This window comes from Syngnathus typhle, linkage group LG2 (assembly GCF_033458585.1).
Source record: "Syngnathus typhle isolate RoL2023-S1 ecotype Sweden linkage group LG2, RoL_Styp_1.0, whole genome shotgun sequence".
Lineage (NCBI taxonomy): Eukaryota > Metazoa > Chordata > Actinopteri > Syngnathiformes > Syngnathidae > Syngnathus > Syngnathus typhle.
Genome location: NC_083739.1, coordinates 4874203 through 5154006, shown reverse-complemented (window position 1 = coordinate 5154006; position 279804 = coordinate 4874203). Strand labels below are relative to the sequence as shown.

Sequence of the window (279804 nt, the reverse complement as noted above, 5' to 3'; positions counted from 1 at the left end):
ATGTCCTTGATGTCGGCCTTCTCGCCTCCGTGCAAAGCTATCATTATGGCTGCCTCCTGACAATCGGCAGGCGCGGCTTTTGTTCCGTCTGCAGCGCGTCGCCGCGGGCTACGACATGACTGCACGGTTGATCTCGACTCCTTTACGTATCGCGCCCAGTAGCTCTCCTCCTCGCTCGGAGTGTGAGCCGCATTTGATCGCCGCCACGCGTTTGACAACTTTGGTTATGTTGTAGCTCGGAACCTGAAGCCTCATACCGATTACTATTTGATTTTATACTCTTGTCATTGAGTATTAAAAGCTAGTTCCCATTACGATGAAGCTTAACATAAACACATTTTAAGATGATTGTCCAAAAACAAGAACCTGGTTTCATAATTTGAATATTTGAATATTATATGACTTGTTTAAAAATACTCATTTCAACACTGCTGTAAATATGGCCGTAGTATTATTTCCTTATTTTTCAAAATCTTGTCAAGTCAAACTTTCTTGTTCTGTTGGCAGATAATTTGGCTTATTTTAAGAATCTATTTTTTTCTTAAAATTTCCACTGTATCCACTCATTGAGTTCACAAAGTAACTTTTCACCTCAGCTGCCAATTTACTGGAAAATGTTCCGAACCATCAATTAAGCACAAACCCTTTTTTTTTTTTTCAGCATGCGGTCACTCGTATTCATATTTGAGTCTAAAGTGGAAAGCTTTTAATTAGCTGCCAAAACTCTCCCGACCTTCACTCTCCGACTCCGCTTGACGTCTGCTTTGGATTTGCGTTTCTCGCGGCTCCTCCCTATCACGCGAATCTTCAGCATAAATAATCAATTAGTCCATTTTTGCCCAAACACACTGATTGACTATTAAATCCAGGTTTCCCGTTTCCCTAAAAATGACTCGTAGGAGAAAAAGCCGCCCGTCCAAATCCGCAGGCAGACAAAGAGCGCGCCCGACGGAAAACAACATGCGGCTCATTAACTTGCACGGTGTTGTTACAAACGGAGCGGTAGTTAAGGCGAGCTGACACCAGAGGGCCTCTCACACTTTTTGGCCCGATGTCTAGTTCACAAGTCCAACCCAAGAAATGAATAATGGATGTGTTCTGTCCGTTTTAATTTGCCGCTAATTAGGTCAGGAAAGTTTGCCGAGTGAAAAGGTGCAGTTCGGGACCACGTGGTCGGATCTCTCAGCAGGCAGCCGCTTTTATGTGGAGGGCGAAAGCCGAGTGGCGAACAGAGCCCGGGCCCGGTCCTGTGCCAGCGGCGGCAGTGTGGGGATGAAGGGCCAAGGCTGGAGACAAAGATAATAAACCCAAGAAGTGTCAGCCACCGCAACAACCACCACCAGGGGGATTCCAATTGCGGGGCCTTCACCGGGCGGCAAAAAAGAACAGAGAGCTGTCAGTTTGTTTGTAACGTCACCGCTGAGAAATAATTATTCAGTTTTAATTACAATTTGAGAAGAGCAGTTGGACTCGGATGGTCCCTGACTGCAAGAGTGGGAAACAAACAAGGCGGTCCGCAAAGCACCCGAGCAACGTTATCGTAGTTCGCACGCGGCGGCGGTGGAGGCCACCGAAAAGACTTTTGTGACTTTGATCAGGCGCAAAGTGCACTTTGGCAAACTTAGGTGGCTTCAGCTGAAACTGTCTGGCACCAGCAGCGCTTGGGGAGGGGAGGGGACAGATGAAGGTGACAGCTATGGAGGTTAACCTCGATTTGGAATCCCGACGGGCTTGGAAAATCCCGCCAGGGTAGATGTGGCTCTGATCTTTCACATCTCGCTCCAAGTCATGGTAACCAGACGCTGCCAATAATATCTCGTTGAAAGAACTAAAACGTACTTCAAAAGGGGAATCGTCGCATCTTTGCCCCCGCAGAACAATTGTGAGGAATAAAGGACGACCTGATTGATTCCATCACGCTTGTTTGAGACGTTGAGGGGTAAAAGTAGTTCAAGGAACTGAGAAGAAAAAAAAAAAAGGGATCTCCTGCGGTGGGAAACGTGGTGTTTGTTTACCTTTGCGCTAAAAATGGACGGAAGCGGATGCAGTAAACGGCAAAGAGTCGATAGCATTCAAGCCAGTGTGACAATCTCGGATGTTTTCTGATAAAAGTCAGATTCTTACGAAAATTGTTATCGGGTTTGAAAAAAAAGCCTCGATATTCTAAAAGCGGCGATACGCATCTGGGCCTTTTCCCGCTGAGTCAAATCGAGTCATTGTGAGTTAATACAAACAAAGCGAGCGGACGTTTACCTCTTGTGGAGCGATTCCGACCCGATGACCATTTCGAATCAAACGCAGGAAAAGTTCTACGCACAAAAATACTTGCCTTTTCTGGAGTTATTCATTTCAGACCTTTCCTCATCCTAGGAGAGAAGAAAAAGTCAAGATATAATCCTTTTTCTCTGATGAAATTGCCTGCGGGAATCAAATTATTCTATGACCCGGCTCGACTATTCAAGGCGTCTTACCTCTGCAATTTCTTTTTTTTTTTTTTTTGGGGTGAGACAACTTCTTGCCATGCATGAATCGCAGGTTAAGCACATCCCTTTCAATGGCCGGAGCAATATAATTATGTTTTTCGACAAGTCGACGCTTATCTTCAGGCTCCTTCATTTCGAGGGCTTTTCAGAAGCACTTTACAGGTTGCCAATCCGGCGTGGAAATGCACGACTGCGTCGTTCAAAAGGTTTCCATAGCAAGCCGCCCGATGAAAACGGGTTTGCCACGTAACAAGTGTGGACCAAACTTGCTTAAAAGCTGCCACGATGCCGTGCAAAATATGACTTCAAATAAGTGAGAGCGCGAGGAGCTCGAAGCAAATTCAATCCAGTTTGCCAAATAAAAGCTGTCATTGGTAAAATATGAGTCACGGAGTGAATGCTTGGATGCTCGCAAATTGCCGAGGCCTGGCCGCCTGCGTTCGTCCCAGGTGTGAATTCACGTGAACTAAAAATTGGAATGTGAGACGGCCACGCTTTGACAGTACGTGACCTCCCCGACGGTCCTCCGGGTTCGACGTGTGGCGATGATGAGCATATTCACCCTATCTGAGCGAGAATACAAAAGATAAAATGTCTGCCGGGGCAGATTGCTCTTCATTCCGAAATGAAACGACAGGCCAATTAAGCGGCTGGAAATGTGAGAGGACAGGTGTTGTCAGGTAAAACGGTGCTTTGCGGCCGTTTTGTCTAATCAGCAACATTGTGCTTTTTCATTAGCTGCCTTTGTTAAGCGGGTCCTTTAATGATGCAGCTTGTGAATCAAATCATCATAAAATCCCCCTGCAACCAATCTCAGAGTGAAGAGGCGAGGGAGACGGATGGGGAGGTAAAATGTAGAAAAATGTTAAAAAAAATAAAACAAACACTCTTTGTGAGAGGAAATACCTGGCAGGCTGGCAGGCTGGCGCCACGCTCGGTTCCCACGCGTCCCCAGGGGAGCCGCTCTCCCGGGTTCTCAAAACATTACAAGAAGAAAAATCAAGACAGAGCAAGCTCAAAGCACTTCGCAAATGATCCCCACCGCTGTTACATAAGTTTCCGCCAAACAAGGTGAGGAGAACGTCGCACAGCTGAGAGCAGTCGAAGAAGTTGACTTGCGTATGCTTCATTGTTTTAAAAAAACACAAAATAACATTTTATTTTATTTTTTATTATTTTATTATATATTATAATATAATATTTTTATATATTTTATTATTTAATTTTTAATTTTTATTAAACATGCGTATGCTTCATTGTTTTAAAAAAAACACAAAATAACATTTTATTTTATTTTGTATTATTTTATTATATATTATAATATAATATTTTTTATATATTTTATTATTTTATTTTTAATTTTTATTATTTTTTATTTCATATACTCCCGTATTGATTTTTGTCTTTCCATACAAATGTTCCAAAAGTTCAAAAAGTATCATGAGTCATTTCACGAATCAGATCTCACTATTTACGTGAGGCTCATAAAAAAATTAAAAAAATTCTACAAGAAATAAATGTTCTATTAAAGTAGAAAGATCCAGAATTTTTTTTTCAGTCAATCAAATCTTAAATTTTTCTTCAATAAATAAGAAGAGTCGAAGCTGTGAATTCCAAAGATTGCCTCTGAGGTGTTAAAACGGTGTGAAATGTTACATAAACCGCAACAGAACGGGGAACCAATTAAAGAGAGCCGCTGGAATATGATTTGCTCATTTAATCACTGAGATTAAATAAACTCGACCCACCGAGTCCCGGACGGACCAATGAGCCACTTCCTGCTGTTTAAAACGCCGTCTGCTTGCTTGTTGCCTCTTCCCGCAGAGGCCGGAGTACCAGATCATTGGGGTGGCTGCGAACGATCAAAATAATGCCCCAACACAAAGTTGGAAGGGGCCTCGCCTTCCCACTCGGCTACCTTGAGCAAGCGGCTTATCTTATTTGCCGGCGTTTAAAAAAAAAAAAAAAAAGTGACTGGATTAACATAAGCACCTCAACCATTGTGCTCGCATTCCAAATATGTTTATCTACCCAGACGGCTACAATTGTCGTTTTATCAGGTGGGCAAAAAAAAAAAAAAGCCTTTCTCGGCACTTTATATTTAGCACTTCAAATATTCTTGCTCTGAGTTGTCTTCATTGAGCGAGCTCAAAACTGGCTTTACTTGTGTTTAGTATTGAAATAAAATTGAAACTAAAGTAACAAAGCAAACAGTTGTGTATACTCAACAAAGCTCAACCAACTGGCAGCTCACCATCAATTTCAATCCTATTCACTGAATTTCCATTATAACTAATGGGGAGTCCCCACCACACCACCACCACCACCACCACCTCCCTCTCTTTTGGCATCCAAAGTCCATAGGAAGCAGAAGAGGAAATGATATAATAGCTGCAGATTGCAAGGGGGTGCGTCTCCCGTGCCCAGCTGCTCCTCATCTGACCTCGCCTGAGAGCCGGAAGGGGAGGAGCTGGCACACCGGGCATTGCCACGCTTGGAACCATCCATTGTTTCCGAACAAATGACGACTAACGCTATGACGAAAAAATAAATAATAATAAAGACAGGATAGAATTTATGGAGACATTTCCTAACTGAAAAGAAGAAGAAGAAAAAAGTTTCCGTATTAAAAGCAAGTGTGCTAAAAATATATCCGGTGTTTGTGTGTGAGGAATGGAGTGTGTTTTCGAAGAATTCCTCCACTAATTAGGCGCGCTGTTTGCCAGCTCATCCAAATTTTTCTTGACTGGGGCAAACGGAGAGAAACCTCTGAGCCAGAGTATAATATGGAAGTTTGGTTCCCCCCTTCCTCCCTCCTTCTCCATCTGCTACATTTGTGCACACAAGCTTAATTGGAGCTAAACCTTGTCAAAGCCTCCTCCAGTGAACGTGAATAGTCCAAAAGTGTGTGAATGAGAAATAAAAAAAATAATAATAACTTTTTGGGAAAAGGAAATTATTATTAAATTAAATGATGTATAGTTATTTTAACTTTTTTAATTAATACTTTTATTAGGAAAATGCTTTTCTGACTAATAGCAATGTTAGCATCAAAACAGCTAAACGACGATGGTGAATTTCAGTCGAGTTTATTTTGGTGGTCAAGGATTTTGTGGAAAATAAGGTCAAAAAAGTAACATTAGTCAAGTGTTGTCAAACCGCGGCTCGTAAATGCCTCTCAGCCGACGTTAATAAACACACACTCCATTTGTGCGGCAGGCCTCCAAAACAAATTGTAAAAACGTTTGTTTGGGTTTGTTTGAGTCGATGCGCTCGGTAATGCATTTTGTTTTGTTCCCGGCGACTCTCCGCTGTCAGCGTTTGACGAGAATTTGTCCTCCCCGGGGTTCGGCAACACTTAGACACTCGCCGTGATAGCTACGCATTAATGTCACTCACCGACGACCGCACACTGGCCGGTCGCCGCGTAAATCCTCGCCTCGGCTTTGGTCACAAATATTTGTTCATTAAAGTACACTTGAATACTATTCTTCTTTCATTTTGCATTCTAATCTGAGTCCCATTTCCATAACATATATTAGTCCGTTGTGTTGACGGTCACGTAAGTGCTCAAACTCATCCTGCCGCCTTTTCATATTTATGTTGGCAGTGATTTAAGATGGACTGATTGTAGGGATTTAATTACGGGGGACACAATGGGCCACACAATTCAGTTTTCTTTCCCTCACCGTCTTGCGAGGCGCTGACATGCCGCACACTCGGCTGCACACTGCCGAGGAATGTTTTACACTCCAAATGAGCTGTGCTTGCAGAAGAATTTAATTTGATCTGCCGCTGTAATTGTGCTCTCAAAAAAAAAAAAAGAAAAAAAAAAGGAGAGGGTGGAAAAGGGAAAGAGAAAGAGGAGAGGTGGTGGTGGTGGTGGAGGGGCCGCGGTGCGTGCAACTTTAAAATGTAATATGCACAAAAAGTAAATTAACTCGAGAGGAGAGGCCCTTGTGATGTGTTGACACTTGCGCTGGGCCATCTCCCAAGGAGCCGAAGATGATGGGGGGGGGGGGGTACATGGAAGAAAGAGAGTGGGGGGGGCGGCCATGATAAAACACCACAAAGAAAAGTGTTATGAATTTTATTAATGACTTGCAAGACAGTATGCAAAACATCAAAGGTCCACGGGAAAGATTAATGACCCTGCGTGCGACTGTTTAATTACACCCAGCTAATTAGATTCTTGACCACATTTTTAATATCTGCATTCATACCCGACGCCTAATTGAGATTCCACCATATTTATCAATATTTCAAAAAAGACAGTGGGGGGGGTGGGGTGGAAGAAACAAACCTGGTGATTTTCTTGTTCGGCTTGTCCTCATTTAAAGAACAATTAGGGCTCAGTCAGGTTCGGAATGTCTTTAAAATAAAAAAAACAAAAACAAAAAAACAAAAGCAGAGCTGTGAAGGATATTTATTTACTCGCTAAAGAGGCTTTTGTCTTATCAACGTGATCTTTGTTTCTAATGAACTTGCTAATAGACTTATAGCGAGCTCTGTCAACTCTCCTTGTCGCGCCGTAATTCTCTTATCTGGACCTGAGCTGAGGAGAGAAGCACTCGCTCGCTCTCAGAGGAGACGCTCTCCATCGACGGCTCCTTTCTGCTGCATTTTTCCTCTGCCGGATAATCCTGTCGCTATTTACTAGCGTGCGCGCACACACGCTCAGTCATCAAAATGCCTTTGAACTGGCGGTATCTAAACTATCTATCGGGTTACATGTTCACATCTGCGGGTTCTGTGACCCGCTTGTTGTTGTTGTTGCAATAATTGTGCTAGGATTATTCTTCCTCGGGGTTGTCTTGAGAAATCATAGTGTCCGTTTGCTAGCATACAATGCTACACAGCCCCCCCTCCCGCCTTTCTCGTCCGTCTTTGAGTTATTCTGAGAAACAAGGCCGAGTTGGCACAAGTCACCAGACCTTGAATAGCACCATCTGCTGTGAAAAGTCAAGTACTGTCGCATCGGGTGTCAAAACGCCGCAATCAAAACGATTTGAGTGCGTTAGTGACGAGGCGAAATGGAAAAAGATTCCATTGTTCCTCGGGTGCTATTTATCGCCCTTCCCTTTTCTGTCTTTTCGTGACCATTGAGGTGGGTCGCCCCGTTTCACCCCCCTTCTCCGTCTCCTCTCCATTTGGCTCCATTTGTCTTTCTGTCCGTTTTGAAAAGAGTGAGATCTAAATAGGAGCGGATCACCTCCCTAGCCGGCGTTTCATTAGAGGCAATTAGAAAGGCGAGGCGGCGACGTCCCATAAGGCTCAGCGAGAGGCAGGAAAGACGTCGGCCGCATTAACGGTTGGGGATGAAGTATGTATGACAACACTTTCATCAGCACACAACGGTTCCTCACCGAGTGTCAGAGGTAGCCTTCTGACAATTATGACAATTAACACTGTCAAAATAAAGCCATTAGCTTAGCGAGAGGGCAAAGCAGTACACTTAATTACAGGCTTTTCTCTTCAAATGGATTCCCTTCAGACCACGCGAGCACGGCAAACGGCAAAATGCAATAAGATAATTATGAACTCAGGAGCGGGGTAAAGGAATGACATCTGCTGTTGTCTGAACGCTGGCCTCGGGTCGCTGTGTGCTTCCTGTTGGATGGGCACACACACACACGAAAACAGTGGCCTCATTCATTTTTAGATTGTTTGGAAGAGAATATTTCTTCCATGGGGTGCTTGCAAGTTTTGTATCAGATTGCAAATGTATTGTTATTGCACTGGAGTCGGGCTTTACGGAAGGCGCTCTTGTCGATCTTGGGAAATTTGCATGTGTAAGGCTCATCGGGTTATGAGGCGCATTAAGGGAAATAAAGCAAAAGGGTGAGAACTTTATTTAACTTCGATATCCTGATTATAAGGTGCATTTTTGAGAAAATATAGTGTTTGAGGTGCGCCTTATAGTCCGAAATATATGGTAATAAAAATTCTAATTGATTAAAAAAGTGATTTTTTTACCGTATATATTATGGACTACAAGGACTAAACCAAAATTTTAACTGATCACTTTTTTAATAATTGAATTTCCCAAAATTAAATACACAATTTAAAAAAATAAAATAAAAGTATATTTAACTAATTTATCTTATACCTAAATTATATTTGACAGTAAATATGAGATAATTTAAGACTTTCTGCAAATCATATTTCTATCCAGTCATTTTGTGTCACTTCTATTTGTACCTGAATTTCATATATCATATAAGATTGCATAAAAATACACAATAAATAAAAATAAATATAATATAAATACCCAAATATAAATTATATAAAAATCGATATAAATATAAATACATAATTAAAATGCATGTGATGCTGTTGGTAAATAAATATAAATAATATAAATACGTAAATATAAAATATATACAAATGTAAATAAAAATTCATGTGATACTGTTGGTGGCTGTCATCAGGCTTTGCTTTGCTCAGGAGGTGACCCTCCACCCCAACAATCATGTATCATCATTTTGAATGATAAAGAATGTCCTAATGGAAAGGTTTAAACAAAGACAGTCATTGACATGGCATAAGAGCAGCCAGCGGTCTCCCTCATTACCAAAGAGAATATCAGTGACTGGAGCACAGAGGTCAACGTGCTTTACGACGGCTCTGCGACCCCTAAATGACCTGCCGTGTTCACAGCCAAACGCCGCTCGTCTGACCTAATTGCTTCTTATTGACCAGAACATGGAGCGGGTAAGCTAGCATGCACCCCTTTGCGGAATCGATTTGCTCTTGATTAATAAGCAATGCAAAGAGTCAAAAGTAGGCAAAATAATTGGAACGGCTTTTTAGTCTGCAATAAGCACTGCGATCTCGAGTGCTTTCCAGTTAACAACTGGACCAATCCCATGGTTTTAAATTCAGAGGAGGATTGTTAACGGGTTTTCAGGGAGATCCTTCACTAAAATGATTTGTGTTTGTTGAATAATTAGAGGGTTAGACATTTGTTTTTTTGTCGGGGAGAGCTCCTTTCTGTCCCAGCATGACAAAAAGTTCACAAAGCCATACTCGGACGCCACGATTGAACTTTGACCTCAACTCCATCAAACATTTTTGGAATGAACTAGATAGAAGCGAGATTGTGAGAAGGAGCCTCTCTCAGGTCCGGCATGGTTGACTCCTGACCTCCAAAACATTCTTCTGGATGAATGCGGGGGAAACATTCCCACAGACGCACTTCATAACCTTGGAGGTTATGAACTGGAAAAGTTGCTTGAAACTTTTTCACTTCCTGAAGGTGAAATGGCAACATCTGCCTTAATTCATTCAGTGCCAATGACGGTTATAGACGTCAAAGACTGGCAGCGAATGAGTTAAAGTGAAACTCAAAAGAACAAGAACTTCTGCTCAACGTGATTGAGTTAAGAGGGCAAGGTCTGTCCATCATCACAGCTTTGATTAAAAAAAAAAACCTCCCATCTCATTTTGATGGAATCAGTGTGTCTGTAAATCAGAGCACTTTGATTGGCTGCGGCAAACGCGTGTCGCCGTCATTGCCGCCGCTTGCTCGCATTTGTCCTCAAAAAACAAGCCGATGGCTCCCGTCAGATAAGGAACGCGAGCCCTGCGCTTAAAGCGCCCTGCAAATAAATGAATATGTTCTCCATCACGCCGCGCGCTTATTGTGTTTTAGCCAGGCCAAATGAAATTTGTATCATTTCTGTGGCACAGATCAAAAGGAAGTGGGCCTCGGCAATGACTCACTGCAGCCAAAACGCTCTGTTTCCAATCGAAGAAAATCAGATCTGCGCCGGTTGTTCATTTCTTTGACTTCTCCATTTGCGTGATAAGACAGCGAGCAGTGACGGTAAATGGCCGAATAAACTGTGACATGGACCGTCTGCTGGCAAGCTTAACAATACATGACGTCATCTGGACGCCAGAAGTCCCTCTGCTGTCACTTTAGTGGCATTCGCACTTAAACAAAAGACCAAAAAAAAAAAAAAAAGCACGTCTTCTGTCAGTCGCACTGGGCTTTGTCTTTCTAAGAGCTTTGTGGAAGTTTTCAAAGTTCTTAGTATTTCCTGCGTACGGACGAAATGTACAGCAGAAGAGCAATTTGATCAATTTATTGAAGGATGGCCGATTAACCCGTTCACTGCCATTGACGGCTATACACGTCAAACGAAAATTTTTGGAGCACTTCCAAAAAGAGAGCACTCAAACAGAAACAGCATTGGTCAGGAAAACATTTGGGGATGGCGTTGTCGGCTCCTACAATATTTATCAAGTCTGGTGACTCACAAATTTGGTTTTCATTAGGTCAACTTCTTTTGTTTGAGCCAAATCTATTTCTATAGCTTTTCACATACAGATAGAATGAGTGTGTTGTTTCCAGAAATTAATCAGACCCCATTTTAGCAGTTGTAGTGCCCTCTCTTATATAAGAATTTATTTTGGAATGAAATATAACTCTAAATATTTGTCTTGTCACACTTTTTTCTGTTAAAAACAGAGAACCGGTCCCAACATGATTTATTCCGTCTGGCAAACGAGGCCCGCTAGCGGCAGGGTGGCACAGCGGCAGCAGCGCCATTGTATTTGGACAACAATGAAGGGTCATTACCGTGGAGACGGTTATCAGCACCGAGGTTACGAGGACGGTTCCTGCTTTATTGTCAAGCCCTGAACACAATTGTGTTGGGGAGCCCGCACAGACTAAACAGCATGATGATGATTATTATTATTTTCAGGCAGGCAGCAAGAAGACACACCTGAGTCTTATCGGAGCCAACCTATATTGATGCATCCTGTCTGTGTATGTTAAAAGAAATAATGAGTAGAAGAAGAAAATAAGACAATTGCACGTAAATGTAATGATAGCTAAACGGATCGCTTTGTTTGCAATTTTATTTTTTAAGTGTTCCCTTTGCTTTCAGAGTTGTGAATGTGCTCTCCGTTTTGAGTCGGGTGACAAATTTAGAATGAAAGGCGTTTGTTTTCAGGGGAGGGAGGGGGGCGAGTGAAAGACACATCTGAAACACACGGGAGGAAATCGCATTGAAAACAGTGAGCACTAAATTAATGGTAGCAGATGCCAAGATGTCTGGCATGTGCTTTTTTTGTCCCTCCTGCTCGCTCACTTTTGTTTTCTCCGCGAGAGCACCCGCATTCCTAATGTTGGAAAATTATACAGCAACGACTTCCTTCTCTCATGTCAAGTTCAGCGTCGTCATGTCTCGGCTGGGAGAACCCATGGAGCCCCCCCCCCCCTACCTGGCTAGGGGGCTAAGTGTCGGCACGGTGGTGTAATTGATTTCAAGTCGTGGTGGTAATAGTCTTTTCAGATGACGGGCGACGCTATAAATTATTGATGTTACCTTGATGATCTCCACCAAAGAGATAAAACGAACCAATGTTTTTTTTTTTCTGGTACCCCCCCCCCCAAAGAGAATAGTTTTGCTTATTAGAAATATATTTAGGCTAACAAAGCGTGTGTGTGTGTGTGTTGGCCTATGTCCAAGCGCAAGCATCCACAAAGACAACCTTGCTCTTAATGGCACATATGTGGGAGATGGAAGTGGCCGATACATGAAAGTGCTGTGATCATTACAGTGATAGCAATTATCCTCCAGGAGGCTGAAATGGCAGACAAGCTCACAATCATGGGTGGCGGCCAATCAGATACCTTTTATTTGTTTATATTCTATTTCGGGCGACAAAAATGTGCTGAAATAAAATAAAAGACCAAAAAAAAAAAGCAAGCAGGACAAAGGAATTGATGTTATGTATGAATGTATTCTTAATGTGTTGGTGTGTGTGTGGCGGGGGGTCTACCGGGGGTCTCTTGAGTGGAGCCCTGGCAGCCGTATGATTGAGTGCAGAGGCCGGCGTGATGGAGGGACAAAAACAACAAGGTAATTAAAGCTTAAAGCTTGCCGTTTACGCTTGGCCATCCATGACGGCATAAGGTGTCTTCCACCGCCGCCGCCGCTGCCCCAAATGGAAAATAAGTCAGGTAATTGTCATTGCTCACTGCATGTCATTATTTATTAAAAGGGTAATTCATCTTCATGGACACGGCAGAGGAGAGCAGGTAGGGCTGCTTTATTAGTGCCATAATCAAATGGGAGGCTTGATCAAATCAGGAGAAATGATAAACAAAATCATCTCCGCCTGCGTGTGTGTGTGTGTGTGAGGAATCTTTGAGTCAAAGTTTTCTAAAGCATCAGCATTGCCCCCGCTAACTCCCCTCCCCTTTTTTTTTTTTTTTATTCCTACAGTATTTTGTTCAAAGTGCGGCGGGTTGACAAGAGAGGCTGCCTCCCGTTGTTTCTGCTCGCGCGGTTACAAAGAGGCGCGTAAAAAGTTACAAGGTTGTCCCCCGTGGGGTTAGATTTCAAACAGCACCTGTCAAAGCAGATGGGGCATTTAAATAAGAGTCTTTAAGAGGTATTTGTTACAGCGCCGCTCAGGAGTACCTGCTGTGCTCGTCGATGCTTCTCACGGCTGTCGTCGCTCGCCGAATCTGTTTGCGGCGCTTTTGCAGATAAACATCATGAAAGTCGCGAGACAAAAAAGCCCACTGAGGCCACAAATTGCACCGGGCGGGGGATGGCTGCATTTGGGGAACTGCCGAGGCGAGTCGGGCCAAGTCTTTGTATGAAGATGCCTCACTTTTTTCTTTTTTTAGAAGCCTGCGAGTCGACGCGAGTGATCCGAGCCCGACAAGCTTTTATTTGTACTGCTTGTGATTTTGATACGGTTGACATAGCTCCTTTCCACACAAGCCGCGGCGCAAACACACACACATAGCTCGGACAGGAACACCGCGGCGCCCCGGCGCCATTCCGGCCCAAAGCACGGCGTGAGCCCACACCTGGGAATTCAAAGGAGGTCCGTGACTAAACATCAAGCGGGACAGATGTGTCCCCGAGAGAGAACATAAACACCTTGGAGCCTCGGCAGTCGGGAGGTGGTCGCAAGGAGATCCCGCCGTCTGGCTGAAGAATTTTTCAAAGATCTTGAATGATAAATTACTCATGGTAGCAGAGAAGCCGCCATGGATGATGGATCATTTGTAATGTGGAGTGAATCGGCCCCGGTTTGCAAAGAAAACTTTATTGCTCGGCTTCACGAAGAAACTTTTGCTTGCATTGCTTTGTCTTTTTTGCCCTTAATGAGCCCCCAGTAGTTTGACGTTGTGGTCTTAGCTAGCATCCGAGCACAGTGTGTTTTCACTTATTTCTGTATTGTACTGTGTTTCTAACTACATGCCCATATAAAAATAAAAAATAAATCTAACTTACTGTCTATATTTTAAAAGGACATCATGTGCTCCACGCAAGCGCTGTTCTACTGTTCATTATTTTTAGGCAAATCGATGCCGGGGGGGTTAAAGGCTAGCTGGAGGAACGTTGGCTTTGTCTGACAGGCCTGCACTTGCCACTTTTGAGACTGATCCTCTCTCGAGATGACTTCCTTGTCACTTTGGCAGCCTCTATCTTTCATCACGCTGCACTCAGCTTGTTTCCAAGACCGATCCGCCGGGGGACCAGAGACACATACCGGAGGTCAGCCCCCGCCGTTCCGGCCCCTCCCCCTCCCACCTTGTGACACAGACGCCAGACGTCTGGAATACTCCGGTGGCTTCAGCGGGTGTCATCTCCGCCCGACATCCTCGTCTTCTTCATGCTAAACTTTATGCGCACTGTCAGACACTAAAAGAATGACAAAGAGCTTTCCGAACATTTTCTGTGCTGCCAGAAGCCATAATGAATAAGAATCCTTTATGTCCGTGCAAGGTGGTGATGGGCGGAGTCTCTGGCACACACCTATGCAGCATCCTAATTAGTTGATTATTTATTTTCCCGGTCAATCGTGTGCTCATTTCTAGTCTAGTGCCTTATAAATAGTTTCGGTCTTCCTTTCTTATGAAGTCAGGATCACCTCGTGTTAACTGTGTGCCTCGTTATCTCCAATAAGTTTGACTTTTTTTGTTTGTGTTTTACAATTAGTGTTTTGCTGACATAGTTTTCCGTTTGTATTCCTTTGTTAACTTGTGTTTTCCAGTTCTTGGTTGAATAAACATTGTATTTGTACATATCGTGTTCTGGCACATTACGGGCACACAAGCGTGACAGGCACACGCCGGAACCGTGGCGCGACAACACCCAAGCAAATGTCTAAAGTCAAAGGCTTTGGGGTTGGGCGACTCGGAAATTGGCCAAAATGTTCAACCAAGACGACAGACGACTATTGTGCAAGAAGTCACGCAAGGAACAGCCCAGGGGACTTTCCACAGAAAGTATGAAATAATTATTTCTGTGCATCCCTTTTGACTTGAGGAGAAAGCCTAAATTGTCTTTGCATGGTGCAGAGACAAAAACGTTTCTGTTTCAGGAATAGAAGAAAAATAGATAATATCATATACAGTAAGAGTACGTCTATAGTTGGAACAGAGTTAGGAATCTTTGAATAAAAAAAAAGTAAAACGAAAAGAAATGGTGGGGAAAAAGAAAGACAGCCATTCTCAGTTCATAAGAAGTCAAATCAGATTTAAAAAATGTGTATTTGCGTCAAAAGAGGGGCCAGTCTCAAGGGGTGTGAAGAATTACGAGAATCAAAAGCAGCTAAACGTTTTACATGGGTTCATAGTACCTTGAAAGAATTTATATAAAAGTGTCGCACAATGGTAGCAAATATTTAACAAAACAGCAGTTGAGGAAAATCGGTCATCAGCCATATTTTCCCGCCATTTTTGCCAGTATATGTAAATTTGCTGGCCCACCGGTGAATTTGTTTTTAAAGGTCCTGTAGAAGTCATTTTCAAAAGTGATCATTTTATAATTCTCAGTGAGCGGCAAGAGCGAATGACCTCGCTTACTTTCGAGTGAGTAACGATTAGCCGTCGGTGGAAAGCTAGCGTTCAGCGCTAGCCGCTTGGCAAACGCTACCTTCGCTGTCATTCAGCTCCATCTCGGGCAACTAATCTTCTTGGTACAATGAAAGAGATTAACAGCTTTGCAACACTATCCCTGCCTAAATGTCATTATCGCGGCAACGCGTCGTGCCGAGCAGCCATCTTAGCCTCTGCCCGCTTATCTGCTCCTTTGTGGGAAGTTGAAGGCTAAACGTCCCCCGACATTCGCCGTGCCCTCGACCGGGCCGAGAGTTTGCGCATTAGTTTACGGATCAAACGTTTGTACGAGAGGGAAACGAGCGATTGAGAAGTTTATCTGACTCAAGGTAGATTGAATCGGTTTTGTAAATAGCAGGCCTCCAAAACTAACACTGAACAAATGTTTTATCCTTGTGTATAATGCGGTTAAGAGTGGGCAAATATGAGTGAATAAAAATTCAAAACAAATAGAGTATATGTTTTTGAATAGCTTTTCACATACCTATGATTAAAGTTTTTCTGAGTATTTTAAAAAGTGATCTTGCACTGTATGCACTTTTCATTATTTTTGTAAGCTATTTTTTTTATTTATTTACTTTGCCTTCAAATCTCTAACTGTGTAACTGCTTTTAAATGTACTTTTAATGACTAAGTACGAGAAGATTATTTTTGCATTTTACATTGTTTATTGTTTTACATTACATATTTTTACATACATTTACATTTTACATTGAAATATATAAACTGCACTACAAAGTAGTGATTTTCTTTTTTTTTACAACCCCTAGGCACTGGTAAACATGTACACAATGTTAATTTTTTGGGTATTTATTTATTTATTTATTTATTTATTTATTTATTTATTTATTTATTTATTTGTTATTGGTGGAATTTTACTGTATGTTTGAGCAACACTATTTTTATTTTTTTTCCTCAGATATTTCCAAAAGAATTTTTTTTCCACTCTCTGTGTTGAGACATATATCAGTCAGAAGCTTCCAGAAATTAATTATATAAAAAGATCCATGTGTTTGTGAACATTCTGCTCTTGCAAATTTGCATACAGAAGTCCTTCGACCAGCGCGAAAAGAATCCGGCCGATGCCACGCGTCTTTTCCGTGCGGCCATAGAAAAGCAGAATTGTAAAATATATAAATATATATATACGGTCGGTCGGTCTCTCTCTTCTAAGGTGATCTTTTGCTTCACGCACATTCCGAATAGATGGATGAACTACAAGCAAAGGATCCTCGAGCAGCTAACACGGGTTCATTTTAAGGATGGATCATTTCTCGCATCCCCCTCGGGACCTTTAATGAAAACGATCGCACCGGGAGGCCGACGTGATCCCACAACTCTTTCGGCGTCTTCCCATCACTCTTTGTTTACTCTCATTGAGCATCTCCCTCCATCTGCACACACACAGCTGCCTCCTCATTACCTCTCTACCTGATACCCAACCCGGACCCCTTCCCCTTTATTTATTTTTTTATTTATTCATTTATTTGCCGGCGACGCGGGTTACCACATTTAATATCGCCGCTGAAACATGATTATTACCTCTTAATGCCAAAATTACGGGGGCATTCTTTTTGTCATCCTCGCCTTTGCGTTTCCCCCGTAGCACCCCGTGGCAGGAACATCTTTATCTCCCCATGCGCTCGCAGTTTTAAAACCTTTACCCCCGCTGTTTGAAAAATATTTCTCATTTTCCTCCCCCATGGCGTGAAGAAATCCCCATAGGCAAACCATTAGTGATCTTTCTGCCTTTCCCAAACACTTATTACTATCAGCCGCACTCCTTGAGCTGCCTCATTGGCTTTTGGTAAATTATGCAAATAAGGTGATGTAGGAACATATAGTTTTTTTTCTGCAAGCCCGCAACTTTGCACAGGCTTTTTTTCGCCGAGCAGCCGCCGCGCCATTAAAGTGACGGAGCACGTCAGCAAGATTTATGCATCGGTGACAAATCGTAATGCTTTCGCCGCTAATTTCCCCCCCTTCCGTTTCTTCCACTTCATCTCGGCGCAGGTTGGTTTTGCCTTTTGGGGAGGCCTCGGCTGGTGAGTTCCACTGTATTTTCTTTTCCAGCATCAATCTCGCATTTGCGGAGGCAAGCCGAGCGAGACGCTCGCACGTCGGATGTCATTACGGAAGAAGTTTTCATTTGGAGAGAGCGCGCAGATGGAGCGGGCTCGTCGTCGCTTTCGCTGTCAAGTCTGGACTCTGCCGAGGTCAAAGGTCAAGTGCAATTTTCAGCTTGTTGGAATTTCGCGCTTGAAAAAGCCAAAGTGGCTTCAGACATCGGCCATAATTGTTTTTTTATTTACTCTGACTGAACGGATTAGACCCTACGAGCGTATGCAAATGACAACTCTTAACCCCGCCCCCTCTCCAAACGGCAAATACACCTCGGCCCATCATACATTGGGTTCGGCCGATGTTATTAAACGCAACTTTTCCGATTTACTTCCTTCAAAAGGTGCCATTTAAGCAGGCGGCGGGCAGGAAGGAGGCCGCGCCGGGAAGCGAATTACAGGTTGCCAGCACTCCGTCTCTACGGAGGAGTGACAGGGCCGTCATTTTGCCGGCGGGGCCACCTCCCGTGTTGTTGTGACAACCGGTCATTACGCTCCACTGAGATGCTCTCAGCTGCAGGTTTCAGCCCAAATGCAAATGGGCACAAATGGGCTCCGACCGAGACCAAGCTAATAACGTCCTTTTCATCAGCTTGCCATTTTTTTTTTCCCCCCCATTATTCCTGAGCTGTGTAACACACACACACCTTCGCTTGGTTTTTCCCTTTGAGTGTGCAAGTCATGTGGAATGGTTCTGTTCAAAAGATGCTTTGATACCAACGTTTATTTATTTATTTTTTCCATAAGGAGTTTGTTGATCAAAATGAAACACTAAGTGTTTACAGTCAGTGTGAAATCTGAGAACATGTCAAACGTCTTGGCACTGATTACTTTAAATTAAGTGTAGTCGTAATTAAAAAAATATACATATTTCATTTAAATTCATTAACTTTCATTTAAATCTTTAAATTAGGTTTAATCGTAATTTAAAAAAAAAATTGTTATCGATATCCAGGGCATACACACAACACCGAAAGTTTTTCTTTTCTCACTTAGTGAATAATTAGAAAATGAATTATAATAGTTAATTGTAATTATGTATAATAATGTAAAATAATTATGTATATTATATAAAATAATAGGTAATACGTAAAACATAAATTTACAATAAGATGTAGTATCATGTCTCTAGTAATGATTCAAACTTTTTTATTCGGCTATTTTTAGTTAAGCAGTCTGTAATTACAGCAAAAAAATATTTTTAATAAACTACTTTTCGCGAATGCCGTTGAGCATTGATGTAAGAAAACAGGTGCATCACACAGCGACCATTTTGAGAGTCGCTGCATACGGAAACTTTCTCAACAACCGAGCTCAATTTTCGAACGCTTAATTCACATCATGTGATATGCAAAAAAAAAAAAAACATTCTCGTGCATGCTGGAGGGTTTCACCCATCAAAGCATCACCCTTCAAATGAGATCAAACTTGATCCCAAAAAGTAAAAAAAGGACAGCGTGGGACGGGTCTCCTCAAGGGTCTTAAGTCTCAGTCAGCCCACCACAAGAGGCGTGGAATTAAAGAGCACCGAATTATCTTTGTCCAAGCAGGACCCTTTCAAAGGCACACTGAGGAAAATCCCCGGGAAGAAACAATCTCCCAACAAGGATAATAGCATTTGCGGAATCATCTCGCTGGTCGTGGGGAAGAAGTCCGACTTTTTTTTTTCTTAGCACGGAACAAGCCGCGTGTCCATAAATTACGGCTTCAATTGGATAATTGGATCACTTGCTAGAAGATTAATTGCAGCCATGGGTTCTTTCAGTTTTTCTTGCTTCATGTGGACCAACGCTGGCATAGATCTGCTTTTCATTAGCGACCGCTAGCTCCCAAAGCAAAGATGGCGCTTTACGTGCTGTTTGTTTCCGCGTTGGATCGGCGCGAACCAGCCACTCGTCAATGTCCTTGAGAACATGACGAGATGTTACTGTAAAGGAAAACCGAGAGGGGGGAAATAGGATTTGCGACGTCTAGGCCAGAATTGATGCTTCCCAGTTGTGCGATAAAGTGCTCCATAATCTAGAAATAGAGTTTCCCTTAAAACACAGCGTTGGAAGCCGCAGGACGTCGAGAGAGAGAGGGAGGGAGAAAGCAGAGCTCAAAGCAGGCCTCATAATCTAATAAATTGATTTGCAATATCCTCTGAAACTGTGAACTGATAAACGTAGCTTCTCATGTCGCCCCGCCTCGTCTACAGCTCGGCTTAATGCGCTGGGAGACAAAGGCGCGGCCCGCTACTTTTGCAAAGTATCGCGCTGGCGCTCATTTGGGCCGTGCCACTGGTCACCCAAGGATTAAGGACCGCGCCGCTCCTAATCCCGCGCTCTCTGTAACCCAGCCTCGCTATTCTTCCGGCAAAAAGCTGCCGTACACCCGAGACGCGGCATTCGACGTAGCCAGCAAATAAAGATTATCCTTGGATATGAAGTCCCATGTTCTTGAGTTTGTCGGACAGCTGACGCCAAAATAAACAATAGGCCGGTGGCAACGTCGGGCTGTACTTGGAGATTGCGGCCGGGCGCGACACAAAGATGTGCGGACTTTGTCGTGTGAAAGACAAATAGTGCTAATCTGAGCCTCCGCGGGGGCTTCTAACGTATTTCTAGCGGGAAAGGTTTACCACCCAAGATCGCGCCAGTCGGCAGTGGAAGATGCCACCCTTCCGCACCCCCACGCAACAAAAAAAAAAAGGAAAGAAACAACAAAATATGATTTGCGCCCAAATCCTCCGCCATGGCGCCATGTCCTCTTTGGAGAAGCTGAATAGATCTCCCCGAGGTTTTGTTTTTCTAATGGCTTATTTATCTCCGCCTGCTACATTATCAGACGCTTTGTTGGGTGTACCTGAGACTCCTGTGAGGGATTAGCATGCGGCTGGCCCAATGTCAAACGCGCCGACAAGACGGTGCTAAGACGAGGAGAAAGACGGCGGCTCGGGGTTTGGCACGGCTGCTTGGACCACACAGACCACCGGGGACCCCGGCATGCGAAGCGCACGCCGCCGCGTGTACTTAACAAATGTCACTTGACATTGGGAGAGGCTTTAGCCGTGCCCCACACCCCCCCACACCCTCCAAGAGGACTTGCTTCGGATTTGGGCAGTTGGCGGAGCCTATCTCCACACTGGCAGGGCACGCCGGGAATTTAATGGCTGTTTGCCTGCCGTGGCGGGCGCTTTTCTTCTGCCGCAGACCCACTTGGGCTTCAGTCGGAGTTGCTTTGATGTCACTCACAAAGACAAATATGAAGCGGATATATATATATATATATATACATATATATATATATATATATATATATATATATATATATATATATATATATATATATATATATATATATATATATATATATATATATATTTATATATACATATATATATATATATATATACATATATATATATATATATTTATATACATATATAAATATATATATATATATATATGTGGGTAACAAAGGGTTGTCAGTCAAATTGTAATTGTTTTGTTGTCTAATTGTAATTGTTTTATTGTATATCATATTTTCCAGACTATAAGTTTCAGTTTTTTTCATAGTTTGGCTGGGGGTGCGTAAAGTTCCCCCCAAGATGTGACTTGTACTCCAGTGCGACTTACATGTTTTCTTTTTTCTTCTTTATTATGCATTTTATGACTGGTGCGACTTGTACTCCGGAGTGATTTATAATCCAGAAAATACGGTGTATATGTAATTATATTATGTTTTTATAATTATATATATTTGGGTTGTCAGTCAATTTGTAATCAGAATTACAATACATGATTTCTATATTTGTACAAATTAAAAGTGAAAAAAGAAAATATAAATAAACCAGGGTTGGGGAAGTCCGGTTCTTGAGACTTGCTGCCCTACCTGTTTTTTGAAGTTTCCCTCCTCCATCCCAGTTTGATCATTTGAATCAGTTGTGTTGGTGGAGGAAAACTTCTAAAAGAGGCAGGACAGCGTGGCCCACAGCCACTTTTTTTTCCTCCTCCTTCCTCTTTGTTGTTCTTGCAAGGCCGAGTTTGTCTTTCTTCGCAAGCGTCCGAATGTTCCGAGTGTGTGTTTGTGTGTTTTTTGTCAGTGAAAATAACCACACAGCGTTTTGCAAAGGCGATGCGGTTCTATGTCAGACCGCCGCAGACTGGAGGAGCAATCTAAAATAGTCCCAAACCTGCGTACTTGCAGAGGACAGTCGGGGTGTGTCAAAGCCTAACGCACCACTAATAGAACGTTTGACTGCCAAACAATGCAATGCCTGCGCACGCACAAACACAAAAACACACACATACGGAGGGAATAGAGTCTGGTGTCGCCGTCACACACCCTCCTATTCCACCTTTGCGCACACACACACTCACTGAACTGCAAAGGCTATAATTACAACAATCAGCCATGTTGACTTGACTACGGCGACAAACAAAATGCTACACGCCGGACATCGATTCACACACTGCGCCGGGTCGCAAGATAGCGACTGTCATGATGGATGGGCTTATGCTTTCCAAGCCACTGGTCATCATTGCTTTGGCTCGGCGATGTCCCCCACCCCCCCACGCCCCCCCATTTCCTGTTCCGTGCTGACCCCCATCAGCCCCGAGACTAGTGCAGACATTCAATCACGGGTGGGGGGGTGCTGCAAGCATGCGTGTGTGTGTGTGTGCGTGTATAAACACTCCGGGAATTGTCATTTTTGTTAAGCTGACTTAAATAATAAGATACACAATGCTAATAATAATGATAATAATAATTCCAAGTTATGGGTGCGGCAGAGATTCAGTGCCCACAACAAAATAAAAGCAAACATTTCTAGCTAATTAATGAATTAAAATGGTCAACACTACATTTGCTTGATATGAACGCTAAGGAATAAATAAGTTTGTACAAAGCAAATGATGACGTTGGTTTCTTGTCGTTTCACGCTGGCTGTTATTTTTCTCCGAGCGGCGAGAGCAGCGTGGCATTTATTAGCGGTTTCGCTGCTATTATTGCGGCGCCGAGCGTGTTTGTTCGTATTTGTCTGCTTTTGAGGGCAGACAAGACAAATACGCAGGCAACGACTGTGATATTTGTTTCAATTAGGACACTTATTCCCGGCTGCAATCTATCAAAGTCACCGATGATTTCCTCGGCAAAATGAAACGTGAGCGCTCGACTTGATAATCTCGTGCAGCCTCCGAATGAACCCTGTACAAAGATGGGAAAAAATGGACATGTAAAAGAAAAAAAAAGGGATGGGGAGGGGGTGTTGGAAATGATAGCTCATTTTGTAATCTCCCAAAGTGGCTATGGATCTTAAAAGTGCTGTATTGAAATAAATCTTCCTGCTCTTATTTTTAGTGGGAACTTTATTCTGCCATGCTCCCATCCAGCAAGACGTGTAATTTGTATACATGGCCTCTGGTGTTGTTTCAGGCCGGGCTCCAAAGCCACTCAAAAAAAAGGTATGTAGCTCTGGTGGGGAGAATAAACAGCCACCTCATTCCACTCTCCCACGTCTCGGACGCTCGTCTCCCGACCTCGCCGGCGTTCCGTTTCCAAAGTAAAGCGGACATAAAACACGGCACTTGGGGGGAATCAAGAGGGAGGAAAGGTCGGGGTGACAAAGTCGCTCCAAAACATTGAGGTGAAAAGTCGGTCCACTTTCAATTAAGCTTTTATTTAAATAAAATTCAACTAAATATTTGAGTTTAGTGAAAATGTTCTCTCACTCAATTCACAACAAAGTTTGCAGAACTTTTTCCGCCTTTTGAGAATCTCGGAAAAACAACTCGTTTGCTAACTTTGTTATGCGAACATTTTTTGCTAACTTTGTTGCGCTAAGGTCAATTATGTTGTGATCGAAGGTCGATTATGTTATGATCGAAGGGAAATGCAAAGAGGTACAATGGCAAGCCCAAACAGGAAGTGTTGAAGTGCGAGAAAAAAATGACCCCCAAAAATGACACAGCTGTCCATCAACATCCAACCCCTCGGATACGCTTCTGTTTAACTCGAGCTCCCGCATTAATCAACGCCCGACACCCGGGACAGTAATACACAGAAGTATGGGCAAAATGACAGAAAATGACATAGCTGTCCATCAACGTCCGACACTCGGATGCAGCGTTCCCTGGAATGCGAGCTCTCGCTCGAGCCGCCCTTTCACTCTGTCAACAAATACATAAATATGCATTTGTCCCTATTCGGGTCACAGGTGAGCTGGGGCCTTTCCTACCTGGAAGCCCCGCCCACTTTCTCAGTGATGGATGTATGTGTCCATTTTGTGAGTACCGTAATTTTCGGACTATAAGTCGCACCGGAGTATAAGTCGCACCAGCCATAAAATGCTCAAAAAAGTGAAAAAAAAACATATATATGTATATAAGTCGCTCCTGAGTATAAGTCGACCCCCCACCCAAACTATGAAAAAAAACACGACTTATAGTCCGAAAATTACGGTAACTAAAAAATCACCAAGGCGAAATGTAAAGCGCTTTACGACCAAATAAAGTGTTGGGAAAAAAAATACTGATGTAATTTTTAATATCCGGCTAACACACAACTCTGTTGAAGAGGTTCTTTGGCGAGAAAATTGTATTTCAAAGTTCCCCAGAGCAGTGAAGCAAGCGATAACAAAGGGAGCAGCCAAGCAGGGTTACTCCTTGGAGTTCCTGAAGGTGATCCACCTTGACAGCAATGAATGAACTAGTGAAGGTGAGCTTGTCTCGTTTGGACAGCGCAGAGGAGACAAATGACAAATGGATGTGCATATGACTAAGTGGACACTAAGTGGAGCTGGCCCTGCTGACAAATGGAGGCTGGCAGCAGCACCTCCACCTGGCCCCTTCTCCGCCGCCGTCAATGTCGTCGGTGTCCGCGAGCTGACGGCTAGCGGCCCGCGGCACTCCGCTGCGCCCGGCGACTTGACGGCCAAAATGACAAACACGATTGTCGCGCAAGGCTTGGTTAAAAAGATCCTTGACACACAGGAGACAGCATCGTGGAGGAGGTGAGATAAGGTCGGCGATGTCCGTTGAATTAAAATTTGAAATTATACAAAAACGTGAGGCAACGTGGTTCACTTGGCAAAGCGATTTACTCTGCATTCATCCCATGGAATTTATTGACAATGACAAATTTAGTCATTAAATCCATTTTTTAATAACTGTAATGACAAATAAACACCAGTAGATGGCAGCGCAGCATTTTGGATTTTAGCAGAACACGTTTTTTTTTAAATGAATATTTAGATTACGAGCGAATCAATCCTCTTGAGTTTAATCACAAACAATGGATTTGAGATGTGAGCATGGCCACTCAACTCATAAGTCAAGGTAGGTCTGGTTGTGTTTTTGTAAGGAAGTCTTCCTGTGGCTGGCCTCACGTGTCAACGCCTGTACGTCACGTCGACGCCAAGTCTATTTGTGTCACAGCAGCTCAGAGAAGATGTCAGCAAGGAAGCCGTCTCCGGCTCCTCCAGACATCTGCTGCTACGCACAAGAGGCTCGAAGCACCTCCTCGCCGCAGCTACATGATTTTCTCATCAGGTCGTTTGACCTCAAATTTGACTTTTGACCTTTATGAAGAAATGAAAGTGCACGTCAATATATTGTTGATGCATCCGTATGATACATGCAATATTATTACACATTTTATGATCAAACACTGAGTTTCTTTTTTTCCCATCTGGGGAGCAAGGTGCGCAGCCTCCTACGCAGAGGAAACGCTGAGAGCCTTTCCTAAACCTCCCACCGATGCAACTCATTGTTCTCCAGATGCCAGTTAATGGCGCCAATTGAGATTTCAAGAGTTCCCGAACCGCGTGAGGTATTTAACGCGGCTCGCTGTGTCAACGCCGTCTCACTTATTGTTTCCTTTTTCATGGAGTTTTCTTCAAAGCGTACCTCTTAACGTGCTCAGATCATCCGTCTCGGCCCCCTCGTTTGCACTTTTTTTTTCTCGTTTGCACGCCGAGGTGCTTTACCTTTAGGAAAAGCCAAATCAGACTTTATTAAGGGCAAAAGGAAGAAAAAACAGGACGATCTTTCCGTGCGCTAGTCCTCTCCCCGGGAGACTAAACAGAACAAGAAATAACATGAGCGCGATGTATTCATGTATGCCCTTTGATGTGCGCGGTGCATCGTCCTGTACCGCCATTAACTATTTAACAGATATATCACATTTGTCAAAACTAAAGTGAGCATCCAAGACGAGAGGTTGAGGGAACTGTCGCATCGTTGGAGGAGAGCAAAAAGGCCCAATTACGCCCAATTCCGTTTCTTTTCTTTTTGAAGTAGAGCACAAACACAAGCGTGTGTGTGCGCGAGCAGGGGGTTTCGTGTGTGTGTAGGTGTGTGTGTGTGTGCGTGCGTGTGTGAGAAGCTGCAAGACACATCAACTTAGCGCCCTCTAGTGGCTATTATACACACAATCTGATTCCAAATAAAACCAAATTATTCTGGAAAATATTTCAGTGTGCTACATTTATCAAGTACCACAGCCAGGTCATTTTTAATAAAAAATGTGATTTTGTACATTGGCTACTGCTGTGAGTGAAGAAAATATTCCTACATTGCAATACAACTTTTGTTCCTATAGGTCAAATAAATTCAAAAAAGAAAAACAACTGGGTAGGCCTATCTCCAGTTTTCTGCAGTGTTAAAAAAAAAAAATGTTTTTAAAGTGTCAGGCTGCCCTCAGACGTGCCTGTTAACGCTCTGGAGACGTCCCCGCAAAGAAAAGCCAAAGTACAGGCATCAAACGACGAAAAGAGGGGGGCAGCATTTGAAAGGGAACATGGGTCCTATTCAGCGGGTAATATCTGGCAATTAATCACTTGATTAATATGCCCTTAAACACACAATGTGACAGTGACAAATCTTGTTCACACGTTTGCGATCCCGAAAACGATAATTATCCAATGAAAGTCTCATTTGTCAAACACGGGCAGAGAAGCAGAGCTCCCGCTTCAGTCTGTAGTGTCACCGTTTTTTTAATTTGACTCGTGTATTTTTACACAGGCACTCACGGTCACTCCTCAAGCAAGTACACTGATCCCTTACATTACATAAATTAACACAAAAGGCGGAGCATGTGGTTTTTTTTTTGTTTTTTTTTAAACATTCTGCCATTTGTTGGTTTCCACAGTAACTTTCCCAAGTTGTTGCCTAGAAACCACAAGTTGGATATATTTAAGTAGATCCACAAATATCTTCTATCAGCCCAGTGATCTCTCAAATATGCTCGCAGCTAACAAGGACGATACAGTCAAATCCAGCTGTGAATATAATAATAAAAACACATGATTACGCCGCCAGCAAGTCGTGCGTCGGGATGACCCAAAACCACATTCAGAACCTGGGGCCAGCGTGATGGACTTTAGCTATCGAATCAGATTGATGAGCTTTCATTGCTCATTTCTTTTCATACAGTAGAGATTCCACTCATCGCCTGTTTTTTTTTTTTTTTTTCCTTGCTCGAGCTAATTCTGTTGTGACCCAATTTCCTCATTTGCAACAGATTCAAATGTAGTTCAGCATAAAAGTAGGGGGGGGGGGGGGGGGAAGAGATAAACAAAACCTAAAAAAGGATAAAAAGATCTCTCTGATTTTCAGTTGGAACCTTCAGTGAGAGTCCGGGGGGAAAATCCTGCTAGGGAGAAGATTGCTATGGACACTAATAATGCAGAGATTATCCTCCCCCATGATGAAAGGTTTATGCGGCCACCTCATTTAGACATGCTGATATTCAATATTAAAGCAGAGGAAGGACTCTTGGTCCACATCAAAAAGCCTTCATCCCTTTTACTGCAAACGACTCACCATCCACATCTTTATTTATAACACCGTAAATTAAATGGCCACAAAAAAACAGGCTTTTCGTTGAAGGAAAATAAGCACGTGTAAATCCCAACAGCAAAATGACCTCAAAGCCTCATTTCCATTCCCCGTTCCCAAAGTTATGCGACATGTGACAGCCTCGCTTGACAGCGGCTTGAAGTGTGGCCGTCAGCCGGGCCGTGACAGCGTCTCTTCGGTGTGACGCGCGCAGATGAAGGGCTGAGGGCCCGGCCCGGTGCGTCGCCTGGTCGGGCCGGGGCCTGGGAGAGCTCGGCTTGCACGGCTCCCCTGGCACTCCCCTAATGAGCTCCCGACGTGCAGCGACATCACACGCGCTCCCAGACGCGGCCAACCAGGGAGCAGTATGCGCATATCAACGCGCGGCCATGTCTCGGCATACAGACACGGTCCGAGACACCCGGTACCGCCAGGCCCGTGCTAAATTGGTGCAAACACACGCAAAGGATGTGTCACCTGAGAGTATGAGCGAGAATGTTGGCGAGATCTTTATCGCCGTGTCACGGCGCCACATACTGATGATTACCAAATACAAGTTCCTTGTCGGGAAAAAAGAGGAAAAGAAAAGAGCAAACGATATCCTGTTTGCAGCCCATTTGCTCTGATGATATTGTAATAAGATGCCTCACAATAGAGTGGCAATGGAAAATGTAATTACATGCATTAGTTTATGTAAGCACTGGTGCCGTCACAGATCCATCAGTTTTTCAGAGCTCATCTGCAGAACCATGCATCACTGTCAGCGCTACTTTGATTGGAGCTTCGTTGGTTAGCCTCGTTTAAAAATAAAAAATAAAAACAATGCCACCTCACGTTTACTTAGGCTGAGAAGTTATGACATAAAAAATGGTGAGATGGATCTCTATATTATGCCATGTGTGGCAGGCTCTTCCTGCTAATGGAGAGATGAGAATGCTGTAACAGCTTGTCAACCCAAAGCTGACAACTATTCGTTGCTTCTATTTTCAGTTCAGATGCCCAATAAAATGTGACTCATTATTTTGTGTGTGTTTTTTTTAGTACAACACAAATAAATGTAAGTTGTTATTTTAGTCTTCTAACATGCAAAATGAAAAAGGCAGGACGCTTTGTTTTGAATGTCGAGAGGTTTGGTCGAAATACGTCAAACAATCCACCCTTCCGTTATACGATAAGTCGCACCGGAGTATAAGTCGCACCAGCCATAAAATGCCCAAAAAAGTGAAAAAAAAACATATATATGAATATAAGTCGCTCCTGAGTATAAGTCGCCCCCCCACCCAAACTATGAAAAAAAAAAACGCGACTTATAGTCCGAAAAGTACGGTAAACGGTATCAAGGAACAAACGTTTTGGGAACTGACTAACGAGAAAGATACGCTGCCGCTGCGGTTTGACCGATACCGTTGTTTTCAATTCGTACACGGAACGATAACCGGCACGTGGTCTAGTCGGTGGTTGAACTAAATAAAGATATTCCCAGCAGAGCTGAAAGTACAACCTGAGACATTTGCTGACCTCTGACCTCTCGAGGTGATTCGCTTTCCTCCACCGGCACGAACAACAACACAGGAGAAACTCGTCGGCTTTCAAACACAACACAAAATCGTCTCTATATATTTTCTTTTTTTTGGTGGGTGTGTGAAATGATCCAAAACACAGGCATTCTTGAAATACAAGCTGAACACTTCCCTTGATGGTTAACCTAATAAACCCAGAAAAGTTATGCACAATTTGTGTAATTGAAGATACAATTAACAAGTCAGGGTTCTTTTAGAAGCCGGGAGACGGGTTTTATGCGGTGCCACTGAGCACCATTATGTTCCTCAGTCACCGTCCCTGCGCTCTTAATGGACATGAAACCCGGAGCTGAAGAAATACACAAACACAATTGAGTTAGCGGGCACTTACAAGGGGAGAGGCCACCTCCATACATTTGCGTAAGGACACATAACTGTCACTAAATTACATGTCTTTATTGGGCGGATCATATGGATCCCACTTATTGGTGCTTAATGGCCTCTTTTTAGAAGGAAAAAAATGTGCATTGAACGATGTTTAAAACTAATGCCAAGGAGGAGGATGGCTTGCCCGACATCCCCCCCCCCCCACTCTTCAGCCTCACCCCAGCCTCCTTTGCTTATTCAGTTACTGTCCAAACCTCAATTTCCGTTTGCAATCAGCTCATTAAAGCTGACTGATGGAAAGGCGGTCACTCCATTAATGACACTCGGTGGCTTCATGTCAAGAAAAGCGCCTGGACATTGAGACACAATCAGCAGTGGAGGCAAGACGCCCCCTGCTGGACAACATAGGAATGTCGCTCCTACCCGACACACACGTTCAGTTCTAAAAATTAATTTGTATTTCAGAAGAAAATTGTATTTAATTTGGTTTGGAAAAAAAAGGAAATTCCAGTGGCTTTTTTTAAAATTATTTACCTTGTGAGTACTTTATTTAAAAGGTTCCATTCATGTCATTGAAATACTAAAACAGTTATTGGAAATATTCCACCTCCACAGTCAGAGGAGCATATTCTTGGATTCGTGGCTGGTTTAATTCATCTAATAATTAATTGAATGGACATTCTCAAGGACAATGCCCGCTACCTCTTCAAAACGCTAATTATGTATTTCAGTAATTAAATTAAAATACATCTTTCATCGGGAACAAACTAATTATGATAATAATAAAGGTACAGTAAGATGAATTTTGCGGAGTATTTCTAAATACTCAAAATTACATCTACTGTTAAATTTCATTAAAAATGGATGTAAATCTGTAGGATATTTTTTGTCAACATATTTTTCAATTCACATGAAAATGATTTGGATTTGTTTCATTCATTTATTTGTCTTAATTTTTCATGGCATCAGGTAAAACATGCAGTATCTGTATTTTTCTTTTAATTTGAAATTGATTCCATTTTTTGGCAGCCTCTCGTGCATAATTCATGAAAGGCCGGTAGAGGGCTAATTGTGCAAATTAATTTGTGTAAACGACGAAGCGAGAGATAACAGAATTAGATCTGGCACAGGTTCAACAGTGACGAACCAAGCCCCTGCTGCATCAAGAAGGCATCCTTGCCAAAAATTAACAAACACACACATGCTAATAATAATAATCGACTTTGTTATTAATCTGCACCCCAAGACGTGCAGTGAGGGCTGCGATGTTAAACAAGGACATGTGCATCATTAGAACAAACGAGCTGGGCCCTTGGACTAAAATTGATGCTGAGGGTTTAAGGAAAGGCACCAATGACTTTGTGTGGCACATTCATCAATCAGCATGTTACCGTCACAATCCAGCACATTCGGGCTCCTGGCTGCAAACTGTCGAGTCACAAGAGGAAGGTTTTCACATGTGAGAATGTTGGAGTTCGTAACGTGTGGGAAGTAGAACAAAGATGCTCAAACGATTTACATGGGAAGTTAAGATTTAGAATTTGGGATTTATTTTGAATTGTGGAAAATGAAGCCTCCAATCTGTTTCATGAACCATTTTTTTTATACTTCAAAAGCCCTTTATATAAGCCAACAGTGCCATCTAGAGGCGCCCAAAAATAAAACAACTGGTTCATGAAGCACATTTGAAGCTTCATTTTTCCATCACTCGATATTATATTCACGGATGGTGGTTCGAGTCCAAGTTTCAAAGTTTCCCTGATATTCAGTCGGAGTTATGCTAACGCATATTTCAACCAGTTATGTTTAAGTTCATTTTATAAACTCTTAATTTGTTTGAAAATTCTGTGAATTTTGCCACCGTTAAGTATGCGCTGAATGACCTTATAGCATTTAGAGACACGGAGCCGGAGTCTGGGCCGGCGCTATAATTTACGTCTGTTAACACGAGGTGGGAGCCTGGGCCTCCATTTAACTCTGCTCAACGTCTTTATTGCCACTAGTTCATGATCACCCATCCTAACGGACTGCTTATTGCCTGAAGCACGGAAGAAACGCGCAGTGCAATGATGAGAGGACACAAAGGGCTCGTTGGTCTTGTTGGCCTTCGCTTGTGTGTGCACGCAGCATGACTCACCTGGGCCTCGCTCACGTCAGTTTGCCGAGCTGAGATGAGATGAGGTGAGCTGAGGTGAGCTCGAGCTGCTCTGCTGACGGACCAGAGCAAGAGCTGTTTCTGTCTGCCCGTTCAATTACGCAAATGGGTGCTTGGCAAAATGTGTAAAAAATATTGTTTTGGTAATGTATCTGAATCTACAAGAATTTAAAAACACTGCTTCATAATATTCAACATTTCCTCCCTATTAATTATTTAAAACTTTATTTTCTCATATACAAACAGATCAGTGAAAAATGATAATTAAGAATATATTGAAAAAAAACATCTTTTATTAGATGATAAAAACGTAATTTCTTTATGTATAAGCGAGCGAGAGACTTTTTTATATATATATATATATTTTTTTTTTTATTTTTTTTTTTACTCTCAACAGATATTAGTCTAATTACAAGTAAAATAATTTGTTCTAATGTTTAATGGGTCAACATATTGTGTTTAGAAAGTGCTCAATATAGTTTTTCAATTTATTGCACACACACACACACATTTTCGTTTTAATCGCCGTTTTCCTTCACCGAGATCACAAGAGTCTGTGCACCTCATTTTTCTCTTGCCTCTAATAAGTTCGGCCTCTTCTCTGCACATACGTACTTGCTCTCCCATCCTATTCCGCCATTTCATCCATTTGACTTAAAGCCTTCTTGCTACTAATTTTGACTGCCAGGTCAAGTAGTAGAGGAGCCAATTAAGTGCAATAATGAAGCCTTGAGTGAGAGATGATGGCCATCTCCAGTGTGTCATCAATCCTGAAGAGAAACCATCACAATTTTTAATGTCCGCCTTTAACGTGCAGCCATCTGTTGCAGCATCATTTGTCAAAAGAATTAATAAACATCATGCCTACACCATTTCTCCCAGTGCTTCTCAGCCATCATTTATTTTCATTCCTTGGTCTTTCCATAAACTCCACGTTCAATTTATTGTGTTTCCTTTGACTCCTCGTGAGGTTTATAAGCTCATTCTGACCACCCTGCTTCTCTCTTTCAAATCATATTTCACTCATTGAAATTAATGGAAATTCTGGCGCCGTATGGATAAACAGTACATGGGGACGGTCACGGCTTCTCACTAAACTGAAGTAATATTAGTCATTGCTTGCAGACGAGAAAGAAAGATGATAAGCCTGGCTTTTGTTCTATCGTATTGAAATGTGTAGCGTCACTGTTAATTAATTTTACAATTTATTTTTTACATTTTTTTATTTATTTTGGCATATTTCATTTTAATTCATTATTTTTTTGTTCCTTAAAGGGTTTTACGTAGCACGGTAGCACTCGTGCTTTCCGTTAGCCCGTGTTTGTTAGCATTAAGCTATACAAACTTAGGGGGCAATGCTATATTGTGGTTTTAATACATTTTATTGTATGTTTTGTTTGCCAGTAAACTGAAAATCTTGAATGTTTTTTTTTTTTGAAGAAAACTACCTCCTAAAGCATTTGAAAATGTTTTTGCTTATCGTTAGCCCATGTTTGTTAGCATTAAGCTAAACGGGGCAATGCAATGTAGTAGTTTTAATGCACAACATGTACTTATTTTGTTGTATGTTTATTTTGCCAGTAAAATGTATGCTTGAATGTTCTATTTATTTATATATTTTTTTGAAGAATTGCCCACTACCTACCAAACCATTTGAAAATGTTTTCTCGCAAGTCAAAGTAAAAAATCAACTGGAAATTCTTCACTAGCCACAGTGACACAGAGAAAACTGAAATGCATAAAACGTATTGTCAAAGTATGCTGATCCCGATGTCGCCACTTCAGATCGGCTCCCAGTCTCAGCCCCGACAAAGCAAGGCCAAATCTCGGCGCTCTGGTGGCGTGGCCCGTGTCAAATTGCTCATTTGAGTTCTAATCATGTCATTTATCAAAATGCTGCACAGCCATGTCAGCGGGCAGTCGCTATGCTAATGAGAGCCAAGCAGGGACATAACTATCGGGTTTGGATGTTAGTTGGGAACAAACGCACACGTTAAATAACTGCCGCTCCGGGATTCGCCGACACCAGCGTGACCTCCCGGACGAGCGCCGTTTTCCACCACTACGGTCATCAAAGCAAATCGGCCCGCAAACAGGCAAACGTCGGCACGTTCGGCCGTTCCCTTCTTGCCGTTGATTGCCGATGGAGACATTAATCTTGCTTTGATAGAAATATGTCACTTTCCGCCCGCCGTGATGGATGTGATTTATTGTTCCGGACAAATGTGCCGCCGCTCCTGACAGCTCAATTGTGGCGAGAACGTCCCAAAATGTCACCTGTTGTACAGCCGGCGACCTTCTAATTTTCTAATTCAATTTCTCCACTCTCCCCGCCAGTCGGCTCTGATCGCGAAGCAGTAATAACAATTACGCATGGTGACTGGCTTCCAAACCTGCAGTCCCCCCGCCTTAAATCATGCTCAAGTAGTCTTTTATTAGACTGCCCGCTTAAATCAATCTAAATCTAAGCATAATAACTCTCTAATCAGGTGCTGAGGAGAATAATAGGTTGTCACGCTCCAGGAAAAATAGGCAATCATGGAATGTTTTCTTTAATTAGGCCGGTTTGCGTCGAAGGGCACGGCAGGAGAGTGGGACACATCTATCATAGGCAAGGTGGGGAAATTACTTCAATTACTCAGGAAGGCCAGGGTGAAGAGAAGAAGAACAAGTCAGACGGGCAAAAAAGAGATTCCGGGCAACAAAGAGGGCAAAGGAGGCAGGTGAGGGAGCGAGTCAGGTGCTTAGGAAAGATGATGTGGTGTGTGAATCATGTGACAGGATATTTGATTTTTAGCTGCTCGCCCATTCAAGGAGGTATATTATAGCAAAATGGCTTTTTCTATGTCTCGGGAGTACTCGTTCACACCAAAAGTGTGAAATCACACAACCCAGGAAAGATTCGTAAGCGGTCTATTTACAAAAAACTCTGAGCATGTACTAAATGTGGCGAACTACTTTCGTGAGGAGAGAAAGTCTAGTGTAAGGTGCAGTCCAACTTTTTTTTTTTCTACACTTATTGCATCATTGTGAGAGTGAACACAAAGTTATTTATGCAACACTTGCGCCACAATTTAGACCTGCTTACATCTGGTCTAATGTCTAGTCCACCTTCTGTCATCAAATTGTCAGGTGTCAGCTCCATCATCATCACTCTCCAATTTTTAAAGGCAATAAATCACATTGATTGTTATTGATGAACGACCAATTATTTACCGTCTAATATGGTGAAAAGTGCTGACCCGTGAAGGCAGATCTCTTTCTTCCCTCCTCCATCAGTGACTGACGCATCGCAGGACACCCGTGATGGATTGGATCCTTAAACTGTTACTGCACATTTAATGTAGCGCTCCGTCGTTGCCGTTAACAAAGCAGCTCGAATGATGGATGAAGTTGTTCTATAAAGAGGTGACTTGTCAAGCAAAAGTCAATATTCCGGAAACCTGTTGCTTATTCGGGTGTGTGGTTTACTTTCTCTTCAGGTGTTGCCCTGTTTTCACCTTCAAATAAAAACTTTACCCGCACAGACTTTTACTGAAATGGAGCCAAAACATTGCAAAGGGTTTTGTTAGATGAAACAGAGTCACAATCAGCAATTCAAGATTCTCTTGGCCCTAAACAAACTGATTGATCTCAAATAAAAGGGAACCCCAGTGCAACACATTTCTGATTTGCCTTTCCCCCTAAAACACAATGATCTTCAAACAAAGATGTCACAATTGCTTAAAAAGGAATTAGACAACCTGCGATTGGCTGGCAACCAGTTCAGGGTGTCCCCCGTCTACTGCCCGATGACAGCTGGGATAGGCTCCGGCAAGCCCGCGATCCCCGTGGGGATAAAGCGGTACAGAAAATGGATGGATGGATGGATGGATGGATGGATGGATGGATGGATGGATGGATGGATGGATGGATGGATGGATGGATGGATGGATGGATGGATGGATGGATGGATGGATGGATGGATGGATGGATGGATGGATGGATGGATGGATGGATGGATGGATGGATGGATGGATGGATGGATGGATGGATGGATGGATGGATGGATGGATGGATGGATGGATGGATGGATGGATGGATGGATGGATGGATGGATGGAATTAGACAACCACTCACACTACCTCCACAAAATCATTTGAAGACGCTTTGTAATGTCTCCACAAGGGGGCGCTAATTCCACATCTAAACGCCAATAAGACTTGAGTGCCAAGTACTGTCTGTGTTTCACTGAACAGATTGGAACGGAAAACATTCACCTGTTGGTTCATGTAGTGTCATGAGGGAATATCAGAACAGTAAATATGCATGTATATTCGCACTTGGAAGGAACAGTATGAATATTGTTCACTTGGGGATTTCAAATAGTTTGAAGAACTGTTTATGTACTCCTTCCAACTATTTTATGGCTATAAAACGTCTACTGCAGGTACAGCTGCGACACATATTAAAAAAAAAAAGCATAAAAAATAACCTGATAAATTGCAATATTATTTAGGAATATTGCAACATTTTACTCACCAATTATCCTGATTATTTGTACACGAAATCCATCCGCCTTTCTTTCCACAAGATTTCAATTCCGCTGTTGTGTAGATTATCCGTGCGTTTCGGTTCCATCAAGAAGTTTTTTATCGCCGTGGAAGCTCATGCTGAAAATCGGGCCTGCCCTGTCGTATTTCTGGCATAAATTTTAATTCGTTTTAGGGCTGAAGATGTCCGAGACGAACGTTCCTGCTTGCCCCAAAAAATGATACAGTCTATCAGTCTTCTACCCTTAGCCCGGGTCAAAACGGGAAAAAATTTACCCGGAATATTTTTAGTGTCCATGGAAAATAAACAGCGTCACAGCTGTAGTAGACATGTTTGGCCACTAGAGTTCAGTGTTCCACAGATTATAGTTTTACCTGTGGCAAACTGTCAAAATCTGAATGATTGATGATAACTAGGGTCCCTTTCTGGTCTGTGTACATTTACATTAGAAAATGTTTCATTTCAAATAAATGACAATTTACAGTTTCTCAGTGGAAGTTATCAAGAGATGGGCGTTTCAACAAAATGGAATACCCCACCATTTATTTACAGCCTCTGGGGTTATATATCATTCACATACATACATCTTAGGACCAAGAACCAATAAAAGGTTGCTTCATTTAATGTGACATTAATTTTATTACAGTAGAGCTACTCCCTCTGATTGGTGAAGTGAATGCAGCGCAGTGCTTTTATTCTCTGAAGTATTATGAAAAGAAAAAGTGTCTCAGTTCCATTTCATTTGTCATGGGGCTACTTAAGAATGAAATATGCCCCTCACCCATTTATTTTTCCAAGGACATATGAGCTCATGCTGCCTGGCCAGCTGCCTGGACATGGAGGAGGAGTTGGACACTTTCATTGGGTCCATTACATCACCATTGGCCAATCCGCTTCTTTCTGACATGAGCGTCTGTCCGTGAGTTTAGCTTGTGGGAATTGGCTGGGGTTAGCCTTCACCTTGACAAGACTGAACAAACCTGGGTCACGGGTTCCGAAATGTTCTCAAAACTAAATCCGCCATTGTGTGATGTCACGATAATCTGGTGTCTTTGAGGCCATCTTTTGTGAGTCAAGGGACATATTTGACATTGAAAAAATATCATGGCACAGCACAAAAATAATGAAAAAAAATACACAAGTCAGTACGGAAATTCTTGTACTGCTGTAGAATTTTGAGAATCATGAGACCTGGCAACTGTGACGTTATTTTAAGCCAACAGTAAGAAACAAAATGGCCGCCCCCCTGAGATGGCTAAAATCAGGTGGATTTTATTACACATATTCCACATAAAAACATCAATCAGAACATGGTTTCAACTAATTGGGCTGCACAGAATATTCCAAAGACATTTTAAAGTATTTAGTATTCAAATATAGCTCTTGGTGAAGACAGATTGAGACCAGCCCACAATGCCTGTCATCCCACGCTCCAAGCAAAGGAATCAGCAAAGGAATAATGAGGAGCACGGCTCCATCATTGTTATTCTGTTGTCTCTTACATAATTGATGGAGATTAACTTCCCTTCAAGCGAGTCTAATTAAAATCAAACCACCAATAAGGCTGGCTAATTAATGAAGCGATATGATTGGTTGGATTGTACAGCCTAATGAAGAAACGAACACAAACAACATCATTAAGTTGTCAGCAAGTTTAAATAAACATCTGGAGGAGAAATCGGGAATCTGCACATGCTTACTTTGTGACCTTGGCAATTTCTATTTTTTTTTACTTTCTGAAAAACGATCGGGTAAACGTAATGGTATTGCTTTAAAGTTCCAACTTTTGAAGATCCAAATGAAGCAGGAGCCTCCGTTTCCTGATAAGACCACTCTCTTGGTAAAATGTCTTTTTTTTCAAACTGGCCAGTGAGGTTCGCAGCTTTTAATCTTCCTTTGCATAGTTCCTCAAGGACATCTTCATGACATATCTGATAGATAATCCTGCCTTTTGATTTAAATCCTGCGTCCAAGCCAACCTGAGTACCTGTGAATGCTTAATGAAAGTCCAGCAAATAAAAGATTTGATGGTTTGATGGTGCATTAAATCAATGCCTCCTGCCTGGATGAAGAGATGAAATGCTGAAAGAGAAGCCAACAGAATTATGGTCGTGATGTCACAGTCCAGCAGGTAGGAAACATTTCGACAAACACAACCTTATTGATGTGCGAGAAAAAAATAAAAAAAAATTTTTTTTTCTGATGATCATGACTAGCAGTAAGCAGTTCAAAATAAGCACATTTATTATTTACAGATGAACTCAATCACTCTGTTTCTCCTAGAAGTCAACAACCATCACGCTATGCCAGAAGTGTCAAAGTAATTTTTGTCGCGGGCAGCATTGTACTCAGTTTCCTTCCGACAGGCATTATGATTGTCAACGCCTAATATTGTATACAATAAAATCTACACAACAAACTGATAAATAACTAGCTTTGAAATCAGAGACTAGTAAAAACTGTTCAAGTATTTTAAAAAGATTAATAAAAACTGCTAGCAATAGCTGTAGTTTTTAAAAATGAAGACAATTTGCAATGTTAGTATTGACACATGAAGTCGATCCACAACTTGTCTTTGCGGGCCGCAAAAAAACGATGCCGTATATTATGAATATATTTTTCTTCATCTATCTATGCCAGTGATGTATAATGAAAGGCAGAACAACTAAATGAAGCAACCGATTAGAAGGAACAATATCTGCCAAACATGCTAAAGCATGCTACACGCTAGCTATCAAAATGGATCCCTGCTTCTTCATTCAACATTCGGGGGCTCAGTGACACCTTTGTTCCCAGATGTCTGGATTACCGGGTTGGTTTCGGGAAGTGATAGTTGAAGCGTGCGAGAGTAAAACAAAGCTCGTAAAGTATCCGTGGAACTTTCCCCGCATCTGTGCGCTAAGGAAAGGGAAAGCAATTAGACTACACTGGCTTCAGACAGTCTGAGCCCATCTAACAGCCATGTTACTTGATTTCTCCTTGCAATGCTTGAGTGGAAGCTTACACAAGTCCGTAAGGCCGTATTAAGGTCACTGTATGATGTCGAGTACATCAAAGATGGAAAATGAAACAAGACACCTTCTGTTCTTTATTCCTGAAAGAAATGAGCTGGGAATGTTCTGACCCGGATTCAATTCTGTTTTTTACGATTCAGGGGGATTGTAATAGTTGAGGTCAAAATTGAGATGTCCGCTACTATGTGATGTACATGTATTGAAAATAAAAAGGTCTGAGGTTGAAATATTTGAAATTATTCAAATTATTGGGTGGGAAAGTAATTGACACCATTTATTATGAATCCTGCACTGTAGAGATTAATATTTGCATTAGACTCGATTACAGTCTTCTCACATATATTATCTGAAATATATCTGGTGGATCGAAGGTTTTTTCTTTGGGGGGGTTCCATGGGGGGGGGGGCAAAGATATATCTGGGGTTCCAAAAATAAAGTAAAAAAAAAAAAGAATTACAAAATTCTCCAGAAAATGCTGATAAAGAATCAATTCATATTCCCTTTGAGGAAGATGTGGAAATGTGGAAAACAAATTCCTGGAAAAATCTGAAAATAGCCAAAAGGCAAAAAAGGGTCCAAGTATATTGCAGGGTGTCTTGGCCCCCTGCAATACATACAACACAAAAATACAGTGACCAAGCCCACAACTTTCTGAGCAGTGGGGTTACATTTTTGAAGTAACTTTTCATCCTATTAAGTTTCGATTGGAACTTTTTAATTTGGCTAGATTGGTGTAGTGTTCCTGCCTCCATGATAATAAATACGCTCAGAACAAGATGCCAAATCATTATTGATGAGATACTTGTAAAGGAGGAAATTTGATGTTTGGGGAAATATACACATGAATAATGATACAATAATTGATGTTGCAATTTTCAAACATATGTTGCATTCGTGGCTTCATTTCGCATTTGGTCCGGCAGTAAGTCCGATTTGTTTCCAGTGAGGGTTGGCCGACCTTTGACATCGATTCATATCTTTTATGGAGGCGTTGAGAGGGTAAAAAAATACAGAATAGGAAAATAAAAACCTAAACTTTTGTCAAGAAGCAACTAAAAAGGTCCATTTCCATAGTTTTAACACCTGACAGCCAGATGTCCACGCCCACCTGGTTTTTCCTCTGCTCGGTGGGAGTCCCTGGCACCGGCCGTGATTTCGAACATTCTGCAGTCAGCAGATGCCGTAAAGTGTCACATTTCAAAGGGCGAGAGGAGAGAGATTTGTGAGGCCCTTAAAGCCCCAAAGGCAGCCTGGCGCCTCCCATTCTTGATCCCAGTCGGCGAAAGCTAAAGTCTCCGAGTGTATCATCCCTGGGCAGAAATGGCGCCAAGAAAAGCAAAATAGCATCTTGATTGCTTCAAATCTCCCACTTTGAGAGTTTGAAACATTCTTCAGTCATGGTCACAGACAAGCTGAACGTTTTGTTTTAGTGATGCTGCCGGTAATGCGGAGCCAGTTATATAACTGTTATTTTTTTATTTTGTAACACTTCTCTTGTCTGTTGAAGTCATAGAAAAGCTGTTATAGTCGCCGCGCTTCCAAGGCCGCCGGGGAGTCGGCATGTACAGTGACTAGAAATCTGTTCCTACCAGAGTTTGGAAATTCTAACATGGCTTTTGGAATGGCAACGGATGGGTATGTAGTTAAAAATTCAGCCGAGGCACTAAGTCGTGCAATTAGGCTAAAGGTCCAGCAAAATAAAAAAAAAAATAAAAAAAATATATATATATATATATAATTTATATATAAAAAAAAATCAATATAATATTATAATATAATATATATAAATATATATATATATATATATATATATTTTTTTATATATATATAATATTATAATATAATATATATACATTGTTTTTTGTTGTTGTTGTTTTTTTTTGCTTCACCTTTAGCCTAATTGCACGACTTAGTGCCTCGGCTGAATTATTTAACTAGTACATTACAAAAGTGTTAATGACACGATTATTTCAATTTGTTTTAGTTTACAGAAACCGGAAATGTTGGCGGGCTCATCTTGGCACATTTTGGTCTGGCAAGCCTTCACTGTTGGCGAAGCATCCTTGTTTGATTATGCAATTTCATTTGTCTGCTCTTGGCAGAAGTTATGGATCCTGCAATGCTGATTTTCTGATTGACCCCAAGAAATGCGGTCCAATTGAGGAGCACTGAATAATCCGAAACCAAGAATCGTGTTTGGGAAAGTTTTTGTTTTCATTTCGTTTCTAAGTTCGACCGTCGTCTCACCTCTTTGTCGAGAGACTTTCAAATTTTTCGCTTAGTTTAAGGTCACCTGTTCATTTATCATTTGAATAGAATAAAGATCAATTATATTCTCCAAAGTCTTAATAATACATTCAGGGAACATTTAGAGATTTATTAGTCTCTTTTTTTTATGTTAGTTTCCCATCCTGCAACCTCTGTATGAAAATAACAGGAGGTTCAATATTCTGGAATGACTTTAACAATCATCTATCATCCATGAAGTGATGGCATAATTAGAAAGACTTCATAGATTAAAAAAATGAATATATGGTGACTAATAAATGACATTTCTGGACAAACTAAAGACTTGGGATAAATTAACAACAACATTTTCTAGGTTTTTAGGCGCTCTGCTATCTGGTGATTAAAATGCAACAGATGTTGTTGTTGGTTTTTTTCCAGTCTTTGGAATCATCCATTCAGAGTTGAACTCAAATGGTCCCTTCTGTTCTGAATTTCAATGAAACTCTCTGTGGATTAAAGAAGTCACTCTGGGTGTGCCTCATGTGCATTTATGTAGGTTGCACCCATGAAATATTTGCCAACTATTCTCTGCCAATGCGAAACTTCTATTTTGCTGCCGCCATTTTGAACTTGTGTCACGCTCGCCACTTACTGTACAATTGCATGTTCCTTACAAATGAAAGAGCACAAACGGGATTTCCACTGATGTAAAAATCATTAAGACAAAGAAAAATTGACTAAAGACAAATTTCCTTACTGTGTTCATGATTCATGTTGTATTTTTAATATACTCCGCTTTGTATTCTGCTGATGATAACCCTAGAGCAAGAAAGGATGAATATTTCCACTAGGCCCCCGGGCTGCCTGAGAAATATTATACATGCATATAAAATCAGTTATCCCGTAATTGCCTTTAAAATGAAAAGGTTTGTTTTTGTCGTCTTGTCTTTGCGTCGAATAATTCATGTCTCGTTAACTTGACACTTTGGAAGAAATGATGGTGTCTGCTGCCAGAGGGATTGAATCTACTCTTACTTCAAAGAAATGCAATTTGGATGTTTTGGTGTATTATTTATTGAAGTGTGAGCATGTGAAGAAGAAATAGTGATGAAGTGTGCACACACACACTGTACATTCATTTTTAAGGAAATAGCCAACATGAGGAGTAAGAAGTTGCAGTCTTCAGCCGGAAGATGAGGTGATGAGCAGATGGTGTGAGAAATTGGAAATGTAGTTTTGAGCTCATGGGAAGCTGTTTATGCGTGGGGGGGAAGCAAAGGTCTACTTTTTTGTGAACATGAAGAGGAACCAAATTTTCCCTTTCCTAGCACTTTATGCAACCCTCATTAAAATACTCACAAACCATATATACACATAACATTAGTTTATAGATAGATAGATAGATAGATAGATAGATAGATAGATAGATAGATAGATAGATAGATAGATAGATAGATAGATAGATAGATAGATAGATAGATAGATAGATAGATAGATAGATAGATAGATAGATAGATAGATAGATAGATAGATAGATAGATAGATAGATAGATAGATAGATAGATAGATAGATAGATAGATAGATAGATAGATAGATAGATAGATAGATAGATAGATAGATAGATAGATAGATAGATAGATAGATAGATAGATAGATAGATAGATAGATAGATAGATAGATAGATAGATAGATAGATAGATAGATAGATAGATAGATAGATAGATAGATAGATAGATAGATAGATAGATAGATAGATAGATAGATAGATAGATAGATAGATAGATAGATAGATAGATAGATAGATAGATAGATAGATAGATAGATAGATAGATAGATAGATAGATAGATAGATAGATAGATAGATAGATAGATAGATAGATAGATAGATAGATAGATAGATAGATAGATAGATAGATAGATAGATAGATAGATAGATAGATAGATAGATAGATAGATAGATAGATAGATAGATAGATAGATAGATAGATAGATAGATAGATAGATAGATGAGTTTGACCCTCATTGTAATACTCACAAACCACAGATACACATAACATTAGTTTATAAATAAATATATGAAGGAATCAATCAATCAATCAATCAATAAATAAATGATTTTGAGTGTAGTAAAGGTCCATGCAATACCTTGAAAAGTAACTCGCTTTAGAATTGTGTCAAAAATGTGTCATCTTGCATCCTTTATGCCTTCCTAAATACACATTTCAAAGATTGAGTGTCACTTAACATATTAAAAATACAAAAACAACTCATTCTTGTTTGTTCACTATAAACATTTGGGTTAATTTGGTGCTATATTTAACTGGAAATTAAGAATCTTGAAAAAAAAAAATCCATCATTTTATTAGGGATGTTTTTTCATCTAATCAGCATCCAAAAACAACTTGTGTTCATCCTTATTGAATCCGAGCAGACTGTTTGAGGTGTCCGTCTTTCTTACCATCCATGATAAGCACTCACAACATACTATGTACAGTCAGCAGATACATCAGCGAAATTCAACACGCCACAGCTAAATTTATAATCAACCATGTCTCCAATTGCTATGTTAGACCTCTAAAACGGGATCCTGAAGGAAAACAAACATATTTTTGTAACATTTCCCCAATGGCGACTTTGATGAACTTTTCGTTTCAACCGTCCAGTACGTGCAGAGTTTTTGAGTCTTCATTGGGATTGTACGTGACCCAGTTCAGGAAATGCCGGAGCAGCTGGGAGATCCCGTGCAGATAAGTGGCGCCAACAGCTCCAATGATGTCACCGTCTCTGAACCCATTAAGCTCCCCTCCATCACTCCCTCCCTTCAGTCCTTGACTCCCATTTTAAAAAAAAGAAAAAAAGAGGCGCTTGCTTAAAAAATACAGAAGGCTTCATTCCAACACTACAACATTTTTGGTGTTGATTGTCTGCTTGAAGAATTTAATTTAGTGCACACATAGTAAACAAGAAAATCAGATGTGAAACTGAACAAGGTGCACCCCGGAGTAAAGTAGGTTGCTTTGCTCAAGAGCACTTGGGCAGTACCAGGGAAGCAAGTCTTGCATCCCTTGACAAGTCCAATAATGTTTTTGGCCGCCAACAAAGTCAAGCCAAGTCTTTATTTATATATTTATATATTTATATATTTATATATTTATATATTTTATTCGTGTATTTATTTATTTATTTATTTATGCATTTACTTACTTACTTACGTATTTATTTATCTATTTATTTATTTATTTACTTACTTACGTATATATATATATTTTTTTTTATTTATTTACTTATAAAATGTGTTTTTCTGAAACATTCAGCAATCTCCTCTGCATCTCAAGCAGGACGAATTGTCCAACAAATGGAAGAGCATCGAGTTTGGGTTGGAGAGGAGCCCTCGAAGAGGCTCTTACAGCTGTTGAGTGCTGTCATTCTCGGACTATTATCTCCAACTACCCGCTTGCCACCCCCCCTGCCTCACTCCCACACACATCGTGGGGGATTACAGCAACGCTGACAGTCGGAGCCAGCTTCTGCAAGATCTGATTGGATGTGAACAGAAGGCAGTAACAAGCAGAGGGTTGGCCTTCCGCACCAAAACAAACATGTCATGCTGGCTCCCCTCTGCATTTAAATACCTTCACAGACCACAGCAAGAGTCACGCAGTGGGTTCGCCACTAGTCCCATGCAAATTCAAGATTACCCTGCAGAGTTTATGTGTTCAAAAAAAAACCCAGGGCCTTCTCCTGATTTCACTGCTGCAGTTGCCATCCCGAACACCGGGAACAACTTGTCTCTAAAGGTGTCAGTGTATTAGGTTACATTCCACGAATATCATGGCCTAGTTGCACAACCTCCCAACCGTTTCGTCATGCTCACTTGGTGTTACTTTCAAACTAGCCTGGTCATGCCGATTCATATTTTGGGCACCTCGCAGTTTACATTTAGAGCTGTCACTCACGCCGAGCCAGCGCTAAGAAGAAAATAATACGGGTCGAGATTCGAGAGCATTTGTTAATGCGAGCACATCCTCGGAAATCCATTTTCTGAATCAGGGCTGAAAAGATTTGCTTTGACAGAAATGTAGGTATGTGTGCAACTCTCCAGGAGATAAGCATCAATGGAAATTACAGCAGCATTCTTGGCAAGGAGCAAAAGTTGCAGATTAATGGAAGGCCTGATGACGTTCTGACGACTGAACTCGCGTCATTGAAAAGAGAATGTGACCTTCACAAATAGATGAGCGTACATCATATACGTATGTCAGATTGAAGAGCTGAATATTATTTAATTCATACTTGCAGGGACCAGATCTTTTCTTATTACATTACAATACCTCGTATGTGCAAAAGTATTAGGCCACCCCAAATTTGGACATAGTAGACATACAGGTAGCAGGACTGCGCAACAAATTTCCATAAGGATGCAAATACAGGAATTTTTCCCCATTAAAAAACATAAAATAAATAAAATTAAATTAAAATTAAATAAATTTCCATAAGGATGCAGACACAGGAAATTTTCCTCATTAAAAAAATACAAGTGAAAATAAAATAAAAATAATGGCCGCCCGCTAGCTAGAAAGAAGACGGACAAACAAACAAAACGGACCCCCCACATAGTCCACTTGCCACCAAACAGCTGTACATTATGTCAAAGATTAGGAGGAGGATGCTGATTCCTCCTCGCACGATACAAGTGTGAACAGTCAACGATTGGTGATGTGTCTGCTTGTCTTTTTGCGTTGCTGTGACCTTGACGGTCTGGAAGGGCTTTCTTCTATATGCTCTCAGTTGTTATGCCAAAGCCACAGAAGTACAAGACGCAAAAATAAGAGCTCACATAATGCTTTTTCTTTTGCTGTATTATCACACAGATATGTCCAAGGACAGGATGAGCAAGATGATTAAGCGAGAGTGGCTTTATATAAGAATTTTCCAGTGAGTTCAGCAAATTAGCCATGTGTTTTTCCAAAAATCCTCTGCTACTCAAAAACCAAAAGCGAAAATTCTGAAATATTTGCATTTTGAGATGAACTAACGGCAACAGCCAGATTTGATCATACGAGCAGCGATCTCTCTTTTCCCAAAGATCACACGGACCCATTCTAAACACATTTCAATCGTCACCCAATAACAATACAACACGTGTATCCACATCCCGGTTTATTTACATGCTTTGTTGTGCTGCAATGCGCTTTGCAATGCACCACCTGCTTTTGTTAAAAGCCCTTTGTCAATACATTTGACTTCCCCCCCGACACTCAATACTGAGTCCATTAAGCCTGAGGGCTGCTCTGTGCAAAGGGGCCACCGGTTCCAGTAAGGTATCTGCTGAGCTCTCATTAGTGAGCATCATCATACGTAATTCTGGCACGTGTAATGCCATTAGAGGGGATTTGGCGTCTGATAGTTGAGTAATGGGATGAACTGGACAGTAAATCTCATGGAGTGGAAGTCTTCCTCACTCAAAAGGTAGAGAAACTTGTTTCACGTTTGGCCGGGTTCGCTTCCCACTCCGTGTGAATGCTTGTTGAACTGTCCCCTTGTCAGTTTGAGGTGTAGTCTGATTTTTGCACAAAGCCTGCCGGGATAGGCTCATAGCACCCCACGACCCTGAACAGGATAAACTGTGTTGAAAATGGAAAGATGGAATTTCAACAGGGGGGGGGGTGTAGACTTTATATATCCCATGTGACGCAAGGACAAAGGAATCCGACAATGGTATGTAATCAAATTAAGCGGCTATTTATAGTGATGCCAACCACCTCAGGCTAATTACCATTCAAGTCTTGAACTGGTGAACGTGCGAAATAATCAATTTAATCTTCGTCGATTTCAGGAGCCTTTTTGTTCCAACTCGCTGCAAGGGAAATATCATCGACAGGAAACTGAACTCTTCACCCTGAAAGTGTTTGTGCCCGAAGCTATGTACAGAAGTGTGTGTTTTACTGAGAATGAAAGCTACCACCCCACTATTGTGTAGTAAAGGTGACTCAGCTTCCAGTTTGGAAGAACGATCCCCCTGGGACCTTTGACCTCGTAATCGTTTCACAGCGCCTACGTTTGAGATCTGCTCCGGGCTATTAGAGGGATTAGTGTCAAACAGATTTGGGGATGGGCCAAGCCTATATCTGGACTTCATGGTATTCTCGGCATTGATTACAGAACACCCAAGCAATCCTGAAGCCTAGTATAGAAGAGTATGTCACTACATTGTGGCGTTTTATTTGTGTTGACCCACATTACAATAAGTGACACATAAGATGCAGACATTTTAGTTGTATTATATACAAGACCTGGACATCCATCCTTTCTTGTCCTCAAATCGAGGTTTGCGAGGGGTAAACTCTGGACTGGTCACCAGCCAATCACTGGGCACACCTATACAAAGGAGCTCTCACAATTTAGTCTTCAATTAACCCAACATGCATATTTTAGGAGGGAGGATGAATTAGCCTGAGTACCTGGGGTGGAAAAAAAAAATCCACACCAGCACATACTGAACAAGCTAATTTCACACAGAAAGGTCATAACCAAGATTTAAATCCAGAGGTTACTGCTGCCCACTTCTGTATAGGTGTTTTGATTTTAGAAACTTATTATACTGTACATGCATATTGTATATATTTTAAGATTGTAACAAATTTAAAGTGTCCACCCATCTGTGGAAAAAATAAGCAAAGAAAGGCAAAACTACCCTTTGAGAAATGGATTTAAAATTAAATTGGAGGTGATTGGACGACTTCATGAGTCAACTGAGGACACTTTCGAATGGAGAATTATACAATGTGATGTGAATTAGAATGAGCTCATAAAACTACCGCCACTAAACGTAGTTTGGATTTAAAGCACTCATCGGTGTCAGTCACATTGGCAAACGGAAAAAAAACCCCACCGGCAACCTTCTCGCTCGTAAAATATTTAATTCAAGTTTACAGGAGTAAGAAGAACATCTACTGGATATCACATATTTGATTGATTTTTACAACAAAACAATCACAAGAAGAAATTGGTAAAACGTGGATAACCTTTTTATATAATCTAAAACCATTCAAATGTACCCGATTGTTTACCAATCTGAACGTCATTTTCTACCTAACTATTATTTTGAAATGCTTCACCGGAAATGTGACAATCCGTATTCTCGTTGCGGCTCCGTGCGCCATCTTGGATTGTCCCGACCAACGGCGGCGGCGACGGCGGTGGACGACTTTGACGGTGGACGGTGCAACGCGTCCTTAATTCGAAAAACATTTTACATGGGTGGATTAACTCGGCTTCCACCGGTTGCACTCGTCAAATGAGCATATCTCATCGAGCATATTTCGAAGAGGACGTCTACCGAAGAGGCTTAAGTGGAGAGCGCCTCGCAGTCGGCGCTGTTTTTGCCTTCTCGAGCGGCGAACCGATTCTGCCTCTGGCCTGCTTGCCTTGTTGGACTATTGGGCAATATTTGGGCTAGCACAAATCGACCCAATGCATCGTGTTGTCGTGCTTTAACATTGGGAAATGGATTCCAATTTGACGTTTTAATGCAATGCTACGCAGCTCAGCGAGGACAAGTTTGATTGGAGGACGGAGTGCGCTTGATTCCCAGTCCGATGGATATTGCCTCTGTCCGGTTGCGGCTCGGTTCCCCGTTCCGTTGCTCTGACAAAACAATCGTTGCAACAAAACCGTGTTTGTTCGTAACGATGCTGCAGCATGGCAAACGTATGCTAGCGTCGGCTTGAATGGCAAGAAGAAATCGCCTTCCATCTGTAAACGTGGAAATACCAAGCAAGTCCCCCCTCCCCCCTCTTTGCATTACCCGGGCTATCTTTGGATTTATCTGGTTGTGAACATGTCCTGTTTGCAGAGACAGACCTCCTTCTGACTCCGCCGCTGTGAGGATTTTTTTTTGTGTGTAACTTTTATTTTTCTTACATATATTTTTAAACTCTTTCTAATCTGAGGATCTGATTCGGATGGAAAATGGGAGACGCCACCAAACTGGCCCTCGCCGTTTTCCTCATCTCCTGCTCTTCAGGTGGGTGTGAAGGTATTGTACTTGGATTTCAGCCCCATGTTTGTTGTGTGCAATGTATGCCGGTTGTTGTCTGTGCAGAATGCGGTGCAATGCAACCCCGCGGGGGGACGGGGGTGGGTCTCATCCTGACATCGTTTGCGCGACCCGTGTTGTTTTGATCTTTTTTTTGCACATTTTACCAACAAAGTCTATAGTGAACTAAAATTGTTCCTTTGGTTGGATTTGCCCCTGTTGCATGCACAATATGTGAAGTAGAAACTGCAAGATGATTTAAGCACTCCAACTCAAGTTAATGCTGCGGATCATTTCAGAAAAGTACGGCATCCTGTAAAAATATGTTTGAATGCTCAATTCTGATCTTCAGTGATGGCTTTGTTGGAGTATATCTTTTCTTTAGGGTTATTTTGAACTGCTACTATTTTTGTCTTTGGCAACATTCTGCATTTGCGTTGCAGAACGTATTTGTAAATCGGCCCATACCTTAATTAAGGATTGGAGCAAAACAGCCAACCATCGAAGCAAAAGTGTCATCTTTGTCCATTTTTGCATGCAACATGCTTACAGCAGCTGTCGATGCAGCTCAACCAGTGACAAACTGTTATCTTGCAAAGGTCACAGCCGGTTTGATTCAGTCGATCCGCACGCAGCAGCATTGTTTTCATGTCGTGACAGCGTGCTTGTGAACATTTGGATTCATTCCCTCAATGGCTTTTGTTTATAGACACAAAATTGTTTTGATCCAATCAATCTGGATTTAAAATTAGGATCGGATTTGATTAGGATTTGTGTGGCCACACTTTTGATAAGAACAAATCACTTTGACGTGATTGTCTAAATATACCGGAAATGGCAGAAGAAGCCATCATGGCTTTTGCGTAAAAACAAAACAAAACATCACTTCGCCCATTTCTTTTTGCTTTGTTGCCCATCTAGCATGCAGATGATAAAAGAAAGATGCCCAATGAGTGCAAAGTCAACGTTTGCAGTCGTGAACCGTGTTAGAGGCTGGCCGTGACGTCACGCGCGAAGCTCTCTGGAGGCCTGCTGATCTGATTTTGTCAGCTTATCTGATGTGTAACTATTTGTTTTTCCTCTGCAACTTTTACCTTGTTAGTTCAGTCTATCCGTCCTTCTGAAATTGCTGACGAGTAGATGCCAAGTCGGCGATGCTGACGGGTCATTTCAAGGAATCCTTGGAGGTTTTCCGTCTTTACAAGCATTGTCATTTCAGGTTCACTTTTCTTTCAATAATGAGAAAGCAAGACTTGGAGAAAGCGGGTGAATATGTTGAACTTCACACTGCAGCGTAGCATTACTTACTGAGCTGCCTCGTGTGATATGTGTCAGTGAAGTGAAAGCTAAAAAAAAAAAAAAAAGTTATCAATTATGTATCTATTTAAATCTTTTACGCCGTAATTAAGCTGAGACAATGAAAGCGTGTCAACATGCACAATTAACGTTAGCAGATCAAATCCACTTTTGCTGAATTATGCAATTGATGAAGCGCTGCTTTTTTTGCAGTTACCTGTCAAATGGGAACTCGCTGGGCGTCGGAGTCAAGCCTCTAAAATAAACGTGGTTTTGTTTCCGTGGAGATGTGGAATGAATGTACTTGTTCTTTTCCCACCGGGACTACCGGATGCTCCGCACGGAGGCTCGCGTTTTGTGCAGTGCAGCAGTATCGGGCGGATATCGATCCTCCCGCTCGGCGGTGTGAGGTTACATTAGCGCGTCGACCATCTTCTGGTGTGTCACAAGACCTGGAAGAAAAAGCAAAAATGTCGAGCTTTGGATTCTCGTTGGGTTGAGGTGAACAAGTGCAACTCAATAAAATGCAAAGCTTCTTTGATTGAGTGCCGGCCGCTGGGAATTTTGAAAAATGTAAATCACTGCACGCCTTTTTTTTTTTTTATTGATGTGAGTGATGTGACTTGATTTGTGCGCTATGCATTTATAGTTTTTACAATCCTCCTAACACAAATTCCAAACCTCTGACACATTTCCAACACTCGCACACACACTTTGCACATCATCAGCCTGTGTGGCGTACACACTTGAAACATCTTCAAAATGTTTTCACGTCGTTAATAAACAAAAACCTTCAGCTCACAAATGTATAAATACTTTCACACTGTATGTCAGATCGGAGAATTTATGTTTCGGAGATTGAAGAGGCTGTGATTTGAATTATGTTCGCCAAACATATTTGACCAAACAGTCATTTCTTTGCCAACCAAGAAATTGAGTGCGTGACCTGCGTGTTTTGCCTGCAAAAGTGAAACATAAAAGTCGATGCAGTTTTTGTGGTGTCAACAGTAGCCGGTATTTTCAAGGCGGCTGTACTTTGATTGACCGCATGTACCTTGCAAAGTGAAAACAAACGTTTGCCGTCCTTTACTAACGTGAAAGATGTGTTCTATTTTGAAATGAATTGTTAGTGTACTTTTAATCAAATTTGTTTTTGAAAAGTATCCATTTGGCCAATTGTGTTTTCTAAGTATCAGTCTGTGTTAAGCGTTTCGAAAAAGTATTTGAAGTTTGCTTGTTCGTAATATCTGTCTGGAAAATAACAACTTTTTTCTTCAAATCGTTCAGCCCTCTCTCTCCCTGAGACTTTTTCTTTTAAACTGCTGTGCTTCTTAGTAATCAGTAACTGCTCAGGGCTGATAAACACAACCATAAACCTTGCAGATACTTGAAGTTTATTCGCTGCGGCGATATGATACCATATGCAATATGATCGCAATTCCAGATAGCGACATTACATTTTTGCACCTCAACACCGCCGCGTGAAATGACTGGGCAGTAAATCTCAAGACGGGCCGAGTGGAATCAGCACGGCTTAGATTCGGACAAGCGCGTAGGAAAAGTGTCAAACACGACAAGTGCATCTTGAAGTCGAGCAGATGTTTGTGGCGACTTTGGCTAAACTGGACCCACCATCATCTCAAATGCACACGGGTATAAATAGTGTGTCGGATGGCTTGCGTCCCACCTGCTCCCCTTTTCGCTCATTGGCCGATTTGATGGAGATACGGCGACATGACAGCAAATTCAATCTACAGCTTTAAGCCCAAGTGGCACTCAGCACACCCTTCGAGTGAATCCAAACAATTCAAACGGGGGGCGCAAGTCCTCCTTTTGTCCTCCGAGAGATAACGAGACAATTTGCAGGGCTCATCTTGACAAGAATGTTTGGAATGCGTCGGCTATTTGCTCCTCACGAGTGTCGCCGGGCTTTTACGCCAACTTGCTCCCGTGACCCGCCCCGGTGTCCTCCACATCGACGCTTATCGAAGCAGAGGCTAATGGGCATTTGTCGCTGCAGCATACCAGCGGGGATTAAAGGGATTGAATTCAGTCGCTGAGTATGGTGCTTTTTAATGCCCCCCCCCCCACCACCCCTCCTCTCGAAAGAGTGCAGCCTTTGTGAGCGAGTGGCGAGCCCACCCAGCTACTCACCGTTGCCACCTGATTGACTCAAGTTGCTGCTCTTACTGTCAAATTGGAGAATTATTGTGTCAATATTGTGCTGTCTCTGCTTGTTGTTGCGTAAGGTTTGACGGAACCGATTGTAGACCACGTTGATGTCTCAGCCAATCAGATAGCATGTTGTTGGTATGTACGGAAGTACCATGTAGACATATGCATATTAAAAGATTGAAGGAAGTTTCTTTCTTTCTCTTTTTATTTTTTTTCCCCCCTCTCTTTCTCTCTCTCACTCATTATTTCAACAGACAATGCTGTCAGACATTGAGAAATGCCCCCACCAAAAAAGAAAATGTAGCCAATGTTGCCAGATGCTACGTTTAATCGTTGGGCTCGCGTTTCATCCATCAGTAGAATTCGCGTTTTGTCATCGTTAAGGTCTAACAAGTTGAGTCGGCCTTCCAAAAATGAACCTTTGCTCGATTAGGAATTTTGGGGGCCATAAAAAAAAAAGACAACCACAGATTGGTGGAAAATCAAGGGAAAACATTATCTTGCAGCTGATTTGGTTGGAAAAAAATGTCCATCCTTTATTTGCTGATGGACAGTGAAGCATGATTAATCGATACCTTTGCTTCGCGAGCTCAACATAACCCCAAGATATAATTTTTTTCTCTGTTCACACACACTCTCAAGTGTCATAACCGAGACAGCAATTAGAAAGTGAATGTGGCTTTTTGAGCTCACTATGTGTGTCGATTTGTTTTTTAATTCAATAATCTGTTGATGCAATTTTTTTTTTTTTTTTTAATCCACTTAAAAAAAAAAAAAATTCCCCTGCTGTGTTATTTAATAGGCTGGTGCATGAAAAAGTAAAGCAGTCAAGTGAAATGTGCAATAGAGATGAGCACCACGGATGTAAACAACACTTCATTTTGAGTTGATTTGCCTTTTTCAGATGTCCAAATATGAGACAGGTTTTATGAGCTTCAACTAAGGAGGCATCTTTCACAGCAGCGAGTTAAGAAGTTGGCTTGGTGTTTGAGTGGGGGGGAACAATTCAAGTTGCGGTTAAACTAGGTCACAGTTCACCTCATTAAATCTCATATTTGGAGGACTGAATGGCGCTGGTTGGTCAACTTGACTGCAGGCTTTTGAGCAATTACACCTTTTTACTTTGGGATTGTGCACGACGATTGCTATTGATGCAGAACAAAAAACTGACCTATTTTCCAAGCAAAAACATGAAATGAAGCATCTCCAAAGCGCTTTTGTCACTCGGTCTGACTTACTCAGAAGCAGCCTGGACGACCTTCCCCGTTTGCACAGCCGTTTTATGAATTTATGATTGATTGACTGATTTGTTTTATTTCGCATGTACATAGTTTTATCACAGTTTTGATTGTATGCACTAAACAAACACACGACTTGCCAAAATGGGAAACAGGATGAAGCAACCTTGCTTATGGTGTCCCGCCCCAATTCCAACAAAGTGTTTTGTTTACATGACACATATACACATTGAATCGTATTTTGTCAACAAAAATCAAGAATGACTGCAAGTTTATATAAAAGAAACAATTTGATTGTGTTCATCACCAATTTGTTTTACATCACCCAATAAGCTAGCATCTATAAACTTTGTAAAATATTGTTGTCGACTGAAAATAACATCACAGTTGCTCGACCAATCGCGAGCATCAAATGGCATAAAATAGATGAATGATTTTTGTCTCTGTTCTTGCCAGGCGCGATCCTTGGACGCTCCGAGACTCAGGAGTGCAGCTACTACAACTCCAACTGGGAAAAGGAACGTACCAACCGCACCGGCACTGAACCCTGCTATGGCGATAAGGATAAAAGGCTGCACTGCTTTGCCACGTGGAAGAATATTTCTGGCACCGTGGAGGTCGTCAAGCAGGGTTGCTGGTTGGACGACATCAATTGCTATGACAGGTATGCTTGCAAAAGAAGCACATTCCAGTCATCCCTCGCTACGTCGCGGTTCATTTGTCGCGGCTTCAGTACAGTTCGGATTTTTTCAAACTAACTTCAAAATAAAATTATTTTAAAAAAAAACATGTTATACTAATAAGAGTTCTAAAAACATATTTACAATTTTGTACCTTATATTTTTTTATAATAAGAGTTCTAAACACATATTTACAAACATAAAGTTGTTATAATAATAAAAGCGTTCTAAAAACATATTTACAGTATGTATACTTTAGCTACATCTACAAATGGTACACACACACACACACGTATCATATTTATACTATTTATACATTATTTTCTTATTTATACCATTAATATAGTATTTACTTGTTTGAAACTTATTTAATGTTCTAATGATAACATATATGGTTTAATATATATCTATTGATACACAAAAAAATTATGTATGTTAAAAATGAGAGGGTGACACTATTTTGCGGACTTTCACCTATCGCGGGTGGTTTTGGAACCAATTATCCGCGATAAACGAGGGATTACTGTACTTCGTTAGTTTTTAACTCATCACATGAGAAGTAAGCTCATGTAAAAAAAAAGGTTAGGGGATTGTTTATTTCGCTCGACGCCCAAATTTGCTGTCGTGCGGTGGCGACTGAAGTTGCAGTCAATATAGATTTGGAGAGCTCTAGCAGAGATGGCGCCGTCTTGCCTCCCCGGAGAGTCCATAACAAGTCTAGGCTCTAGGGCGGCTGCCACTTCCTCCGTCTTATCTGATGGCTGCGAGAGTGTCAAAGCCAGAGTGCGATTGACTTTGGAACTGTATACATTATATTTTGCGATTGTTCAAGGCAAGGAAATGGCAAGTGGTACAGCCTACGTGACCGATTTTCCGTCTCTCCGGGAATTTCTTTTTTTTTGGACTAGTACAGTTACACGCACCTTTAAAATACAGATATTGTCTGTACTCATTTTTTCTGTAGGCCATGTAAACATATGCCCTTATCTTTTTTGGGGTTTTTAAAATTCCAAATGAGGTTTGGGTTCAGTTCCGCGCTAGCTTAACGCAACTAGCAATGAGCAACTGACAGGTGTAACGATTTGCAGAAACAAAAATAAATTGTATTAGCTTGGAAAAAATGTTGTTCCGCTCTAATGTGTAGCTTTTCATTCCGTCTTGTTTTTTACAGCAACGAGTGTGTGGAGAAGAAGGAGAATCCTGACGTTTTTTTCTGCTGCTGCGAAGGCAACATGTGCAACGAGCGCTTCCTCTACGCACCCGATACAACGCCGCAAAGCGACACGCACCAGTCAACAGCCTACAGTATGTATTGTCAACAAACACGCACACACACAATGGGAATGCTTGCACTGATTATATAATAAAATAAACAAAAAAAAAACGATTAGATTACTTAAAATGTTCCCATTATTCTTAATAGTTAGCACTATTAAAAAAAAACAATATATATCGATATCAAACAATATGAAATTGTTATTTCGTAGCATTCATATCGCCCAGCCCTAAATTGTACCCATCCATGAATGCTTTTGAATATTTTTCAAAGTTATGAATTATGTGTTTTGATTGCACTGGGCAAATGGTACCAAAAGATTGCGCGCATCTATATTTTTAATTTGGAGAAATACTTGTGATGATCAAAACACCTGCTCTGGTCTCTGTTTGTGTGGGGGTGGAGAGTTCTATTCAATTCAAGGATTTGCAAAGTAATCATTGTTATGTTTGGGTTTCATTTTGAGCCGATAAAGTTTGGATGGACATAAAATGAAATTCAATAAACTTTCAAATCAAAAGGCTCTTACAAAATCCATAAACACATTCACCTTGAACATCGGTGTTTTAGTCCATTGGGTGACCCGCTCCCCTTCCCTTGCGCTGTCTGAACAGAGTTCATCATCTTGCAGAGCATATTTTGCAGCCAGCTGACAAAATGCTGTCATCTGTGTTTAAAAAAAAAAGTTTTGATTGCACCTTTCTTGTGTAAACCTGTCCCGCTGCAAATCACCGTCTCCTGCCCCCACACGCACCGCGCTCAGTCTAGCTTCAGCCAAAATTTGATCCCAACATCATACACAAGCAAATACATTTTTCTATCTGTCATTCCATCCATTACTCAAGTACCCACCCTGCTCCTGCGTGAAGGGGTCAGACACAGTTCAGAGCGTTGTGATTTTGGACCTGAGGATTAAGTGATGTCACAAGATGGATTTACTCGTCCTGCTGCGTGCATGCGTGCGCATGCGTTTGCACTCCCTTCAAAGATTTTGGAGCAGCGAGGCTCATTTTTTTTTAATCCACCTCTCATTTCCTGATGGGTCAACAAGATCTCAAATGTTGTCATTTCCGTCCTTGCAGCCACATCCAACCCCTTTTCCCAGAAGCCTCAGCTCTTCAGCACTCTGCTCTACTCCCTCGTTCCCATCATCGGACTGGCCGCCGTCGTCCTCTTTTCCTTCTGGATGTGGCGACATCACAAGTTGGCCTATCCGGCAGCCCTCGTCCCCACACATGTAAGGAACCACAAAAACACACACACACGCTTGAAACACCAGGCCTCGTTTTGGCTCCATCCCTCATCTTCAGCGTTTATGGCAGAAGACTCCACTGTATTTTTCCAGCGCATCCTGAGCTTCATTTTAAGTTCCATGCAAGCATCTCTATTGTATGGAAGGGAAGTCACGGGGCCTCTGCATTATTGATGACACTTTATATAGGCAAACAAAACTAAACACACAAGCTGCTTGGGAGAGTAGCGGAGGTGGTGGCTGGATCGTGTGGGAGAGGGAGAGATGAGAGACTTTCACTTGTCTCACTTTACTCCTGGATTCTGAGCCACACTACGCTGGAAATATCATCATGCCCAGGAAAATATAGAACAAGATCTTAAGAAAGATTTTCATTAAAAACATTGTGGCATCAATTGTTTATTTGGTAACTGATTAAACTTTAAAGCCCAAGTATCACGGTAATAAATTCTACCGTTTTGCGTTTTTAAAATGGAACAGCGATGCTTTTGTCTGAAGTCCTCGTTTTGATACCATCCCAGGTCTCTCTTTTCTACTTGTTCTGAAGTGCGACCTCTTTAAATGCAAATGAGATACTTCAAGTGCGCATTCCTTTCCGGTTGACATATATGTAGTTTTTTAGGCCGATGTAGCATTTTCTTTCTTTTTTTTTTTGCTTCATTCAAACGAGGTAGCCCCCTCACAGTATTTATGAATACGTCTTGGAAACAAGCACTTCAGTCAAGCGACAAAGTAACGTAATGCTAGCGCTAGAAATTATAACAGTATCTCTGCACCACCTGTTTTTTTGTTATTTATTTTAGACCGGCTTTTTACTGATCTACAATAAAAATATATTTTTTGCCGCTAAGGACTTTTAGCAAGGTAAAAGGTGTCATGTTCGGTTATCCGAATAAATAAAAATGAAGATCGATGAGACAATTTACTAAGAATTGTCAAAGTCTTAAAATCAAGCAACCCGGACCCAAAAATGTGATTGGGGCATCCCCAATGCAAGTTGTCGCTCAAATTTAGAAAAGCCGCTGTTTATTTTTGTGAAGAAAAAAACAAAACAATGGTGGAGACATTAAACACTGGGCACTATTAAAAGTACATTAAATTAAAAGTAGTTCTATACTTAACACAAGTCATGAAAGCGTTATCGATCCCTCCATTTAATGCTCAACCATATCCCTTTAAGTTGCTCTTTAATGCTAGCCTCAAGACGTTGAACTCATCGAGACTTTCCTGCCATTCATTCAATGTGTCGACACATCGAAAAGCGTTTATACAAACGATGCATAATCACTGCGTGTAAATAATTCAGCGGTCAACTTTAGCTAACTCAACAAATGTGTTATGGTGTAGTCTTAATGATAGTATGAAAGCTGTAATTATAGTTTTGCGCCGTTTTTTTGCTTGACTCTGAATTAATGGACAGCGGTGTTGTTTAAAAAAAAAAAAGAAAAATCAACAACACCACAAGATGCCTTTAACCACATCAATAATTGAAAGCCAAAGCAAAATGATATGCAGTTGTGAATTAACTAATGAAAAGTAACTGCAGTATATCATTTAATCAACTGCATACAAACACGCTAAATGGGACTGTGCCTCACCGTTTAAAAAAAAAAAAAAAGACAAAAACACTGTATTAAGACCGCCAAACTCTTCCCCTGGAAGCCAAATTCCTTTTGCGTGCATTGACTTCCTTTAATGAAATATTGGGCTTTCCCTGCCTTTAACTGCCACCGCAACCAAAACAGGCAAAGCCAGAGCTCCTTTGTTCAAACGTCAGGCTTCATGATAGCTCGCGTCACAGTTTGGGAAAGTTGTCAACGTGTGTGTTTGGGTGTAATTTGTACAATGCAAATTAGAAGTGCGATGATGAATCGATTAATCGACAACTAAATCGATAATAGTTTTTGCTCATTGGTTAAACGTTTAATGCCTTCTTTTTTTTATTATTATTAAAAAGTGCCCGGATTTCCGCTCGTCAATATTTAATATTCTCCGATCACCGTCATCCTACGAGAAAGCCGGCTGCTTATATTTGTGTTGAATCAAAAGAAAACGATTACTTTTTAAAAACACCTTTTGGACCACAACTCAGTATCCGTTATTTCAAATTGAAATAAAGAAAAAGCATTTGAATTATTTTGAATACAATCAAACCATTTGATATGATTCAATCGATAAAATAATCGCCAGATGAAATGATGATTCAAATAATGGTTAGTAGTGGCCCTAGTTTAAATCGTAATGGCTGAAAAGGATAGTTGGACCGTGCAATGTTAATGATTGTGCAAACATGCCAGCAGGTCCTTCAAGCACTTGACTTTTAGCATCCACATCTCCCGCTCTTCAAAAGATCACCATTGTGAAAATTGCGCTGTGAAGATGGTATTGCTCATTAACCACTCAATTAAAAAAGAGAAATGTCAAAAACTGCAGAGAACAAAGATTGTCTGATCCGAAATGACTCAAGAGCAAAATGAGGCGGAACCGTTGCTAAAACAAAGCCATCCAGTTTTAGTGAGGGTTTTTTTTTTCCCCTTGGCGGCCTGCATACTTGTCACCAGGCCTCCATTTTTCACACGAGTCGATCATCTCAACCTACCGATTTTTTTCCCGAGAAGTTCTTCTTCATGAATGGGCACCCTGTTTGTTTTTTTTCCCCAAAATATACTTTTTTCTGAGAACTACCTGGACTCTTATCTTGGTGCCAGTTCCAAGGAATTTTGCATATCATTGATCATTTTTGCTGTTGAAATTATCCATTGGTCTCCTGTACTGTCATCAAGTCCAGATCATCGCTTAACGTGCTTAAAAAAAAAAAAACGGGACGATGAGATTCTCATTGCTTACTTGTTGCCGCATGCTTGAAACTTTCTATCTTTCCTTTTTTGACACCGCTGTCATCTTAATCTGGCCTTTGAACTCCATTGCTAACGTTCCAGACACAAGCGAGTCGGCGTGAAGATCTCCTTCCATCAATGTCTTTTCCATCCTCTAACTGACATACAATTTTCTCTGTTTGCTTCTTATGTTCTTTTTCATGAAAGCACCCCTTTCACATTATGGTGGAGGTAAGAGCAGTTTAATTGTAGTTGATTAATTTCTTCCCCTCCTTTTTGGGTTCACTTTCAATTCTCCACTTGAGTCCCACCAGGCTGTCTTTTTCTTATTCTCTTCACTTTTTTCACAGCATCTTGTTCATTTAATACCCAGCACATTTGTCTTTCTTTTTTTTTTTTATATATATATATATCTATTGACATTTTGCTGCCTGGGTTCATTGCACGCGTGAATGTTTCTTATGTTTCTTGCTGAAAATATATGGTGCATGGTGGAAAGTAGGCGAGCTCCAAATGCAGCCCCTCCCCCACCCTTCCCCCCTTTTCATGTGAATGTCCGTCCACGTGTGATGTCTATGTAACATTGTGGTTGAATCTGCTCCGCCGATTTAACTACCTTTCCTACGTTGACATAAAATTGCAGAACAACCGAATTTTATTTTGTCACCGTCAAAAACGACCCCCGTGCCCGAACTGAATGTCAGCTACCGTCAACATTTACAGCCGAACGTGCGTTTTAGGTCAATCCTAAAATTTTGCCACGAAGCCCATTATTGCTAACTTTTTGCAAGTCAGTTGTTGCACACACTTGTACGTAATATCGAGCTGCGACTCGATGTGCTGAGTCAGCATTCATGCAGTAGCACTATGAGTGGACAGGGGATCCAGTGAGTCCTGACTGAGGTCTAGTTTGACCCCCCAATATTAGATGTGCCATCGAGCCCCAAAAACAAAAACCCCACCCTCACTGAATTGAGGAGCTCCAACAAAAACTCCAACGTGCAATAAATCCTATTTATATCTATCCAACGGTTCACATTTAACACAACAGCCAGCACTTAACGGTAAATGACATTCATGAATATTCACCTTTAGAATCTTTCAATTGTTTTGAACTCCTGGCTTTTTTTTTCTTAATTTACGGCTTCCGTGTAGAGAAAATAGACGAAGATCTTATTTTACCTTGTTCCTCAAGTACACTCAATATTCCGCTTTTGGTAACATGGAACGGCGCAACAAAATAGATGACCTTGCGCTCCAGAGTTGCTTAACATAGATACTGAATTTTACTACGTGTACACGCACAAAGATGTGGAAACAGCTTTTTTTAAATCTATTTATATATTTTGTTGCCTTCAGACAAATCGAATTTATACTGAGCTGCGACCCTGAACAGTCACTTGCATAACACCGCGGACAGCTACAGAATTTTCTTCTCATTCAAAAGCCATTTCTTGATACAGCGCAGATATTCAATTTCAGCGTTTGTGACCGTCGTGTTGTCAAGCTCATTATGTTGAGCGACGTGTTCTACAATGTCTTTTGAGACACCTTTTTTAAAAGTGCATTCTTGCAATCCCAAATAAGAATCCCGTGTAAAGAATGGGCCTTGGCAACAGATTCCATCCATATTGGTTTTTAAAGGCTCTAGCCGCTTGTTGTTTTCATTTCCCAGCACAATTGCTGGAATTTATACATTCCAATGTTTTCCGCAGTTCCCTGCTGCTTTCTCAATTTTGCCGTATGCGAGATATGAAGACGATATTTGTATGCTGGGTCTCGCCCTTCGCCGACCCTTTAAACAGCCTTGGCTTGACAAGCTTTCGCTTCCACCGCACGCGCACAATGGTGAAGTGGATGCGGTCGGCCTCAGGCTTTTGAAACTTGCCCGAGCTTATCGCTTAAGCCCCTCAGAGGTTCGAGTAAAAAACAGAAACATTGCCGCTGTGCTTCTTTCATTGGACTCACTGCGGAGGTCTGGAACGTTTCCAGCAACATCCTCAACCATCCAGCTAGCATCGTTGGGCTACTTTTTAGCCCGTGGTGTGAAATGTGACCAACGCATGCTTTGTTGTAATCCTTCCCCCCCACTCATTGTTTCTCCCTCTGGTGTAAGCCTCACGCAGCTCACGTTTTAACATCCTCACCGGTCCAACTAGTCAAACTAGTACATCTATGTCTTCTCCGAGTTGCGGCTCGGACCGAAGACAGTCAAACAAATGCACAGAGTTCATCCTTTGCTCGTTGCACCCGAGGTCTCGTGTGATACTCTGCGGCATTGTTTTCACGTCTCGCGTGATGTCATGCATGAAGGCGGTTCCAATTCTAACAGACGAAAAGTTTGTTCGACATAGCTCATTATCGCCTCTTGTGGAAGCAAGCGGTATTGCATAGACATTTGCTAGGAATGTGGAACATGCTTGCAAGGACAACAGCAATGACGGCTCGGCTTTGGTTCACTGGAATCTAAGACACTTTGAACTTTTTACTCTGTCCACGCAGGATCCCGGTCCTTCGCCGCCGTCTCCCATCCTGGGACATAAACCGCTGCAGCTGATTGAACTGAAGGCCAGGGGACGCTTTGGCTGCGTATGGAAGGCCCAGCTTCTCAACGACTACGTGGCCGTGAAGATCTTCCCCATTCAGGTGAAGAATGGATTTGAAATGTGTTTTTTACCAAGACAGAAATACAGAAGAAGTCCTGTTCTACATGCAAAGTAAATTGCTTCTTCCCCTGGAGCTTGTAATGTCTCGCCTCTGAATATTTGCTAAATAAACCCTTTCAGGAAATTGCTTTTTAATATTCAACTGTACTCGTGAAAGTCAGGATGAGACATAGTATAATCAACTATATTTATTTACCGTAATTTTCGGACTGTAAGTCGCACCGGAGTATAAGTCGCACCAGCCATAAAATGCCCAAAAAAGTGGTGAAAAAAACTCATATATATATATATATATTAGGGGTGTAACGATACATCGATACACATCGATTAATCGATATAATGCTCTACGATTTATTGGCATCGATGCTAAAGATAAACATCGATTTATATCGCCGTGTTTGACCTCGGACATTAGACGTGACTTTATTTTGAAATCCAGTTCATTGTTGCTTGCTTCCTCTTTCCGGGAGCAGTGCGCCCGGCGTTGTTGTGTTGTGAGCAGAGCAGGCACGTGAAAGGGGAGGCGACAACTAGTACGCGGCTTCTGGGCTGGTGCTATGGCTAGTGTCCAAAAAGACGAGGAAATTCCCTCCCCTTTAGGCTTCAAGTCATTCTTTGGAAGCACTTTGGATTCCAAAGAAAAGATGACTCAACGAGTCAACGGACAAGACACGTGCAGTTTGTAAATCCTGCCATGCGGTGATCAAATATTCAAGGAGCACAAATCTCGCCGCACATTTAAAGAAAAAACACGACATCAAAGTTCAGTGCTAAAGTAAGCAATTTGTATACTACAATACTCTTGTAATTTCCTAAATAAAGAGTTTGCAGTACCTTGTTGATTTTGCGTATGAATTGTTATAAATCAGGATATTGTTCTATATTTTTTATTAAAAAAAAAAATCGATCGTAGAGCACTATATCGGGATATATCGTGAATGAATCGCAGCAGGCTTTAAGATATCGGCAAATATTGTATCGTAGTTCTTTATATCGAAATTATATCGTATCATGACAAAACCCGCGATTTACACCCCTAATATATATATATATATATATATATATAAATATATATATAAGTCGCTCCTGAGTATAAGTCGCCGCCCCCACCCAAACTATGAAAAAAAAAACGCGATTTAGAGTCTGAAAATTACGGTAAGTCTAGCTTGAATTTTGCAAGTTCCCAGTTGATTCAAATTTGCAACTTTCTTCCAATGTCAGGTTTAACAGCAAGTTAAGTTTTTTAGCTTGATGGCCGGAATAACCGCCTCGTCTTGTATCTCGTAGGATAAGCTTTCATGGCAGAACGAGTACGAGATTTACAGCGTGACTGGCATGAAGCATGAAAATATTCTCCACTTCATCGGCGTGGAGAAAAGAAACAACAATCTGGACTTGGAGCTGTGGCTCATCACCACCTACCATGACAAGGTAGGCTGCCTCTTCTCTTCGGGTCATGTGACCTTTCTCAATGCATGCTTTATTGTTAGCACATTACTGCTGCATTCTCTGTATTTCCTGATTTTTATTTATTTTTTATTTTTATAAGGCATCATCAACATTTTTGTACTAATGATACAATTATTATTTATTTGTATGTTGAAGTTGTATTTATTAAAAAGAAGCAGGCCTCATCAGCACTCTTGCAAGAGTTTCAATCGTTCTACCTTCTCAATTTGAAAAAATTGTGAAGAGGGGGAAAAAAAAAAGCTGCGTGATGCACTCATCTTGCTACTCAGAGTAGAAATTGCTTGGAAAACATTTGCGTTGAAGGACTTTTTGGCAAGGTTGCACTAGAAAAAGAACATCACTGTTAAGTGGCTCGTAAATCAGCCCCTGTAATTGTTTTCTCTGCGGGGGTCTTTCATAACTCAGGTCTACACAACGCCTCATCTGTTCACTTTTAAAGAGCAGCCGGAAAAAAGGCGAACCCGTTCCTTCGCCTGCATTTGGTTGAGCACAGCTGGTGCCGGAATTGTGACGAATCGATGCTTTTGGAGGTCCAATATAACACGTTTACCCACAAAACCACATCTACCTGCAGAAACTGCAGTTTTTTTTGCTCACATCAAGACTGCTGGTTTTGTTTTGGGATCTGCTTATAGTACCAAAGGGATATTTTGTTCAAAAAACAAGGCAACGTAAGAGATCAGCGGATCCTGCCTGCCCCCTAGTGGTCACAATCGACAGCGTTTAACTGTCGGAACAAATTACATCGCGTTATTTTTATTAGTTGTCCTCTTATCTTTTGGGTTCAGTTTGCCTCCATTTAAATGTTTGCTTCATATGACTTTCCCGACTTTAATGAGGACAGCTGGGTAAACAGATTATAAATATTTGTTTGGTCTCCTTTACCATTTGTCCTCAGGCATTTCCTTAGCTGCAGAAATAAACAAATATTAGCATTGTGTCTTTTTGATGATTGTGAGGTCACCACAACATTATGTGTAGTCATTTTTATCATTTTCAAGTTTAAACAGCTTTAGGGCCTTAACAGAACCAGTCATTGTTTACACATTACTCGACTGATAGTATTTTTTTTTTTCCTGGTGCTGGTGTTTGCCTTCTGCTCTCAATTGAAAATGACTTCTACAGTTGATTCTACAGACAGTTGATCAGACTTGGATGGGACCCGGTCCAACTTCATGGATTGGATTTTTTTTTTATACTCCTCTCAATGGCACCCTTTGTTCAACATTGAGCTGACTAAGTACAATATAGTACACTGACTTGCCATTTTCTAAATCCCTTTATTAGAACCAACGGTGCCATCTAGAATAGTCCAAAATTACAACAACTGCTTCATTTTCCCCAAATATAAATGTCATTGTTTATTGTGATGGTCCCCAAAACATTATTAGGACAATTTGATTTATTTTAATTGGTGCAAGAATTGAAGATTAAAGAATGTGAAGGCAATAAGGGGTTGAATCCTAAATGTTTCAATTAGGATGTGCTATGTGTGATGATTCAAAAAATGTCTCCCACTGACAGGGCTCACTGACAGACTATCTGAAGGCCAACGTGGTGTCCTGGAATGAGTTGTGCCACATCACTCAGACGGCTGCCCGAGGTCTGGCCTACCTCCACGAAGATATCCCCGGACACAAAGATGGACACAAGCCCTCCATTGCCCACAGGTTCTGCACTCACTGATTGAAAATGCAAAATCTAGATGGATATAAGTTGTTGTTATTGCCCTTGCTGTCTTCCTAAACCTCCGCCGTTCTTTTTCCAGGGACATCAAGAGCAAGAACGTGCTCCTGAAAAACAACCTGTCAGCTTGCATCGCCGACTTTGGTCTCGCTCTTAAATTCGAAGCCGGCAAATCAGCAGGGGACACGCACGGCCAGGTATGTTCGGAGGCATTCCTTGCGTCGCGTTCACCTTTGACCTTTCCAATATGTTTACCCTTTTGACGTCAAGGTGGGGACACGGCGTTATATGGCCCCCGAGGTCCTTGAGGGAGCCATTAACTTCCAGCGGGACTCCTTTCTGCGCATTGACATGTACGCCTTCGGCCTTGTCCTGTGGGAACTGGCGGCGCGCTGCACCGCCGCCGATGGTGAGCCGCTCTGACGATTGGTCGCCGGGTCACGTGACCGTCGGATAATAACAGTATTAATCGGGGAATGTTGCGCCACCAGGCCCGGTAGATGAGTACATGCTGCCTTTCGAGGAAGAGGTGGGCCAGCATCCGTCTCTGGAGGACATGCAGGAGGTGGTTGTGCACAAGAAGCTGCGGCCCTGCCTTCGGGACTGCTGGCAGAAACATACGGTCCGCACTGTTTTTTTTTTTTCTGTGTGTGTGTGCAGCTGCTGTATTTTTAACATCCATGACTTATGAAAACCGGGATATGAAATTTCAGCATAATTTCAAAACGTATTGTCAATTAATAAATCGTCATTTTTCTGCATAATTTCAGAACTTACCTTGACAGATGAACACGAATACATTATTTGTAATCATGTTAATAATAATAATTTTCAGACTAATTAAATACGTAATAATAATGAAATTCTGAGTAATTAAATCAAAATAATTAATAAATCATTTATGTACTAATCTCTCGTGGCGGAGAGACTGAAAAAATCACGGAAAATCATGCATGTGGACATTTTTGGAAATATATTGGTTGAGTCACGAATCAACTTTCTTTAGCTTTCAGTTTCTTGTCAGACAGTTGGATTTGCAAACATTCAAACATTGACTTAAGCTCAAATTCAATTCAAGTGAATTTTATTCACATCCTCAAATTTCCCCCGAAAGCTTGCTTGTGGTCTCCATATCACAATTCCCGCTGTGTCCCATTCCTCAGGGTCTCGCCATGCTGTGCGAAACTATTGAAGACTGCTGGGACCAAGAGGCCGAGGCCCGACTGTCTGCCGGCTGCATAGAGGAGCGCATCGGCCAAATGCAGCGACAGGCTCCCCTAATCGGGCCCGAGGAAATAGTCACCGTTGTCACCATGGTGACCAACGTGGACCTCCCGCCCAAGGAGTCCAGTTTATGATCGGCCGACACGCTGCCAGACGAGCATCGGACACGGAGGGGGCGAGCGGCCAGCCCCGCTTGGTCAGCCGGCCGCCTTTTCTCATTCTGGTTTGGTCGTCGTTTTTGTTTTTTTGCAAAGCACCGGTGGCTACCCGCGCTCAGGACGTACCGTGTGTTGGCCTCATGGCATCAATCTCCTGCCCTCCCCCTCATGTTGACGCGCGTGCCCGAGGATTTTGAACCCTTCGAACCAATTGGGCGATTTATGACTGCGTCAAAACGGCAAGACTCACCAAACGTCTTTTTATATACACTACGACGTCAGGAGGCTCAACTGGATCTTCTACAGTGAGAACAGACCTTGCAGATTTTCACCAAACTCTAAATACATTTAAAAAAAAAAAAAAAAAAAACAGAATATGGGCATGTGGCTCTTGATACCTTTTGCTGTTTTCTTGTGTGTTTTTTTTTGGTTCCGTTTGTTTTTTGAAGTTATCGACTAACATTCTGCCAATAAGCAACGGCTTTTTGAATGTTTCTAGTATAATGCTGCTGTACATAGTGTATTATGAACCCAGTCGACTTGTTAATCCATCTTATTTTAAGGGGAACGGGGGTGGGAAGGGGAGGAAAGGGGTGATCCATTTTTCAAGCATTACGATGATAAGAACCATAGACCTCCTTCAACCAGGTATACCTCAGTTCAGATGGACACATATGATTAGTCCCGCTCACTGTTTTGAACAGTTTACTGCTCACGCGCCCGTTTCACAAGCTTCACCGCATCGAAACGACGGAACCCTCGTCGGTGCTCATGAGCGATGCCGTCGGCGGATCGGCAACGGCCGCACGTCAGCGAGCGTTCCCGCTTTTTTTGCTTCCCCCCCCGTTTTTTTTTTGTTCGCTTTGTTTCGTTTTCTTCTTTTCGTTCAGCCGGTTAGTTTAGAACAGCGGGTGAAAAGTTTTTCCCCTTTCATTTGTAAAATGGTTGATGTCTGGATTTTTTATAGTCACCCCCTCGTTTGTCTCTGAGGTTTGAAGTACGGTCTTGAGGAAGGTTCCAAAGGTACTCGCCCCCCGTTCTTTGGAAATGTTCTCAGCAGAGCCAGCTCAGTTGTTTGTTTGCTAAACGGGCGGTGACTTGTATAGCGCTCTTCTACTTTTGCGCTTCACTCGGCTTCCTCATTCACCTCCCGATGACATCATCAGGGGCGATCGGGGTGCAGTGTCTCAAAGACACTCGGATACGGTCACAACGGCCGGGGATCGAACCTCCGGCCTCGCCGTTTGATTGCACTCATCGCGTTTGACTACTTCTAAGGGTTTCCACTCTCTGTTTCTACGCCTCAGGAATCTTTGCTAGCCATCCTCCTCACTGTCGCCCTTCCCAGAACAGATTTTGTCAGGTGGTGACTTCTTGTGCTTCTTCTCACCCCATCTCGACACTAATGCTGGACAGTGAAGTCACAAGACTGCCGCTCTTTGTTCAATTCAGGTTCCGGCGTGAGCCCGCTGACCCGAGGCGTTGTGCCAGGTCTCGCTTCAGCACTGGTTGTGACTTTTAACGCCTTTCACAGTCTCAAAAATCAAGTCATCGGTCGTAACAATCCGGGTTGGGTTCCCACCAAACCAAACTGCCAGTCATGTGCTATTTCCTGTTTTCGTAGCGCCCCCAAACCAAACACGCCACGCCACGTCTGTGCCGCCATCAGACGAGAGGAGGCAGGGAGAGCATCTTTCATCTCGGTGCCATTTCTTCCACCATATTCCCTCTTGTAGATGTCAGGCCAAATGGATGTATATGTCGCTGTCGGAGGAGCAACAGCGCCCCCTCTCGCTCAAACCCGCAACTTTTTATTTGCTCCGATGGACGTCACACACTGGTGCCGCTAAAACTGCAGTCTCTCTTCGAGCTTTGGGGTTGTTTCATGTGATGCGGTTTCAAATCAGAGTTGGGGGAATGTTTGAAGGGATGTATCGTCCCCCCCCCTGTGATTTTTTTTGTTTTCCCAATAATAATCAAAACTGCTATTAGTCAAGCTTGGAATGAAACGTATGCACATTTCAGCAAGGTGCTAGACCTGAAGGAAGTCAAAAAGCCATTTATGTATTTTGTTACTGTAGCGTGAGCTTTGCGTCAGCGGCTCTTCTTTTTCCCGAAAGCTTGGCACTACCTCAAATTTAAAACTCTCCCGTGTTCACATTTTCAAATAGCTCGAGCTATTGCCCTCCCAAAGACGAAAAATAATCAGATGAATTGATGAATCCTTTTTTCAAGGGTGTTTTTTTTTTTTAAACCGCATCAGTGAAACTGTCCCAAAACACCATTCAGGGATTCAGTACTATGCTTTTCTATGTTCTGGCAAGTTATATGCAACCAGTGCCGCAAACGACTCAACACTTGAGCTTCAAGAGTGACTTTCAACACACACACACACACACACACAAATAACTAGTAGCATTTAATTCTGATTTTAATCCTTGCATATTGATGTGTTGTATTTATTTATTACTCAAAGACCTAAAGTTAGGGGCTCGTAGCTCAGGTGCAACTCAAACTCTAGAGTTGGCACGAGTTCAGCTTGTCGTTTTAGGGCATGGGGGGGGTGAGTCGGGGTGTCCTTACTTGTAATTCAGGAAGTACTTCAGTTGAAAAAGATGCAAACTCCTCCTCACTCTTTAGTCTCCGTACAAAGACCGCAGATGAATGTTGAGACTCCTTCCCGGGTTCTGGTTTGGTGTGGCCCGTGTACCTGTCGAGGGCTCCGCTTTCAGCTGATCCTCATAACGATTGTCCTCCATTATGGTCCAGGTTGATTCCGACACTCGATGAAACCAGAATTTAGGTGGCTCATTCGATCCAACCGCAGGAAGAAGCACTCGAGTTGTCTTTACAAAGCACTCGATGCGATTCCAAATGAGGTCATGGGAGACAATCTTACAAATCAGCTGGACTTGTGGCTACGCTGTGGTCGCCGTGCTCAATAAGAATATTTAAAGGTGTATGAATGGAGAAGCTTTACATTTTCTATCCTGACTTCCTCCAGGTCAGCTCCAGGCTTACATTGCTGTGCTTCGGAATACCAGTGAATCATTTGTGTCTTGTTGCCCTGCTATTTGAAACAGTCGAGGACCTGTACAGACATGAGAACGTATTAAAATCAAGTATATACTCTGAGCTGAATCTTTATAAGTGTGTGAAAAAAATCAGTGTTTCCTATAGAGTACATTCATTTATACTTCTTGTGTTTTGGTTTCAACTGTCCCATCACAATTGAACTTTGTGTAAATTAGAGGCTCATTGGAGTACTTTGCAAATTATCCCACTTAACAGCGGTGTTCCTCAGGGAACTATAGCGGCTCCCCTGACAGTTGCAATACTCCAGATGTGATCATGAAATCATCTGCTCTTGGTGTTTCATTCCACCGCCGCGACTTTCTGCTTGTCCCTGCTGTTGTTAAGAATTCTAGAGGAAGCATTGATCTCCAATGACCTCATTACCAAGACTGTGATGGTTTGGTTGCCAGGTCAGAAGTTTCTTTAAAAAAAATGGAAAAACACTACAAGTTTATGACCCCCACTATTGCTAAGGTTCTCTGAAATTCAGCGCTGATCAAAGACATGTCTCTTGGGGAGAACACACAAAAAGGTTCCTTAATGCCCAGGGAAACTTTTTCTCTTGGTCATTGTCGATGGAATATATGTGTGTGTATTCGTGCCGGTGGCAAAAGCCATCTCCAACTTTGGACTCATCCTGGAGACGAAACTGGTCTGTGATCAGCGCTGTAATTTATGTGAGCCGGTGGAGGTTTTTAATCCGTTGAAGTGATCCACGTGATGTAAATAAATGTTTCTAGATTGTGAAATTTGATGTTTGGCTTTTTTTTTTTTTTCTCCTCCCCTTGCACGCTCACATGTGACACTTATCTTTCCGCAGAGCCAAAGATGTGAGATCCTGCATTACCTGTTTCTAATCATTTGACTTATCTGTTGCCCAATATGTTCAAATTATTCCAAAACAGCCCTCAGCACATGATACAGCTCAATGACTTGAAAGTACAACCATAAAAAAAATATTTGTCATTTCAGAATTAGAAAACCAGATGGTTAGCATTAGCAATGATGGAGTCCTTTCTGCCGAGTTGTGTTCCTCGCTTTCTCTTCCTCGAGCTGGCTAGAAAGGTTTTACAAACAGTTTGAGAGCATAATCAACACTATATATTTTTATGATCAAATATTTAATCACTGTGCCCAAGATGCAGATTTTAAATGTTATATTTGATATGCAAGTTTATCATCAAGAGGAAGGGGTGAGGAGCAATTTTAGTTTAAAAAAAAAAAAAAGAACGACTACTTGTAACTGTTGCATTGGAAAAAATAATATCTTTATTATTGTAGAAAATTGTACATCAATAAAATGGCAGAGGGCGAAGATTTCATTCTTAAGCGAAGGCAGACATGCCCCACTGTTTAATATCTGTGGGGCATTGCGGATATCTATGCAGGGCCTCAATGATCTGACTGCTGTCCAGCATGAGTTTCATCAACTGGTATTCCCGCTGAGTTTTGGCCGAAGATCCGTCCACAGGTCGGATCAATTCCATCTGCTGCAGGTGTTCGAAGGCCTGCGGGAGCAAAAGAAAAAAGCTGAAAATGCTTCCCCAGGTGAAAGAAGCTTGAAAGTTTGTCCGCCACCTTGATGACAACAGGCTGCTCAAAGTTGTACATGGAGTTGGACTTTCTCTGGAGGAACTTCTTAAACTCTGAAAATGGAAATGGGTCAAAAAGATGACATCCCATGGCATGTTAATTGCACGTACCGTTGTAAACCATCTGGAAGTTGAAGGGCTCTCCTCCGTAGACGTCGTTGAGGTGTTTCATGGAAATGACCAGGCACAGTTCCAGGATGGAAAGACCTGAAGGAACGCAGGATATGCGGTAAACCCGTGTGGACCAAAGGGTCCGACTCCAAGAATTCTGTCGTGTATTTCACCATGAAGCATGTTGGACATGGAATCGCTGAAGCACATTCTGCTGGCTTCCAGTACGTCAGCCGGCTTGATGATGGGATTTACTGGAGAGATGCGACTCAAGCACAACATCTGGAAGGAAAAGATAGTCACTCATTCATCTTGGAGAAGACATGTTGGAGGTTCTGGAGCTTGAGTGACGATTCCCTCACCAGTAGCATGTGCAAAGAGCGAAAGTCTCTACTGAAGTTAAAATGTCTCCGTAAAATCTCCTCCACTGATCTGTCTTTACAAAGACTCTGGAGGGGGAAAAAAAAAAAAAAAAAGACACGAGCGCGGTCACGAGACTAATTTTGTCCAAGTTACCGTTATCCATTGTCCTTGCCTGCACGCCGCTGTTCCAGTCTTCAGCGAAGCTCCTGTCGGGAAAGTCGTCGGGTAGGCTGAGCTGGGATGCGACTCGCTCTTGGTACTGAGAGAAGCTCAGGTTGCTCAGCATGTGGATCTGACGATGGGAAAAGCGCGATTTCACCCTCTTCTCCAGCAACTCCAGGACATCCTGCGAACCGCCACAAACACCTCCGCTACTTTAATGAACTGGCCCAGTTTTGGTCCAAAACCGGACCAAATCAATCCACACAAATCTGACGGGAGGACAACTGACCAGCCTGCAGGTGAGCCCGACCACAGCGACCGGCGCCTGGGCCGACTGGGACACGTCCAACAAGTTGTAGAGCAGAGTTTGGTTCTTGTGGTGAGCGAAGAGATCAAACTCATCCAGGACGAACAAGATTGGACGAGTACTGCTGCGGTCGCCTGAGTATAAACTCGTGTCAGAACCAAAATGGAGAAAACAACGTCACGGATTTCTAAGTCTGACCTTTCTTGAGTGCCTCCAGCAGGAAGACCAAGTTCTCCGCAAAGCTCCCCTGGAAGACATTATTTCGGAAGTGTGTATCAGCCCTTCTCATTAATTGGTCCCCAACTTGGACTTTTTAAGTGAATTGTGACGACACTCACAAATACTTTGTCGCCGACAACATTTTCCAGGTTGAGTTGTCGTGTTATTTCTTTCAGGGCTATTCGGTCGTCAGTCTGCAGGAGGCCTGAGCCAATGGACAAAAGATGCGTTGAACTGGATTGCGGCGTGGAAGAGCACACTAGGATGACATACCGTTGAGATGGACCTGCAGGAGGTTCTTCTGTACTTCCTTTTCCTGCAGCAGGTCTCTTAACACGCATTTGAGGAGCTGCGGACAGAAGGACACCGCCAGATTGCACCACGCTGAGATGAAAGAAGCACATTGGCTTAGGTGATCTGACCACAGTTTTCCCGGATCCCCTGGGACCTATGATGAGCGCAGAGTTGCTCTCCCCGTGGATGGCGGTTCGCTGGAGCAACCCCAGTAAGTGTCTGATGGGAAAAGAGGAATCCTCTGTGAGTAAATTCATTGAACAAAACAACAGTCTGGACTCAGAGCTTGCTTACTTGTGTTGGGCCTCTGATTCCTCGAGCGTGCTGGGAAGCTGATCGTGGCAAAATCGCTCTCTCAGACATTTGTGAAGCTGTCATTGGAAATAAGAGTCAGTCGCTCTTGCAAAAAAACAGGAACCGTACCAGAAAGAAAGTCAACAAACCTGTGTGATACATTCGCCGATTGGCTTTGGAACACTTTTGGCTTTTCGTTTACTCATGATGACTGGAAGGAATTTGTCAAAGGGTAAAAAAAAAAAAAAAAAACATGAAGTAGTCAACTGACAAAGTGTGCGCTTTCAGAATAATGACAGATATGATTTAACGGAAGCTTCAATGCAATGAGACGGTTCAGATCAGAATCAGTCATACCGTTGAAAAATAAAAATGATTTATATTTAAAACTTTGGTTTTCTTTTGTACCTGATGTATTAATTTTCATTATTATTCTACAAAAATCTGAAATATTTAGTTAAATTCAGTGACAAAGTATTTCGTTAGTTCCCACTACTTTTTGGAGTTTAATTTCAATGAAGCACAATTTGTTCCCACAGAATATCAGGAAGAACATTGGCTGCACGATTGAAATAATTTCATGTTAATTTACACATGGACAAATGTCTTATTACGCTAATTCAAACTGAACGCGCTTGTGGTGCCACATCCGAACTCGATCGCGTTTATCCTTTTTAACCTATCTCACACCACATTCACACTGCTTCACCCCAAATCAGTCGATAAATCCCGAATCCCAAATAGTGACTCGCTGTTGCAGAGTGAAAACAAACCTTCGCGGCAGAAAAAAAAAAAAATAGACACGTCCCTGTATTTCCGGCTGGTTACTGCAGTTCCGTTGTCGTCGCTGATTGGCTGCGAATCCTCACTCTGACGTCTTGCCGCCCACTTAAAAATATAACACATAAATAAATGAAATTTGTGTACCATAAATGCTTTTAAAAATAAATGTAGAAATTTCCAGGATTACCACAGAATAAGTATGAATTCCTTTTGCTACGTTATCATGAGATCTACATTTAGTTTTGCTTTTCATGTGCTCTACATTTAGTTTTGTTTAATGTCCACACGAGGGCGCTGTGATAAATGCTTTTGACTACAAGAAACCAACACCACTTGTAGTTCTTATTATGTCCACACGATGGCGCAGATCAACCCTACTGAAATAAGGGATTCGGGTCACCAACCTTTTTGTAACCGAGAGCAACTTCTGTTCTTGGGTTACACACCCAGCGCAAAATACTTTCAATAATGTTATTAATAACATCTCGTTTATGTGACGAATTTCATAATAAGAATTTCTTAAAAAATAATGAGGAAACAGAGCAACAGTTTGTTTATTTATTTATGTATATATTTATTCATTTATTTATTGATACAAATTCCTGACTGTTTGCCTTTTCAATAAGCCAGTGTGGTTCTTTGGGGGCTGGTGCCCACGGGCAACACTAAATATATTCCTGTATTGAGGGAAATTGGGTTGTCACAAATATCAATATTCGCAACGACACTATAAAAGAACAGCCATCAACAGCAATATAATAATAATAATAATAATAATAATAATAATAATAATAATAATAATAATAATAATAATAATAATAATAATAATAATAATAATAATAATAATAATAATAATAATTATAACAGGGCGGCTCGGTGGCGCACTTGGGTAGCACGTCCGCCTCACAGTTAGGAGGGTGCGGGTTCGATTCCACCTCCGGCCCTCCCTGTGTGGAGTTTGCATATTCTCCCCGGGCCCGTGTGGGTTTTCTCCGGGCACTCCGGTTTCCTCCCACATCCCAAAAACATGCTTGGTAGGCCGATTGAACACTCCAAATTGTCCCTAGGTGTGAGTGCGAGTGCAAGTGGTTGTTTGTCTCTGTGTGCCCTGCGATTGGCTGGCAACCGGTTCAGGGTGTCCCCCGCCTACTGCCCGATGATGGCTGGGATAGGCTCCAGCACGCCCGCGACCCCAGTGGGGACTAAGCGGTACAGAAAATGGATGGATGGATAATTATAACAACACTTGATTAAAAACGGTTACCACATTTAATACAAATGTTATTAGCTCTATGAGATTATTTTTAGTGTGTTTTTATGTTTATTTGTAATATTTCGAGGAAGGCTACTGAATGTCAGACAGACAGCAAAGAGCGTGTTGGGCCTTTGGGGGAGCATCAGTTCTCCTGTGTGCTGGCTGTCGCCAACACGCGTGCGCAGTCGGGCTCTCCATCATTTCCAATATCCCAGTGTAGGAGAAGCAGCCGAGGCAGATAGAACTAATGGGTAGGTAGGTTTCCTTTTCTCCCCCCCTTAAGATCTGAAAGAGCCCTCGCTTGGACTATTCGCCGTTCTATCGCCAATGTGCATTCACTGTGGTACTCGGGTAAGAACCAGAGTGTTACGCGGAGATTGGACGAGGGCATTACAAGCGTTGGAGCTGAAAGAGTCTCCTGTGTGTCTGCAGACGCAAAGGCTTTGCACGGCTAGCTAACGCTAGCTAGTCAGGCCTAGCCGTGGCCTTGCGTTGGCCCCTTGGCTCGAAAGCCGTCGAGGGCCACACTACGCTCCACTTCGACATTTTCGCGTCGCTATGAAACACTGGCCTCCCCCCGTTGTAGCCCGGCTACGGCTCTCCCAAGGGAAGCGTCGTGGACGGTGGCCAGTGTGGTCGCGGTGCCTTTTGGTTTCAACGAGCAGTCGTTGGCTAACTAACGGTAGCCAGACAGCTGACGCTTGGCATGCTAACCTCCAGCTAGCCGAGTAGTGACCACTGCATCGCAGACGAGTCCGCTCGGGTTTTGTTGACACCGTCACTCGTTCGTTCCTCCTGATCGTAGGCTGAACGGATGACAGTTCGGAGAATCAGAAGCTCTCCTTGTGTTGTTAATGGCAACACTTGGCTGGCTAATGCTAAATTGCTAAGTGAGAAGCTTTTGGGTCCCGATTGCTGATTAACGAAAGATTCTTTGGCGTCGTTCACCTGCCGTAGGACAGTTGATTCCTAAACTCTCGTGTTTGTAGCCAAATATAAAGTGAGCTATGATGCTCGCCTCGTCTCCTGGCTTGCTCCGATCACTTGTCAAGATGATGAGCGTCTGTCTCACTGACAACATTGAACCACTCGACGCACGTTTGACTATGCTTGGAACTATTGAATCTTTCCAGTAATCACTACTGAAAATTGCAGCAAGCACTTAAGTGAGGAAAAACATGTGTTTTGGCTTGGTTAAAGACTAATAATGGATACACAAGAGAAACTAAGAGATTTTTTATTTATTTGTTAATCAGCAGGTTTTTTTTTTCTATTTACAAATCGTTGCTTTCGCATCGCCATGTTACTATCATGTTTGGTAACCATCAAATTGTGCATTCTCTAGCGATTTGTTCAGCCAAGACTGCAGTGATTTGCTTAAAAAGACAAGAAATGCAATTTGTATTACTATTATGTAATATGATTACAACACAAAATTTCCTGTATGAAGTCAAATTGTAGTCACCCATTGCAATAAACGAGGCACAAATTCAAGATTAGTCATAATTAACTAACGTCATGCGAGTAAGGTACGTTAAAGTTGATCTCATATTGGTTTGTGTACCATTCATTTTGTTGCTCTTGTAGTGTGCCCGGGCCAATTTATAACACTTAATCATTACATTAATGGCATTTTTTGTACAAACAAATAAATGATTCCTTGAGGCAGCCAAAATTTTCAGATTTTTATTTTGAAGGGGTGGGAGTACTGTAAATGTTTTCACCCTTATTTTTGACTCGAAGGTGACACCACTTAGCCCAGCTCTTGGAGGCCATAATATTCCAAACTCGAAGATTGCAATTCAGAAAGTTGAGTGTTTTGTCGAATGATTTCTCGCAAAACCTTTTTTGACTGGTTTTCTTCATTGAAAGCTTCAAATGAGAATTTGAACGTGGTGGTGCTTCCTCTGATGGATGGCTGCCACGCGTACTGCTTCAACCCCCCCCCCCCCCCCCTCCTTTCCGTAGTTGTATTGCTGGCTTTGCTGCCAGCCAGCCACTCGAGTTATGAGTCAGCAGCAGCAGCAATGCTTGCAAGGATGCTTTGTCACTGGCAGACTCAAATAAGCAGCTCGGGCACAGCAGGCAGAAAACATCCAATGCCAATTGTCTGTTTTTCCCCCCAAATTTCAAAATGTCACATTTTGCCCCTGTCTAATTGCTGTACACTTGTTTGACTCATACAGGAAGCGTGGGAATATCACCACCCAGCTGCGTCTGGGAAACAACATGTTGAATTCACCCCGCTTGCTCATCTGACACAAAGGACAAATGGTAGCAAAAAGTTAGGCCGAAGGTGTGCGCGTGTGGAGCGCAGCCGTTCCCGACCCTCTTCCTGAGTGGGATGGCAGTAATGGAGCTCTGTGTGGCAATCAGCACCGCGGCCATGAAGCAACTAAAAGGGTAGGGTCAACCTACCCGACCGTTCCCACCCCGCCTCGCCCCCGCCCTGCCCCACCCTCAAGAGTGCTATTCCGTAGCCGCCCTGCCGACTGTTGGAAGACGAAGATGGCGTGCGTCGTCGAGACTCCGCTGGATGTCTGACAGAAGTAGCGGTGAGGTGTGAGCGCAAATCCACTTGAGCAATGAATGGCGGAAAGGACTGTGAGGCGGGCGAAGAGAGGCAGGCCGCCCCTGTCCAAGTCCCCATCGGCTGGCAGCGCGTGAGGGAGCACGGCGGCATCTTGTATGTCAGGTAGGAGACGCACGCGGCTTCTGGGCAAACTGGACACGTCAGCAACGTAAATTTGCTATTAGAAAGATATCGGGGTTTTTTTCTTGATTAAGGTCTCGTTACTTGATTGGTGTGGTGATGATAAAATACATAATTTGTGTCATTGATTGTTATAATAAAGTAAAAATCTAATCAAATAAAAATGATAAAAAAATCTAATCTGTTTTTTTAGGGTCTTGTTGATTGGTGTGAGGATAAAATTCATAATTAGTGTCATTAATTGTTATAATAATGAAACAATTAAACAAAATAAAATGTGTCAAAATAATATACATAAGTAATAATAATATTGTACATGGGTATTAAAAAAAATATATATATATATATATAAATAAGGATTACCTGCCCCGCATTTCAGTATCTAAATGAATCCGCTTTTGTTACGTCTTTTTTTTTTTGTCTATCCATGTTTTGGTGAGGTTCATGGTGGCTGGGGTTGTTTGGAATTTGGAGATTGCACATCTCTTGACTTTTGACCACATTTAAAAACAGTCCTAATCCACCCAGATGGTGTCGGGTTGTGTCTTCTTAATGCACACTCTGCATTAACAGTTGGTTAAGTGTCAAGTTTATTTTTAGTATTGGAAAGAATCCCGCCGACGTCTTTGACCGTGGCCTGAAACTGTCACCGCGCGCATGCACACAATCGCTCGGAATGTTTTTTTTTTTTTTTACCTTGCGTAGGAAAGCTTAAAATCACAGCCCAACTCGTTTTGAGTTCATGTGACTCCTCGCTTCATTCAGATACACAAATTCAAATGATGACAATCTCGCACTGGTTGCTCTTTTAGTGCTTATGCCAAGTTGTGTGTCGAAATAGAAAACATTTTCTTCAGTTTTCTGCACCAACACCTTGAGTGGCGTGTCCTGAATCTGACTTCTTTTCCGTGTGCAGTCCCAGTGGCTCTGTGCTCTCCAGTTTGGATCAGGTGAAGAACTACCTTCTGACGGACGGGACCTGCAAATGTGGTCTGGAATGCCCGCTCGTCCTCCACAAGGTAGCAAACCCGCTATGTCTTCTTGCACATTCAATTAAAAACATGCATATAAAAGTAAAATGTTTCCTGACATCCTTTACGTCGTGTCATTGTCGCTTGAATGTGAAAATTGTAATCCGTCCCATCATTTCCCGCAATTCGACACAAAACTATCACAGCTGTGAAATCTTACTCTGTCATAATCAGATGTATCGATCGATTCCTCAGGTGTTCAACTTTGACCCGGGAGCTATGGTCAAGCAGAGGACAGCGGAGGACGTCAAGTCGGACGAGGACGTCACCAAGCTGTGTATTCACAAGAGGAAACTTCTGGCTGTGGCTACGCTGCACAAGAGCATGGAGAGTCACCCTCCTCTCACTCTGAGCGGCCCTGTCAGAGGTACGTGCGTACGTCTTCAACGTGCCCGAGGAAAGACGCGGGAGCGGCTTCAAACTGAACCGTGCTTTGTTTGTCCTCAAGGTACGCCGGCCGTGTCGCATTCCGCGAGTCATCGAGCAATAAGGACGGTAGCCCACGATGTCCTGGTTAGCGCCGCCGGGCCAGACTGCAAGAATCCTTACAAGATGGCGATGGCGGCCGGCCACCAGCAGCAGATGTTTCCACCTCAGGAGATGGGCGGAGGGCAGCAGGCGGAGCTCTGCGCCGGCTACTCCAGGCTGCAGAGGTTGCCCGGCGGCGACCCGGGCCCCAAATCCCCTTACCGGCTCGGCTACGGAGGCATGTTGAGCCCACCCATCTCCGGCACCAAACATTGCGGCGATGGCTCGCAGTCGCCCCGCGCGGACACGCTGGCTAGCCCGGAGGCCTTTCGAAGAAGCAGTTCCTGCGCATTTCCGGGCGCAGGCAGTCCCAGCTCGGCTTCCATCCACGCCAACTCCAGAACGCCTCTTTCCCCACCGAGCATGATGCTCCACGGCTCCCCTGCGAGCCAAGCAGCCTGTGCCATGGCGAGAAGGACTAGCACGCCGCTCTCGCCCACAGCCACTGCCAAAAGCCCCGTCATGAACAATATGCCCCGCGGGAACTTCCCCTATGCCATGGACGTGCCCGCTGCAGCCTTCCACCATAAAGCGCATGCCGTACCGCCACCTCCGCCTCCTCCCTCTGTGCCACCCTCCTGCGTCCTGCAAAAGAGGCAATTGATGTCTGAAAAAGACCCCTTGGGTATCCTGGACCCGATCCCCAGCAAGGCTCCTAGCCAGCCCCCAGCCAACGCCCCAAACTTCCAGCCTAACATCCACACTCAGGTATCAATGATGAATGTAAACATCCCCCCTCCTGCCAGTGTCCCTTTGCCAAGTAACTTACCCTTGCCCACCGTCAAGCCCGGGCCCGTGGGCCACGGCGGCCAAGTTCCGAGGACTCAACAGAGCGCTCCGGCTTCGTCCGTGCCGCCGTCCCCGGTCACCTCCCCGGTTCACATGGCGGGATCGGCCCTGGGGCGAGCGGAAGCTTCGCCCCATCGCTCGCGCTCGTCGTCAACCTCCTCCGAGCACGGGAACTTTGCCGTGCCGTCGGGGCATCAGGCCGCATGCGGCGCCTTGAAGGTCCCCCCTCGGTCCCCGAGATCGGCCATGGGCTCCCCCAGGCCGGCTATGCCCCCCAGCCCTTCCGGCAACAGGAATGACTCCATCCATCAGTACCGAGATCCCCAGCTGCTTGGCGCCCTTCAGCACAGCAACGCCGCCGCCGCCACGTACTCTCCGACCTCCTCCTCTTCCTCCTTGCCCTCACCTAGCGCTTCCCAGAAGGGCCAGGCAGGACTGCTGAGGATGCCCCTCAACCAGATTCTCAACCAACAGAATGCTGCCTCCTTCCCAGCCAGCAGTCTCCTGTCAGCAGCAGCCAAAGCACAGCTAGCACATCAAAACAAACACGGCACTCCCGGTGCGGCGGCGGCGGCAGCGGCTGCTCTAGCGGGTGGCGGGGCAAACGGAGGCGGCGGGCACCCTGGCTCCACCAGCGCTCATCCCGGCCTGGAAGGACACAGCACTTTAAACTCCATGCTCCCGCCTAACTTCACCATGCTGCTCAACTGCCCCGAGGGTCAGAGCGGTCGAGCGGCTCTCCGAGACAAGCTGATGGCTCAGCAGAGGGACCCCATACGCAAACGAAGGCAACCGTCGGGCAACGCCTCGGTCAACCACGACGCCAACATGGGCTACGGCACACTCAGCAAAGCTAACATGGGGGCGCCGCAGATGGCAGCAGAGCAGGCGCGAAAGGCCGGTCGTCTCGGAAACCTCCCGCCCAACGCCTCCATGGCCCAACTCCTCCAGTCCATGAGCAGCCAGAGCTCCCACAACATGGGCCACCACCCCGGCCTCAGCCCAGGACCGTCTCCTCAAGGAGCCCCTCAGCTCCACTACAACGACTCCACGGCCAAGGTCCCCCAGCAGAACGTCATGGGCCAGCAGAGGCTTCGGGTCCAAGCGGACGGCATGCAGAGTTGTCCCGGCATGGATGCCGCAGGAGGTCAGTTGGGCTCGCGGCAGGGTCAGTTTCCCGACATGATGTCCCAGATGGAGGCCGCCGCCTTAAATAACTGTGGGCCTCGAGGTTCCACCGCTGGACTCGTCGCCCCCGACGGCAGGCCGCTCGGACGCCCGCACACCAATCCCCCGCCGCTATCCCATTCCGGGCCTCACCCCTCGCAGCACAACCTCCATCATAGAGTAGGACAGACTAACATGGCGGTAATGGCGACCGGAGATGGAAGTTGTACAAAGAACATGTCTGACACAGGTGAGAAACAACAAGCGTTGATCTTTTATCGCAACACGCCTGCCTTGATGTCATCTTACGTAACAGTGTCTCTGCATCCCCAATAACAGTCAAATGTGTTTTGAGACAGGATCAACAAAAAACATTGAGCTGTGTCATTCAGGCTGCGGCTGAGCTAATGAGTAGGCCAAATGTCAACGGGGGGTTAATGGTCACCCAGCCCGGGTTTCTCCTTGTTGATATTTGCATGCTTGTTGACCAAGAAACAGATGGAAACAAGAGCTGCATCATGCTTTGAGCAAGATGGCCCGGATAGGCCGCTATATAGAGCTTCTCATGGCTGGTCGCTATAGCAACGACAGACCCTGAATACAGAGGAGAGTAAAAACCTTGAGGGTTTACGCGTCGCGTATGACATCGTCTGCGAAGCTCTGATCATTTGAGCGTGCGCTAATATGTATTGAATCTGTATTCGTGGCTTTTTTTTTTTTTTTTTCCCCTTCTTCTTCTTGTGATTTCTGCAGAACTCTGCTGCTGGCCACCTATTCTTAGTTTTTCCAGTCAAGTCATTAAAGTCCAGACGATCCCTTTTCGATATCATAAATGAAGGAGTGGGATGTGAAAGGCTTATGAGTAGCGCACTGCAAAACATGGACACCTCTATACTATTAATAAACTGATTAATTGTAGCCATCTGTTTTGAGTGCTAGCTAGTGCGCTCCGATTCCCACCCCCCAACAAATACCCCAAAGAAGTGGGGGTTCACAATGAATGTGTAAACCCCTCCCCAGCCGCAGACACCCCGCCACGGCGCTGACCAGCCCACATCCCCCAGCATGCTCAAATGGCACCGCCTGACCCTGGGCACCTCCCCCTCCCCACAATCCAAAGTCCCCCGACGAGCTTCCTGGCAGCGGACGGCACCACCAATCATCACTGGGTTCCCATGGTAACATCCCCCGGCAACAGCCGTCACTATATCGAAGGGGGAAGGGGGTCGGCTGTGTCGCTGCTCTTAGCGTCGTCGGGAAGGAAGAAAAGAGGCGGGGAGGGTGGGGGGTCGGGAGAAAAAAATCAACACACACACAGCTGCCCTTCAGCTACACATGATGGTACCAGCTGCTCCTGCCACCGCACGCACATACGTACGCACACACGCTTGTCTGCTCGGGCTTTGTCTCTGTAACACTGCTCCTCCGTCAGGTTCATTTATATATGCGGCATGCATCCAGAACCCCCCCTCCCACTTACCAGTTGTATTGCTCGACTTAGCCGCCGCTTATGTCTGTGCTCCCCCCCAAAGGATGTGACTTGAACGCAACTTTCACCTTAAAGCAGGACCTCTCTGCTCTTCAACACCGGCCCGTTTGGTAGAAGGTCACGTCTCATTTTCCATGCGCGGTTCACATGCTGATTCTCCCATCAACCAAGTTTCAATATTTTATTGAGTTGGTTCTGTCAGATGAAACAAAATGATCAAACGCACATGGAGCATTTATTGTGTTTAAGTTGAATATTATACTTCCCCCCCCCCCCCCTCTGACGTTTGCTCCTTGGTCTCGGTTCCTCTGCAGGAAGCTCGTCTTCCCTCGGCCCGCAGCCTCACGTCAACCGAGGACGCCTGTACATGCAGCAGGGCGGGGCCTACCAGACTCAGCAGCACTTCTCCGACAACAACCCGCCTTACGCAGACGGCGGCAACGCCAACCTTGACTCCGTGGGTTGCCGCTACCAGATGTACCAGGTGAGATGATTGCATTTGAGGTCTGTGCCGCTTCGGACGTGCGATTTCACAATGTGGTCCCTTTTTGTGCTTGGCAGCAGGGGGTGATGGCGCACCCGCAGTTTAGCGAGGGGCAGCCGCGCCAGAGCGAATGCTTACCGGCCGGAGCCCCCGGCAGAGGCTCGGAGTCCGTGGACGCCATCTACAGGGCTGTGGTGGATGCCGCCAGTAAGGGGATGCCAGTAACCATCACCACCGCCACGATGAGCGGGAGCACACAGGCCAGCCCCGTGCCTGCCCTCAGCGCCATGAGTGCCTTCACCGCCTCCATCGGGGAGCCCGGCAAGCTCCCCCACGGGGTCGCCGCGCCGGTGCACGGAGAAGGGGAGGTTTTGTCGCAGCAGGCCAGAAGCAGGCAGCTCAGGCCGGCGGAAGGCCAAAAGAACGCCGACGCGGGCAAGAGCACCCCGGAGGCCAACGACTACTTCCGCGGAACTCCGAGGGGACAGTGGGACGGTGGCGGTTGGGGTGCAGAAGAGTTCCTAGAGTGCTCCACGCAGGTGAGGAGCAGCCCCCGCATGGAGCGAGCCGCCCCACCCTGCGTCACCAATGGCTCCAACGACCACAGCGTGACCTTGTCCCACGGCAAGACCTTCCTGGACGACGGCTACCGCTTCAGCAACTGCAGCCGGACACCCGCTAACTACAAGGAGCGTCTGGAGCAGACGGTGGAACGTTGCGCTCACATGAACGGCTCCGCCCCGCTCTTCAGCAGCCGGGGCTACGCAGACCTTCTGGGAGGCCCTCGGCAGGACTCGGCGGCCGACGACCAGTCTCCCGGCTCGTCCACGAGCCTCGAGGGCCCGCTAGCCGGCGCCAAAGACTACGGCCACTACAACGGCCACTTGAACGGGACGACGCCGAGCCCCTCGGACACCAAGAGCCTGAGCAGCGAGGAAGACCTGCGGCAGCCCGACTCGCCTTCCTCGGAGCTGCTCCATTACCGCTCGGGGACCTTCAACATGGGAGAGCTGGTGTGGGGCCAGCTGAAGGGCTTCCCCCCCTGGCCGGCCAAGCTGGCGGGGGACGAACAGGTCCACGGCGCTCCCCTGCAACTGCGAGATCAACCCAAGGTGAGTCGAAATGACAAGCGTAATGCTGATGTCCTCACGCAGGACAAACGATGACGTTTTATCTCGTGTCCGCCCAGGTTGAGCCAGACAAGCTCAAAACTTTAACGCACGACTTGGAGGCGCTCGACAGAGCTGCCAAAAGAGGCTTGAAGTAAGCAACGCCGTCGTCGAACGCGTCCCGCTTGGCCAAATTTCAATCACGTCGTTCATACGGTGAATGTTTCCTTCAGCAGGCCGGGGAAGCTGAATAATCACTTGGAAGCTGCTATCCACGAGGCCATGAGCGAGCTGGACAAAATGTCGGGCACGGTGAGTCCGACGCCACCCCCCCTCCTCTCCCCGAGTTTCTCCGTCACATTCTCGCTCTCCCCGCCGCCAGATCCCGTCAAGAGATCGACAGGTGAAGATGCCCAAGCCCAAAAGGAGGAAGATCTCCAGATAGCAATGAATGTGTCCTCCTCCTCGCTGCCGTCTGAGCTGTCCCAGGTGCTACACGTTGACGCTGCGTGTTCCCTCGCCGTGCCGCCGCGTCTTCACTTGACTTGCTGACTTTTGAGGTGCTGGAACGTCCAATCACCATTTTTACTCTAGTAAAAAAAAAAAAATAATAGAATGAACCATCAAAAAAGGTTGCAATTTGTCTACAGCTTTCTTGAAGTACAGTAACTATTTTTTTCTAGTATAAGACATTAAAAAGAGAGAGAGAGCGAGAGAGAGAGAGAGAGAGAAAAAAGCTCGAAGCATTACCTTACATATTTAAGACAAATAGACAGTCCAAATATTTCTGATACATTTTCATGATGTAAATAGGTAATCCCGAAATGTCCTATTATTAAGAAATGTATGTAAATATTGTAAGATGTAATGTACAAGCGTACCTAATGCACATTTTATCTTTTGTTGTACAAAAACAAAGCAGAAGTGTACCAATGTCTTGGTTTCTATCCCCTCGCGTTTGCGCGCGATCAATACACAAAACGGCTTTTATACGACAAGCACTACGACCGTCTCATTGAGTTGCTTTTTGTACACCGGCCTGTTACTTCATACCTGAAAGTGTTCATGAGAAGAAAAAATGACAGAATGAACTTTACCAGCAGAGAGTATTCCGCCTTTCCACGAGCGCGAATGTCGCTAGATCTTCTTCACAAAGCAGAAACATCATTGTCGTCGTGACCTTTCTTGCACTTCCGCAGTTTCATGACTTGAAAATTTGGGCAATTCTTTCCGAGTGATTTTTTTTTTCTTTTTTTTTCTCAACTACAGATTGCTTTGTTTTATTTTTGTGGAGTATTGCGTGTTGTCCAAACTCCTTGGAATGTCATTGTCCTCCCCCCCCAACATTAATGATGATCAAAATTAACACTCGAGGGGTGAGATGATATTCTCCCATTTTTCGGGGCCTTGTATTTCGTTCACATCAGTTTGCTTGTTGTAAATTATTCCTGTACAGTTTTTCATATTTATTTTAAGCTTTACAAATACCCTAGATGGCAATAACACTACCAAGAGTTCAAAACTCAAGCCTTATCTGTGTATATGTATGTTTTGTTTGACTCGACCGCGTATTCATTCATGAGGTCCCCTGTTTTATTTAAGAAATGATCTTAACAGACTGTCAACCATTCTACTTGTTTGTGTTCCATAATGTTTTATTTATAAAAATGCTTACGTGAGAGAGAAAGAGAGAAGGAGGACGCTGTCTATGTTTCAAATAAATGTCATTTTACACTACTTCGAGCTCCCAAGTTAGACGTCACGGCTTGTTCGGTCACAACGGGCTGAAATCAGCACAAAATTTTAAAAAAGTGCAATAAAGCAATGAGACGAGATGATCAAAAGTTGGCCGATTACCGTCTTGCCACTTTTTGGCGTGCTTACGTTGTCGCTACTTGCTCAGTGTGACGGAAAACAAAGATGTTCATGTTCCGCCTCGAACAAGCCTCGAGAGCCGACTGAATCACCGCAGACAAACGCAAGCTTAGAGGAACAGTCGGCGGCAACAAAATACAAACAGCGCAGTGGCGAAATAAGCCAACGCGTTGGCAAAAGTTCATTCTGTCTCCCTGTCTGCCTTGTTGACATGCAGGCGGAGCCACTTTTGCACCTTTGTTTTGATTTGAACCATCCTCTCCCATTCTCAGTATTTGATTTTTTTTTTTTTTCAACCTGTGAGTATATATCTTGCCTCACCAATATATACTTAACAGATGAGATTTGTGTGAAGTGTGCACTGAATTGCTCCCAGATTTTTTTCTGCATTCATGTGGCCGAAATATACAGTGTCGTTTGTCAGGGTCTATTGTTTTTGTTTTTTTTAATGGTTTGATGTACGAAGCATTTTTGTAAATATTGAAACACATTACAGATCATGCAGTGATGTAACATGTGGAACGATGTTGCACAGATGTCTTAAGATATTAAAAAGTGGGCACTCTCACTTGAACGAGATGCTTTGTTTGATTGTTGCTTTTTAATCAGTCTTCTTGTATTGAATGTCAAAGTTTGAAAATGAGGCTCCAGTGGACCATCTATCTCTACATATTTTGTGGAATTAGGTGGTATTCGCAGGCTTCTAGTGTTGGCTCGTGAGTGAACGATTCGTTCAAAGGAACGGATCCTTTCAGCGAACGAGAGTGAACGAATCACTTCCTACAGTGATTCGTTCTTTTTTTAGTTCATATGACTTCAACCAGTAGGTGTCGGTAATGCCCATTGAAGCCGGTGCCATCTCGCCGTAAACAAAACGAAGAAAATGACGTCATTTGGGCTAGGGTTAGAGCTAGAGCTAGGGTTAGAGCTACGGTTCGGGTTACGAGTCAGTGACGTAATTTCCCGTTCACGAACGAGTCAGTGACGCAACTTCCCGTTCACGACCGGGTGAGAGACTGTTGCCAACGGATCAGTGTGTAAGTGTTGTATTATAGAAAGAAATGTTAATTACCCCGAGCCAATTATTATTATATATAATAATTTGGGGGGGCGGGGGGGTTAGTTGTATTGTTTGATGTGTATGGGTTGTTTCCACTGGATGAGGTTTAGAGAGGATTCATTGAACGATTTGTTTGAACGAATCTTTTGAGTGAACTGATGTTAAAGGTTCAGTTCACTTAAAAGAACTGGAATGCACATCACGAAAGCAAGAGAAACGTACAGGCTCGCATCTGCCCTCTGTTGTCCAAATAGTAGAACTGTGGCAGAAGAGACAGAGTTTAAAGCAGGGGTCCCCAAACTTTTTCCTGTGAGGGCCACATAACCTTTCCCTTCTCTGATGGGGGGCCGGTGTCAGTTTGTAACAGAAAAAGTGTGACGATCGTAGGCGAGCTTAAAAAAAGTTTTTTTCCAGAAAGCCACACATAACCAAATAACGGTTATTTAATAACCCTTTCCAGGTTCTTTACACAAAAAAAGTCAGGAAACTAATAACACTATTAATGAAATAAATAATAACTAAATAACCCTCTCCGAGTTCTTCACAGAAAAATCAGGAAATAAATAATAACTAAATAACTCTCTCTGGGTTCTTCATAGAAAAAAAACCATGGAACATTAACTTTCTGTTGTGCCATGCACAATCTTAACAGATAAAAGTTCAGCTCAGTTGTCAGAGCAGAACCTCTCTGACACATATGAGCAGTCTCTTAAAGTTCTTGTGTTCCTTCCTTATAATCCTTTTGTAGGTTCCAGTAGGCTTGTAGACACCGCTGTCTTTTTTGTTAAAGTTTGATAGTGCGTCATAGTCTGGAGTAAAATTTGTTGTGGTAATTCTTAGGCGAGATCCGAGGTGTTGGTCCGTTTACCTCGATATGTGACTGGTAGATTTTGACGTTCATGTGGCTGAAACTGCATCTGAAAGCTCAGCGCGCGAATTACAAGAATGCTGTCGTCACAGCCCATGCTCTAAATTCGGGACTGATACAAATAGAGCGCGAGTGCGCCATGTCCGTACACGCACTTGTGAGCGTGCACCGAGCTTTCTGACACGGCTTCCGGTAGTAAATGCGCAGGCGAGCGCTTCCCCATCTACTGGGGAAACGCAGTCATTGCAGGCAAAATGACCAAAAAAAAAAGTTTAATAATACAATTTGTTCAGGGTTGGCGGGCCGGATTAAACGGTCCCGTGGGCCGTATCCGGCCCGCGGGCCGTAGTTTGGTGACCCCTGGTTTAAAGGGTTACAGGTTTGTCATAACTTCCTTAATTCTCAACATATTGGGGAAAAACTTGGATTGATTCTCATCAAGAAAATGTTTTTTTGCTGTAGTACCGTCAGTACTCAAGCAAGTAAATCCATCATTTCCAAGTGTTTATTTCATATTTTTTGTCACATGATTTTCATTACTCATATACAGTATTTCCATTTGTAACATTGCACATAATCTTCATCGGCGGTTTTGAACAGAATAGTCAGCTTTGTTAGCTTGGCCAGGTCACAGGTATCATGAGAAACAATTGATAAATAATATAAAACTTTCTCACGTGGTCACATATAAAGTTCTACAGATTGAATACAACAATTCAACATGACAGTGCCAACGTTGTATTTGTACAAATAGACATTTCTCCACATACTTTAAGATACACTACTTCACTTTTTGCCAACAGACATGAAAGCGACGAGTTCTCGCCTCATCGACGGGCAGCGGATCCAAGTCAGACTTTTTCCGAGCACCTTTCATTGAGCCTCGAGAAGATTTTTGGACTTCTCACGCTAATCGTCATGAGACAAATTCAAACTGCTGCCATTTTGTTTCACATTTTAGGACTAAGGACTACTAAGAACACGTGGTTGAACATTTGCCGGACCTTCTCAGCAGTCCGTCGACGGGCAATCGTCTACACCCAGGAGTCGGGCGAACCGGTGAACTTGTTGGCCCTGTTTGAAGGCCTCCGTGTGGTGGAGTAGAAGTCCACATAGTTGGTGTTGCTTTTGAAGCGGAGCGGCTGGCCGGCGTAGCCGTCGGGGGAGGACGGCGTCAGATGGACCGGGTCGTCCTCATACTGCTCCACTCCGTAATCCTGCGGGGACGACAGGTATAGCTGGTTGTAGTTCTTCCTGTCCGGTTCATCGTAGAAAGGCTCCGGGTGCTGGGGGAGCAAGCGTTCGGGCCATTTGATTTATGAATACATAATTCAAGCAGGTCCATTCGTCTTTTTCATTTCCTCTCTTTTCTTACCTGGGCCCTTCTTAGCTCATCTCCAGACTGGGAGCTGTATGTGCCAATGAAATAGGTGTTTTTCTTCTCAGACCCTAAAAAATGTACAAATTTAAATTTGAGGCAATGAATTAAAAAAAATACATATATATATATATATTCCAGGGTTAAATTCCTGCCATGATACACACAACTTCAAAAATAAGGTCAAGCAAAGGAGGCCTAAATTGAATGTTTGTGTGTGAGTGACGGTGTGAAAGATTCCAAAAAAATAAAAAACGCAAACCTGGGTAGTGATGCCTGCGTAAAGTGTTCTCTCCGTAGTACGAGTCCACTTGCATAGATGACGTCTCTCTCGGGTAGTTGGAGCTGTGCCTCCTGATGCCCAGCATCGCCGGCGAGGATGTGGCGCTACCACCTGGGCAGAAGTAGAATTACAGTTAACCACGCTATCGTCTCTCAACTGCGGCCGTTCTCTCTCCTCGCACCGGATTGGATGACGGGGGGCATGTGCATGGGGCTGGTGGGGAGCGTCGGCTGCGAGCGGTAGCGGTCTCGCTCCAAAGTGGAAACCGGCGTGATAAAGTGAGTGTAGTTCCAGCCGTCCTGCAAACACGTTTTCCGTTCCAACAAATGCAGGTCCAATTTTTGCAGCTTGGAGTTCCTGACCTGTTTGTAGAGAGTCCTCAGCTCTCGGTATTGCCACAGCGTGTTCAACACTTGAGCAGCTGCCTTCATGACCTTCATAGAGTACCTGCGCCGTGATGACACACACGGCATTATTTAGTTTTTAAGGATATTTTGGGACTTTGCGAGCGCATCACTCACCCTTTGCCTCGTCCTTTGCTGATGTCCACCAGCTTCTCGATGCCTCCGCTGTCGGCCAGAGCTTTGGCGTTCTCCATGTTGTGGCTGGTGACCTCGTGCAGGGTGCAGCAGACGGACGCCACCGTGTCATCCGACAGCACCGAGGGATTTCCGCCGGGAAGCCGGTTGATCAGATCCCGCATGGCGTACTTTCCTGACATCGGGACGACGCGAGCAAGACTGTGGTGAGTTCTCGACCGGTGTAAGAATGAAGAAGAAGAATTGTGTTACCTGTTAGCTCCTTGTTGCGTGCATCCAGCGCCATGTTGCGGAGGGCGGTGGCGACGGAGCAGACCACTCGGTCATTGTCCATCCTCAGCAGCTCCACCAGGATGGGCAAACCTTTCTCCTTGCGCACGGCCGCTCGGATGTAGGCCGAGAACTGGACATACGCAACCGGACCAAGCAGATGACTCGCCATTTCTTGATCCACTTTACAATTCTAACTGTAGAATCTGAACAAAGTCAAGATGATCAATTTGCATCTAATAAGATGAGACCTTCCAGTTTCCAGCGGAGAGATTTTGCAGCGAGCCGGCGGCCCCCTCCAGCGTGGCGGCGTTTGAGCTCTCGGCCAGCAAGTTGAGGTACGCTTTGACCACCGATGGATGCCACAGCAGCTCGGCGCCCCTCAGAGACGAAGAAAAGCCCGGAATGGGCCCCGTGCCGTCCCACTGCTCAAAACACGTGCACAAGAAGATAATGGCTTGGGACAACCTCTTTTCTTCAAACTCAGCCATTTTGATAGTTTACTTTTTCATCCGGCCAGTCTGTCCTCTTCCTACCGCGCCTCCTCTTCCCCCAGCAGATGTAGTCTAACTCCTTGGCCGTGGAGGAGAACCCCAAGAGGGTGTCCAGCTCCTGGTTGCCGAGGAGACGAGAGGATGGCATCTCCACCTCCAGCCGGTAGGAGAGGTTCCTCAGTGTGCACACGCTGTTCTCCACAATCTGAGGAATGTTATTATTAGAACCAGAACTGTTAGAACCAGTTCCAGCATAGTGTGTGTGTTTGAGTCACCTTGCTGTCAAAGTCAGAGGTATTGACACAGGCTTTCAGGACGTGAAGCAGAGAGTCTATCAAACCCTCACAGCAGCGCAGCTGACCCCTCGCCTCCTCCCCTGCCGAGCTCAAGTTCCTGACGCGCACACAATTTGAAAAGATGTCAGAGGCGCTGACAGCTAGTGATGAGAAAATGAAGCTTCAAATTTGCTTCATGAACCAGTTGCATTTTTTGACTCATTTCGGTGGCGCTGAGAGTACAGACTCGTCATTTCCTGAACAGCACCATCTAGTGTAGTCAAGAAATACAACAACTGGTTCATGAAGCACATTTGAAGTCTCATTTTCCCATCACTACTGACAGCCTGTTACAGCAGCTCCAATAACTTTATCCGTTAGTTGTAGTTTTTAACATATGTAGTGTCATTTAAATAATAATAATAATAATAACTATGTAGCACAGTGAACACATGTTTTTATTTATTTAGGATTTTATTTTTTAATTTTTTATTTATTTGCCTTTTATTGCTCCATCATCTGAACCTACAGGGCTATTTTTATTTTTAAATCATGCTGAGAGATGCAATGAGCAACTTTCTCCACATGGAGGCTTCCAAACTGCCTGGATACAGTAAAAGAAGAGAAGCGTGTCCTCCAATGGAAACGTTCAGCCACGGCAAACATCAAGTTGAAAGAGCAGTGCTGCAGTGCACGTCACCCTCCGTGCATCAGCATCAAGACACCACTTAGCTTACGTCTTAGATTTATGTGCTTGCAACATTTAATTCTCAGGCAGTGCAGGAAGATCTTACAACCTTGTTCCTGGACTGCCATGGACTGCAATGAAGTTTGGACCAATAGACATAGTGTATGTGGGTGTCTCACCTCAGACAGCCGGTGGTGTTTCGCAGCAGTAGAGAAGATTGGAACTTGATCTTGTGTTGATCACGGTGTGACAGGCTACTCCAGCCTGAGTGGGGGATGACCACCGTGTTGGTCAATGTGGTCAGAGCGTCGCGAATGATGGTCATCTTCACCGCGTCGCAGGACGACAGGTTCCATAAAACCCCTGGAAAGGACAAATCGGTTTTCTTCATCGAGCGTCAACAACACAAAGTCACGTCAAGGCACTTTGCACATCGAGCACGTTGCAAAAATTGGACAAACTTTGCCGTGGCTGGCAATGATGTTTTCCAACCAAGAACGTATAGAGATTAGAAGTTGCAGTTTGGCTCTGATCAAGTTGTGGTCATGGGCGACTTTCTACACAATCTAAAAACATGTTTATGAATTTTTTTCCTGCGTTTTTAAATAGCACAGAGAATCAACTTGGACAGCCAGAGCCATCTGGTGTCTCCCGGTACGAAAAAATATGTCGCTGTCACTTGCATCTTTTTTTCAAGAGCATATCATCTTGCATCGATCCCGATTATGCACTCAGTCAAAACACAGCAGGCCACCCACAAAGCAGCCAAAATGATCCACTGCCAGCCCGGACATTGGACTGCTACTGACTCATTCGACATCAGAGTTGTCTTCTCAAAATGTGATTTTTATTAACAAGGAAAATCAAATGATTGTGATTTTTTTTTTTTAAAGACTCTAGATTGAGAAATAGGATTACCATCTGTATTAATAACCTCCCAAGAGCATTTTTTTTGTTGTTGAGTAGAAATAGAGTGAATGTTGGTGTGTACATTCACACTTCAGAAGATCCGTCGGGTAATATTTGAACAGCACAGATAGCCAAAGAATCCCAAAATACAATCTTACTAGACTTCCTCCATGTGAGTATAAGCAAGTCGAATTGAGCCAAAGGTTCAAGGTCCAACTTTTGCAAATAGATGCTGCCTCAAAGGTCAGTCGGTATCTACTAGCTGATTAGCATCATTGACTGAGGAAAGTTCCTACATCTAAAAAGTCCCTTTTCGAGTTATCGTGAAAGTAATGACGTACCGGTTACCAGCTCCCGAACTTCATTGTCTGTTGTTTTCCTGAGGAGGCGCAAGAGTGCAGGCACGCCCCCGCAGTTCCTCAGTGCCACCTTGTTGTTGTCAGTGGCTTTCCCGTACACCAGGTTCCTCAAAGCCCCACAGGCGCTCTTTTGCACTTCAGCTGCCTTGTTGTCCAGCAGATCCACCAAGTGCTGGATGCCGCCGAGGTGACACACCTGCGCAAAGACCAAGGAGTGGTCAAGACGCAGACGCAGGCATCGGAATTCTTAAAATGCATTTCTCAGAGTGGAGAGGGAATTGTCGCACTTTGTCATGACGGCGCCAAATGTTAGGACAAGTTTGAAAACAGTCAGCTCATTTAACATGTGGAACTTTTTGGTTTTATTTTTTATTATATTTTATTATATTAATTCAATTTAATTTCCTTTTTATTATTTTGTATTATATTTTTTATTACATTCTAATTCAATTTTATTTAAAAAAAAATATTTTAGTTATTTTATTTTTATTTTGTTTTATTTTTGTTTTTTTATCATTTTATTATATTTTTATTATATTTAATCCAAATTCATTTCATTTCTTTTTTATTATTCTATTATATGTTTTATTATATTTTTTCTATTTTATTTTATATTTTTATCAAAATGTTGGTGGCTGACCAATAAAGATGCAATATTCAGTGGTTGTGTGTTCAATGGCGTCTGAAAATACGTTGGCGCGACAAACCAAAGCAAGCGCAATGTCCTCGCGTGGCACGAAGCTATTGTGCCGCAGTCATTTATTGCGCGGGAATGAGATTAAAGAGAAGACTATCAGAGCTTAGAAGTGTTTTCTACTTTTCGGTTGGAGCAGATGGCGCTTTGGCTCAGTTGGGATGCCAGCGTGTACTTTTAGAAAGACAGACGAGCACGTCGCCATGCACGTGACATTCCATCCGCACATTCTAAAGAGGAATTGAACTTTTTCCCCGTGAGCTTCTCACGGTGGGAAAAAGAAAAAATGCAACGAGACGTGGCCCTCGCCACTCACCTCAACTTTGACCATATTGTCTCCAAAGCACAGGTGCTGCAGATAAGCGGCCGCATTGGCCTGCACGGACGGGAAATGATGCTGCAGCATGTGGATGACCTCCGGCAGCTCGGGGTCACGCCACGCAAACTCCCTTGGCGGGCCAAAAGAGCAAAAGGGGTTAATGGAGTTCCGCTTTATCTCCGTTGCGCACCCGTTAAATGAAGTCTCTTCATTAATACGGCACGACCGTGACTAATGAGTTTAATTTAATTCCGTGATCTTACTCGGAATAAATGGAATTCATCAGCGTTGGTTATGTCACAAGTACTACGCCACATTTTTGTGCACCTGGGGTCTTTGTGGATGCTCTCAATGGATGGCGTGCGGGTGACCATCCGCTCCACCAGCTCCGAGTGCTGATGCGAGTAGACGGGCTCGCCAAGGACCCCAAAGGAGTCGAGGTACACAGCCGCATTGTTTAGTCCGTAGCTGCTTCTTTGGTATGGCAGAGTGCTGCAATGGCTTGTGGTCCGCCGCAAGGTCCCGACACCTGAGGAGGGGCAAAAAAAATAAAATCAAAATCCAAGCTTAAAACAAAGCATGTCTAATTAAGTTTTTTGGGACAGTGATTTATTCTTATAATGTTTTACAGGAGCAAAAAGTTTTTTCATCTATTAATAGCTCCTCCCACAAAGGATGCCTAAAAAATGATGATTTAAAAAAAAAAGAAAATTTGAGCAAATCAGTTCAATCAGATGATGCCACAAAAATGATGAAAAATGATGATTTAAAAAAAAATGGAGGAAAATTTGAACAAGTCAAGCAGCATTTTAAAGTTTGGGATTGCAGTACCTGCACCTGTCCCGTAGAGGGAGCCCTGCAGTTCTTGGGAGGGGCTGTGATACAAGGGGCTGTGGAAGGTGCGCTCATCAAAAACTGCTGTCATGTGGGAATCTGGAGACAACGCTGCCCTCAGCTCCGGGTCAATCTGGCCCGACTGACCGGCGGCATAGGAGCTGTGGAGGCCTGCGGATTTTTTTTTTTTTTTTAAATACATAAAAAAGGACTTTTCATAAGACACATAAATGATTTGATTCTTACACAAAAATGAAAGGAAATGCCATGTGTGCACCTGCCTATTGCTCATCTTCTCTATCTGTAATCTGGGATTACGCTGCATGTCACAGATAACCGGGAATACGGACTTGAGCGATGTGTTGGGCTACTTAGTAGAAAAGCACTCAGCTGGAGGATGGGAAGGAATTTCATTGTAGTTCACTCGTGTGCATCTTTCTACTCTCCTAGCATGCTCGATGGAGCACAACAAATGCGTACAAAGCGATCTTGAGCGCGTGTGCTCGTAACCGAGAGTGAAAAGGAAGAAAGAGTGACGCCGTTGGAAATCAAATTTAAAGCAGATGCTGACGGCAGTCTAAAGCCTCTGGCTGTTGCCAGATGATAATCATCTGATGGCTTTGTGGTAGAGACCTGGCTATGTGGGTCAGTGGGAGAGGCTTCGTCATGTGACCAAAGAGTAAATGGGTGTCGTCGTGCAATAACTCCGGCATGACCCGATTGTATTTAAATTCAAAACCCTCCTGGTGCTGTGAAATGGTTTATAGACTTTTTTCAAAGGTGACTGACCTATGAGGCTGTCAGGGCGGGGCAGGGCGCTCCTCTGGTACAGGCCATACGGGTCAGCGCCGTAGGCTAAGGACTGACTCTGTCTGGGCAGCGTGGAGCCGTAATGCTGCGGTACGGCCGTCATCCCGGAGCGCAGGGGTGAGCCCAGCAAAACCCGCCCCTCGATGAGGGACAGCGTGGAACCCAGACGGCCGGCGGCACCCCCCGCTCCTCTGCCGTCGCCTGGGGAGGAGGGCGACGGGCAGGAGGGTGGCACGCTGGTGCCGGGGAAGACCGTCGCCAGCGGTTTGGGTTCGGAGAGGATGGGCGAGTCATAGGTGCTGCCTTGAGATGTTCGCAATGATATGCGAGAGGGTGAAACGGTGCCGGCCGTGGCGCAGCCGGGAGACTGGCTCCTGGAAGGGAGGGACGACATCCTACGCAGCATCCGGCCAGATGGCTGAGAGGAGGAGGAAGAGATCAAACAGGACGTTGACGCATTGGGTTCCATGCTGGTCATTTGTGCCCAACTCACTTTGCTTTTTTTTTTATTTTACCAAGGAGTCATTTTTTCTTGTTGGCACTGGAACGAATTAATTTCATCTCCATTCATTTCAATGGGACGATATGATTTGAGATACAAGGGAGGTTATGAAATAAATAAAATTTGCATCTCAAAACTCTGTGTGTCTGTTTTTATGTCCAAATATAACATCAAGTAGGTAAGGGTCAGAGCCAACCTACCTGCCCGGACGCTTGACCCTCAGCTCTTGGACTTCTGGAGAGGGAAGCACGGGGCTCGGAACGCACCACGTTCTGGTTGCTGTAGTAACTGACGCTGCTGTCCTGATAGCCGCTGTCTGAATATGACGTCACGTGAGCCGAGTGGCCCCCCGAGCCTGCGAACACACCGAGAAACATAACACAGACCAGACGGAAGCAGTCAGCAAGACGCTGGCGTTTTATCTCATTCGCTTTAAGAGGACTTGGGGAATAGAAAAACATCCAGCCTTGATGCTTGTACACTAACATTGTTGACTTCATGGCTGGCCTAGTTTCTACTCAAGCAAAAGGAGGCGGCGTAAGCGGAGCGGGAGGGGGGTTATTTTCAGACGAAGGAAGAAGGAGTAAAAGGAGAGCAAATGTGCTATCAAAGCTTTCCTTGGATCTTGCATGATTACTTCTTCACTTGCGAGGCTCCCATGTTGCGCAAATGGGATGAAAGAATTGAGAAATCTGTTTGATCGCTTTTTGTCGTCTGTTCAAAGGCTCTCCTAAAATGTACACCCGGAGGTCTTCAAACACCAGACGTGACTCTTGCGGCTGTTTTGCCCGAGTCCTTAAAGAACTGTCGCTGTTCTCCCGCCAGATTCGGCTCATCTCTTCGCATCCTGATTTTATTGTTCCGCCTCGGATAGTTAACAGTAATGGACCGTTTACTGACCTTTATGCCAGCTCTACTTAATTTTTGTGGCAAATGTTATTGAATCAAGGTGAAACGTTCCTTTTTTTATTTTATTTTTTTATCCAAACTTTGAAAAGGAGAACGCTGTAGAAAATATTTGACAGTGCTTTTCAGGCAACTGTGAGTATTGCTGATATCTCAAGGGAAATTAATGATTAAAACTAAATTAAGGAAAATAAATAAATACTCTTTGAAGCATCTCGCCCACTTGGGAAGGAAAGTTCTTAGGCAAAAAAAAAAAATCTAAGAGGGCCTTGTTTGTTGCCTTCATGCACATGAATCTATGCATTTCCCAAAATCTGTAAATCCCTCTAAATTTTTAGTTTAGCACTCAATCAAAGTGGCATCATAGCGGATATTCCATGATGGTCGTGCACCTACAATGCAGCCCGATCTGCTGAGGCTATTTTCCCGTGTTTGGTGGCGGTGGTGACATAACACACCAACGGGATCGTGTTGCATTTACGGTTCTTATTTCAGGGCTAGTGTCAGCGTGTGTGCACAAACGACAGACCCTCACTGTCATGCAGGGATGCGCGGTCCACTTCGGCCGGGTAGAGTCCGTCCTCCGCCTCCATTCCACGACCTTGACATGCAGATGCCGCTATGCCCTGCGCGTCGCCCCCTGCAAAAGCAGGACAGAATTGCACCTCAAACCGTAAATGTGACAGAATTTTATTTATTTATTTATTTATTTATTTATTTATTTATTTATTTATTTATTTATTTATTTATTTATTTATTTATTTATTTATTTATTTATTTATTTATTTATTTATTTATTTATTTATTTATTTTTCTGTGACAGAAAAAAAAGAACTCATACCCGGAGATCTCCAGGCGAACGACTTCTCCGACGAGCTTGAGCAAGAGGACAGAAAACCGTTTCAAATTGTTAATCGGCTAACCAAACAAATATAATTCTTTGCTTCGAGATATGAAAACCTCCAAGGTCAAAAGCACGAGGTGGAGGTCAGCCATGGGCGATAAAGTTACACTAAAACCCAGAGTTGAAAGTCACTAGAATGAGACGGATTCGATATTTCAACAAATTTCAGGTCGACCAGCATCCCCAAGCAGTCTTGGAGGTTCCACTGAACTCGATGCAAATTTTTTAAAGTGTGCTGACCTGCTGCTGTCTGCCACTGGCGACTCGGCTCCCAGCATGCACCTCTCCAGCTGGCTGGCCACAATCTGACGCTCTTCCTCCAACTCCCGTGTCAGACGCTCAAACTGCAGCTCCTGTGGAAAAGCATTCCGTGCCATACTCACTCGGAAACAACTCAAATCTGGAATTTCACGTGATAATAATGTAAGCGCCCGATGTTCATGCATTCAAAAGTCCAAAACGAGACTTAAATCCCATCTCAGGATAAAAGCACTGTTGTATTTGGGTCAGCTGCTCATGCGATAAATGCAACCTTGACAGTGTCGGATGGCGTGCGGCAGTCGGAGCCCTCACCGCTAAAGGTTGCATGGAGATGCTCACGGCTTAGCATTTTTAATTTTTTTTTTTTAAATCAAAATGGACTTGTTTGCTAATAAAAATCAACTGATATGTTCGATCACAACTCTAATGGAATTAAAATTTGTGAGATTGTCTGTTATACACAAAGAACACTATAGGGACAAAAGTAATGAGACACCTATTCGTTATTTATTTAACAGTGAGCTGGACTAAACGGCTTTGTTGGTATGATGAAGTACTTTTTGCTAATCAGGTCATAATGTATAGCAAAGCTTTGGGACGATATTGTTTTGCGATCATTAAAGTCGAACCGACCCGACATCGTGACGTGTAATGTATTTTTTTTTTTGATAAGGGGAAGAAACTCTTTTGTATGCATTTTTTATTTTTTGTGCCCAGGTATCAAAACCATTATTGAATATAATAGACAGTAAAATGCATTGTGCTTTTGTGATTAATTTTAGAAGTCAAATACTTTCACCTTTTCTGTTAAATGTTTGCTCACCGCATTGAATTTTCCCTTGTGTAGAATATTCTGCTCTTCATAAAAGAAGAAGAGACTTTACTCTCGAGGCCACGCTTGCTTTTCAAGCCTACAAGCTCGGCCATGATTTGTACGGTTTGCCTCCTCGTGTTCATCCTAAAAATCCAGTAATGGGCGACATCACAAGAAGAAAAGCAGCTGCGGCGCCCACCTTCACCGTGATGGATGGAAAAATATGCAACACATCCGGCTTTTTGCATCCGTTCTGTCCACCCACGACATGACCCACTCAAGCACTTTTGATTTCCAAACGCCCACCATTTAATGGGATGCCTCTGAATATTGTCAAAAGGCATTTTGAGAGTTGCTTTGAGTCAGTAAGTGGAAACGCCAGGTCCACGGTTGGGGAACTGAAGTCACATGACTCAACATTCTTATATCACGGACAATGTTTACTGCTCAATTTTTAATCCCTTCTGTTCTTGGCTTGAAAGAAGCAGTTTGGCATTAAAAAATTTAAATTTAGCACCATATCAAAAGACATTGAATAGCAAAACTGCTAATCAACCACCGACGCGATAGTCGGATGGCTAGCTAGCAACAAGCTTCTGCTAGCTAGTAGCTATGAGTGCACGTCAGCTCCTAATGCGACATTAATAAGCGACATTTCGGACAAATATCGTTGTCACGAAGAGCTGATGAGTAAAGACAAAAAATCCATGCTAATTGTCAAACTAAGTAACCTCGTTGAACTCAACAGTCTGATGAGGTCTGGTGACCTTGAGTCAGCAGCAAGCTGTCATTCGCTGTGCCACGTCCGACCGACCCGATCATCCGGCTTAGTTCAAGCAAGGTCAAGGATCTGTGCGCTGACGCGACCCCTTCGGAGCATTTGCTGAGTGTGCACTATTTTTTTGGAGCACCATGCATCTCTACATCGTGACCACGCATTGATCTTTCCAGATCTGGCCTACTCCGCTTACTGATGCTAATACTGCGGTTCATTTTTTTTTTCCCCACAACAAAGATTACTGGCTTTAGTCTATCCAAGCAGAGTGCGAATATCGATTTGTGAGAGAATGATGACGACATCACAGGATTCACTTAACTCCCTGACCGGGCCGACCGCTTTGTGCTTCTCTAACTTCCTGATAAGGATTTCTTTTGCTGTGATTGGTCAAGACTCAACTTTGATAGACTGCACAAGTTGCCACATTGCCCAATCAGCTTGAAGTATTATTGAATTGCATCTCTTTCAGTGAGATGAAAACAATCAGGCTGGTGGGAAGGTTGTGTGGATGTGTGTACACAAGCACAGCAGACGTGTGGTGCCATCCCACCTGTTCTTTAACAGAAGCCAGCAGGTTGGTGGTCGTGGTGGTCTTGGAAGTGCCGCCGGTCTCCGTCGGTATGCCGCGGCCACTCGATCCCTCTCTCAGTGCCATTGGCCCCTCTCCTTGCGAGTCCACTTCCTCCATCTCTGATACCTGGTGGCTTCAGAGTCCAGAGGTGGGCTGCTGCTGAGGCGGCCTCTATGAGACCGCAAAAAAAAAAAAAAAACGTGTGGATTGTCACGTATTTGTATTTACACAAGGTAGAGACCATTTTGTGGTTTAGCGACTGTCGTAATCCCACTGGGGTTCATTCGGATTGCTTCGGGAAAAAAATGTGGTGACTGACGGAAGAACCTTCAATTCCGAATCCTTTGCATCCGTGCCGGTTTAGACTATCAATGACACATGTGAGCAGCTGTGGGAGGTGGGGGTTAGAATAATCATTAAAAAAATCACTGCAGAATTATCAGCTCCTGCAAAGCTCCATTGAGCTGCAAAAAAAAATCAAATGTTTGTCCTTTTTTTTAATGTCTATTTGTGACACCAAATGAATTCGTAAATGTGCAATCTAACCGTGGTCTCTTTTTTTTTTTTTTTTTTTTCCCCAGGAGCTATGCATGTCAATAGAATTGAAAGCATGACATCTCCACAGTCAGCGATGCACACTGCACAGAGGGCATTTTGTTTCGCAAACCGTCCTCCGGCAAAGCAAGGACGAGGTCGTCAACCGACTCGCCGGACCCGATGCGAGCAAGGAAGGCAGCTCCCCGCATGCCTTCCCCGGTCAACCCCCTTTTCGTTTGCACGCGCCGAACGGTCTGGCAGGCAAAGCGGCTGTCGGTGCGACTCACCGGCCAGATGTTGCTATTGGAAGCAGGCCACACCTGGCACGCTCCGTCCACTTAGGCATCCATCCTACTTTTCATCCTCCGCATCCGTGACAGCGGCTACATTTCCAAAACGAGCGAAGAAATCCACACGGACGCACCTTGCACCTTATATATATTATATGTTAAACGTTTCAACCAGAGCGTGCGCGGCTCGGAATCATGAATAATGATATATGCACTTCAACCTCTGGTGGCGTCCGCGCGGAAATCTGCCGCCCGCCCACCAACCATCCAGCCAGTGTTACCGATCAACGGCGTGACGTCACCATGCGGCGATGGATTGTTCGCTGATCCGATCGGTCGATCGAGCGCTGATTAGCGCCTGCGGAGGACGCATGCGGACGCAGTTAAGTTCATCGACTAATAAAAATTATAATAATAATAATGTATTATTACTTTCTAGCCATTATTCCAAAAAAGTAGAATATGTTTAAGACAAATATAACAAAATTGTTAAACTTGCGTGGTGGGTTGTTTTTTTTCAACTGGAACTGGGCCCCTAGGCAAGGTAGATGGAATTATAAACAGCCTCAGGGTTCTGCTTGAAGAAAAAAAAAACGTCTCAGGGAAAGCTTACAAGAATAGCTTAAAATTGTTGCAGGTGTGTGCTGACTACAATGTCAAAATTTGTGATTGGATATTTCTGCACATTGGTTTTCCTCTTCCTCAATTTGGGAAAAAAACAACCCGATTTATTGTTGTTGTTTTTTTGTGCACAACAATGACCCAACTTCCTGGATGAGTCAAATGTTTGGCCCAATTTTTAAGCTGTAGTCATAAACCTGCTTTAGTCAAAAGCTGCTGTAGTTGTGATTTGGTACTACTATAAACAAATTGAAGTAAGCATGTTTAACAATGTGAACGCTTGAAAAGTTTTTATATTCCCACTGAGACCACAACTAACGGCAGAGAGAAATAAAAAATAAACAAGCACAGTAACATGCACATGCCCATTTATTGAAATAAAATGTGTGAGGAATTACATCTAGTGGAGTGTGTTTTTTAAGCAACCCCTCCTTCCCTTTCTTTTGGCCAGCGTTGGCCGGATCAAAGCCCACTGATGGATAAACTTACAAGCTACCCACTTTGGTTCACGCCAACTTGTTAGGAGTTCATCTGGCGATACACATGAACAGCAACATGTCATACAGATGCAGCTATTAATAATATTACACTTCCAATAAAAGGCATTTGTGTTTAAGAGTGCCTTCAAAAAGTACCCCGCCCCGCTTTTTGTCTTGGTAGGATTTAAATTTTCATTAACATTAACATTGATAGTGATGAAGCTTCAAATTTGCTTCATGAACCAGTTGCATTTTTTGACTCATTTAGGTGGCGCTGAAAGTAGACTTCTTTAAACCAACAGCACCATCTAGTGGAGTCAAGAAGTACAACAGGTTCATGAAGCACATTTGAAGCCTCATTTTCCCATCACTAAAAGTGAGAAAACCAAGAATGTTTTGTACAGTTGGCTTCTTTCCAGTTTCTTAGCGTGGTGCGATGTTAGGTTTGTCATGAGATAGGGATGTCCAATGCATGATTAACTTGTTGGTTTGCCAAATATCACGAAGCAAGTAACAGAATGTCACCATGGAGAATTTGGCACAGGCACATGAAGAACTGCAATTTGAGTTATTTTTATTCCGCTTACAGACAGAACATGAGAGAGAGACCCGGTGAATATAGCATTAAACTAATATTTTGCAGAACTGGAATCTAAACATCACTTTGTAGCAGTGGCTTTGCGATCAGCTCGCATCGGAAGCTCAAAAATACATATTTTGACTTCACTTTATCGCAAATAAATTAGCACAACACATCAAGAACCGACTTGATCAATCCTCATACAGTTAGGCCGGCAAACTGAGCAGGTCAAAAGCACAGAAACATTTGACGAGATTAGTTTTGGACACGGCTCCCGAGTTACTTTCCCAAGTTGAGGAATTGCATTACAAAAACAAAACATCATCATCACATCTACTCAATTAAATGCTTTATACAAACGAAAGCAAACCAAAGGAAGGGCTCATCCCAATGCATAAACATGAGCACAAACAGTCAGTGGATGAAGAAGAAAAGCCAGTGAATGTGGGAACAGCTGCTCGACACACTAATCAAGGTCATCCACATCCTCCGTTGCAGCGGTGCTAGTTTGCTCCGAGGTCACGCCTGCAGAACAACCGCACGCAAACAAACAAAAAAAACATCATTAGCAGGAAATCGCAATGGCTCACACCAACAAGCACACATCATTAACATGATTTATGGACTAAGCTTTGCATTTTGCTAGTATCTCTAAAATCCTGACTTTTTAGGAAACCCCCAAAATGGCGGGTTTATTCAACCACTAGCATCGTATGATTTAAAAAAAGAGCAAGCCATTTTCAACACTTTAGAATGGTCAATAATTAATAAAAGTAACACCCGCACATCCGAACTGACCAAGAGTAGAGATTTTTGGAAAAAATATAAAAGTCACCAAAATGTGACTTTGAAGGCCTGATGCCAACGATACGCAATCTCTTTACTTCAAACTTGAAAAGAAAAGCAACAGAGCAAACCAGCTCCAAATTCTCATTCAAATACGCCACCTATAATTTATCCCACGCGCACATTTAGAGCCCACTATTTAGCATTTTAGTAAAAGATAGAAATCTTAATCAATCACTATTTGGCATCTTAGTAAATCAGGCCAAATATGTCTTGGACGTATGTCGTACTTGAGGCATCGTCATCATTGGGAGACTTCTTTTTGTCCTCCACGTAGCCGTGACTCAGCAGCTTGGTCATGCTGACCGGGGGCATTTGCTTATCGTGAGACCTACGCGGAAAACAAACAAAGTCAAAACTTCCCGTGAAAGCTTCATCCATCTTGTTGTGGGACGTACTCACGTTCTCTTGTACTTGTTGCTCACAGACAGCCCCTCCAGCTGAACTGCGGTACCATCAGGAGACATCTGCGGGAGGGAAATGGTTAGCCGGCTTATAGCGCAAGCATTTGGGTGAAACGCATGATGGGGGGGAAAAGCCCAGAGGTGGATCACGGATGATGAAATGACAGACTACACATGAAAATTAATGGGAAGCCTGTGAGGATGATGATGATGATGAAGAAGCAAACCTGCATAACCCAAATAAGCAAATAAATAAATAAATAAATAAATAAATAAATAAATAAATAAATAAATAAATAAATAAATAAGTTTAAAAAAAAAAAAAAAAAGCAGGGACAAAAAAATGGCGACTCTTTTCATGTCTTCACCTTATCTTTATCATGAGTAACTATATCGGGGTGTCTTTCCCAGGTTGAACTGTTATCAGTGCCAAACGGTGCAAGCAACGGCTGCTTGCCGCCCTTGGCCTGGCCGTTGGGAGATGTTGCTTTGCTGCTGCTGTGAATACAAAACCACCGTCACATAGCATGAGCCGCGCTTTGCGTTCGGCACCTCGGAAATGTCATCAACGTGCACAACGTTTGCACGACGACAAGGTGTGGAAAAGGCTTTTGTTCTCCATCTCAGTGTGACGTGAGAACGCATCGAAGAAGACCGTAACATTTTTATATAGACCCAAAAAAGAATGTGTAGGAATAATATTCTTTAATATGAATAATTTCCGTGTTCATTTACCTGTTGGAGTCATCACCTGAAAACCAGTTGTTGGGATTGTAGGCTGCCTTGGGCTTGTCATCCTCATCGTTGTCATGGCTCAAAAGGCCTACGGCACCCGAATGATCTCATTTGAAAACATCCCATCACACATAATATAGTCACTGAATTATGAAGACCTTTATGTCCGCCTTGCTTAGCGAGCTTGACGTAGTCCGAGTCGGACTCGACGATTCCAACTCGCCGGCCGCTGACCCTCTCCACTGCTGTGCTTTCGTCAGCAGTCTGGGACAGACCGGGAATCTGAGACGTCGGTCCGGTCACCCCAGTGGCTGCCGCTCCAGGCTTGATGCCTGCAATAAATTGACAATCTTGATTTTAACCAAATTGAATGTCAGAAAATGGAGTTATTTGTATTTTTACCTCCTGGCTTAGTCCTTCGATGGTTGGGTACAACAGCACTCATAGTGAAGTAAATCTGAGAGACCAAATTAGGTATTTAATAATTTGATCCATTTAAATTCATTAAGACTACGTAAATGATATAGATGCATAATAAGTGTGAAACATAAGCCCTGGTCCAGCCTACATTACATCAAAGTCGGCCGGCTATGGAGTATTTTTTTTTCTCGTTACATTACGCAATGGTAGCGCAACAGGCGCCCCCTGTCGGCAGTTTATCAAGCTTCCCTGCCCAAGAATACGTTCATCGTCATTGTAATCGATGAATAAATGAATGAAGGAAAGCAAAATACATGTCGTAAAAAAACAAGTTTTCCGGCGTTAGGGAAAATGCACTGATGCACTAACGTGTAATTACATAATATGGTGAAATTAGTTTCGGTTCATTTAATTTTGACTGGGTAATATAATCAAACGTTTCTGCAATCGAAAAGAAGTAGACAATACTAACGACAACACCATTTAATCGCAGTAGCTGTGACAATAGGTAAATACACTATTACAGAGGCGATATGTGTAACAATGCCTTGCTAATGCGTTTAGCCGCCTAGAAGCTAGCGCGTCAGCGCAAAAACGATCCAATCGGATATTACTTGCAAAAAAATGACATATACTGAATAATCGCTTTATATACTTTAGTGTAACGCAAATGTACTGTTTGGAGACATTTACCCCTTGCTGCTTGTTCTTCAAAGAAAAGAGACGAGCAAATATCAGCAGAAGCTACTTCCTGTCCTTCAGCGACGCCCACAGTCAAAGATCGCCTATTGCGGTAACCCCAGTTCTCTGCAAGTCTTCCCTCGACACATGCACAAATCTTCTCTTTGTTCGACTTCCACGTTGTCGTGTTCTGCATGGTGGCTCAATTTCCAGCATTTTGCTATCAATATATCCATTGTCACTTCTTTCTCTCGCCGTGGCCAGTCTAGCCTTTGGTTTTCGTGTTAACTGGCCCAGTTTCCAAAAGGGAGAATGTAAGAGAGATCACTCTTGCACACATTTTCAGATCATATATGCAGGTGATTAATTTCACCAAGAACCCAATGACGTTTTGCTTGTGGAAGAGTAGAAGGGCAGGGACAGTGGTTATTGGCAAACACATTTTAATTCAAATCAAGTGTTTTGTCACAAGCAGTTTGAATGAATATTCAAAATACGGTAATTGTAGTCACATTTTCTGTAGAATTGGCCTCTAATTATAAAATGGCATCAATAATTCAGTTTAATAAGTGGCATATTAAAAATTATTGATCTCAAGCAGTCAATTCCCCTGCCGTGCATTTTTTTCCACAACCACTTTACTGTGGTCCATTTGAAACCCAGGCACCAATCTCGATACTCATTGTTTTCAAAATATGACAAACATTTGGTTGTCTGATATGGAAGTGTGCAGTTTTTGCATGCATGTGCTACAATGTGTCACTAACCGGCAACTGGAGTGTGTTTACTGTTGCTATGAGGGAAACAGAGCTTTCATGCGTGTTTACATATTTTGTTTCAATTTTATCATCAGCCTGGTTAATGATGATCCACAGCTGAATACATTTGGGATTTGTTTTTGTTTGAAGACAAGTGTAAAAAAAGAAAAGGCACTCATAAAAAAATAATAAAACTAGCCCTGTTATTGCATACAATGTTTTTTTTCCTTGACTGCTGAATCATACAAATTGCTTTTCTTGTTCAAGTACTTTTTCCAATTCCTTGCATTTACAGCTCTGAAAAAAAGGAAAAAAGAAAAAGACAACTATAAAATATCTGGACTATTTTTGGTATTTTGACTGTTTGTCATTTTCTGCAAATAACATTTCTAGATTTGAAATTTGGGAATTACGTTCATGGTACTTTACAGAATAAAACGACATTTTTGCTTCCACTCCCTCCAGGACTTACGGTACCTGTAAATAGCAAAATCAGAGAAACTAATATTTATGCAATGGTTTGTCATCTCTTTTTTATCCCCCCAGAGCTGTAAGCTATTTTTAAATTTTCTCTGAGCCACCTGAAATTCTTATTTGACATAGACGATCATTTTGTTTAGCACCGTTTAACCTACTTGAAAAAGAAATGATGTCATGGCAATCAAATTGATAGTCCCAACGCGTGCGTTTATCTCCTGCTATGGCCGATGTAGCTGTTCTCCACGCACAGCACCACGTAGGAGTTGGAGCAGCTGCTAGAAGTCTGCTGGAGCAGACTGCCGCTCTGCAGCGAGGACGCCTTGCCGGCGAGTACGTGACTATTCATGCGCCACGACTCGCAGAAAGCATCCACCTCCCGCTGACCGTTGCTGACCGAGCCGTGCCACATCATCTTCTCAGGCCTGCCAAATGCCCCCCAAAAAAATTAGAATTCAAGCTCACCTAAACTTTAGAAAATTCAAATTTTTTTTTTCAGCCGAAGACAGCATTTTAAAATGGAAATACTTAAGATTTTAAATTATTGACAACAATGCTAATTAGCACAACATACAAGGCACAATTTGGTCTTTGTTGTGAATTACTAGAGTGACATTTTTTACAACTGCAAAACCTAAATAAAAATGGTTGAATTGACCAATTTCAAATTTGATTAAAGTTACATTTTTAAAGTTTGATTACAGATGAATTGTTTGCAATCTTGATTGATGACCAACAAAATGTAAACGTGATGTTTTTGACTGGGACATACCATGTGTTGTCGCGGAGAACATCTTTACCATCAAAAGAGTAGATCGGGACATTCTCCTTGATGGTGCCGCCGTTGAAGATCGAATCCCAGTTGTCAAACAAGACCTCATCCTGACGAAACAAAAAAAAAATTGTGGGTGGGGTCGGCCAAGTTTTACATTTAAAAAGCAGAGACATGTTGACCAAACACAATATGCAACTACTAAGTGGTTATTAAATATTTTTTTTCCCCCTGTCAATTTCACTTTTTTGTATTTCATCTACCTTCAAGTTGAGTATTGGCATGTGATCTCTGTCAGCTCTGCGGACAATGCTCTGGAGATCTTGGAGTCTGGAGGACAAGAAGGCCCGGAAGGTTCCCTTCATTCCGATGCTTTGAGCCTGGCTGAAGCACAGGAAGTCGGCGCCTCGGATGCCCTTCATAGATCCCGTCTGGGGCTGGTTCAAGGCGATGAGATGGAGCTGGAGAAACCCCAAAACGTTCAATAAGACGCAAGTGACAGCTAACAAACCACGCCTTCTCTTACCCCTGGACCAGATGTGTGACGGTGGACGGGATTCTGGACCACGGGTGGGGCGGGCCTTCGCTGAGGGGTCACAGCGTAGTATCGGCCATCTTGGTTATTGACCCGGTCTGTGTAACTGGGGTATCTGGGGTCCGTTGGGGCGGGGTATCGCGGATCTGGCTGAGCTGTATGCCGTGTGTCAGGGCGGTATCTGCCATCGGGAAGGGTCTGGTCTCTGCCGTCGGGGTTTGTTTGGTACGGATGGTACGGCTGGTACGGCTGGCCTGAGTGACGTGGGTCGGGCTGAGAATTACGGTCCGGGTTAACTTGCTCTGGCCTCTCCGATTGCCTGTGGGAGTCGTTGGAGTTGCCGTGTGGGGGGTACGGAACGACCGGTGGCGGCTCCACGGCTGCAACCTCATTAACCTGCAAATTAGTTCATTGGATATTTAAAAGCTTCTTCAAGGAACTTTTCAGGATGATGGACGCTGGGGAACATCCGGGTGGTAAAACCAGAGTGAGATACTGCTCACTTCAAAATGGTGGCAAGTGCTGTAATTTCGAAACGCATTATGGCTAGCATGCTAGCCTAGCTTGTGCCAGCCATTCATCCCGTTTTCTCGATGGCTCCGTCTTGGTTCAATGACATAGGAGGCTTTGTCTACTACTGGTGCCATTGGAATTTTTGCCACCCGGAAGTCCTTGCGACATCACGGAAAAATAGAAACTTAGAAAAAACATGCAGGACACTCACGTCTACACTTGGTAATGGAATATAGCCTCCAAGCTGAAAAAAATGGAAGGCAACAAATTCATGAGTTTGCTGCTTCTCTGGTACTTTTTGCAGAGACGAGCCCTTCGTACCTGGATTTGACGAACCCCGTCTCTGACTCGTAGGTAAAGGTCTGTACGGTCCATGATGTAGACCAGAGAACCCTCAGGTTGTCTTCTAGCAGTGGCTGTCATGATGTCATAGGACTGCAACACTGTTACCTGCATGTCCATATAGAAACTCTTCCATCATCATCTTACATTGGGACGGAACCAACTTAATGAATTCCTTAAATAAACCAGTCCAACCACAGAATTTGGAGGTCATTTTCTGAATTGCTCACCCCGGAAGCATGTCCAGGTGTTCCGGGTACTCCAGGTGGCCCAGGTGGTCCAGGAATGCTGATAGCTGTTATTCAAGAGGCAACGAAATGACCTTTCCAATGACACATTGAAAGCAGCAAGTACGTACAGTCGACTCGTTTTTCCAACTCACTTTGCGTGCCTCGATGAGGTCCGGGGAAGGAGGCGACGCCAGGGGGTCCAGGTGGCCCTGGTGGTCCAGGGCGGCCGTCGTAGCCTCTGCCTGGTGGACCGGGTGGCCCTTCGGGACCCGGTGGGCCACGAATAGAGTCCCCTCTGGGGCCCTGGTGGTAAAGTGGTTCAATGGATGTCAAATGTACAAACTATTTTGTGCAATCAAAATGATCAAAAATAGCCGTACAATTTTAACTAATATAATAAACTAATCCTGAGCTTGAAAGTGATGTGTGATCTCTAAATATTTCCTCTTATTGATCAACTTCAGGTCTTTGTGAGCTTAGTCCCAAATTACAATCACGGTATTATGATCTCACTGGAGGTCCGGGAACTCCTGGTGCTCCTATTCCGCTTCCCCCATATCGTGGGTCGTAATGGCCGCTGCCTGGTTCTCCTTTCTCTCCTTTCAAACCCGTTTCACCCTTCAATTCATTCTAGACAGAGAATCATTGTGAAATATCCAAAGTTTATGCATTTCATTCAAAAGAGGTGTCTTACCTTAAAGGCATAAAAGTCAAAGTTTGTCCCGGCACCTGGATCGTAAGCAAGATGTTCATTTTAGGCTTGGTCCAAACACAACAAGAACATGTTTGAAGTCCAGTGGAGAGATGCATTACCTGGTATGCCGGGTAATCCGGGTGTCCCGGGGTCACCTTTCTCTCCTTTGGTGTCTACAACAGAAAGAACAGCGGCTGTAAGTTGATCCAGACAATTCAGACGACAACTTACTGTGTTGAAACTCACCTGGATAATACCTGGAATAGTCATCATAAGCCTGGAATGAGAAAGCCGCCGGTATGATGACTTTGAAGGTCTTGAAAAAAATTTCCTACTTCAGCATTTACATGTGAACTTACTCTGGATGCTGGTCCAGGAGGTCCAGGTGGGCCCGGAGGACCTGGGGGACCCTGCATCAAAACGTGGCGCGGTTACTTTAATTGACAAAGTTCCAGTTCTCCTGAATCACAGAATGCAAATATACTCACTTGGTATGCGGTACCGGACCCGCCGCCCGGCTCGCCTTTTTCTCCTTGAATGCCGTTCAGTCCCGGTCGACCCTACAAAATAAAATACATTGAGCATATTGATATTTACACAAATGTGCTCATTTTTGTTAACTTCCGTATGTGGCTGAATAAAAAATAATAAATTAAATAAAAGCAGATTAAATACTCACTGGTCTACCTGGAAGTCCAATTTCTCCTTTTTGACCTGAAGGGCCATAAGGGCCCTGCGGAGAAAACAATTACCGGTTTGTGCCACACAAAAGAACGCAAAGGCATCTACAATGTGTGCAGAAAATATATACACTGTACAATATATACGGTAGTTATACTTACTGGAGGTCCAACTGGGCCCGGAGGTCCGATATCTCCCTGTGGACAGAACGCAAAGTGTTTTTTTAGATCATATCTATGTTAGTTACTGCTTTTTGGATAGTTACCGGTTCTCCTGTCAAGCCCGCCAGGTTCAGAGGTCTCCCATCCGAACCCAGGATGACACCAGGCTCTCCTTTTGCACCCTGAATAAATCACATGCTTTTCTTTATATATTTATGGTACACACAACTCACAAAACGTTTTTGGGGTGCTGGGACTTTCAGGGGAAATTTCATCGTAAAATCCAAAATACCTTTTACAGGTGAAATCCAATTGTTTTCTTTTGACTGCACTAGTCAATGCTTTAGTACTTCATTTGTAAAACAAACAAGGAGCTGACCACAGAAATTAATAACAGGTTTTGGGTCGATGAAAATAGATTTTAGAGCAAGTGAAACCAGGTCTAAGTTGTGGCGCAGGTTGTGTAATGCAATTTTGGAATGAATCTTCAGCTTTAATTTGAATTCAGGGTGGATTTTCTTACCTTCGTGGCAAACCCTGGAAGACCCGTATCGCCTTTTTCCCCTTTCGGTCCAATGGGCCCCTAAAATAAATCAAGATGGAAGACGCATGTACTTATCTCTGTTTTTTTACATCTGGTCTCTTATGATTGCATGTCAACTCACAGGAAATCCAGCTTGGCCCGGAATTCCTACTCCCGTCTTGACAGAAAGACAGAAATAAAGAGTTGTGAACCCATGTTGCCCTGGTTTTATTATTTTTTCAATCCACTCACCTGTAAGGTGTCACGCCAATGAAGGTTGTCATGGTACAGCAAGACACAGTTGGGAGAATGAAGGTGAGTACACGATGAAGCAAAGGTGTGATGGTTAGTTTATCTATATAAAAAATAAAAAAAACTCGGACTCACAGCACCACCCTGATAAATGATCTGCCCAGGAGGTCCGGGAGGCCCCGGAGGTCCAGGTTGTCCTCCGTCACGACCTGGCAGACCCTGCGATGGGAACCAACATACAGTAATATTTACCGTACATCTCCAAAGTGGTCTTTTGAGTCAAAGTATATCCTTGACGACTTACTTGTTCCCCCTTCTCCCCTCGATCTCCTTTCGAGCCCTGAATTAACGAGGAAACGGTCATTTGTTGATTTCACATTAGTTGGATTTTTTCTAAATACTATTTTTACTCGGGTATACTGCAGCAGAAAAAAAAAAACGGAATTCGTCTGCCAGCTTACCAGTTGTCCGGGAAAACCATCCAGACCTGGAATTCCTGGTGGACCGCTTGGTCCCTCTGCTCCTTTGTCACCATTGCTTCCGGGTATACCTGGTCTACCCTAAAAATCCAGATAATTTAAATTAACATTGGAGACCTCATGGAGAAAATGTACTACGTGAGATGACAAAACAGCTTACCGCCAGACCTGGAATACCTGGAGGACCCTGGAAAACGGGACACAATAAATATTTATTATTAGCATTTTTTTTTTTTTAACTGAGGGAAGCTCAGGTGTGACACATTACCTGTGGTCCAGGTGAGCCACCATTTGTCTCGAAGCCCTCTCGATCATTCTGTGGAAAAATGACCGTTTTGACTGCACTCCAAAATTTGCTAGTCACTTTTTATGTTACTAAAATGAAATTGCAAATGATTGATGATAAAGTAAGCGTGTACTCACAAAGCTAAAGGGGCTTGGCGATCCGGGTGGCCCTGGTCGGCCCGGAGGTCCAGGTGGGCCCATGGGACCCGGAAGCCCTGCTAACCCAGTCTGTCCTGGCGTCCCCGGAAGTCCCGGGTCACCACGAGAACCCTGCAGTGAACAAGTGTTACTCACATCCTGGCAAACAAATTGAGGCTATTCCGCTTAAGGAGAAAAATTTCAAGATGGACCTCAAATGCAAGTGAACTTAATTTGACTCTCTCTGTAATTTTCTGTAATTCTGTCCAACTGTTTGCTAGCGTTGAGGAGGACCATTTATTTACAGAGCAGTTCTAATTACACATTGATGGAAAAAAAACACCTGTTGTAAATTTTGCCGTCATGTTCTTTGTTAGAGAACCGCAAGCTGTGCAAATAGTACTGAAAGAATGAACAGTTGAAGGTCAAATTTAGTTCACCTCGTAAAGTCTACGGGCATTTTGGGTTCATCGTAAGTATATATTTGAGATATTTGAGATATTTCAATATGGCAGAATATATATATATATATATTTTTTTTTTTCGCACTGAAAGGATCGGCCTATACATTATTTGATCTATGTCTATTTTGGGGTTCTCAGCTACATTTGACATGATTCAGACGGATAAACGATTCACAAAATTAGCTGGAAAATAAATCAAGTCTAAATAATAAATGAATTTCATTTAAAAAAAAAAGTACAATTATTTTCTATTTCCAATTTGGTGGCACATCTGCAATACCGCCACGGACCACTAGAGGACCGCGGACCACCGGTTGACAACCTCTGCCTTAATTCATTCTGTGAGGGATGATCTGAATATCTGCATAAAATGAACCTCCCAAAAAATCCTTTACCATAATTGTCTTGTTGGTTTTACATTCGAAGATTGGAAATTTCCATAAACCCATATTTAATTTAATTTAATTAATTTCCATAACCCACCTTCTCTGCAGCTCCTCCAAGAGAGTTGAGTTCACCGCAGTCGCCCTTTGGAGATAATTTGCAAAATGTTCAAATTACAAGACCCAAACTGCCCACATGCTTGCTATTTTAATCCAACCTTCTCTCCTCGGAGCCCAGGTTGACCCGGTGGACCAGTGAGTCCAGGAGAACCCTGAAACAGCACCAAGGGATTCAGCAACTGGACAGCTCAACACCTTGCCTAAATTAATTCTTGATCACACTTTTCAAACCAAAACACGGTCGGATAGATACACACCGGTAAACCGTTCCTTCCAGGTGGGCCAGGAGGTCCAAAGGCAACTGGACCATTAGATCCAAGTGCAACTGATGTACCAGGTGGGCCCGGGGGGCCCGGGGGACCTGGAGGACCAACACGACCCTGAATAACAAACAACAAAGGTGATCAATTCCAAAATGATTCCACTGGCTTTGGTTTCGGGTCTACTCCCACTGGTCCAGTTCTTTGCATGCCCAAATATGGTACCAACTGGCTAGTGTGAGTGCACCCTGAGATTGATACTGCCTCTGCATACCCGGATCTTCTCCCAATCTGGGTATCCTGAGCCCTCCATGTCATCAAATGTCTGTGGAGGAACACAGTTAAGCACAGCAACATTGTTAAAATGTGTGTATAACATACCGGATGATTTCTAGCTCCTGGTCCAGGAGGTCCCGGTGGACCTCTGGGTCCAGGTGGTCCTTCGCCCCGCTCACCCTGAAATTCAGAGGTCAAAATGTTAATGTGATGAAATCAAAGTTCAACTCGAATTCAAAACTGAACCTTGTCTCCTTTTGCACCGGGAATTCCAGGCGTTCCTGGGAAACCTGGCGGCCCTTCAGGACCCTGAAGAAAAGTAAAGATCCATGGAAAAGAATGAAGTTGAATCTACTCTACTGTTGTAATATGCAGAACACACTTACAGGTAGTCCATCCTTTCCTGGGAACCCCTGCGGACCAGGCAATCCATCTCGGCCCGGAGGTCCGGGAGCTCCGGGCACACTCTGTGAGCCATCTCCAAGGCGGGTAACCTCACCCGCAGACCCAGGAGGACCCGGCGGACCTGGAAGGCCCTGAACGCCACGGTCTCCTTTACTTCCAAAAGTTGTGCTACCCTAGAGAGGAGGAGGAATCAATGTCACGTTTCTAATTCTTAAACAAGAATGTCGGGACGTTGGGCAAAGTTCACAGACCTTATCTCCCTTTTCTCCCTATAAGGAAACACATAGTTGGATGCGGTTATAATAATGGAAATGTGAATGGGACCATAAACGTGAATATAGTGAGGAACTCCACCTTCTGTCCGCCACCTCCAGCATTTGAGGAGAAACCTGAGCCTGGGTCTCCCTTGGGCCCTGCGTGGCCTCTGTCCCCACGGGTACCTTTCTCTCCTCTGTCACCTTTCGCTCCTTTACCTCCAGCTAAGCCAGAAAGATGAGTGAAATATTATGCATGCATATATTGGGATGGAGAGGTGTCATTCTTTTTTTTATGTAGCAAAAGTATTAGCGGTATCAGTGCTTGGTAACAGTATGGATGACGGACGCTTCAGGATTTGAGTACTAGTACTGGTCTGAAAAAAGTGGTATAGAACATCCCTAATAAATTCATGCTTTGCATATATTTGACGAAAACTGCTGATGCAAGCAGTATTTTTTATTCACCATCCACTAACATGCGCCATCTTAATCTAATGTTTTTTTAATTGATGGTAGTTTCTGTATTCTTAGTATGTATGTGAATATTGTGCTGTGACAATTTAATTTTACAGGATGAATAAAGTATCTCTTTCTATTGTATGAGCGATTCATCTTAGGCTCGTCACTTAGAAGCAGTGCAAAATGTCAACAGGGGGCGCCATTTCAGCATTCATCTGGTTTGCGACGATCAAGCTCAAGTTACCTGTTTCTTTAAATCTGCTTCCTTTTGAGGCAATCAGCGGGGGCTCGGGCACCGGCCTGATGGATGCTGGAGTGGTCTGGTGGTACAATATGACGTAATCATAAATCTTCCACTCTCTTACTGACTGGGCAATAATGCCAGACTGACCTTCACTCCGCCTCCTGTCTGCCTCCTGCTACCTTCACCGCTACCAAAGTCGCCAGAGGCCTGAAAGACAAGCAGGTGGCATGTGAGCGTTCAGACGTCAGGTCTCGCCGTGGAGGAAACGCTTGGAATACTCACAGCATCAGAGTCGTCATCGATGTCGTCACACAAGCGCTCGGCCGCCCGAGAGTTTCCCACCAGCCTCAGATCGGCGATTTCGCCCTAAAGACAGACAAGCGGCAGTGTTTTGTGGATATGCGAAAAACATGTCTTGGAAGGAAGGAAGGAAGGAAGGAAGGAAGGAAGGAAGGAAGGAAGGAAGGAAGGAAGGAAGGAAGGAAGGAAGGAAGGAAGGAAGGAAGGAAGGAAGGAAGGAAGGAAGGAAGGGAGGGAGGAAGGAAGGAAGGAAGGAAGGAAGGAAGGAAGGAAGGAAGGAAGGAAGGAAGGAAGGAAGGAAGGAAGGAAGGAAGGAAGGAAGGAAGGAAGGAAGGAAGGAAGGAAGGAAGGAAAGTTATGACTAATAGAAATGGAAAAAGTAGAAGGGAAGAAAAAAAAAAAGGAAAAATAATAATAATTGGTTCAAAGTATCATTTTTTTCAGTGTACAAGAAATTTGAACCCGCGGGGAGGTCAAACATCATTCAGACATTTGAAGGTCCATGACACGCTCGATGAACACGTGAAATGTGGCCTGCTAACCTCAAACTTGTCCTGGTCGGCCCCCCCGGCCTGAGCGACAAAGATGCCTGCTCTTCTGTCCAGGTCCATGGGATCCGGGGAACGCTCAAAGCTCACCACTCGTGGCACCGCATCACAGTCCTGGTAGAAGGTCACCTGCTCCTCAAAGACGGACAGCGAGAACCGGCTCCATTTGTCCACCAGGCTCGGCACGTCGAAGCTAGCCGCCTCGTACGACTTCTCCGAACCAGGCTCGGTGTAGAAAAACTGCACCGTCTGGCGACCCGCCCGCACGGCGCTGAGCTTGACGGCCACATACATGAGCTTCTGCGGCCCGTCGGTGATGGAGAAGAGGACCGAGGGGCCCGAAGTGGACGGCTTGATGTGAAAGAGGAGGGAGAAGTGGCGGTAGAATGGGTTGGGCACATAGGCCAGAGCCGGCTGGCCCGACACGGCCCCCGAGGTGAAGACGTAGGCCTGGGTGCCGCCTGGCCACCGGACCCGACCGATCTCATCGGGTGGCGGATCTCCGATTAGCTGGAGCAGAGACAAACTGCTTTGCTCTGCAGGGAAGGAGCAGACGGAAAAAAAGATTGCAGAGATTAGATAAACCTTTTACCAATATGTCAAAGCCCGGCAGTGGCGGGACTAAAGTGGGGGCACTGACCCCCGCAAAAAAATGCTTGGTTCCAGGCCAATTTTTTTTTTTTTTTTTTTTACATTTCCTCTTGTAGCCTCTAAGGAACATATTTAAAATATTTATTAGCTAAACAATTTGGGGGTGTTGTAATATTTTTGGTTGTTTTGTGGACCCCTTGAGATATCCTTTCGCCCCCTGAGCAAAACATCCCAGCTCCGCCGATGAATCCCGGGGGTGAGTTATGGCCTGTCAAACTGATTAAGTGGCCCACCACCACAAATAATAACTTTAGTGTATGTTTCAAGAAATGTATTTGGTTCTTTTCCTTTTGGCCGGAAATCTGAAACAAAAAAAAAAAAAAAAAAACGACCCCACGCCAAATACTGTATTCAAAATAAATTGAAGAATAATTTGGTTGCCAGTATTTCAAATTCTGCAACATTGAGTATTTAGATAAGATAGATGATTTTTTTTGTCCTTTTATTTATTTACTGCACAAAACAACAACAAATGTGTGGCCAGAAAATGACTAAAAAAAGTGCTGATGTTACAGTTCCCATAGAAAAAAATTGTCTTGAGGCCAACAAGTCTCACAAGGTTTTGGCCCAGATGCTTCCATGGGAGGGGAGGGGGTGGCTTGGTGGCAGATTCATGAGAGAAACTGAAATGTGAATTCTGTGCATAAAGGGGGGGGTCAGAGGTCAGCTGTTTCCAAGTGACGTATGAACATCATGTTCAGTCGCAGGGGGAATCCATAACTCACAAAAGAAAACAAAACCAGGGCAAACCCAATGTGACAGTTTCATTAGTGAAGATTCAAGTCAAGATTGAGCACCAACTGCTCTTAGTGGTGGCTAAAAGGAGCTCAAAGCAGCTTTGGGCCCAGAACATGTTTTCACACAGACAACTCTGGTGGACTATTGCCCAAGTGGACGTGGAAGAAGGCTGGCAGGGTGGTCTGCTCCCATTTAGCAGCACCTGCTTTCCTGCTTCGGGGTTCCTGTGGTGGCAACACAGCTCGTGCAGCTGCCGTCTGAACTAATCTGAATGAAAGAACGTTTTGACTAAGGGTGTCCACAGCTTGCATTTCAGCTTGGTCAAAGTTTAATGTCCATTCACATCTGGAAGTGGTCCAGGCTGCTCTTTGCCTCAGGGGCCCTGAAATCTTCTTTACGTATTTATTTATTTATTATATATTTGTTATGTTATTATTTTTAATTATTATTAATAATAATTAAAAAATAATTATTTTTAATATTAATTTTATATATTATTATTTTATTATATAAAAATTATCATTTTTAATATTAATTATATATAATTATAATATATTATATTAATAATATTAATAATAATTAAAAATAATCATTCTTATTGTGGTTATATATATTTGATCTCCTTTTTATTATATTTTTTAACAATTATTATTTATGCATTTATTATTTTAATTATTTTGATGCATTTATTTATCATATATTTATTATGTTATTATTTTTAATTATTATTATTAATAATAAAAGATTATCATTCTTATTGTGGTTATTGTGCCTAATGATCAAAACAGATGTTTTATATATTTGACTCCATCCATTTTTAATTTCTCCCTATATAGTCCATTCCAAAGTTTCTACTCTTTGTCTTGAAACCGTGCTTCTGCTTTGACCAGGATCTTTCATTTCAACACGTTTCTACTTAAGTCCTTTTGCCACTTGTGGTGTTACCAGTAGCAGCCATGAAGGCTCCTCAGATGACAGATGGAAGCGTCAAGCTAATGTGACATGCACAAATGGGAAATCATCGCAACATCCATCCAGATGTTCCCTGCTGGCTCTGAAACAACAACACGGTTGTGTAGTTCCCAGCAAACAAAGTGACCTCATGTTCCAGCAGATGACATGAGGACCATGTTTCACTAATCTAGCGCCTGTGGGACAACTGGCAGTAGCGCGGGGAGATGGATTGATGGATGGATGGATGGATGGATAGAAGGGCAGATGGAGGCGCAGGAAGGAAATGCTTGTCGGATGTTCATGGGAAAGCTGACCGCAGGGGACCTGAAGCGCGCAAGATCCAATATGGCTGACTGTGGAACTAATGCCTTACAGAGGGGCCAGGGAAATGAACAAATGTTTCCTTACACTCCCACATCTATCTTGGTAACTGGATCTCCAAATTTGAGAAGCACCAAATATCAGAGAATAGAAATAGAGGAACATCTCCGGTTCGGTTACACGGGTTGACCCACATTAACACGCCCGCTTGCACCGAGCCGAGCGGATTTGATACGTCTTGAGGGATCGTCGACCGGGATGAAGCAGCTGCGACACCCATCAGATGTTCGGGAGTCGATTCAAATCGACTCGTAGAGGATAAGTGAGAACTCTTGGAAACGCATGAAGATCATGGCGTGGCTGCAAAATATCCAAATAGCCTCCAAGATTAGAGATCATGGAGATCATTCCAAAGGCCTCAAAAGTCACTGAAATATGACCTAGTGCATATTTTTGGAATCTGCACATTGTCTAACAAGGGTGATTTCCCAGCCGCATAATGTCTCTTTCAAAAAAAGACGAATTACTGCTTTGGCAAAGTGGGCAACTTAGCTGTGATCTTTGCACATCTCGCCGGACACTTTTAGAGGCCCTGTCTCATCGGGATCACAAAGATGCCTTGTTCCGAGCCGGACGCCATCACCCTCCCTCCCACAAGGAGAAGACATTTCCCCAGCCGCAAATGCCATCAGAAATGCCAACCGCTGCCAAACCGGGCTGCCACAGATGCCCCGATTGTTTTGGGACAGACCATGACGACACCCGGAAACGGAACAATGCTCATCGTTTGTTGTGGTGTGCTTTTTCTCAAATGGTCCAATTGCATTTTCAGAGATCCAAGCTTGCAAAGTGGGCTTGGGTGGGGGAACATGCGATAGTGATGACTGCATACAGAAGCAGCAGCAGAAGCAGCAGGAGAGATTTTTACGCAACAATGCAAAGCTGTTCAAGCAATAAAATTGTGTGCAATGAAAGCAGACGTGATCACCAGGAAGATCCAAGCATGGTGCCGAAAGTTTCAGCTGTTGCCTCATCAGAGAGGCTAAAAACATGCAAAGTGGGTGACGTTGAAAAAGAAAAAGCAACAATGTGCGCTCAACCACAATCAGGCACACAGGATGCGCTTGAAGGTTACCTTCCGAGTAACTAACAGACACACACTCCTCAACGGGCAGGAGGCCGCATTCCACCGGCACCTCGGCGCTGTCCAGCGACGCCCAGCAGCTGTCCTGCACTTGCTTGCAAAAGCTGCGGCAGGGCAGGTGCAGAGGTACCCGGGTGGGCGACGGGCATTCGGGCACCAGCAGGAAGCAGAGGAACCACTCTACGTGTCGGTGACAGCCCGCCCGGGTCAGCCGGGCCCACTCCTGCAGGGTGGCTTCTACCTGCTCCACGGACGTATGGTTGAAAGAATTGGGCAAGGTGAAGAACTGCTGGCGCTTTTTGGAGCACATGGGCCAACCGGACGGGACGGGCAAACAGCGTGGATCCAGAGTCCCGTTGTTCGCATCGCTTAAGTTACTGGAAAAGACGACGGTGTGTACGAGATCTTCCCCGGACCCCGATCCTGATCCGGATGCATCACCGGAGCCTTCCTCCCCCTTCCCTCCTCCCGAGCCGTCAACATTACCCGTCACGTTCCACTCAGCGCTCTCCACCTTCAGGGAACCGTTAGTAGTCCCGGGGCTGGTGGTCACATGATCCCAGGTCTTGACCAAGTTACGGATTCCCGTGGCTACGTTGAGGATTTCTTCTCCAAGCCCTGACAAATCCTCACCCTCCTCGTTCACCTTCTTCACGCCACTGGTCGTTGCGGGGGCGTCCGTAGAGGTCGGCGTGGTGGGCTCCGGGTCAGCGTTCCAGAACCAGGCCTCCAAGCCTCCAACACACAGAGCCAGGAGCAGGACCCTCAACATTTTGCTCTCCGCCTCAAAAGGTCCAAGTGTGCCGTGCTGTTACCTGGACCCTTTTAGTCAAGTTGGTCCAGAACATAGATGGGAAAAGTGCTGCAACTCGTGCTGGAAGGGCACACCCCCCTCTCGAAAAAAAATAATGGCTAGAGAGGGACGCGCAGGAGAAGGTTGGTCACTCGCCCTGAAACTCCTCCTCTTCATCATCATCCGGTGTTCATCATTTTCATGGCGTTATGAGGAGCTGCGGGGGCTATTTAGGCAAAGTTTCCACGCATTCATAAAAGACTTCAACGGATGTGGAGACTCATCATAGTGAAGGAAGTTGAAGAGCTCAGACTTTTAAAAAAGAATGCTGTAGAGTTTTGGAATGTGTAAAGTTCTCAAGATGCTCTAAATAAGATGAACAGTTTGAATTTGAAAATGTGGAACTTTTTTTTTTTTTTTTAAACAATTGAGAAATGTAGATGGAGCAGAATGTCCCAAAAATGTGAAGCATCATAATAAAAGTGAAGTTTTCTGGTGTCAGATAACAAATGTGAGGACATGAGAAGTGATAACTGATGAAAGATGAGAATGTGAAGCTACAACGAGGAAGGGGTCGTAAGGGGGAGGCTGTGTGCGTGTGTGTGTGTGTAGCTGGGAGGGGGGGGCAAGAAGTCTAAGTCCAACGGGACGTTCTCATAATCCACTCCTTCACAAGCCTGTTACCTCATTTCAGAAAATCCCCCGAATGGTTTCCATTTCCAGGTTCTCACAGAGGAGCGATAAGGGGGAAAGCAGACCCCCACCCCAGCCACACTGAGCCCCCAGTGCCCCCATCTGCCAAGTTAGAACATCCAGCTGTTGCACATTCCAGCCCTCACATCTCCCACGCCACATTGCAATGGGAGACATATTGCTCATCTGTGCATCGCGAAGCCCCCTTGAGGAATCGGAACACGACTGCCTGCAGCTTTGTGACCTCCGCCGGGTTAGCGAGGCACCTGGGCCGCGAACCTTTCAATGACTCACTTGCGTAAATTGAATTGCAGCAGAGCTTTACATCCTGTACATCAGGGGTGTCAAACTCTTTTTTTTCGTGGGCCGTATTGTAATCATAGCTTCTTTCGGTCGGCCATTATAACTGTCAACCCAAATAAAAGTATGAGCACCTCATATTATATACAGTAAAAGCTACAAAACAAACTCGTTTTCAAATCAGACGAGTAAAAACTGGGCAAATATTAAAAAAAACAAAAAGATATTAAAAGTGAAGACAATTTGCAATTCTAGTAATGACACACGAATTTGATGCACAATTTGTCTTTGCGGGCCACATAAAATGATGTGGTGGGCCGTACATGGCCCCCGGGCCTTGAGTTTGACACCTGTGCTTTAGATTGAAGACAGTGGTGCTTTGAAATAAATACGAGTTTAAAGCGTTCCATGATCACACTCGTAACTCAAACCTAATGTACGTGGTCCAACTGCATCAAGGTCGCTGCGTTCACCCAGTCCCAAATATGGACAGAACAACTGCGGAATCTCAAGCAACATGGAGGCGGATCAAATAAATCGATTCCACGATGTCTTTTGCACAAAAAGCCAGCCATGTGTTTAGTGCGTGTTTTGAGTGCGTTACTAAACTAAACACATTCCCCAGCCAAGCGTCGCCAGCGCTTGAAAAATGTTGTTGCCATGGTGATTGGTTGCGGTTAGGGAGGGGTCGTCCATCTCCAGACTCCTGCTGCTAATTTAGCACAGATGACGACCGTTCGACTCGAGTTTTTAACTTTCCTTCGCAGTTCAATTGTGGAACAAACGTTACAAAGCATTTCTTACTCACTTGGCGTCCACACTATCACCATTTTAGGTTGGAAAATGTTTTGCACAAATTGCCAGGTCATTGCTTAGGCAGCAGTACACCCGTTCGCCAACAGAGGGCAGCAGTGCAACGTTTAACTCGGATTGAACTATGTTATTTACAAAACTGAACAGTACAAGTACTAAATACTCCAAATCTTTACTGCTACTCGTAAAACTTGTGTCGTTATAAAATTCTACTGATAAACATTTACTGAAGATGTCAACTCCTTGTCCACATGTGCTTGAATTCTGCTGGAGCAGTTTAGCATTTGAAGTTAGGGAACGCTCATCCAACCGCAAAATCCGAGCTGTTGAGTCAATGCTGTCGAAGGACTTGCTTTTGTCTCGTGTTTGGAATTCCGCATAAGAAAGATGTGAAGTTGATGCCGCCGGCTACCTCGTTAGAAATTGACACCGCTAATAACACTCCTGCACGTTTCATGTGAGACAGGCCGTGTTCTGGCGCGCTCAACAAAGTAAGTGAGGAATTCAGTTTTGATAAGACTGTCTTATTGCATCTTATTAGCTCTAGGTTTTATAAAGTTGATTGTGGAAAGGTGTTTGATTTTTTTTAATGTAAGTAGCATATTTCAATGTGTATATAATATATAATGCAACTAATGGATTTTTTTTCATGCATTTCATGAGTCAAGTGGATCCAATCAGAATGAGTGGAGTAACTTGGCCAACATAATATTTTTACAACTATTCATCATAAATCAATGCCATTTGCACCGTGTTGACATTTCAAATGCTGTCCTAAACACATAATGCATGCAAACGTGATGTATGCTCGCTCCATAAAAAGTCGCCCAAACACATGAAATCCATCCTAGATGATCCTAATGGGGTGCAAGCGCTGTAATGACCTCGGCGGAGACACGATGACTCGCAAGGTCAAGCGCCACGGACTGCTTTTATCCTGCAATCAGCAGCTACAGAAAGAGCCAGAAATGTCCACCAAAGATAAAAGCCGATTAGATCTTAAAGACATCTATAGCCGGCATAATATAAACTGTGCAGCAAGTGGATTAGCTAAGAACTGACCAGAGGGGAGGAGGACCTTGGTTGCCAGTTGACATACTGGGCACCATGTAAGGATGAATTTCAAGAGGCCTGCATCTTAAGGCAAGTATGTTGCACAGCTGGAAAACAAAACATTGGCCACAGAACACCTTGTGAGCAGCCCGTTGCGATGGCAGATGTGATAGGACCGAGTGGAAGATGGAAAACAAAACAGCCTTTCAAGAGCTCATCACTCGACTTCCTCCCTCCCGCTTTTTGGCAGTCATGCTCGAATGACAGAAAACATTCCCGGGGCATTTTGATCAGCTTTGACAACGTCTTTTGGGAATTTCAGCCATCAAGTCACTTATACCAGGAAATATTGTACTTGGTCATTCGGCCGCTTTTCTTTTCGGCTAAAATTAGCCCTGCACAGCCATGTTAAAAAAATGCACATTGTAAAACGACCCTTTTGGCAAATTGATGCCACATTGGATTATGCAACAGGAAGAACGCAGTATCCGACTTCGTTGGCCTCGTCGGCCCCAAACTCACAGCCGCCTTTCAAGCCCACACATGTCTCAGAACATCGTCCAGACAAACTAAATATGCAAACTGCCTCTTCCTTGTGTGTGCATGTGCTGGGAGGAACAAACAAGCCCCCGAGAGGGGAAAAATCTAACCAACTTGCAACTTTCCAGCTGCATCGGATCTTTACTGCAAACCTAAGTGATGATGCGCAGAACATCTGGAACAAGAACACACTTGTGTGTGTGTGCACGGCCACACACATGCACGCACACGCGCAGCCGGCGCAGGTATCAAAGCATTACAGATGAGTGTTGGATTAGGTGAGGATCCTGTTTGGATTGCTTTCGAGCAAGGAAAAAAAAAAAAAACTTGATTGAAACGATAAACCGGATGCTTGGGGCTATTCAAACGATAACTACAGATGTCTGTCTAAATATAGTTGGTTTACTTATTCGATTCCAAAAATAAAACTTTCATTTTTCATTTGCTACAGTCATCCAAATGGCTCATTATTCAAATATTCATTCAATGTGTCGTGAATCTATAGCATATGAATTTTACTTTTTAAAAAGAGGGGGGGGGGGGCATGTTTTACTCACAGGTACATCCGCACGTCCACCAAATGTGTTGCTGAATAAAATTTGAACTGTACCTGTGTACTGGGTGTGTATCCGCTGGAGCCCCAAAAGCAGGATGATGCTGATGCTGAAGCAGGTCTGCGGGGTCAACCACCTGTTAGGTCCACGCATTCTTGCGGCCACTTTAAAGTTGGGGCTCTCCCCCTCCACACACAAAAATGAGGATTTCCTGTCAGAAACCTGCGGGAGGACAACTGATCATCCCCGGCTGAGCTTTGAGCAGTTTCTGGGGAGAAATAAATCAGAGAGAGAGCACAGCTTTCCCCGACCCCGCGCCCACCGATGCAGACAGGTTGAGGTCTTGAAGACACAGCAGTGTCAAGCTAGAATGACACAACTTCCTTTGGGGTGTTTTTCAAAGTAAAATAACTAATTGCCAGCGGCTGTCGCAACAAACGCAACTCGCGAATGACATTGGAATGCAGACATAACGTTTGCAAAGTACTCACAAAAGGTTTGTGATCTTGTGGGTGAAACTAAAACGCAATATAAAGTCTCAACTTTTGAATGCGATGCTGAATATTTCTATACTTTCCGCATAAGTTGCTGTTCTTTAAAAGGAGTTGAACGGCACAATTTGGAAGACTTGTTCAATTTAGGGCACCCAAAATAAAAAAGTATAAACTTAAATTTAAAGTTGCGGTTTTTGAGTCAGCCCACAGACGAGACAACACGTGATCATTTTCCATATGCGTGACTGCGCGTTCACTGTTCAGACATGTCTTTCCCTTCAGTCCCGGTCTCAGGTGCAAACTTTGCATTCTTTCCAGCGCGAGAAAAAGCTCATGAAAGACACCTTGAGGGGTTGAGGGGAGGGTGACGTCATCTTAATTGGCATACCGGCCAACTCGCCAATGAACTTGAACAAGGTAAACAAGACTGCGACTTTCTCGCGTCATCTTTTGAATTGATTGACAGTCGGGAGGCAAATGGCGGTCAGAGCATCAGATTGTTGGAACATGTCCTTCCTCTTTTATAAACTTTCCGCTCCTGCTCCTCATCTTCACTGTCAGCACCCTGTCTGCACACGTTAAGCCCACTTTTCATTGCTGTCGTTCTCCACCTCGGGGGCTTCAAGAGAAAATTACATTTAAGTCCCCATCTCTCTTCTCGCTGCCAGAGTGGTTTATAGGCGCCATATCAAAACGAGTTCTGCATGCATTCGTTCTGTCTGAGCATGCAAGGCGACATGGAGCATTTCAAACAATCCTTTCTTTGATTCGGAATCTCCCAGACAATGAGAACCAGTGCACGTGAATCCTTATACTGTATCTTTATTGTCTTTTTTCTCTGGATTTTACAAATATGAGACTCCTGCTTGAAAATGTGCAACACAATGGCATCACGGACTGTCACCGGTCCTCGTCACTAATGTCCCGAGGCGGATGTACGCTACCTTCTTTGGATGAGGCGGGCCACAACTGCTTTTTAGAATATCACATCTTGCCATGTGGGTTTTGGGGGGGGGGGGGGGGGGGAGCACATATAATCATGGCATGCAAGACTCACATACAGACCCACTGGAATAATTTTCTCTCTCTTTTTTTTAATATAGAAAATAAAGATTCTGGCTTAAGTACTGAGGCGGCGCTTATGCCGGACACTGTCAAGCGCATTTAAGATGATACACCCTTCACACTGCCGACAGACAAGAAAAGTATCAGACGTGATGGTCAAAACCATGTCAACACAACAGCCGTCTTTTCATATTTGAGAAATCTCGTCACTTTTATATTAGTTCTTCTACATCGCTTCACTACAAACGCATGTTCTTTTGGTTAACACAACTTAAGAAAAGTGGAAGGGGGGGGGGGGGGGGGAGAAGCCATCCAACTCTATCCAACTGCAACGCACATCTCAATATGGCACAAGTGTCTTCAAAATAAAACGCATCATCACTGGTGGTGGTGGGGGGGGGGCAAAAAAAATAATAATCACGGCATATCTAAAAATATTAAGACACAAATCATCACAATAGAGCCATTTTTTTTTCCTTCAAGTACAAACATGCCACTCTGTAAATCCTTTTCGGAGAAGTCAAATAAAAGCGAAATCAACCCAAGCGCTTCGGAACACTGCCAGTGGGCAGTTTCTTCTTCACCAGAGATGCCGCACATTGTGCAACGGAGGATGGGACTCCTCACTTCTTTGAAAGGTCACGTGACCGCCCATTCGCGTAAACGGATAATACACACTTTCTGAAGCCACCGCATGTGCTTATCATGACCGTTGGTTGGTGCGGCACTTCCAACATGAGCCCGGCCCGCATACAAACACTTGCTGCGTCTTTCCGTGTTTGTCCAAGGAGAATTTTTTTATCTGTCCAATGCCTCTGTCCCGCCTTTCCGTTTTTTTGACCGCGCGCAAAATTTCAAACTAAATAGTCCACTCTCAAATAATTTGGCCCAACAAATTCAAAGAAAATCCCTCGTTGCGTAACACTCTTCAAATCGACCGGCGGCCAGAAAGAAACAGAAGAAAGGTGGAAAAAGTAGTGGTTGTTTGGGCGGAGAGGAGGACCGGGCGTCGGCTCTCTTCGGCGTCCCATCCCGGAGGTGATCGTGCTCTGTCTGTTCAAAGTCTGACCTTTAACCCTCGGCTCCCCCTCATTCCCTCCTCTTCCCGACTGCCTGCTCGTCTCCGTGGTTGCGCAGAGGAGGGGCGAAGGGCGTTTCTCAATCGGCGTAGTGCATGATGGATTCCACGTAGTTGCCCGGGAAGAGGCCCGTGGTTCCGTTCATCACGCCCTCGTACCAGCCGTCGTCGTTCTTCTTGATGACGTAGATGATGGCGCCTTCCTGGAAGGACAGCTCGTCCTCTTTGTCCCGACTGTAGTCGTAGATGGCCACCACTGCGCGACAGTCCGAGGAGGAGAGTCAACAACCCGTCACTTGCACTTAAAATGTGTGTCCATCGCAACTCGCTCCATATTTTTTGGAGGGGGGGGTGGGGGTTTTTAACTGTGTTGCTGCAAATATATGAAACGTTGGGGAGAGGCTGGGGATTTTGTAATTTTGTCAAATTTTATCTTGACTTTCAATTGTACCTTTTCTACTGTTTTTGGACGATTGACATTGGTTAAAAACGATAACATTTAAGCAAAAACAAAAAACAAAATATAATATTTAGAAGTACAGACTATGTCTGTATGTGGCCATATTGGCCATGAAGGTCTGAATGTGAACTGGTCCAAGTTCTTAGTTGCATGTCCAGCGAGGCAAAACAATACATTTTTCTTCCACTAGATGGCAGAAGTGACACTAAACCTGAGCATCCACCTGTTGCAATTTACACAACAGAATCAGCGATGCATGATTTCTAGCGTTTATCAAGCCCAGATGTCACACTGAAGAAATGCGTTTGAGCCCATACTATGTTGTATTTTAGTAAATATATATCTATGACTTTTTGCAGATGGTGTGCAGTTTGAGCTGACCTTTCTCCAGGTAGCTGCGTGGCGCCCAGGGCGGGTCCTCCTCGGCGTACGGATCGCTGTACTCCACCACCGCCGACTCCTCTTCTTCCTCGTCGTCCTCGTAGTCCTCCGGTGGGGGAGGAGGAGGTGTAGGGTCCTCAAAGACTGGCTCGTCCGCAAGAGGGGGCGGCGGTGGCACATCTGAGACTAGTTTGGGTGCACAAAATAAAATATATGAGCACACAACAAAAACAAAGTATCATTTGGAATCGACACAAGAAGGTGGGCATTACCATGCGTTGGAGTAAAAGACCATGACATGCATGAAACAAAAAGATTAAATTGTCATTCTGCTGTGGGAAAAGGGGCTTTGCGGGTTCAATGCGTTTCTCTATAAAAGCCAAAGCAAGTGACCGGGGATGACAACTAAGAGGCCATGCTGATTTCAAGCAAGTCTGAAAATGGCGAGGCTGGCTGTGGAAGGTAAATGAAGCTCTCCAAGTGGCAATTTTGGGACAATAAATTGCCCAAATGTTGACGTGACGACCGCGTGTACAGATGGAGGTCATGCAGAAGGTAGTCGAACCACTTACTGGTCTCCTGAACTCGGGCCACAAAGCCCATCAGGGGCAGCTGAGGGGTGATCTGCATGGAAGGGGGAGGGGGCGCAAGTGGGCCTGCAAGTGCCAAAACAGTGTTGAGATGGAGTGGGCAGGGGTAGTAGACTGAGCTCAGGTCATTTTAACATATGCTAAATATTCCTGATGAATAAGTGATGTGTATAATATGAGCACATTTTTCATATTTTAAAAAAAAAAAACTAATTGGCGTTTTCTTTGTATTTCTATAGTGCGACTTCGTTTTGTGTCATTTTGGTAGCAAGAATCGATGTTGAAATGCGTTGAGTTTCATATATTGCTTTGGCGCCACCTTGTGGTAATTTTAAACCCTTGAACAATTGATCCCATGTGTCTGAATGGTGTGTGACGTTATCCAGAACAGCAGCAACATGAAAAACAGACAGAATATTGTTTTCAATAATCTGAGAATTGCGACTTCGAACAGAATCTGAAGCGTATTCAACTCAAACACTAGAAGAAAATAAAAAAATAAAAAATACAAAATAAAATTAAAAAAAATCAACCTGAGCTGCACAATACACAAAAGTGAGCAGAATTTGAGACCTTGATTTTGGGCAAAGTGCGGTCCACCGTTGAGCTGGTTCTGGTTCGGAGCCGTGTTGGGCTGGCCGGTGACGGAGGAGGGGCGGCGGTACGGCAGCGATCCTCCCACATGGGCGTTCTGAGTGGGCTGCGCCGGGCGGTTCATGCTGTAGAATTGAGGAGCACCTGCCACCAAGAGGCACATTTAGAACACATTTTAGCTTCTCCCTTTGAGAGAGCTCTGGGAAAGGGGGTCACCACTCCAAAATAAAAACAGCACAAGAAAAAAAGGTAGTGGCACCATCACAAAGGCTGAATTCTCATGCGCAACACATCATGACAGAACAGTTGTGAAGGTTGAAAAGATGCACGGGGGGGAGGGGGGTCATGGGAACAGAGGCAGCATTAAGATGAGTACTCCTTAAAAAGAGCATTCCTTAATGAGCTGTGAAGGACTGCTTCACGCGTCCGCGTATGGACCATAAAGCTCAGCTGAGATGATGGGTGGGCTTTTCGCGTTGGGTGACACTCACCTTGTGCGGCGTTTCCATAAGTAGCGGGTCCTGTGCCGGTGGGGGCTGCAGAGGGGGGGAGCTGGGGAGGGGGCGGGGGTACATGCGGGATCTCGGCAGGTGGGTTAGAGGCCTGGGGGGGGCCATCGAGGACAGGGGGTAGGGGACCGGGCGTGGTGGGTGGGGGTTTAGTCGTGTTGGCTGGAGAGGGGTTCGGAAAAAGGTGCAAGAAAGGAAGAAGAGAAAGTGAAAGGTGAGGGAGAAGAGGAACGTTCTACAATCCTTCGGGGTCATTCACGTCAAACTTCTCAAAGAGTGCACAGAGGCAGGAGTCGTAGAATTGCGAGCAGACAAACAAGGACGGTACCTGGGAAGGCAGTGGGCAGGGCCGGGGTGGGCACGGCGATGGGCACGCCCACGCTGCCGCTGCCGCTGTTCTCCCGGCTGCTGCTGCGACTGCTGCTGGGGTGGCTGCCGCCGCTGCTCCCGCTGCTGGTGGCGGGTCAGCAAAGAGGTCAAAGGACACGCACAAACCACCGCGGCCGCCACATTGTGGGGATTCCACGTTTAGCACAGCGTGAGCCATCGCAGCGAAAAATCACTCCAATCATGGCACAGATATCAAAAGCAGCCTAGCAAAAGCCGCACGGCTACGACAGCACACAAAAAGACAAATGTGACGCGCCGGAGTAGCACAAAGCAGTGTTGCGGTGAGATGAGAATGGATGAAGCTAAAAACATTTGATTTGCCTTGGACTTTCTTGGCATTGCTCTTGCGCAACAGACGGAGATGTTTTTTTTTTTTTTTTACTATCCTACATCAAACGATCGTCCGGAATAAGAGTTTCAACTTGGAGGGTTATATTACACGGCCCTCGTACTGCTGCCCGGTATTTTAAGAGATTGAGAGTCAGGACTCGGAACAAGGACTATCGAGCGCTGGGTCGGGTTCAAGTGTAGGAAAGGAGACGGATAAAAGGGCAGGGCCTGTGTTCTACACATAGTGAGGCATGCTGGGGAGGGAGTGGAGGGGGGTACCTGTACGTGCGGTTCCTCTGATTAACAGATGCATTGCGTGCTGGGCTTGGCAGGGGGTGCGCCATGTTGCGCGTCGGGCTTGAGACGTAGTCGTTAGGGACAACGGGAGGACGCACCGGCTCGAGCGTCCTATATGGGGAGTGTCTCCTGTGAGAGGGTCGAGGGGTTGGGTGAGGTGGAGGGGCATCCACCGAGGATTGCAGGAGAAGGGAAGGGGGGGGGGGGGGAAAGGCGGGAAACAAACAAGTGCAAACTTAAAGAAAATGGGGAACGACAGGTGGAACATTGGGGCTGGCTGAGGGGTAGCAACAGCTGGGCGCAACCGATGCACGACGACAACGCCTGACGCATTCAGTCGAAAGCTAGAAAATAAAAAAAAATAAAAAAGCATAGAAGGCTGATGTGCTCAATTGACCAAAAAAAAAAAAATTAACGGCTCAGGTGTAAAGGCAAAATATTGCTATGAAGAATATGTGGCAGCCGACAATGGGAAAGCCGATACCAAATAGCTCAAGGAGAGTAAAAAAAAAAAAAAGTCAGTCTTTAGTTAAAGACCGCAACATCGGATCCATTATGGAGGTGCAGCTGTGGTGACATGCTTCTTGCAGAGACAAACACCGAGCAAAACCACACAGCAGAAAAGTCACAAAGCAGATGGAACACAGTCACTGGCAAATCCAGCAAATTCTTTTCGGCGGACAAAGACCAAGCCCGAGACTCGGCAAGGTCCCCAAAGCGACAAGCCAATGGAGCCGACCGGACGGGTTCCACGATCCAACAAAAACCTGGCAAAAAGCTCCTGCTTTGAAAGCTTTTGCCTGTGGTTGGATGAAGTGTTGCCTTCCCGTCATCTCATGTTCGACGAGCAAAGCGAGTACTGGACAAGGAGCACAAAGACAAAGCAAGCGCTGATGTGAATGAAAAATAAGAGACGACATACCCGAGGGTCCCTTTCCCACTCATAGGTGGGCTGGGAGGCTTCTGCGTTGGTGGGTTGGTGCGAGGGAGCCCACCGGCGCCGGCTTTCATGCTCTGAGCGCTGGCCTAAATGAAAACAAGACAAGTGGTGTGAGAAAGCAGCTTTTTTTTTTAGACTAGCATCATTTCAAAAACAATCAAACAAAAATTTTTGAAAGGAGTAGTCGGGAACTCATTTTAAATCATAACTTGATGTTTCTCTTTGGTTTGAGTGACTGAGGTTTTGAAGTTGGAAGAAAAATCAAATAATAAAATCAAAATAATAAAATCAAAAACTAAATATATCCAAGTACTTAAAATAAAATAAATAAAAATAATCAAATTAAAAATTATATATCCAAAAAATAAAATAAATAAAAATAATAAAATTATATATCCAACTACTCCTTAAAACGAAAATCCAAGTACTTCCACAGCAATTTCCAACAACAACAACAACAAAAGCGGCATTCAGAAATAAAAAAAAAAAAAGTCTTTGAGGGGCCAGCTTTGAAAATCTTACCTTAAACCTTTGCAACCACTACGGTTGATTACAAAGATTAAATATGGGGAGCAGAAAGAGGGAGAAAGAGAAAGAAAATCAGCAGATTAGTGCGCAATAGAAAAGAGGAAAAACGACAGCGCAAGCGTTATTCCCTTTGAGAAGCCTTCAACATTGAAAACAAGCATTTTCAAACATTACAGACAAAAAATAAGCAAAATGAAAAGGGATGTAAGCTGGTGTTCAGTAACGCTAACATGAAGCATTATGTTTGCACAGATCTCACAAGATAATCCAAACGAATCTCCAAAGCATTAGCACAACTGATTAATGGTGAATGGAAAGTAGCTTTCCAATTTTGAAATGGCAAATTGGCAACATTCAATGTTCTTCCCTAATCAAGTTTATTTAGCCTTTTTCCCTCCATCGGACCAGAATAAATCGAGTTGCCAGGCACTGGCAATACATTTTCAATTTTCAGATTTAATGTCTAAGAAAATCTTACTTGTGTAGTTACTTTTAGGCATTTTCTCTGGTATAAAAATTAACTGAATATTTAACGTTTGAGATCGATGATGAATTAAAGTGGATAGAATTCAAAATATTGGATTAAAAAAACAAACATTAATTTCAATTTATTTCTGAAAAGTCCAATTTTTTGTTGATGATATAAAACTGTACTTTATTGAAACTTAGCAACAAGTCACCAAAGTCTGGACCAGAACCCGGCAGTGATGGGCTCAAACGTCGTTGAAAGCGCCTCGACATAAAACTAAGAGCCCCCTTTTTTGTTTTGCTTTTACCTTGACTCCGTGTCCCATATCATCCAGCAGGCTGTAGTCGACGGGCTTGCGGATGTAGCGCACCGGCCTCTCCTGATTGGCCGGCGCGATGATCTTGTGTGTGCGGGACGTGTTCTTGTTGGTGGTGAGGATGCCGATCTCTCGCCTGGCCACCTTCTCTTTGTGAATGTCCACCGTCTGAAGACATAAACATGCTTGTTAGTTTCTCCCTCCCAGAGGCTAATGCTAATTTCCCCACTAGCGTGTCAGTGGGACTTTAGCATTAGCGCCGACGCTGTTTTTAAAGCAAGGCTTGTTTTGTGTTGAAATGTCCAATCATGTGTGTAATTGTGTGTGTGTGTGAGAGAGAGAGAGTTTGAACTGATGAATGACTAGTTTTCAAAACAGAGACGAATAAAAATGGTTCAAATATTTAAAAATGAAATATTGAAATCAAATAATTCAAAATTTTTTAAAAAAATGAACGGTAAAAATTGCTAACATTATCTCTTTTTTTCAAAAGTGAAATTTTGTCACCGACGTATGAATTCGATGCACAATTTGTCTTCGCGGGCCACCAGAAATTATGCGAAGGGCCGGATCCTTGACACGTGTGCACTAAAGTGTCATTCGGGAAGGGCAGAATTATAAAACACCGTGTCACTTGTCTGATAAATCATCTCTCTATAAGCATGTGCAAATAGATTGCACGCAGTCAACAGGGCTTCTCTGTCGTATCTGTAATGTCCACGTCAGCAGCTCAGGGCCCACCTGAGAAATGTGGTTGATAGAAGACTCCATGCGACGCAGCTGCGAGGCCTGAATGTCCAGCATCTGCAGCACATTGTTAGCCAGCGTGTTGATCAGGTAGGCCACGCTAGCCAGCGACTGAGTGGTGTAATTCTTGGTCTCCTCCAGCGCTCGCTCCTTATCTGGGGACTGGAAGAGGCAGTGGTGACATTTAATGAATGGTGTGGTAATGACACAAGATGAAAATGTGTGCTGTTGCGCTAATCCCAGCTGACTTTAGGCTAAAGGCCTTGACGGATTGCTAGCTAATCACAGGGGGACATACAGACCAAATTATTAGCAGTCATGCCTCGAGAGACAATTTACCGTTTTTCCCATGTATAATGCGCAAAATTTAACTAGTTTATTGTCCTAAAATCTGGGGTGCGCATTATACATGGGTACAATTTTTTTTTTTTTTTTTATCCGGATATCATACGGAGGCCGCCATTACAGATGCTGTTCACTTCAAACACGCTCCATACGAACACAATGCTCTCGTATTAGACGCTTGCTCGATCACCTACACAAATCAGAAACATTTCTTCGCTATTGAGTTTGCTAGCGCACGCGCAGTGATACTGACCGGCAGAATAACATCCGGTTGTTCCCAAAGATGATCTTTTTTCTGAAATAATTTTACGTTTACAGACTTTAGTAGGAGTCAAAATTTGGGTGCGTAGTATACATGGGTACAGGCTTTTTTCCAGCATCAACATGCCATTTTTAGGGTGCGTATTATACGTGGGGGCGCATTATACATGGAAAAAAACGGTAGTCTTTAATGAACCTCCCATGCACCTAAGAGCTAAAAACATGCTTATTTAAATAAGACAAATAGAAATCTGAAGTCATCGAAAAAAAAACCACTTGACTTTATTAAATACAGCTTTGTGTGCAGATTGAGATTCTCCAAAGACGTACTGAAGCCTTCAAAACTTATAGATGACGTATACAAAACAAAACTAGGAAAGCCTGGTGACTTTATGAGCGAAATCAAAGTGGCAAATGGATCGTGGCTGACATGGAAATTCCCCTTCCCTGCTGACATCGAGGGAATGTATTGAGAGCGGTAAAGGCTGTGAAACTGCCGTAACTCCACTCCGACAACATTCTTCGCATCAGAATGAAACAAAATCATGTTTGTCACTGAGGGAAGTTGTCTAGAAACATCTTGATTTATTACAGGAAGTCCAGCATGGCAGTGATTGTGTAGTCTTTTGGGGTGTGAAAAGCGGCACTCGCTTGTAAAGCAACCTGTCAGACCTGCTCATCCAGGATTTAAGAAAAATATTCCCAACCCCTCTTTTCGGTAACACACTCGTGACAAAATACCTTTCATTGTACAATAAATTGCCAAGCAAACAATTTAGATCACAACTGCCAAACGTCATCAACAAAAGGAGGTGTGAGGGTTAACAAACGTATCGTACAAAAAGGACGAAAATGTCACAAACGCCGCCATGTCGCCTTGAAGTTGAATGTAATAAAGAAATATTATACGAGTAACTAAGATGAAAATAGGCAACGTGAAAACACCCCTTAAAACGAATCGCTTTTTGAGCACAAGATCATAAATCAGCCCACTGCCACGGTTATGACAAAATGTGTCGCCCAAAGATGATCAGATGTACACCCGATTTCTCGTCCTCTATCCACACAACTCACAGACAGCTCGCGATTGTATCGGAGATCCCAGTGATCAAATCAACTGATTATCAAGGCAATTTCAAACGTCGCAACCTGATGGACAGCTGCAAGCTATGTGGCTAGCACACGTAGCCCACGGCGATCGGAAAAGTCGTAGAGGTGTTTTGTACCACGGGTGTGGCAATTATTTCGAGATCGTGTTAGTTAAAAGACACGCCGGGACAACGAGAAAGAGCCCGTGACATCGGCTCACTGTTGTTGGCTCTGATTTGAGCTTGGCTATCGCCGCATCTCGTCGAAAGCACACTAGCAACAGCTACTCGAGCAGCGAACTGTAGCGCATGCGAATAGCCTTTAAGAAAAACGTGTTTACATACCAGAAATTGCTTACCTGGACATAGTTGCTCTCGCAATATTCGGCGACTCTTTCTAGATTAGTAAAACTATCCAGCAGAGCGCTGCGACCTGCTGGAATCTCCTCTTCCAAAAGCATTTGTAGCTCCGCCATTTTCACATCTTTGGCGAGGCAGCGTGGTCTCACTGGCGCCGCTACGGTTGCGTGGGGTACTGCAAGTATGGGGTGGCCAATCTTGTACTGTGTCTGAACTCCACACATTGTAAGACAGTCGATTTTGATCTTTTAAAAGTTATCATTTGGTTGCATTACAATGACACAAACTCTCGGTTGAGCTGGAAACGCCTCAGGATTCCCCTGGAGGAGCTGGACAAAGTGTCTGGGGAGGAAAGAGGGAGGTTTTCATAAATTGCTGCTTCTGCAACCCGACTTTGGTTAAGTGGAAGAAGATGAAGAAGATCGTGGATGGAGGAATGTTTTCGCCTGATGTTGTGTCAAAATGTGTCATTTTAATTTCAGATACTAGAGATACGACTATACTAAAGAAAAATTGTACGTTACGTCTCTACGTCTCCCCCTTTCTGCGGGAGAGGTATATGCCACTACGGCCACAAAATTCTTTTTTCATTTGTAAATGTAAGTCCCACAATTCATTAAATTAATCTGTACGCAGTGTTAGTTTGTCCAATGTGCATGTTTTTCTGCACAAGGCAGCATTTTTGCCCCAAAAAACAATTCTACATGGTTTTCTATTGGCGTAACATACAAGTCAATGGCGCCCTCTTGTGGAGTTTTCTTATAAAGAAGAAATGCGAAAGGGCGTGTGTAAAATCTGTAAACAAAGCATTTACACATTTACATTTACTGAAATGATTTTTTTTAATCCCAGTATTTTAAATTTTTAGTACACCATTCCTGTATTCTGAAAAGTCAAAGGAAACAATGTGAAAATACGATAAACATGATGGACCTTGCATATCACAACTCAGTGGAGATGCAACTGTTCAAGTTGATCAGAGCCGCCGCCAATCAAAAAATCTACAAACGACTTAAGTTGAACTTCTCCTGCTGACAGTGATCCAGGTTTCTTCCTTTGGTGCTGAAACCAGCTCGGATTTGACCTCCAGGACTTGACCCTCCAACTGATGAAGCCTCATCCGCCGCACTAATGTGCTGAGCATGACGGTAGCTATCGTGTACGCAAATCTGTCAGGGAAACGCAAACAACTCAAATTTCAGACTGTTCCACTTGATGTATCTTTTTTCTTTTCTTTGACGGCAATCGTTACCTAAGTTCTGGGCACGTCTGATTTCCAGAGAAACCGAGCAGAGAGAAAGTCTTTCTGCTTGAATCTTCCTCAAAGCGATCTGGGTTAAATCTGAAAATAAATCCGATTGTATAGTAAATATGTCATCCAGAAGTGGTATAATAAACAAACCTTCTTGCAGCGCTCCAGGTGTTGGAATCTTGCAGTACTACACCCAAAGCATAGATCACCAGTGTCTGAAATATATCAGGAGATTAATGTTGGATGACATGAACATCAGGAAAGCAAATCATATACTGCACCTCTTTGGGGATGACGTGCTGATCAACTTTTCCATCCAATGCTTGAAGTCGGGCAGCAACGGGAGTCAACTTTGCAGTTCTCACCGTCTCGTTCAACACCTGCTGGCAGTATCTGTTCCGTGACAGAAAATGTGACGACAAATAGGAAGCGGACAAATGAATCGTTACGCTGATGATGAGACGTTTACTTGAGCTGAGGGATCTTGTCGAAGGTAATAGGATCGGAACCCAAAACATCTTCCAGCTCCTGATACAACCTATCCTGGACTTCTTCCGAGGTGGACAGGAAGTGAAGAACCCAGATACACACTGCCAAAGGGATTTAGGAGCACAAAAGTGACTCTCTTGATTTGTTTTTTTTGCATGACATGCGACGCAACACCCACGGTTGGCGGTGATGACGCATCCGGCCAAAGTGAACACCATGCAGTCCTCCATGATCTGAAACAAATAAAAAGTTTGTGCAAATTATTTATATACCGTATTTTCCGGCCTATAAGGCGCATATACCGTATTTTCCGGCCTATAAGGCGCACCGGCCTATAAGGCGCACCTTCAATGAATGGCCCATTTTAAAACTTTATCCTTATATAAGGCGCACCGGACTATAAGGCGCACCATTAATGCATCATGTCAGATTTTTAATCCAAATCAAATCATTCTCCATTTTATCTTTTTTATTTGAACTTCAGACGGAAACAAATTAATTTATAATCATAAAATAATGATCCATAGTCTTTTTGAGTCATGATTCATAGTCTTCAGCGGGCCACTTATGATTGATTTCATGACACAATGCTTTGGGCCAGTTTAAATTTAGGAATTTGGTCCATATATAAGGCGCACCGGGCTATAAGGCGCACTGTTGGTTTTTGAGAAAAATTTAGGTTTTTAGGTGCGCCTTATAGGGCGGAAAATACGGTACATATAAAAAAAAAAGTCCTTGGATGGGTACTCACCTGTCGCTCTGTGAGAGACGACTTTTGCAGCATGTCCACAAACACCATCTGCTTCTTATTGGCTTTTCTCTCCTTGGCCACAGACAGCAACACGGACTCCATCTCCGTCAGCGCTAAAAATACACATTTATTTGTTCACAGTGGCACATCTATCGAGTTTGTGTATCCGTCCGTCTGTCCGTCTACAATCGAATCATTTGGAAAACTAAGCCCAATGTGGAGCGACACCTGTTTCATAGAGCGTCTTTCGGCTGGAGCTCTTCTCCTGGGCGCCGTCCAAGTAACCTTTCCCAATTTCACACCAGATCTGCCGGGATAAAAACAAAACAAAAAAATTGTTTCTTTCTGGACTCCGAGGCGGTTTCAGCTGGACTTCGCACCGCGTCGTGATTCTTGCGGAAGGAAATGACTTGGGCGTCTTCACCGAAGCGCTCGCCGAGAGCGAGCTGGGTGACGGTCTTCATGGAGAGACCCAACAGGTGGGCACATAGTGGGATGTGTTGACCCTCTGGGAAAGACACCCACTTTCCAACCAACTCCTCAATTAACTGGCAAACACAAGATGGAGAAATTGGCACCGTGACGAGCGTCGAGATGTTGGTCTGTTTTGAAAACCGCACCTTGAGAACCAAAGAAACGTTTTTCTTGAGCGTCTCATTGATGGCGTTGTCATACATCTTTTTTCTGATGACGGCTTCGGTGACCCCTTCGCCCGATTGGTAACCGAGTAACGACTTCAGCATCGTCTCAAAGGAGTCAGCTGTAGGAAGCGGAGGAAACCCCAAAATGAAGAACGAATCTGTCGTTCTTACATGTCTGGTCACACCTACTTGTGTGGTTGGGGTTGATGTGTTGCCGCAGCTGGTCGACAGATCCCAGGCTTACCACCAGCCGCCGACCAAACCAGAATGAAGCCACAGAGCCAAATTCCTCGTGTAAAGCCACCAGGAATTCATGTAGACCGCCTCGGTTCACAATGTCTTGCAGGTTGCCATCCCTAAAAACACCACAGCCAGAGGCACACGCTCACTGCTTTCAACGGCACTCGTGGATTTGAAAACTTGGAATTTGATTGCGATATGAAAGTAGCAGAGTAATGAATAATTTGCAATAATAATTTCAAATAATAATTTAATAATTAAATAATAATAATTTAAAGTTGCTTACTTCTCATCGGAGGGATTGAGACCAGGGATGTCGGAGGATCTTCTGGATGACTGAAAACCGCAAGCAATTAGATTTATTTTTATTCATCACATGAAGTCAAAGAAACACTTTTTTTTTTAAACTTTATAGGACATTATATAATTCTTTCAGTTTTTTTTTTAATCTGTCAATCGGATGACCAATGATTTTCAAAGTGTGCTACCCGGGCTCCCTCTAGTGGTATGTAAAAGAATCGCTAGTTGAGTACAGTTTAATTGTGTAACTTTAAAAGCCCAACTACATTTATATGTAATAAAATGAACTAATACACATTTAACATGATCAATATGTAGTTTTCCCATATTGTATTTTAATATTAATTATTAAATTATATTAATATTGGTCACTATAAATAAAATATTTGCAAGCCACTCGTTACGTTTCGCGAATGGTAAAGAGTACAAAGGGAATCAGTTTAACAGTTTAACTATCATTCAGGGGAAATGTTGAAATGCTTGGCTGTGAATTTTAAATTGGTAATGTAGATGTTAGTGTGCAGATGATACATAACGCACACTCGTGCAGTACAAGCACAACAAAGCCTCATAGCAAACTTTCAGTTCTTTTACGGGTAACTTACCGGGTACAAATACACAACTGCTCCAACCAAAACGACAATAAATGTCACAGCAAATATTGCAAAGTCCAGCATGACTGTTCCCTTCTAATAGCACTATTTGAGGCCGACTCTAAGACAAATCAGACTCCCACGTCGACAGTGTACGGGTCGATCTGTGTTCGATTGGACAAGCCTGAGATTGGAATGTAAAGGGACGACTAATCTATTTCAGAGAGCATCGATTATCACTACCGTAATTTATATTTATTTAATTCATTGTTTATTATTTGTATTATTGTTTATTTATCAATTTACATCATCATACAAATTTATATCAACTTCCTGTATTTAACATCCAACTAAATTGTTTAAAGTTTCATTTTACGAAATTCATAATGTACAGGCTAATTTTCACTTTTTAATTTAATTGCGCTATACAGATTATAAATCACAACCATGGAAAAAGCTTTACGATGAATTACCTTGCTTTCATTTTTCCATCACGAAACCTGGAGTACGAACAGGGGTGTGCAGACTTTTAATACCCACTGTACAAAATAAGATCCATTAAATATCATTATTCCTCCCAGTTTACATGTTCAAAAGGTATACAAGGAGGTAAAAACATATATTGTCCCACCCCTTAAATGCAAAATCTTGAATGGATAAAAAAGTATTCCGCAGCAACCACAGTTACAAAGCAAGAACAAATAAATCTGAAACACATTCAGATTTATTTGTATAAATACAGAGCAAAAAAATTGACAAGGGTTGTACAGTCTGTAATAATCAGGCGCTCATTTCAGATTTCTCCTCATCCTTGGGGGGTTCAATTTGCATGGCCATCAAATAGTCTGAGGAAGAGAAACACAATGAGACCAATGCATACAATAACAACACCGGCTCTTTTCAATGACATACTTTCAGTGTAGTCCGTTGCTGGTCGGATGGAGATGAAGATCCAGGCTAGGCCCACCAGCAGCGCCACCACGAGGTTGACTGTAACCCAAGGGTGGAGAATTTGATGCTCGGATCCCGGTCGCCTTGAGAAGAACAAGATCATTAGCGTAACAGCCAATATTCTCTTTTGTACATTTCCGGTAGACTTTGTTCAGATAAATGACCATGAAGAAAAGACTCCATGTTGCAATTCAAGGTACTTTACCATAGCGTTGCGTTGCTGTCTGCGTACAGGTTGATGCGGTCACTTGTCATTTGTAGGCTAAGGGAGAGCACCAATGCTGAGAAATACACTGCAGTATTGAAAATAACCGGGAAGCAGAGAAGTTGTTAAAAAAGCAAATAAAAAAACAACAACAACCAAGGGCCAAGTACTCACAAAAGGAAGCGAGAGCCACTGGGTCCAGTGTGACCAGCTCCTGCAGCGCCATGGAGCTCTTTGCCAGGTTGACTCTACCACGACAAATGTCATTTTTATAAGTTATATACTGTACTTTCCCAAAATAATGACCCATGTTATGTTTTCACACAAAAATGAATGATTTCCTAAGCAATTTAACTCAAAATCAGAAAAAACAGCTAAAATGTTTAAAAAGAAAAAAAAAAGTTGGCAGGGTAAAAATGTTTAAAAAAAAAAAAAAGTTGGCAGGGTAAGCTTCATGAATGAAATGAAAGCAAGAGTAAAAACGGGCTGGCCTCGGTACCTGTCAAAAGCAGCCACGGTGCTGATGGCCAGCAGCATGTAAAGCAGACACTGTGACGGGTAAGCCAGGCAGTGGTATTGCTCCAGCAGGTTGGACCAAGCCGTGAGGTGCTGGCCAGCTAACACGAACACCACCACGATGTTCCACACGGCAAATCCTGCCAGGAAGCCGTGACAGTAGAGAGCAAAAATCCTGAGTCGGACAAAAAAAAAAGGACAATTTTATGTTGAAGAAGACACACCTGAACAACAAGCAAGCAAGCAAGCAAGCAAAAAAAAATAAATAAAAATAAACAAATATAGATAAATACAAATAAATAAATAAATAAATAAATAATTACGATGATCTCGTACAAATAGGCAAACCAAGTCTAAAAAAATCACAGGTAGCAATTCTAACGATCCAGTGCGATGAAGTTTCACCTGAAGTTCTTGTGCACCTTGATAGAAACATCTCTGGTGGTCAGGCGCGTTTGCATGGGCTGGAAGTCGTTGAGGTTTTCCATCTGGTCACTGGTCTTCCTCCATTCTGATCGGTCTGCTGCCTGGAAGCGCTCTGGACCATAGTAAGTACAGTTTCTGTACTTTATTTGGGTATTTGGAGAAGGAAGAAACCCGCCAAATGAATATTTCATCACTCACTGCTGCGCTCCACAAAGACCTTTCCGACGGGCTGACTCTGTCCTTGCGGGGCAGAGAAGAGGGAATGCTGCGGTATATAGCAAGGCATGTCGGTGATGATGTCATCCTCTTCCACATCCAATTCATCAGGAATCGACGACTCGGCAACTTTGGACTTCCTGAAACGAGCAGAGTCGCATTAATGACGCCCGTTCAAATTGATCCGAATGGAGATTCTTACTTCTTCCTTTTGGGTTTTTTAACTTGTTCTTCATCGGTAGTCTGATCCATCGTGTCTCCATTCACCAGATCAGCTTGGTCATCTTCATGATCTCAAAGTGGAAATGAAAATAAAAGCTCGTTTAGGATCTGGTATTGTGTTTTGGGCTGGATGACACGGTTTGGAACTCATCTGACTTTACCTAGAGTCGCTGCTGTCTTTTTCTTCTTCCTCTTCCTCTGAGGGGGTCCACCCGTCATTGTCTCAACTGAAAGACGGTCATTCACCTCAGAGGTCCTTCTGCTGCCCCGGCCTTCCATCTCCATTTCCTGATCTGGAAAAAGACGCAAACCAGTTCCAAGCGCAAATTCGTTTCCAGTCAATGTGAGCACGATGAGGACAATCGTACCTTCGCCATCCGCCGCTCCATCCGCCTCTTTTCTCACCACTCTCTTCTTCTTCTGCTTGGCCGCTTCTGTTATATCGGCAAGGTTAAGTCGAGCTCAAGCTATTTCTGGTTTTCTACCGATTCGATACTCACCGGCTGATTCTCCACTTCAGTGTCCACATATAAGAGAAAAAGAAGTCATATAAAGATGTTTTTAGTTTTGAAAAACGGGCTAACTTACCTTGGTTCTGAGAGAAGGCCCCTTTGTCCCCTCTAAAGAAAGGGAGAGAAACACGTCATTCATGTGATTTATTATAGGATCAATTATTGTCACAGCGGATGATAAGAACAAGGAAGATACTTCACCGGAGTCTTTCTGGCCATTCCACACAAGAATCAAGCACGAGTGGAGTGAAGCTGTACATTACGTCTTGTTGTTAAATCCTTAGCTAAATCTGTGGTCATGCATCTGCCAGGAGTAAGGATTACTCAGGGCACAGGTCAAAGCCTGTCCTGCTCTGAGTTAGTGTGGCTGGGTGAAGGTTAATGTATAGTAAAAGACGAAACTAAAATTTAGATCTTTCCATTGTATAATAATCAGGGATGAAACTGATACGTTAAAAAAAGTAGCCAGGGGCATTGTAGGATGGCCTGAGATTGTGCAGACTGCATGAATTCATCAGAAAATGGGAAAGATTAATGCATGCATACAATAAAAGATATTAAGTCGCTGATTTTGAAGTTAAGTTAGTAATCTTGATACTGACCTGTGGTAGAGGCGGGAGCTCCCGAGGTCGAGTTTTCTGCAAAAGTAAACACACGTTTACGCATCGTGATTGGACCGTATTGTAAAATATTTCAACTTTATTGACTTGCTTAGCTCAAGAGTAAATAAAATAAATAAATAAAAACGTTTGTAACTTCGCGAACAAGCATGCATTGAATGCAAAGTCGGGGTTACTTCTAAATAGGAGCGTTAGTTACCTTGGAGAGTTCGCTGTCCATGTTTCGGTCAAATTTCCCGAAATAAACGTATTTTTAAATTCATAATCAGATCCAGTGTCAATTGAAAACATTACATGGAGTATTTGTTTTGTTTTTGTTTATTTTGCTTGCCACATTGAGGTACCGCTACAAACCGCCCGAACCGGAAGTAGTTAGTGCTGTTGGAACAACTAGCTTCCGGTTTTGTCAAAATAAAAGCACGAGAGCCAGTCAGACTTGACAAGTTTTATTAGTGTTTTAAAGAGTTCATTCTTTCAAAGTACCAAATCGGTCATAATTTAAGCTTCACAACAATGTAAACAATTTTTTAGCAACAATTTTAACGTGTTTTGGCATGCATTGCACGCAGTGATCCCTTTTAAAATACGACATGAACAATAAAAACAAAAGCAGTGAATAACAAATGACCTCACAGTCTAAATTGTAAACGTTGAACAAAATAAGCCATGATTTTTGTTGTTGAGACAAGTCAAGGACATATCTAATTGGACTAAGACATTATTATGCATGCAATTTTGTCTACGAGTCTGCGGTGGGTCGTATCCAGTCGGTGGGGACCCATTGCGGCTCATCCTGCGCTTTCCTCACGGCGGCCAGCAATTGGACGCAGGACTCCTGCAAGTCGTTGTTGACGATCACACAATCAAAAAACTGCGAGTAGTGGGTCTCGAGCTTGCGGGCAGCCTCCTCCATCTCCTGGAAGTCTTCATCCTATCAGACAGAGGTGGCAACACGTCAATTCTGTCTTCTTAACATCTTACCTGCAGATCCTCACACTCACTTTGAAGGACCGGTTGACGTAGTAGTCTGTGGTTATGTACGAGTCCTTCCTCGTTTCTCTGAGTTGCTCCAGCGGTGGCGGCTTCACGTAGATGATGTAAGCCCGCAGGTCATGTGTTCTAACAGCTTGAATGGCCTAAATTACGGCACAGGCATGCTGACTTGAGAAAAGTATTTGTGTCTTTGTACACACGACGATACGAAAACGGCCACCCACGTTTGCTTCGATATCAATGACGCAAATCTTGCCGTTGTTTAAAACATCCCTCACAGCTTCTCTGCTGGTGCCGTACAGATGTCCTTTGTACTCACCGTACTCCAAGAACCTGCAGGAGCAGGTACAGTTAGCACAGGGAGCAGAGTCCGAACACATTTTAAGGATCCCATCACAAATATAGTTATTAGGGGAGTTGAAATCAGACCTGCTTTTGTGCACCATCTTGTCGAAGACCTCTCGACTGGTGAAGTGATATTCTCTGCCAGACTCCTCGTAACCTTTGGGTGCTCTTGTGGTGTCTGTTAAAGGGAAATTAAAAGGTGTTCTTCTTCAACTATTTTTTTTTAGGACTCTATGTGTGTTATTATAAAATAGTGGGCACATACGAGGTACCGCTCCTTGGAACGTGTGAGGATTCATTTCAATCAAGCGTCTGCGAAGTTCATTCACGCCCACGCCGGATGGGCCTAAGACAAAAGTTATTTTTCCTGACCTTTACCCAATTTCTTTTTTTTTTTTGCACAAACGTCATGTACCTAACAGGGCAACGAGGCGATGTACATCAGTGGAGTCGCGTTGGTAGCGCACGACCTCCTCGTAGGCACAGTTGAGGGCACCGCTGCAGTTATAGCAACACTTGTTGGGGCAGAACATTTGGGCGCTGCTGTGAAAGCGTCTGCGGCATCGACGCAAGCTCTGCCTGAAACCAGCTGAGAAAAACAAAAGACATTCTTCCAAATCCATCTATGTCTGAATGCAGATGAGCGACGGGTGACACACCGAGGTATACTCCGGCGACGCCGCTGCTGAAATCATCCCGCTCTTAAACAATTTAAATGGGAAGCAAAAGGAAATGTTGAATGAGTACAAATGTCCTAATTTGGGATCCTACTGCAAAGTTAATGCAAAAGTATTTATTCGATATAAAATATATAGTCAAAGGAGGGAAAGGATAAAAGTCCTTTGAAATATTTGAGAATATTTTAGATTTAATAATAACAAAAAAATAAAAATACAAATAAAATAAATAAGTCAATAAAAATAAATAAATGAATAACAATAAATAAAAATAATCAATAAATAAATGAAATGTTTTAATCTCTCACCGACTCGTAACTCGTCTGATGTTCCGTATCCAGAAAGCACGTGAAAAGAAACAAGAGGTAAAAGATGATTAGCGGGAAGAACGGATTGCCACACATTGTGTACGTACATCAGAACAAATCAGAACAGAAAGCAAACAAAGACTTACCTACCAGATTCAAAAGCCTCCTCATCTGGGCCGGGGAGAGAGAAAGAAAATTCACACAGTGGAAGTTACTCAATGTTGAATTTGACTGCACACTTGCTGGGTGAAGCCAACATTTACCTGCTTCGACGCATTTCTCATCGATGGCCATGAGGTCCTCCTCTGCGGGGAGAAGATTGAAATAAAGTACATGAAATGATAAATGTGTAATGTTTCATCAAACGAGGTAACTGAGCAGTACCTTCTTCCACTGTGCTCACTTCAGCAAGGCAAGCGGGTGATGAGACACAATTGCGTACGTTAATACGTCAGCATGATACCATCTTATTATTCTTTGTCCATGTTTTTGCAGATGATAATAATAATAATCTAATCTAATCTAATCTAATCTAATCTAACCTAACCTAACCTAACCTAACCTAACCTAACCTAACCTAACCTAACATAACATAACATAACATAACATAACATAACATAACATAACATAACATAACATAACATAACATAATGATAAATAAATCAATTATATTCTTCTTATGGTCATCATTATTATTACGAAAAACTAAAGAAAAAAACCAAGGGCAGAATTGGAATTGGAATTGGACCACACCAACACGAAAAAATTGTCTAGAAAAATGTAGATGATTAAATAAATATAGTAAAAAATTATTGATCGGTGCAATTTTTGTTTCTGGTATTTCAGAAATATCTACTTGAGCGGAAAATACTTGTTTGTATTGCAAGAACGATGAATTTCTAAATTAATCAGCATCATTCAATTTTGATGGCTTGCAATTCTCCAGCAAATCAGGCCCGTCGGGATACAAATGTCATGTGAACTCACGTATGTGTATACAGGTGTGCGGCTGATAAGGCTGCAAGTCCCTCTGCTTCCTGCAACCATGCATATTTTCATGTCAGCGAAGATGATTCCACTTGTGTAGACGGCAGAGGTTCCAACGTACCGTTTGAGGAGCTCGCTGGAGGGGATGAGGCCCGCGCAAGTCTCGTTGCTGGGCAGTTTCTTGGCCTGCCACCACAGAGCGTCCGTCTGGTCTACAATCTCCAGAACATCTCCTTTCCTGAAGGTCACGCCGGCATCCGTGCAGGGGATGCTGGGATCTTGTTGTGGGTTGTAGTCCGCCATGGCGCGCACGTAAAGCTGTTGCGTAACAAGGGTTGGGGTTTTCATAGTTTAGGTTTTATTATTTTCACTTTTGTTTGTTCAATTCAGTAAGTTTGAATAAGTCACTTTTTAGAGCAAGGTTGTCCATTTTTAATAGTTTTATATTATTGTAAATGTTGATGATAAAATTAGAAGAGACTCACCATGGTGTGGTTGTGAATTGGCCTGTCAGTGATGGGGACCACTTTGAACATGATGGTTCCCTGTGCTCTAGCCTGCTGGTTGGAACAACAACAAATCAGTGGACTTTTTCAGTTTGAAATTGTCCACTCCGCAGGTGTGAATATTTAAAAAAAAAAGAAGCTCCCGATAGAACAGACGCGTATGAAATCTGACAACCTACCACAACTTGAATGACTTGTTCTGGCTCCAAGCCGTCCACCGGGAATCCATTCACCTCCACGATGCGGTCCCCCGCGTGGAGCAGACCTATAATATAATATAACATAATATAACATAATATGATAAAATATGATATAATATAATATAATATAATATAATATAATATAATATAATATAATATAATATAATATAATATAATATAATATAATATAATATAATATAATATAATATAATATAATATAATATAATATAATATAATATAATATAATATAATATAATATAATATAATATAATATAATATAATATAATATAATATATAAATTATTCAGACTTTCATTTGGGCTTCGGCATCATCGACACTGACCGTCATTTTTCATCCAGCCATAACCGAATGCTCCAGCATAGCCAATTTTGACCCACGGCCAAAAAACTTCTCACAATTCAAATTAGGAGTTACTTTTCAAACTGTATTCATAGCCTGTGCTGTTTTAGACTTTTGTAATTTGGAGATAGTCCACAGTGGGACAGTTCCAAGGGTTGAAGGCAGAACTCACCACTGCGATCAGCCAGGCCTCCGTAAATCACCCGAGCCACAAAAATCTCCCCCGTGATTTCGTTTCTTTTTATCGTTGCTCCCTACGACAGAAAAGGGGAGAACACATAAAGTGTGAGCAGAACAGCTGGTGGATTCAGGCAGATGGGCTGTCATGAAATGGAAGAAAAAAACCTTCAAACAGAGCAGAGCGCGGAAGTGTTCATCAGAACGAAGGAAAACGATGGCGATGGAGAACGACATGACAAAGAAAATATCCAACTACCGCAAAGAATCTTGAACAATCCAAGAGGTGGATTTCTCCCTTGCTCCACCTCTCACGTTACGTCTTCTTGCCTTTCTTCCGCTGGTTGGAGAGACCTTTGGCAGCAGTGGAAGCCGCTTTGGCTCCTTCCAAGGTGCCGTTAGTAAGGCGATGCCATATTTTTGGAGGATTTTTGGGCTTGCAGCTTGGCGAGCCGTAGCGGGATCCAGATAGACAGCTGCTAGCCTGGGAGGTGGTGGGCACATCCGGGCAGCTGCTGAGGGAGCTGGATGATGAAGACAGGAGCGAAGGTATGGAGGAAAGAGAAGGCCGCTGCATGCTCTTCGCGGCAAATCTGTGCTGCTCGACAACTGCAGATTTGGCTAGCGGGAGGTTCCTCTCCGTCCTGCCGCTATCGAGGACCGTCTGAAGCCGATCGACCACCTGGCTGAGCAAGCTCAGAGCCTGGGAGTTGTCGTGGACCGTTTCGGACATGCGCTCCGTCGCACTTGCCATCTTCTCCCCGAGGAGCTGGATGTCCTTGGTGCTGCTCTCCATGGAGCTGGCGGCCAGCTCCACCGCGCTCCGCAGCTCGTCCAGACTCTCCCGCTTGGCCGGCTTTGTGAGAGGAGGGATTTTTGCCAGCCGCTGGGGGCACACGGGGCTGGGGGGCGCCGTGCGACTGCGCTGTTCTCTCAGCCTCGGAGGCAGATTTGAGTGGAGGTGGTGGTCCATGTTGGTGTAGTAGGGGACAGAGAAACAAGGCGGGGACACGGGCCCACGCTGGTGTGCCATTGGCTGCGGAGACGATTGATCCTCATTCCTGTCATCTATCTCTTCAATGAAGTTGTCTCCAAAAAGACAAAAAAGATGGTCGCTGGCGTTACAATCGATGAACCGTAGTGGCCGACGTGATGGATGGATGAATGATGAGAAAATGGTTGAAGATGGCTGACAGATGATCATTTCTTACCAATCAGGACCGAGTTGTAAACCGAAGGAGAAGAGTTGTTTACGTTCTGCTGCCAGAGGAGGTCGGTGTGACAAAGTCCACACTGGCTCATTGGTTTACAATTGCGGCTCATGGCCTCGCAGCAAGGTCGACCACGTGGTCCGACTCTTTCCTGACCCGCAGCTTCCGCCGATGGGTAGCTGCCTCTGCGTACTACCGGAGCCGTCTCATCCGGGTCGGACCCCAACGACCCATCTAAGTGAAGTCTCTGCCGTGTTAGGCGCCTCAGGGTGTCCCAGTGACTGCAGATTCCCGTTCTTGGGTTTTGGGCCACACGAGGGGGTGTGGCAGACGGTTCCGAGTGAGTTCTCAGACAGCTGCAAAGCTGCGAAACAACAAAGTTTGGAACTCTCTGCTCGTCGTGCCATCTGCAGGCTCACGGCACAATCGCAATTTGATGGATGCAAAGAAGCATTCGAAAAAAGAAGCAAAATCTCGTCAAATAAATTAGGTCGCGTGTCACGATAATACCGGGCGATCCCATCAAAATGTGACCCACTTCCGATTTCAGGTGGCGTCTGTCGAATCAGGTCAAACCTCAGCTGATTGAATCTCGATTTACAAGAACGATTTTCTCTTTGCGGCTCACCAGCGACTGCTTGTTCTTGACCAGGCACACGATCCTGGTGGCCTCCTCTTCCTCTGGAACATCAGCAGACATCGGCGGCAACACGGGCTCGTAGTTCTTTTGGGCCACCGTGTCGTGCGCAGAAAGTAGAGCCTGCGTGGGCGTTGCAAAAGGCTTGTAGTCGGGGCAAAAATCAAAGCCGTCAGAATTCCTGGCCTACCTGCAGGTGAGGCTGCCGTAGGAGTCGGTCAAGCTCTTTAGCTTCCTCGGAGCAGCCCGGCAACGCCTTGATGTCAATCAGCAACTGCGCATGAAGGATAAAGTCCGTGTGGAAAAAACATCCAGCGACAGAAAAGCATCCAAAGGAAAATAAAAGTGAAACCTGAAATGAGAGCCCACAAGCATCGTCCAGAACTGGCGCCGGGGAGTCTCGCACGTATCTTTGAAGACACTCGTACACCTGCCAAGAGTGTGACATCATTATTCCATCAGGCCTTTCTCAGACTAGTAAAACCTGTTCAAATATTTTTCAAAAAATGATTTTTAAAAGTGAAGACAATTTGCAATTTTAGTAATAACATGAATTTCACAATTTGTCTTTGCGGGCCACATAAAATGACATGGTGGGCCGTATCTGGCCCTTGGGCCTTGAGTTTGACACCTGTGCTTTAATCAATTTGGACACAAAGGGTGAAGATACACAATAGTCACTTGCATATATTCTTGATCCTCTGGAGAATGGCAAATATTGCAGTCAGTTGTGTAACTATACTTTGTGTGTCTGTATTATACCAACATTCAGTGTCTACACACGGTTGGGTGTGCGTAGGTGTGTGCGCACGTTCACCTTGAGCAGCGACTGCAACCAGGAGGCGTTGAGTAGACTTTGGAGAATCTCTGCTCCATCGATGTCCTGATTCACCGTCCGCCTCACTTCCTCTACTACATCTGTCAGGATCTGCCGAAGTCCTGCAACACGCAACAGTTAGCCACAGATGGCTGCAGTGCTAATGGTGCTGGTGGGGGGGGGGGACCATCACTGCTGTTCCTACTCACCTTGTTCTCCCAGTTCACAGTGGGAGCTTAATACCTGAGCCTCCACCGCCTGCCTCATGGTCACTAGAGCCTCAACCTTTGACCCTGAGCAGCTGAAGAATCTACAAATTAGAAAAAAGGGAGTTTTCATGGAGCTCACTGACAAATACACACACCGACCGGGTGGAGTTTTGGAAGCTTTGTGTGACAATTGACCCACTTTTCTACTGTTAATCCAGTCTCGAGCTGGTTGTCGGTGTGAAAAGATCAGGGGTTAATGGGTTCACGCCGGTTGTAACATCACTGCGACTAATACAAAGAATACGTCGATCTCCGCTTGCAAAAACAATGTATCGGGCTGAATAAAGTCAAGATTTGATTTATTACAGGATTTTATTGTACATAGCAGTCGATTGTACCCTTATATAAAAAAAAAAGTGAATTGTTTCATCTTGTCAGATGTTAAATTACATTTAAAAGGTTTGAAATACAACATATGGTCAAGCATAGTATATTTGAAAAGGAAATCGATGTAACCCAAAGTACTTACACAAAAAGTGCATCATACCTCCGGAGTCCAAATGACGTCACAAGATTTTCTTTTCTGTGGATGTTGGACTTTTTATCACTCTAAAAAAAAAAAGACTATTTGTTGGTGAATCATTCCCAAGAGAGCAAGCACAAAAGAGGACAAAACGCTGTCATCAATCTACGAAGAGTGAGTGAGCTGTAATCTCCTCGATCCCACTTAATCCAGGGCAAGTGAGCCTGTTGCCTCGGACCACCGGAAGCCAGTTCTTCCCTCACCGGCTGGCTCGTTGCCAGGCAGCCGATAAATCTTCTTAACTCTTTCCGGCAGGCAGAGTTGTGCGCGGGATTCAGGTGTCGCAAAACTTTTCTCACTGGTCAGCGAGCACAACCACAGATTTCTTTCTTCTGCGTGACTTGTTTTTGTTTGAGTGACAAGCGGCTTAGTTTTAAACCCTTCAAATATTAAAGAACAAAACATTGGACCAAAATGGAACTCTGTTTCATTTCGTGCCCATTAGAGGTGGAATGATTCATCGATGATTTTTTTATCATTGATAAATCATTTGAAAATATTAAGAAAAGAAAGATAAAATAATTGACAATTACGAGTCGCAGTCCAAACCGTAACAACCAAGAATTCCTCAACAAAACATATCTTTATTGTCACATATCATTTGTTCACATTCAATAATAAAGACAACTTCAGTTTTATAGCCATCGTTTTAGCAGCAACGAGGCCTTAAATTCATAATAACCGGAGCGTAAATCAAACGCTTCCTTCACGTCAGTTAAATCATTTCACTTACTGTATAAGTCTACACACCCGTGTTCAAATGCCGGACCAAAATATTTGTGAATGTCACCTATTTGCTGTACAACTCAATAAATTTTTATCAGACGCACCTTTTTTTTTTTCCAGATTGCAAAAACCTGCCATCTGAGCAGGGGTGTGTAGACTTTCAAGATCCTCTGTATGCTTCTTCCCAGTCAAATTGAGAAAGATGTAAACTGAGGAAAAATAGTCTGTTTTTAGTGTCATTCACAAGAAGGTCTCAGTTGTGGCTGCAATCACTTTCACATTTAAATAATCAGAGAACACCAAATAATCACAATGATTAAACAATCTGTAGTGAATTCTTACAAAATGACAACGTTTGTGAGAACTGTGACCTACAGTAAACGAGCATGCATCGGGTTCCGTTGCGTCGACCCTAGTATGCTTTCTGTCCAATTTATTATTATTTTTTTGGCTAGCTGGAGCACTGCTTGCTAGATTTATGGCTTGAATTGCTTTACAGGCTTGCAATTGTCCCACGGACAGCCCTGATGGATTAAAATCAATCATGTCTTCTGACAGAAAAAAAAAAAGAGAAGGAATTACTATGTATAGTGTTGTACACGCTCAGATAACTTGTCAAAACGTTCAGGATTTTTTTCACATGTGGAAGTAGTGCATACTGTACATGGCGGGAACAACACTGCGGCGGCCGCTCGTGGTCACAAAAGGGGGAAGGCGGTCTTCCTATCCTATAAATGCCAGCAGCAGATGGAGCGCTTAGTGGCAGGGCTGATGGCGGGGGGAGGAGCCACGGCGCACGCGTCGGTCAAAGTAGCTGCTGCTGCAGCATTAAGTGATCCTCTCATGCTGGATCTGGTAGTAACAGGCCTGTGGTTGGACAGAGAACATTTCCAGAGCTTCACTCAGTCAGTGACAGTCGCTTTTTTTTCCCTTTGTATCGGGAGCAAAATTCGACTAGAGGTCAACATTTATGGCCTCCATCACTTATGAAAGTCATCACCTTCAGAGTTGTAAACATGATTCCATGCTCTCCGTGCTGGATGCAAGGGTCCATCAGGTCTTCGATCAGGTTGACCTCTGACCCGAGGTTTCTAATTCTAGTATATTTGACGAAAAAAAATTTTTTCGCTACATTTGACCCACATTTATAGATGGATATAAATGAATCCAAAAATGTTGGCGCTCACCGAGCACGCAGGACCACGTAGAGGAAAACGGGAAATAGGTCATCCATGGACCACAGGAAGTCCTGATTCAGAAGTGACTGCACTTCTTTTGTGATCTCCTCGAAGGTCAGCTGGATCACATGGAGCTTGTCTGATGGGGTGAATGTTGTACTGAAAACCCAAGGACAAGATAAACTTCACAAATAAATATATTCGTATCAGATGAGCCTATTTGTCCATTCATATGCTTAAGAGGACAAACCTAATTTGCTGCAGAGTTTCGACTGCAGAAGCGAAGCAAGTATCCTTGGTGCCTGACAGAACCTGGATGAGACATTGTTACATTTGTGTGTGCTAGGAAACAAATACACACAAGCCAAACTACCTGGAGGTTTTCCGCAGGTGCTGGCATGGAGACTGAAATGGGCCAGAACTTCCTGAAAGACAATAAAGCAACGATTTAAACGTGCATCTGAGTTGCTGCAGTTCACTTGTAGCGTGAGCCGTACTGCTGGACACCCAGAAAGGCGAGCAGAGCCAGGTCGGGCTGCTTGTTGAGGCGGAGGACGCACTCCCAGTAGACATCGTCCTCTCGCTCCTTGTCCAGAGCGTAGAGGGTGAAGAGCGGCGGGTAGAGGCGGGGCAACAGCACAGGGAGCAGCAGAGCCAAGCTGCTCACCACGTGGTTACGGAGCGACCGCTCCAGATTCACGTTCAAATCCTGCTTGGAGACTTCACAGTCCGATTCCTTCTCCCCGAGGTCGGTTGGCTCTCGAATTATACCGCCATCTTCTGGCAAGTCTGGGAACAGAAAGCTGCGCAGAAACAACAGCTCTTGAACTGCTGTACAGTAATCCCTCGCGACATCGCGGTTTCAGTACATCGCAGACTTTTAACAATTCAATTATTTAATGTTCTAATGATAACATATGCACTTATATGGTTTAATATACACTTATTCATACATAAACAAAAAAAAGGGGGACGCGACTTCACTGATTTTCACATATCGCGAGTGGTCTTGAAACCAATTATCCGCGATAAACGAGGGATTACTGTAGTGGCTTGAGATAACTTGTGTTGTGAACCGCCGCTGTGTGAAGAAAAATGGCGTGCTGGGGCTTGAGGGTGCTCACTTTACAATCTGGAAGATGCGGTTGAGATAAGATTTTAACTCGCAGACCGCCTGCGGCAGGAGCCGTCGGTTGGCGCCGACGCCGACGTACGTCATCCGGTAGACCGCCACCAAGGCTTCCACAAGCCTGCCCAGCGGATGAAGCGGGGTGTCACATGCCTGCGAAGATGACAAATGATTTGTGGGATTTATGCCGCCTTAAGTGCTTATCAGCACTCACCCTGAGTACTTTTTTTCATCACAGAAATGTCTAACTGAAATTGTATGAGCTCAGTGGTGTACAACTTGTACCTTGATGAGGTAAAGATGGATGGCGTGATATCGCTCCGTTGTCATGGGACCGTCATGCTGAGGGATCACCTCTAAGCCCTCCAGAGTTCTGCTGTGACTTCGAGACAGGGGTTCTGGACTGAGAGACGCATGAATAATTTTCAAATGTGACGAAAAGGGAGAGGGGGCGGGGATTATCAATAAAAAAGTGGCCACAAACCTGTCCAGAATGTGTTGTCGGTTGGTGGTGAGTGCAACGGCAATATTGTCCCACGCTTTGCAGTTGTCACCCTGGCCGGGGGTCTCGCAGCCGAGTTGGCGCCAACACTCGTCAAACACCGCCTGCCACTTCTCCTCGGCGCTCACGCAAAGACGGCCCAGATTCCTAACACAGTGAAAATGGATTTTGTTTAGAAACGGGTGTTTCATTCTTAAAATGACAATGAAATCATTATTTTAATGCAAGGAAACAACATGGCAGCAAAGTGATTTCTTATCATGACTTCCACGTCATGAAATCAAAGTGAACCTACACTGATCGAATCTTGTCCTTGTCACTTTCAAACATCTGCGGCTTAAAGTAGGAGCCAGTCACTTTGGGACCGGCGCCCCATTCGCCATTGAAGGAGCCTTCCAGGTAGTCGCCGTTGGCCATCGTCAGCACTCCCTAAGGTCACACGTGTGTCAATACTGCCATTGCCCTGGGGATTGATTAGGAATGGAATACTTAGTCACCTTGCCGCTAAGTGTCCAATCATCGGAGAACTCCCCCTCGTACGTCGTATCGTCCTCAGACAGAAGGATTCCGCTGCCCTGAAAGACAAAATCAATGTTTGTTTTTTCACGGCTGAACTTTTTTTTTTTTCCTCATTACAGTGACATACTACAATGAAACAAAAGTTGATAATTCAATAGCCAATGGCAAATTTGAAGTTAACGTCGGTGAGAAATTTTCATTGCAATAAAATACTAATTTGTGTAGTGTAACTGCAGTATTCTGATTAATATTGCATTTGTGGATTAAAAATTAAACAGAAAAATGCACCCGTCGGTGCCCTCTACTGCCACCAGCTGGCTCAGAACGTCACAGCTCACCTAATTTTGGGCTTTGGACACGTGACGTTTGCAACACGAGTCCGCAGGCACCACGACGCCAATTAAAGTCAACAGCAGGTGGCAGTGTAAGACAAAATAGCAGCTTCCTGAGATGACTAAAAACATCTGGTGGATTCTTCTGCTTAATTCTTATTCCATAATATTGCTCAGAATACTTACTGTGTTTAGACTAGTGGGGGCCCAAATAAAGTATTTCATTTATTTTAATACATTTTCCCCGGGAAATGAACACTTTGTCATCATCTCTTCTCCTACCGTCATCTTATTGTCTTTGAAAGATCCTTCGTAGTAAAGGCCGAACTGCGTGACGACGACCCCGTTGCCTTGCCGCACGTTGTCCTGCCACATGCCGATGTACTTTTCGCCTCTGATGGAGGCAAAAAAAAAACCCGGAGCTCTCACAGTGCATTGAAACAGGAAGCCGCAGCAGGCTCCTACGTACTTAGTGATGTCGTCAAAGACGCCGTAGCCTGTCTTCTTGTCGTTCACCCACTGGCCGATGAATACGCTAGGCGAGGAGGTGTTGAGTTTGCCGCTCCGCAGCATCCCGTGGCCGTGCCGCAGGCCTTCCTGGTAGGAGCCGTCGTAGACCTCGGTGCTGGCATATCTACGCATAGAGTTGCCAGCCAATCATTGTGCACATATAGAAAAACAACGAGATATATATTTTTAATCAATCGTGAGATGAATCGGTTATTGGTATTTTCTTCGGGCAAATATCAGAATTAGCCAATATCAGTCGGGCAACAAGTCCAGGCACTCATAAGTCACGCTACCATCAAATGATATTGTGTCATGTGTTGCATCAGCCTGCTGCTGTACAACTAAGTTTTTTTGAGAAAATAAAACACTCGTAAGAACATCGGTATTAGTATTTATTTATTTTTTTAAAATAAAAAATAGATAACCAAACACTTGGTACTATTTTTTTTTCTTTTTTTTTTAAATATTTCCAGACAATATTGCATGGAGCTACGTTTATTTATGTTTCATGTTAAATTTTTGAAGGGGCCCATAGACTGCATGGAAGGTTTTTATTTCTATTTAAAAATAATCTGATATACACACGATAGATTTTACATATTTGAACAGTTGAATTCCCCCTTGAGAGATCAAAACATGTTTCCATGTTATTATAAAACAAATAGCAGAACATGCCCACCTGTACGTGCCCACGCCGTGCATCTTGCCGTCCTTCCAGTGACCTTGATAGCGATCGTTTGTGTCCAGGCTCTTATTCGGAGCCACACATTCCCCAAACCTAAACAACAACAAAAATATGTTTACGACAAGATATGACATCCCATCTATGATCATGTTGGCTGAAGCTCACCCATCTTCCTGTCCATTCTTAAACGAGCCTGTGTAAATCCTCCCATCAGGCCATTTGATCACGCCTCTGAAAAATGCAACAATGCTAACCTGCAATCTTGAGGGAAAAAAAACAACAACACACAAACATCAACAAGTCGTACCTTCCGTGGGGCTTTCCGGCTAGCCAGCGGCCCTCGTACGTGGCCTCTTTCAGCCGTCCGTCCTTGTAAAACGTATACGTGGCGCTCCTGCAAATGGGAGGCTCAAACGTTTGTCCCTCACCTAAGCTGAGGGCCTGAGCCACTGCTTGGTTGAGGCAACGGATCCACTTGGCCTGTCAAGTGAGCACCGGGAAAAAAAAAAAAAACTTGCACCAACTCTTCACATGGACAGTCTTTATTCATTTCACCCACCTTCTCCATGGCGGAGCTGGCTAACAGGGTGAACATTTCTTCTGGTGTGATCAGTTTCAGTCCGTAGCTCCTCAAAGAAGACAATTGAAATGAGCAAATGTCTGATTTCACAAATATCTTTGATCATCAATTGAAAGTCACTTACAGGCCAGTGTTGTCCTCTGGAATAGGCTCCACCCACAATGTGGTCAAGGGGAAGACATGATGGGTGGAGAACTGAGGAGGGGGAGATGAAGGTCAGTCGGATGTCATGCCGCACTCAGAGTCATGCCGCGCACACATGCCACTGCCTGCGGGTTCAGATGACTCACGGCTCTTGTCAGACTTTTTAATACCCAAATAAGGGGCAGGGGGGGAGAGAAAATGACAATGGCCAAGGGGGGGGGGGATGTGCACAACACAGACTCACTCAATACTACAAAAAAAAACAACATACAAGTCCATCCCTCCCTCCATTTATTCTCAAAAAGCTCGAAACTGTTGATGTCAAGTACAGGTTAACTAAGGTTTATTTTGTCAAATGACTAAATGTGCCGTGGGAACACACAACCATGGCGGCTTTGTGTCACAGCAAGGTATGAGACGGGCTTCTGTTCACGATTGTCTTCGGTTTTCTTCCACCACTCAAGTTGTAACTCATTTTGACAGGCCTTGCGAAAGCGTTTCAGGGAATCGTTTTTTATTTCTCCTTCCTTTGAAACGGAACAAGGTCAACTTGTCCTCATGCTTTTTCCATCCAGACCAATGTTAGAAAAGTTGTTCAGTTCATAAAAATTTGGAACCAAGTTACTGTTCCAAACATGAACTAGTTCATTCTTTTCTCTATATATTATAATTTTTGAAATACATGTTACTGCCACACAAACGCACGCACACTCACGATGCGGAGCTTCATACTTACGAGGTTTTTACAAGGCGCCATGCCCTGAGAGCATGAGGGCAAGCACACACAAACAACAGCTTGAAAGCGCAGCAAGGTACAATAAGTGCGTTTGTGTGTGTGTGTGTGTGTGTGTGTGTGTGTGAAGCTGACCTGCGCATGGACGAGAGCGTCATTAAAAAGGATGAACCAGTTAACAGAGAACCTTCCGGCGTTCTGCAGCGTCAGAGCTTTGTTGCTACTCTCGCAGATGAGGCGGCGGTGAGGCTTTCGTAAAGAGTCCTAACAATTAAAAAAAAAATAAAAAGATGGGTGAGGATCCTTGAAGACTTCACACTGGCCATGGGTGTGAATGTGTGTGTGGAAAGTTGGAAAAAGTTAGTTAGGGCAAGCTAACTTACAGTCATCTTGCCGGGGAAGCCTTTCCAGAAAAGAAAGGTGTACTCGGCTTCCTTCTTCTTCTTCTTCAGCAGAAGGTCCAAAGCTTCAAACTTGGAGCAGCTCTCCTGCAGTCGTTGGTATTCGCTGGAGCTCTGACGGACACAAACGCGCAACGTCTCATCGATCGGCGGGTTTGAGCCGAGCCGCCGGCTGCGAGGGAGCCCGTCGCGCTTGACCTACAACTTCAAAGCACGTGGCCAGTTTGAGCAGGAGCCGTCCGTACTCTTGGAGGTGAAGAGCGGGCAGGTAGAAGAGCGCTTGCAGGAGGTCCACCACGGCGAGGTTCCCCTCACTGCACTCGGACAACTTCTGAAGGAGCTCGGGACTCTTTCCAAAACAATCGCTTTGGAGAAACGGATGAACTTGTTCATAAAAACTCCTCGACTCTTTCTTGCCTGTCAAATTGTGTAATTAAAATAATATTCTATCGATTCAACTCGGTGCGCTATGCGGTCTCATCTCAAAACACTTCAAGTTTGCGTTTCAAATAACACACTTGAGATTTTTTTTTTCCCCCATTCCAATAGATTCCTTCGATAATGCTTCTTTATATTTATATAAAGAAGCATTATCGAAGTGACCTTCCCTGCTGCATATCTTATTCGATCGACTTAGATCGTTTTTTTACACTCATTCAAGCGAGAACTGACCATGACATTACTGACTACAAAATGACACACTGTCTGACTTTGGAAGCAGCGGTCACACTTGAAACATTTTTACTGAAAGCTTTCCGTCCGACAGCGTACTCACAGCGAGGGTTTGGCGAGGGTCGGGAAGCCTCCCATCACCTGGAAGTCGTCCAAAGAGCTGCTGTAGCTTGAAAAAGAATGCAGGGGTGTTAAACTCTAGTTTTGTCGCAGGCTGCATTGTCGTCATAGCTTCCCTCAGAGTGCCATTATGACGTATTCTCGATTCATACAGGATAGGCTACGCAACAAGCTAACGAATAACTAGCTTTGAAATCAGAGACTTATAAAAACTGATCAAAAATGTCATACAAATTGTCTCTATTTTAAAATAAGTGAAGATAATTTGTCATTTTAGTAATGACACAAAGTCCATACAAAATGTGTCTTCACGGGCCACAGAAAATGATGTGGCGGGCCGTATCTGGCCTTGGGTTTGACGCCATCATGTGTAAAGACTGTAAAGTGTCAGTTATGGATTTTGAACACATACTCTTTGTAGGAGTCCAGGAAGATGCTGGTGTGGTCGAGGATAAACAGACTTTTAAGACTGCGGCTGCGCCGGAGGTTGGCGGTGAGACTGACGGCGTGCTGCCCGGTCAGATGACACAAGTGCCCAAACTGACCGGCAAGCGTCCGCAGGATCTTGAAGATGACCGGGCCGAGGTTGGCGCTCAGAGATTCTAGGAAAATAAATTTGTCAACCACGGGATGACATTTTTCTCGTACGTGTCGTTCTTACCGAGAGCCATCAAGGGGCTCAAGACTTGCGTCGTGATGCTCGACAGCTTGCAGTAGAATTTCCTCTCGGCCGACGCCAGCTCGTGCAAGCTGGCGATGAAGCCCATCACGTTCTTGTCTGAGAGTGCCACGCACTGCTGGCCGCCAGCAAACACGCTGCTCACAAATCCTAACTGGGAAGCACAAGCGTCACAACCCGAGTTTCACCGAGTGGTTTAACAGGGTACACGTTTTGTTCTTACGTTCATGCAGAAGGGAAGCAGCACAGGCTGCCGGGCGTAGCCGTCACATGACTCCTCCCCCTCTTCTTCCTTGTCTCCGTCTTGCTGCTTGCCCTCTTTCACCTGCTCTCCACTGTAATAGATGATGGGCTGCATGCAGTCTCCATCAGCAAGCAGCAGCGTGTGACACTCTCCGGCGCTCACGTCCCACACCCGGATTCCCTCTGACAGCTGCGGCCCGGATAGCGGGGTACATTAGAGTGCGCTGATGGCAAGTTACACTTAAAATGTGCCTACCGCACCTTGGCTGGACGAGGGACTGTGCTGGGGGACTCCATGTGGCCCAGCTGACCTTGGCTATTACTTCCCCACGACAACAACTTCAAGACAGACAGAGAGACAGAAGTTGCAAGAAGATAATTTCAACTTTGTTACACAGTATGCAATGAGCATATGTCCATCAATGTTGTTCTATAACGACCCCCCCCCAAAAAGAGTGTCGCGCAGCATCCCCTCCCCCTTTCCGTCAAAATACATGTTACAGACAAAATCGCTGACTAAATCATGACTCAAAATTATGACAAAATCATAATGCACGTGTCTATGCATTTTATGCACTGTCAATTTGAACAAAATGTCCTGTTTTAAAGGAAATGGAAATTAAAAAAAGAGTTAATTAATTAAAGGAAACAAAACAAAATCAATAAAATAATTATAAATAAATAAATAAATAAATAAATAAATAAATAAATAAATAAATAAATAAATAAATAAATAAATAAATAAATAAATAAATAAATAAATAAATAAATAAATAAAAGGAAATCAAACACGGGCTAAACCTTCTGAGTCAACCCCAAATGTTTGCACCCCAAAAATGTTGTTTGGGACTCAGAAGTAGCCTGGGTCCTATCGTTTACAACCGCTGTGAAATATCCTCAAGGCAGTCCCGCGACCACAGTTATCGACTGACCTGCGACTGGGCAGTCAGTGCGAGGGAATGATGAGAACCGGCTGCCACTCGCACCACCTCTTTACTATTGAGACTTTTGATGCAGAGCGGCTGCGATCTGCAAACATCACACTTGAGCTGTTACCCGGCCGCTCGCTCGCACCGACGAGCAACGTGCCCGACCTGTCCGCGTTGTCCCCGTGGCCGAGCTGCCCATGTTGGCCTTGGCCCCAGCTCCACACCTCCGTCTGCAGGGAGGGCAGCACCTCTTGATCCGCCGGAGTCGCCATTCCCGATGAGGTCAGAGCCGCGGCGGCGGCCATCTTTGAACGGCCGGCCTTGCGTAGCAGTCGTGGGGACACTGCAGGTGTCAAAACACAGCAAGTAAGTGAAAAAAAATCAAAACCGCATTGAGAGGAAGAAAAGAAGGCAAATGGATGCACCACGACAAGAACGTCACAACGTGTGGAGGAAACATGCAGGTGACGCCAACATGCACGGCCACGGGGCCCTACTTACACAGCAGCCCATAGGAGGAGGATAAGAGGTGAACAGCGTATCTACCCTGTGAGAGGAGTCCCGGGAGCGACAAGCGGCGACGCGGGCCTTCCGCCTCCTCCTCGTGGATGTCGCCAGTGCTGGAACTCTTCTTGGCCTGCGCAGAGTCTTCCTGTCGGACACGCTCGGCGCCGTTCTCACCCGCTGGGTGAGCGGCGGCCGTTTGCTTGACTGACCCGCGCGACGTGGGAAGGTACATGTTCATCATTTTTTTCAGGGACAACGCCTCGTAGGTGGAGGCGACCCTTTCGCCGACGGCCGAAGCGCAAGAGGCCACCAGGTTGTTGAGGGGATTGTTGGAGGAGGCGCTGATGAGTCCGGCCGCTGAGGGCTAAAAACAAACAAGACGATCGACCGGCTTTAAAAATGACCAACCCGGACGATGCGATAAGCGGGTTGGACTTTACTCAATCGGAAATGTGTACTTTTATTCTTACCAGCAGCGTGTGTAGTCCTCCAAGTGTCACCTTTGGTGTTTTCTCAGCCTGGGTGCTATCTGAGAGCTTCTTCAGGTAATCTTTGACGGCCTGTTCATCTGGATAAGGAGAAGCCTTGGCACTTGGTGCCCCACTTGACTTTGTCCCTGAAAGGTCAAAGTTTGAAGCAGGCGGTTCCTCGCCGGCCGCAGATGACTCTTGAGTCTCCGCATTTTCTAATTCAGAGTTATTGACAGGTGCCGGAGACACAGATTGAGGCGGTGATGTGGAGGTTTTGGAGGAAAGGGCAGGTTCTGATGGAGACATTTTCAGCGCAGGATTTATCGAAGGCGTTTGGAGCCTCTCCTCCTGCTGTTCTAAGCAAGGAATGCAGTAGTGACTGTCAGAGATGATGACATGATCCTCTTTGTCCGTCATGGTGAAGAGCAGTTGCTCACACTGCCCGCATTTATCGGCCGGGGGCCGCTGGATGTCCCGGGGGCCTAGGCGGCGCACCAGGGCCAGGCTGTGCTTGGCCCCGCAGGCCACTTGAAGTACAAACCTGCCTGCTAGGTGCTCAACCTTTAGTGGTTTCCAGACGGGAGAAACGGTAGCACCGAGGCCCAGCTGACAGCCGCTGCCCCAAGCCCACACTTCCCGCTGGACCGACAGCGCCAAGGTGTGCTCTTCCCCACAGGCCAGCTCCAGTACAGGCACCGACGGCAAGGAGCTACAATCAGAGTCCGCCAGAGCGACTGGAGTCGGGTTGGGGACGGAGGTGAGCCCCGACAAACCACACTGTCCGGCGGTGTTGTCGCCCCACATGTGGACGCCGCCGCCGTCTGTCACCGCCCCGCTGTGGTAGCTTCCGGCAGCCACAGCCACAACCAGCTGTCCGCTGAGTGCGCCCTCCAGAGTGGGCGCCACAAACTCTGTCGCCTGACTCTGTTTCCATGGACAGTGTCCGAATGTAAACACCTGTCCGCCTGATTGAACACAGCAAGACCATGAAAAACCGGGGGACTTAAAAGTTTGTAAACACTTTCCACTTACCTTCCACCAGCAGAACTCCATGGTTTCTACCCAGAGCGACCTGGAGAACTGGATGGGGGAGGAGCAGTTTCTCGGGGGCCACACGGTAATAGTAGCCCTTCCAGATATGGAGCAGGCCTCGCCCTCCTCCACCATCATCTTCAGAGCTGCCAGATCATGAGTCATAGAGGAGATGGTTGGAATGGGTCATCTCTTACAGTTGCAATCGTCCATATATTTTGAAAGGTGTAAACATTCCATGGGAATTAACAAAGAATTTATTTAATAGAATTTCGGCTCTTAACAGGGAAAATAAATTTTAAAATGATTGAGCTCATGTTTGGGGAAAACATCTCACCTGCACAATTGCTTCTTATGATTGTGGTTTGTCATTATATTTCTTGTGTGGGCAAATAAATAGTAGCTAGTAGTTTGTCAATTAAGGGTTCTGCTTAAGATTAAAAAAAGAAAATCACCTATTGAACTGATCTTAGAAACTTCCGATCACTAGCCCAAGAAAAAATGTTTTTTTAGCATACCTCCTCATCTGGTTTTCCATTCGTGAGCTTTATTTGCCCATGAGCGTGTCATAAAAAAACTCCCTCGCTGCCCGTTAACATCTTCAACGCGTTGATGATCTGTCGGCGAGGAAAGTGGAACATGTCAGTCGTGACAAGCAGGTGTCCTCCTGTCAACAACATCATCACCATCATCAACAACAACATATTAACAGCCATAGCCGACTCCAGCTGGCGAGTCGTGCGACTCATTCAACTATAAACAGCAGCACAAATTTACGGTGCTCCTCCGTGTACCTTGTCACATCGTACAAAGAATCCTTACCGGCAGCTCGTTATTTTCTTCACGCTTTATGTTGAACCGGTAAGCGTTTGTAAAGCAGCCAGAAGCTAACGTGATGGAATGCTAGGCTAGCACAGGCGTAGGCGAATTCATCTGTTGACAAGGCGAACGGCGAAGATCGTCTATAATCGCTACAACTCGTTTCTGATTGAACGGTCCAAAGAAGTACATTGATGCTCGGTATTACCGCGAACAAGTACAATATATGCATCAATGTACAATTAAAACTGAATATAACATTGAAACAGAATGTCATGTCGCCACTGTTCAGGGTTAAAACCTTGACCGCCATAACAAATGTGTTACTTCATTTTAAATGAACTGAAAATAAACGCAGAGTGGAGCGTCTTACTGTACCCAAGCTGTTATACTCAGCATATACGGAAGCCGAAAAGAACTCTAAAGTAGAAACTTGAATCTTTATTTTTACATAAAAAAAAGGGATTTGAAAAAACTTGTCAGTTGTCCATCCCTGATATTAACAAAAAACACAAAACAATTTATACACAGAATACCTTGAGTCACATTTCAGTTAGTTGAAAAAAAAATTATAAAATAGAGAAAACATCAACCTTCAGACAAATAAGTCTAACACAATAATGTTACAAGGACAAAATATTCATGTCAATCCGACTACCAGAATATAAACATTGCTGCTTAATGATTAATTATGTTAAAAATAAGTAAAAACTTCAATGAGGTCAGTCAGTAAAAGCCTGAAGGCATGCAATTCATTCAGCATCATCTGAGACTCAAGGTCACCACAGGACAGAATTGAATGAATGAGGTATTTACCCCATGAGTGTAAATGGCTTCCTTTACACCAAAAGACGTGACAATTGGTTCCTTTGATAAAACCTTGCCTTCAGTAACACATCATCCCAATACAGAACAAGGACGTGACAATTGATTTCTTTAGTAAAAAAAAAAACCAAAAAACCCTGCCTTCTGGAATAGTACAGCTCATCTTTATACACTCAAATAACAGTAAATAAATTGATTGTTTTTCACACTTTTACAAATCTTTACATATCACATTTACTCACACTTCAGCTCACAAATTTCTCTAGTGTATTGCAACAACGTAATGGCGCTATTTCCAGTTGCATAAACCATAGCTTGAATGAAAAAGATGAACCATTTGGAATTTAGAAAAAAACCCTGGTTACCCCAAAATGTCCAAAAGTTCTTGGAATCTGCACCAATGCTTTTTTCCTCACATCGCCCCAGTTTCTTTTCGAGATGAGGACATGCATTTGGAAACTCCCATCCCATTCAGCTGGTGAGACCTTTTAATTATGATTGAGAATCACCAGACATTCTCCTTAAGATCGTCACTCCGTGGAAACAGGATTCATTTTCCTGAAAAGGCAGTCATGGGTCAACTAAAAACAGTGATAGGCCACACATTTGAAAATGACTAAAACAGATACCAGAAATGAAGAATATTAAAGGGCAATCAGACTCAGACTTTTCTTGATAATATGTTCTGTGCAGCCTAACTTGTCAAAATAGTCTTCTGACAAATGTTTTTGTTTGTGGAATATGAATTAAATAATCCATCTGTTTTCATTCATCTCACGGGGCGGCCATTTTGATGTCAACTGAAAATAAACCCTGACAACTGTGATGTCATTTTCAACATCAAGTGGCAAAATGGCCGCCCCGTGAAATGGATTAAAACTGGTGAATTTTGGTGCAAAATGACGTGTCTAGACTATGTTATGATAAAGAAATGTTTGGGAGGAACTTAATTTGGAAGGGAACATCTGAGTGTCATGTCTCTATCAAAAGAATAAAAAGTGCACTGCAAAAATTCACTGGCGATTTTAAGAAAAATATATGTTAAACTGAGAAAAAAAAATGCCAAATTATCAGAATCAGAAAGTTTTACTTGACAAGATTTAGAAAAATGAGAAAATAATATTAGGCTCATATCGACAGTAGTCTTGAAATGAGTATTTTTTTAAACTAAAAACGCTTCAGGTTCTTTTATTGTTGTACAGTTATCTTAAAATGTTGAAAGTGTTTGTTTTAATCCTCTTAGTACTTGAAACTCACTTTCAATACTCATTGACAAGACTATCAAATAAGTATCTTGAAACAAGCAAAATGATCTTGCTTGACAGTTTTATTTCAAGTCAAAATAACTTAACATAGCAAATTTAGGTTGAATTTTAAGAAATTATATGTTACTTATGATTTCACTTTTTTCCAGCGTGAATCTCAACAAGGGTCAAACTCGTTCCACCAATTTTATTAGCAGCATCACAAGGACAGCATGTCAAACTGATTTCAGAAAACCTTCTAGTAATAAATCTACTGAACAAAGAGCTTTACAAATTTCGCACACAAAATCCTGGCCCATAGTACAAGAGCAATTTATTAGTGGGCCCCCTAGACCCAAGAAAAAAATCCCAATGTATTTTTTTTTTTTATAGAATACATAAGATAGCATACAAACAAGCAGGATTCTCAAGAATGACCCGAGCAGTTAGTTCAAGAGAACCAAAGAAAATACAGTCGAGCCTTCGCTCAAAACCGTGACTAATAGAGTAATAAAAATCAAATATAGACCCTTCATGACCATTGTTCTTTAGAGTTAAGACTCATCAGTCAGTTAGTTACAGATTTTGCCATATGTCATTTTCATACCATTAAATAAAAAAACCAACAAGTCTTTCCCTACTTCACATACAGCATTTCTTTTCTTTTCGTATACATGGAGCTGAGAGAAAACACAGAGTCAGTGAGAGCACTCGGGAGAAAAGGAAAGAGTTGGAAGAAGACCCGATCCATGGCTGAGACGATCATGTATCGAGGTTTTGGGCGGGGGGCCGTCAGGGCGTCCAACATGGCGGCGACGACCTTGTCTGGGTTGGTGAAGCCCATCTTGCATGTGGATATAAAGTAATTGATGGCCAGCTCAATGTAGTCGCGGTTGAAGATTTGCTTGCGCTCGTCATCCAACTTGTTCCAAATATCGTTTTGGGTCTTCATCTTCACAATGTTGGTAGCTTGGCCGAAGTTACCCGGTTGAATGATGCTAACCTGAGAGAGGATACAAACGTCAAGGTTCCACCAGGGATTTCTTTTTCTTAATAATAATAAATTATATTTATATTGCACTTTACATTTTAAGAAAATCTCAAAGTGCTTAGCTGACTTATTCGAATATTTCCCGAGGAGTGAGGACAAACCACAAGCTGATTCTTTTTTTAACGCAACTGTTGGGGAATAAAATCAGCTGGAAATGCAATAACCCTGAAGTTTAACAAAAATCACTTATCCTATTCCACGATTACCACAAAAGCACTGTGAAGGGAAATGGAAACTATTATTTCATGCTGGTTTTACACAAGTTTGATACGGCAACAGAAACGAGCCTTTGTGGAAGTCTGCTGCCTTTCGCATATTTTATTTTTCGCCTCAACATCAACATGATTTGGTTGCGTTTGGGTTCCATCAAAAGTACCTTCACTCCAAAGCTGGCCATTTCCACCCGCAAGCAGTCAGCAAAGGCTTCCAGTCCCCGTTTGGATACGCTGTAGCTCCCCATGTTCAGGCAGTTAAAGAACGAGAAGATGCTCGACACAAAGATCATCCGACCTGCGGTGGACAGGAAGGAAAATAAATGACAGTCGGTGGCGTGACAAGGGAAAGATCGCTTTGATCTCTTACCTTTTGCTGCACGCACCAAAGGCAGGAAGGCCACGGTCGTCCTGATGGCGCCAAAGAGGTTGATATCCACCATGTGGCGGAAGTCTTCAATTGTGCTCCACTCGATCTCAGCCCAGTCTGAGATGCCGGCGTTATTCACCACCCCCCACAAGCCTGAGGACGAGCAGAAAGCAGGAGCTTTCGGTCAAAATGATCATCAGCTCCTCGATGCACTCCGTTTCCAAATTCACAACATTACCATGCTCATCATTAATCATCTCACCTTTCTCCGGCAGGTTCTCCTTCACCATCCTCTTTGCCTGCTCCACATCCTCATCATTGGTGACATCCAGTTTGAGGATTTTCAGATTACCCGAGCTCTCTTTGGCCAGGTTCTGGGCACCCAACCCCTGTGGAAACAAACAGCCGGCAAAGACCACAAAACCCTTGTGGTCCAAGCGTCGAGCCAGCTCGTATCCAAAGCCGCTATCGCAGCCGGTTATCAGCACGCCAAAGCCGTGACCTTCCACCGGGGAACTGCCGTGCCGGCAGGACAAAAATTTTCCAAAGGCAAGGAGAAGGACGACCAAGACGGGGATGAGGCAGAGGAGTTGGTAGGTGGGTAAAGAGGCAGTCATGTTGGCATGGACGTCTGTGGCATCTGCTGATGAGGCCCTTCAGCCGCTCCTTTATACTGATGTGAATGTTATCACACAATTTGTTCAGGTTTGCATGTGACTAACGCCTCATTGGCGCCGCCACACTTAATTCGTTTGGTATGACGAGACACATCAAACTAACATGTTTTGCCATCCCTTTCAATTAATCTAACATAAACATTAGAATTTAAAAAAAGGCCGATACGAATATGCCGGTGTTACGCAATATCTGTTCAAATCCAACAAATAAAAAAAGTTATAAATATTGTCTCAAGTTGACGCTGTTCTGTTTTGATTATTTTTTTCAATCAGCCAAACTTTTCAAATAATTGAAAGAAAAAAAAAAACACCAACAATCAATTGGCAGTTTAAAAATTAGCACAACCCTTAAGATTTGTTGGAAAACCTTGTTTTCTTTCAAAATCAATATTTCCATCACACACGATTAAAATGATCAAATTAAATTAAATTACAAACATTTGTCAAGTGCACAAAAAAGAATCACATTTTCCGTGGAAATTCACGGAATATTGACTCAATAGCAAGTAAAGACGAGCAAAGCTTTTTTTTTTAAGTCTCCAAAAAATGTTCACGAGGATTCAACTAATTCCAGGTAGATGATTCCGCAAACCGAGTCTAATTGTGAACACGGGGTTGACTTACCCTGAAATGAAAAACTTGTTCCAAAATGTTAATAATAGCTGTCAACTTGTGAGAAAGTTATCCGCCGGTTAAGCGCGTGCACCGCCAGTCCACACACAAAAAAAAAGTCATTCTCAATGGAGCACTGATTGGAGAAGAAAATTGATTCGCTTCTCCACACTCTTTGAATTGGGGGCTTTAATGACGTCATACAATGGCTTTAAAGTCGGAATTCTGAGAATAAAGTCAGAATTCTGAGTTTAGAATTTCTGACTCTAAAGTCAGAATTCTGAGGAAGAAAAGTCAGAATCCCGTCACCCCTCGTTTTTTTTTTCTTCCGTATTACATTTGCTGGTGGTACCGAATTATATATATTTTATTTCGTTGCAATCCCACAGGAGTGGAACGAAATTAACAGCAGCTAAAATGCAATAATTTAGACCGCTGGTGCCGGATTTTTTTTTATTTGGCAATAATCGCAGAACACCGTAAAACAACAGAAACGTCGTGACCCCGAGATTTAGGCTTCACTTTCTCAAGAGTTTTCAACGAACCTACTTTTTGGAAGAACCCTCCGGGTGGATTCAGTCATGGTCGAAATATTTGGAAATTGTTCTTGTGTTCACTGTAAAATTAAAACTTTCTTCTCCAAAAAGGGGCCACTCATTTAGGTTGATAAATCCTTATTATTAGTCAAATTGTGGATAAATTGTACATGTTTGCAGAATTCTTCTTGCATTCATAAGGTTGGAGTCGATTTGAAGTTAATCAATTGACCGGCATCGTGCAAGCGCGCCCTCGTGTGGCCATGCAATGCATTGCAGATAAAACTGTCAGATCACGCTTCGTTCTTTTCAAAATTAGGTTACGATTTTAGCTCTGTCCTCAATACCCATGGTAACAAGCTTCCAAAAAATAAGACCAAAAAAAGTAATAGAAAGTCAAGTACAAGTAATATTTTGACCTTACAATGTCAGAGATCGTTTATTTACAACTGAATTGAAAATTGTGGAAAAAAAAACACATCTTTAAAGACATGTAACATGAAATTTACTCCAAATCACAATACACAAAGTGACTTTTTTGAGAGCTCTAATTCCATTTAAGATACCTTTACATAAAAACTTAGCTAGAATGTGAGCAACAAATAAAACACATTTCACCCTTCTTCCAATAATTTGACACTAGTAAAAAGTAAAATAACACATTCGACTAAATATAAATATTACCACCAGTCTTTGTGATTGGTGAATGCATGTCATTTAGCTGAAGCAGTTTTTGCATCTGACCAAGAGTCACACATTATTTGATGACAAAACATTATACATTTGGTGTGTGCACCCGTGAAAAAAAAATAGCAACCACAGTCCATAACCATGAAGGCTTTTTATGGCAAAGGCACTGTCCATCATTGGATTTTTTTTTAACGTGAAGGCAGTGTTAGGTTTCCACCTTCCCGTAGGTGCCGTCGGGCGGTCGGTAGTGTCTCGGGAAGGCTTTGAGTTGCAGACAGTTGAAGGCGTACTTTCTGGAGCCCACGTTCTTCACAGTGTTCTCACGTCTGCAGCCCTCGCTGGTGAGACAAGAAACAGATCATGAGTCACTGAAGTTGGGATGAAAGGTTTTCACAATAGGAAAGCGGTTGTAAACATTAATGGGGCATAAATTTATCAGCTATGGCAAATAAAAACACAAAATGGGCCTATCATTGAGCAATAGTGAATACAGCTTTATTGCAGAAGCGTCATGATCCAGCTATAGTCGATTTTAAATATCCATACTTTCTTATATAACAGCTTTGAAATACATTTTCTGTACAACAGCACTTTCTAATCAACAAGACAATAAAAATAAACTATATATTTTGCATTTATGAGCCTTTTGAAATAATCTGAGAGGAAGCACGTGTGATTATGGATCACGCACAAATGGTTTCACTTAATTTTCTTTGATTTTCCAGAAATACTCAAAGGGTTTCTTGGAGGTAGTTCAGAACATGTGAGCAGGCATAAAATAAAAATAAATACATATAAATACTTCATTTGGACATTTCCAACAAATACAAATGTCAAAAGCAAGGTGCTAACTTTTGGGGAGGAACCTGACTACAAATTATTTTCATTGTTTTTTTACATATTAGTCATGTGCAAATTAAAAAGAAAACAAACAAGAGTGCCGGTTTCCAGGCAACCCATCAGAGCAAGAACTTCCAAAATTGACTCATTGAGCCTAGTTGAACTTTTACAAGGACAACTACAACATCACTATTAATCGGAGTAACAGTATTTTTGATTGTTCGGCTATTTTTACCCATTTTGCCCAGCGCTCGGGCAAGCTACATTGTCGCAACTTCGAACTTGCGTCTCGCTCGAAAGGCAGCAAAAGCAACAGCGTTGAGTTGCGCCGCAAAATAAAAATAATCCTTCATTCAATCGTCTACAGCAAGCAAAACTAGTGCATGTATTTTCACGAAACACATTCTTGCCTCCTCTGGCATCAATCAGAACCTTTATAATGTGCAAATGTGCATGAAGACAGGGACAAGTATCTATGTCAATGCCTTAAATGTCATATTTGTACAAACTCATCTATTGGTTGATTGCCAGTTTCGGGCAGAAGCTTTCAAATATGTGATACACAAACCATTAAGGTCACTTGACTTCATTTTCTGTATGCTGTTAATCATCCAAAGTGCTTTTCCAAACCGTAGTGGGCACACAGCAGAGTGACCACAAATAACTGCGGGTTAACCCGTTCGCTCCCGTTGACGGCCATAGACGTCAACGATTCATTTTAATTGGCCAGACAGTGAATGAGTTAAGATAGATCAGATCGGAACAAGATAATGTTTCCGGGAATGAGGCGTCGGTTGTACATGCAGCAGAGTTAGCGAAGGACAATGGAACTGCTCCAGAACCACACCCCCTAGTGGTGGCTATTGCAATCACACCAAAAGAATTGGGCTGGGCGTTACTGAACAAGGGATTCTCAGGCACTCAGCAGCAGCGGAGTCTCGCCAAGATAAAAGTCACGCTGAGGAAGATCCAAGCCAGCAGGAGGTTGGGACTGAGGGCCAGCAGGGGCAGCGAGTACAGGAGGCTGATGTCCAAGCGGTAGTCACGCACCGGCAGTAAACCACTCAGGTTCTTCTGGATCACACCCTCCCTCGTCCCAACGCTGAGGTGCGGCGGGGGCAGGAAGGGCAAGGAGACATGAATCATGAAAAAGGGGGCGGGGGGTGACCAAAGAAGCGGCACGGGAGGAGCAACAAATCGACGGGAGGAGAGGACGGCAAAATAAACACACAGTGGAGAGGTGACGCGATGAAAAATAATGACAAGGCCCATGAAGGTTCTCGAAAAAAAGAAATGAGTCGCATGATCGTCATAGGAAGAAGGAAGCGGGAAAAGAAGAGAAAGAGAGAGAAAACAGGAGACAATTCAGAAAGATGAATATTAGTAAATGTCAATATATTGGACTGTTGCTAAGATTCTCGGAGTAGACTTTTTTTTTTCATGCTTGGTGGCTGATGAGGGAGTGCGGAGTGGAAAAAGGGGTGCGAGCTAAACAGAACTGCCCACTACTAGACCAGCTGGAACGCAATTCTGCTTTTTGCATTTGGTGCAATAAAATACTGTGAGAATCCACCCATCTTTTTTTTTTTTTTAACTGTCTCACCTGCGCATACAGTCGAGCGCCTGAGTGAAGACCTGTGGCGCCATGCCGTGCTCGTGCTGCAGGATCAGGCATTGCTCCAAGGTGACCGACATGGCCGTGCGGTCCTTGGCGCTTTTGCAGCTTGTGAAACGAACCCCATTAAGCCGTCGACATATCTGAGATGAGCCGAGAAGACGGACCAATGAGCTAGAAAGTCTCTAGCTAAAAAAATGAAGGCTTAAGAGGAAGTTCACCTCAGCCGCCTGCCAGAGGATGTCCACGTTCTTGTTTTTCCGGGCCTCCACGTTCTTCCCCAAAAACCTGAGCAGCTCCGGAAGGCAGGTCTGAGAACGGGACCTCGGCAGGCCTGCGCGTCGGGAAAGGACATTTTATTGGCGACGGAAGGCGTGACGTTTCTTTCGATGTATTGCCGAACGCTTACAGTCCTCGGGCAGGACTTCTTTAAACTGTTCGTAGTAAGAAATGAGCCTGGTCAAACTCTCCATGTTGATGAACTCCTGAAGGGACGTGTCTCCAAACCTGAAACATGCAAAGTCAGCTAAGCATCACTAGTGCTACCTTCATTTCAGAGTTCAAATTTATCGGGTCACCAAGTAGCGCTATTCATATGTCAAATCGATTTTGCCATTGACTTCGATTGATATGCCATCAATCCGTTCCAGCATTTTTGTATTCTTTGTACTCCTCACTCACTTCTCTGCCAGTGTCTGCTGCTCGTTGATGCCAACGTTGAAGTGGAGCGGCTGGACCCTCAGTAGCATCCCGCTCTGGATTTCCCGTGGCAACGCGTCAAACATGGTTGCCGGCAGAGGGATCCGGACATTGAAACCGTCGCGGTTACCCGTGATGATGGGCAGCATATCCGGGGCTGAGCTGCCCGTCGCCTGGGTGACCTTCAAACATCACGGTAAAATTTCTCAGGCGAGATATGCGGCGAGAACCTCCTGAGGGATGCACACACCTTAAAGGTAACGTTTCGCAGATCCATGACGCCGACGCTCATGTCCTCCAGCATGGCCAACTCTTCCCCTAAAAAAAAACGCACGCAGTATTTAAAAATACATTTTCTGATCATCTTGGAAAAACGTACTGCCGATTGTACCGTAGGTGCTGAGCAGGGACTCAAACTGAGCCAGCAAGCCGATGGTGTAAAGCTGCCGAAGGAATCCGTCATCACGTAGACAGTTCCTCAGTTTGATAATGAAGCCGCACACCAGAGCGGTAAGCTGCAACACGCACGCGAAGAAACACGTCAACACGTCGTGCGACCGCGCGACACGTCGCAGTCACGACCGACCGACCGACCGCCTGGCAGAAAACGACGTCGCGGCGGTACTGCAGCGAGACGTTCATGGCGACGGTGGGGGCGACGTCTTGCATCAGTAGGAAGACCATGGACTTTTTGGCCTGCTCGCTCATCATGGCCACGCAGTCGGTGAGCGTGGTGAGGAGCGGGTACAGCGCCTCGCTCCATTCTCCTGGAATCGTAAATCGAGTCAGATTGGCAGACATGGTTGAAAAGAAAAGAGATCTTACCTGGGTACGCCTCCTCAACGTTGGGGCTTCCGTCGAGAGGAAGGGATGCGCGATTGGCGAGCGCTGTAATGCGCAGAAAAATGAATGAGGACCTATTTGAGAACCATTGCTCTAGAGAAAATGATTTTGGATGGTTTTTCAAGAGTGACAGATTCCAAAACTTGGAGGTGAGGGGAAATATAGAAACGGATGGGATGGATTAACCTACAGGTTTTGGGGTCAAAGTTCACTGGGCATACGGATGAGAAGCCAGGCAAAGGGGATGATGATGGAGGCAATGATGAAGATGATGATGGACACTCTTGTGATGAATTTCCCGGGTTGATCCAGAAAGCGCGTCTTTTCCCGTCACCTTTGCACGCCAGAGATTTTGTCATTGCGCAATTTTTGCAATTAAGTTTCCAGGGATCTTAATATTTTTGAGGCAGACTTAACTTCGAGTTACCTTTCTTAACGCCGGCGCCCTGCAAGTCCGAGTGGGCTCTCTCTCGAACGGCGTCGCCGGGGTTTTCTTTTCGGAGCAGCTTGTCCACGCGCTGGATGATGCACTCTAGCGATTTGTCCACGTTTATCCACACTTTCTCCTGACAGCAAAGAGGCAGTTCCGTAAACGGAATTGCCAAATGTAAAAAATGCGAGTATGTGTGTCACGCACCCACTCCTCCTCATGCCAGTCGACGTGCAGCGACGATCGACTGCTGTTACCGCTCCACTTGGCGAGTAGCGTGTCCTGGTCGTTGCGGAGGACGACTTGTTCCGACTCGGCGGAGGGAGACGATTTGGAGGCGACGTACTCGGGCCGAGCCGCATTCAGCGCCTGGATGGCCGAGGCGAGCAGCTTACAGTCGCAAACCGTCACCAGCTGTCGAGTCTGAGCGGTGAAATATCACGGCAGGTCATGTGATGGTCACGCGGCGATCGTTTGGACGCGCTGGTCGAGTACCTTATCGGCCAGCGTGGCGAGCGTCCTTTCCAGCGCGCTAACCGAGCGTTCCTTGGCGGCTCTGGAAAGTCTCTCGGCGTAATAGTTGACTTGCGTTTTCAGGGTGTTGACGTGGGCGATGATCTCTTTGGCTCGAAGCACATCCTGAGGAATGAAGACGATAGACTGCGAGCTGGACAGGGCGCTGCTGCAGAAAGCAAACATCCCGTTTTAGAAACTTGTTTTGGATCCAATGGCTTAGATTCTCTACGGTTTACTTATTGGGATATGGCAGGGGTGTCCAACATATTGCTCGGGGGCCATTTTAGTCCAACTTCCATTTTTTTGGCCAGATACTCAAAATAATATTTAATGCAGCCTGCAAGAAAAAAGCGAGACTCACAAATGTAGAAAAATCAAAAAAATGTTGCCGTTTCACCTTTAAAAGAAAGCAAAACAATTTTTATATATTTCGAATGTACAAAATTGCTTGATGGGCTATTTTTTTTGCATGTTTAATGAATTCAAGCTGAAGAATGTTAGTGAATTTTTTGATTTTCTTGTATGTGGCCCTCAGAGTAAAACGATTGGACACCCCTGGTAAACTAGAGTCACACACAAAAATATATCTTATATTATTAACTAGAATTTTGCAATTTCTGGAGAAATTGCGTGTGAAGGCGAAATGTATGAATAACTTTTTCGGGGAATGCTGCCGAACGATGTTGAAACGTGTTGAATTACTTGAGAAATGTAGAATATTTGGAGAATTTGTGGTGAATTTCAAAATGAAAGATGTGAAGTTTTTGGTAAGTTGTGGAATAGGTAGAAAAATGATGAACAGTTGAAAGTTGGAATGGGTTGAATCAGTTGAAAAATGTAGAAATGAGAAGGGAAAAAGGAATTGGGTGTGAATTTCAAAATAAAAGATGTGAAGGTTTTGGGAAGTTGTGGAATAGGTAGAAAAATGATGAACAGTTGAAAGTTGGAATGGGTTGAATCGGTTGAAAAATGTAGAAATGAGAAGGGAAAAGGGAATTGGGTGTGAATTTCAAAATAAAAGATGTGAAGTTTTTGGTAAGTGAGAAGTTGTGGAATAGGTAGAAAAATGATGAACAGTTGAAAGTTGGAATGGGTTGAATCGGTTGAAAAATGTAGAAATGAGAAGGGAAAAGGGAATTGGGTGTGAATTTCAAAATAAAAGATGTGAAGTTTTTGGTAAGTGGGAAGTTGTGGAATAGGTAGAAAAATGATGAACAGTTGAAAGTTGGAATGGGTTGAATCGGTTGAAAAATGTAGAAATGAGAAGGGAAAAGGGAATTGAGTGTGAATTTCAAAATAAAAGATGTGAAGTTTTTGGTAAGTGGGAAGTTGTGGAATAGGTCGAAAAATTATGAACAGTTGAAAGTTGGAATGGGTTGAATCGGTTGAAAAATGTAGAAATGAGAAGGGAAAAGGGAATTGGGTGTGAATTTCAAAATAAAAGATGTGAAGTTTTTGGTAAGTGGGAAGTTGTGGAATAGGTAGAAAAATGATGAACAGTTGAAAGTTGGAATGGGTTGAATCGGTTGAAAAATGTAGAACTGAGAAGGGAAAAGGGAATTGGGTGTGAATTTCAAAATAAAAGATGTGAAGTTTTTGGTAAGTGGGAAGTTGTGGAATAGGTAGAAAAATGATGAACAGTTGAAAGTTGGAATGGGTTGAATCGGTTGAAAAATGTAGAAATGAGAAGGGAAAAGGGAATTGAGTGTGAATTTCAAAATAAAAGATGTGAAGTTTTTGGTAAGTGGGAAGTTGTGGAATAGGTCGAAAAATGATGAACAGTTGAAAGTTGGAATGGGTTGAATCGGTTGAAAAATGTAGAAATGAGAAGGGAAAAGGGAATTGGGTGTGAATTTCAAAATAAAAGATGTGAAGTTTTTGGTAAGTGGGAAGTTGTGGAATAGGTAGAAAAATGATGAACAGTTGAAAGTTGGAATGGGTTGAATCGGTTGAAAAATGTAGAAATGAGAAGGGAAAAGGGAATTGAGTGTGAATTTCAAAATAAAAGATGTGAAGTTTTTGGTAAGTGGGAAGTTGTGGAATAGGTAGAAAAATGATGAACAGTTGAAAGTTGGAATGGGTTGAATCGGTTGAAAAATGTAGAAATGAGAAGGGAAAAGGGAATTGGGTGTGAATTTCAAAATAAAAGATGTGAAGTTTTTGGTAAGTGGGAAGTTGTGGAATGGGTAGAAAAATGATGAACAGTTGAAAGTTGGAATGGGTTGAATCGGTTGAAAAATGTAGAAATTAGAAGGGAAAAAGGAATTGGGTGTGAATTTCAAAATAAAAGATGTGAAGTATTTGGGAAGTTGTGGAATAGGTAGAAAAATGATGAACAGTTGAAAGTTGGAATGGGTTGAATCGGTTGAAAAATGTAGAAATTAGAGTACAAAAAACGGAATTTGAGAGAATTTTGGTTGAATTTCAAAATAAAAGATGTGAAGTTTTTGGTAAGTGGGAAGTTGTGGAATAGGTAGAAAAATGATGAACAGTTGAAAGTTGGAATGGGTTGAATCGGTTGAAAAATGTAGAAATGAGAAGGGAAAAGGAAATTGGGTGTGAATTTCAAAATAAAAGATGTGAAGTTTTTGGTAAGTGGGAAGTTGTGGAATAGGTAGAAAAATGATGAACAGTTGAAAGTTGGAATGGGTTGAATCGGTTGAAAAATGTAGAAATGAGAAGGGAAAAGGAATTGGGTGTGAATTTCAAAATAAAAGATGTGAAGCTTTTGGTAAGTGGGAAGTTGTGGAATCGGTAGAAAAATAATGAACAGTTGAAAGTTGGAATGGGTTGAATCGGTTGAAAAATGTAGAAATTAGAGTAGAAAAACGAAATTTTAGAGAATTTTGGTTGAATTTCAAAATAAAAGATGTGAAGTTTTTGGTAAGTGGGACGTTGTGGAATAGGTAGGCAAAAGATGAACAGTTGAAAGTTGGAACGAGTTGAATCGGTTGAAAAATGTAGAAGTTAGAGGTGAAAAACGAAATTTTGTGAAAATTTGTCGGAATTTTTAACGTGAAAACGTGAAATTTTCGAATTTGGGAATTTTGGGAATGTCGAGAATCCTTCCGAATGTGATTAGAATGTGCTGAATGATGTGAATTTCAAATTGGAACGACGTAAATGTGAAATGTCGAATGTGCCATTAAGAATGAATGGGGAAAAATTTGTCGGAATTCTGGGAATTTTGCGGAATCGGAAAATTTTCGGAACGAGAAAAATACAAGCGCTCGTCGCGTGAATATTTGGAATACGTGAAAAGTGGAATGGAGTGAATCGGATGAATTATGTGGAAGATGAAACGTGTCAAAAAAGTGTGGAGAATAAAAGAGAACTAGAATTTTGCAATTTCTGGAGAAATTGCGTGTGAAGGCGAAATGTATGAATAACTTTTTCGGGGAATGCTGCCGAACGATGTTGAAACGTGTTGAATTACTTGAGAAATGTAGAATATTTGGAGAATTTGTGGTGAATTTCAAAATTGAAAGTTTGGAATATTTGGTAAGTGGGAAGTTGTGGAATAGGTAGGCAAAAGATGAACAGTTGAAAGTTGGAATGGGTTGAATCGGTAGAAAAATGTAGAAGTTAGAGTAGAAAAACGAAATTTTGGAGAATTTGGTTGAATTTTAAATTTGGAATTGTTGGTAAGTGGGAAGTTGTGGAATAGGTAGGCAAAAGATGAACAGTTTAAAGTTGGAACGGGTTGAATCAGTTAAAAAATGTAGAAGTTAGAGCAAATGTTGAATCCCCATAGAGAATGAATGGGAAAATAAAAAAAAGCAATTGCGCCAAAATCTTTCTAAATTTGGAACAAAACCAAAAAAAACGGCCTCAGGAGGTTCACTTTTGGGGTAAAAATGTTGAAACGGGTTAAATCGGACAAAAAACGAAGACGTTAGCGCAAATGTAGCCATTTGGGGCACTTAGTGTTGAAATAAGGTCACTTCCGGCTTGATTCGGGTCATTTCCGGTGTAATTTGGGTCACTTCCGGTTTATTTGGGTCACTTCCGGTTTAAAATAGGTCACTTCCGGTTTAGCTGAGGTCACTTCCGGTTTATTTGGGGTCATTTCCGGTCTAAAAAGGTCACTTCCGGTTCATTTTGGGTCACTTCCGGTTTGATTTGGGGTGACTTCCGGTTTACCAGAGGTCACTTCCGGTCTATTTGGGGTCACTTCCGGTCTATTTGGGGTCACTTCCGGTTTATTTGGGTCACTTCCGGTTTAAAACAGGTCACTTCCGGTCTAGCTGAGGTCACTTCCGGTTTATTTGGGGTCATTTCCGGTCTAAAAAGGTAACTTCCGGTTCATTTTGGGTCACTTCCGGTTTGATTTGGGGTCACTTCCGGTTTACCAGAGGTCACTTCCGGTCTATTTGGGGTCACTTCCGGTCTATTTGGGGTCACTTCCGGTTTATTTGGGTCACTTCCGGTTTAATTTGGGTCACTTCCGGTTCGTCTGAGGTCACTTCCGGTTTATTAGGGGTCATTTCCGGTCTAAAAAGGCCACTTCCGGTACATTTGGGGTCACTTCCGGTTTGATTTGGGGTCACTTCCGGTTTACCTGAGGTCACTTCCGGTCTATTTGGGGTCACTTTCGGTTTGATCTGGGGCACTTCCGGTTCATTTTGGGTTCATTGGGGGCACTTGAGGGTCAATCCAAGATGGCCGCCACACTGGAATTGGGGGTCAAGGGTTGAATGTGTAGGCGTAGTGGAAGTGGGGGTGAATGGGAGTGAATGTGGGAAGCATAAGGTGAATGCATTTGGAATGGGTTGAATCGGTTGAAAAATGTAGAAATTAGAGTGGAATAACGGAATTTGAGAGAATTTTGGTTGAATTTCAAATTTGAGAATTTGGAATTTTTGGTAAGTGGGAAGTTGTGGAATAGGTAGGCAAAAGATGAACAGTTGAAAGTTGGAATGGGTTGAATCGGTTGAAAAATGTAGAAGTTAGAGGTGAAACACGAAATTTTGTGAAATGTGGAATGTGCCATTAAGAATGGATGGGGAAAAATTTGTCGGAATTTTGGGAATCTTGCGGAATCGGAAAATTTTCGGAATGAGAAAAATACAAGCGCTCATGTCGTGAATATTTGGAATACGTGAAAAGTGGAATGGAGTGAATCGGATGAATTTTGTGGAAGAAGAAGCGGGACAAAAAAGTGGCGGGAATAAAATAGAATAATAATAATAACTAGAATTTTGCAATTTCTGGAGAAATTGCGTGTGAAGGCGAAATGTATGAATAACTTTTTCGGGGAATGCTGCCGAACGATGTTGAAACGTGTTGAATTACTTGAGAAATGTAGAATATTTGGAGAATTTGTGGTGAATTTCAAAATTGAAAGTTTGGAATATTTGGTAAGTGGGAAGTTGTGGAATAGGTAGGCAAAAGATGAACAGTTGAAAGTTGGAATGGGTTGAATCGGTAGAAAAATTTAGAAGTTAGAGTAGAAAAACGAAATTTTGGAGAATTTGGTTGAATTTTAAATTTGGAATTGTTGGTAAGTGGGAAGTTGTGGAATAGGTAGGCAAAAGATGAACAGTTGAAAGTTGGAACGGGTTGAATCAGTTAAAAAATGTAGAAGTTAGAGCAAATGTTGAATCCCCATAGAGAATGAATGGGAAAATAAAAAAAAGCAATTGCGCCAAAATCTTTCTAGATTTGGAACAAAACCAAAAAAAACGGCCTCAGGAGGTTCACTTTTGGGGTAAAAATGTTGAAACGGGTTATATCGGACAAAAAACGAAGACGTAAGCGCAAATGTAGCTATTTGGGGCACTTAGTGTTGAAATAAGGTCACTTCCGGCTTGATTCGGGTCATTTCCGGTCTAATTTGGGTCACTTCCGGTTTATTTGGGTCACTTCCGGTTTAAAACAGGTCACTTCCGGTTTAGCTGAGGTCACTTCCGGTTTATTTGGGGTCATTTCCGGTCTAAAAAGGTCACTTCCGGTTCATTTTGGGTCACTTCCGGTTTGATTTGGGGTCACTTCCGGTTTACCAGAGGTCACTTCCGGTCTATTTGGGGTCACTTCCGGTTTATTTGGGTCACTTCCGGTTTAATTTGGGTCACTTCCGGTTCGTCTGAGGTCACTTCCGGTTTATAAGGGGTCATTTCCGGTCTAAAAAGGTCACTTCCGGTACATTTGGGGTCACTTCCGGTTTGATTTGGGGTCACTTCCGGTTTACCTGAGGTCACTTCCGGTCTATTTGGGGTCACTTCCGGTTTAATTTGGGTCACTTCCGGTTCGTCTGAGGTCACTTCCGGTTTATTAGGGGTCATTTCCGGTCTAAAAAGGTCACTTCCGGTACATTTGGGGTCACTTCCGGTTTGATTTGGGTTCACTTCCGGTTTACCTGAGGTCACTTCCGGTCTATTTGGGGTCACTTTCGGTTTGATTTGGGCCACTTCCGGTTCATTCTGGGTTCATTGGTGGCACTTCAGGGTCATCCAAGATGGCCGCCACACTGGAATTGGGGGTCAAGGGTTGAATTGTGTAAGCATAGTGGAAGTGGGGGTGAATGGGAGTGAATGTGGGAAGAATAAGGTGAATTAAGTGAATAAATTTGGAATGGGTTGAATCGGTTGAAAAATGTAGAAATGAGAAGGGAAAAAGGAATTGGGTGTGAATTTCAAAATAAAAGATGTGAAGTTTTTGGTAAGTGGGAAGTTGTGGAATAGGTAGAAAAATGATGAACAGTTGAAAGTTGGAATGGGTTGAATCGGTTGAAAAATGTAGAAATGAGAAGGAGAAACGGAAATATTGGAGAATTGGGTGTGAATTTCAAAATAAAAGATGTGAAGTTTTTGGTAAGTGGGAAGTTGTGGAATAGGTAGAAAAATGATGAACAGTTGAAAGTTGGAATGGGTTGAATCGGTTGAAAAATGTAGAAATGAGAAGGGAAAAGGAATTGGGTGTGAATTTCAAAATAAAAGATGTGAAGCTTTTGGTAAGTGGGAAGTTGTGGAATCAGTAGAAAAATAATGAACAGTTGAAAGTTGGAATGGGTTGAATCGGTTGAAAAATGTAGAAATTAGAGTAGAAAAACGAAATTTTAGAGAATTTTGGTTGAATTTCAAAATAAAAGATGTGAAGTTTTTGGTAAGTGGGACGTTGTGGAATAGGTAGGCAAAAGATGAACAGTTGAAAGTTGGAACGAGTTGAATCGGTTGAAAAATGTAGAAGTTAGAGGTGAAAAACGAAATTTTGTGAAAATTTGTCGGAATTTTTAACGTGAAAACGTGAAATTTTCGAATTTGGGAATTTTGGGAATGTCGAGAATCCTTCCGAATGTGATTAGAATGTGCTGAATGATGTGAATTTCAAATTGGAACGACGTAAATGTGAAATGTCGAATGTGCCATTAAGAATGAATGGGGAAAAATTTGTCGGAATTTTGGGAATTTTGCGGAATCGGAAAATTTTCGGAACGAGCAAAATACAAGCGCTCGTCGCGTGAATATTTGGAATACGTGAAAAGTGGAATGGAGTGAATCGGATGAATTATGTGGAAGATGAAACGTGTCAAAAAAGTGTGGAGAAACGTAGAGAATAATAATAATAATAATAGAGAATGGTGTAGAATAACATATGTGTGAAGGCCTTCGCCTTCACACAACTAGAATTTTGCAATTTCTGGAGAAATTGCGTGTGAAGGCGAAATGTATGAATAACTTTTTCGGGGAATGCTGCCGAACGATGTTGAAACGTGTTGAATTACTTGAGAAATGTAGAATATTTGGAGAATTTGTGGTGAATTTCAAAATTGAAAGTTTGGAATATTTGGTAAGTGGGAAGTTGTGGAATAGGTAGGCAGAAGATGAACAGCTGAAAGTTGGAATGGGTTGAATCGGTTGAAAAATGTAGAAATTAGAGTAGAAAAACGAAATTTTGGAGAATTTGGTTGAATTTCGAATTTGGAATTTTTGGTAAGTGGGAAGTTGTGGAATAGGCAGGCAAAAGATGTACAGTTGAAAGTTGGAACGGGTTGAATCAGTTGAAAAATATAGAAGTTAGAGCAAATGTTGAATCCCCATAGAGAATGAATGGGAAAATAAAAAAAGCAATTGCGCCAAAATCTTTCTAAATTTGGAAAAAAAACAAAAAACGGCCTCAAGAGGTTCACTTTTGGGGTAAAAATGTTGAAACGGGTTAAATCGGACAAAAAACGAAAAAGTTAGCAATTGTAGCTATTTGGGGCACTTAGTGTTGAAATAAGGTCACTTCCGGTTTGATTCGGGTCATTTCCGGTCTAATTTGGGTCACTTCCGGTTTATTTGGGTCACTTCCGGTTTAAAACAGGTCACTTCCGGTTTAGCTGAGGTCACTTCTGGTTTATTTGGGGTCACTTCCGGTCTAAAAAGGTCACTTCCGGTTCATTTGTGGTCACTTCCGGTTTGATTTGGGGTCACTTCCGGTTTACCAGAGGTCACTTCCGGTCTATTTGGGGTCACTTCCGGTCTATTTGGGGTCACTTCCGGTTTATTTGGGTCACTTCCGGTTTAATTTGGGTCACTTCCGGTTCGTCTGAGGTCACTTCCGGTTTATTAGGGGTCATTTCCGGTCTAAAAAGGTCACTTCCGGTACATTTGGGGTCACTTCCGGTTTGATTTGGGGTCACTTCCGGTTTACCTGAGGTCACTTCCGGTCTATTTGGGGTCACTTTCGGTTTGATTTGGGGCACTTCCGGTTCATTCTGGGTTCATTGGTGGCACTTCAGGGTCATCCAAGATGGCCGCCACACTGGAATTGGGGGTCAAGGGTTGAATTGTGTAAGCATAGTGGAAGTGGGGGTGAATGGGAGTGAATGTGGTAAGCATAAGATGAATAAAGGGAATAAATGTGGAATGGGTTGAATCGGTCGAAAAATGTAGAAATTAGAGTGGAAAAACGAAATTTTGGAGAATTTGGTTGAATTTCAAATGTGAAAGTTCGGAATTTTTGGTAAGTGGGAAGTTGTGGAATAGGTAGGCAAAAGATGAACAGTTGAAAGTTGGAATGGGTTGAATCGGTTGAAAAATGTAGAAATTAGAGTGGAAAAACTGAATTTTGGAGAATTTTGGTTGAATTTCAAATTTGAAAATTTGGAATTTTTGGTAAGTGGGAAGTTGTGGAATAGGTAGGCAAAAGATGAACAGTTGAAAGTTGGAATGGGTTGAATCGGTTGAAAAATGTAGAAATTAGAGTAGAAAAACAGAATTTGAGAGAATTTTGGTTGAATTTCAAATTTGAAAATTTGGAATTTTTGGTAAGTGGGAAGTTGTGGAATAGGTAGGCAAAAGATGAACAGTTGAAAGTTGGAATGGGTTGAATCGGTTGAAAAATGTAGAAGTTAGAGGTGAAAAACGAAATTTTGTGAAATGTGGAATGTGCCATTAAGAATGGATGGGGAAAAATTTGTCGGAATTTTGGGAATTTTGCGGAATCGGAAAATTTTCGGAATGAGAAAAATACAAGCGCTCATGTCGTGAATATTTGGAATACGTGAAAAGTGGAATGGAGTGAATCGGATGAATTTTGTGGAAGAAGAAGCGGGACAAAAAAGTGGCGGGAATAAAATAGAATAATAATAATAACTAGAATTTTGCAATTTCTGGAGAAATTGCGTGTGAAGGCGAAATGTATGAATAACTTTTTCGGGGAATGCTGCCGAATGATGTTGAAACGTGTTGAATTACTTGAGAAATGTAGAATATTTGGAGAATTTGTGGTGAATTTCAAAATTGAAAGTTTGGAATATTTGGTAAGTGGGAAGTTGTGGAATAGGTAGGCAAAAGATGAACAGTTGAAAGTTGGAATGGGTTGAATCGGTTGAAAAATGTAGAAATTAGAGTAGAAAAACGAAATTTTGGAGAATTTGGTTGAATTTCGAATTTGGAATTTTTGGTAAGTGGGAAGTTGTGGAATAGGTAGGCAAAAGATGTACAGTTGAAAGTTGGAACGGGTTGAATCAGTTAAAAAATGTAGAAGTTAGAGCAAATGTTGAATCCCCATAGAGAATGAATGGGAAAATAAAAAAAAGCAATTGCGCCAAAATCTTTCTAAATTTGGAACAAAACAAAAAAAACGGCCTCAGGAGATTCACTTTTGGGGTAAAAATGTTGAAACGGGTTAAATCAGACAAAAAACGAAAAAGTTAGCGCAAATGTAGCTATTTGGGCCACTCAGTGTTGAAATAAGGTCACTTCCGGTTTGATTCGGGTCACTTCCGGTCTATTTGGGGTCACTTCCGGTTTATTTGGGTCACTTCCGGTTTAATTTGGGTCACTTCCGGTTCGTCTGAGGTCACTTCCGGTTTATTAGGGGTCACTTCCGGTCTAAAAAGGTCACTTCCGGTTCATTTGGGGTCACTTCCGGTTTGATTTAGGGTCACTTCCGGTTTACCAGAGGTCACTTCCGGTCTATTTGGGGTCACTTCCGGTTTATTTGGGTCACTTCCGGTTTAATTTGGGTCACTTCCGGTTCGTCTGAGGTCACTTCCTGTTTATTAGGGGTCATTTCCGGTCTAAAAAGGTCACTTCCGGTACGTTTGGGGTCACTTCCGGTTTGATTTGGGGTCACTTCCGGTTTACCTGAGGTCACTTCCGGTCTATTTGGGGTCACTTTCGGTTTGATTTGGGGCACTTCCGGTTCATTTTGGGTTCATTGGGGGCACTTGAGGGTCAATCCAAGATGGCCGCCACACTGGAATTGGGGGTCAAGGGTTGAATGTGTAAGCGTAGTGGAAGTGGGGGTGAATGGGAGTGAATGTGGGAAGCATAAGGTGAATGCATTTGGAATGGGTTGAATCGGTCGAAAAATGTAGAAATTAGAGTAGAAAAACGAAATTTTAGAGAATTTTGGTTGAATTTCAAATTTGAGAATTTGGAATTTTTGGTAAGTGGGAAGTTGTGGAATAGGTAGGCAAAAGATGAACAGTTGAAAGTTGGAATGGGTTGAATCGGTTGAAAAATGTAGAAATTAGAGTGGAATAACGGAATTAGAGAGAATTTTGGTTGAATTTCAAATTTGAAAATTTGGAATTTTTAGTAAATGGGAAGTTGTGGAATAGGTAGGCAAAAGATGAACAGTTGGAATGGGTTGAATCGGTTGAAAAATGTAGAAGTTAGAGGTGAAAAACGAAATTTTGTGAAATGTCGAATGTGCCATTAAGAATGGATGGGGAAAAATTTGTCGGAATTTTGGGAATTTTGCGGAATCGGAAAATTTTCGGAATGAGAAAAATACAAGCGCTCATGTCGTGAATATTTGGAATACGTGAAAAGTGGAATGGAGTGAATCGGATGAATTATGTGAAAGATGAAACGGGACAAAAAAGTGGCGGGAATAAAATAGAATAATAATAATAATAAAGTAAATGGAGTAGAATAACATATGTGTGAAGGCCATCGCCTTCACACAATAAAGTAAATGGAGTAGAATAACATATGTGTGAAGGCCTTCGCCTTCACACAACTAGAATTGCAATTTCGGAAGAAATTGCGTGTGAAGGCGAAGGCAGATGTTAATTTACAAACGTCAAGCGTTAAAAATGATGAGCGGGAAGAATGAAAAGGGCAAGAAATAATTGTGAAATAAATGGGAAAATGTTACAAATACATGTTACAAAAAGGTACAAATGATAAGCGTTAAAAATGAAATGTTACAAATGTTACAAAAATGGTACAAATGATAAGCGTTGAAAATGATAAGGGGAAGAATGAAGGGTAAAATAATTTATGATGCCCAATGTGGGAATCGAACCCACTACAGGACACTGGCTCGGGTTGACATTGCCATTGTGTTTCCGACTGAGCTAATGAGGCTTCTTCCTTCATGCTGGTTGAATCTGGTTAATGTAATGAATGTGTTTGTTGAGTGCGAATGCGTAATCAAAGTGGTGGAAATTGCTTAATGTAATGAATGTTGAATGCGAATGACAAAAGTTACAAATGATAACCGTTGAAAATGATAACCGGGAAGGATAAAGAGTAAAATAAATAATGACGCCCAACGTGGGAATCGAACTGACGCGGGTTTTGATACCACTCGGGAAAGATGCTCGTGTACTGGAATCACTTGTGTTTCCCACGAGCTAATTGTGTCCCTGTCTACATACTGGTTGAAATTGGTTAATGTAATGAATGTGTTTGTTGCATGCGAATACGTAATCAAAGTGGTGGAAATTGCTTAATGTAATGAATGTTGAATGCGAATGTTAGTTACAAATGATAAGCGTTGAAAATGATAAGCGGGAAGAATAAAGAGTAAAATAATTAATGACGCCCAATGTGGGAATCGAACCCACTACAGGAAACTGGCTCGGGTTGACATTGCCATTAAGAATGAATGGGGAAATAAAAGGCACAAATTTGCTAATTACTTAAAAACGGTAAATGTTATGAACGCGAAAAATACTGGCAAGCGTCCCATGAATTTTTGGAACGTGTGAAAGGTTGAACGAGGTGAATCGGTTGAAGCATGTGGGAGTAGTTAGATGTCAAAAAAGTGGGAGGAATAAGTTGTTTAATAATAAAGTACAATATCAATGTGTGAAGGCCTTCGCCTTCACACAACTAGAATTTTGCAATTTCTGGAGAAATTGCGTGTGAAGGCGAAATGTATGAATAACTTCTTCGGGGAATGCTGCCGAACGATGTTGAAACGTGTTGAATTACTTGAGAAATGTAGAATATTTGGAGAATTTGTGGTGAATTTCAAAATAAAAGATGTGAAGTTTTTGGTAAGTGGGAAGTTGTGGAATAGGTAGAAAAATGATGAACAGTTGAAAGTTGGAATGGGTTGAATCGGTTGAAAAATGTAGAAATGAGAAGGGAAAAAGGAATTGGGTGTGAATTTCAAAATAAAAGATGTGAAGGTTTTGGGAAGTTGTGGAATAGGTCGAAAAATGATGAACAGTTGAAAGTTGGAATGGGTTGAATCGGTTGAAAAATGTAGAAATGAGAAGGGAAAAGGGAATTGGGTGTGAATTTCAAAATAAAAGATGTGAAGTTTTTGGTAAGTGGGAAGTTGTGGAATAGGTAGAAAAATGATGAACAGTTGAAAGTTGGAATGGGTTGAATCGGTTGAAAAATGTAGAAATGAGAAGGGAAAAGGGAATTGGGTGTGAATTTCAAAATAAAAGATGTGAAGTTTTTGGTAAGTGGGAAGTTGTGGAATAGGTAGAAAAATGATGAACAGTTGAAAGTTGGAATGGGTTGAATCGGTTGAAAAATGTAGAAATGAGAAGGGAAAAGGGAATTGGGTGTGAATTTCAAAATAAAAGATGTGAAGTTTTTGGTAAGTGGGAAGTTGTGGAATCGGTAGAAAAATGATGAACAGTTGAAAGTTGGAATGGGTTGAATCGGTTGAAAAATGTAGAAATGAGAAGGGAAAAGGGAATTGGGTGTGAATTTCAAAATAAAAGATGTGAAGTTTTTGGTAAGTGGGAAGTTGTGGAATAGGTAGAAAAATGATGAACAGTTGAAAGTTGGAATGGGTTGAATCGGTTGAAAAATGTAGAAATGAGAAGGGAAAAGGAATTGGGTGTGAATTTCAAAATAAAAGATGTGAAGCTTTTGGTAAGTGGGAAGTTGTGGAATCAGTAGAAAAATAATGAACAGTTGAAAGTTGGAATGGGTTGAATCGGTTGAAAAATGTAGAAATTAGAGTAGAAAAACGAAATTTTAGAGAATTTTGGTTGAATTTCAAAATAAAAGATGTGAAGTTTTTGGTAAGTGGGACGTTGTGGAATAGGTAGGCAAAAGATGAACAGTTGAAAGTTGGAACGAGTTGAATCGGTTGAAAAATGTAGAAGTTAGAGCTGAAAAACGAAATTTTGTGAAAATTTGTCGGAATTTTTAACGTGAAAACGTGAAATTTTTGAATTTGGGAATTTTGGGAATGTCGAGAATCCCTCCGAATGTGATTAGAATGTGCTGAATGATGTGAATTTCAAATTGGAACGACGTAAATGTGAAATGTCGAATGTGCCATTAAGAATGAATGGGGAAAAATTTGTCGGAATTTGGGGAATTTTGCGGAATCTGAACATTTTCGGAACGAGAAAAATACAAGCGCTCATGTCGTGAATATTTGGAATACGTGAAAAGTGGAATGGAGTGAATCGGATGAATTTTGTGGAAGAAGAAGCGGGACAAAAAAGTGTGGAGAATAAAAGAGAATAATAATAATAACTAGAATTTTGCAATTTCTGGAGAAATTGCGTGTGAAGGCGAAATGTATGAATAACTTTTTCGGGGAATGCTGCCGAACGATGTTGAAACGTGTTGAATTACTTGAGAAATGTAGAATATTTGGAGAATTTGTGGTGAATTTCAAAATTGAAAGTTTGGAATATTTGGTAAGTGGGAAGTTGTGGAATAGGTAGGCAGAAGATGAACAGCTGAAAGTTGGAATGGGTTGAATCGGTTGAAAAATGTAGAAATTAGAGTAGAAAAACGAAATTTTGGAGAATTTGGTTGAATTTCGAATTTGGAATTTTTGGTAAGTGGGAAGTTGTGGAATAGGCAGGCAAAAGATGTACAGTTGAAAGTTGGAACGGGTTGAATCAGTTGAAAAATATAGAAGTTAGAGCAAATGTTGAATCCCCATAGAGAATGAATGGGAAAATAAAAAAAGCAATTGCGCCAAAATCTTTCTAAATTTGGAAAAAAAACAAAAAACGGCCTCAAGAGGTTCACTTTTGGGGTAAAAATGTTGAAACGGGTTAAATCGGACAAAAAACGAAAAAGTTAGCAATTGTAGCTATTTGGGGCACTTAGTGTTGAAATAAGGTCACTTCCGGTTTGATTCGGGTCATTTCCGGTCTAATTTGGGTCACTTCCGGTTTATTTGGGTCACTTCCGGTTTAAAACAGGTCACTTCCGGTTTAGCTGAGGTCACTTCTGGTTTATTTGGGGTCACTTCCGGTCTAAAAAGGTCACTTCCGGTTCATTTGTGGTCACTTCCGGTTTGATTTGGGGTCACTTCCGGTTTACCAGAGGTCACTTCCGGTCTATTTGGGGTCACTTCCGGTCTATTTGGGGTCACTTCCGGTTTATTTGGGTCACTTCCGGTTTAATTTGGGTCACTTCCGGTTCGTCTGAGGTCACTTCCGGTTTATTAGGGGTCATTTCCGGTCTAAAAAGGTCACTTCCGGTACATTTGGGGTCACTTCCGGTTTGATTTGGGGTCACTTCCGGTTTACCTGAGGTCACTTCCGGTCTATTTGGGGTCACTTTCGGTTTGATTTGGGGCACTTCCGGTTCATTCTGGGTTCATTGGTGGCACTTCAGGGTCATCCAAGATGGCCGCCACACTGGAATTGGGGGTCAAGGGTTGAATTGTGTAAGCATAGTGGAAGTGGGGGTGAATGGGAGTGAATGTGGTAAGCATAAGATGAATAAAGGGAATAAATGTGGAATGGGTTGAATCGGTCGAAAAATGTAGAAATTAGAGTGGAAAAACGAAATTTTGGAGAATTTGGTTGAATTTCAAATGTGAAAGTTCGGAATTTTTGGTAAGTGGGAAGTTGTGGAATAGGTAGGCAAAAGATGAACAGTTGAAAGTTGGAATGGGTTGAATCGGTTGAAAAATGTAGAAATTAGAGTGGAAAAACTGAATTTTGGAGAATTTTGGTTGAATTTCAAATTTGAAAATTTGGAATTTTTGGTAAGTGGGAAGTTGTGGAATAGGTAGGCAAAAGATGAACAGTTGAAAGTTGGAATGGGTTGAATCGGTTGAAAAATGTAGAAATTAGAGTAGAAAAACAGAATTTGAGAGAATTTTGGTTGAATTTCAAATTTGAAAATTTGGAATTTTTGGTAAGTGGGAAGTTGTGGAATAGGTAGGCAAAAGATGAACAGTTGAAAGTTGGAATGGGTTGAATCGGTTGAAAAATGTAGAAGTTAGAGGTGAAAAACGAAATTTTGTGAAATGTGGAATGTGCCATTAAGAATGGATGGGGAAAAATTTGTCGGAATTTTGGGAATTTTGCGGAATCGGAAAATTTTCGGAATGAGAAAAATACAAGCGCTCATGTCGTGAATATTTGGAATACGTGAAAAGTGGAATGGAGTGAATCGGATGAATTTTGTGGAAGAAGAAGCGGGACAAAAAAGTGGCGGGAATAAAATAGAATAATAATAATAACTAGAATTGCAATTTCGGAAGAAATTGCGTGTGAAGGCGAAGGCAGATGTTAATTTACAAACGTTAAGCGTTAAAAATGATGAGCGGGAAGAATAGAAAGGGAAAATAAATTATTGTGAAATAAATGGGAAAATGTTACAAATACATGTTACAAAAAGGTACAAATGATAAGCGTTAAAAATGAAATGTTACAAATGTTACAAAAAAGGTACAAATGATAAGCGTTGAAAATGATAACCGGGAAGGATAAAGAGTAAAATAATTTATGACGCCCAATGTGGGATTTGAACCCACTACAGGACACTGGCTCGGGTTGACATTGCCATGGTGTTTCCGATTGAGCTAATGAGGCTTCTTCCTTCATGCTGGTTGAATCTGGTTAATGTAATGAATGTGTTTGTTGAATGCGAATGCGTAATCAAAGTGGTGGAAATTGCTTAATGTAATGAATGTTGAATGCGAATGACAAAAGTTACAAATGATAACCGTTGAAAATGATAACCGGGAAGGATAAAGAGTAAATTAAATAATGACGCCCAATGTGGGAATCGAACTGACGCGGGTTTTGATACCACTCGGGAAAGATGCTCGTGTACTGGAATCACTTGTATTTCCCACGAGCTAATTGTGTCCCTGTCTACATACTGGTTGAAATTGGTTAATGTAATGAATGTGTTTGTTGAATGCGAATACGTAATCAAAGTGGTGGAAATTGCTTAATGTAATGAATGTTGAATGCGAATGTTAGTTACAAATGATAAGCGTTGAAAATGATAAGCGGGAAGAATAAAGAGTAAAATAATTAATGACGCCCAATGTGGGAATCGAACCCACTACAGGAAACTGGCTCGGGTTGACATTGCCATTAAGAATGAATGGGGAAATAAAAGGCACAAATTTGCTAATTACTTAAAAACGGTAAATGTTATGAACGCGAAAAATACTGGCAAGCGTGCCATGAATTTTTGGAACGTGTGAAAGGTTGAACGAGGTGAATCGGTTGAAGCATGTGGGAGTAGTTAGATGTCAAAAAAGTGGGAGGAATAAGTTGTTTAATAATAAAGTACAATATCAATGTGTGAAGGCCTTCGCCTTCACACAACTAGAATTTTGCAATTTCTGGAGAAATTGCGTGTGAAGGCGAAATGTATGAATAACTTCTTCGGGGAATGCTGCCGAACGATGTTGAAACGTGTTGAATTACTTGAGAAATGTAGAATATTTGGAGAATTTGTGGTGAATTTCAAAATAAAAGATGTGAAGTTTTTGGTAAGTGGGAAGTTGTGGAATAGGTAGAAAAATGATGAACAGTTGAAAGTTGGAATGGGTTGAATCGGTTGAAAAATGTAGAAATGAGAAGGGAAAAGGGAATTGGGTGTGAATTTCAAAATAAAAGATGTGAAGTTTTTGGTAAGTGGGAAGTTGTGGAATAGGTAGAAAAATGATGAACAGTTGAAAGTTGGAATGGGTTGAATCGGTTGAAAAATGTAGAAATGAGAAGGGAAAAGGGAATTGAGTGTGAATTTCAAAATAAAAGATGTGAAGTTTTTGGTAAGTGGGAAGTTGTGGAATAGGTAGAAACATGATGAACAGTTGAAAGTTGGAATGGGTTGAATCGGTTGAAAAATGTAGAAATGAGAAGGGAAAAGGGAATTGGGTGTGAATTTCAAAATAAAAGATGTGAAGTTTTTGGTAAGTGGGAAGTTGTGGAATAGGTAGAAAAATAATGAACAGTTGAAAGTTGGAATGGGTTGAATCGGTTGAAAAATGTAGAAATGAGAAGGGAAAAGGGAATTGGGTTTGAATTTCAAAATAAAATATGTGAAGTTTTTGGTAAGTGGGAAGTTGTGGAATAGGTAGAAAAATGATGAACAGTTGAAAGTTGGAATGGGTTGAATCGGTTGAAAAATGTAGAAATGAGAAGGGAAAAGGGAATTGAGTGTGAATTTCAAAATAAAAGATGTGAAGTTCTTGGTAAGTGGGAAGTTGTGGAATAGGTAGAAAAATGATGAACAGTTGAAAGTTGGAATGGGTTGAATCGGTTGAAAAATGTAGAAATGAGAAGGGAAAAGGGAATTGGGTGTGAATTTCAAAATAAAAGATGTGAAGTTTTTGGTGAGTGGGAAGTTGTGGAATAGGTAGAAAAATGATGAACAGTTGAAAGTTGGAATGGGTTGAATCGGTTGAAAAATGTAGAAATGAGAAGGGAAAAGGAATTGGGTGTGAATTTCAAAATAAAAGATGTGAAGTATTTGGGAAGTTGTGGAATAGGTAGAAAAATGATGAACAGTTGAAAGTTGGAATGGGTTGAATCGGTTGAAAAATGTAGAAATTAGAGTACAAAAACGGAATTTGAGAGAATTTTGGTTGAATTTCAAAATAAAAGATGTGAAGTTTTTGGTAAGTGGGAAGTTGTGGAATAGGTAGAAAAATGATGAACAGTTGAAAGTTGGAATGGGTTGAATCGGTTGAAAAATGTAGAAATGAGAAGGGAAAAGGAAATTGGGTGTGAATTTCAAAATATAAGATGTGAAGTTTTTGGTAAGTGGGAAGTTGTGGAATAGGTAGAAAAATGATGAACAGTTGAAAGTTGGAATGGGTTGAATCGGTTGAAAAATGTAGAAATGAGAAGGGAAAAAGGAATTGGGTGTGAATTTCAAAATAAAAGATGTGAAGTTTTTGGTAAGTGGGAAGTTGTGGAATAGGTAGAAAAATGATGAACAGTTGAAAGTTGGAATGGGTTGAATCGGTTGAAAAATGTAGAAATGAGAAGGGAAAAGGAATTGGGTGTGAATTTCAAAATAAAAGATTTGAAGCTTTTGGTAAGTGGGAAGTTGTGGAATCAGTAGAAAAATAATGAACAGTTGAAAGTTGGAATGGGTTGAATCGGTTGAAAAATGTAGAAATTAGAGTAGAAAAACGAAATTTTAGAGAATTTTGGTTGAATTTCAAAATAAAAGGTGTGAAGTTTTTGGTAAGTGGGACGTTGTGGAATAGGTAGGCAAAAGATGAACAGTTGAAAGTTGGAACGAGTTGAATCGGTTGAAAAATGTAGAAGTTAGAGGTGAAAAACGAAATTTTGTGAAAATTTGTCGGAATTTTTAACGTGAAAACGTGAAATTTTCGAATTTGGGAATTTTGGGAATGTCGAGAATCCTTCCGAATGTGATTAGAATGTGCTGAATGATGTGAATTTCAAATTGGAACGACGTAAATGTGAAATGTCGAATGTGCCATTAAGAATGAATGGGGAAAAATTTGTCGGAATTTTGGGAATTTTGCGGAATCGGAAAATTTTCGGAACGAGAAAAATACAAGCGCTCGTCGCGTGAATATTTGGAATACGTGAAAAGTGGAATGGAGTGAATCGGATGAATTATGTGGAAGATGAAACGTGTCAAAAAAGTGTGGAGAATAAAAGAGAATAATAATAATAATAGAGAATGGTGTAGAATAACATATGTGTGAAGGCCTTCGCCTTCACACAACTAGAATTGCAATTTCGGAAGAAATTGCGTGTGAAGGCGAAGGCAGATGTTAAGTTACAAACGTTAAGCGTTAAAAATGATGAGCGGGAAGAATACAAAGGGAAAATAGATAATTGTGAAATAAATGGGAAAATGTTACAAATACATGTTACAAAAAGGTACAAATGATAAGCGTTAAAAATGAAACGTTACAAATGTTACAAAAAAGGTACAAATGATAAGCGTTGAAAATGATAAGGGGGAAGAATAAAGAGTAAAATAATTTATGACTCCCAATGTGGGAATCGAACCCACTACAGGAAACTGGCTCGGGTTGACATTTCCATTGTGTTTCCGACTGAGCTAATGAGGATCCTTCCTTCTTGCTGGTTGAATTTGGTTAATGTAATGAATGTGTTTGTTGAATGCGAATGCGTAATCAAAGTGGTGGAAATTGCTTAATGTAATGAATGTTGAATGCGAATGACAAAAGTTACAAATGATAACCGTTGAAAATGATAACCGGGAAGGATAAAGAGTAAAATAAATAATGACGCCCAATGTGGGAATCGAACTGACGCGGGTTTTGATACCACTCGGGAATGATGCTCGTGTACTGGAATCACTTGTGTTTCCCACGAGCTAATTGAGTCCCTTACTATGTCGTGGTTGCAATTGGTTAATGTAATGAATGTGTTTGTTGAATGCGAATACGTAATCAAAGTGGTGGAAATTGCTTAATGTAATGAATGTTGAATGCGAATGTTAGTTACAAATGATAAGCGTTGAAAATGATAAGCGGGAAGAATAAAGAGTAAAATAATTAATGACGCCCAATGTGGGAATCGAACCCACTACAGGAAACTGGCTCGGGTTGACATTGCCATTAAGAATGAATGGGGAAATAAAAGGCACAAATTTGCTAATTACTTAAAAACGGTAAATGTTATGAACGCGAAAAATACTGGCAAGCGTGCCATGAATTTTTGGAACGTGTGAAAGGTTGAACGAGGTGAATCGGTTGAAGCATGTGGGAGTAGTTAGATGTCAAAAAAGTGGGAGGAATAAGTTGTTTAATAATAAAGTACAATATCAATGTGTGAAGGCCTTCGCCTTCACACAATAACTAGAATTGCAATTTCGGAAGAAATTGCGTGTGAAGGCGAAGGCAGATGTTAAGTTACAAACGTTAAGCGTTAAAAATGATGAGCGGGAAGAATACAAAGGGAAAATAGATAATTGTGAAATAAATGGGAAAATGTTACAAATACATGTTACAAAAAGGTACAAATGATAAGCGTTAAAAATGAAACGTTACAAATGTTACAAAAAAGGTACAAATGATAAGGGGGAAGAATAAAGAGTAAAATAATTTATGACGCCCAAAGTGGGAATCGAACCCACTACAGGAAACTGGCGCAGGTTGACATTGCCATTGTGTTTCCAACTGAGCTAATCAGGTTCCTACCTCAGTACCTGTTGAATTTGGTTAATGTAATGAATGTGTTTGTTGAATGCGAATGCGTAATCAAAGTGGTGGAAATTGCTTAATGTAATGAATGTTGAATGCGAATGACAAAAGTTACAAATGATAACCGTTGAAAATGATAACCGGGAAGGATAAAGAGTAAAATAAATAATGACGCCCAATGTGGGAATCGAACTGACGCGGGTTTTGATACCACTCGGGAATGATGCTCGTGTACTGGAATCACTTGTGTTTCCCACGAGCTAATTGAGTCCCTTACTATGTCGTGGTTGCAATTGGTTAATGTAATGAATGTGTTTGTTGAATGCGAATACGTAATCAAAGTGGTGGAAATTGCTTAATGTAATGAATGTTGAATGCGAATGTTAGTTACAAATGATAAGCGTTGAAAATGATAAGCGGGAAGAATAAAGAGTAAAATAATTAATGACGCCCAATGTGGGAATCGAACCCACTACAGGAAACTGGCTCGGGTTGACATTGCCATTAAGAATGAATGGGGAAATAAAAGGCACAAATTTGCTAATTACTTAAAAACGGTAAATGTTATGAACGCGAAAAATACTGGCAAGCGTGCCATGAATTTTTGGAACGTGTGAAAGGTTGAACGAGGTGAATCGGTTGAAGCATGTGGGAGTAGTTAGATGTCAAAAAAGTGGGAGGAATAAGTTGTTTAATAATAAAGTACAATATCAATGTGTGAAGGCCTTCGCCTTCACACAATAATAATAGAGAATGGTGTAGAATAACATATGTGTGAAGGCCTTCGCCTTCACACAATAATAGAGAATGGTGTAGAATAACATATGTGTGAAGGCCTTCGCCTTCACACAATAATAGAGAATGGTGTAGAATAACATATGTGTGAAGGCCTTCGCCTTCACACAATAATAATAGAGAATGGTGTAGAATAACATATGTGTGAAGGCCTTCGCCTTCACACAATAATAGATTCTAAAAATGCTTATTTTAGTATTTCCATAGCAGGCACATCAGATGACATGCACATCAATCCAAACAATGCAACAAGGACACTTCAAATCAGCTCAATTTTGACAGTTGGACCATTTTGGAATTCCCCAAACATAGCACAAAAGTTTAGCTCTAAATTGCCTAGAGGCGTGAACGTGAGCACGTGATTGGCTGTTGGGTCGTGTGTGAATGCGGCGTGATGACTGCTTGGTGTACAAACACAAACAAAACGAAAAGAAGCAAAGCAACTCACCGAAGCTCCTCATATGCGCTGACCACAAAAGTCACAAAAACAAAACTATTAAAAGGGAAGCTTGGGGAAAAGAAAAATGCAGAAATAACGCAATAGTTCACAAAGTAAACTGACTGGAGCCAAATGATAAACTGAGTGAATTGAAAGGAAAATATGATTTTGTGATCTTTTTCGCAAACAGTTTGTGAACTTACTGTTTTTTCGCCTCCTCAAATTTTTGGGTGAGTTTCCTCAAGCCGCCGTTTTTAAACCCTTGGCAGTGTGCAGCCGGCGCCCCGACGGTGACGATATCGTAAGTGTCTTCTAGAAGGAAACGAAATGTGAGTCCGACATGACCAAGATAGCGAGCGAGTCCTGTATGCGGTCCTGACCGAAGCCCAGATCATCCTGCACCCTCATCCTTTGAATGTGCAAGTTGGTAGGCATGAACTCCATCTTCTTGTCGGCTTTGCGGCTGCTGGCTTTGAATGACGGACCTGGCAGGGGGGGGGGGGGGCGAGATAGAGATAGCAGCTACAGTCTCGTCGTACATTAAAAAAAATCATCTGATGGATTGCCAATCGATTTTGCGGTGGGGATCGGGCACGAGGCCAAGATAAGAACCGTAACGCCGATCCTTAATCCCAAATTTCTCAGTCAATAATGCCGATGACATTTTTCAGAGATAAGATTGGCGTCTCCTGAGCGTGCTAATTTTGCTAACGGATTTGAAAGCTGTTCTGCTTCTCTTTTTGTGCAAGTGCCGTCAACATACAGCAGCGAATAATATTCCAACCTCTGTAGTTTCCGAGGTCAGTCAGCGTTTCTTGATACGAGGCCGTGGCCGTTTGGTAGTGTGAGACGATCTGTCGTCGGAGGTTCTCCCAGCAGGGCGACAACTCTCCCAGCTCCTGAAGCTCGACGACACTGCCGTGGGAAAATATTCAAATATAACTTCGCCGTCCAATACAAAGCAATCTTCAAGCGTGTGGTACCGGGCCGCGTCCTCCTCCAGTAGTAATTTGACAAACTGCTTGGGGACGTTCACGGACAGGATGCTCTCGGCCATCTGCTCCAGCACCCTCAGGTGGTTACCGTCCGTTGTTGGGAGGCGGTACATTCTGGACATGGTGCCGCCGAATACTGAGGAGATGAAACATTATGATGTGTGTTATTTTTAGAGCCTTACTGGCACTCGTAGGAGAAATCGATACACTCCTGGATAATATGATGTGCTGCAGACATCGATCGTGTGTGAAATGGAAAATGGTGACATTTCTACCGAAGGACCTCGTCATACCTGCACGCAAGAGGCTATCTCTGCATAGTGAGGCGTACTTGATTCGAACCCCCATCGCCTCTGCGAGGCTCTCGTCCACCGGCAGCACCGTCTACAGCAGGGGTGACAAAGTCATTTTTGTCACGGCCCGCATTATAGGCTACAAAAGAAACTGATGAAGAACTAGCGTTGAAATCAGAGAGTAGTAAAAACTGTTCCAATATTTTAAAAAGACAAATGGTAGTAAAAATTGCAAGCAATATTTTTATTTTTTTTTTTAAAGTGAAATTTGTCACATAAAATGATGTGGCGGGCCGTATCAGGGCCCCCGGGTCTTGAGTTTGACACCTTTGCTCTACAGCTTGGGTGTCAAACTCATTTTTGTCGCCGCCCGCATCGTAGTTATAGTTTCCTTCGAAGGGCCATTATTATTTCAATAAGTTTGAAAGTGGAGACGAGTAAAAACTGTTCAAATATTTTTAAAAGATCAAAAGTAACAAAAATTGCTCGCAATATCTCTCATTTTTAAAAGTGAAGGAAAATGTACAACTTTAGTATTGGCAGAGCACAATTTGTCTTCGGAAGCAAACATAAAATGACGTGGCGGGCCGTATGTGGCCCCCAGGCCTTGAGTTTGACACCGATGGTCTCTACAGGGAACTATGAAGAAAGTGTCTCGACGATACACTTCATTAGTGACTTCTGGTGTTTTTCTCCATCCTACCCGGCCGTTGATCCCATCTGGAAGGCGACTGACGGCAAGTCTCTGATCCGATCTCTCTTCCATCTTCCACGCGGCCACCGTGATATTCCCCACACGCTTGTTCTCCGCCGACCTGTGCGTCGAAATCGATGTAGCCAGAACGCGAGCGTCTCGGAAGAATACTTCACACGTGTTACCTGAGCTCCATCTCTAGTCTGTGGTCTTTGTCCTGCAACAACTCCTTGACGGGGAAAAGTGCCGAGCCCAGCATGTACATCTTAACGCAGGCAAAGAGAAAATAATTTGAGTTCCTCGCGCGAGTAACCGGGACGACTGCCAGCGCGGATGTCACACCGTGCCCTGGGAACGATCCTTCACGTCGTAGACGGCCAGTTTGACCTGCGTCTGATGGTTGATGTTGGAATCCTGGAAGAAGGCGATGCTGCTGAGGAAGATGGGGTTGCTCGTACCCTGTTGACAATATTATTCAGTACCTCGAAAACATGCCTCTGCGAGTCGTTCTGTGCAATGTACGAGTATCACCTCTATGACTTCCGTCTGGGCGTGTTTGGTCCAGAAAGCCTGTGGAGGTGTTGTGCAGCTCACCGCTACGAAAGCGTTGGGTTTACGATCCAAAGCGGGATTCAGGAGTTCTGCGCAAGCTGCCGAATAACACGCGTAGTCAACAATTACCCCGGCGAACGAATCGAGACAAATTTTTTGGACTCACCGATACTGAACTCCAGCACAGGTTCATCTGGGTCTTGACTATTTCCTGGAATACAATGTAGGACCTCATCAGCTGCTGATAAGTCAAATATCGACGAACAATGCTTTGGCGCCATCTGGTGGCATCTCACTGTCAATTATTGTACTTTAAAGTGAGTTTAGGAATTTAATTCAGTCGTAACTAGTGCTTTGACGCCATCCTGCGTTGTCAATGAACTTAATGTCTTCTTTATATGACATATTGTTAGACAATGAACGTAATCTCCATCTCGCTTACCTGCTAGCGCCAAACCGATCATCTCACTGGACAACTGGAACGTGTTTGCCCGGTAGACTGACCACGGTCTCTGGGCCCGGCCGGCGCGCTCTCTGCCCCCTGACATGTTGGTTCGGGTGGAGGCGCTGATGGCAGGAGGCCCGAAGTCTTAAGTCTGAGCCGTCACACACTCCCATGTGATTTGCTCGCCTACCGAGTCAGGAGTCACAATTTCGTAGCGAAGATGATCTTTCGACATGACAAAAAAAGAACAATGCAGTTGTTTACAATAAAACGTAATGTAGGCGGAAATATTTTGTTGTGTTTCTTTGAACATTTCAAATCTCAGCTCCGTTCTCACAGCCCCGAATCTGCTTGCAGACAAAAAAAGAGGAACACGTCAGACCACAAAAGGAGTTGGTAAACAAAAAAGGAAGAGCTTGTGAAACTGCGATACAGAAAAAGAGTTTTGTCCACACAGTCCAAGTCAGATCAAAGTGGAAGCTAAGTGAAGATTATAAAAAATAAAATAAAAAAAGGAGACTAAAACACAAACCACACTACAGTACTATCCAAATTTAATTTTCAACTTTTAAATTTCTTCAGGCCGTAAAGTGCAAACAGTATTCAAGATGAATAATGTGTGCAGTATCTAAAGCACACACAAAATATTCTTCAGGCAGCATGCGCTAATATTTATATTACATGCTGCTCCAACCCAAACATTCATTACATCGACAAGCACAAGTCATGATGTGAACACATATTTTTTTGTACAGGACCGTGTATTTAATGTTTGAAAGAAAAAATTCCTTAGGTTGAGAAGGATTTATTTATGTCAAGTGTGCTTCTAGGTTAATCGCTGATGGCCTACTTCCTGATAACCAGTCCACGCAGAACTCTCGTTCCAGTTTGACTCACAACATCTATCAAGGCCAGTGGACCGGAAAAGACGTACAATTTGATACATTTTAGCTGGTAAGACAGTGGATATAAAAATTAAATAGATGACTGTGTTTAAAGTACATGGTTTCAATCATTCATTCAGTGCTGAGGGGGAGCAAAAAGTGGCCATACAAGGGCGCTTCAAATCCTTGCTTCAAGTCTGTGTATACCTTTTGGAGGCACATGCGCTCAGGATTTACGGTCAATGGAAAATCTGGGACACACTCTTTCATTTTCTACGACTTATCCCTGTTCAGAGTCCAGGGTGAGCTGGAGCCCATCCCAACTAACTGGCCGCCAAACATGAGCAAATATAGATAGAAGTACATTCGTTCACATTATATTATATTATATTATATTATATTATATTATATTATATTATATTATATTATATTATATTATATTATATTATATTATATTATATTATATTATATTATATTATATTATATTATATTATATTATATTATATTGTTATGTTATATTATTAATAATATAACATATATAGTATATATAATATAATACTATTATATACAGTACATATTATATCTATATTATATTTAACCGATTTAAAGTCGAGAGCATGCACATTTCCAGGGGGGTCATGGAAACATTGAAAACATGCAGCACTTACTGCGGCTTGTGGGGCGTCCTCTATAATGTTTATCTTTCATTTAGCGGTCATGAAGTTCACCTCTCACTTGATCTAACATGCTTTCCTTTTTGAAACTGCTTTTTGACTCACGTGTAGAAGTGTGTGTGTGTGTGTTTCTGTGCGTGCGTGTGTGTCAGTGTGCTTGGAGCGCGTCCAGTTCACCAAACATGGTAATGAGATTTTTTCTTGGGTTGTCTTTGGCAAAATGAGCAAGGTGAAGTCAGCTTCATCTTCTCCTAAATCGGTTTCTTCTTACTTGGCAAATGCACATGTTGCTTTATGAATTAGCTCACATTTTCATGAATATGATTTTCTTTTTTCTTTAAAGAAAGATGAAATAAATGTGGCAGTATCTTACAATATTGAAGAGATCTTTTTTTTTTTTTTTTCCCGGGAGGTGAAAGGGGCAACTGAAGAGCAGGGTGGCACGGGGGGGGGGGGTCACGATCTGATGAGAAAACACAATGCAAGCTTTAGTACTCATGACAGCTTACATGTTGACAAAAGTGAAAAGCTCCCCTGCAAAAAGTGTACACCCCCCCCCCCCCCACACACACACACATTAGTTGAAGCTAATACTTAGCGCACTGTGTGTGCCATCTGCGAGCTCATTAGACTCGAGCATGAATAATGTCTTTGGACAGACAGAGCAGCTGTAAGCCTTTCACATGATAATGACCATCGCCGAGCTCCGACCATCACGTCGAGTCACCGTTGCAGCTCCTTCTGGAAAAGGAACCCGCCCTACTCTGTATGCGTAGAGCTATCTCGTTCACAGGGATATATTTATTTAATTGTTTGCTGACACATATTTGCTCAAGTTTGCGGCTCTTTGTATGTTGGAAGCCTCGGTCTGCTACGTGACGTGAAGCTATGTAATAAATGTGTTTTATTTTTGCCCATTGAGTTTTTTCTAAAAACGAAAGGAGGAATTTTTCTGGTGCCGATGTCTGATAAAACCCGATTAGCATTTATCAATCCAAATGCATGCAGTCACTGTCCCGGAAGCTACTAGCAACCACCATGATGATGCACTTTCCTTAAAATGTCCAAACAAAATGTCCGGATGGCAACATGGGGTCATGATCAGCGTGAATCAGTGTCGCATGACAGCTTCCATCTCGGCACGTCGCCGAGGATGCCTCCTCTCGCCAACCGTGGATGTAAACAAAGTCACGTTGCCGAGAGCCTCAGGAGGCAAAGACGGAGCTGCGGTCTTAGAACCTCTCATCTTCCTCTGACACGCCAGCGGCCGACCCGGCCTTTTAACTCCTTCACTTCGGCAAAAACGACATCACGTCATGAATTGATCGATTAGATTAGATGGATGGATGGATTATATTATCAGAATACAGGAACAGGAACACCTGCAGGTTATTTTTTTCCACATTTTGGGTGATGCGCCAGCACGCATGCACACACAGCTTTGATTTCTCATTTTTCAATCCACCCCCATCCCCCTCGACACTCATTAATGATTCATTAGACCGGACCCTGAGAGATCCAGTATCATCGTTCCGTTTCTGTGTCACAGTCCCTCAGCTAACAGATGTATTATATTAAATCCTGATACCATATATATATTGTTTTAGTCTCATGTATGAAAAAGAGTTAGGGTTGCAAACTTGGGTTAGGGTTTTGAACTAGGGTTTCAAACTAGGGTTTCAAATTAGGATTAGGGTTTCAAACTAGGGTTTAAAGGTAGGGTTAGGGGTTCAAACTAGGGTTAGAGTTTCAAACTAGGGTTAGAATTTCAAACTCGGGATTCAAACTAAGGTTAAGGTTTCAAACTAGGCTTTCAAACTAGGGTTAGGGTTTCAAACTAGGGTTATGGTTTCAAACTAGGGTTAGGGTTTCAAACTAGGGTTAGGGTTTCAAACTAGGGGTTCAAACTAGGGTTAGGGTTTTAAATTAAAAAAACTAAATGATTGATCAAAACATTTTTTACTTTCCATGCCTTTAAAAAATAGGCCCTCATTTCAAATTGACGTACATAACTTATGATTCAATTACTGTATGATCCCTAACGTGTCAGAAAAGAGCCCAAAAATGTGATAAGTGTTTTTCGAAAGTCAAATCACATTTTTGAATTTTGATTGATATCATCGTTGGTTAGCACATCCGCCTCATAATTTAGCGTTCGATTGCGGTGGGTGTCAACTTTTCATGATGTCTTCGAGAGATATTGTCAAAATTGTAAAAATTTGGTTCATGTTCACCTCAATGACCTTCACGGTGAAACCCACTGAATGATCAAAAAAAAAAAAAAAACTGGCAGAGAAACGTGTTGCATTTCATATCATTCCAAGGATGTAAAAAAAAAAAATCCTCACTGCCACCTCGCACGCACGTTCGCACGCGCATGCAAAGAAACAACAAGAGAAAAACAACAATAGTATCCCAGGAGGATAAAATAGTGTTTCCTAAGTTACGTAATGGAGCTAAAGACTGCGACCTGGCTGACACAATGCAGGCAGGCACAAACTGCAACTACACAATTGAGTCATTTCCTGCCAGGGACTCATCACCAAATCCGTTTTCATGCATGTTTGACCTTCCATTTTCCGAGGTTATTTACGCAAATAACATGCATAAACAACACAACTTGACAAAGAACATGTCAACAATACAAAACGACTGAAATCTGCGAAGCTCCTTTTTCAAAGATGTAAACACTAAAGCAACAACACAGGAAAAGCGATCTCACATCGACTAAGATATTATTTAAGTGCAAATAAGTATTGTGTGGTAATTACTTACATTCTGCTTTCCATTACATAGTAGATTATCCTCGTAAAATATGGGAAAATATTGTAATTTGGCGTCGGGACGTCTTCCCGACTGCGGCAGAAGTGACAGGCAGCCGAGCGGGCTAGTTCCGCCTCCTGCGTGACATCAAGTGACGTCATCACGTACAAGAAACGTCACTTTCTTTCGCATGTATCAGAGGTCGTCAACCGGTGGTCCGCGGCCTTCTAGTGGTCCGTGGGGGATAATGCAGGTGGGCTGCGAAATTGGAAATAAATGTAACGGTTTTAAAAATTAAGTTGATTCATTATTTAGACTTGATTTGTTTTCCAGCTAATTTTGTAAATTCATTAACCATTCAAATTATGTCAAATGTAGCTGAGATTCCGAAAATAGACATACACTTGAAAATAAATAGCCTGTATAGGTCTATCCTAGTTCAGTGCAAAATAATAAAAATATTCCGCCAAAGCAGTGGTCCCCGAGTTGCTTCTTGATTATAATGATGGTCCCTTGGACAAAACCAGTTGAAAACCTCTGGTATATATGTGTTCCTTCTACAAATAGAAAATTTGAGTGTCTATATGCTAAACAACTCTTAAATAAAATTTGAAAAAAAACCTAAAACAAAACAAACAAAACCTAAATACAAATTTAATGTACCAAAGTGCCAATTCCAAAAATGAACTAAAATAAATACTAATTTGCTGATAATTACAGTACAGCAAAACTTTTACACACAAATACTCAGTCTATAATTACAGTACAACTACGGCCTACATACAGTAACGTAGTAGGTCTAGGTGTTCTGTCATAGTTCATAAGGTGTATTTATATTATTGCAAGCAACTGAAACATTGTGCATGGCTTAGTAAAGGACTAGGAAACATTGTACTCTAAATCCCCCACCCCCACCCAGATTTTTATTAAAATTGTCCATTTTTTTAGAGACAGAAGTCGTGATCTATGAGGTGTCAATCATTTGCCTCACGCTGACTTAAAGTGTATGCCCTCATTTTCTTGCCTTTTGCTGACAAAAAAAAGTTGTTTTCATGCGTTTTGTATTTTATCCTGTTAACCCCCTAAAATTGTGATTCCTTTATGTACCACTAGAGGGAGCCCGATTACCACAATTGCAACACTTTGAAAGTCACTGCAGCAAAATTTGCTAGTGTCCTGCTTTCCAGTCTGTCTTGCTAAAGTTTGGTTTGAATTACTCTCCTCTTGCACCATCCTGTGGGCAAGAGTTGTAATTTGAAGTCTACCAACTTGAATCTTAGCAGTGCTGAATTGGTGTCCAGTGCTTGATCCATTTTTTAATTATGGCTAAAGTTTAGACTTATTCAGACTGAGAGCTGGAACAGCATGTGGGAAAAGGGAAACAACATAAAACGTCCCAGCAATGCTTTGCCACACCTTGTAGGCAAGGCACTTGTTACCAACAGGTTGAACAACAGTTGAAACAAAAATTGCATTTCACCTGAGTCGCCTCAGAGAGAGGAGTTACCTTTCTTTAAAATGATTTGATTGAAAATGCATCTGCAAGTTTTTTCATGACGTACAAATGGAGTATATCGGCCTATTTTGTGATGTGCGTGTTTTTTTAATCCCCGATTGCTGCCATTTGATTTGTCTGGACTTGTGATTTGCAGAAATGCGCGGCCCGGATTCGATTGACGGACAAACTTTACGAGCGCTCCTTCTTTTGTCTCTCTGCTGTTATGGAGGAAAATGTGAAATTGAAAATTCGGAATCTTCATCGGCAACAGGCTCGCCGATCGTCAAACCTTTCCTCGATGACATTGAGCAACCTCAGGCCTTCCCCGATGAGGAGAGGGCCAATCTACCCGTGTTTACTATGGACTATCCTCGGGTACAAATCCCCTTTGAATTCACGCTCTGGGTGCTGCTGGCCTCCTTTGCCAAAATTGGTAAGTTCGATTTTTTTACTGTGCATTATATCTTTAAAGATTTTTTTTTATAGAGCAAACAACTTCATCCTGTTTTCCCAGGTTTCAATATTTACCACAAAATCACAATCTGGATCCCCGAGTCCTGCTTGCTGATTTCCATCGGCCTTATCGTCGGTGCCATCATGCACTCGGTTAAAGAAGAACCGCCAGCCGTGCTCACCTCCAACGTCTTCTTCCTCTACATGCTCCCGCTCATAGTCTTGGAAAACGGCTACTTTATGCCCACGAGGCCATTTTTCGAGAACGTGGGCACGGTTCTGTGGTTTGCCGTGGTGGGAACTCTGTGGAACAGCGTTGGCATCGGCCTTTCGCTCTACGCCATTTGTCAGTGTGAAGCCTTTGGAGTTCAAGATATCAACCTGCAGGTTAGTCGTGCAAGGAGGGAGTGTCAGGTGGATCGGGTTTAAAAAAATAAAAAAATGCAATTAGATCTGTTGACGTTTTTGCTCCCCTGTCAGGAAAATTTGCTATTTGCTTCCATCATCTCCGCTGTTGACCCCGTGGCTGTGCTGGCCGTGTTTGACGACATCGATGTTAACGAACAGACACACATTGTCATATTTGGAGAGGGACTTTTTAATGATGCTGTCACTGTGGTGAGTGTCCTGCTTTTCTTTGCTATTTATAGCGCGTGACACAAATCAATTTTGTGTGATGGAAATCAACGGAGCTTCTCGTTGACCTGCACTGATATTAATTGGACTTTTTTTTTGTCATGCCAGGTACTTTACAGCATGTTCTCCTTTGTGGCGGACATGCCGAGCTTTGAATCCACCGATGTGTTTTTGGGCATGGCTCGGTTTTTGGTTGTGGGGGTCGGAGGCATCCTCTTCGGCCTTGTGTTTGGCTTCATGGCGGCGTTCACTACACGTTTCACGCACAACGCACGCCATATCGAGCCCCTCTTTGTCTTCATGTTCAGCTACTTGGCTTACCTGGCGTCTGAGCTCTTTGCCATTTCCAGCGTTCTCGCGTAAGTAGAAACCAAAAAATTTGCATCCTGCTCCAGTTGTTTATTCACACAGTTCCATTTGCTACTGTAGTGAATAGCTCATGAGATTGTCATCTGTGAAACTCCAGATTCTCGTGGACTGACGGAACATGTCAAACTTGCTCTTCCTCTTTCAAGGAGGTGGAAGTTCAATGCAATTTGTAAACGTTGCCTAAACACGACAAAGCATGCGCTGTTGTGGTTTGATTTTTTTTTTTTAGTGCCCCAGTTGCACGCACCCATGTCATGAAACCAAATATCTTTTTAGTTATTTTCTAAATAATATAATATAATATAATATAATATAATATAATATAATATAATATAATATAATATAATATAATATAATATAATATAATATAATATAATATAATATAATATAATATAATATAATATAATATAATATAATATAATATAATATAATATAATATAATATAATATAATATAATATAATATAATATAATATAATATAATATAATATAATATAATATAATATAATATGTATTTAAAAATCCATCCATCCATCCATTTTCTGTCCCCCTGCAGAATTATCACATGTGCAATCGCGATGAAGTACTACGTGGAGGAGAATGTGTCTCAGAGATCCTGCACGACCATCCGCCACGTGATCAAGATGTTTGCCACCATCTCTGAAACGCTCATCTTCTTCTTCCTGGGGGTGATTACCATCACGACCGAACACGAATGGAACTGGGCCTACATCCTGTTCACGCTCCTGTTTGCCCTCCTCTGGCGAGGAATCGGTGAGTGGTGCAGACCAAACGCATCCATCCAATTTTAAACATTTGTTTGAGCAGTAACAACCCCCCCCCCCCCGCTCCCTGCAGGCATTTTGGTTCTATCCCAGATCATAAACCCATTCCGGACCATCCATTTCACATTTAAGGACCAGTTTGGTCTGGCCTACGGAGGTGTTCGAGGGGCCATCTGCTTCGCTTTGGTCTTCACTCTGCCTGACAGTATCAACCGGAAGAATTTGTTTGTCACCGCTTCCATTGCCATCATCATCTTCACCGTGTTCATCCAGGTGGGGGCCATCGCTAGACTGCTCCTACTTATCGATATGGAGTCATGTAAATCTGAATCATTTTCGTTTTCTCGTGGCAGGGTATCAGCATTCGTCCAATCATTGAATATATAAATATCAGGAGGACCAATAAAGACTTGGGCACCATCAACGTAGGAATACACAACAGGGTAAGCCTCTTTGCATCCATTTAATCATTTGATCTGATTTACTTGCTTCATATTATTTAAATTTGTTCCAAGGTGATGGAGCATATTGTTTGCGGCATTGAGGACTTGTGCGGTCAATGGAGTCACTACTACTGGAAAGACAAGTAGGCTCGTAAATAAATAATGAAGGCTGGAATCTATTCAGTGATACAATTCATTTTGTTGCAAGCTCAGGTTTAAAAAGTTCAACGATCGCTTTTTGAGACGCATCCTGCTTCGAGACAACAGGGCAGAGTCAAGCATCGTGTCTCTGTACAAGAAACTTGAACTGCAGACGGCCATTGATTTGCTGGACACACCTGTGGGCGACCTGAGTGCCGCGCCGTCCATTGTGTCGCTTCAGTAAGTTTAAAAAAATGCAAATTTATTTTAATGTATTTATATTTATTTAATTTACTTGTATTTATTTTTATTTTTTTGTATTTATTTGTATTAATTTTTTTCAAAATTAGTTCTTGACGTACTTGAAATCTTGAAATACAAATTATGTAATGAGTAATTATCCCTGGCTGTTCATTTTCCTCACCAGCGACGAGAGGAGGAATTCGCCGCAACCCAAAAAGAATTTGCTGGCTGCAGACGTGAGGAATATGCACGACATCCTGTCGAAGAACATGTACAAGATAAGAGAGAGGGTAAGCTGAGTGTTTCCAATTTCAATGCCGGTTTTCAATTCAAACCGTCATTATTATAATTATTGATTATAATTACCGTAACCACTCCTCCACCTACCCCCTGCCCAGACGATGTCTTACACCGACAAATTCAACCGGCCCGACAACGGCCGAGCCCGGGAGATTTTGATCCGCCGACATCCGAGCATCAGACGCAGCCTCCGATCGGCAAGCCACCGAGACCTGGTACTGAGACACACTGATCTCAAGCAGAACCCAAAACTACTTCATCCCATGCTAATTCTTCTTCTTGCAGCCTGCTCAGAATATCGCCAAATCGCATAAGTACTTTTCCCTGCAGCCGGGAGTGGATCCGGAGGTTGCTTTTGCACTCAGGAGACGAAGCCATGGTGGGTTCATCGAGATTCAACGTTTTTGATCCAAAAGTGACTTGCTTATTTTATGATCCTGTCCATGTGTTTCAGTAATCGGTGATCACCTCGGCCGCCACGGTGGACACTCCCCCTCCAGTTCCATAATTTCTCTGAGAAGGCTGAACACTGTTGAGGAGTCTCCTGGGGTGGTCGTTTTGGATGAGAGGAACCCCGGTGGTCGGCCAGTCGCAAAGCCACATAGACTCAGTAGTAAGTCGGACCAACCTCCAGGGACAACGGAAGCGACTGTGGCTCCGCCTCCTTTACCAGTCCCGCCAGGCTGGGTTGCTGACAACCAGAACATCAACGAGAGTACGACTGGAGATCCACTACTCGGACACTTGCCACAGGGGCCTAAAGGTTCTGGGAGGTCATGAGAGCTTGAACTTTCTTCCTGGGACTTTCACCATGTGACATCAGAGGTTTACTAATAAAGTTTTACAAAATTGAAATGACTGCCATGTACATCGCCTGCTGAGTCATCATTACAAGCGTGTGGTGAAAATGAATTCCTCAATGATCTGGCTCTGCCCCAAAGTGTGATGTCTTCCACCTTGCTTCCACAACTCTTAATGGAAATGAGTAGTTTGCAGTCTGCAATCCTGATAATTGACATAATGACATAACGGCTCTATTCAACACTTTAGCCCTGAGGCCCAAATGGGCCAGACGGACTGGACGGTCCGATTAAAGTCGCTGATGAGGTTTTAATTTGATTTTCTTTAATTTATCAGGTGGAGGCTGTTTGTTGTTGTGTTCAGTGCCTTAAGATAACTTTTGTTTTGAATTGGTTTAATTTAACCGGTCAGTTGCCATTTTTAATTAGATTTTGGTGTCTTCCAACAAATATTTGATATTGGTTTTAAATTGAGAATAATTCCCCAAAAGAATTAATAAGCTTAAATCCTGCTCTGTCCCAAACACTTGCAACGTTTTTGCCTCGAGAGTAGATCCCGACGAGACGAGGAGACATCTTCCAATTGTACGTGGGAGGCATTGGCCACCTCCACGACAACACAGCACGGGAGGGAGGCCACCAAGTGACAACCAGAAGGATCGACCAGTGTGAGTTTAGCCTCTGATATCGCTTAACGACAACATCGGTGGGAAACAGCCTTCGGACGTGGGACCTTGTGCTGAAGGAAGGAAAAGCTGAATCGGAGAAAGGCGAAGATGAACCAAACGGCGTCCGTCTCTCATCAGATTGAGTGTCATCCCGCCAAAGATGTCAAGGTTTGTTATTTTTATCCTTGCTTATTTTCATTATTGTGCTCAGTATTAGATGAGTGTCAGTGATTCTATTCCACTCGGTGCATGCGCAGCAAAATGGACACTTTGGCACTTGTTGCAGTTTCGGGATTACGTAACACAGTGAATGTCATTTTGTGTAATTTCGTTTGGGCGTGTTTGAATAAATGGCAAGATTAATGTCGCTTTCCAAAAGTCTTTCTTCAAAGACTCAGAAATCACATTATTGTACTTCCATCGAGATTTCACGCCCGAGTCAGCTAAAAAAAAAAAAGCAAGAATGTCTCTTTAAATGACATTAAATGTTTTTGTCTCATGTTAAAAACTTAAACTCGTTTTGCACTTACCCAAAAAATTAATTTTCACATCCCACACTGCAAGCTGGGCCATCAATACCAAGGCACAGGAGGGTGAGAAGAGGGAGAGAAAATGTTTTTCAGAAGGACTTCTTGGCGTCTCGCATTTCATCGCATCTACTTTTATGCCATCTGCTGCTTGTTTAATTTTCCAATAAGCAAACACACTTTACATTTACAGATACAAATAATAAAAAAAATATCAGACGTCCATTCTCATCCTCAATCATTATCGTATATTCCGGACTGTAAATCGTACCAGCCATAAAATGATTAAATCCAACACCAAGAATAGACTTGTCATCTAGAAAGGCAATTTAAAATAAAAACAGAATAATCAACAACAGGCTGAACGCTACGGTATGCTAACGTTACATGCTAACATAAACAAGGAACTAAGAACGTGCCTGTCGTAACATATTAAGAGTTGTTCAGATATCTATAGCATAAATAACATACTAACAAGTTTACCAAACCATCCGTGTCACTCCAAATCACTAAATGCAATGAAATCTTCAATCGTCTGTGTCGCTTTTAGAAGCTAGGAGATGTAGCGCTTCCTCTTCTTCGTGGCTTCCGTTAGACTCATCGTCCGTTGCAGTTCCAACTATTCCACGGGTCTAGAGCGCCCTCTTGTGGTTTAGTGTGAAACTAACACGTGAGATGATAATAGTATGTTAATAATTTCACACATTAGTCGCTCCTGAGTATTATAAATCGCACCCCCGGCCAAACTAGGAAAAAAACTGCGATTTATAGTCCGGAAAATAAAAACTGATTCGATGGTGCTATTTGATTTTTTTTTTTTTAGATGGCGTCATTAGTTAGCCGACTGGTATTTCTAGACACTATGAATCATCAAGTTGTCACTTATGAAATGGCCAAACTGAGGGAACTTTTTTTTTCACAAAAGAGCAAAATCTTTATCTTCTACGGCTGCATTGAACAAAATCTGCCACTTAATCTTAAAAGCGTGTTTTGCGTGGAAGATGTGGACATTCAAAGACGGATTGTTGACATTGTCAATTTGTCAGCATCCAACCTGAACGCAGAAGAATGAAACAAAAATAGAGTCGTGGAAAAAAAAAAAGATTCGACCGCAGTGCAGACAACAGACAAATAAAAGCTTTTTCCCCTCTTAATCAGAAACGATTCCTGAGATCCATGGCTGGCCTCCAGGGGCGAACACAAAAGGTTGCAGAGGATTATTTTTTAAGAAGAAGGGGGTGGGGGTTCGAGGACGGGGGCTTGCAAAAAGCTCTCATCCTGATTGATTCGGTAATTTAAAGGCTTATATTCTTATAAAGGTGTTTAAGTAGATCTAAAAAAAAAAAAAGCTCCACTTACAAGCTGATCAACAAGTTTCATTTCACTTGGAAGTGAGGACAAAGTCACCTTGCGTCTTGATCTGCAAGATTTGACCTCGCATCCTCACGGCACTCCAATTCACTGTCTCCTTCGTCTTATTCGATTTACTAAATTGGCCCCAGCACATCAAATTGACTTTGAGCTTCTGTTGTAAGTCAGACATGACGTCGTGCTTTGAGTCATTCCTTCATCTCCATAATTTTTTTTTTTTTTTTTTGAACGGCTGCTAATGGTCATTTTCAGAAGAGTCTTTCTTGCTTAAGCAAATTCAGTTCAATGAGCCTCGGCGGGCAAATCCCCTCTGACACAGAATTAGACCATCAGTCTGAAGATGCCAAGTGAAACTAGGTTGAGTGATTTTACTCTTAAATGACACCATTTTTTCGGGTGGGGGGAAAGTAGTAAAAGCGGGAGCGAGCAGGAGGGGGAATCTCCTGCCTGTTTACCGAGGGGAGAGAAGCGCGACGGTTGCCGGCGGCGAGAGCAGAAGCGATTTTGCTTTCCTTTCCTGTGTCATTTTTGGAAAACAAGTGGTTGATGTCTGAAGATGATGGAGCCAGAGCTGAGATTCCTGGAGGTGAGGTGACACTTGTACTTTTTTTGTCATTGTTGCTAAAATTGGACAGCTTTTTTGAGTCGAGGCGTCGTAGTCATAAAAATAAAGTCACAAGAGTGTTTTGGGGAGATTTTGAAACACAGGAAAGATTCGCCTCTGGCTTTTTTTTGTTTGCTTTTGCAAGGGAGGCTTAGCGCCGCTTTCATTCAACGATAAATCGGTAAGGATGTTGTGTGTGCAGGTTTTTAGCTCGAGATTTGGTGTTGGTGCAGAAAAAGCTCCAAATGGTGGCTGTCTGGGTAGCTGTTGATAAGTTGGCCTATTTTCTTGACACGACTTCTTCTGGGCTGTGATCCCAACATTTAATCACTCCAGAAGAGTCATCGTCAAATTTGGTCTGTGCGTTCCTTTTAGTTGTCGGAAAACCTCTGATCTAGTATATATGTAAATGTGCGTTGTGGTATTAATATTCATGCTTATGAAATATAATCGTGGAAGCGGAGTTCACGTTTGGATTGCTATTAGCAAAAATTGGAGTAACACAGGTTGAGCTTTTCTGCTCTGAATGGTTAAGTGGTTTTCCTACATGCATTTTTTATGCAACTAAATGATGAAAATAAACTTACATATCTGTCAAAAATGATCAACAGACTAAATGATGAACAATTTACCAAAATAAAATAAAATTACTCGAAAATCAAGGCTGGACTTTCGGGCCAGTGCTGCTTTTCAGAAAACGACACTTTAATTTATTTGTATTGGAACGTCGATAAATTAGTTTAAACTAATGTTTGCAGTTATATTTTGGTGTGTTTGCACTCGGGTGTTAAAGACATGATAATCGTGTCAAAGAGGAGAAATTTCACTTTTTCTGGAATAACACAGCTCCCTCCGGAATTGCGTCTCTAATCAATTTCTGACCTGAGGAACTTCACAGCTTTTTTATCTTGCTAGCAAGCTCTTGCGCCTTTAGCTGCGGGTCCCGTGGGTTTGCATCCTGCTCGCAGGTTAATTACATTCACCTACCGTGCCAGGCAGAACCCATCCATTATTAGATGACAGGAGAAAATCTCGAATGGCCTTGAGGAGGCAAGTTTTACTACATTGAACACTCCTGTTGCTGCCGTGGCCATAGTCGCGTTGTTAACATGCAAGATGGATCATCATGAATACAACGCAATAAAATACAATACAACTTTATTTATGCAGCACATTTCACGTCAGTCACTGTTGTTGACACAAATGACACAATGGTACAAAGACAAGGTAAATATTTATTTACTTATTTATTTATTGATTGATTGATTTATAGATTATTTTTCATGCATTTTGATGCTTGAGTTGAGCTTTAATAAGTTGGGATAAGGCCAAGGTCTGGCATTGTTTGCATTTCCATGATACAGACACATTGATTTGTAACTTAATTCCAGTACAAATGGGAAAAACAAGTTAGAGGATGTACAGAGTTAGAAACAATTATGTTTATTAGCAGCAATGATCCAGAGAATAGCTGTCATGGAAGATTGGTATTTTGTAAATTATATGTCAAAGTAATTAATTAAAAAAAACAGCAATTGGATAACTAAACCTCAACAAAGATTTAGAACTCGTAACGTATTTTCCTCAGCGTCCACGGAAATAAAATAGAAATACTACGGGCTGACCTTTATTTTGGTAACAAACTCCGGAAGCTCTTCTGCTTACCTTAACAGCTAACTTGACCGAGTCGTTAAATCGCCTCCCAGTCAGATTTGGATGTTATTACCGGGAGGATTCGGAGGAGAATTTGGTCAAAAGACTACTCGGTGCAATGACAGCCTCGAAGGATCCGAGTAAGAAGAAATCGAAAGAGAATCAGCTAGATGAGGTACAAAAATCACTCTCATCAACTTGCACTAGTGATCCAAGGGCTTGTGTTGTTGCTTTTTTTTTTCTTCGTTATTTGATGCCACAATTATTAAGATGCAAAAATGTGTCTGGCGACAAGCCGGCAGAGTACAAGTGAGTGTGTGTGATGTTGTGGAACATGTGATGGATGCTCATCGTGTCTCTCGGATTGAGTTGTGACGTATCTTCCCGAGCTTGCATTTGGACGCATGCCTTGTGTTGTTGCATGCGAGCAGGTGCGACAGTTGAAAATGTGTAATCTCTCGTCGTATGACGTGTTACATAAATGGAGATTAAGTCATGAACAGGAGGCATAAAATAATTATTATCCACACGTACGAGTTAAGGCTGTCAACTTATTTGCGTTGTTTCAGTGACCTGTTGAAGATGAGCTTCGGCGTACTGGTACTGGACATTTGGACAGCTTCTGATTGTCATTGCCACGTTGCAGACATTGAAATGTTTGACTTTGTGTGTTTGTGTTCACGAGATTGTGAATGATGATTGATACCAAGGTATATCGTTGTGAAACTTGCCCCCCACAAAAGATCCATAGTGTGCAGTCACACAAATTATTATTATCATTATTATTAATTATTATTATTATTATTAAAAACTCATGTGCTAGTGAAAGAAAACAGTAATTATTCTTATTCTTATTATTCTTATTATTCTTATTATTCTTATTATTCTTATTCTTATTCTTATTCTTATTCTTATTCTTATTCTTATTCTTATTCTTATTCTTATTATTATTATTATTATTGTTATTTTGGTTCTCCAACACACCCCAAAAACCTGTCCGATTTTTAGACTCAAAAGCAGTGATTGGGACAATTTTCACTTCATTTTCTTTTTTTTAATTGAGTTATTATTCAACCAATTTGTAAAATGGGCACATCTCCCCATTCTCCAAAGAATCGGTGTTCTCATGAATTTTATGTAGACGTAATATCTTTTCACGGTTAGCAAGGGTGTCAAACTCATCATTTCCATCGGAGGGCCATTATGATTATCAATGTTTTCTATATACAGTATAGGGTATAAAACAAACTGATGAACAACTAGTTTTGACATCAGAGTAGTAAAAACTGTTTAATTTTTTTAAAAGACATATGGTAATAAAATATCTCAATTTTTTTTAAAGTGAAGACAATTTGTAATTTTAGTAATGACACAAAGTCGATGCAAAATTTGCCTTGCGGGCCACATAAAATGATGTGGCGGGCCGTATCTGGCCCCCAGGCCTTCAGTTTGACACCTATATGTTAGAAGAATTTCAATTTCTGTGAGAATTTTCTAGTGTTAATAGCAGCAATCGGAGAGCCAAGTGCTTTTTTAGATGGTGCTTCTTTTCAAAAGTTTGACAAGTCCTACTGCAAATGATCCAAATTTGTGAATCTACCGTTTGCTGATTTCTCTGAAGACTTTCACACAATGCTCACGATTGAGTACCAGCTCACAGAAGTCAAACTAATAGTCAGAGAGCGGTCCGGAGCTCAGTGGTGTGTGAGGAACATCCGGGCCCGACTGTGTGCGGCTGGCCCATTAATTAAATGCTCCACTTTCCACCTCGCCGCTATAGAGCGACGCACGAATGCCTCATGAATGCGAATGAGCTCAACCGTTACAGAACATTTGGATCAAACTTGACAGTTATGTATAAAATATGAAATTAATAATATTCGCATAAACAATCCACAGCTATGTATCTCATGTATTGTATCTGCCTTAGGCTTCCAGCTTTGTGGTGATGTCATGAAACAACCCATGATTTGCCAAAAGCATGTCTTCAAAACGTTTTGTTAAATTTGAGGAAACTATGATCTTTTTTTTTTTTTTATCGTTGAAATAATAAATCATCTTCCGAACCGCTTTTCCTCTCAAGGGAATGAATATAAATTTTGTGTCAATATTTTATTGGTGTTCAGAAATCATCACAGATTAATTTGCAAGTATAACTTTGTCATGTTGTAAATATTTTTAAAATATTTTATGAACAATTCATTCTTTCACGGAAGAACAAAAATATAAACTGTGAATTAAATATTCCTTCAACCAGACAACATTAGTGCACAAAAAAAAAAAAAGTCCGTTCAATTTTGGGGGGGAATTTTTGCTAGAGCCTTTCAGGGTTTTGCAAAAATCCCTTTAAGTTCCATTTTGTTGTTGGTTTAATGAATTGCCAGCCCACTCATGTGTGTGCTGTGTTTTGCTTGGCAGGATTTTGTGGACATCAGCACCCCGCAGCGCAACTGGAAGGGCATCGCCATCTCTCTGCTGGTCATTGTGGTCGTCTGCTCGCTCATCACCGTATCTGTGGTGCTCCTCACGCCTGGTAAGAGCCGCACACAGCAGAAATGTCACCAGTCACGTTACTGAGTTTTATTTTTACTCAAATTTTCATTTTTATTTTCAATTTGTCACGTAATTTTCTTTGTTTCCCCAGCCGATCTGGCAGGCAGCATCAAGTCTGAGCTGACTGTAGACGATCTGTACGCTTCCGAGTTCACCGTGCACGAGCCAGAAGTCGCATGGATAAGCGGTGAGCATTCAAGAGAAAAGTCCACGTGCTAAGCAGCATTAGGGAATGCTCCAGCGACGGTGCAAGGGAGCATTTCGAGTAACGGAACGCTCGAGTGGTTATTCGTGATCCTCAGAACCTTTTGTGACTTAACTATGGATACGTTCCGTTTGTGTGGCATACACCTCTACAGCAATGTTTTTTTTTCTTTTTTTTCTTTTTTTTTTCATAAATATCAAACCTTTCGTACCTTAACACCTCGACATCAATTTTTATATATTGTTTTTATTTCTTTTTTTTCATAAATATATTTTTTTCGTTTTTTTCATAACTATCGAACCTTTTGTACCTTAACACCTCAAAATTTCTATATATTTTTTTTATTTTATTGTTTTCATAAATTTTGAATACGTTTGATATTTAGGCTTTTGCGACGGACTCGTTTTGGATCACATTGGCGAGACTTTTAATACACCTTAGACAAGAGGATTCTTCTTTAAGAAATAAGTTGGGTACTTGATGTTTTTGATAGTGAAGAGGAAAATAGGCACAAAAACAGCTCAGTTGTCTTAATGTGTGTACCTGTACACGTCACCACTGGTGTGAGTGTGTGTGTGTTTTGCTCCCCATTATTCTGTAAGATTGCAAAGCCAAGAGTACAAAGAGGAAAACGATTCTAAAAGACAGCCTCATTTTCAACACCTACTGTGAAAACTCGAGTCGAATCGTATTTTCTTGGAGTAGAAATATCGTCAATCCACATAATGGGAGCAAAAACTGTGACGACTAGGATAAAGTAATAGACACAACATTAGGAACACCTGCTCCAGCCATCTGAAGGATTTGGCCATGCTAGTAACAAATTAGTCCGATTTCAGATTTCCTTTGCCAGAAATGTAATTTATTTAGTTTTTGGGATGCAAAAATGTCGAATCGGAACACCGCAGAAAGAAACATTGTTGATAAATTGGTTAAAATGCGTAACGGTTCCTCGCTGGCCTCCAGGTTTTGCTTTGTATGTTTGTCTCCGCAGTTGAGTGATTGTTTTCATTAAAGGTATTCGTCATGGCTGCTGCTCTTAGGTTTCAGAACACAAGACAGATTGTAGCCATCTTGTGCCCGAATTAACTAAACAAATCTGGTCTCCGCGTGAACATGCAGATTTACCACTCGTTAGATTTACAAGAGCAAATTTTTGTCGCCAAAGTCCACTGCGCTGGGAATACGCCATCATGTCTTTCCAAAAATGCAGCTGTGTTTTATCATCCTATTGACGCTCCGTCCAAAGGGAAAAAAAATCAATACGTGTCCGTGATGAAGATTTAGAAACACAGAGGCCCATGCTCCATTAAATCGCACTGCAGAAAGAAAATGTTGAAAATTTGAGGATGGCAGTCCTTTGATGCAGGGACGGCCTGGCAACTCTTCCGTTTTGCTCCCGAGTTCCGCCTTCAAGCTGCATCGACTAATCTAACATGAGCACAAACAACCCGAAGACTAAAACTTCACAAAGAAATCAGAGAAGCTTTGCATCGCCTCCGGTCGGACAAATCCTGTCTTTGCAACGGGCTGCGTTTTGTCTCATTATGCTAACTTCCTCCTCCAAAATATCCTGACTGTGTTCATTTAGAACATTGGTGTCAAACTTAAGGCTCGGGGGCCGAATACGGACCATCACATCGTTTTATGTGGCCCGCCAAGACAAATCGTTCATCGACTTCAGGTGTCAATACTAAAATTACAAATTGTCTTCACTTTTAAAAAATACAGCTATTGCTAGCATTTTTATTAGCATTCATCTTTTTAATATATTTGAACAGTTTTTACTTCTCTCCGATTTCAAAACTCATCAGTTTGTTGTGTAGCCTATATATATATATATATATATATATATATATATATAGGCTATAATATATATTATTATATTATTATAATATAACTACGATGCGAAAAAAGAGGTTAACACCCTGATATAGAACATTCCAAGGCATTTTGAACATTCATTTATGATCATTTGTATATTAATATATATATTTACTATTATTTATATATTTATTATATTTACATAGGTAAATATATATATATATATATATATATATATATATAATATAACTACGATGCGAAAAAAGAGGTTAACACCCTGATATAGAACATTCCAAGGCATTTTGAACATTCATTTATGATCATTTGTATATTAATATTCGGCACTGCAGAATAATAATAACCATTCATTTAATTTATATAGCGCTTTTCAATGACCCAAAGATGCTTTACAGGGAATAAAAAGGGTGACAATAGGACATAGTATAGAAGAGCACAATGAGCTCTGCTTGCATATTGCAGTCCTTCGCAGCTTGCGACATTATACGAATAATAACCTTCCATAATAAAAGACAAACAAAGATGGACAGAGTAAACAAGGCAGATACACTTTGAGGTTTTCTTGTTTTGATAAGAGCAGCAGCACGGACGGCGGACGCCACTTCATCATGACGTTGCCATGGGAACCATCTACTTCATAGCTCGGAATCCAATAAAATGTCACGATGTTACCCCGTTCTCTTTTCCGCTCTCAGATTCCGAGGTGGTCTACAGGAACCGAGACAAGCACGTTGTGAAATTCGACTTCACTCGCAACGAGAGCCAAGTCCTGCTTAGCGACGCCACTTTTGTGAGTTTTCGGTGTGTGCGTTCGGCGAGATGTTTTTCTTGCATCGGTTGAGTATTTTTTTTTTCGCCTCATCAGGTGGCATTCAAGGTGGCAAAGTACTCGCTCTCGGCAGACCTTCAATACGCGCTCTTTGCTTATGACGTCAAACAGGTAGGCGTGGCCATCGCTCAGCTGCTCTGTACTTTTTTTTTTTTTAGAATGACGTGCAACACAAACAAGCACACACACGCCGGCAGGGAAAATAAGCTCGCCACCTGCGCTCAACAGATGTGCACAGATTTTCGAGCGTGTGTTTTGTTTGCCCTATTTATATTTCATCGCTTCTTCATACATTCATACTCGAGGACAAAGCTTTGTTTTTCTCCTCGCCCTCACACATACTGTCGAGGTCTGGCAGTCGATTCTAATAATGTCTCACCCGATGTGGGTCACCTTGAAGTGTGATTGATTCGTATCCGTTACAGATGTACAGATTTTCCTACCAGGCTTCCTACATCGTTTACAACATATACACCCGGTAGGTTTGCGGGTCATTCTGGGTTCTCCGGAGCATTTGTCGGTGTCGGTTCTTCATATTTCGATGTGCTTTTAGGGAGGTTTGGGAACTGAACCCTCCGGAAGTTTCCAACGCTGTGCTGCAGCATGCGGCGTGGGGGAAACAAGGACAGCAACTGGTGAGGATGCATCACTGCTAGGTTTTTTTTAAAAAATTGATTAAGAAAAAAACAAAACATTTTTTTTAGAACAATCTGTCATCACTGAGATTTTACCAACCCGTTTTGCATCCTCCCAAGATTTATATTTTTGAGAACAACATCTACTACCAGTCGGACGTGAAGAGCAACTCCTTGAGGATCACCTCTTCTGGTACGGAGGGCGTCATCTTCAACGGGCTTGCTGATTGGCTTTATGAAGGTACGAGTCCACTGCAAAGTCGAGGTTTCTTTTACGCAGAGACATTGGCATAAAAGTGTGTGTTTGCCATCAGAGGAGATTTTGCATTCGCATTTGGCCCACTGGTGGTCACCTGATGGAGAGAAACTGGCTTTCCTCACTATTAACGACACGCTGGTGCCCAACATGGCTTTGGCCCAGTTCACTGGCAGCGCCTACCCCCGAGGTGTCCAGTACCCGTACCCCATGGTGAGAGTGAAACACACATTAGGTCATCAGTTGCTTTTAATTGAAGGTCCTCTGAGTCAAGGTTACTCCAAAAAATAAAATTACTGTCCCAAATGTTGCATCAGGCCGGCCAGACAAACCCAGCGGTCAAGCTGTCTGTGGTCCATCTTTTCGGGGTAACACACACTGTGGAGCTGCAACCTCCCGATCAGCTCAGGCTGAGGTAACACAAATAAAAGATGCACACCCACAAAAGCCTCCGCCTTATTCTCCTCTTCCGCAGGGATTTCTACATCAGTATGGTGAAGTGGATCAGCAACACGCACCTGGCCGTGCGCTGGCTCACTCGGGCCCAGAACGCATCCGCGCTGACCGTGTGCGAGGCCGCCGTGGGAGTCTGCCTTGCGGTACGTGCTTCTTATTCCACTCGGCCTCTACTTGACTTCCTTCGTGATTGTGTTTTTTGATTTGGGTTTCAGAGACATGAGGACTCTTCAAATTCATGGATCTCCAGGCAGGTACGTTGTCACCGTGACCTCCTCACGCTCCTCTGAGAGCATCACAAAGTGTTTTATTCTTCTTCTCTCCAACAGAACCAGGAGCCTTTGTTTTCAAAAGACGCAAGCAGGTTTTTTCTTACCGTTCCTTTGAGACATGGAGGTCAAGGGGATTTTCATCACATTGCCATGTTCACCAAAAAGGTGCGGGAATTAAACAGGACAAAATGTTAACATTTAAAAATCAATAATGAAGGAAGGCGGTGTGTTGTTTCTTCACTCCAGGGCGACAAGGACGAGATTGAACACGTGACGTCCGGCACCTGGGAGGTGACGCAAATTGTGGCGTACGATGAAAACAAGCAGGTCATGTATGTTTCCTCTGTCTTGGTTTGCTTTCCAATTAGAGATGTGATTCTGTTGCTGCACATTGCAGGGGCGGATCTCTTCTAGTGAGATAAGGGCTGCTGGCCACCCAAAAAGGCTGAAATATACTTGAGATGTTGCTTCATCACCTCACTATTTTATTTTATTTCTTATTATTTTAATTTTAATTTTAATTTTAATTTTAATTTTAATTTTAATTTTAATTTTAATTTTAATTTTAATTTTAATTTTAATTTTAATTTTAATTTTAATTTTAATTTTAATTTTAATTTTAATTTTAATTTTAATTTTAATTTTAATTTAATTTACAATTTACAAACTTTCCTTCACCAATTCCATTTTTCTATTTTGTCTCTATTTTGTGGATTTTCTGACATCTTGTTTGTTTTTGGTATGTACATATAGCTAAATTCATACATCAATGGCTAAATAATTTGAAGGTACCCTGAGAAGACACATTTTGGAGTTTATAAGGTGTAAATGAGCTGATGATCTCCCCTCAGATACTTCCTGAGCACAGAAGTTTCTGCGCAACAGAGGCATTTATACAGGTGCGTCTCCGTTTCCGTTACCTTTGGCTCCGCCTCCTTTCAAAACACGAATGTGCTCTCCATCAGCGTGTCCACCTTGGGTGCGTTTCCACGACAATGCCTCACCTGCGGACTGCGCGAAGCGTGCATGTTCTTTGAGGCCGACGTCAGCCCAGATGTCGAGCACGCCGTCCTGCGTTGCAAAGGCAAATCTCTCACTGACATGTTGGCCATGGAATTTCTTTTTGGTATCACAAAAATATTTTTACCTTGTTCGCTTTTCACTCGTAGGTCCGGGAGTTCCATCGGTTCTGCTTCTTAGTTTGGACGAGGTGGACTGTGAGTGCTTTGTTTGCAAGGCCGGATGACAATTTGTGCAAAGCCCTGTATGGACAAAAGTACTTGGACACACCAGTTACACAACTTAAACACACAACAAGCACCCACAGACACACACAAAAAACTAAACTCGTTTATGCATCGTAGTTTCCTTCGGACGGCCATTATAAATGTCAACACAACAAACTGATGACTAGTTTTGAATTCTGAGACGAGTAAAAACTGCTCAAATATTTTTAAAAGATGAATGATAATAAAACTGACTAGAAGTATCTCTATTTTCAAAAAGTGAAGACAATTTGTAATTTTAGTATTGACACATGAAGCTGATGCACAATTTGTCTTCACGGGACACATACAATGACGCGGCGGGCCGTATCTGGGCCCCCGGGCCTTGAGTTGGACACCAATCCTATAAAACGTCTTTCCAGAAAATATTTCTAAATACTTTTTCCATATGGTGTATTTTGCATCATCTACAATTAGGTAAATTAATTAATTGAGCTCTACTTTTTTCAATGCATCAGCCTATTTCGTCCTGGAGAACAATCACCCTGTGTGGTTGATGCTGTCCACCAAAAGAACGGTTCGGACCCAAATCCACACCGTCCATCATAACGACTTGGGTAGGAATTGAGATGAGATGTGCACACAAAAGTTTCATCTAATAACTACAAGTGTGTGCTCTCCTCATGCTAGAGCTGCCTCTGAAGCTCATCCTTCCTCTTGACTTCTCCGAGTCCTTCCTCTACGGCCTTCTGCTCGTCGTGTGAGGATCCACTTTGCATTCACCGCACCCTCCGCTGTGACCTTCACTCTTTGACGCGCCACCGTATCCGCGAGCCGCGCATCTCGCAAATCAAATGGAAAAAAAAAAAAAGGGGGACATATCATAATGCCGCTTTAAAGTTTCGGCGACGCAGTCTTTTTGAATATTTAATTTTTTAATACGATAAGATAGCTATTTTAAGCACATCGTATTATCATTAGCGCTGACGCTAATTTGTTAGTGGCCGCTAATAGCTTAGCCAAAGGTTACCTAATCAATCCAGTGTGCCATTAAAGGGCTTTAAGAAAAAAAAAATCCAATTAAGTCTAGGTTTTTTTTTTTTTTTTTTTTTTAAATGATGATTATGATATTTTTAGCTGCTAACAGGAGTTTTTTTTTTTTTACCCGCTAACACGACTTTGTCCCATTAGCGGCAGCTCTCCTGGTGACCAGGCGGTCACGGAGGAGTTCAAGCTGGACTGGGATCAAGTGCTGGTGGGCTCCGAGGAGGTGATCGTGGCTCGGCTAGACGGTCGCGGTTCTGCGTTCCGAGGTCAAAGGTATGTGAATTTCTTTTTTTTTTTTAGGACGTGCAGCTAGCTCACAATGGCTTTTACATCACAGGATGTTGCATCAGCTCCACCAGAACATTGGGCAGGCGGACGTTGAGGACCAGATAGCAGCTCTGGCGTACGTACTCCTTTCAAGATGGGGAAAGAAAAAAAAAAAGCTCTCTAGAAGAATAAGTGAAATGTTCAGTGAGTCATTTGAAGCACAAATGTGATGGGAAGCCATTTGCTTTTCAGAAAGCTCATCCATGTCATCGTGAAAGAACTTCACGATGGATTGATGAGTTCTTTCTCTCCAGGTACTTGGTGAAGCTTCCCTTCATCGATCCGACCAGGGTCGGCGTTTTTGGAGAGGTCTGAACTGCTCCTATTTTTTCATTTTGGCCATATGAGGTGCAAGAAAACGTGCCAACTTTCATCCTGCAGGACTACGGCGGTTACTTGACGCTGATGCTGATCAAGTCGACCGAGGGGTTGATCCGATGCGCTGCTGCTCAGGCTCCCGTCGTTGATTGGACCATGTATGGTGAGTCCGCCTCATTAATGTCCGCACCACGCAATCAGACTGAAATGTTTTTTTTATTTATGCCACCAGCTTCAGCGTTCTCAGAGCGATATTTCGGCACACCTTCTTCTGAGGAGAACAGATATCAAGTGAGCTGCTACCAATTTCCATTGTCGTTAATCTCAAACAGGTTTGAGCTGGAGCTTTTAAACTAATCCAAGCATGCCTTTAAGGATCTTGCCTTGTGTGGCAGAAAATATACCTGACACATTCTGGGTTGTTGTCTTTGGCTCAGAGAGAAAGATCTGGCAAATGTGTCTTTTTGACAAGTGTGAATGCAATGGGACCATGCAGAAATACACAATGGTCCACTAAGTGAAGGTCGCAGACAGTTTTCTTCTAAGTGGGTTGCCATAAATTAGGCCAGAGAGCTCTATTTCCGTGGCGGGGGCGGGGTTGCCCTTCAAGTGACATCCAAAGACTGAGGATAGTGGGAAAGTAAAGAAGGAATGGTGCCGCGAAGGTCCAGGTCCTGACGGAATCCCAGTTGCGTGCTTGTTTGCATCCTCCCTGACCAATGGCGATGTAAAATGGCTGCTCAAGAAACGGAGAACGACCGACGCGCCAATTCTTTCTCATTCCGCTTTCCATTCCAGTTAGGTGGCTGCATGCTGTGTTCAATCTCAACGCTTTACACAATGATATTTGAGTGGCAATTATATTCTAGTCCATTTCCTCTGCACAAATATCACTTCTGAGGCACCATGTCCTTCGTCATTGCTCCAGCGCATACAATATTCACGATGAATAGAAAAATTTATCCAACAAAAAAGTGATACTCAAAGTTAGAAATTGTTATTTATTTTATTTTTTATTTTTTTTAAATTTTAAATTTTAATTTTTTTTTTTTTTTTTTTTTATTTATAGCTTTATTTATTTAAAGCTTTATTTAGTTTTAAAATGATTGTTTTCATTCATTTTTCTTTTTTTTATCGGTACAGATGTCCAAAGTTCTCCCAGACGTCAAAGGCCTGCAGGGAGGATCACTGTTTCTCGCCCATGGGACCGCTGATGGTAGACACACACGCACACACACACAAACACACGCACACACACACATTTCGGTTTCCTTTGCCAATGTGGCATGAAGACCGTCGAAAATCTGTGTCCAGCGGCGGACGTAAACAATTGTGTTCTTCTCAGCAAACGTTCACTTTCAACACTCAGCGGAGCTCATCAAGCACTTGATCAGGGTGGGAGCCAACTACACCATGCAGGTACCGAAAAGGCCATCCAAAAGGGCAGCATGAGCAAATATAATTGAAGGCAGATGTTTACTGGTTGCTTTCCGGGACAGATCTACCCTGATGAGGGCCACTTCCTGTCAAGACAAAGCCAGATTCAGCTGAGGCACTCTCTGATTGGCTATTTTCGAGGTTGCCTGTTGGACGCGTCATCATTACTCGACAGGCGTGCTGAAGATGAATGAGGAGGTCCATAGAACAATTGTGCGTGCGTGTGTTTTTTACTCTTAGCACAATATTTCAGTTATTGTGAATTTAGAACAGGGGTGTCCTTTCCTTCGAGAGGAGCATACACAAAATCCGAGGGCACTGGCGGAGCTAGATGGGGGGGCCGCAGGGGCACTGATGAAATATACTTGGACCCCCCCCAGCTGCCAGGTGAGATCATTAGCTTTTTTTTTTTCTTTTTCCAACAATTCCACCCTCTCCCAAAGGTAACATGACAAATCATCATAGTTTTTGTGATTTTTTTTTTTTTTGCAGCCCTTATTGAATTTGAGTAGGTAGATGGAGGTTGTGAGCTGCTAAGAAAAGCAAACGGCGGCATCGTAACTTTAATTTGGACACCCCTGATTTAGAAGCTAAGGTAAATGAAAATAAGAATGACATCCAATCCTGTTTTTAGCACCTCAAAAATGTTGTTTAAAAATATAACGCAAAATGTGAGACCAAAAGTGGTCAGTGACGTTCGTGGCATGAAGCCGTCGACATTGTGCACTTTAAATTTTTTTGTCGCTCGGTCTTCAGAATGTGAATGTGCGTTATGTTGAAGACACTGTGTTGGGGTTTACATTTTTTGTAAACTGTTTAGCTTCAATCGTGTTTTTATGTTCACATTACCGATTTGCCCTTTAACTGATTATCGTGTATGTAACATGATGGTATCCTTCCTTTTCTATGAGAATCCATTTTAGGTAGATTTATGATTCTATTGATGGTTTTCATGAAAGATTGCAACAGCTAATGTGATTTAGTCAAATTTAAAAAGGGAATTCTTGTCTCACCTAACGAAAACAAGAAAATCAAAATAGACAAGAACGGAAAGCTGAGGAGTTAGAAATGAGCGATTTGTTAGTGCTGTGGAAATTATGTTAATTGTGAATAGTATAAGACTTAACCTCATGTCAAAGAAGGCAGACAATGAGGTAAATAAATACATGTCAATGTTTTTTTTGTTGACTGCCAATTACCATGGCTGCTTAGGACCAGTTCTGTGTAGAAAAAAAACAAATCATGATTGACTCATTCGCACATGTCGTGCCGTGTGACTGTGCAGTGGGTTGTCATGCCAACCACTTTGTTTTCTCAGGATGTATTCATGCTTTTACATTTTCCAATTTAAGAGTAATTCATCGCAGGAGCTAACATTTACCTTTCACGTGGTACCTCGTGACCTTTCGAAATCTCCCATCAATGCTGCTTTCATTGCCAGTTACAAAGTCAGCTTGAAGGTCTCCTTCAGTGAGCAAGCACAAAAGCTGCATGATGCAGTTTAAGTTTTTTTTTTTTTTTAAATTGTTTTGAGAAATGGTCGTAGTCACATCTGAGCTGGAGCCGATCCCAGTTGCCTTTGGGTGAGATATGAAGCTTGAGAGGTAGTTTATAAATGTAGTTTAGGGTCTCACGTTTTACATTAGTGGCATTGTATTTTTTTGTTACCAAAGTTCTATAAAGATTTTTTTTTCCATAATTATGATTGTTTTAATTTAATAGTCCATCCATCAAGTCTTGCAGAATAAGCCACAGAAGTGAATGCAAACCATTTTATTTGAAAATGAGGCACCGACATGTTCTTTCACATAAGGCAAACGTGACGGGATCGAGCGCTTAACATACTAACGTTGGTGTTTACTGGTTACAGCGTGAGCCATTAAAACGCAAGCTCAGCAGAAACGAGGGTATTCACGCTGCCTTTCTAATACTCCTCTCCATCATCGTCATCTTGTTCCGATGAGTCGACTCCCACCTCTTCGTAGTCCTTCTCCAGGGCGGCCATGTCTTCTCTGGCCTCGGAGAACTCTCCCTCCTCCATTCCCTCGCCGACGTACCAGTGCACGAAGGCCCTCTTGGCGTACATCAGGTCAAACTTGTGGTCCAGTCGGGCCCAGGCCTCGGCGATGGCCGTGGTGTTGCTCAGCATGCACACGGCCCTCTGGACCTTGGCCAGGTCTCCTCCCGGAACCACCGTAGGGGGCTGGTAGTTGATGCCCACCTTGAAGCCGGTGGGACACCAGTCCACAAACTGGATGGAGCGCTTGGTCTTGATGGTGCTGATAGCCACGTTGACATCTTTGGGCACCACGTCGCCACGGTACAGCAGACAGCACGCCATGTACTTGCCGTGGCGAGGGTCGCATTTCACCATCTGATTGGCCGGCTCGAAACAGGAGTTGGTGATCTCCGCCACGGTCAGCTGCTCGTGATACGCTTTCTCCGCCGAGATGACGGGGGCGTAAGTGGCCAGAGGGAAGTGGATACGCGGGTAGGGCACCAGGTTGGTCTGGAACTCAGTCAGGTCCACGTTGAGGGCTCCGTCGAAACGCAGCGAGGCGGTGATGGACGAGACTATCTGACTGATGAGTCGGTTCAGGTTGGTGTACGACGGACGGTCGATGTCCAGGTTCCGACGGCAGATGTCGTAGATGGCCTCGTTGTCCACCATGAACGCGCAATCAGAGTGCTCCAACGTGGTGTGGGTGGTCAGGATGGAGTTGTACGGCTCCACCACAGCGGTGGACACCTGAGGCGCCGGGTAGATGGCGAACTCCAACTTGGACTTTTTGCCAAAGTCCACCGAGAGGCGCTCCATCAACAGAGAAGTGAAGCCGGAACCGGTTCCTCCTCCAAAGGAGTGGAACACCAAGAAACCTTGGAGGCCGGTGCACTGGTCGGCCTGAAAGAGAGGGACGCATTTTCATGAGGTATTTATCCAAGAGGATTTGATTCTAAAATGAATTATGTAACAAATGTGGAGTACCTGTTGTCCACCCATCAAATGTGAAGTTACATAACCAAGTTAATCTTTTGCAAGCGTCCTGTTTTTTTATTTTATTTTATTTTTTTACACAGAGTGAGTCTTTCTGAATTTTGGAGCTCTAAACGTGGATGTTAAGTGCATCGCAATTCATTTAAGATGCGCAGGCCCGGAGTGCTCATCTGGATAATCCGGCAGTTTCCCGGTGGGCGGAGCTACTCGGAGCCTCTATTTCAGTCCACACAAATACTTTAATAAAAATCATCATTTAAAAAAAATACTTTAATTAAAAACGTAAAAAAAATTAAAATTTCAAAGAATTAAAAAAAAAAAAAAATTAAATTAATCTCTCCTGCTGATAAATTTTAAAAATAGTAAATAAAGAACTAACCATATATTTATTATGGCCTTCTCGTATAAATGTACTAATAACACGGATAATCACAAGCGATTTTTTTGAAATTGGTAGGCTAAGCCCCATCAAGGGCTTTTATATGAGCTATGACTCAAAGGTGAAAATATGTTTGCCATTTTGTTACAGGTCAGATTTGGCCTGAGGCTTTCACACTCAAACCCCCAAAAATAATCAGCAGAGGGGCGACTGACCTACTTGTCCACCAAGTTTGAACAAAAATTGCAGAACATTCGAGTGCTCGGATTGCTTTTCAAACCCGAACCCGACAAAAGTGCAATTGTCTTCAGCTCACCAATTTGCGGATTCTGCCTAGCACGGCGTCGATGTGCTCCTTGCCAACCGTGTAGTGACCACGGGCGTAATTGTTGGCTGCATCTTCCTTCCCGGAGATGAGCTGTTCCGGGTGGAAGAGCTGACGATACGTACCAGTGCGTACCTCATCTGCAATAAAGAACCAACGTCTATCAATTATTTATCAGCTTCAATGTTGATAACAAAGATAAATACTCGGTCAGTGTACTTACCGATAACGGTGGGCTCCAGGTCGACAAAAATAGCTCGCGGCACGTATTTGCCTGCGCCGGTTTCGCTGAAGAAGGTTGTGAAAGAATCATCGCCGCTCCCCGCGGTCCTGGTGCTGGACATGTGGCCGTCCGGCTGGATGCCGTGCTCCAAGCAGTACAGCTCCCAGCAGGTGTTTCCCATTTGGACACCGGCCTGGCCAACATGGATGGAGATACACTCGCGCTGCAAGAGATGAAGGACAGGCACTGAGTCTTAAGGTTTTATTTTCTTCCCAACCCTGGAGAACAACTCCATGGGTCGTCATGACCTAAAACAACCAGTGGTGGTGATTGATGAACCAGTGGAGCAATTGGGTCCTTGCTGACACACCCTGCTCAAGAATTTGAAAGTTCTTTTTGGAAGTAAGGGCAAGGCAGAAAGGGGGAGGTGCAGGTACAGGCCTGCCATGATAAAACCAGTCAAGTCTCGTTATTTGCGGATAGTTTGGCAGTCAACCCGCATGGATCTGATCCAAAATCCTGAGCTGGTGTATTTCCGTTCTAACAGTCAGCAGCTATGTATTCACAAGAGTTGCTTTCAATAACAAAATGGGAATGTTGTGGCCTTGTGACTTCATTCTCTTTAGAAGGGAGGGGGCATGACTCACAGAAATGTGAAATTCCTCCCTCTCTCTCTTTTTCTCATTGTGGTTTTTCCAGTGACGCCCCAAGAGGAGCATCAGCGTCACTGGCTGGTGTGCATTCAAACTTTCCAAAACACTACAGAATGACTTTTGTTTCAGACTTTCTAGCCTTGACCTTTGACCTTCTATTGCCCTTCTGATAGGAGCTTGCTAAGTATGGAGGCAGCGGCCAGCCTAGCTATTTTGAGGGATTCAGGCTGCACCCAGAAGGGATGCCATTATAATCAAGAACTACCTTTCATCTAAAACCTGATTATTTGAATTAGGAGTGGTGTAGGTTAGATCTTAATGGATATAAAAAATAAATATTAAAACGGTTAGCGTTTATTATAATGACCAAATTTAATAGAATAGCTTTAGTGCAGCTGCATTAGTCAGGCCAGACTTTGTTCACTTGAGTTTGTCAAAATTGTATAAAAAGTCTCCAACTCTTTGTTTCCACACCCTCCTGCTGTTTACGATTTGAGCCCATGAGGTGGTTATCAGCTTTTTGTATCTCAACCCGACTTGAAAGCAAATGTTTGAAGCAGTAGTCACAACATTGAGGAGAATTCTTGACCTAAATCCACAGCGCTCGCTCTTCACGCCGAGCCCGCACGCGCATGCGCAAACGCACGCCTACCGACATGTTGCGTCGTGAATGCGTTTACAGGAAGTGTCAGCAGATTAACAATTGCGCCAATCATCGCTTGCTCTCAACAAGCTGGAAAAGTTTCAACACACCCCGATCCCGCCTAAAATTGAGGTCAGTTTCCCCCCCCCCCCCCGCCCAACTATTACCGAGCAATAAATTTAAAATACTTTTTGCATAAATCCTCTTCAGCCGCGTGACTACATTTACTTGCAAATCGGGCTCATTTCTTTTTAAATCCCCCAAGGCAAGTTTAGGTTGCTAGCAAAGACAAAACGAATTTATGACGGCGTGTGTAGAAACAGCATGAGCATTCCGAAGCGCCTAAGCCGTCCCGCCAGGCCCATATGGAAAGTGTTAACCTTCAGTGAAACCACAGTCACATGCCTGGAGGCGCCTTTCCATTGCTGTGCTTCCTGCGTCTTTCTGCTAATTATGTTCGGTCTGTGAGATGATGTGGCACTTTCGAGCTAACGAAAAAAAAACGTGGAAAAGCACAATCCCGCAATGCTAAACGCTGATAAGAGTAGGATAGCAAACTCACCATTTTGTCGTTGTTTTTGTTGTTGCAAAAAAAGTCAAAAGCAGAAAGTCCTCACAGTGCACCTATTATGAGATCTCTGTGAGTGAAGTCCTATCGGTGTGTCAACTGCACCAACTTTTATAACTGACAAAGGGGGAGGGAGGGAGGGAGCCAGCCAGCCCAGGCAGAGGTGGAGCCAGCGGTTGCATTTCTACCCAGTTGGGCCTCCACGATAAGACAGCACTTCCTGGATTTCATTTTCAAACCAAGAGCAGAGTGACTACCGTTGATGATTCATTTTCGTCACAGTTGCATTCACCAGGAAACCTGTTATGACGTTTTACGATTAAATTATGTCTCGCTCAAATGTGTAATTGGCGGACAATTAGGGCACATTTTTGAAAAACCTATAATTATATATTATTTCTTTGTTCTGATTATAAAGTTTATAAAGTTTCAAATCTTGCACTCAGAACAAAGAAATAATATAAACCATGATAGGGTGTCCGAAAATATAATATTATTTTTTATTTAATATTATTTTTGTCGGGAGAATCTATCTATGTTTTTGCTGAAGAGCCATGGCATGAAAAAAATAATACACTCGTAATTTGTAACATGTCGTCTCAGGTTTACTTAAATCTTAAATGTTATTGACTTTAACAAGTTTATCAACAAGACTGTTCCCACCTGCGTTCAGTGAATGGATGTTTTTGTTTGCGCCGCTTGTTGTAATATTAACTCTAGCCACTAGACAGCGCCATCGTCACGTTTTGTTCCACTTGCCCCTCACTATGGTTCTGGTTGGTAGAAAAAAAAGAACTCGGAACTATCAAATTATACTCAGGTTTCTCCAGGGATTTTCTTGAGGAAATATTTGACATTAGAATAGCTAACTAATAAGTTTATGGAGACTTCTATGCCCTGTCCAACAAGTTCTCCATCCACTTTTGTGGATGGAGAACTTGGTTGGTGACCTTTGGAGGACTGGCAGGGCTTACGTGTATCTCCAGCTGTGAATGGAAGCATCCTCATAATCCTCAAAACAAACTTTCTTGCCCTTCAGACTTCGTCCCCCCCGGATTCCTCTTCAAACGACCCCCGAGAAACTCTTGGAAAAAGGAGATGGTTTTGTGATAAGCAATTTGTTTGTTCCTCCCCATCTTTCAGATCCCGAGATTACTTTTCCTTTGTTAAGTATTTCTTTCTCATCATCTACTCAGACGGCGAGGAAACAAATCCCTTCTTCACTGGTATAATTATCACCCGTTGGTTAGCTTCAGGTGTAAATGAGAGGTTTCAAGCGCTTGAGAGTCATTCTGGACACTCGATGTGCTCTCTTTTGTGTGTGTGTGTGTGTGTGTGTGTGTGTGTGTGCCCGCAATAATCCGATGCATTGATTCAAGTGTTTGGACCCCTATTGTCAGACAATTTCATGTGCAATTGAGAAACTCATTGAAGGATTATCCATTTAAAATTAAACTCTTCCAATTATTTTTGTTTTGTTTTTTTTGAAGTGGACGCTTCATTTAAAGTACTAATCTCTTCAAAAGCAAATCTTCTGATCCGTTTTGTAAAAGTGTTTTTTTAAGTTTGACATGAATGAAATTTTGATGATTAAAATGTCTTATCTTCCAAAGTGATTGGAATTCGCTCGGATTGAGCAAGCGGGTTATATGTTTGCGAGTCAACAAGCTACTCACCATCTCTGCCCCTGATCAGTAATTGGTTGAAATCTGCGATGGATTACATGTTGAAAGTCAGCAGGGGTGCGAGCCTTTTGACCCATCAGTGGTGGTCCGGTGCTCAGGGGGGCTCTGTGCTGCATGGTGCCGATAAAGCTTTAAGCTGTATTGATGCCGGATGGGTGCAGAGATGAAAGTGAGCGCTGACAGACTGAGGAAAATATTATTTGATGTTGCCGTGTGGCCACAAGCCGGCCCGGAAGCTGAAAGGTCTCCAGTATCCTGGAGGAAAAAAAAAATATATATTTTTAAAGTTGGGAAGTGGTGGCTGCTTCACAGCGGCCGAGGATTTAGTGTACCCAGTGGCAATTTACACAATTTAATTCACGCTTTGATAGCACCGCTGTTACGTCGTATTTATAGAAATCATCAATACTATTCAGTCGCAGGTACATTTACAGGTGCAGTGCACAAGAAATAGTTATTTGATAGCACAACAGAAACGTAAAGCATAATACGTGACACTCACGAGAGATGCTGATTATTAAATGCAATTGGAGGATGGGAAAATGCTGCCATCAGCGGAGGGCCTTGTGAGGATTCATTTGATATTGGATTGATGAAAGAAACACAATTGATTTTGAAAGCCTCTGTCTGTCTGTCTGTCTGTCTGTCTGTCTGTCTGTCTGTCTGTCTGTCTGTCTGTGTTGATCTATTAGTCTGTCAGTCTGTCTTGTTGGTATGTCATTAGTATTAATTATTATTATTATTATCATACGTATTACTATTAATTATTGATAATAATGATAATAAAATAATAATAATAATAATTATTATTATTGTATTATTATGATTAATATTATTGTTATGAGTAGGAGTAGGAGTAATAATATTAATGTATTCATTGTCACACAGTATCTCTGTGTACTGATATTACGAGAGTTAATTGGTACATTTCCTCTAAACATCAATCACTATCCTAATCAGAATACTAAATTGGCTGCCGATAAACCTTTATTGATTTAGTGACCTTTAGTCGACCCCTTGCGTGTGAATTTGACCCCTTTTCTCACAGCTTCTTGATCTGATATGAATGAGTCCAGCAGCCCTCAAAGGTGATTTATTCAATTAAACGTGACAAGACAAATATAAACAAAAACCTTCTGAGGACAGGATTTCCATATTCATATTCACACGTCAATTATGATTTTGCAAATTCAGTTTTCCTATCAAAAAAAGGGAGGGGAGAGATTGCATAGAAATCACAATCAAATCATAATTCACATTTAACATGAAGAGGTCAATAAGAATGAAACGTCTTTTTGTCGTCGGATCGCCAACAAATCATCAATCTACACGGGGAAAAACTTCTGCCATTGTCCTTGAACGTATCCTCTGGCGTCTTCAAAAGGGCAACGTGTCGAGGAATAACTTATCTATGATTGCGGGCGGCGTCACCAGATCCTCCAACTTTAAATAAAAAATCCTCTGCAGGCCTTGAATGCACAAAGTGCGAAGTTCAGGAAGCTTTTCCACCAGTCTGTACAAATGCTCGGCGTTTCTATCTGCGTACACGCTGCCGTCCTTCAAACATTGGACCACGCTACTCTGCAGCTCCTCCACCTTCCGCGCTTCCTTCAGTCCGTGTCGCTCTGTCCAAAAACACGCACCGGATGTTAGCATGTCATATAGCCTAGCACAACAGATGTGATGTGACTTCCTTGACACCAATTCCTACATTCCTCGTATTTACTTTTGTGCACGGAAATTAAAAGGAGCACTTGGATCATCTCACCGGTGACCAAGGCGAGGGCACATATGCAGGAGAAGGTGGAGATGTCCAAATTCATCCTGTGTAGATTGTTGGAGAACTCCACAATGCTGTCAATCCACTCGCCAAATCCCCGCAGACATTGGAGGCGGTGCCACACGGAGCCGTCGCAGAATATCAATTTATCTTCATCGGGGTTCGATCTGAGATCAAATCAAAGCGTGCAAATGATCCTCGTTTGTTTTCATGACCACATCACGTTCGTTGGATTTACCTGTACGACAGACGTAGCACAAAAAGCTCCAAAAATGACGAGTAGAACAGAAGGTCTTGATCGTGTTTGGTCAGAGAGACAAAGCCGGGAATCTTTAACGCCCACGCCCGAATCACTTCCATCGATCGGGTCAGGAGTCCGTAAAACTGACGTACGTGCTGAGCGTCATCTCCCGGAGGGCTTTCCGAGTTTTCTTTGAACTGCACAAATGAAGAAGTGAGTCGTCTGTGGAATGAAAGCTCCTAAACTGAAGAACTTTTCTTACTTTGCCGTAGTCCAGGCGCGAGGGCGACGGGTTGGACTCCACGTGCGCTCGGACGAGGGAACTCAGCAGCAAGTTGATCGGCGGGGACGAGTCGAGGAGAACTTTGGATTTGGAGGGAAGCCGACCCCTGCGACCTTTTAGACTGTCTGTCCGCACCACTGCAGCGTATGACGATTCAAACATGAGTTCATGTTACAAGGAGCATACCGGCAAGGTTCAAAGGTTACCTTCTTTGACCATTCCGACCGCCAGGCATTTCTGGAAGCGACAGTACTGGCAGCGGTTCCTCCGTCGTTTGTCTACGGGGCAACTCTTGGCCGCCAAACACACATACTTGGCATTTTTCTGCACTGTGCGCTGGAGGGAGATGACAACATGAGTCACTGCACAAACCTTCTATTGACAAAAAAGTGTGGGTCGATATTTTGGTCACAGTGATAGCAAAGTGGGTCACGGTTCTTCTCGATTTGTGTTTTGATCAGAAGATCTGAGCGTGCTCAGATGCATGTTTGCGTGGAAAGAAACGGCAAAAGCCTTTTTGAAAAGAAGCAGCTCGGTCCTTCTCGGTCCAGTGGGAGCTGCGAGGCGCCTAATGGCATACGGTGTGCCGACAGGTCGGTCTGGGTAAATACGGAGGTCGTGGGCATTCATAATTGAGTTAATTGTCCGGGGAATCTTGAGCAAAGAGGGCTTCTTATTCGCAGCACGTTAACGGTGAGTTTCAAACAGGACATTTAGCCCCACCGACATTCGGGGCATGAGGTCAAAAGCGGGCATGTGAGGCAAAATCTATTTTTATTGTTGTTTATTCATTCATCCCATCCGTTGTCCCCACGGGCGTGCTGGAGCCTCTTCCAGCAGGCAGTAGGTGGGGGACACCCTGAACTGGTTTCCAGCCAATCGCAGGGCGCAGAGACGAACAAACATTCGCACTCGCAATCAGGAACAATTTGGAGTGCTCAATCGGCCTACAGAGCATGTTTTCGGGATATGGGAGGAAACCGGAGTGCCCGGAGAAAACCCACGCGGGTCCGGGGAGAACATACAAACTCCACACAGGGAGGGTTGGAGGTGGAATCGAACCCGCACCCTCCTAACTGTGAGGCGGATGTGCTAACCAGTGCAACACCGAGCCACCCATACAGGGTTAGTATAGATTCAACATGTTTTGTATGCCCAAACTGCATATTCAACTTTTCTATTTATTTATTTAAATGTAAGGTTTTTCTTTTAAATATTGGACCTGTGTGACAACCCATCACTTGAATAAATATTATTTTAACTACTTAAAACTAAGAAAGGTGAGAATATTTCTTTGAACTCATTTTTGTTTGTTTGTTTTTTACATTTTCAAAACATCCATCCCAAAATCTGGGAACAATTGAATTTTAATCTTTAGTCTTTTTTTTTTTCTACTTTAAATAATCATTTGAATTATTTCAGCATATAAACTCTTTCTAATTTGTTTAAATACAGCAGCAGCTGTGACTTTGCCCCCTGGCTGGTTTTTGGACCCCCCTGCTCCAAATAAATGTAATATTCTCAATATGGGTCCTATATAGCTTGCAGCTTTCACCCAAAAATAATAACAATACAAATCGTGTCTGTGGCTCTTACGCGTGACATAAAAGACAACCAACTGGGTGCTAATCTCTGAAATATCGGAAACACCGAAATATCGTTGAGGTAAATGTGCACCCCACCTTGAAGAATCCTTTGCATCCCTCGCAAGTTCGCACTCCGTAGTGCTGGCAGGCTGCGTTGTCCCCGCACACCGCGCACAATCCCTCCGCGCTCGGTCGTCCTCGGCTGGGGGTGCACGTGGAAGGACTCAGGTTGTTCCTTAAGTGCTGAGTGTGGGCGAGCTGCAGAGGGTGAAACCCCGCACACCCCTGCAGTCCGGTACAGCAAAAAAGACCAGAAGAGTCCAGCGCTTGGTCCACATTGGTGGACAGGTGGAAAGGGCGATCAAATTTCATGGGGCTTGAAAAATTCCGATTGTCTTCTTCAGTATGTTTGATGGAAAACAGTGAGAATCTGGATAAGGAGTTTTTCCTCTGCGCCGAATAGTCTTGCGGGATCAGAGAACCAGAGTCCTCCCACATTGGTGGACTTTGAAAGTTGGGCATGATGGGTGCGCGCGAGGATGAAGACTGGTAATAGTAAACGGAACTGGTGGAGGAAAGCAAATCAGCCGCCTGCAGATGTTGACCGGGCTGAAATCGCGCTGGGCAACCACGCGCATCTTCCGTCTTGACGCACGACAGCTCCCGGTGATGCGGCATTTGGAATAGACACTGGGGCTTGACGTCGTAGCCGCAACTGTAAGCTTCTGCGCCCGACGGCGAAGCTGAGATTTCACTGTTCGCAAGGTCCATGCTGAACTTGACAAACTCCGGAGTGACGAAGTCACAGCTCCGCTCTCCGACGGCGCTCTGAGACGCCGGGCTGGCTCCTGGAGGAGAGGAGCTGAATTGCGTCTGCACGCATGGCATGGTCACTGAAATCGGATTTAAAAAGTGCAGGAGAGTTTAATACACACTACAGTAAAAATGTAATGATTCGGAATATCAGACAGAAATGTCACTTGACATTATTTTGGTAACCTACCTTCAATGTTGATCTTGGTTGACAGAATGTAATCCAAAACGGCTGTAAGTCTTTTGCCGTGCAGCGATCATGAAGTCCACTTGCTGGTGGCAAATGCAGATTTGTTTCCAGAGACACCGACAATGTGCTTTTGTGTGCGTGGTGCGTACGCGTGCGCCGCAACCATTACGCAGTTGGGGGGTCTCTCTCTCTCTCTCTCTCTCTCTCTCTCTCTCTCTCTCTCTCTCTCTCTCTCTCTCTCTCTCTCTCTCTCTCTCTCTCTCTCTCTCTCTCTCTCTCTCTCTCTCTCTCTCTCTCTCTCTCTCTCTCTCTCTCTCTCTCTCTCTCTCTCTCTCTCTCTCTCTCTCTCTCTCTCTCTCTCTCTCTCTCTCTCTCTCTCTCTCTGACACTTCAACATCTTATTAACGGGGTGCGGTTTGTTTAAAGGTATTTTTTGTGCAATATATTTAAGTTTATGTTACGACACTTGTGTGCAAGTACAACGAATCTGCGCGTAATACGACTGACTGTCTTACAATAATTTTAAATTGCTTTAGGAATAAAACTTCTGTGTGGTGTTTGATGAACGCTTGGGCGAAACCACTTCTTTAAAAGCTACAATTGTAATGGCAACGTAATACTGTATGGCGTGTTGTTAATATTTTGTGTGCCAAAAGACGACAGCTGGTGGCACTTGGCTCTTTGTAATGATCCCTAGAAGGACGTTGGGTGACTTGAGCAAGCCGCTGCTTCGTTACGTCATGCAAAGCCAAAGTCGTCTATTCCGAGCTGTGATTGGCCAAAAAGAGCAGACGCGCATACTCTGATTGGTGGAAGCTCACGTCATTCAAACGTAGCTCCACTTCCTGGTTGAAGCTGTCAAACTCTCGTCGGGCTACCAGACAGGCTAGGACAACCGATGCCTCGTTCTCCGCCCTTCATCGCCCTGAGCGACCGTTTATCAAGCCCCAAACAAAGCAATCTGTAAGTGAAAAGAGCCTCATTTATAATCTCAATTATTATTCAACATCTTTATGGTCCGTTTGTCAAAAGACATTGTGTAGTTTGCGCCTCGTAAGACAGTACTGTAATAACCTTGTGTATGCGTGTTGTTATTATGCGTGAAAAAAAAAAAAGATTTTCAATTGACAACAAAAACAGGAAATATCCTTTCTGCTCTCGTCAGTTTATATGACGTATTGTTTTTGTTTTTTTGCCCCTCTTTTGTTTTCACATCACTTTATTCGTCAGCGTTCGTCTTCCTCAAAGATCAAACCGGAGAGCATTGTAATCCATAGCAAGATGTCATCTTAAGATGAAAGCTCAGTGCAAGAGACTTCTAGTCACGATAATACGTTTGGCATTACTACAGCCAGCCAGAAAGCCCCACTACGCCCTCCGATGCTGACTCATAATTGAGCGTGCATGTCGGCTGATGTAAGAAGAGCAGCATTGGCGCCATCCCTCAGCAGCGTGTGGACGAGCCGGCTCATCCAGCCTCTCCGTCTTAACCCCCGGCCTCATTATTATCATTATTAGCATTCACATTACAGTGTAGCTTTTTCTAATGAGCTGTCTATCCAAGGTGTGAAAACAGGCATGCTATTATACTCTCAAAAGGTGTCTGCCAGTGATGACGGCTGGAAATTGTGTTAAAAAATAAATACACTATCAGAAATAAGAAAGCTCACACAATTAGTTCGGCCATTATTAAATATTAATCCTAAGGAAATAAAGTATAAAGAGCAATCCTCCCCATTAGAACAGGAAGCCTAACCCAAGATTAGCATGCAGGGCTAACCCAAGACTTTGCAAAGCAGAAATAATTAGACTCATTAATAATATAATATAAACGCATATGGCATTTATGTTCTTCACAGAAAATGAGCTAAAGCCGGTGAATTCCAGGTAGGAAAAAAAAACTGACAATGGGTTTCACAGACCCAATCGGGGTTAAACTTAGAACCGCAGCATTCACCACTTGTTGGGCTCCTCCTTACTCCAGTTTGAGGTTGGCACGCCTCCCATACGTACCCCTCATAACACGTTGCTCTTTTCGCAGGGAATATGGCGTTCAGGAAGGCGCTCAAACGGACGGCTATGATCGGCGGCGGAGCCGTCGCTACCGTTTTTGGTCTGTCACAGCTCGTAGAGTATAGGAAGAAGCAGGTAAATTGCAAATGAACATTGTTGAGTTGAGAAAAAGTCGTCCATAGCATGTCCAATCAGGATTTTAGAATGTATTTGATGCCTTTAGGATATAGTACACTACCCTATATGTACCTCATATGTTTGCCAGATGTTGCGCATGGAGGAGTGTTCATTTCAAACGTGGGTCACTTGTTCCTGTGACTTACAAAAATGAAAAGTCATTTATTGGAGATGTGGCTAAAAAGGGTTATGTCATTCCTTCATGTCATTTAGCGATACCTTTTTGTCACTGTGGTTAGCGGCAAACTTAAGGAAGGGAGAATTGACTTCTGACGCACCCAAATGAAGCCTTGTGTTGTTTTCCTTTTTTTATTTTTTTTTATTTTCTGTCACCAAAGCCATACAACATTCAGTCTTTCCCGCTCTTAATTTTTCTTGTCCAGCCACCCCACGACACGCCACACAGGCTATACATGTGACACTCGTGATAAACCATCCTGCAGGGTTTTATAACCTTCGTGCAAAGCACAGAAAGATTGTGTTTCCTTACATGTGAAGAATTAAGGTCCTCCACTGCTTAAGATGAATTCATCACAGCACTTTAGAAAGAAATCTGCGCAACATTTTCAGAGAAAACTTTGATTCATGCACAATTTTTGTGTCAGGAACTACTTTAGATGACATGAAAGCGCAGAAAGGGATAGATTGTGCTTTCTCATGCTGCTTAGTCACTGGTGACTCATCTAATTTTTGTATGAGATTTGCACTGGGAATGGCTTCTAAGAAAAGGAAAATTGCAGGTAGGACTATTATTATTATTATTTAAATAAATAAATAAATAAATAAATAAATAAATAAATAAATAAATAGATAAATAGATGAATAGATGAATAGATGAATAAATAGATAAATAAATAGATAAATAAATAAATAAATAAATAAATAAATAAATAAATAAATAAATAAATAAATAAATAAATAAATAAATAAATAAATAAATAAATAGGAAGGGAGGAAGGAAGGAAGGAAGGAAGGAAGGAAGGAAGGAAGGAAGGAAGGAAGGAAGGAAGGAAGGAAGGAAGGAAGGAAGGAAGGAAGTGTAGTCCGAGCCCAAATTGTTGTGCAGTTTTGCAAAACACAGTGCGCCTTTAAAAAATCCAAAGACCCTTTACAAGGAAAGTGACGGATTACAAAAATGAAAATGAAAATCTTTGCACCGAAATAATTGCGTTGCCATTCATTTCTAGGGGGGGAAAAAACTACCGTCAGCTTCTTCTGTACATCCTTGATTTCATATGTCATTTTCACCTGTCTTCGTTTTTCTACTTCATTTTGTGTCTGCATTTCTAAGATGCTGTCAAAGCAGCCCGGTGTTTTATAAATAAACAAACACACCCTGCCCTGCCCTGCTTCATGAGTCTTCATGGGGGCATCTTATAGCTCCACGTTAGATATTTTAGTGTCCAGGCTTGACGCCTTCGTCATCTGAGAGGGGCGAGCAGCTGGGTTTCCCCTCGACCTTTGACCCGACGTAGACCTATATTTGAAGAGCTACCACATAGCAGCCTTTATTTAACTGTGCGTGCTAATGTGAACTTTGTTTGTGTCCCGTTGCAATAATGTCTTTCCCTTGCCTGTCGCCGCCTACCCCACCAAGAACGGATCGGTAAGCAAGAAGCCGATGTTGATGAAATCTAATCATTTCCACAATAGTTTGTAATCATGCATGCCTCTAATCCCAGTAATTCTAATCCCCAACATTTAGCTCTGTGCTGATATTCTTTTATTTTTTTCTACCTATCATCACAGAGAGAGACGATGATTTCAGTAGCAAATTGCAAAAGCCTGCTCGCATTTGCAAGTCAAATGGCGCATGTGCTCTCAAGCAGCTTGATGCAATCATTAAACGCGGAGAAAAAAAAAAAAAAAAAAAACTGAATAAATATTTCATTAGCTAGGTGAGATGACACGTCCTGGTGTCAGAGGGGGGACTGTTGTTGTGATTATGACTTCAAATCATTCCCTAATCAAATGCAGGACATGAATGACTGCGATGATTTGTGTTGTGTGTTTTTGCAAAGACAAGTTGCATGTTGCAGCAGGTCGCACCGAGCCTCGACCCCCCCCCCCCCTGCCCCCAAATCTGGATTTGTATCAACGCTGAAAACTAGAAGACAAGAGCACACTTTGCAGCTTAATATTAACAGCGCTTGTTAATTTTTTGCTAACATTCCTTTTGAACTTGGGTAGAAAGTAGAAGAGCTTTGCTTTTGTTTCTCGTAGCGAATAGCATGCATCAGGTCGCAGCAGATCCACGGGCCCGCTAACTTTCTTCCGAAAAATCCAGAGCTTGGAGTAATTAGCGCGCCCGTCTGCGTCACATCCAGGCTCGGTTAGCTCGCGTGGCGGCAGAAGCCGAGCTGAAGGCTCCCTTTCGCCACGAGCTTCCCTCAAGGCGGGCCCAGCTCGCCACGCTGAAAGACAAAGACTTTGACGTCCTGGTGATTGGAGGCGGAGCCACGGGTGTGGGATGTGCCTTAGATGCTGTCACGCGCAGTAAGAACCCGCAGTACATTTCAAATTCTTGTCGAGATGTTCCCTGTGAGCATTCTCCTCTGTAGACCTTCAGACTGCTCTCGTGGAAAGAGACGACTTCTCTTCCGGCACGAGTAGCCGGAGCACCAAACTCATTCACGGCGGCGTTCGCTACCTCCAAAAGGCCATCATGAAACTCGACTACGAGCAGGTATGGAATGCCGATGTTCTTCGGTTTATTTTCCAGACGTTTCTAGAGTGGATATCTCCCACAACAGTACATGATGGTGAAAGAAGCCCTCCATGAGCGAGCCAACCTTCTGGAGGTTGCTCCTCACCTGTCAGCGCCACTTCCAATCATGCTTCCTGTTTACAAGTGAGTTCGCACTCATTTGGATTTTTCCAATCCATGTATCGTTCCTCACTGTTCTCACGGGTTGTCCCAGATGGTGGCAGCTTCCGTATTATTGGGCGGGCATCAAGATGTACGACCTGGTGGCCGGCGTTCAGTGCTTAAAGAGCAGTTACGTCCTCAGTAAGACCAAAGCCTTGGAGTTCTTTCCTATGCTGAAGAAGGACAAGCTGGTGGGAGCCATCGTCTATTACGATGGTAAGCGGCGGATTTTTTTTTTGTTGTTGTTGAGTCCAAAGTTTATTTTTGAACAGCTGAGTGGTTTGACCTTGGTCTTTTCTGCTGAGATGCCCTCAGAGAAATGGCAAATGCGGTGATGAAGAATTCCAGGAAAGCCAAAGCTGAAAGTAAAATTGCTTCGAGTCACCCAAAATAAACACGTTGCTAATGGTCCTACCGTCGCCTCCATGATAGAAAAGTTGTTTTGGGTATTAATGGTGACGGTCGAGCCAGTGATTTGTGGATCAGAAACTTCTGAGAAATAATGCAAAGCACTCTGCCTACATTTCTGTTGTCAGCCTTCTGCAGCCCCGACAGCCGGAGTGGAGGATGTTTTTTTTCCCCCCCTCAATTTCTGCCATCTGGTACAATCACGCTTGTGACATTTCCAAAGTCTGACCTTCTCTCCGGCAATGCAATTGGTCGGACTGTCTAAGCAACAAATGTCTTCTGCCTCCAAATGTCTTCACCGTGGAACAACCAATGTGATTTTCTTTTTTCCTTTCCCCTTCCGTCGCCCCGCAGGGCAACACAACGACGCCCGTATGAACTTAGCCATCGGCCTCACCGCAGCCCGCTACGGTGCCGCCATGGCCAACTACACCGAGGTGGTTCACCTGCTGAAGAAAAAGGACCCGCAAACCGGAAGCGAGACGGTATGCGGGGCACACTGCCGGGACCTTCTCACAGGTGGGCGAAGATCGCTCGCTAGCCGTCGAGAGAAGCAATGGGTTGTCGATCACATGTCGTCACTGGTTACCTGTCGAAGGCGAGGAATTCGATGTCAAAGCCAAATGTGTCATCAACGCCACCGGGCCCTTCACGGATTCGGTGAGGAAGATGGATAACCAGGAAACCCAAAACATCTGCCAGCCCAGTGCCGGCGTGCATATCGTCATCCCGGGTTACTACAGGTCTGGACCGTTCGATACACGGCACACTTTTCAGCTCATCCGACTGATGTTTTTTTTTTTTGCCGCACAGCCCCGATAACATGGGCCTGTTGGACCCGGCCACAAGTGACGGCCGGGTTATCTTCTTCCTGCCTTGGGAGAAGATGACCATCGCTGGAACCACAGACACTCCCACCACAGTGACAGCCCACCCCATCCCTGGCGAGGACGACATCAACTTCATCCTGAATGAGGTCCGCAACTACCTGAGCCCCGACGTGGAAGGTAGGAACCGCGGTTCGGTCCGGGAGCTCATCAAACGCAAATGAAACTTTGTTACGCCGCAGTGAGACGAGGCGACGTCTTGGCAGCGTGGAGCGGAATCCGCCCTCTGGTGACGGACCCCGACTCCAAAGACACCCAGTCCATCTGCCGTAACCACATCGTCAGCATCAGTGACAGCGGACTGGTCACCATTGCGGGTCAGCTTCTTTGTGTTTGGGGTGAACAGTTCATTGGGCCACTTTTATTTCAATGCCGCTTGCGTCCGCAGGTGGCAAGTGGACCACCTACAGATCCATGGCTGAGGAGAGTCTGGACGCCGCCATCAAAAGACATGGCCTCCCAGCGGAGAAATGCAAGACTGTGGGCCTGATGTTGGAGGGCTCCAAAGACTGGACGCCAACACTTTACATCCGTCTGGTGCAGGACTACGGCTTGGAGCAGGAAGTAGGACGCTTTTATTTGTTCTATTTAGTCAAAGCACGGAATCGTACCCGACCAGAAATTCAGAAGCAGCCGCCTACATTGACCGCTTCCACCTCAATGTTGACTTTAACGACGTTGACATTTCCAAGACTTGACACGTCAAGAGCCTGTATGCCGAACAACGCCATTAGCATGAAGTCCATCGGATCCATTGATTTACAACAGTTAGCCACTACCCCCCCATTAAATTCGCTAGAACATTGTTTCAGTGGAGCAAAGTCCTGGTGCGGTTCACTTACTCCTTATTAAAAGCGCTCGGAGGCGCTACGGAATATTCTTCAAAGGTCACTGCTGATATTTGGACAGTGTTTGCCCTTTTGCATGATGGGTACGCCGACGATCTGAATAGCAAAACGCTGTTGTGTATTCTGTAGATATCTCGACAACAAGGTGCTCCAAAAAAAAAATCCATCATTCTTGCAATTGGAGGTCAATTAAAAGCATACTGGACCTTCTGTTCAGGTCGCACAGCATTTGGCTTCCACGTATGGAGGGAAGGCGTACGACGTGGCCAAGTTGGCCATGGTCACAGGACAAAGATGGCCGATAGTTGGGAAAAGGCTGGTGTCGGAGTTCCCCTACATCGAGGCTGAGGTGAAGCGCGATCGCGTCCAAATGTTGTCATCGTCGTCGTCACGGTCTACGTCCCGTCGCAGGTGCTGTACGCCATCAAGGAATACGCCTGTACCGCCATTGACCTCATCGCCCGGCGGACACGACTGGGCTTCCTGAATGTGCAGGCGGCCGACGAGGCCCTCCCGCGCATTGTGCAGATCATGGCCAAGGAGTTGGGCTGGAGCCAAGAGCGCAAGACGGTACCAAAACCCGCAACTATTTTCTTTTGAAAACTGGTTGAGTCCCCACTTGGGTTTTCTATCAGCACAATAGGGAAGTCCACGCCTTAGACTCTGATACTGTGTACCTGTAATCCGAGCCTTTATTGTCACTCAAGGGAGGAAAAAGAAAAACCCATCCCAGATCGACCGTGATTCTATTGACGTATCACTTTTTTTAAATCTAGGCCGAGCTGGAAGCAGCTAAGAAGTTCTTGTACCAAGAGATGGGCTACCGATCCCGCTCGGAGCAGTTGACCAAGACATCCGAAATGACCCTGGACAACCAGGAAGTAACCAGGTACAGGCGTTCTCCGGTCAAAGGTCTGCCGTAAACTCATGAGTCAGTCATCGAGAAAGAATGCGCTCGACTTTGATGTCCTCGGCAGGTACAAGAAGCGATTTCAAATGTTTGATAAAGATCGTAAAGGATTCATCACCACGCTTGATGTCCAGCAAGTCCTCGACGTGAGTTACCCCTGATCGTCTTTGATGTAACCGGGTCAAGATTCCATCCCGTTTTCTTTTCTCTGCGTTAGAGTATCAGTGTCCACATCGACGAGAACGCCCTCCATGAAATTCTGAACGAGGTGGACGTCAACAAGAACGGACAGATCGAATTAGGTGAATTCCTCCAGGTACGTGATGGCCCGTCATCGTGCGACAATCCGCAAAAATCCTCGGATGAAGATTCCGCGAACGTGGAAAAAGTGATTGTCCGTCTCAGATCTGCCGCACAGCAGATGTGTGAACTCTCAACTTAATTAGGACGGAGAATGCGTGACAGGTGTAATGAGACCTGCTTCCATCCGTCGGTAAATTACTTTCTCACTTTTGCTTCGACTTGAGAAAAAGAGTCATTAGGAGTGAACGTGATGACACTCTTTTGCCTTCATTAGCGCGAGCTGCTCTTGAGTGCACATTCGCTCCGACTCGCCAGAGGAAAGCAGAATATTTTTGTGCTGGAAGACGTTCAACAACTCTCAAATACAAAGCCTTGTTCAACTCGGGTGACTAATATTGATGGAGGGAACCAGCTCGCTCCAAAAAGCGGCACTGGGCGAGACTGTCAAAACGAAAAATGTTGGCAGGAAAGACACGACATGAAACGTTTTCTTCCAGTTTGTCATCACTTATTTCCACTTTGGTTCATTTTCACTCGCATGATCGTGCGTGAAAAGTTAGTTATTGAACTTTACCGTGAATGCAAATCAACTTAAGCGAGACATCAGGAAAGAGCCACGGTTGCAGTGAGCCACAAAGCGGTTCTCATTAGCATTTAGCCATGTTTCAAAGCCTCGAGAGTGTTCATTAGCCTAATTTTGAGGTCACAGTTTGGCAATATTCAAAATGACTCCCTCACAGAGCTATGTAGCAAAAAACTAGCAAGATAGTCGGACCGCTCACTCTCTTGATCATGTGTCATTTAGTTGATGAGCGCCGTCAAGAAGGGCCACGTGTCCGACAGCCGCCTGGCCATTTTGATGAAGTCGGCCGAGGAAACGTTGGATATGAGGGGCCCCGTGACGGTGGACCGAAGCGGAGGCGGAGTCTAAGCCCGAGCCCGGGCCTGGTGGGGCTCTCCTGTCAACAACCTCATTTGAATGACAATGCAATCACGTTGTTCCTCCCTGTGTTTGGCCTGGAACGCAATCCAATGATTGAGGTTTGTTTTCATGGGCTGCAACTTGATTGGTTCTTCTCAGCATCAGGTGCCTCCTACGTTTCATAGCGGACAATGTGACAATTTATAGCATCTTTTTTTTTTTTTTTTTTAATCAAATCTTTGAAATTTCTACCTTTATAATACCTTTTTTTTTTTTTTTTAACTCAGCACTGATTGCTGTCAATTCTGCTCTTCTTCTGGGAACGGAATCTCGTGCTTTATTGTATTGTTCACAATGTCTTCTTCTTGGCCTGCAACATTTGTACATTTGCAAAGACGCTGATTATGACGAATTATTAGCCGACACTCCTAAAACGTCTTGGACAAAAATAACCCAAATTAGATGAAATAGCTCACCCAGCGCTAGCTGTGGCTAAAAGGTGCAAATCCAAAGCTGGCTTCATAACACCTAATGCAATTTTTTAAGAGGGAAAAGCAACTTTTCCCTTTCAGTAAAATCCAATCTGCTGGGTTAAAATAATTAAGCCAACCTCGCACTAGTGACCCAATTTGCTCAAAGACTGCATGCTAGCAAGCCTGCTAGCAAACATGCTAGCAAGCATTTTTTCAGCGTGTCCATTTTTCAGGTGTATGCATCTCTTTCTCCCAACGAGAACTTTTTCCCCATTGAAAGTGTATTTTGTGCTCAAGTGCGGTTTCACGTATCAAAGTTTGTACACGCATTCTAGAACGTGAAACCGTCGTTCTACTGTAGAACTCAAGTTAACTGTCCAGAGGCCGTGCCAATCCGCAGACGTGCAAATATATCTCTGATTGTTTCAAGCACTTCACCGCCGATTTGCAGCCAACTTTTTATGCAAGCGAGACTTTTTAGGAAGTTGAAGGTGGTCAACTTGTTCAACATTAGCCACAGCAACTGCAAACTCCCACTGACACTCATGTTTACAGGTTGTGAGCTTTAGCCGTACTCTTTCTGCTCTTATTTAAAATTATTTATATAGATATGTCATATATATTTTTTATTAGACATTTAAAGTTAAAGAGAAATTTACCAAGTTGTAATGGAAATATTTACGTTGATTGCAAAACAGGGTTTTAAAAGGGATTCTATATTTTTTATGACTTAGTAAAAAATGCATGCTGAAGTATTGTGTTCTATTTTTGAAGTTGTATTTCCGTGTGAAAGGGGAAGTCTGCGTTAATCCCGTGAACGAGTTGCAACATTTCAACAAGTCGGAGCACACTCAATGTTTTGTTAAAGGAATGTTGGATGCGTGCCTTCTCAGGTTGAGGCAAAGCCACCGCCAGATACTGACTACCACGTCATTGGACTATTTTTTTCTTTTTACAAGGGCTAAACTGAGCTTGAAGGTGTTCCTCAAGTTTCTCCTGCAGAAGCTCCCAAGTGACTTGAATGCATATTCTTGGAATCTCACGTCAACACGTGCCTCCGTTTTTATCGTGACCCCTCCCGTCAAGCGAGCTGTGCGTTTTTAATATGTCGTCACTTTGTTTTTTTTTTGTCTTCCATATTTTGACAGCGAAGATCGTCAAACCGCCAATGTTGCCTGTCATCGATCGCTCATTGCAAAACTGTCTTAAATTGCCATGTTTGATCGTCTCCTTTGGGATGAAATTACAGCTTTATCTATAGGCTCAAAGAGAATCATGTTCTGATTTTTCTTTCCCACCTGGACTGTATGAATACTTTTGAGCCAGTATTCTAAAGAAACAAGGCAATTATCAAATTAAATGTATCTTGTTGCTCTATAAGCTTTGTGTGTTTTTGTGTTATGCATTGACATCATTCCCACTGGGCACCAACCAGGTGACAACAGGGCGTCATGTGAACATGCCACCGTATACCTCGAGCAGTTTTGAATTGAAGCTATAGAATTCAAGTTTTTTGCTTGAGATGGATGACAAGATTCTAGGAACATCTCCCCAAAAAAATACCCCCCAAAAAATTGATAGTTGCTATAAATTAATTTATTATGAGTGTCCTGTACTCAAATGAACAAATAAATGACGTCACACTATACACGAGGGTTTGGTTTCCTGTGGACGACATTGGAAGATACCCGATCAGGTTCCAGCCAAACAAAATGTTCCCGTCATGAATTCTGTCGAGGACGCAAGTACGGGAACGCGCATGTATGTGAAACGACGGGACTTTTTTTTTTTTTGTGAAAGGTCACGTCGAGATTTGAGTGACAGCTTTAAATCCTCCGATTACAATTTGCCGTGGTTCGTGCGCACAATATGACCACCTAAATCATATTTTGTGGTTTGCGTGTTAATCTTCCTTGTAAGCCACTTAATGATGCCAAAAACGATTAAAGACTAGTGCCCCTAACAGGACAAAGAAGGGTTAAAAAAAAAAAAAAAAAGCAGCAGCCAGACTGAGATTTATGGTTTGGACCTTTCCAGATAACTGCTGCAGGTGGAACGAAGCGCCATTCGGTAAGGTGTCCTGACATTTTACCTGCATCGCACATATGCTCCGACACAACGAGACGCCTGTGTATAATAAAAAAAGGGAAAAAAAAGAAAAAAATCCCGACTAAAAGGGCCTTTATGAGTCTTTGGGTGTTAAGTCCTATGCATTAAAAAATCAAGCAGATTCTTTTTTGGGGGGGGGGAGGGATGGAGGGGGGGGGGCAATTCCTCATCACATTCTTCCTCGCATTGTACAATGTGTGGGGAGTGTCTTGCAACAAAGGAACAAAGGTCCTTTTCACACTGGAATGTGTCGTGGGCTTCGAGTAAGTTATGGGATTTCCTGCACTGGAAGTGTTTGAATTCAATCATTTGGTAACATCCATCCTTTGATTTGCTGATGATCCTCAAACTGGAGTCTATCCCTGCTGTCTGCTAACAAGAAGAAGAAGAAGGGTACACCCTCTTGACAGGCCTCCCACTCACATTCACACCTATGGACGATTTCCAAATCCAGGCTCTGCAGTTTCTGATGTCCCGCATGTTTTTTTTTAATATATGCAACACACTTGATGGTCAGATAATTATCAGAATCAGTCTGTTGAGTTGCCTTGTGTAGGAAATGTGCTCTTGAAATAAAAGTGTTCTTTAGAAGATCCTACAAGAATGACTTAATGACTGCTCTGAATGTCAGAGAGGGGGAGCTTGTAAAATACTGTCACATTCAATTCTCATTAATGAGCTGCTGAGATATGATTCAGTCACTTGATCGATCTTTTGTCTCTCCCTCATATTCCCACTGAGGAATTCTCGCTCGGTGTCACTGAGGATGACAGGCCTCGGGCGGGCTGTGGTATTTTGCTGTGTGGAGCGGGTCGGAAGTGCCCTTTGCTTCAGACACCCTCACCTGAGCCCAAGCCCCCTTTTCCTGTTCTTTGTGTTCCATCTAATGTGGGGAGTGAAGACTGAAGGCAAAATAGAGCAGGAACATATTTTGCGTTTAAGAAAGAAGGTCGCACAATGCCCGCGGTGCTTGATCTGTTGAACTCTGACCTTGTGCTGGCATTTGCCACTTTTCAATTGAAGCAGAAATATGGATTCTTTTGAAAATATGCCAAATATGTAGACATTGGTATTCATCTTTTTTAAGTAGGAATATAATAGTGGTTACACCTCACAATTTGTCACTTTGTCACTTATATAGATGTATGTATATTTTTTCTATTCGTTTTCTATTTTATTAAATTTAATTAATTTAATTAATTTTATTTCCTTTATTTTCTCCTTCTATACAGAGGACAAACAGCATATTACTGTACCTTAACGTGGACATAAAAAATATTAAATAAATGTTCAAACGGCTTTCCATCAACTAATATCGAACGGTACTGAAAACGAACATTTTTTTTGTCTGAGGCTTGCAAGCGTCAAGATAGAGCTCAAGCGCCCTCTGCAGTTCATATTCGTCATTACATAGTCCAAACCCACCGACGACATGTTCAAACTTGAATTAGTTTAAATTAGGAAATACATCAGTACAATACATCATATGTATCTCGATGTCACACCAGACATAAGCAGCATCAATTTGCACAGGAGCTTATTATTCGACATATGAAGTTTCAAGGTTACGAGCACGCTCTGCTGGATCAAGATAAAGCCCTTAAGATCCTTCTAGGTGCTCAATTGTAATTGATAAGAACATTAAGTTCTAGTTTACCATTTCAAAATCTTTAATACTCACAACTTGGTCAAAAGCTTCGCCCACTTCTACATGGAGTCTGACAAGAAAGTAGGAGCAAGACTTGCAGACACAGACAGCAGTACTGCTGCAATTGGCCCGAATGTTTGTTTGGCTCCCATTGTTGATATTTATGCACATTCCATGTCACCTTGGAAATGGCTGCAGCGGTTTGGTTTTCTCTCACCTTCTTCCACTATTTAATTTTTCTCACAGCAGGCCACCAATTTTGGGGGAACATCTGCAACCTTCTTCCTGAACTAAATCTGCACGTGTGCAATGAGATGGAATAGTCCAAAGGGGTGCTCAACTGGCATATTGATTAGAACTAATAGTTAGAACTTGTGTTACTCTTGTTTTTTATTGCTATTCGTTTCTTACAATACTTTTCATTGTGTCTTTTAAATCGTTTAATGTTTGAAGGTGCTCTTCAAAGTCCTCCAAAATGAAATACATTACGATGATAGTGGCGTTAGTAGGGGTGTAAATCGCGGGCTTTGACACGATAAGATATTTGCCGATATCTTAAAGCCTGCTGTGATTCATTCACGATACATCACGATATAGTGCTCTACGTTCGATATAGAACAATATCCTGATAACAATTCATCCGCAATATCAACAAGGTACTGCAATCTTTTTATTTAGGAAATTACAAAGTGCTTCCAAACGAATGACTTGAAGCCCAAAGGGGAGCGAATTTCCTCGTCTTCTTTGACACTAACCAATGGCTAGTAGTCATAGGACCAGCCCAGGAGCCGCGTAGTTGTCGGCTCCCCTTTCACGTGCCTGCTCTGCTCACAACACAACACGCCGCGCACCGCTCCCGGAAAGAGGAAGCAAGCAACAATGAACTGGATTTCAAAATAAAGTCGCGTCTAATGTCAGAGGTCAAAAACTGGCGATATAGAGCGATGTTTACGTTTAGCATCGATGGCAACAAATCGTAGAGCATTATATCGATTAATCGATGTGTATGGATGAATCGTTACACCCCTAGGCGTTAGTAATCTAGTCATGTAGTTATTGAAAACAAACTAACTCCGGCATCTGCTCAACCAAAGCCGTCTGACAAAAAAAAAAAAGAAGCAAGAAACCAAATTTGCCCGTCATGCTTGCGTACATTCACTTCCGTCTTCGAAGGATCATGGCAGGAAGCCGGCCTGTCCCTTCGAGCAGACGAGAAAGCGAAAGCGCTGCACACTCCACAACCAGGGTCAAAGTCACGAGTTGACGACTTCCTCTCTCACGTTTTCATTAGTAGGGAGTCGTGCGGCTCTCCGACAAGCCTGTTTAGTCTCTGCGATGAAATCGCGGCAAGCTCCCTGGACATCGACTCAACCGTGGACGGCTCTCAGACTCGAATGATGCTGATAGACGACGAGGCTCTGTGAAGCTGCGAGGGAGACAATTCGAGAAGCCATCAGTGAATCAGTTCAAGATTGCTTCTCACACACACACTACTGAAATGTTGTCATTCACACACACCAGTCTCCCAGTCCCTCCGGTTTAGCAATACAGTGATCCCTCGCTACTTCCCGTTTCGTTTATCGCGGCTTCACTACATCGCGTTTTTTCCAAATTAAAAAAAAAAACATTTAAAAGTCAAAGTAAAACTTCTAGATTGAGGAAACATGCGTCGAACCTTTAGGACAATGTAGTATTGCTCCAAATGTTCGTTTGATTTCTTTTAGAAGTTAGTTTTTGCGTGTTAGCACGATCGCGAATTAGCATCTTTCTACTAACTCGTTAGCCTGCCCAGTACTTCACGGATTTCACTTATCGTGGGTGGTTTTTGGAACCAATTATCCACGATAAATGAGGGATTACTGTATAATATCAATATAATATTCTGACAGTGTAAAAGAGCGTTTCACTTGTGGGTGTGAAAGTGAAGACTTTATAAAACAAAGTCACAATTACTATTTCTCATTTTGGTGTTGACTGCAATGTGAAGGTTTACACAGAGATTCACTTCATTTCAACTCGGAAAGGGTTACAGATGGTGGCAGGAAGACTTGAGGTCTTGACATCTTCTATCCAGCAGAGGGCGGCATAGGATCCTTACAGCACCATGAAAAACTAAGTTGTCTCAATTTACGCTCGTTTTGTACACCATGATTGTCATTGAGAAGTACCAAGCATGAAGTGAATGTTGCAAAATTAGAAATAATTGTTGTAATAAACCATTTTTGTCTTCACTGTTTGAAACAGCTACGTTTCCTTTCCCAGTTGTGGGATTTTGTTTTTCTGTGAGCTTGCTGGCCTGCCAGCTGAGAAGAAACAAAAAAGATCTAAAATATTTGAAGGAATATCCGTTTTTACCTGGAATGTAATATTTTTGGTGCCACACCCATTTTACAACCTTCCCTGTACATAAAAACGGTGCATTGTAAAGAACGAACACGCTGTTTCTAGCCTACTTGTTTTATAATTAGCCCCGATGGCAGAAAGCGCAGTTGCTAAGAGATATGTGAAGCACCCACAGAGGCTGTTGTGAGTGGCAATATTTCCATCTCCCTGTTATGCATTGCGTAGGCACTGCAAAAAGAAAAAAAAAAAAAGCCGTGAGCGAAATAACAGTAAAGGAGTCACCCTGCCACTGTGGATGGCGCCGTTGTGGTAGATGGGAGAGCTGGTGGCGGAGGCGTTGTAGTAGGAGGAGGCGACCGGAACCAGCGGCCTCTTGGACTTTTCTCGAGTACTATTTGAGTCGTTGTCCTTAATGATGTCGTATTGCCGGCAGAACAGGGCGATGACGGCTATAAAAAGAGACGCGTGAGTAGATAGCAACGCTGAAGTGGATTCATGGGAGACACACAAAAAAAGCAAAGAGAAGCTAACCTGCCCACAGCAGCAGCACTGTGGTGATGATGAGCAGTTCTCCAGTCTGCAGGTGAGGAGACATTCCCAAACCCTCCATTGCTGGTTCATCTGAGGACACACACACATGTTACGGATCAGAATGGAGCAGGGCGACCAAATGCAGCTTGGACCAGGGTTTATTGGGGTCAAAGGTAGTGGGAAGGGCGGATGAGGGGACAAACCAACAGAACCAGCAAACTAACATCACTTCCTAAGCAAACCCATCAACAGGATTGACCGACAGACTGGATAACAGAAACGGAACTGACCAACAAAGACGTGAGACAAAAAACGATCCGACAGGAGTGACACGGAGACAGGACTTAAATACGAGATAGGTAACGAGAGGCAGGTGATTGTGAGTAGACACAGGGTGGGAGGGGCCACGCGAACAGTAACCATGGTAACATAGACATAATAAAGCACCCGGGGACGAGTCGTGACAACACACCACAGAATTGCTTTTTTGCTTATTGAGTAGTAAATCTCCAAAGTGTCGGAGAAGATGAGCAATTTATATGCTGCATGGGGGCACCACAATTTATATTGCAATTTTTCAGCAGTGCTGCATGGGGGCTACAAAAACTGCAAAAGAATTATTAGGCCTACTCATGCAATATAGGCAAGTATAAGACCCAGTGGAAGCATGACAAATTTATGCTCGCCATCTAGTGGTGTTTGGCGGTATTACAGCTTAAAGATAGAGGCAACCCATGCAAATTCCCAGATTCTTTCCATCTCCCTTTCCATTTTTTTTGCCACCCCAGGAAAAAAAAACACGCCCATCGGTGTTGTAATAGTAGTCCTGATTTACGGTGGTCAAGCACTCCAGCGGGGTAGTGATCGCTTCTTTCCAAGGTCCTGAAGTGGAGGGCGCTGCTGGGTTGGCTGTCACCATACAGTCCGACAGACAGCACCTGAACACAAAGAATATTTCAACGTCTCGTATCTTCACGGGTGGGCATAAAGTGCGAAGATTTGTGTGAAGAAAAAAATATTCAAAACTGTTCTGTGGACAATTTTATTCTTTCACAACCAGCAGTACAAAATGTCAAATAAATAAACATGTCCGACATTTTGTACTGCTGGTTGTGAAAGAATAAAATCGTCCACAGAACGGTTTTGAATATTTAGATAAATAAATAAATAAATAAATAAATAAATAAATAAATAAATAAATAAATAAATAAATAAATAAATAAATAAATAAATAAAGCAGATGGAGCATTATAAATAAATAAATAAATAAATAAATAAATAAATAAATAAATAAATAAATAAATAAATAAATAAATAAATAAATAAATAAATAAATAAATAAATAAATAAATAAATAAATAAATAAATAAATATGTCTATTTATTTATTTATTTATAAATGCTCCATCTACTCTATTTATTTATTTATTTATTTATTTATTTATTTATTTATTTATTTATTTATTTATTCATCATTCATTCATTCATTCATTCATTCATTCATTCATTTATTTGTAAATGCTTGATGCATGTAGCCTCAAAGTAAGCTGACTACATCAGAAAAAGTTAATTTAATTCAAATGATTACAGCGTTACACTGTAATGTCATACAATGAAAACAAATATATAAGATTTCATCATGTCTTTGACAAATTATTTGTTTCTGTGATCAAAAGTACAGTTTCTGCTGGTGTGAAAGGGCAAATTTTATAAAACAAGATGCCTGCTCACAATGACTTGTGTTCTCCTGTCCTTGTGCTTAACTCGCCCTTGATCAAAAATATGTATATACATAATAATATTCCAGTCCAGTAATCCTTTGCAGAGATTTCCGTAAGACAATCTTGCTTTATCCTCCAATGTGGCCAAAGATCATACCGCCTGGGGGCTGATGACTTTTCAATGACACTTGTGCATGACACGTGGCTGCTGATGACTACTGCCAAAGTCAACCAACTCAAGTACGTTAGCCGATGAGGCTCCAGTTCGGGGGGGGGTCCAAAATCAATTCCAGAGGACCCCGTGCAGAAAAGAAAGAAGGTTGTGAGACGAATTAAAAAAAAAAAGGTAAAGACCCAATGATGAACTGTAAAATCATATATTTATAAAATAAAATAAATTAAAACACAAGGTTGCAAAGGAGACTAATAGAAATGTAAAATGTAAAATAATATATTTATAAAATAAAATATTCTCACTCCTGGCATCCCCTGGGCAACACTCCACTCAAATAGTAAAAAGTTTTGTAAAGTCTCAGCAGCAAAGTCAAATGAGTACTACTGCAACTATAAAAAAAAAAAAAAAATCAAGCTCTTGCCATCATGCAGATGATTAAGTGTGTGTGTGTGTGTGTGTGTGCGTATTTGCGTTCGCCACCTGCACACTGTAGTGTGTGAACTCATCCAGGTCCCACAGCACACACCAGCGACTTGATGTGTTCACCTCACGAATGGAGCGTTGCATCAGGCCGTCTTGCCTCTGTGGGTGACACACACACACACACACACACATCTATTTGTCCAAAAGTAAATGGAAGCGGGGAGTTTTATCTGGAGGCGAGCGAGGATCACAATAATTGTTTCCCCAGGAACAAAAAGCAATTCGGAGCATTCAGGCCTGACCTTCAAAGTGAAGATTTATCATCCCACAAAAAAAAAAAAAAATTGTCAAATGTGTTCATCAATGTCAGTTACCCTTGAGGTTGCCATTTGATGTGCTCAATGCGGTTTGTGTGGTGCAATTTGCAGCAGACACATAAAGAGTTGAATCACTCGAGTCGCCTGTCTACAGCTGGCGGCATCCGTAAAAAAATGAATAAATAAAAATGTCCAGATCGTTTTTGCAAACTCAAAATGGACTTTCTGTCTGTCAGTGTTGCGTAATAGTCCCCGCTTTGGGATTTGAAAGACTTCCTTGTCCTGCTTCTCCTTCTTGCTCAGCATGTTGCAGTGTGTGTGTACAGCAAAAATTGATTTTTTTTTTTTTTTGCTGCTTGAAAGTCCCATCTTGATTCTTGGAAAGAGAACTGAGGACCACAAAGAGTCTGTTCAGGTTAATCCAAAGCAAGTCCTGATGACCAATTTGTGCTTTGTCAGCATTTTTAACTCCCTGAGGTGATAGCTCCTGCATCCCGAAAGTTCATTATGTGAACCTTGACCCTTGTTTAAAATCTTACTTAACCTTGTTTTAAGCCAAAATATAAAACCCTAACCATCATTTAAAACTGTTATTTGAAAATTAAAAAATATTTAAAAAATAGACAGCAGCCCCTCTTTCATTCAGTCTCATGATTTCCCTAACTAAAAAGACCAAGTGACCTCCAACCCAGCGAGAACAGAGGTGACTTGAATTATGGATGGATTGAAATTAATGAGGCGTGTCACAATAATTATCTCTCAGCTTGTTAACTTAGCGACAGGCGGCGTCCGCCATCAAAGAGTCAAATGGGCTAAACAACGTACCTGCAGCGAAATGGCGTAACCGATCACCGTCTCTCCCAGAGGGACGTTCCAGGTCACCCTGGCCGAAGTGGCTCGAAGCTGGGTCACCGACACGTTCACCGGGGCAGCTGGCGCAGCTGTTGCCATGGTAACACACAAATTTGTGAATACAGGATTTTATAAATTGTTGATTTTTCTTATTGATCAAAACCAAATGCATCCCCAAAGATGATTTGCAACGGCCATTTCCGCTTTTCGAAATGATCAATTACATTAAGTGAAATGCAATCATAAAGAATTACTGCAGTGCACATTTTTACTTTTCACCTAAATTGGATTAGCCACTTTGAATTTGACATTTGATTATGAGTGAAAGAATTTGGTGTTTCAGACCATTTTTTTTTTTTTTCACCGCTCATTTAGAATCAGCTTTTACAGACAGTTGTAATAACAAACATGACAAAAATGACTGATTTGAAAAGGGCAAGTTCCCCTTCAATTCTTAATCAAGGTAGACAACTGCAATATTTCATTTATGGACTTCTGCCGTGTGTGATTTAAGAGTCAAGTGAGAAACGAGAACTTAAAGCGTCACGTCCATCAATCACTGAAGATGACGCGTCGAACGCGATCAACAAGTTGATTGTCATTGTCAGCCAAGAAATCCTTCAAAATATGTCACAGCACAATGTTCTTGTAGCTTGTTGTTGCTGCACAGCCACACATTTCGCATGATGTCACGTTCAAGTGACCTCAGGAGTTTTCCCCGGGATGTTGGGAAAAATCAATAGCTAGTTTGTTTGCTTCCTGCGGCAGTGGTTGCATCTTCTGACGGACTTTGTGGATGATCACCATCAACATCTTCAGGTGCACTTGTAGAAATCGGGAAAATAAGACGCTTTGGGGCATCAGATTCTGTTAGATGATTATAAACTGCAGCAGCAGAGTGTGATCCATCTCTAATCCAATTGTATGGCTCCTCATGCTGAATTGGCCATTGCATTGAGTCAAGTGAGCAGGAATCACAAACTCGCTGTACACACGACCGGACTAACAATCGGCCCCTCGCGGATCATGTAAGAGGGCAAGCCGACTGACAACTTCAGTTTTTTTTCATTCAGTGGAAACATCAGACCAATTTTTGAGTAGTGCTCAGCGATATAGAAAATGTATAATCGCGTTTCCATCGATTAAATGTGCTTGGAGCGTTTGAAGGTACAAAAATGACATCATTTGTAGGTAGAGGCAGAATATATTGTAAAAGCGCTGTGCTGAAATAAATGTATTCAAACGAGGCGAGATTAGCTAGTGACAACAAAAGATGGCCGCCGGTGGCTTCACTTAAGTGGCATCATTGGTTTATATGCAAGGCTGTGGCTGGGATACACACACGCGCACACACACACGATATAAGTCCAATGGAGAGAGACAAAAAAGATAAAACGAGGATGAACATTGGCAAAACACGACAGAGACAGATTGACTAAGCGCCGCGAGATGGGAAGAAATTCAATATTTAGGTTTTGGAAGAAGAGAAAAATGAGTCAAAGTGAGATGGATGACCAAAGCGGGAGATCAGATCAATAAAGGGTCATGAAAACGAAAGAAAGCACACATATTGATCGACGTAATGTAAACGTGCAGCTACGGAACACACAAGTAAGCCTTCACCAGCCGTCCTCTTTAAATTAAAATATCAATATATTCAATATTCTAAATAATAACTATATTAAACACAGTAACTGTATTAAATATATTAAAATGTTATATATTTTACCATTAAATCAAATATATCAAATTAATATTCCATATATTTAATAATTAAATATATTAAATATGAGTACAAATATCATATTTAAACACATTCATATTTTGTAAAAGACAAATGTGACCCGATTTCAGGCAAATTCTTTCCACTTTCATTCAATTTGTTTTCCAAAGGGCCATTGCTCTCTGATTCTTTAGGTCACAGGTGTCAAACTCAAGGCCCGGGGGCCAGATACGGCCCGCCACATCATTTTATGTGGCCCGCAAAGACAAATTGTGCATCAAATTCGTGTGTCATTACTAGAATTGCAAATTGTCTTCACTTCTAATAATATCAGTTTTTTTTAAAATATTTGACCAGTTTTTACTCGTCTGATTTGAAAACGAGTTTGTTTTGTAGCTTTTACTGTATATAATATGAGGTGCTCATACATTTATCATAATGGCCCTCCGAAAGAAGCTATGACTACAATGCGGCCCGCGAAAAAAATGAGTTTGACATCCTTGCTTTAGATTATTGAGTACCTCCAAATTCTGCTTCTTTTCAATTTCTTTCCTCCTACCGCAGGAAAATAATATATAAGCCCGGTGACATTTTGTTTGCTTGTCGGAGTTTTTGCTCGGTCATTCAAGCGCAGCCGCTAAATCAGAGGGAACAACCAGTTTGCTGATGGGCTGGGACAGGCTCATCGGGCTAATGGCTCCCGGTGAAGGATGGATGTGCGTGCGGCGCTTGCCGTAAAGACAAAGAAAGCTGTGCATGCTGATGTAGGTACAGTACATCAAGAAATGAGATTGGATTTTTATGAACGTCTTGACAGCTGACGGGTGCTGGCTGATCATTTCCAAATGTGCCACCGCAACTGCTGAGGAGACAGGTTACATTTTAGCGACCGCTCCATTTGTTGTAAGAGCGCCGCAAATCTTCCCGCCTCCAGCATTGTTCACCGCTGCAAGCTGTTGTTCATTTTGTACCTTTCTGACATTCCAAAGCACAGAAGACTCAATGACTTTTTTTTTTTGCGGCTCGCGGCATGTAGAATAAAAAAAAACGACCTCTACTATAACTACTAAAATTAACAAGGCCGGAGTTAGATGGTGGCCAGGGGTGGCCAGGCCACCTCCACAAGTAGGTAAAAGTTTTGAGATGTGATTCATTTTACTGCTTCATAATCTGTCACGAGGTATTTTATATTAGATTTTTGCAAAGTGGCATCAACCGTCTGTGACAATTGATCTCTTAACTCATTCACTGCCATTGACGGCTATAGACGTCAAAGACCTACGCCCCTGAACATTAAAAAAAATAAAAAAAATGTTTTAAGACAGAAAGAGACTATCAACAACTACAATACTGACATTGTTTCGCTTTCATAACAAATGCTAACTCAGTTTCAGACGCAAAAATGGTTTGCTCCACATTTTTGCTTCGATTTGTGACACATTAATAATCCTCAATTTAATCCTGTTTTAAAGAAATGATCGATTGTTCTTAATAGATTGTTCTTGTTTTGGTTTTAAATGTGGAAATAAACATGATTTTTTTTTTTTATGGGCCCTCTAGGAGAAAACGTTTATGGACGCTAGCGAATGCAGATTAGCCTCCTCCTTGTCACCAATGATGGACTCATCTGACACAAACGCTTTGCTCAATCGAGTTTCACATAAACGCGAGGCTGACACGATGAATTGAACTAGCTGATTAAAAGGGACGGAGAGACAGTCGGCAAGAAATACGGTTTTGGAATCTCTCTGCCGGCCAATCGATTATGCTTTTGACAGCTTTACAACTGCTGTTTTTCCTACTTGAAATATGAAGGCAGAGAGCTGGACTTGAAGAAGCCCCCATGAGATTCTCAGGGTCTCCTCTTACAGTATTACAGGGAAATTATGAATATGATATGAAAAATCTACACCCCCCTGGTTAAATGCCACATTTGGGTCGATGATTTTATTTATTTAATTTCAAAGTGACTTGAAAGCTGGACAACACAACTGAGAAATCCATTTCAGATGTTCTAGTAGGCTTTTCCTGGTGTGTTTTTTTGCTTCCTAGCAGAAGCCTTAAAGTTCTATGCTAACACTGACTGTTTTTTAGTTTTCTCTTGACCTCTTGGGGAGTTTAATTCAGGGGACGTTGTTAATATTTGTTAACTGCGTGCCTTGTGAGACCTTTGAGACTTTTGTGATTAAAGACTAGACAATTAAATTTGACTCTCCTTGACTCCACTCTGTCACAATTCCCTCCACGTTGGCTTCGTGTGAGATTGTAAATGTTTTCCAACCTCTTTTTTTTAAGTCAAGGCCAGTGGCATGCAGTGTAGTGATGTGCATCAAGATAAACCATCCCCTCCCCTCTGGAGAGGTAAAAATGTCTTCGACAGGGTAAAACAGCAGATGCATGTCAATTGTCCTCTTCTCCACACACACACACACGTCAACAAAATATTCCATGGCCGGCGGCTATATCAGCAGTAAGTTTAAATATCTTCTCTTAGCAACCTCAATAATCCTTCATAATTTATTAATTCAGAATAAATATCCAGGCGCTTGACCCGAGCATCAATGGTGCTTCACACAAATCCACTGATTGGCCAAGGCAAATATTTACCATATTTATAAATAAATCATGGCACACCAGCAAAAAAAAAAAAAAAAGGTCTCAAACCTTAGCTATAGCTTCTGTCAGAAAAACAAATACATAAAGTTTGTACCAATTAAACCGAAACTGTTGACATTTGCATATTTTTACTTCTGTTTTTATTTTATTGCTATTTTCTATGTACTGCTTAGCGACTCGGGTGAACCAGCGTAGAGTTCTTCAATTACAATAGAGACATCATTCCTTTAAATTGTTGTATTGGCATCTCTTGCAAAGGCAATTAACTAGTTTCTTTCCTTTCCTCAACGCTTAATTAAAGACTTCAGTGGAATTAGGTAATTTCCCACGGCACCTCAAGATGGTCTCTGAAGGCGCTTTTACGGGAATGATTGGATTACACGATGCGTGTCTATTTGAGTATCACATGCCACACGATGGCAGCGTGATGATTCTGACGGACAAGTGGGACCGAGATACTTACTTCCACCAACCATCAAGCATCCCATCATTATCATCATCATCATGAGCGGCAGCAGCCTGGCGTCCAGGTGAAGGTAGTCGGTCATAACCTCCCGTCAGTGCGCGCACACGTCTGGATCCTCGGCGCGCACCTTCCACCTCCACCTTTTAGCAGAAGATGTTTCTTCTCAAGGTCACCACAAGCCACTATGCATCCAGAAAAGATATAGAATAAAAAGATGAGGTTTTCTTCTGGTGCGGGTTTCCTCTCGTCAGCGATTGTGCAGCCACAAGTCTCGGCCGAATTTTCTTTAGACGCTAACAGGTAGTTGGAGCTTTGCGCCAAACGGCAACGCGACAAATGCGAGGAGCGCTGTTTTGTTCGCTAAGAGGGGCGGATTGTGGATGGGTCCAAAAACAGCAGAGCATACCAAGGAGCCGATTCGGTTCGGAAGAAAGATGGGGAAGAATCCAGCCAGCCACGCGTAGCTACTTTGCATCTGACACTTTATGAGGAAATGAGTGTGGGAGTGAGGATGCGTGGTGGATGAATGGGAGGGAGGGTGGTTGTGCGTGCGCACGCGCGCGGCGTGTGTGTGCGTGCGTGGGCACTAAACTGCAGATGATGCCATCAGAGATCTTTTATTCAGCTCTACCTCCCCATCGAGACCCCCATCGCTGCATTCCATCTGCTCTCGTCTCAAAATAAAATGTACTAGTCTTTTTTTATGGCAGCATCACGCATTTGATGGAAAATGAAAATTCATTTAAGAACCTAAAAGAGTTCAAGTGGGTTGTAGCCATGTCATTTGATTTTGATTTTTCCTGTGAATTGTTTTGAAGACAGCGCGTTGATAAATGAATAATTTGTCGCGACGCGGGTGCCTCCCCTCCTCTTCCCTCCCCTCCAGGCCATCTTTCTTGCTTCTGGAGGCGTCTCCATTTCCATCTTGTTTGCAAACACCCGCAGGTCTGCTGCAAAATGTCTTCTGCTGGATTAATTTAACAGAGACAAGATGTATTGATGGTCCTCATGTTGGGGAGGGGGCATGGGGGGGAATAAACACTCAGGTATGTTTCTGCGTGGAATTTGAATTTTCTGCACGTGCTATTATCTCTCTCCCTCGAGAACATTTCCGGCAACTTTTACAGCTTGTTTTCTTCACTAAGCATCTTTTGTCAACAGCCCCAAAGTCCTGGTGAGTGATGAAGGATTCATGATAATAAACAACGCAAAAGGAATTCTTGCTTTTGAATTATTTCTCTCTGTTGGTTTCCACGGGTATTTAGAAACTGCACTCTGAAGATTCGACAATCGATTTGTCTCAAATGTATCATTTCACTTCGGATTCAAGCAACAGCAAAACGTAATATAACCGTCTGACTTCCCTCATAGTAAAATACAAATTGATTTGGGATGGCTGTTATCCGACATTTACCAGCAGGGGGAGCTAGTAGGCTGTAGAAGCTCATCTGACCTTTGGCGATGTAAAATCTTCTGCGTGAGTCAAACAACTTCACAACGCGTGTTCCTCCAGTTTCAAAGCAAGAAACGCGTGCAGTGCTTGGGAGGCTACTTAATTCAGGTTGTGCCACATTTATATTCATATTCTATTTTGGGGGGATATTTATAGGCGTTGTGACAGAAAAGATGAGCATCAGACAATAGACAAAAGAATTACAGGGGATCCCCTGCAGTCGAGCTGCAAGAAGGAATTACGCTCAGTTCTATTATCCAAACAAAAAGTCATCCAATGAGCTAAAAATGGCGACTCATTTTCACATCCACATCTTTTGGCGTGTTCCCAAGGCCAACATTTACTGTACGTTCGGGTATTTCAGGAGATTCATCTTCTTAATAGTCACCCGTGGAAAATTAAACTACTAAATTTTAAGATACAGGCATAACATGTGCTGACCTTCGGGGGGTCGTTTTAATTCCTCCCAGCTGAGTGCTTCGAGGTTTCTTTATAACCTAAAATGCATGTAGATTAAATCACGGTGAAGAATTATGAGCAAAAATAGCATCGTGCTTGGATTTAATTCTTTTTAATTAATTACGTGTCGAGATATTCTCGCGTTTCGCTCGTTTAGCCTCACCGGAGTTTCTTACCACATGCGAGAAAAGGTAATTTTCATCAAGGATCTTGAAATTACAAAGCCTAATTTGGTTTGTTTTATTCGTAGCTAATTAGGGGAGGCAGCCATGTGAGATTAAGCGAGTATCTCCACATATGGTGTTGTGCTGCTGTCACTACGAGGCAGCGGCCATCCAACCGGGATGACTGAACCGAAATGGACGCTGTTTCGCATCCTCGCGTTAATGAGCTGGTTTTATACCAGACAGGTGCTATATTTTATAGGACAGTGCAGCAATGTATTTTTTTCTGATGGCTATTTTTCTAGCAGTTACAGAGCCACCTGTGCAGTGTAAAAATGCCTCACACAATTTATCTCTTTTATATGACCTTTTTTTTTTTTTTTTATAACACAGCCTGAGCTAGGAGGGGGGGCTATGGGGCACTACCCCCCCTGAAATAAACCTGAACCCTGTAAACTGACTTTTGGATATTTTCCAAAAATTCCTGGATTTTTTTTTCACATTCTAGCAGTCCCTCATAGGTAACTTAAAATAAATCCGATTTTTTTTTTTTTTGCGGATACCTTATGATATCCATTTCTGGTTTTGCTAGCGCCTTCAAACTAGATGACTTTGCCAGCAGCACAGGCGGCCCCACAGAGTGACGGCACCATAACTGCTGCGCTTGTCTCGCCAATGAAGTAGGCGTTGCATGCTGGACTACACTGCTACAGCAATTCATCACTGGAATTGTTGTTTGGGTCCATGTGTTGCACTTTGCTTTAAAAGCCACACATCATGTTTGTATGCATTCAAATGATGGGAGTATTTTTTAATCATCAACTGTGGTATAACCTATTTATGGATTAAACTTTTACTAAAGCAATTATAATCAGGGGAGTGTCAATTATTCATGGATATTCTCTTTTCACTTAATCACATCTGAAATAAACTAAAATTTATAAAATGTGGCAGTTTTCCTCCAGTTCAGTCGTGAACCTTGGAAATCACAAAACTGCACGTCCGTCTGTCCATTCACATAGACACAAAGCAAACATCAGTGAGACAAGGGGAAAAAATAACTGTCACGTAAATATAGCCAACCAATACTGCATAACACTACACACACGCACAACACTCACACACACACACATCCTTTCAGTCAATTGAAAGCATGACGGCTTTAGCCGTTGTGACACCCAGGGTAACTTGTGTCCTTTGTCAACGCAACTGGTTGTGCCACAATGGCAGATCGAGCTAGAAGGCAGGGGGGGGTGAGGTGGGTGGGCCGATCTGAGGAGTGCAGCGGATGTGATCTGAATGATTATTTTGCTGGCCGGGAAAATGCTCGGGAACTCACAGCACTTCTGTCCATCATTTCGTGGATATTGGAAGAATCCTGCTGTGTTTTTTGCCAAACAAAGGGAACAGCCTGCTAATCGTGGCGTTGTTTTTAGTCAGATTTTACTAGCAAGACCTTACTGTGGCTGCAATGCGCATTCTGACCACTAGAGGCCGCTAAATCCCGCGGGTCAATGTATGAATGTAATATTTCATCCAAATAAAGAGTTACAACAAATCCCTAAACACATCCAAGTGTTTCCTCATCTTGCACCAGCTTCCTTTGTCTTCCAACTCGTAAATTTCTACTAGGTGTCATTTGCAACATCTCCAGCTCGTTCTGCCGACTCTGCAACCAGTGAAGGGCCCGAGGTTGTCTTTGGGTTTTTGCACTGCAGGCCCTCTAAGTTTGCTCACGTCAAAGGCTGTCCTTCTGAGCTTTATGATGTTTCTTTGAGTATGTGTGTGTGTGTCAGAGTGTCTCATCTCCAGCCTCTGGCATGGTCAGGTCCAATTTCTATCACTGTGCTTGTTGGATGAGCTAAAGAAATGGTTTGCTCCGCCACTGCAATGCACCAGTCGTCTGCTCGCCTACCCAGTTGCTCCTTCTTCTGTTTGTCCACGATGCATTCCGATACTGCAGAGGTCAAGCACATAATCCCTTGGCTCATAAACGGCTAGAGTTCAGCGTATAGGTCCCATATCATCATCATGTGATTTTTTTTGCAGCTGTATCTTAGCGTGTCAGATCTCATCCCATGGCGGGAGACTAAATCCTATTGGGATTGTTCCAGGAGAGCCCACGTGTCCATGTGCTGTGTTGATTAAAATAGATTTTGCTCATGACGCATTTCATATGACTCAACGGCCCTGTAGAGATCAACATGCGACGGTCGTGTGCCGCGTCTTCATATTCACACAGGTTGTTACACGTGAAAGCAGAGAAGACGACTCGCCTAGCCGAATGGCGCGTTATGAAAGAACCGCACGTGTACGAAACACATTGAGCCTGTTCCATAACAGCAAAATATCGATTTATCCTTTTTTTTTTTGACACGCTTGTCCTCCTTTGGCTTGCGGGTGAGCTGGAGTCAATCGCAGCTGACTTTGAGCGAGATTGCAAAAGTGTTCACCCCCATCCCCAAAGGACGCTTTTGAGTCTTTTGTAAATTAAGCTAACATATTTTAAAGTTGGGATACCCAATGAGAATTCACATCTAGCGTGCTGTTTAACAGTGTTCCCAGCATAACACAAATAAAAAGTGGCTGTGTCATGTTTCTGTGTCCAAACAAGGCGGGAACACAACAAACCCAGAAAAAAAAATAATCAAAGAGAGAGAGGTTTAAATACATGGTTGGTTTTTGCCAGCGGGCAAAGTAGACCCGTTTCGTGCTCCAGCGAAAAGGGTCAAGCGAGAGTTTCCATTAGCAAGCTGCACTTTGTATGGGAGCTATAGAGGGATGCTTTTAGAGGAGCGGTTCATTATGCGCTGGGCTACTCTGACCCTGGCCGGCGGGAAAAAAGTCGACAAAGGAAGAGGCCAGTTTGCATTTATTTAGAATTCAAGCTGATTCTTTCATGACTTTTTAATTCATCTGGTGCACTCGCAGCCACTTTGTCAAACGCACAGAAAAATACAGAACTTTCTGCCAAAGTGTTTATTTTTCTTTAGTCAAAGATTTCTGACACAACAAATTGTGATCGATTTCTATTTTTTTTTAATTGTCAACAATTTTTTTTAAATTCTGCATTGTCTAATATTACATTGTATTATATTATATTATATTATATTATATTATATTATATTATATTATATTATATTATATTATATTATATTATATTATATTATATTATATTATATTATATTATATTATATTATATTATATTATATTATATTATATTATATTATATTATATTATATTATATTATATTATATTATATTATATTATATTATATTATATATTATATTATATTATATATTATATTATATATTATATTATATATTATATTATATATTATATTATATATTATATTATATATTATATTATATATTATATTATATTATATTATATTATATTATATTTATGAACCTTTTTTTTGCCTTAGTTGCAGGAAATCAATAGTGCTGATGATTTTAGTGCCTAAAATGATGACCGGTACAGAAATAAATGATCGGCATAACGATGATATGAGAAATTTTAATGCAAATATCTTTTGTCCATCACTTTGGAAAGTCGTGACTGCACGCCCGGTCGGGTCATCTGAGCCCAACGATTGTGCGGCAGCAATCGGTGGGATCGACTGTGACTATGCCATCTCCCTTCGCCCGTCCTTCACACCCTTCTGCCTTCATTAGGACACCAGCACCCTGATAGGAAATGCGGCTGGCTACGAGGACAAGTTCTGATCCGGCTGGGCTGGGTTGGGGCGGGGTGGATTGCTCGCTAATGTCCATCACCTTGCTAGAGGCCATCGGCAGGGCGGGGTCAATAAAGTTTGAAGGCTCTGCCAACGTCCCGCTTTGGCCTTTATCTACCAATTCCTCCTAAAATCCCAAACTGGATCTGTGAGGAGCTTCTTGACTATTTCACCCCCACACCTCTTGTTATTCAACGCAGAGCTAATTTAATGCTCTATTTGTAGTTTATCCCACGGGCCATTTTACAGTTGGCTTGATGCATTACAGCGCAATCTGCAATTTGTGTGGCGCAGGTATGAATCAGATGTCTATCGCAAATGTTTGTTATGAGAGATGGAAAACGATTGAGGTAAAAAAAAAAAAAAATGTTCTTCATTGTCTGCATTGCCCCTAATCCAACATTTGCTTTCTCCATCCAAGCCTAATAATGTCAGATTAAGCTCTGCACAAATGTCCATCTGACATGAGGGCTGGATTTGTGCTGGATTGGAAAATCGGGACGGCTGCCTCCCAAGCCCGTTAAGTCTACACACACACACACACACACACGCACACACACACACAGACACAGCCGACGGGATTAAAAAGCAGAGGATCTGCATGTCATGGCAGCAGAGTGGGTGTTTACGCAAGCTTTTGAGGTGTTTGGCTGATTGAGACCTAAAAGTTCCTAAACTATCCCAAAAGACCCATAAACCCGTTGGTTTTGGCGCTTATGACTCGGTGGACTTTGGGCTTCCTTCCCCGAGGCCACGGTTCCGATGTAGAGCACCTCAACCCTAGATATGTCCCTACGATGCCCTTGTGCCTCAGTGGGCATGCATGCCCTCCTTTTGTTGCAGCAAAAACAGAAAGGGGGGGGGGTCGAGGGGGGTCGGAGGGTCTCGATAGGGCGGTGGGTGCTGCTCGCCCAGATTACGTGTCATCAAACAGCCTATTTACACTCAAACACCAAACACGACGGCAAACAAATGTCAGCGCCGCAACTAAACTTGTGTTGCCGAGGTGGACGCCGATCATAGAATCGCGAGGCCCGTCGTCACGTGTTCTCCCGGTCACTCACGTGACCCCTCGGCACCGACCAATCGGGCGGCGCTTCGTCCTGGCGAGAGCAAAAGGAAGAGGGTGGGGATCATTTTCCTTTTTGCGATTTTTAATCTTGCCACACCAACGGAGGTCGTCGACATCATCCTGCCCTACAGAAAGGTAAAACAGTTTTTTTGCTGACTATTTATTTGGAGGCCGACATTTGTTTTCATTGAATAAATTCATTTTTACCAACGTACGGTATCGATATCTATATATACACCGTGTTTATGTAAATAAATATGAATTCCGATATATCGTAGTGTTGCCGGAATTCTGACGCATGGAACTGAAGTGGAAGACTGTTTCACGACATCGGTATTTAATTTATTAATTTTGCCAGCATAAGCACGACCTTTAGGGTGAGTCGCCGCTCTTCCGACCCATTAACTTATTTTATCATCCGGAAAAGATCTCGTTAATGTTTTCTTAACTTATCGTTAGTGTGGCGAGGGCGCATGCGGAGTGAAAATATTTTGACTGAATGGTCAGTTGAGCGAGGACAAGAGCTTTTTGCACGACGGCTATTATTTCGTAGCCGCAGCTGGATGGACTCCCGCCGCGACGTGCAGAAACGCACACACGGGCGGCTGGCTTGTGATTGTTATTCCAATTATCGTCACATTGATATCGGTGCTGCCATCTTTGCTGAGCCTGAAATGTGATCCGAAAGGGGCACGGGACGACCAATGCTTGCTGTGTTGTGAATTTGAAGAACGTGAGCGACGGGAAGACCCCCCAAAAAAACCACCAAAAGTCAATGCGGTCCAACGCCGACAGGAGCCGTGACTTACTTGACTTATTGCAAATTACGGCAAATCTAAAATGGCCGACTTGACGCGCAGCTTTTTCACAGCACAACATGGTGCGCCCGCATCGTTAAGCCTTTTGACTCTCACGCGCCACCATTGCGAGCGAACCCACTCCGGGACACTTTGAAAACGACTTGCCGCGAGTCGGCTCGACCGCCAGTGTCTTTGAGGAAGCTTTTTTTGATCATGATCAGGGCTGAGCCATCGGGATTCTGGGTCGCTGATGTGGACTGACAGCTTTTCAAAGCACTGTCATAGTGCCGTAGCATTGGGTGGATGCCCCCCCCCCCCAACTGTCATTTTATCGTAGCACTTGTAACAAAAGCCCACGCGAGACAAGAGCTTCTTCCTATAATGAAGCTCTCCTTCCATACAAATAGGACTGTCCTCACTGGAAGATGCCAAATGACCTCTGTGTGTAAAGAAAAATTATCAATGAGGTCAGCCAGAGGGCTCCCCCCCCTGCCCTCTTTTGTTCACCCGTAATTGGAGCACAAACATCCGGAGAGCTCCTCAGCTGCAGAATGCAAACATCTGTGCTAGATAAAAGCAGGAAGATTTTTTTTTTTTTTTCCTGTTCATGCATTTTTAATCAACAACTCCTTCCATGAATGTTAGCATACAGTATTGCGTCATGGTGGGATCCCTCCCTTGTTTTGTGGATTAGACAGATGATAAAGCTTTAGATGGGACCGGCTTGTTTTTAGGCAGCACCACCGACATAACTAAGAGTGTCGGTCTTCGGTAATGGAATGATTCTGGCCCGGGGTGTTTTTGCAACCTTTCCACATGAGCGGTTCCTTACAAAAAAAAAAAAGCGGCATCTTTGCCATTGTTGCACGAGAAGAAATGGAAGACCGGACAAAAAGCGACAAGGCCTCAGGTTCATCTTTCTTCAACAGCCACGCACGAGTCTTTTCTATGCGTGGTGATCAGACACGGGGAAATTCGGGAGGAAGGCGTTGGGGTGTGCATTGGGAGGGGGGGGGGGGTATGGTGCATTTTGTGCACTGCGTTGCCCAGCCGAGCGTAAAGCGTGATTAATTCAATAGCCGCCATAGAGGAGGAGGCTAGTAGCGCCCGCAACACCGAGCATGACCCACTTTCCCCTTCAGATGTCATGAAAAATTCCCTGCCGTCCCTCATTGTGTCGTCCCCCCCCCCCCCCTCCCCAACTTCCTGTCAGACATGGGGGAGGAACATTTGCTAATATAAATGGAAACTTGTAAAACGACATGTACTGGGAGTGCCAATGAAAGGGCAAAGACCCCCCACCCCCCCAAAAAAAAAAATCTGACCTCAAAATAAAAAGAGCATTTGCTGCAAGTTTTTCGCCCAAGGGTCACATGATTCACGGGCCTTGACCTAATTCTTCTTTTTCCTGGGATGTAGGCTGGAAACACAATTTTGAGATTTTTTTTTTTTTTTACCTCCATCTACATCTTTTAGGGTGATTTAATGATTTCCCCCCAAAAAAGAGGGCACTGACTCACAGGCTAAACTAAATATGAAGCAAGTTATAGAGAGCGCTTTGCAGCACTTAGATGTGCGCTGCCCGCTGAGGACCCGCAACCACTGGATGGAGTCTTAAACCCGGATTAAGGTTTTTTATGTAATCTGGTCTCCTCTGGGAGATTGGAGAGACAGCTGGCGATAGAATCCCTGTCGTTATCTCTTGGTCCTCCCCTGGCCTCCAACCAAGCCGTGCATGCGGCATACTGTAGCTTAGCGGAGGTAGGATTTCCGAAACCAGCGCAACATGATGATGTTGGGTTGCAATGAGACTACTGCAGTTACGCAAGAGCAAAACGAGATAGCAATGGTAGCGTCTCCCAAGTTGGATATAGTGGTTAGCCAAGAAGCCGTTTCTTAATCATTCAACATCAATCAGTGCTGCAATTCTTCTGCAAGCAAATTGCAATCAACATTAGTAGCTTTTTATATGCGTGCGTGCAAACAGCTGGCCATTCGGGCTGGCCATTCGGGCTTTAATGAAGGAACATCTTGTTTTCTTGCAATTAAAAGTTAACCAGGGCAGGACTATTTGATTACAAAGCTGCTAATTAGCAGATGGCACATACTGGAGATGCAGCAGTAAAATACAGCTGGGGCTGGTGAGATGAAAACTGTGAATGGGATTTCATATCTGCCTCTCGTTATTATTATTATTATTATTATTATTATTATTATTATTATTATTATTATTATTATTATTATTATTGAGCAACTAAACAAAATAGAATAAATTATTATTATTAAAATCCGTGTCGGTTTATTTAGCCCACAAGTAAAATTATTATTAATAATAAATAAATAAATAAATAAATAAATAAATAAATAAATAAATAAATAAATAAATAAATAAATAAATAAATAAATACGATGCTTCATGACTGAAGTGCCCTTGAGCAACCTACCGACCCCCCTCAGACCGAGCTCCGCAACTCCCCATCAAGTTAGTACTGTACTGTGAAGTCTGCGGCAGAGGATGATTTTTACTTCCCATCGCATCTTATAGAACGTGTAAACATTTCTAATTAAATGCTATTGTCTCGCTTTTTCAACAAACATCCATTTTTACAAGTAAACTGTCAGTCTTAGTTCCATTCCGTTCCATGCTTGACGTTGTGGCCCAGAGCGCCCTCCTGTGTTCACCCTTGTAACTGAATCCCGACGTCGCTCAGCAGTCAGATTGGTCACATGACTCAGATCATCTACTTATTGTAAAAAGACATCAGGGCTGGTGAGGTTTCTTCTCTAGCCCTTGTTTGAAGCTGGCTTGCAAACAGGGAACTGCAGTTCTCCATTCACTGTTCCGTCTTTGCCTTGCAGGAGACCCATCAGCCAAGTGCACCCTCACACCCCCCACTGGCCCTCGAACTCCTCTCTGACTTGACCGCACCCCTTTCCTTTCAAATCCGACATGGAGCCCATCAAGGTCCAATCAGAAGGTGGACTGAATGTGACCCTCACCATTCGGCTGCTCATGCACGGCAAGGTGCGATGCCCAAAGCTCAGTCAGAAAGCAGCCAGAAAATAAAACTCACATTTTTGTGCATTTTATGTCTCTGCAGGAAGTCGGAAGCATCATCGGGAAGGTAAATGTCATCAGCTTACATTTTCATTGCAATATTTTGACTGAGAAATAATAATACAACTGAATGGACTTCCAGAAAGGGGAGACGGTGAAGAAAATGCGTGAGGACGTAAGTAGAAGTTTTCTGCTGGCATCTCCTTGTAGAAGCTAATGAAGGGGGTACCTTGATTTATGAGCTAACTTAGCTCGACCCAAACCAAAAATAAATAAACAACTAGACAAACTTGTAACTTGGGGCATTTGTCAGTCAAGGTACCCCATTGTAATTTCCTGATCATGGATGAGCTTGTGCCGCCATGCAGAGCGGAGCCCGCATCAACATTTCTGAAGGCAACTGCCCCGAACGGATAGTCACCATCACTGGGCCGACGGATGCCATCTTCAAGGCCTTTGCGATGATAGCCTACAAGTTTGAGGAGGTAACGGCTCCAATGCTGCTTCCACACCAGCGCCATTTACTCCCGTTAATTTGCCAGAGTGGGAATACAAGCTAGCATGCTTTAGCGCTCTTGCTAGCTAGCCGCTTTATTTAACAACACAATCTAACCAAAAGATGATGAAGGTCAGATTTTCAGGTCACGCGGCCATTTTGACTCGTCCGTAAACCCAAACAAATGTCGTTCCAGGACATCATCAACTCTATGAGCAACAGTCCCGCCACCAGCAAACCCCCTGTGACCCTGCGACTGGTTGTGCCAGCCAGCCAGTGTGGCTCGCTCATCGGCAAAGGCGGCTCCAAAATCAAAGAGATGAGAGAGGTAGCGAGCCGATTCCCGCCTCGTAGTAAGGAAATACAAACGCATCCGTCCTCTTCTGCAGTCCACAGGCGCTCAGGTCCAGGTGGCCGGCGACATGCTCCCCAACTCAACAGAGAGAGCGGTGACCATTTCCGGGGCGCCGGAGGCCATCATCCAATGCGTCAAACAGATTTGTGTGGTGATGCTGGAGGTACGCTTACCCGGTCCACTCTACGCCGTTCCAACGCGGATGCGATCAATCATTTTTGGTCCACCGGGGGGGGGGGGGGGATCTTCAAGATGGTGGATGAATAATCAATTAGTGACCACTTGCTTGTTTTTGAAGTGAAATTTGAACTGTCTGCACTGCCAGTTGTCCAGCCGGCTATCATGATGGCAAACGTCGTTGGACCGTTGCCACCCGGCTGTAAGTCTCCAGAGTGCTCACGGAAAGGGGGGTGGGGGTTTAAGTTTTGCGGCGTCATCATTATCCAGTTGAACGTGATGTTCCAGGTGAATCACAAATTGGACCTCATGTCAGCATGTGCACAGTGAAGAGCACTTTTGGTGTGTGTCCCCCCCCCAGGCACGGTCCCTCTCGGTCTCACTCGATGCTCTGGTTGCTCCTCTTTTTCTTCTTCTCTAACACTCTCTCCACATGTCACTCCTTCTCCCACCCTCGCTCTCCTCAGTCCCCACCGAAAGGTGCCACAATCCCCTACCGCCCCAAGCCTGCCTCCACCCCTGTCATTTTTTCAGGTGGCCAGGTAAGAGCGGACCCGCTGGGGGCGTCCACAGCCAACCTCAGCCTCTTACTGCAGCACCAGCCACTGCCTGTTAGTGTCGCACCAGGTTTTATTCAAGCAACCCTCCTCCCCCGTCTCGAGCACCCCCCTCACCCCCCTCCCCTCGACTAGCATGAAACTATCACCGCTTTGCCCTCACTGCCATCAGTCAACCCGGATTTGAGGTTAAAAAAAAAAAAAAGCATCACTGTAGTCATTAAGGGATGATCTGGCCGTGCATGCAGTCTATTATTCTGGGTTTGGAAAAAAATCCATCAACTTGGCAGGGAGATGTGTGAAATTATTCATGAGAGCCAAAAACAGAAAAGAAAAATGTCCTGAAATTCAATGAGGAGAATAAAAAGAGGTGTAAATGTCAAAACGTCAATGATTCCGATCAGTGATGACTTTATGGTGGACATACGTAACTTGACGGCCATGTGCCGACTGGCGAATAAAATGAATGGCCGTGTAGCTCAGCAGACGGGATGAACAAGTGAGCTGCATTTTATTCATTCAAAAGACAATCCAGCATTCAGCAGTTCATTGGTAGACCAACCGCGCCCCCCCTCCTCCACCCCTCCCTCACAGTGATCCCATGTTGATATAATTCAACTGGATTTGATTGATGATAGACAGTTTAGCGCATGTCTTTCTCATAGCTTGGCGACAAACGTAAAGCTCCAAACGGCAACCTGCTTTTATAAAAGTTTTGTGCGGAGGCCGTACGAAAAAAAGTAAAGTCTCCGTTTCATGTTTGCAGGCTTACACCATCCAAGGACAGTATGCCATCCCGCATCCTGACGTGAGTGCTCGCCACACCAGGCGCTCCACATTGCATCCATCTCGGAAGCTGCTACCAGCTACCTCCCCAAACCTCCTTTATTAATATTAATTGCTAATATTAATATGGCTAATATGGCACATGTACAGTAATTCCTCAATCTTCTGACTCGGAAGACTCTTGACTTCCTTCTGTCTGCTCTCTGTTAAACCTCCGGGGGCTTGGCCTGCAGCTCGTGAAACTAGATAATATTATTAATATTATTTCATTTCATATTTAGCTTGCCTGTAGATTGTCCTGCCCTGTGATTGGCTGGCGTCCAGTTCAGGGTGCCTAAATCAGCTGAGATAGGCTCCAGCATGCCCGCAACCCTCGTGGGAAGAAGAGGTTCAGAAAATGGATCAATGGAGTTCAACGTGAATGTCGGCGCTGCAAAAACATATTGACTGAATTTTGCTATTAAGCTTTTCATCTCTAAAATAACCTTGAAGAGAATGAAAAATCAATTCAATTACCCCAACAAACCTCAACATGTCTGACTTGAACAATACAGTGCACATCTTGTACAAATAACACCGCTCAACAGCAAATATGGATCAGATATCTTCATATGTCCCTAAAACAATTTTGCAGCTGATTAAAAAAAATAATTCAATTCCTTCCTCACGAGTAGGCCGCGAAATACGGATTTTTACCACGCGTTGTAATTTATAGCTATGACGTTTCAGGGAGAGAAAAAACTCTACCTGTTGCTGAATCTTACCCTTAATTCCTAAATTTTGCAAAATATAATAATACTACATAGTATTATCAGTGGTAGGGTGGCCGACTCCTAACCTAT

At 42.9% G+C, this 279804-nt stretch overlaps 20 protein-coding genes across 57 annotated transcripts in view; 6 read left to right on the top strand and 14 right to left on the bottom strand.

The window, feature by feature from the left end:
• The first annotated feature begins 48289 nt into the window (after positions 1 to 48289).
• acvr2ab (activin A receptor type 2Ab) lies at positions 48290 to 70960 on the top strand. 2 transcript variants are annotated; one of them, XM_061272317.1, is made up of 11 exons: positions 48290 to 49178; positions 54344 to 54551; positions 55739 to 55872; positions 56926 to 57080; positions 62435 to 62578; positions 63886 to 64029; positions 65593 to 65738; positions 65837 to 65951; positions 66025 to 66163; positions 66246 to 66376; positions 66918 to 70960. In XM_061272317.1, exons 1-11 carry the CDS (start codon positions 49112 to 49114, stop codon positions 67110 to 67112), a joined length of 1578 nt encoding a protein of 525 aa, XP_061128301.1. In that variant the 5' UTR covers positions 48290 to 49111; the 3' UTR covers positions 67113 to 70960. The 2 variants fall into 2 exon arrangements, with proteins under 2 accessions (XP_061128301.1, XP_061128302.1); XM_061272318.1 differs by having other exon boundaries at positions 48291 to 49166.
• A 502-nt stretch (positions 70961 to 71462) lies between these two features.
• Positions 71463 to 76687, bottom strand: orc4 (origin recognition complex, subunit 4). Of its 2 annotated transcripts, none has more exons than XM_061272324.1 (15): positions 76306 to 76687; positions 74327 to 74441; positions 73703 to 73764; positions 73554 to 73630; positions 73388 to 73478; positions 73239 to 73314; positions 73085 to 73170; positions 72945 to 72993; positions 72729 to 72880; positions 72450 to 72623; positions 72277 to 72363; positions 72088 to 72196; positions 71915 to 72010; positions 71790 to 71857; positions 71463 to 71719 (listed from the first exon to the last, which is right to left on the bottom strand). In XM_061272324.1, exons 3-15 carry the CDS (start codon positions 73757 to 73759, stop codon positions 71537 to 71539), a joined length of 1305 nt encoding a protein of 434 aa, XP_061128308.1. In that variant the 5' UTR covers positions 73760 to 73764; positions 74327 to 74441; positions 76306 to 76687; the 3' UTR covers positions 71463 to 71536. The 2 variants fall into 2 exon arrangements, with proteins under 2 accessions (XP_061128308.1, XP_061128307.1); XM_061272323.1 differs by having other exon boundaries at positions 74263 to 74441; positions 76306 to 76686.
• LOC133150024 (methyl-CpG-binding domain protein 5-like) lies at positions 75646 to 87355 on the top strand. Of its 5 annotated transcripts, none has more exons than XM_061272299.1 (11): positions 75646 to 75842; positions 77778 to 77994; positions 78072 to 78286; positions 79221 to 79323; positions 79531 to 79702; positions 79784 to 82069; positions 83623 to 83792; positions 83873 to 84904; positions 84982 to 85055; positions 85135 to 85213; positions 85284 to 87355. In XM_061272299.1, exons 3-11 carry the CDS (start codon positions 78177 to 78179, stop codon positions 85344 to 85346), a joined length of 4089 nt encoding a protein of 1362 aa, XP_061128283.1. In that variant the 5' UTR covers positions 75646 to 75842; positions 77778 to 77994; positions 78072 to 78176; the 3' UTR covers positions 85347 to 87355. The 5 variants fall into 5 exon arrangements, with proteins under 5 accessions (XP_061128283.1, XP_061128282.1, XP_061128279.1 ...); XM_061272298.1 differs by having other exon boundaries at positions 75648 to 75842; positions 83870 to 84904; positions 85138 to 85213; XM_061272295.1 differs by having other exon boundaries at positions 75650 to 75842; positions 83870 to 84904.
• Positions 87356 to 89198: 1843 nt separating this feature from the next.
• LOC133150051 (plakophilin-4-like) lies at positions 89199 to 101425 on the bottom strand. The gene is made up of 21 exons (XM_061272343.1): positions 101272 to 101425; positions 99109 to 99221; positions 98806 to 98840; positions 98494 to 98604; positions 97259 to 97413; positions 96536 to 96974; positions 95744 to 95917; positions 95240 to 95441; positions 94910 to 95042; positions 93882 to 94095; positions 92811 to 92994; positions 91944 to 92061; positions 91679 to 91873; positions 91426 to 91599; positions 91157 to 91307; positions 90887 to 91079; positions 90728 to 90812; positions 90547 to 90664; positions 90345 to 90476; positions 90080 to 90153; positions 89199 to 89990 (listed from the first exon to the last, which is right to left on the bottom strand). Exons 1-21 carry the CDS (start codon positions 101407 to 101409, stop codon positions 89739 to 89741), a joined length of 3390 nt encoding a protein of 1129 aa, XP_061128327.1. The 5' UTR covers positions 101410 to 101425; the 3' UTR covers positions 89199 to 89738.
• Positions 101426 to 103776: 2351 nt separating this feature from the next.
• Positions 103777 to 107160, bottom strand: lg2h7orf57 (linkage group 2 C7orf57 homolog). The gene is made up of 8 exons (XM_061272333.1): positions 106898 to 107160; positions 106187 to 106241; positions 105943 to 106116; positions 105785 to 105872; positions 105418 to 105547; positions 105048 to 105112; positions 104876 to 104976; positions 103777 to 104324 (listed from the first exon to the last, which is right to left on the bottom strand). The coding sequence occupies exons 2-8, from the start codon at positions 106227 to 106229 to the stop codon at positions 104266 to 104268; spliced, it is 660 nt and encodes a 219-aa protein (XP_061128317.1). The 5' UTR covers positions 106230 to 106241; positions 106898 to 107160; the 3' UTR covers positions 103777 to 104265.
• A 151-nt stretch (positions 107161 to 107311) lies between these two features.
• LOC133150022 (collagen alpha-1(XVIII) chain-like) lies at positions 107312 to 126377 on the bottom strand. Of its 2 annotated transcripts, none has more exons than XM_061272292.1 (39): positions 126052 to 126377; positions 117436 to 117977; positions 116876 to 116959; positions 116741 to 116800; positions 116594 to 116669; positions 115988 to 116112; positions 115885 to 115902; positions 115615 to 115806; positions 115475 to 115537; positions 115334 to 115408; positions 115227 to 115277; positions 114950 to 115072; positions 114791 to 114844; positions 114673 to 114717; positions 113726 to 113857; positions 113571 to 113618; positions 113463 to 113489; positions 113285 to 113383; positions 113128 to 113163; positions 112959 to 113042; positions 112714 to 112749; positions 112572 to 112631; positions 112153 to 112230; positions 112049 to 112084; positions 111886 to 111939; positions 111695 to 111766; positions 111566 to 111616; positions 111453 to 111483; positions 111326 to 111379; positions 111207 to 111241; positions 111026 to 111142; positions 110665 to 110815; positions 110513 to 110577; positions 110262 to 110390; positions 110152 to 110184; positions 109419 to 109823; positions 109156 to 109353; positions 108893 to 109002; positions 107312 to 108545 (listed from the first exon to the last, which is right to left on the bottom strand). In XM_061272292.1, the coding sequence occupies exons 1-39, from the start codon at positions 126146 to 126148 to the stop codon at positions 108332 to 108334; spliced, it is 3960 nt and encodes a 1319-aa protein (XP_061128276.1). In that variant the 5' UTR covers positions 126149 to 126377; the 3' UTR covers positions 107312 to 108331. The 2 variants fall into 2 exon arrangements, with proteins under 2 accessions (XP_061128276.1, XP_061128275.1); XM_061272291.1 differs by lacking the exon at positions 126052 to 126377 and adding an exon at positions 121241 to 122154.
• A 918-nt stretch (positions 126378 to 127295) lies between these two features.
• On the bottom strand, positions 127296 to 137408 carry abi2b (abl-interactor 2b). Of its 8 annotated transcripts, none has more exons than XM_061271286.1 (10): positions 137223 to 137408; positions 135178 to 135345; positions 134428 to 134604; positions 133106 to 133209; positions 132166 to 132312; positions 131495 to 131619; positions 130637 to 130801; positions 130046 to 130129; positions 129474 to 129659; positions 127296 to 128888 (listed from the first exon to the last, which is right to left on the bottom strand). In XM_061271286.1, exons 2-10 carry the CDS (start codon positions 135238 to 135240, stop codon positions 128713 to 128715), a joined length of 1227 nt encoding a protein of 408 aa, XP_061127270.1. In that variant the 5' UTR covers positions 135241 to 135345; positions 137223 to 137408; the 3' UTR covers positions 127296 to 128712. The 8 variants fall into 8 exon arrangements, with proteins under 8 accessions (XP_061127270.1, XP_061127234.1, XP_061127236.1 ...); XM_061271250.1 differs by having other exon boundaries at positions 137237 to 137405; XM_061271252.1 differs by having other exon boundaries at positions 131495 to 131616; positions 137237 to 137405.
• Positions 137409 to 138054: 646 nt separating this feature from the next.
• LOC133150143 (cytochrome P450 20A1) lies at positions 138055 to 141696 on the bottom strand. Its single transcript, XM_061272475.1, has 13 exons — positions 141516 to 141696; positions 140897 to 140946; positions 140560 to 140726; positions 140350 to 140489; positions 140110 to 140277; positions 139958 to 140036; positions 139730 to 139842; positions 139157 to 139211; positions 138959 to 139079; positions 138771 to 138882; positions 138640 to 138704; positions 138490 to 138579; positions 138055 to 138406 (listed from the first exon to the last, which is right to left on the bottom strand). Exons 1-13 carry the CDS (start codon positions 141585 to 141587, stop codon positions 138250 to 138252), a joined length of 1389 nt encoding a protein of 462 aa, XP_061128459.1. The 5' UTR covers positions 141588 to 141696; the 3' UTR covers positions 138055 to 138249.
• Positions 141697 to 141899: 203 nt separating this feature from the next.
• On the bottom strand, positions 141900 to 145548 carry LOC133150144 (transmembrane protein 237B-like). Its single transcript, XM_061272476.1, has 14 exons — positions 145371 to 145548; positions 145154 to 145189; positions 144628 to 144659; positions 144540 to 144553; positions 144408 to 144473; positions 144201 to 144332; positions 144020 to 144110; positions 143800 to 143957; positions 143581 to 143713; positions 143159 to 143350; positions 142834 to 142907; positions 142660 to 142747; positions 142416 to 142537; positions 141900 to 142348 (listed from the first exon to the last, which is right to left on the bottom strand). The coding sequence occupies exons 1-14, from the start codon at positions 145389 to 145391 to the stop codon at positions 142284 to 142286; spliced, it is 1224 nt and encodes a 407-aa protein (XP_061128460.1). The 5' UTR covers positions 145392 to 145548; the 3' UTR covers positions 141900 to 142283.
• A 53-nt stretch (positions 145549 to 145601) lies between these two features.
• mpp4b (MAGUK p55 scaffold protein 4b) lies at positions 145602 to 153319 on the bottom strand. Its single transcript, XM_061273174.1, has 21 exons — positions 153128 to 153319; positions 152599 to 152699; positions 152390 to 152511; positions 151925 to 152002; positions 151763 to 151846; positions 151564 to 151695; positions 149720 to 149801; positions 149167 to 149252; positions 148967 to 149041; positions 148603 to 148799; positions 148482 to 148531; positions 147758 to 147799; positions 147645 to 147665; positions 147495 to 147509; positions 147169 to 147210; positions 146925 to 147098; positions 146775 to 146855; positions 146594 to 146687; positions 146389 to 146497; positions 146173 to 146307; positions 145602 to 146102 (listed from the first exon to the last, which is right to left on the bottom strand). Exons 2-21 carry the CDS (start codon positions 152654 to 152656, stop codon positions 145911 to 145913), a joined length of 1869 nt encoding a protein of 622 aa, XP_061129158.1. The 5' UTR covers positions 152657 to 152699; positions 153128 to 153319; the 3' UTR covers positions 145602 to 145910.
• Positions 153320 to 153745: 426 nt separating this feature from the next.
• Positions 153746 to 166402, bottom strand: als2b (alsin Rho guanine nucleotide exchange factor ALS2 b). 7 transcript variants are annotated; one of them, XM_061271541.1, is made up of 33 exons: positions 166095 to 166396; positions 165791 to 165939; positions 165273 to 165418; positions 164241 to 165205; positions 163765 to 164134; positions 163429 to 163606; positions 163267 to 163363; positions 162596 to 162673; positions 162315 to 162524; positions 162074 to 162245; positions 161825 to 162014; positions 161396 to 161461; positions 160823 to 160985; positions 160603 to 160734; positions 160355 to 160483; positions 159467 to 159537; positions 159322 to 159391; positions 159070 to 159242; positions 158928 to 158993; positions 158757 to 158855; positions 158037 to 158201; positions 157850 to 157961; positions 157214 to 157291; positions 157012 to 157145; positions 156699 to 156863; positions 156500 to 156617; positions 156210 to 156367; positions 155583 to 155888; positions 155459 to 155510; positions 155336 to 155397; positions 155095 to 155244; positions 154908 to 155004; positions 153746 to 154774 (listed from the first exon to the last, which is right to left on the bottom strand). In XM_061271541.1, the coding sequence occupies exons 2-33, from the start codon at positions 165808 to 165810 to the stop codon at positions 154736 to 154738; spliced, it is 5031 nt and encodes a 1676-aa protein (XP_061127525.1). In that variant the 5' UTR covers positions 165811 to 165939; positions 166095 to 166396; the 3' UTR covers positions 153746 to 154735. The 7 variants fall into 7 exon arrangements, 6 of the variants coding, with proteins under 6 accessions (XP_061127525.1, XP_061127534.1, XP_061127540.1 ...); XM_061271550.1 differs by having other exon boundaries at positions 159322 to 159388; XM_061271556.1 differs by having other exon boundaries at positions 159322 to 159388; positions 163810 to 164134; positions 166095 to 166394.
• A 1904-nt stretch (positions 166403 to 168306) lies between these two features.
• zgc:113142 (uncharacterized protein LOC503524 homolog) lies at positions 168307 to 171879 on the bottom strand. Of its 2 annotated transcripts, XM_061266199.1 has the most exons (5): positions 171095 to 171879; positions 170056 to 170466; positions 169794 to 169946; positions 169588 to 169721; positions 168307 to 169163 (listed from the first exon to the last, which is right to left on the bottom strand). In XM_061266199.1, exons 2-5 carry the CDS (start codon positions 170408 to 170410, stop codon positions 168798 to 168800), a joined length of 1008 nt encoding a protein of 335 aa, XP_061122183.1. In that variant the 5' UTR covers positions 170411 to 170466; positions 171095 to 171879; the 3' UTR covers positions 168307 to 168797. The 2 variants fall into 2 exon arrangements, with proteins under 2 accessions (XP_061122183.1, XP_061122174.1); XM_061266190.1 differs by having other exon boundaries at positions 170056 to 171879.
• A 149-nt stretch (positions 171880 to 172028) lies between these two features.
• Positions 172029 to 207046, bottom strand: LOC133143854 (inositol polyphosphate-4-phosphatase type I A-like). Of its 14 annotated transcripts, none has more exons than XM_061266151.1 (27): positions 206870 to 207025; positions 204468 to 204557; positions 202534 to 202761; positions 202258 to 202302; positions 202071 to 202189; positions 201882 to 201998; positions 201725 to 201804; positions 201549 to 201660; positions 200846 to 200936; positions 200541 to 200688; positions 200342 to 200472; positions 199938 to 200042; positions 199761 to 199869; positions 199567 to 199584; positions 177231 to 177417; positions 176943 to 177158; positions 176733 to 176871; positions 176496 to 176639; positions 176288 to 176350; positions 176057 to 176229; positions 175854 to 175977; positions 175713 to 175780; positions 175445 to 175644; positions 175173 to 175270; positions 174985 to 175097; positions 174752 to 174906; positions 172029 to 172646 (listed from the first exon to the last, which is right to left on the bottom strand). In XM_061266151.1, exons 3-27 carry the CDS (start codon positions 202637 to 202639, stop codon positions 172514 to 172516), a joined length of 2994 nt encoding a protein of 997 aa, XP_061122135.1. In that variant the 5' UTR covers positions 202640 to 202761; positions 204468 to 204557; positions 206870 to 207025; the 3' UTR covers positions 172029 to 172513. The 14 variants fall into 14 exon arrangements, with proteins under 14 accessions (XP_061122135.1, XP_061122162.1, XP_061122152.1 ...); XM_061266100.1 differs by lacking the exon at positions 172029 to 172646 and adding an exon at positions 172782 to 174250 and having other exon boundaries at positions 199761 to 199866; positions 206870 to 207039; XM_061266111.1 differs by lacking the exon at positions 172029 to 172646 and adding an exon at positions 172782 to 174250 and having other exon boundaries at positions 177231 to 177414; positions 199761 to 199866; positions 206870 to 207039.
• Positions 207047 to 208307: 1261 nt separating this feature from the next.
• On the top strand, positions 208308 to 212591 carry LOC133149963 (sodium/hydrogen exchanger 2-like). Its single transcript, XM_061272201.1, has 13 exons — positions 208308 to 208788; positions 208870 to 209195; positions 209289 to 209426; positions 209553 to 209803; positions 210368 to 210585; positions 210670 to 210869; positions 210950 to 211039; positions 211112 to 211182; positions 211253 to 211420; positions 211608 to 211713; positions 211822 to 211938; positions 212009 to 212102; positions 212178 to 212591. Exons 1-13 carry the CDS (start codon positions 208512 to 208514, stop codon positions 212501 to 212503), a joined length of 2382 nt encoding a protein of 793 aa, XP_061128185.1. The 5' UTR covers positions 208308 to 208511; the 3' UTR covers positions 212504 to 212591.
• A 4796-nt stretch (positions 212592 to 217387) lies between these two features.
• Positions 217388 to 229926, top strand: LOC133143794 (inactive dipeptidyl peptidase 10-like). The gene is made up of 27 exons (XM_061265964.1): positions 217388 to 217521; positions 219765 to 219879; positions 219991 to 220086; positions 222642 to 222736; positions 222812 to 222886; positions 223201 to 223253; positions 223329 to 223410; positions 223531 to 223651; positions 223725 to 223879; positions 223984 to 224081; positions 224142 to 224265; positions 224338 to 224376; positions 224452 to 224559; positions 224641 to 224726; positions 225246 to 225293; positions 225360 to 225478; positions 225564 to 225611; positions 226139 to 226237; positions 226311 to 226380; positions 226812 to 226940; positions 227005 to 227070; positions 227249 to 227303; positions 227376 to 227475; positions 227545 to 227603; positions 228456 to 228528; positions 228658 to 228731; positions 228812 to 229926. Exons 1-27 carry the CDS (start codon positions 217465 to 217467, stop codon positions 228941 to 228943), a joined length of 2376 nt encoding a protein of 791 aa, XP_061121948.1. The 5' UTR covers positions 217388 to 217464; the 3' UTR covers positions 228944 to 229926.
• A 581-nt stretch (positions 229927 to 230507) lies between these two features.
• LOC133143802 (tubulin alpha-1C chain-like) lies at positions 230508 to 234691 on the bottom strand. The gene is made up of 4 exons (XM_061265976.1): positions 234530 to 234691; positions 232672 to 232894; positions 232440 to 232588; positions 230508 to 231651 (listed from the first exon to the last, which is right to left on the bottom strand). The coding sequence occupies exons 1-4, from the start codon at positions 234530 to 234532 to the stop codon at positions 230674 to 230676; spliced, it is 1353 nt and encodes a 450-aa protein (XP_061121960.1). The 5' UTR covers positions 234533 to 234691; the 3' UTR covers positions 230508 to 230673.
• A 2644-nt stretch (positions 234692 to 237335) lies between these two features.
• LOC133147981 (nuclear receptor subfamily 4 group A member 2-like) lies at positions 237336 to 241280 on the bottom strand. The gene is made up of 7 exons (XM_061271365.1): positions 241114 to 241280; positions 240207 to 241003; positions 238731 to 238860; positions 238504 to 238661; positions 238239 to 238438; positions 237989 to 238167; positions 237336 to 237845 (listed from the first exon to the last, which is right to left on the bottom strand). Exons 2-7 carry the CDS (start codon positions 240996 to 240998, stop codon positions 237598 to 237600), a joined length of 1707 nt encoding a protein of 568 aa, XP_061127349.1. The 5' UTR covers positions 240999 to 241003; positions 241114 to 241280; the 3' UTR covers positions 237336 to 237597.
• A 650-nt stretch (positions 241281 to 241930) lies between these two features.
• gpd2 (glycerol-3-phosphate dehydrogenase 2 (mitochondrial)) lies at positions 241931 to 252303 on the top strand. 2 transcript variants are annotated; one of them, XM_061270611.1, is made up of 18 exons: positions 241931 to 242076; positions 243155 to 243261; positions 244901 to 244909; positions 245631 to 245799; positions 245865 to 245989; positions 246057 to 246154; positions 246225 to 246388; positions 246935 to 247099; positions 247179 to 247323; positions 247394 to 247587; positions 247650 to 247784; positions 247856 to 248031; positions 248533 to 248664; positions 248727 to 248885; positions 249092 to 249204; positions 249293 to 249371; positions 249443 to 249541; positions 250334 to 252303. In XM_061270611.1, the coding sequence occupies exons 2-18, from the start codon at positions 243160 to 243162 to the stop codon at positions 250457 to 250459; spliced, it is 2190 nt and encodes a 729-aa protein (XP_061126595.1). In that variant the 5' UTR covers positions 241931 to 242076; positions 243155 to 243159; the 3' UTR covers positions 250460 to 252303. The 2 variants fall into 2 exon arrangements, with proteins under 2 accessions (XP_061126595.1, XP_061126605.1); XM_061270621.1 differs by lacking the exon at positions 244901 to 244909.
• A 2437-nt stretch (positions 252304 to 254740) lies between these two features.
• LOC133149925 (fibronectin type III domain-containing protein 4-like) lies at positions 254741 to 266011 on the bottom strand. Its single transcript, XM_061272162.1, has 7 exons — positions 265844 to 266011; positions 261015 to 261130; positions 259930 to 260031; positions 258390 to 258492; positions 257555 to 257644; positions 257306 to 257472; positions 254741 to 256106 (listed from the first exon to the last, which is right to left on the bottom strand). The coding sequence occupies exons 1-7, from the start codon at positions 265926 to 265928 to the stop codon at positions 256065 to 256067; spliced, it is 705 nt and encodes a 234-aa protein (XP_061128146.1). The 5' UTR covers positions 265929 to 266011; the 3' UTR covers positions 254741 to 256064.
• A 10399-nt stretch (positions 266012 to 276410) lies between these two features.
• The window catches only part of LOC133147478 (poly(rC)-binding protein 3-like), a 5983-nt gene continuing 2589 nt past the window's right edge, over positions 276411 to 279804 (top strand). For 2 of the 3 annotated variants that reach the window (XM_061271326.1, XM_061271327.1), the window contains exons 1-8: positions 276411 to 276558; positions 276635 to 276658; positions 276734 to 276766; positions 276960 to 277076; positions 277284 to 277415; positions 277477 to 277605; positions 278087 to 278161; positions 278943 to 278984. In XM_061271326.1, the coding sequence (XP_061127310.1) occupies positions 276484 to 276558; positions 276635 to 276658; positions 276734 to 276766; positions 276960 to 277076; positions 277284 to 277415; positions 277477 to 277605; positions 278087 to 278161; positions 278943 to 278984 (627 nt within the window). In that variant the 5' untranslated portion in view covers positions 276411 to 276483. Of the gene's footprint in view, positions 276559 to 276634; positions 276659 to 276733; positions 276767 to 276959; positions 277077 to 277283; positions 277416 to 277476; positions 277606 to 278086; positions 278231 to 278942; positions 278985 to 279804 lie in introns of all 3 variants that reach the window. The other variant, XM_061271325.1, reaches the window with a different exon arrangement.

Bases quoted from the DNA above. Each gene is read 5' to 3' on its own strand.
- LOC133149925 (XM_061272162.1), bottom strand. From the start codon at position 265,928: ATGACCGACTACCTTCACCTGGACGCCAGGCTGCTGCCGCTCATGATG. The intron at 258,493-259,929 runs GTGGCGAACGCA...CTTTGTGTTCAG, and splicing joins TCACACACTACAGTGTGCAG to GTGCTGTCTGTCGGACTGTA. The intron at 257,645-258,389 runs GTAAATCAGGAC...GTGTGTCCTCAG, and splicing joins CGCTGGAGTGCTTGACCACC to ATGAACCAGCAATGGAGGGT.
- LOC133143802 (XM_061265976.1), bottom strand. The intron at 232,589-232,671 runs GTAAGTACACTG...TCTTTATTGCAG, and splicing joins CCTGGAGCCCACCGTTATCG to ATGAGGTACGCACTGGTACG. The intron at 231,652-232,439 runs GTGAGCTGAAGA...CCTCTCTTTCAG, and splicing joins TAGGCAGAATCCGCAAATTG to GCCGACCAGTGCACCGGCCT.
- LOC133150024 (XM_061272295.1), top strand. From the start codon at position 78,177: ATGAATGGCGGAAAGGACTGTGAGGCGGGCGAAGAGAGGCAGGCCGCC. The intron at 78,287-79,220 runs GTAGGAGACGCA...TTCCGTGTGCAG, and splicing joins GGCGGCATCTTGTATGTCAG to TCCCAGTGGCTCTGTGCTCT. The intron at 85,214-85,283 runs GTGAGTCCGACG...CCCCGCCGCCAG, and splicing joins TGGACAAAATGTCGGGCACG to ATCCCGTCAAGAGATCGACA.
- lg2h7orf57 (XM_061272333.1), bottom strand. From the start codon at position 106,229: ATGAGTGCTGTTGTACCCAACCATCGAAGGACTAAGCCAGGAG. The intron at 105,873-105,942 runs GTCTTCATAATT...CGGGTGCCGTAG, and splicing joins TAAGCAAGGCGGACATAAAG to GCCTTTTGAGCCATGACAAC. The intron at 105,548-105,784 runs GTAAATGAACAC...TTGTATTCACAG, and splicing joins TCAGGTGATGACTCCAACAG to CAGCAGCAAAGCAACATCTC.
- LOC133147981 (XM_061271365.1), bottom strand. From the start codon at position 240,998: ATGCCATGCGTGCAGACGCAATTCAGCTCCTCTCCTCCAGGAGCCAGC. The intron at 238,861-240,206 runs GTGGGGTGCACA...ATCTCCCTCCAG, and splicing joins GATGCAAAGGATTCTTCAAG to CGCACAGTGCAGAAAAATGC. The intron at 238,168-238,238 runs GTAAATCCAACG...ATTTGATCTCAG, and splicing joins GTGCTACGTCTGTCGTACAG to ATCGAACCCCGATGAAGATA.
- acvr2ab (XM_061272317.1), top strand. From the start codon at position 49,112: ATGGGAGACGCCACCAAACTGGCCCTCGCCGTTTTCCTCATCTCCTGC. The intron at 64,030-65,592 runs GTAGGCTGCCTC...TCCCACTGACAG, and splicing joins TCACCACCTACCATGACAAG to GGCTCACTGACAGACTATCT. The intron at 65,739-65,836 runs GTTCTGCACTCA...TTCTTTTTCCAG, and splicing joins AAGCCCTCCATTGCCCACAG to GGACATCAAGAGCAAGAACG.
- LOC133150144 (XM_061272476.1), bottom strand. From the start codon at position 145,391: ATGGACAGCGAACTCTCCAAG. The intron at 144,333-144,407 runs GTACGATTGTCC...GTCTTTTTCCAG, and splicing joins TGGAGCGGCGGATGGCGAAG to ATCAGGAAATGGAGATGGAA. The intron at 142,349-142,415 runs GTATGTCATTGA...TCTCTTCCTCAG, and splicing joins AGCAACGGACTACACTGAAA to ACTATTTGATGGCCATGCAA.
- LOC133143854 (XM_061266063.1), bottom strand. From the start codon at position 202,639: ATGTCAGGGGGCAGAGAGCGCGCCGGCCGGGCCCAGAGACCGTGGTCA. The intron at 175,978-176,056 runs GTCGGTCGGTCG...TGCGTGTTGCAG, and splicing joins ACGTCGTTTTCTGCCAGGCG to CTTACCGCTCTGGTGTGCGG. The intron at 175,781-175,853 runs GTACAATCGGCA...GTTTTTTTTTAG, and splicing joins GTCCCTGCTCAGCACCTACG to GGGAAGAGTTGGCCATGCTG.
- abi2b (XM_061271250.1), bottom strand. From the start codon at position 137,353: ATGGCGGAGCTACAAATGCTTTTGGAAGAGGAGATTCCAGCAGGTCGC. The intron at 134,605-135,177 runs GTGGGCCCTGAG...TTATGTCTTCAG, and splicing joins CTATCAACCACATTTCTCAG to ACGGTGGACATTCACAAAGA. The intron at 133,210-134,427 runs GTAAAAGCAAAA...GTTTTCATTTAG, and splicing joins ATATGGGACACGGAGTCAAG to GCCAGCGCTCAGAGCATGAA.
- LOC133150051 (XM_061272343.1), bottom strand. From the start codon at position 101,409: ATGGAGGAAGTGGACTCGCAAGGAGAGGGGCCAATGGCACTGAGAGAG. The intron at 92,995-93,881 runs GTACGTCATTAC...TGTCCTTTCCAG, and splicing joins AGTTCGGGAGCTGGTAACCG to GGGTTTTATGGAACCTGTCG. The intron at 91,600-91,678 runs GTAAACTATCAA...TGTTTTGAGCAG, and splicing joins CAGACTGGCCGGATGAAAAA to TGGGACGGCACGGGGCCCAT.
- LOC133143794 (XM_061265964.1), top strand. From the start codon at position 217,465: ATGACAGCCTCGAAGGATCCGAGTAAGAAGAAATCGAAAGAGAATCAG. The intron at 225,612-226,138 runs GTGAGTGCTTTG...TCAATGCATCAG, and splicing joins TAGTTTGGACGAGGTGGACT to CCTATTTCGTCCTGGAGAAC. The intron at 227,304-227,375 runs GTCTGAACTGCT...TTCATCCTGCAG, and splicing joins GGGTCGGCGTTTTTGGAGAG to GACTACGGCGGTTACTTGAC.
- als2b (XM_061271528.1), bottom strand. From the start codon at position 165,810: ATGGAAAACCAGATGAGGAG. The intron at 163,364-163,428 runs GTCGGGCACGTT...TGATGTTTGCAG, and splicing joins CACGGGGACAACGCGGACAG to ATCGCAGCCGCTCTGCATCA. The intron at 155,511-155,582 runs GTACGGCTCACG...ATTGTCTTTCAG, and splicing joins GCCTTTCTGGGTGTCCAGCA to GAAGTTCTGGCCCATTTCAG.
- LOC133149963 (XM_061272201.1), top strand. From the start codon at position 208,512: ATGCGCGGCCCGGATTCGATTGACGGACAAACTTTACGAGCGCTCCTT. The intron at 209,196-209,288 runs GTTAGTCGTGCA...CTCCCCTGTCAG, and splicing joins TTCAAGATATCAACCTGCAG to GAAAATTTGCTATTTGCTTC. The intron at 211,939-212,008 runs GTACTGAGACAC...TTCTTCTTGCAG, and splicing joins CGGCAAGCCACCGAGACCTG to CCTGCTCAGAATATCGCCAA.
- mpp4b (XM_061273174.1), bottom strand. From the start codon at position 152,656: ATGAGGCAGGCGGTGGAGGCTCAGGTATTAAGCTCCCACTGTGAACTG. The intron at 152,003-152,389 runs GTGAACGTGCGC...CACTCTTGGCAG, and splicing joins GGTTGCAGTCGCTGCTCAAG to GTGTACGAGTGTCTTCAAAG. The intron at 148,532-148,602 runs GTACGTTGGAAC...GCATGGTTGCAG, and splicing joins TCCAGCGAGCTCCTCAAACG to GAAGCAGAGGGACTTGCAGC.
- zgc:113142 (XM_061266190.1), bottom strand. From the start codon at position 170,410: ATGACTGCCTCTTTACCCACCTACCAACTCCTCTGCCTCATCCCCGTC. The intron at 169,722-169,793 runs GTAAGAGATCAA...TGTCCACCGCAG, and splicing joins TTTGGTGCGTGCAGCAAAAG to GTCGGATGATCTTTGTGTCG. The intron at 169,164-169,587 runs GTACTTTTGATG...ATCCTCTCTCAG, and splicing joins TGGCCAGCTTTGGAGTGAAG to GTTAGCATCATTCAACCGGG.
- gpd2 (XM_061270611.1), top strand. From the start codon at position 243,160: ATGGCGTTCAGGAAGGCGCTCAAACGGACGGCTATGATCGGCGGCGGA. The intron at 245,800-245,864 runs GTAAGAACCCGC...TCTCCTCTGTAG, and splicing joins CTTAGATGCTGTCACGCGCA to ACCTTCAGACTGCTCTCGTG. The intron at 247,324-247,393 runs GTCTGGACCGTT...TTTGCCGCACAG, and splicing joins GTCATCCCGGGTTACTACAG to CCCCGATAACATGGGCCTGT.
- LOC133150022 (XM_061272291.1), bottom strand. From the start codon at position 122,021: ATGTTGAGGGTCCTGCTCCTGGCTCTGTGTGTTGGAGGCTTGGAGGCC. The intron at 113,384-113,462 runs GTAAGCTGTTTT...CTGGATTTTTAG, and splicing joins CAGGTATTCCAGGTCTGGCG to GGTAGACCAGGTATACCCGG. The intron at 108,546-108,892 runs GTATGTCCCAGT...GGCATTTGGCAG, and splicing joins GTTCTCCGCGACAACACATG to GCCTGAGAAGATGATGTGGC.
- LOC133150143 (XM_061272475.1), bottom strand. From the start codon at position 141,587: ATGCTGGACTTTGCAATATTTGCTGTGACATTTATTGTCGTTTTGGTT. The intron at 140,490-140,559 runs GTAGGTGTGACC...CGCTTCCTACAG, and splicing joins CATCAACCCCAACCACACAA to CTGACTCCTTTGAGACGATG. The intron at 138,705-138,770 runs GTGCAGTATATG...GATATATTTCAG, and splicing joins AGCACGTCATCCCCAAAGAG to ACACTGGTGATCTATGCTTT.
- orc4 (XM_061272324.1), bottom strand. From the start codon at position 73,759: ATGAGTAAACGAAAAGCCAAAAGTGTTCCAAAGCCAATCGGCGAATGT. The intron at 72,994-73,084 runs GTGAGTGTCGTC...AATGTCTTCCAG, and splicing joins TTGTCGGCGACAAAGTATTT to GGGAGCTTTGCGGAGAACTT. The intron at 72,624-72,728 runs GTCAGTTGTCCT...GGCGGTTCGCAG, and splicing joins TCGGGCTCACCTGCAGGCTG to GATGTCCTGGAGTTGCTGGA.